The sequence below is a fragment of the Sphaerodactylus townsendi genome, linkage group LG08 (genome assembly GCF_021028975.2).
Source record: "Sphaerodactylus townsendi isolate TG3544 linkage group LG08, MPM_Stown_v2.3, whole genome shotgun sequence".
In the NCBI taxonomy this organism is placed as follows: domain Eukaryota; kingdom Metazoa; phylum Chordata; class Lepidosauria; order Squamata; family Sphaerodactylidae; genus Sphaerodactylus; species Sphaerodactylus townsendi.
Window position 1 is genome coordinate 80,404,290 of NC_059432.1, and position 288,358 is coordinate 80,692,647.

Below are 288,358 nucleotides of genomic sequence, written 5' to 3' on the forward strand. Positions count from 1 at the left end.
GACAACACCACTTAAACTTAAAGCATTGACTAGATCTCCTCATAATACCTTCCATCCCATCCTGTTTTAAGGGCTACTTGAGGAGGTGAATGGGGTGCTGTTTAAAAGTTTGTAGAAGATGCTGCAAGACTATTTTACCTCCTAGCACTTCCAACAGCGTTGGCTGCTGGTTTTATTTGTTGTTTTATTGCGCTTTGTATATTTTAAAATTGGGATTCATAAGCCACACTGACAGAAAACCATTTTTGCTAAAAACTTGGTAATGGGGGGGGGGAGGGGAAGGTTTACAGAAAAAAATTGATACATTAAGAAAAAGTGTGATGGGTGTATGAGCCGTCCAAACGAGCATTGTCTGCTCCGGGTGGTGAAACTGCCATTGGCAGGCTCCAGGCAGTGTCTCCCATCATTAAGTGATTCAGGCGTTTTCCAGATGTTAGGAACTGCTAATTCCTATCAGTTTTCACCAGCATGGCCAATTGGCCATGCTGACAAAGGCTGACGGGAATTGTAGTTCCTGAACATCTGGAGAGCCGCAGGTTCCCTACCCCTGCTTTAGCTGGTGTGGCTCTCGAAACAGTGTGGGCAATCTGGCTCTCCTATGCCACTAGGGAGGCTTTCACTGGAGAATCCAAGCATCATAGTCGCCCCCAAAAGAAAATGCTTCGTGGTGAAGTGAGAGAGGAGAAAGAAGGGATTTACAGAGAAGGCTTGAGGAGAGAAGACTGACAGTAATGGAGAAAGAGAGAGAGAGAGAGAAAAGACTGACAGAGAAGGGAGAAATAAGGCAGGGGGAGTAGGATGCTACCCCTGCAAGATCCTTGTGGGTCCCTGCTTTTAGATGCATAAATATAAATTATATTCAACAATGATCATAATAAGCAGCTGAAGACGGTAGTGAAAGCAATAAGAACCACAGTGCCTGGAAGAAGGTAAATCCTCACCACTACAAACACACATAGTTTTCCTAGCATTGACATTATTACAACAGTGTTATAAGGTGAACGTCTTTTGGTGAGGAGTTACATAGAATGGTGTAGGGCAGGGGTCTGCAACCTGTGGCTCTCCAGGTGCTCATGGACTACAATTCCCATCAGTGGCAGTGGCTGATGGGAATTGTAGTCCATGGACATCTGGAGAGCCACAGGTTGCAGACCCCTGGTGTAGGGTTACCAGCCAATGGCTGGCACACAGTGGGAGGTGGAGATCAGGGACATGGAAGGCCTCATAATTGCAGCCAATGTGACATTCTGTTTTTGAGGGTGGTGATTTTATGCCTCACTGGAAATCATAGGAAACTGTATGGCAGAATTTCTGGTGATTCCTAAAATGGACTAACAGCACATCTAAGTTTTCTCCAGAAGTAAAATCACATTAAGTGTGATAACAATTTTTTTAAATTCCCATTGTCCAAAGGAGCTGTGGCAAGAAGTGTTGTGTGTGGCTGTGTGTGGCTGTGTGTGTGTGTGTGTGTGTATGTGTGGTTTTCTACCATAGTGGGAGAACTTGCATCTGTATTGTGAAGCAACTACAGAAAGTAACCTGTCTCTGGCAGAAATCCTCCTGAGTTCTGAAGATGGGAGGGCTTAAAGAAGGATCTCCAGTGATTGTCTCAGATTTTGTTTATGTAGATCACTTCTAGGTTTGTACAGGAAAAAGTGATCCTTCAGATGCCTTAGTCCCAGATCCTTTACAGTGCAGTCCTAGGCAGTGTTTTTCCCTTTTACCTCCATTGATGTAAATGGTTTTAGGATAGTGTAACTTTGCTTAGAATTGAACTTTCAAGAGTTTTAAAGGGCATGCCTGCATTTTGAATTATGCCTGGAAATAAATTAGAAACCAATGTAGATCTCTGAGTACTAAACAAATATGCTCTCTGCTCTGAATGTCTGTTAATTGTGTGACTGCCATATTTGGGACATAGTGAAATATTCATAGACTTTTCATAGTTAGCTCACATACTGGAGCAATCTAGCCTGAAAGTCACTAGACAAGTAACTATAACAAGATCAGCAATTTTCAAGAGATAAGCAAGCTTGTAAAAGGCACTCCATTTGTCAGCCTTCAAAATTTGCTATGCCACCTTTACACAGAAAAGGTTAAAGGTCTAATAACTTTTTCAAGGGGTGTTTTATAATATGAAAAATTATTTTTTTCAATGAATTTGTATGAATCTTAAAAAACCCTCATGCCTCATTTCTGCCATTACTGTATAACTCCCTTTTTTATAATATGTTCTGTAAATTATACAAATGTTCCAGTGTGGGTTTACAGAACTGCAAATGCAATATATATACACTTGTAACATTCATAACAATTTTGACCTACAATAATGTCTAGAGCATGGCTTAAATATAAAGTAATCAGAGGATTTCATGCTATTGGGGATGAGACTTTGTCCTCAGTTCACCTCAGAGTGTTTAGGCATTATGGCCTGAAGCAGAAAACATAACCTACTGTCCCAGATTCCCTAATAAAGGATTATATTGTGAGAGATATAAAACCTCTCTTTTTATACCAGCCTGTTGATTGATAGGCCCCTGTATGAAAAATAAAGTTGATCTACCAGGGGATGCTGCATCAAGCAAGTATGGTGCAGTGGCAGATAGATTGTTGAGAACTGGGTTCACAGTTAAAGTAAGTTCAAAGCAAGCAATTGTGTAGAGGTTGCTGATTATATGTGGCTCTGTTTTCCCCTCCTGTGGCTAGCTTGACATTTTTCTCTCTGTGGTGACTACTCCAGTTTATCACAAAGTTATTACAGGAACATCTCTATTGTTTTGTTAGCTTGTTTTTGTTCCACTACAGGGCTAGGTACTTTTGGGATATCCAATTTAGATCAAGGAAGCTGTTCAGGAGGAAACATTTACAACTCTCTCCCTTAGCTGTGTCCCTGATGAAATTAAAATGCTCATATATATTACAGCCCCCCCCCCCCCTAAATAGTGTGAACGATCATGGATCTTCTGTTTATTTATTTAGTACATTTTTATCCCATCCTTCCTTCAAGGAGCTCAGTTATATACATCACACTTCCTTCCTCCATTTTATCCTCACAACAACAATCCCATCATATAGGTTTGACTGACAAAAAGTGTCTGGCTCAAGGTGACCAAACAAATTTCATAGTGGAGTGGGATCCTAGAACAGTTCTTAGTCAGGTACACCATATCATACCTAGTTTGGCTTTTGGGCTCGAAAGACCCAAGTATCAATGCCTACTGTGCCATGAAGCTCAGCGGGTAATCTTGGAACAATCGCTATTTCCCTCACAAATATAAATCCCAAGGTTCTTTGAGGATGAAAACTGAGAGGAACACCATAAGGTCATTGTAACAAGGATGGTGAAAATGTGTCACAGTTATGGCACTTGCTTTAATTATATTTTGCATACATACAATTAAGGGACACATTCATCCAGCAAATTACTTGGTATGTTCTGAACTGAAAACAATGCACTGTAATAGTACGAATCTGCATTTAAGTTCCTTGAAGTATTGTGCAAATACTCAGAGATATATTTCCAAGGTTATTAGCAGAGATTTTTGAATGGGCGCAGGGACAGGGGAAAGGTCTAATAGAAATGTTGATAGACCATTAACTAGAATATCATTAATGGGTCCATGAATAGATAGAGATTTTTTTTAATTGTAAGGAGGTTAATTGATAACTACACTGGCATTCTTTTCTTTAGTGGTAACAATTTTTATCTCATCCATTGCTAGGAACGGCTATTATCTTAAGAAGATTCAAAGGATCATAACATGTCCTAAAAAAAACAAGTGGAAAATTATCAAAACAGTAACAATGAAAAAATAAGAGTGTTTTTTTCTATTTAGTTCTCTGTTGTCTTGCAATGAATAAATCTCTTTATAAGTGAAAAAAACTAGCTTACTACTTTGGGTAGTTCTCAGAAGTTCTTTTAAAAGGAGATTTGCTAGGAACAGTGTTCCATTGCTTTTGTAAAATTTTGTTTAATTCTGTATAAAATCAAAACTATTTGTTAATGAGTAAATCAGTGAGCTATTGAGCTACCAAAATATTTGAAAAAATGCCACTTCACTCAATATATTTAGCTCTTTGGATTGCAGCCACTCTTTGAAAGGACACATAATGACAATATTGATTAAGTTTATGTCATCCAAATGCTATAAACCTCTTTTATTCATAGCTTATGGTTCCTTGTTTTAAAATGAAGAAAGGAAAAGCAAATAGAATCCCCCATTTTCCTCTTCATTTTTCATCAGTTTTAGAAGATGCACTTCTGAAAGCCATTTCAGGATCCTTATATTACTGAGTGAATTTATAGATATGTATATAATAGCTTTGTACCAGTAACACTATTTAAACTTCTGATGCATCCATGTTTTTAATAGTCCTCTTGGAGTCCCAGCCAAAGGAGGGGACAAACCTTCTTCAGGAAGTGGTGTGGTGGCCACAATGGCAGATTGCTTCCCAGACACTTACCCTGGCAGAGGGGTGATCTTGCTGGTGTGCGGCTGCTGCCCCCTCAGAGCTAGAACATGCCATGCCACTGACAGTGTAGTGGGGGTGGGGTGGGACCAGGGCTGGGGGAGGAGCTAACATTGGTCAGCTTCCTCTTGGCCTTTGCCAGCAGTATACTGGTGGACCACAGTCCACACTTAAGATAGCCTTTTGGCTGGCATAAGTGCAGCGTGGCTCATTGGGGCTTCTCAGCGGTGGGGAGGCTTTTTGACCACCCCACGCCACCAGGCAGCCTCTTTGGAGCCAGTGAGCTCATGGATGGGGCTGCCCATCTAAGATGGTGCTACATTTATGCTGTAGTCTGTACCCACAATATTCTATCCTGTAGCATTATCTATAGCCAAGCTGACTTCAGGTATGCGGATTTCAAATTGCTGTACTAAAATCGAGTTAAATGTGATAAATCAGGTTAATTCTGACTACTTTGGCTTCATCACAGGGTTTATGGTCTGAAAATTTGATAGCTAACACATGAGCAAGCACTGAGTTACGTGATACTGAGACCATTTTTTTAAGAAAACCTATCCCACTGTACCTTCCAGATTTAAGATGGCTAACAATGTAGCAACCAGGCTGCAAGGATACAAAAATATAACAATCCAAATTAACAAGATTAAAATGCATATTAAAATGCACAAATTTAAGAGTGGTCAAGATTTAAAACCCTCAAGACTAAAATAAAAATAAAAATCTAGGATTACAAAACAACCAGGGTAAAAACAAGCTTAACAAAGTCATCTGAAACAATTTACTCTCCACCTAATGTTCTCTGGAATCAGACTGGTTACACGATGATAACCTCCTCACACAGTCTGGTAAGCTATTCCAAAGACTGGTTCTGACAAGTCTTCTTGAACTTTATCAATCTAAAGTTGAAATTGGTCCTCTACTCTGAGTCCCTATCTCCAAACAGTAAATCTTGATAGTAAATCTAAATATAGTGATTGTTGCTCAAATGTGATCTTTTGATAAATTAAACACAGTTTGATTGTGGATACTTCAACAAAGTTACATGGCATTTTCTTTCTTCTTTGAATAACATGACAATACCTAAAGGCCTCTGGAAATAGCGCACACTAGATGACTTGCCAAGTCGTGCAAGATGCCATAGAAACTAGATTACTTCCTTTGTTCAGAAACCTCAAGAATGTTTTAAAATTCTGTTTCTCAGCACTGCTCTCTAAATTTTGGTATAGCAATGAATTGCAGAAGTAGCTATATGGGGGCGTGGTGTTTAGAAACAGTCCTTACTGTTTTGCCAAAGGCAGTCCTATATATGCTTGGTTGCAACTCAGTGGGACTAACTGCAAAGCATGCAAAGGGTTGGGATACTTTTATTTTTATTTCTATTTATTTACATTTATTCACCCCCTTTATCATGGTAAAGGCTACACACACACACACACACACACACACACACACACACACACACATATATGTATCTATATATGTATATGTATATGTGCATGTGTATATCTGTATCTATATGTGTGTTTGTGTATATACATAAAGTTCAACTGAAACAGAATTTAATTTCAAGTAAACATGGTAAAAAGAATTGGATGTGTCACCTTGGTTAAAAGTCCGTATTTACCCTTGTGTAGTAATAATATTACTTATGGATTCAGGTTTAGCACTTAGTGCAGAATTGTAGCTTTTACAAACTTCAGTAGATTACAGCTAGGAGTTGACAGGCTCTGGAAGCACTTAAATAAAGCAGAACATTTTCATTTTGAACATACCATTCAGTAATTAAAGAGCTTGGGAAGCTGCCAGAATCTTTTAATCTAATCTACTTTAAAGGGGAAAAAATCCAATGACATTTCCTGAAAAATTAAAATGGTAAGAACAGGTTAATGATTCTTTATCATATGGTGAATCCATCAGTACCATTTGTAGCAAAATATCCTGAAAGGGTCAATACAGATCTCAAGTTTTACATGGGATACAGTTTAGGATTTTCAAAGGCACGTAAAAGAGCTATTGGGGAACAGAGTTTGGGAAAGCTTATAGACCGGGAGCTCTGCCATCTAACATTTCACAAATGGAAACTAGCCATCCCCCACCCCCTCAGTGATATATTTCAACCTGTATTTTCTTCTCTACTGTCTCCAAAGCCAATGAAATAATTGTTCTTAGAGTCAACAAGGGGGGGGGAGCTCCTTAATTTTCCTACAAACTCTTATTATCAACCATTTCAAACAAACCTGTCCAGTATAAAAATGGTAGCTTGCATACTACCCAGTGTCTTAATATTCATGTATGTGTGCTTTTGTACGTGTGTATTGGAGATAGGATTCTCTATCCTCCCCATGAACTTTCATGTTTGAAGGTCTAGGACAGTGGTGGCGAACCTTTGGCACTCCATATGTCATGGACTACAATTCCAATTGGCCATGCTGGCAGGGGCTGATGGGAATTGTAGTCCATAACATCTGGAGTGCCAAAGGTTCGTTACCACGGGTCTAGAATCTAAGCTCTGCACAACAACCCTAAGCAATTCACATAAACCACATTGTCACAAGACATTTTTCCAAGGTAAACACTGAGACAAAATTGTCAGGGATTGGTCCCAGAAGAAAAACAGAAGTTGAAAAGTGTATGGAAAAGTGGGTGCTGTTATCTTTATTTATATCAGTGGGTTTAGGGATGCTGAGATCCCACAAGGGAGCCCAGGAAGTACCAGTTCCAGAGGGTAAATGTATTTTTTATTTCTGCCGGTATCTCATGCACTTGGAGATGTGTTTATAAAAAAAAATGTAATAATTCCAGATCAGTATTGTGGGTGGTGCAATTTTCATTATTCTGATCTTTGGGAAGCATTGCTGGTTTGGGAGTTTTTTCTGGGTATTTTTCTGGATCCTGGAAATTCATGACCATTGTTTTTGTCATTTGTCAACCCCTTCCCTGAGTGGGAAAGAAGGGATGGCAAAAGAGGAAGCAAGTGCAAGACTTACAATACCAACACTACCTTAACTAGAGCTTCTCCCTGTTGCCAGTACTGGAGGCAGCAGGGAAGCACTTCTGCAAGGCTTGGCTGTCACAGCAACCATTTCCTCTGCTGGGGGCTCTTTTTTAAATTGGCAATTGAATACCATTACAATAATGTAACAGTATATCAATATGTGTACCAAGTTGTCTGAATTCCTAGCTTTCGTTTTTTAAAAAGAGTAATTCTCTACGGCCCCTTCTGCACTCTCAATGCACTTTGCAACTGGATTTTACTGGGCAGACTAGCAAAGTCCATTTGCAGACAGTTGTGAAAGTGGATTGAAAGTACATTATTCTGCATGTGTGGAAGGGGCCTAGGTCTTTCCTTTTCAGATATAAAGGCATCTTTTCTGAATACACAGGCTCATAATTTGTTTCTGGGCCCATGTCCAGGTGGTAATATTGGCCTTTAAGACCCTATGTGACTTGGGACCAACATACCTAAAAGGACCATCTTCTCCTGAATGAACCTACCCACAACTTTGGAAGCCTTGCTTTAGGTGCCCTTGCCATCTGACTCTGGATGGATAGCAATCCAAGAAAAGGCCTTCTTGGTCATGGTGTGAAAACTATGAAACACCCTTCCAAGGAACAATTGTTTGTTTCCCCTCTATTGTTATTATTTATTTGTTTGTTTTGTTATCACAGCTACCAGTTCTTTAGCTGCTTGCTAGACTTTCATTACATTTTAGCCTCACCTAGGGGCCTAGGACATTGTCATGTATCAATGTAGTATTCAGGCTGATCTCAGCAGGGCTGCCTTTTGAATCTGACAGATATTGATTTTTGTTGATTTGAAGATGTTTCAAGTGCAGCCCTGATGTTTTTGGAATGGCACCCATGGTGCCGATTACCACTGGGATGACCTCAAGATGGGTTGTGCCATAGTTTTTGAATCTCAATTTTCAAATCATGCCTCTTTTTTCTGGCTCTGAGTTGTAGTAACAAGCCATGATGGCATGATTCTCTTGCACACTATACTTCTGTCTTTTTGATGGTTGGTCAACTTATAGGCCTCTTGTTGACACATGCCCAGGGACCTCAGCATGTAACGTGGCCCTTGTGGTATGTGATGTGGTATGAAATTCTTTTGTATTTGTTTCACCCTTTTATATTGTTGAAGGGGCCTTGGCCTGGTTTCTAGGATGAAATCTGTCTGGCTTGGGAGACCCTTCTGGTAGAATATACTACCCACAGCATAGCTTTCAACATCACTGAAACATGCAAGCTCCTCCCCAGGACAAGGGAGGGGGTGTCCACAAAGGGTTATTATTATTTTGTTTGATATCACAGCTGCCAGTTCTTTAGAACATAAGAACATAAGAACTAGCCTGCTGGATCAGACCAGAGTCCATCTAGTCCAGCATTCTGCTACTCGCAGCGGCCCACCAGGTGCCTTTGGGAACTCACTTTAGCTGGTTGTTGGCCTTTCATTACAATTTGGGCCTCACCCAGAGACCTAGGAAGTTGTAATGTATTGGCGTAGTATTTGGGCGAATCCCAGCAGAGCTGCCTTCTGAATCTGACAGATGTTGATTTTGTTGAATTGAAGATGTTTTAAATGCTGCTCTAGTGTTTTTGGAATGGTACCAATGGTGCTGATTGTCACTGGAATGACCTCAGCTGGTTTTTGCCATAATTGCTGAAGCTTAATTTTCAAATTGTGGTATTTAGTGACTTTCTGATGTTCTTTTTCAATGACCCTGCTGTCACTAGGTATCACTATGTTGATGTTGGTCACTTTCTTGTCCTCGATCACTATGATGTCTGGTGCATTATGTGCCAATACTTTGTCCGTTTGGATTCAAAAGTCCCACAGCATCCTGACTTTCTCATTTTCCATGACTTTCTCTGGGCAATGTTCCTATTAATATTATTACTAGTCTTCTGGCCTTCTCCAGGTGGGCTTAGGGCAGTTTTCAGTGGAGAATTCATAACATAACTATATAAAACCCATATAATTAATAAAATTCCAATACAAACCTTATCCTTGGCGCCATTTAAAATGAGGGTAAATTAACCTAATACCTCTCACCCAGTATCTCTATCAGTCATGCTGGGGGAGGAGAAAAGGAGATAGAAGGGGGAAGGAATGCAGTAAAATGGAAAACCATTACTATCCTCAGACATGGGCTTGGTGGAACAGCTCTGTATTACAGACACTGTGCAATTATGCTTAATCCCATAGGGCCTTGGTCTCCCTCAACAGAGCGTGCCACTGGATTGTTTTAGAGCCAGGAACGGACCACCATTAGATTGTTGTTTGATGAGAGCAACCCATTCTGGGGAATATACAGGGAGAGGCAGACCATTTAGAGATTAATACTAAAATCTTGAACCTGATTCTGGATTCCACCTAGAGCCAAAACAGCTGGCTTCTGCTAGTAAGTGAGGACTTTTTCATTCTGTTTGGCATATGCCCAGTGACTCAGATTGGCCTACGCCCTGGTTTGGGGTGTTATGTCTGTATGTTTTCATTGAATTGCTGTATAGGTATTTCTTTTAAATGTTTTTAATGTTGAAATGTTTTAATGTTTGATGGTTTGCACCTCAGAAGCCCTATTTTGGTGGAAAGGCAGCATAGAACTAAATAAAATATCCAGGCGTGCTTCAAAAGCTACCCAACAACATGTGACATTGAGATGCAAACTGAAAACTGCTTTTTTCCAGGCTGAAAGATCCAGCCCTGGTGAAAGGACGGGGGGCTGAATGCTGACGTTTGGAGCACCAATATTACCCAAACTGAAATCTGCAGTACAGTCTAGCTCTTCTTATTTTAAGACAAGCATATATAAGCAGGTGGATGTCCTTCTTTGTTTTAAAGACAACTATATAAAGGCTGCTTTATACAGCTGCCCTGAAGAGATTGCTGCCTGTTTGTATCAGCGCGCATTTCCCATTAATTGGCAAGTGATTATATGTTAAATTTTCAAGTGCTGCCTTTACATGTACTCAGTTGTGGATCAAGCTTATGGTGTGGAGACAGTTGTACTACAGTTTTGATTCCCCCCTCATACATAACCACAAACAATCTTTTGTGTAACTCTCTTAGACTGCTCCTTGCGCAACTGATAGTGTCAGTGAATAAGTGCTGAATGAATGCAAAAGGAACATTTCAGATATCTGCCTTTTAGAACCCTTGAACGTTCTATCTCCAGGTCTCTTGTAAGCTTTTACTGGATTTCTGTAATTCAACTTGATCTGTTTCATGACAAGTTGTGGTCATGATGACATCATGTTATTTGACTACAAGTTAGCATTGCTCAGTTTTATACATTATGTGAATCTTAAGAGTTTTTTCCCCCTTGGCTAATAGCCTTGAGAGATTTTTTTGCAAGCTTGCCAATTTATAACACAGCCCTTGGCTGCGCTCACATGAGTCACACAATTCACTGTCTACAGCCAAGCCTTGAGGTACCCCTGCATCTGTGCTAGTGTTTCAGAAAAGGAGGAACACCTTCAGGATGTACTCCAATCATTTCTAAAACTACAGTGCCCACCTACGGATTTACATGGCCAAACAAACAGCTTTCTACAAGGGAGGGTAAGCAGATAATGCAGCTGAATACCATATTACTAGTGGGGAAAATTCTTACTTCTCAAATGCTTAGGAGAGGGTGGCCACTCCTTACATACAAGCAAGCAAGTACTTGCTAGCAGCAATGGAAATTCAAAACCAGGGGATAATTTCTGCTGCTCTGAAACCTGGTGCCAGTTCTGTTTCCATAGCCACTCAGTGATACTACCACAGACCCAATAACATCACTTGTGTCATCAAGAGCTCATTAACTTGTACATACTCTGCCTAACATGATGTATGTTCTCATATGCCAGCAATGCCCTTCTGCCATTTATGTAGGCCAAAGGGGACATCTTTGAGGAACATGGAAACACACATTAACAACTGGAAACACTGGAAAACCAGTGTGGGGGCATTTCAATATCGCTGAACATTCAATAGCAGATGTTAAATTTATAGCATAACATTCATATGCACAGTTAATAGGATCAGATGTAGACTTAGCTCACTAAATTATTCCTACATATAAGTTTATGTAAACTAGTCAGATTCATCTGAACAAGCAATTTTAAAACAAAAAAATGGATTTATTTAAATATATTAAATAGATACCTGGCAATTTGATAAGGGGGCTTGACATAAGGCCTGCATTATAGTCAGATTGATATCTACTAGACATTGTTGGTTGTGACATCCCATTCCCATAAGACTGGAAGCTCTATGAAGATGGTATGTCTATGGAGACAAAAGGATCCCACCACTTTAGAAGACTTAAGGGATGTCAATTATTCTGATACACACTTCTGTGGGACTGGAACGTTGGACTCCCAGATGCAAATTGCAATTGACAAAACTTCTTCTGTGTTATTGCCATTTAATTAGCAGAATGTATTCATTCATTTTGGCCATTTTATTATTTGCCCCCCAAGGGGATCTCAAAACAACCTAAAAAGTTTTTAACAATATGAATTGAATATAATTGAATGTATATTATGTAAAAACCCCCAAGTGCAATAAACAACCAGGTAAGCTGAGGTTCATTGGGGTGGGTTGTGAATTATGGGCTAAGAGCCAAGGTCAAGAGGTTCATGCCTTCAACCATGGCCAGGCTTTATATCCCTGCAGACTGTGTATTCAAAGCATTTCTCATTAGCAGTAAATGGTGATTTTTTGCCAGCATTTATTCTTTGTCCTGTCATAATTCAAGCGAATATTGCCGACTAGCCAGTAACATAAATGGCTTTGAAGAACTGGATCTTCCACTCTTCCAAAAGCTTTGAGTGTATTCTAATTGTATTTATCAGAAAGCAATTGCAAGTAGATAATACAATCTATAGTAATTCTGTTTCAGCCCCAGTATCTTAATAAGCTGCTCTAGAAAAAGAAAGAGAAATACACTTTAATATTTGAGAAGAAACTTGACACAGAGATCTTTAAAGCCAAATACCAGAGGAGGTTCCATGTTCAGATGATAGGAGCTTCCATCATTCTGACCTTAGACTACGAAGATTTTCCCCCGTCATTGTTGTCCATGCTTCCTCCTATCATTCCAGAGCATCCGCCGATATTGTTTGCTGCACTACAGTGTTATCATTAGGGCTTTCGCTGAGCTATGTAATTTGCTAAGCATGATCAGAGTTCTGAATAGGATTAGAGACTGATGCCAGTAGCACAAGAAAAACAATAAATAGAGCATAATTTAAATTCAGACACTTCACTCTGGCTAGCTAGGTTGCTTATAAAAATCTAAGTATGCTAAATTTTAGATGTATCCAATAATTAGCAACATGGCCTGTTCTTTTGAATGAAGTCAATTTGAAGATTCTGCTGCATTTATAAGATGACATTTTCATCCATTACATTCACTTGGATCCTTTGTCTTTCTTCTGTTTATGCTGCACCCTTTGCTGTGGTATAGCCTCAGCTGTGGTTTCATTCCTTCTACTCTCACAGCCAATCAACCATAAGCACATAACAATGGCTGTGCAGTGGATGGAGTTCAGAACAACCATAAGTAATGCTTAGGATCTGATCCATTGAGAACCAGTTTGGTATATTATGAAGTATGGCAGATGAGGATGGGGGACACCCAGATTCAAATCCCTGCTCACTGAATGACCCCTCACAATCTCTTACCCTATCTACCGAATAGGGTGGTTGTGAGGAAAAATGGAGAAGGGAGAGTGGTGTATGCCACTTTATAGGAAAGGAAAGCAGGGATAAAAATGGGATAATTAGATCAAACTGTATTTCCTGGCATATTTCCCTTCCCCTTGAAAAGCAGTGGCTTGGGCCATGATACCCATATGATGTTTTCCTATCAAAGCCATATGTAGTATAAGTAGGAAAACAAGATAAGTATTCTATATTTTATCTGTAGCTGTAGGGGGCAGTTTTAGTTGTCTTAATTATTATTATTCATATTTAATACACAAACCAAAAACCAATAAAGAGAATATGTGATCTTATTTCACAGAATCCATGGGTCTGATCTCATTAGCTCAGGTCACTAAACAAATAATATCCATTGCAATGATCAGCAGGGCAGTGAAACATATTAAAGTCCCCTTGCCTTACATTGGCCCGTTATACATGGGACACTTACCTCTGGGTTCTTAGTTGAGCAGTGGGGCTATAGTGTAGTCTCCTCGCATTTCTCTATTTACTTGCATTCACTGCCTGCCCCACAGCTGTTTGAAGTCTCAAGGGACCCATCTAAAAATCCATTTTAACATCCTTTGGCAAGGTGATGCACTGTACATGGGACTGCTCTTGAAAATTGGAACTTTTTTATTTTGATGCAGCCAGGATATTGACTGCAGTGGGTCATAGGAACCATGTTACTCTGATTTTCCATTTTATTTCTGGTGCTGGTGCTGACATTCAAAGCTGTATATAGTTTGGGGCCAACATACCCTAAGGATCATCTCCTCCATGATGAACCTATCTGACCACCGCAGTCACTTTCCACTTCTGTATTCACAGAATGCCAGAGTGAGGGCAGGAAACAAGACCCCCTGCTTGTCACTCTGGTTTGATTTCCTAGGGATGCCACAGCCAATGAGATTGGAATGCATAGCAATGCTTGAGTGATGGCATGAAATAATGTCTTCACCATGTTGTCTTTCGAGTAAATAAAAAAATGATAAGTCAGGGAGTGTGATTGTGATTGCTGCCATTGCCAAAACTGCATGAAGAAATGGTTGTAGCACAGCCTCACAGATATGGGGGCAATATAGTTGTAACATCTGTCACTCCAATGATTGTCAGGGTTGATTTGGCTAACACTGCTGGTCAAATGGGTGTCCCCTTCCTCTCTCCATGCTCCATGGACATTCCTCTTGAACCTGCTTGCCTAGTGGAACTGGACTATCCCAGATAGAAAGAGTATTTTATTATTTGGTAAAAAGTGGGGGTGGGGGTAGCAGGAGAGGAGTAGGGGAGCAATTCTAAGCAGGTCTACCTAGAAGTAAGTCCCACTTTACTCAGTGGGTCTCACTCCCAGGACAATGTTCTTAAAATTTCAGCCTACGAGACATAGATACATGAAACCTTTTGTGCCCTTCCCTTTACATACCACAACTCCTATAGAGAACTTCTATCTTCAGAAATAATTGAGGAGGGTTTTGAATTTCAACCCCAAACAAAGTTTGCAAATCAAGCCTGTGATTCTTAATATTGTACAATTTGCTACTTTGTTTGCAACATAGTCGTAAATGCCAAATTATGCATACCAACCACATAACCAGAATCTAAAATATAAACATATGTACAAAACAGCAAAAACATGAGAATCAAAACTGTTGATCAAAATAATATAAATTAAATTAAATGTTTGCCATCCTTAGAAATAACATACAACATTTTATAATGCAGAAAGACAATCCAAAAACCTGGCTGTTTATCAGGAAATTTTGGTGTGGATCCCATCTTCCTAAAAAAAGATTCCCTTCAATCTAAGAAGACCTCCTTCAACTTCTGGCTCTTCCATTGGTGGAAAAATATTTTAATTATTTCTTGTAAGGTGCCTTGAGCAAAGAAGAAAGGCAGGATAAAAGTAGCCTGAAAGAGAGAGAAACAGAACAGTCAGTTTTATACCCTCCTTTTCTCTGCCTTGAGGAGTCTCAAAGCAGCTCACAATCCCTTCCCACAACAGGCACTTTATGAGGTAAATGGGGCTGAGAGAATTCAGAGAGAACAGTAACTGGACAAAGTTGCCCAGTAGGCAACTGGGTGGAAGAGTGGGACCCACTTCTATAGAATCGACTCCACCACTCTTAACTATGGTGGCTAAACCATGCAGAGTTACTTAAGTTGAAGGAATATGTTTGTGGTTTGGGATAGATCTGATCCAGTGGAATGGTAGGATGGGTTAAGACCCTGCCCCCCATTTCCAATATGAAATATGTTTGATGTGGTCACAGTCACCCAAATCTTGGACACCTTAATGATCCTCAATGGTTATTCCATGTGGGCTGAATCAACAGCCTTGTTACCGTTGATAGTAGAGCATCATCGTGCTGAGTCTTTGGTGATTTCCTCCCTGGCGATTAATCCTGGGATAATTACCCAAAATATCCAGATTCCCTCGAGATCTCCTCACAGCCAAATCATGGAACACAGGTCAGTCCTGTTTCTGGCACTCCTCCACGCCCCCCTAATCATGGGATTTTCCTGGACCTGCTTGTATATGCACCTTTTTGAAAAAACACTCCAATGGGAGCTAATAGGAGATGGGGCTACACATTTTAGGGTCCATAACTTTGGCCCTCATGAACCAAACTTCACCAAACCTGGGTGGTATCATCAGGAGAGTCTCCTACTAACACCACCCAGGTTTGTGAAGTTTGGTCCAGAGAGTCCAAAGCTATGAACTCCCAAAGGGGGTGCCCCCATCCCCCATCGTTTCCAATGGGAGCTAGTAGGAGATGGGACTACACATTTGTGGGTCCATAATCTTGGCCCCCATGAACCAAACATCACCAAACCTGGGTGGTATCATCAGGATGGTCTCCTAAAGATACTCTGAAATTTTGGTGCTGCTAGCTTAACAATTGCACCCCTGACAGCAGCCCCCCCCCCCCCAAGGGGCAGGGCTAGATGTCTTCACTAGAAACATGCTGCAGTGAGGATGTTGGAACCTGGATGAAAAACTTAATTGTATCTACATTAAATTTTCAGTGGGAATTCGGCAGTCAAGTTATACCTTAATGGATCAACTTGAATGGTGGACTATTGGAATCTAGTTTATATGTTCTGTTCTTTCACAGGCTCTGGCAGTGGCAACGATAATTGCAGTTGTGTTCCTTGGGCATTCCTCAGGTATACATCAACCTTCTGACTTCTGCTGGTGAACAATAAACTCGGTGCCAGTTTATGGTTGGGAGAGGCATACAACAGCATTCATGCTGAATCTAAGCTGTTATAAGACTGCTCGTCTAAATGAGAAATACCTTGGGAACAGGAAGTATGATTTATTGAGTTCCATGGGGGAAGAAAGCTATAAATAAAAATACAGGAGAGTGTGCTTTATATGTTATGTGCCTTCTTTCTGTCCCATGATTGAATGAAGTGGGAATGTATACAAATGATATGAACTCACACCAGAGAGCAGTAAGTTTCACATTATCTAGATTAGGTTTGGGGAGATTTTTTTTAAATGTAGCATAACACAGTATATCTATGAACATAACATTTTAAATGTTCCATTTTTAAGGTACACTTTTACACTGTGTCTTTAAGACAACTTAAAGTAGTGGTCTAGCACAAGTAGGCAACCTCTGTGGCTCAAAATCAAAACAAAAATTCAACACCTACCTGTGAAGAATTCAAGCACACACAGATAAAATTTTGCTCTTGTAATTCTTTTTTCCAATCTGGGATGTGTGACTGCTTTGTGTATATAAGTGGTCCCTAGCTGAGTTGGACTAATTATCAATGAGATAGCCCTCCCTCCTGAATCATTGGATATTGGCTAAGCAGAGATGGGTTGTCTGGCCCACTTAAGAAAACTCCTTTGGGAATGCTCAGTAAAACTCCTGGGGCTCACTAACCACCATATATTGAGAGTAATATTAGCATAAGGCTTGGACGGTTGATTTGGCCTGGGTTCATGTAGTTTGCTGTGCAACTTTGGACCAGTGACACTTTCTCAGGAAGTTGTTGTAAGGATTAAATAGGATCCCATCCATCTACAGCTCTTTGGAAAGAGGGAGAGAGATAAATGTGTGTCGTTATACTAGTAGTAGCATTAGCAACTTGGTTAGGAATTTTCCTGTAGATTAGAGCAGAATTATTTTGTTTGCTTGTTTAGATTTATATCCTGATCCACCCCTTTCCAACTATACAAAGATACACCATCAATTAAAGTACAGAAATTAATTTAAAGTGTGGTCCAAAGGCAGTGAAATGACTCTGAAAACAGATGAACTACACCGGGGACCTCTGGAGAGGACCCAAAAGACCCAGCAAGCAATGGGATCACCCAAGGCATCCAGAGCCAGAAACAGAGCCCTGTAGCAAGGAGCAGACAGTCTCCATAGTTGGCCTCAAATCCTTACTCTCTCCCCAAGTCGGAAACACCAACGCTGGCAATACTCACAATAGATAGGTTGGAAAACTGCAGTGTTTCCATACCAGCAGAGAGACAGTGGGAGCAAGCAAGGACAAGGCTATTTACTGCATTCTAAATCAGTGTCCTTTACTCCATAGTGTCTTTAGTTCCACAGCTCTGTATACTAGGAAACAGTTCAAATCTTGAGATTGAAACAAGAACCAACCCAGCAATACAGGTAACGAGAGGTATCAAAATTTCCAATTTGGTTGGTAAGTAGAAAAAAAACCCTACATTAAATTGCTGTGAAAGGGAACAGAAGCATCTTACCCAAGCTCCCTCTATAGTGCCATATTGAACTAAAGTTATTGGGTATGGAGGTTTGTTTTTGTTTTGCCTTTCCCTGCAATATGACGCTTGCTTGCTTGCATTTCTGAAGTTGTAGGCATTTCCCACCAAGCCCTCACTCTCTCAGACTACTACATTGTCTTGTGGATGGCATAATCTGAATTGCAGAAGCTCTGTAGTAGATGCAAATTACTTGGTTGCAGCAGGGATTTGGATTGGATAACATGTCAGTCACTCCCAGTCAATAAATTAGTAAACACTAACTGAATATTACTACAAAGAGATGAACTTTGCAGTTCTAAGGACAGAACTGCACTGATGCAATCCAGATTTCTGCTGTGGATTGATGCTCTGGTTGACACATCTCTGCCTTACAAATCACACATTAGATAGTTATTCATGCCAAGCAGGGGAGGTCTGTTCTCATGCAGTGGGAGCAGGTGGTGGGAGGTTGTTTTGATGAGGTTAAAAAGCTCCTCCCACCGTCCCCCGAGCAGCAGAGCCTAATCTGCGTCAGCAGTAATTGTGAGCCTTGCACCGCTTTTACAGTGAAGGTGAGTGCAAATGATACATCAATACGAGACATCAAACTGAGACTTAGATGCTCCCTCTAAGTGGCTGCTCGTTTCCTGAAGTCATAATATGGGCTAAAGGTTAACTTGCCCGTTTCTCCGTGGAGGAAAAAAAATATTTAGGGGTGGGAGAAGAAGAATTGGAGAGAATTGTTTCATATTCTGCCCTACCTAGACCGAATGCCGTAGAGTTGTACCGTGATTTTTGTTCAGATCCACCCCCAAACTGGATTATTTTGCTAATCAGACTCCAGTGCGTGGAAGATAAAAGAGAGAGAATCTGTTGCCTAGATAGGAGGCTTTAATGAGCAGCTGCGCCCCTGGGGACTGCAAGCTGAAGTCGAAGGCTGCTGCTTTCCGGTCTCTTGTCATTTCTTCACTTGTTCCTTCGCCTCCTTTCTCTTCACCCGCCCCCCCATGGGCCTAAGCGAGCGGGAACTGTCCAAGGTGCTAGAATGCTGGCCGCTCGGCTGCTGAATGCAAGAGGATTGCAGAAAAAGAGGAGCACCAGATTACTGCTTATAGCCGAAGGTAGGCTTGCTCTTTGTTTGAGAATCCCTGATTAATCAACAACAGCATCAACAGAGAGGGAGAGGGAGAGAGAAAGAGAGAGAGAGAGACTGCCCGTAGTCACAGGGAGAGACACAGAGACAGAGAGAGACTGTTTCAGATCTTCAGTGCTTAGGTGGCAACGAGAGAGACAGAGAGCATCCTTTTTCTGCCGCAAGAAGCCATTTGAATAGGATGCGTTCTATCCCTTCTTTTGCTTTCTTTTGGTCTTCACAGCGTCCACTCCAATGAGGCACCTTAGCCACCTTTGTATCATCGCATATGTTGGTGCTGTAATCTTCCGTGTGGTGAAGTGGATACAAAAAAATTCCTCCCATTTCTTTTCGGTTGGACTTCAAAGCATGGTACTGTTGGTGCCCCCCTGATACCTTAGCTCTCCTTTCTCTGCATGTGGATTTAAGATGCCTGGTCCCATCCTTTGCCCCGCTGCATTTTTGAAAGTCAAACTTTAAAAGGCAATTTTAATCCTATACCGAGAAGATCTCTCTTTTAAATACAACAAACACTACTAACTACTAGAGATGTAGAATTCTACAATCTGGACATCTTTGCCAAGAAGATCTCAAGCACTTTAATAGAAGAAAAAACTGAGCCAATCTACAAAATCTGTTTTGTATGGTGCTGAAATATTCCTTCAGACTGCACTGAGATAACCTACAGGAAAGGGCTTTTACAGACAAAAGTCACCTTTAATTGTTGCACTTAGTGGTCCCTGAGGACTTTAATTTTGGTACGTACAAGTTATTTTTAAAAAAATATCTAAGCGTGCTAATGCAATATATTGTTTATCAAAAAGGATGTGTGCAAGAAATTGGAATGATTTACAACCGAGAAATACCTAACTAAGAACTTTATCTGGTTTTGGAAACATTAATCAAACTATAGCTAAACCAAATAATACTGTAATGTGTTTGGAATTATTTTATGCTCTTCTACACATGAGGTTGACTGATAATAAGAACATCGGGTGCCAGGAGTTTCATTTGTAAAAGCAACACTAAATTATTAAAAGACTCCTTACTATTTTTCTGACGTATTAATTGATATAAACCTAACAGCTGTGTTAGTCACTTATCGGATATGCCACCTCATCTATATTTCACCAAAATTTAAATATGTTTATCTTAGTTTTAAAAATCTCTATTTTATACCCCCACCCAATACCTTTAAGAACAGGGGAAACATAGTTTCAAGTTAAAATGTAGGCTGCTTCAGTAGGGTAGGGTTAATTGTAATGTCCTAAGACATAGAAGAGGCATTCAGTTACATGTTACTTGCATGTTAGGAAATTGCATATTTGGGAGAAAATCATATAGTTAAAGATCTCCACAACAAAAGTGACTTCTTATTCCGAAGTAAACAACTAACAGTACTATGAATTCTATTAACACTGAGGAGTTGCCAGAAAGGGGGAATCTATCTCTTGTCAGGCCATCTCAGATTCACAGGGGTTTTGAAGCTATTGCATTCAGAAAGAAAGATTTTAGAAAAGTACACCTTGATAAATGTAGGGTAACTTTTTTCCTTTGAGTTATGCAGGATTTTTTTCATTCCTCAGAAGGAGTTATTTTAATGCTTTCAGTGCTTTCAAGATGTATCTTGTTTAAGTTGGCACACATAATTGTCATTTGCAACAAGGGCAGCCAATTGCAGAAGTCTAATTCCTGACTCCCAGGAGAAACAAACATGTGGAATTGGAAGACATGTCCTTTTAAAAAAATAAGGTTAAAAATTAACAAGGCAGGAGCCAGACATATTATGAGAGCATCACAGACAAAATGGCTATCAGAAAAATAATTTATCTTCTGAAAGTCATAAAAGGCAGAAACTTTCCAGAAGAGGAACCCCCTCCCACATTATAAATACACCAATGCCATTGGGTCTTTAACAACAGTGCTGTGGTCAGCAGTCTGTTGGAAATGGAATGTGGCCTGGTCTCTTTGCACTTACTGTCTTGTAAACATTTCCAGCAGCACAATACAATATTAAAAGGGGAGTTTGAACACTCATATTGGAATGATAGTTGACATCTATAGTTAAGGTATTGTACTTTGCTACTCTAATTGTCATACTTGGAAATATACGTGCCAGTGAACATGCAGAGGTGAGAAGCACAACAGAAATGGCTCTCCAGTCCTTGGAAGGCTAGAATTGCATTGCAAAGACTGTATGGCTCCCCACTTTACATTCTTTCACTTTACATCTCTCTGAGAAAAGAGCAACCAGTGTTTTTGAATATGATGTATACCCATGAAAGCCAATTGGAAATGTGCCATTCATATCACAGAGGAAAGGTCTCAGTTATAACAACTGTCCTATTTTCAACCTTTAATATGAATGGGATTAAGACAAGGAAATTGCAGGATAGTAAGCTCTTGCAGTTTAACAAATGCATATGGCGAGCAGTTCGTGTGAAGAAGCTTTCTGTGTTGTTTGGGGGATTACTTTAAAGTGCAAACTGGAATAATAAAGAGGAAGCCTTCTTTTGCATTTGAAAAAATCAACAGGAAATTTGCTGGGAGCAGCTAATTGCAATTTGTACATGTACATTGGCTCTTAGCTCAGTCTATCCATTCAGCAAAGCCTGCAGGAAAATCCTTAGGACAGTAACCACTTCACAGAGTTCAGCCCAGTCCCAGAGGTTCTTTGTATTCTCATGAGCTCTGATGCATACTACTCTTGTACACTAACAGTCTATTCCACCTATTTCAGTGGAGGACTAAAAGGATAATATCCCTCCACAAGTGGAGCATTTCCCCAACCATTGTAATAAATGGGTGTTTAAATACAGGAACATTATACACATGCTGGATCAGGCTTGGACACCCCAATGTATTTGTAAACATGTGAACTAGCAGGTCATAACCCTGGTGGGATCACTGCAGGTGAACCATAGCTCAGCGCTAGAACACTGGCTTTCCACAGGAACATCTGAATGTCAAAGCCTAGCAGCTTAGGTGGTGCCTGCTAGGAAAGGTCTTACTCTGCCAGAAACCATGGAGAGCTGTTGCACGCACAGCAGACAATGCTGCAAAAACAGACCAGCGTCTGACTCAGTATAAGCCAGCATCATATGTCAACAAAACTCACGCTTGGTGGAAGGGCAAGTGGGAGAAGGGCACTAAATGACCCCCCCCCCCCCGCTTCCACATCATGTAGAGATTAAAACTACAGAGTTCAGAGGAGCACATTGCTGGATTAGGTCAGAAAACGGACATCTAGGACCTATTCACATGTATGTGTTTAATTTTTCCTCTAGCTGGGGACAGGCCTAGCTGGATTATAGCCCAAGAGTTTAGCTGATGCTCCTTAATATTCATTTTGACTTAGATAGTCTTTCCATTTGAATCCTGCAAGTTGTTCATCATATCAGGAGCACAGTTTCAAAAGGCAGAGAAGCTTGATTGCCTCATTGCCAGGTTGCAAACTCACTCAATTATTTATTCACGTTTACAGAAATTGCACATGAATTGTTATAATGATATTGGAGTTAGTCATGGAAACACTCATAGGGAAAAACATTATTCACTGAACTGCTTGACCTCACAATAAACTGGCAGGATCAGCAAATGTTAAAAATAAAATATTCTTCGGCGAGCTTCATTTCTTCCCTGCTGACAAATGATTGAACTAGCTGATTGTATCACTGCAATCCTATGCAGAGTTACTCCAGGTTAAGTCCTTTGATTTTGAAAGGCTTTAGATTGGAGTAGCTCTGCATAGGATTGCACTGTAAATTGCTTTGTGCTGTCCTGCAGCTGCATTTAAATTCTGACTTGGAGATGAAAAGAAAGTGTGAGCATTTTACACCATGTTATACTTAAAAAAATAATAACTTTCAGCGAGTACAGAAATGGTTGGGCCCTCCCCCAAATTATCAGTTAAACTGTAAAGAGAATGTAATTGAGTCATGCAGTATTCCATCTTTTTATTCAGGTTACTGAAGAAGAAGAGTTGGTTTTTATACCCTGCTTTTGTCTACCTGAAGGAATCTCAAAGTAGCTTACTTCTCTTCCCCCCCCCCCCACACACAACAGGCACCTTGTGAGGAAGGTGGAAGAGTGGGGAATCAAACCAGTTCTCCAGATTCGAGTCAGTCACTCTTAACCATGCTAGCTGTTCTGCATGTGTACACATAAAACTGCCATACAGTGAGAAAGCCCCTTGGCCTATCAAGGTCATTAATGTCTTCTCTGACTGGCTCTCCTGGGTCTCAGATAGGGCCTTCCACATCACCTGCTACCTTTCCTTTTAACCAGAGATACTGGGGACTGAACTTTTAAGAAATCTAATATATTCAGTAATTATAAAACCACCATAACTGAACCTCAAATGACCAAATTGATGATCAAATAATTACAGACTGTGTCTCATCCATTATACTGGAGGAAGCTAGCGTAGTGCAGAAGCTAACAGCTTAAGCAGATCCTAAGCATTAACACAATGACTTCAATGGCCTTAGAAAGGTGTAACTCTGCTTAAGATTGTGCTGTAAGTAATGAACCAGGAACCTCTGCTTCAGAGCTCACCTCTGTCATGAATGTTGCTTTTAGCAAATTGTTATTTTTTCAGTGTCAGTCAATAATATGGGGGTGATAATACCAACCCAATTTTCAGGGATGACTGAGAAGCATAGTGAATACTGTGTGTGATATAAATGCAACATGTAATAATAATATGTTTTATTAGAGGTGGGGATATTTTGTCATTTTAGATGTTCAATAATCAAAGTGGCTCCAAGGAACCCTTGTGGATACAAAAGGTTTATTGTATTTGCTTTTGGCCTCTGTCAACAGCACATTATTTATTTATTTGCCATCAGGCTTGCTGATGTTCACCAAAAGTGCAATTCCTCAAACTGGTTCCAAGAGACCAAACAGCCCACTTATACTGCTAACTGATTTAATCCCAATTGATTTGAATCCAGGTACTTTCATTTAATTGAATTGTGTAAGGTTGTAAGACTCAAGGAAAATCCTTTGAAAAATATTAACTTTATGGAGAAATCTGTAAATATTCCTCATTAGGTGGAATATTTATTTGCAGTTTGGAGAAAAAACCCCAGACCTACCAGAAACCATTTGTATACATATTAATTTCTTAAAAATTGATTCATACACCTTCTATCAGCTCTCATTGCAATACACAGCTATGGATTTTAACTAGGCACTTGACTCACTGTCCCATTTGCCCACAGATAGCCAAGACCAATCAATGATCCATTTCAATTTAGTAAATATTTCAATTGCTATGGATTGTATTAATGCATCCACCTTAGCCCTTCAAGGACCATTCTACGTGTTTGAATTTTGAATATTGTCCAATTCAAAAGGGGGGGGCAGATGCCACATCAGAAGTGGTATGACCCGTGGGCCAGCATCATTGCCATTGGCACTGCTCAAACTGGGACAGACACTGATGCAGGGGACCAATGGGAAAGTTTGCCCTGTGCTTCTGGCATACCCAGGAGTGGGGGCGACTTTAGTCAGCTTCAAGAGCCCTTTTGGCCAGGAAAACCTCCCTTTTTGGGGACAGACTTATGTCACCAAAAAGTGGCATCAGCTGTTGCCTTGATTAGGGTTTCTCATGGCCAGCAGGGGTTTTCCTTTGTTTTCCTGGTGGCTGTACCACCAAATACTGTTTGGGAGGCAGCATGGCTGTGTAACACACAGCTCCCCCCTTTGACTTGGGCTGCCAAGTTTCCTTAATCATACAGAGTGCTACAGGAAATGGCTTTTGAAAAATAAAGAAGAATCCAAATGGTTCTTGGAAATTGTTATGGAAAAGGAAAGGGCTTCTGCCTTCCCTCCCACTGTTTTTGCTGCATAGAAAGTGTTAGGGGAGTTATTTTCTTGTTTTTCTGCACTATGTGGAATATTCTGTGCTTGTGGGACAACACAACTGAGGAATGACTCCTCCCCTACACTATTTCCACATGAAAATGGATTGGGGTGGAAGGCAAGATCCCATTCTCTCCTGGTGGTGGGATTCTGAGCCCATTTGGGTTCCCCTTTATTTTACAAAAGTCATTCCCTGCAACTGCTAGGTGGGGGCATGGAACCTAATTTAGGTCCATGAAACCTGGACGGAACTTGTTAAAAACTTGAAGGTACAGTTTGGCCCTAAACTGTCTGCTGGTAGAAAATTGCACCAGTTAAAAATATGGATTAGCACTCAGGGGCTGGTGAATTTTGCTTGGGAAACTGTTGGAATAAGGATAATCCAATAAACTTGAATGTATGTATGGATTTGACGTGCACCACATCACTAGACAGTGGCCAAGTTCCATACACTGATGTTTCTATAAAACCGTAAAAAGTCTGTCTTACAAAACTTAACGTGCTAAAGGTAACAAAATAACTCCCCTTGCTATAAATTCAGGCACGCTTGCAAATAGTCAATGTACTCTTTCTTAACACTAACAAACTGAAAATGATTTATTTTTCTGGGCTTGTTTTCCCCCCTCCTTTGTCATCTCACAGGAAGTGTTTGCCTCTGTTTATTATTTTCCACAAGATGATGAGTTCGAATCAGGAGGAGGTTACTTTGGGCACTTTTCTCCAATATATTGAAGATATGGGCATGAAGGCCTATGATGGCTTGGTGATACAAAATGCGTCTGACATTGCTCGAGAGAACGATCGCATGAGGAATGAAACAAACCTGGCATACTTGAAAGAAAAGAACGAAAAGCGCCGGAAACAAGAAGAAGCAATAAAACGGTAACAATATTTAATCAGTAGGAATGATTGGTCTAAGGAAATAGGCCTGTTAAGAATTTGCTGTGTTGGTTAATGATAAAAAGGCTAAGTGTGCCTGTACTTTGATATGGCTGTTTCAATTGACTGACTTCCAAGAGAACAAGTAGGCCAGTGTGACAGATGATCTAATAGACTGGCTTGACCTCAGAAGTGCAAATAGTTACCTGTGCTGTTGTGGATAGCAACAAAACCTATTCCTGGTAAACAGGCAGATTTGGCCAGCCCATCAGTCACCATGGAAAAAAGGCAGGTAGAACTTTGGCTTCTCGCTTCCTGACCCCATGAAAGAACAGGCCAAAATGGAGGGGAAAAGAATGATACAATCAGAGTTGGGTCCCCACTGGAGGGAGAGGTGGGGTTTAAAGGAAGTTAATAAATCAATGCCATAGCATAAACACAGGTCCCCTGCTTGCTCCACCTGCTAGTGTACTGACAAAGATTTAGCTGTCTCACATGTAGACAGAAAGGTGTTTTTATTGCTGGCTTGGAGTTTTGTTGGTATTTACTTGTCCAATTACATCTGTCATAGACAACATCAGAGGAGCTTGGTTTTCAAGTGCTGGTCTCCATTAAAGCTTGAAGGGTTCAGTCATGACTGAAAAAAGTGAAGCAAGTAAACATACATAAGTGGTTTCTTGGTAGCTTTCAGTACTATGGTTCCCCACTACTGGAAAATGTAAGTTACTTTGGAAAGTGAACTGTCAGTGGTTTGCTTCACTAGTGCCATAATTTGCACTGGTGAACATTACAGTGAAGACTTCCATGCAAATGACATATTTAGACTTGGGTTTTTGGTTTGTTTTGTTCAAATGAATGTGGGATCAGAGGCATAGCTGCAATGGGGATATCCAGGGCAGCTCACCCCGGACCCCGCCATTGCAGTCACGCGGGGGGGGGGGGTTGGGAGCCCGGGGGCATGTCAGGGGCATGGCATGTCAGGGGCAGGAGGGAGCGCATGGGCAGTTCATGCCCTGGGCGCAGTTCCCCCTCCCTTCGTCACTGTGTGGGATTGCGTAGAAAGTGTATTTTTTTGAATGAGAGGGCAGAACATGTGTGTGCTATATAAATTAATCATTAGTATTTTAAATGAAAAGTGTTTATAACTAAAGACTTTTTATAACAAAAAAGTAATTCAGAATTATATTTTTCTATTTATGTTTCTATTGGGGAGTGATGAGATGGCTGGGATTGTGTTCATTTAATCTGGATGAAAAGTACTGTCAAGTTAAAGGCAATTCCTGGTAAACCCATAAGCTTTTCAAGGTGAGAGATGAACAGAGGTGGCTTACCATTGCCTGCCACTGCTTAGCAACCCTGGACTTCCTTGGCGGTCATCCCATCCAAGTACTAATCAGGGCTGACACTGCTTAGCTTCTGCGATCCAGTTTCAGTAACCCTCTAATGATTCAAACACGCAATAAACAATGAGCACCATACATAAATATAGTCGTCATTTGACATAAATGCCAATGATGGAGAGCATTAAGGATGTGAACACTGTCTATGTATCAGAACACTTCCTCCCCACCACATGCCAAGAATCAACTCATTTCTTTCATATTGGAGCTAAATAGTATTCAGAATAAGAATATTGAATAATAGGTCCAATTATGCTCCCCAGCTGTGGCTCATTCTCTGAAGTATCTGTGAATGATATACAGATTGTGCTTATTTTACATGCAAAATAGGCACAGCAATCATGCCTGTAACATAGCTCCAACATGGTCTTCAGTGCTGAAAAAAATGTCTCTGATCTGGAATGTTTTTAATAATGCCAGGTATGACATTTATTTGGACTGGTCTGGGAAGAAGCCTATTCTTTCCAAGCTTATTGGAGAGTCCTGTTTTAATTATACACAGGACATCATTTTGAGCTCTTGATAGATTAGGAACAAAACAGTGAACAGACTATCTATTAATCTCCAGACGGTCCTGTCTGGTACACAAGCATCATTGCTCCTTATGCAGCAGCTTTGTGCGTGTGTATTTGTAGGGGGGGGGGGGGCTTTGGCAGCCCAGGAGAGGAAGAATGTAGAATTTACAGTAGGTTTTCTGGCACTTCTCTCCCTTTTCTGTTTAGAAGAAGCAAAAGTATTTGTTGAATGGCAAAATTTACATGTCACACGTGTGGCTCAGTGACTGAAACATCCTTGTTGAGCTGAAGCTGGGAGAATAATCAAACTTTGATATTATAGACATTTCACATCACCTCATGTTCCATTGCTTCAAACAATGTACATATCAATATACAATGTACAATTTATCAATGTACAATGTACAAACAATGTACATGTAGACAGTTGACATTTATATATTGTAAGTGATATTGAGTGAGGGTCAAGCAGGTATGAATAACCTTTCAGTTAGGAGGGTGAGTGGCTTGCTTCTCCCCATTTTCACAACTGGTAAGTAAATTCAATGAGGTTTGTATATTCTGGTAGGATCCATACCTATTTGCTCTGATGAAGGGCATCTAGGAGAAATTAAGTTGGTGCATTTTAAAAACTAACCTCCACATTCAGAAACAGTAAACTCTCAGCATCAATGTTAGGAAGACCTTGTCCTCCATACCCTGCTTGTTGGCACCCCAGGGGAACTTGTTGGGGCACTGTGAAAAAGGATGCTGGCCTGAATCAACCTCTGGTGTCATTCAGTAAGGCCCTTCTTGAATTCTTAACAAGTTTTTACAAATGCCATCATAGATACAAAAGCTGATGCTGGTGGTCCTGAAGGTGCCACAAGACTCCTGTTTATTTTTGTTGCGAAACACTAATAAAGCTGGCCCTCTGCAAGAAATAGATTGTGACCTTAAAAGTTCCATGCATTATGAAGTTCCAAGTGATACTGAATGCTGATTTGAATTTGCTAGATGAATGCTGATTTGCTTTCCCTACTGAGATTATATTTTTGGCTGTAGTTGACTGTAGATCTTTGGAATTTCAACATGGAAGTGTTGATACTACAAGATGCTGATGCTGACCTGAGTATAGGACCTGGCACTATTCCATACAGTTGCTATGCTTTCAGCAGACTCAGCTGCTATCTTGCCCAGAAAGCTTATTTTATCCATTTATTTCTTCTATTTATTTGGAACAGTTAGACAGCATTTTTGCTAAAAAAAATCTCAAGGTGGCTGTTTCATAATATTATTTCATCATTATATATGTTTATGTGTAAGACTGCAGCATAAATCTGCTTTCAGAAAGGTACTGCTTTTCAAAATCATGCAGTTATTATTTCTTAATTGTTAAGGAAATGGTGATGCCACTTACTGTAAGCATACAAGAAGAAGGGCATACAGCTCATCCTTGCAATGCACAATGTGCCCTAAAACATGTCAGAGATGGTAGGAATAGTAATGCATTAATGGTATTAAGACAATGGTATTAAGAATTAAGACTTCTGGTAGGATGCAGTTTATTTCAACACAAGAGACTAATTGTAAGGGGGGAAACACACCTGAGAAGAGATCTTTCTCAGTAAGCTAGTATTAAGATATCTGTCCTCTGCATGCAGTTAAGTCTTTGTTTCTTGCTGACCTAATTTTAGTCTAGCACTTAGCAATCATGCAAAGAATATCAGATTCATATGGTGATTAAGAGAAAACACAATAAAATAACGTTCTTTTTAAAGCTTGCAAGTGTTCAAACATTTCACTGTTTCTTTTTAAAAAAACAAAACATTAACAATTTCTTTTTATTAAAAAAACATTAGCTGTTTTGATTTCAGCATCATTCTCAGTACCAAATTTTCTACGGAACAAGAAACTGTTTCAATTATTACTGGAAATCAGTTCACTGCTAGTTTTCAGCTATGTAGACTGTCCACTATTAACAGATCATAGTACAACAACTGCTGGGGGCTGAACTTCTGGCTATTAATGTCAGAAAAGCTGCATCAGTCCATAATGCAATAAGGACATTGGGTATTTCTGGCTTACCTGCAGGCGCTCATGGTGACAGAGTTTTGCCTACCAGAATATTTGTAGCTGAAACAGACATTCAGACAGTGAACTTCATATGTCATTCAAGTTGGTCATGTTCATCCTGTACATTGTCCTATTTTTAAAACATCTAGTAATAACATTTTAAAATGCACAACTGTAAAAATGCCTGACTGCAAAAAAAAACCCCAACCCAAATCCTTCCCTTTACAGTAGCCAGCTGTGTGGCCTACTTACTGGGATAATTCAATTCAGACATCAGCAACAACAAAAATGTAAATGAACTCATTATGGTGGGAATGTGTTATTATATAGCCAGTACAGATGTGTGTTTGGATATATGTCTGAATATGTATCCCAAAAAAACCCTTATTGGTATTTTTTTGGCCATATTCAAGCCTTTGGATGGTATCTCGCATTTTCATGTGTGTGAGCATTCGCGCGTGTGCCATCAGGTCACTTCCAACTTATGGAAACCCTATGAATTAATGATTTCCATAATGTCATATCATTAACAGCCTTGCTCAGATCTTGCAAACTGAAGGTTGTGGCTTCTTTGATTAAGTCAAGCCATCTCATGCTGAGACTTCTTCTTCTTATGCCTTCAATCTTTTCCAATGAGTCATGTCTTCCCATAATGTGACCAAAGTACGATAGCCTCAGTTTGATCATTTTAGTTTCTAGATACTGGGAGATGGATTCCAAAAAAATCCTAGAAATATTAAGGAATAACTGTGAATATTGGGAGCCAGCATTTTAAGTTTCCCTGGTTTGTTTTTTATTTGATTTCACTGTGTGGGTGCCTGTGTCTTCCCAGAGTTTGCAATAAACTTGCCATATTGGAAAGGCTTTGTTTCTGGCCATTGCAATTGGTTTTGTTGGTGTTGAAACATTGTGTTCTTCGCTGCAGTTGCTTTGTGTTTTGCAGTACATTCTTTGGTTTGACTTTCCTTAGATTTTTGGATTGTATATTGACTTGGATTGGCTTGCAATAAAGTTCCTATATTTTGCTTGGTTGGTTCTCTGGTTTGACATAGAGTTAGTTTCTCAGGTTGCTGATTTGTTGTGTGAAGCTGGTCACATTGTCCCATGCTTCTGCTGGGACTCCCTGGTTCTGCACTGTTCTTTTGACTTGTTGATTCTGCCTGCTTTGAGAAGCTTTTGCCCTGTGGTTGCTTTGCTTGCTCTTGTTTCTTTGGCTATTTTTTGTCTTGCAGAAAATAAAGAACCTGCGCCCCCCCCCACCCCCAGTATGAAGCTATGAGGTATGGATGGGGGCACCTTGTTTAGGAACCTGTAGAATTGGACTTCTTGGTCCAGTTCCCTTGAATTGGGCGTTATTTAATATGCACACACCAGAAACTCTGCTGCTATTTTGTGCAAATTCCTTTTTTAAAAAAAGTTCCTCTAGCCCTTCCTCATAGGGAATAATGGATCCAAATAATACTGGGATCTCTCTCTCCCCACCCGCTCCAAAAGAAACTACTAGTATTTCAAACCCAGATGATCAAGAATACTGATATTTTTCTCTCCAAACTGGATCTGAAAAATACAATTCTTTTCATGGTGCTCATCCCTAATAGCCAGATGCCAACATTTTAGGCAGATGTACTATTGATTAATCCTGTTTTAATACACACTGTTGTACCATGGAACTCATGCCTTTCTGTAGTTTTGACTTTGCTGAGCTGAAGATCAGCCAAGAACACAGCAGCAGTGGATGTTCAGGCAGGAGAACAGACCTGACTGAATTTCCCAGCCCTGCAACTAAGCCAGAAAGGGATCAATCCTCACAGCCCATGCAGCTGCCATGTCACAGGTTGGTCACCCATATTATATAGCAGCAGTCCTGCCCTTTGCATGACTTTTCCTTACTTTCTGGTTCACCTGAATGCAGTTGAATCCCAATACACACACACACAGAGAGAGAGAGAAATACACCAAATGCTCAGTAGTGATTTTTTATGCATTACTGTTTAGAGAGCTCCTGAATATTGTTGCTAAGGATGAGCCCTGTTTGTAGCATTGAAATGGCATCATGTGCAGCTTCCCCCCCCCATTCCTGAGAATACATAGACAGATGTTTTAAAGGAATAGGAGCTTGGTGGTGGTTTTCATCCTGTGCTAGAGCTAACAGAAATGGGCCAGTCAGACACTAGAAGAGTTAAGCTCCTATACAGAAGTAATTGTAATGAACAGCTGTCATCTCAACCTCTCATTATCCATGGCAAGCTAAACATCGAAGACCAACCCATCGGCAAGTGTAAGAGCATGTCTTACTTCTGTGAGGTGGGGGGAGCTTCTTTCATTCCATTTTACATTAATATTGTGTATAGATAGAAAAATAGGAAACAACAAAGAGAGAGACAGAGAGAGAGAGAAGAGAGTTGTAAACATTTAGAAGGGCTAAATAAATTTAGAGGAAACTGACTTTCTTTTAATGTACTGTTACTTAAGATCCTGCCTTAGCTGGGTGAAAAACCCAAACAACACCTGGACTAACAATACATCCACAAATATATTTTATTTGGAAATAAATTCCACTGACTTCAAAAAACCATGCACAGAGAATAGTAGTGCATGTTATGTTTCCCTAGAATCTTCACAATCAAATGTGTATTTATGCTAGGAACTTAATTGAAGGTATGAATAGGCCCTATTGTGGGTCAGACCAGAGGCAGAGCTACCAGAAGACAAGGGTGTGTGCATTGTCAGAAAATCGTCCCCTGTGTCGCCCCATCCCCCACACTTACTTTAGTTCAGCCTGAAAGTGGAGGCTGGAAAAGCGGCCTGTTCACTTGAGGCTGAAAACGGCTGGTGGGAACTACACTTCCCAGGAGACCTTGTGAGCCCCAACCAGTCTGCTTTCAAGTGAACAGGCTGCTTTTCCCAGCCTGCACTTTCAGGCTGAACTAAGGTAAGTGTGTGTGTTGGGGATGGGATGCCTGGGGGGAGGGCAGAAAACAAAGAGTGCGCACCAGGCGCAGAATGGTCCATCTATACCTCTGGGTCAGATTCCTTAGGAGAGGAGGCTGTAATCTTCCCTTGCTCTGTTTTCCCATTCTGAAATAGCCTCAGGGAGCTACTCTGTGCCTCACTGGGTGGGTCTCCATATGGGCTAATGGGAGATACCTATGCTTTCTCAGTGGGGCAAAGAGTACCTACACCATGGAGCCATTTTGGATCAGGAGAATAACATGGAGGGTTGCAGCCCCTATCCACATCCACTAGAACCATGCCTGGTCCAAAAGAGGTCTAGATGTTTCTGGGAGAACTAAGGGAGAAATGTAACATGAAGTTTGGCTCTAAGGTGTTATATGTTGACTTATTAAAGAGCTTCAACAATCATGAGTCTGAATTAAAAATATATTTGAATTCATTTTGCTATCTTTAAAATCTTACAGAGCACAATGCCCTTTGATTTCAGTAGTATATGATACAAGGAGAAACCAACAAGTACTTATGGGAAGCACCTCATTACCTCCTCCCTCGCAATTTTCTCTTTCCCTTTTTTGAAAGCCCCCATAGTCTCTCCCCCTTTCCTGTTTTCTTCTTTTCAACTAGGGTTGCTAGCATTAAGGTGAACCATGAATATCTTCTGGAATCACAACAGATCTCACAAGTACAGAGATTAGTTCTCCTCAGGGTTGCTAGCTCCAGGTCAGAAAATTCCTGAAGATTTGCATGGTGGAGCCTTTTAAGGCTCAGGTTTGGGGAGGGAAGTGACCTCAGAAGTGTCTAATGCCACAGAACCAACTTTCCAAAGCAGCCATTTTCTCCAGGGGAACCGATCTCTGTGGTCTGGAAGTCAGTTGTAATTCCGGGAGATCTCCAGCCGCTGGAGGTTGGCAATCCTGGTTTGCATGACTTCTTTGGAGAGTGGAGACCATGGCATTATCGTTTTCTCAGGTCACTCCCTCTTCAAACCCCACCCTCTCTCCCCAAATTTCCTGAATTTTTTAAAATTGGAAATCCTTCCTTCTGCCCACCCAACAGCCAACCTTCCTTAATCTGTCCCATGCCCCCTCCCAGATTTTGGCCACACTTCGGATATAGCATATTGATGATGGTGATGTATGCAGTGTAAAAATATTTCAATAAGCACATTTTCCTCCTTGGTTAGGCACAGGGAGTGAATTTGCTCCCTTTGAGAATTTAAAGACAAACAGACACATGTGGGTTCTGGAGGGTAACAGCCCATTAATTGCCTGGTCATTAGGTAAGATGGTGGGATGGAATATTCATCTGTCCATCTGTCCGTCCGTCCGTCCGTCCTTCTCTTGGTTTTGTCTCAGTTTTTGTTCAGCATAGTTTAAATAAGCCTTGTCCATTAGAACGTGGTTAGGTCCTACTGCAGTTGGCAGGATTAATGCAGGATGATTCTTGTTGTTTAGATTGGCAAGCATATATGGATAGGGAGAAGCATCCAAATCAGCCCCTTGGGCTGAATGGTGCTAGGGTCTTGGAGATGTAAAGTTCTTGATGATGCACATTATCTGTTGCTCTCATATATTGCACTGTGTAGGACTGAGGGTGTTGATGGGCAGTATTTCTCTGCACAGGTTTCTGCAGGCAATGAAAGGAAAGGTATGGCTTTTGACTGCATGAAGGTTTGAGCAAGGATGGGTTATCCAATTGATGGCAAAACCAGTTGGGAGGCCTCTCAGGAATTCTGCATGAACTGGTTGAATTTTCATAATGTGAAGTTCAAAAGTTTTAACATGCCCTTGTTAAATGTATTGTTGAAGGCTTTAACGGCTGGATTCAGCTGGTTCTCTTGGGTTTTCCGGGCTGTGTGGCCGTGGTCTGGTGGATTTTGTTCCTAATGTTTCACCTGCATCTGTGGCTGGCATCTTCAGAGGTGTATCACAGAGAAAAGTCTGTTTCACACTGTGTCTAAGTGAGAAGGGAAAGTTTAGTGTGGTATATTGTCCATGTCCCAGGGTGGGGAACCAATCATTAAGTGTTTGGGTAGAACTTGCTATGCAATATACCACACTAAACTTTCCCTTCTCATTTAGACACAGTGTGAAACAGACTTTTCCCTGTGATACACATCTGAAGATGCCAGCCACAGATGCAGGTGAAACATTAGGAACAAAATCCACCAGACCACGGCCACACAGCCCAGAAAACCCACCAGAATCAACATGCCTTTGTTAATCTATGCTTTGGTACCTGTTGTCTTTATTTAGGAGATGGGGACAAATATCGAGAAGATGTTAGAAACAAGCAAAAATGCTTCCTAAAATATTGTTACATATTTTAAACAAAAATCAGCCCTGGTTAAGACCGTGTCCAGTGAACTTCACATTTTCCATATGCTATAGAATTCAAGCTTTGTTAATTAGATCATGTCTTAGGTCAGACCTCCAGGACAACCAATCTTAAGATCTATTTATTGCCATAGTTTGTGACTTTGCAGTGGTATGTCAAGCCAAACCAGGACACAGAACTGACAATGCAATGGTCACCTTGACCAAGTCAAAAACAGAGACAAGGAATATAATAGAAAGACAGGAGGTTTGGGACTTGGAACCAGTCCAATGTATTTTTAGATTATTTCATCATTATAATATTGGATATCGGTCTTTATTAAAGGGACTGCTTCATAGTAGGACAAACTCATTTTATGTCTCCTATGAGTGCAAGTCTGAGAATACGTCCTGAGGTAATTATCACGTCAATATTTTTTCAGACAGTAAGGAGCAGGGAGGAATACTGGAAAACGCAGATAGGGATTGCGATGTGTATTTTCTTTAGCTTGTTGCTTTAAGAACTCTAGCCTTTTCCTGGAATGTGACGATTTTACAGGACAGAACTTATAGCTGGCCTTAATCAAAGAATTTGTGCCTATGGAGGAATGCAATCATGACGCAAATTGAAAGGCTACTTTCTCTTCTGATGTATAACATAGTGCGTCCATTGTACATAAAGTTAATACTGTGATGCACATTCCATTATCTCATGACCTTGTACAGACAGGTTAACTCAGACAGAATGCCATTTACAGCTTTTCCATCAATTGGCAACAAAATAGTTGCAATACAGATGCCCTCCAAATGTATTACAGTGCATTTATAAATAATTGAGATGCTCTAGATGACAAATCCTCTGCCCAAATGCTTGCATCCATATGGCTACCCATATGTAGTGAACAGTGAATAGCTGCAATGATAATAATTTCACTATGACTATTATCTTTGAGCCTAGGAAAATAAATCTGAAATTTGGAGGCAACACAAGGAATCCTAACAATATTGGTTATCCATAGTACTTAAAATAAAGTCAACTGGTAATGTAATTCCAAATTACGCACTGAAAGTGTGACCTTATTGGTGAATTCTGTGGGGTAGCATAGCCTCTGAGGTCAAAATCATGTCTTAGGTCAGACCTCCAGGACAACCAATAGAGCCCCTAGAGGATCCTCTAGAGCCCCTAGAGGATGGGGCGGTATAAAAGTTTAATAAATAAATAAATAAAATAAATAAAATAAATAAAATGCTCCCCCTGGTTCACTAACTTAATATGTGCAGAGTGTTTGTTATGTGAGGAAATATACAGATATTCTGTCCCACCCCATCTTTGTAATTCAAAAAGTAGTACATGACGCATCGGTAATAAATATATCATCTGATGGTATAAATGAAGCCATCCACACTCGTTTACACATGCAGCGTGACTGAGTTATTTTGTTTCTAAGGTACATATGAACTGATAAGAACTGTGTCAGTTTTTTCCATACCTTTATCTAGAATACAATATAACCACCAAGTAGCCCTGAGGGATATTTTCAACTTTCAGTCTTTGGCAAAAAAAAAAAAAAACTCACCATGGGCAAGCCATGAATAGATATTATTGCTTATGAATAATTTTCTTGATTTTCTCCAGTTCCTGGTAGAATAATACTTACCTTGCTGCTTAAGTATTGTGGATAGAACTTTGTGTAGAACAAGGCAAAAAGTGAGACAATATACCAAAGACATGAAGAAACTTTCCAACAATACGTATTTTGTAATCAGGATGTATTTGATGTATTTCACTGACAGGTATAGATATAACTCACTCAGTAATCACTGATTATTTGAATAAATATAAGGTTCTTGAAATAATAGTTCTTAAGTTGGAGGAGTTAGGAATAAACACACAATTTACCCCATTTTTGTTCTTTAAAACTATTTAGAGATCCCCTCTTTCAGTTATTTCTCTTAGAATTGGCAAGGGATCACTTTTCTTACTAAAGAGCTATTTTCCTTGGGGAGGACACTCAAATCATTTCCCTTACACACAGAGGATACTTCTTGATCCTAAACAAACATGTCCTTCACACTCCAACTGCCAGCCTCAACTGCCAGTTTCAACCATCAGTTATCAACTGAAAGGTTCTAACAGTTTGTTTCAACAGTCTCTTACAGTATTCTCAGTGTTTTTTTTCTTTTCAAATCTCTCCTCACTCAAAGTTCTATGACTGGAGCAACTCATCCTAATGCAGCTGTTTGTCACACCTTCCATGTTCCACCATGGCAGTTACAGAAGACCAGTCAACAGATATGGAAATTCTAGAAGCCAGTTAATGCCAAGTCTTCTTTCAAGCCACCAGTGCAGTATGGCTGTCTGGAATCAACAGGGCCAATCTGTCTATTGGGGTGATAGGATATTGCCTCCTCTATGACACCAGTGAATCTGTTGGCAACAAGGACATAAATCAGTAATGGGTTTGGAGCATCTTCAGAAAGGACAGATATCATGTGTGCCTGCTGGAAAGGAAAAGAAAAGGAATGAAAGATGGCAGGCAGATAGTTTCAGCTGGCCATATAACAAAATGGTCATCTGTTTGCTCCATTACATGGACAGTTTCACACAGTTTATTGTGATAGACCAGCAATTAGACAATTACTGTGTCTAAAAGTCCATATGCGGTCAGTCTTTTGAACTCCTTGTGCAAAACTGGCCTTCAGTTGTGCATAGAAAGAAGGGAGAAGAACTAAAGAGTCTGCTTCAAAATAGGATCAGAAAGACTTTGAGTGTAGTAAAATAGAAAAGTTCAAGGAGAAAGTAAAATAAAAACTGAAGATTATTTTTACATTTTTGGAATAGCCAAAATACTAACTCCTAAAGAAGTATCTTAAGAATCTAATCTTTTCCCTTTCTGAAACAGTTGGGTAAAATGTAATGGTCAATAAGATTCCAGAGAATATGCTTGAAATCATATAGCGTTTATAAGTAGAAATTACACCTCTGCTTTAATGGCCTGTTATAATGTGTAATGTCTAGATGTTTTTTTGAAGCAGAAAGACTCCTTCAGACATGCATCAGAGAAGCTTTATTGTCTATTAAATTAAGTACATTACCAGAAGGAATGAAATTTTATTGACAGATGAGAAAATTGAAAAACAGAATCTTGCTGGCTGACCAATTACATTCCAAGTTCACTAAAAAGCTGGATCTCATTAATAAGGGAATACTCTTAGCCAAATGGCACCATCCATTTGTTGCGCACATTAGCAAAGCCTGCTCTGGTTAGTTTTGTTGCTGAATGTTGATCTGCTTCCTTCATAAATGCCAGAGTGGTTCATGACAAACCCTTTCATTACTTGTGACTTGTACAGTAAAGGTCAGGGGAAAGGGTGACATCGCCCAAGGGACTGGTATTAATGCAAAGGACAGGTGCAAAGATCTATGACGACAATCCTAAGAATCAGTCTACAGTGACAACAGTGTGAAAACAGCTTTTACAACCACTGCCACATCTGCTGTTAATATTTTATATCACTAGCAGAGTGCTTTTCAACATACGGATGAAGAGAAGATAGGGCTGTATAGAGACACTTGATGTTGTGTTGGGCCTTATGAAAAAATCCATCTTTTAAACATTTATATCTATAATTAAACTGAGGAACTCTCAACCACAAGATGTGGTGATGATTACTAGATTAAATAGGGGTTTTTTTTAAAAAAAAGGCTCGAATAATTATATGGAGAGAAGTCTGCTGAAAGATAAGAGCTATGTGAGTTAAAGAAAGCCTCATATTGTCAGGTACAGAGATGCTGCTTCCCTCCACCCCCAGTATTCATCTGTAGATGAAGTAGCTTATTCAGTCAGGCTACACAAGCTTATATGAAGGATGTGACTGGATACACCTCATCTGGGATGGTGTTCTGTTTATGGAGGGGTGATATATGAGGACTGAATTATACAATGTTTGATATCAGTTCTATTTATTTACAGAGATAAAATAACAGCACTAGGTAAACTAACAAAAACAGCTTTCTTTTTGTTCCCCCTTTGAGGGGAACAGTGGCATTTTCAGTTGTTATACCCTTTCCTTTATTACAAAGAACATTATTTCTTTTCCACCCAACCAAAAAAGCTTTCTACTAGGACAGTGATGGCGAACCTTTTTGAGACCGAGTGCCCAAATGGCAACCCAAAACCCACTTATTTATCGCAGAGTGCCAACACGGCAATTTAACCTGCATACTGAGGTTTTAGTTTAGAAAAAACGTTTGGCTCCAAGGCGTGCGTTACTCGGGAGTAAGCTTGGTGGTATTGGTGGCTTTGGGTGCTGTGTGGTTTCCGGGCTGTATGGCCGTGTTCTAGCAACATTCTCTCCTGACGTTTCGCCTGCATCTGTGGCTGGCATCTTCAGATGATCCTCTGAAGATGCCAGCCACAGATGGTACAAAACGCCAGGAGAGAATGTTGCTAGAACACGCCATACAGCCCGAAACCACACAGCACCCAAGCAGATCTCGGCCGGATGAAATGTTACTAATTTCTGGCTCCTTGCTCCAGCTCTACAACATAATGATGAAAGCTCTTCGACAATACATTGGTGGCTTTGCTTTGAAGCAACCGTGCAACTCTTCCAATGGGTGAATCATGACCCTAGGAGGGTTTACTTAGAAGCAAGCCTCGTTGCCAGCAACCAAGCTTACTCCCAGGTAAAGACTCACACTTTAGTTCTTCACATGAAAATCAGTGGGGTTTAACAGCGCTTAACAGGGTTACCTACACTGCTTCCCCAAAACTAGGTCTGAAGTGTAATGCTAATAATTGAGCCCAGTGGCCCAGGCCAGCCTAGATATGTTGCGGGGGGCACTCTGTTTGCGTGTGCCCACAGAGAGGGCTCTGAGTGCCACCTCTGGCACCCGTGCCATAGGTTCGCCACCACTGTACTAGGAACTTTGCTAATAATAAAACTGATCCATTTCAGGTTATCAGCAGATCACAGAAGGTGACCGTGGGTCAAGTTGGTCAGTTTAGCCTATCTGAGAAGGTGTTTGTGGAGATAAACTTGAAGTGGGTAGAGCTATGTATATTACCCTGAGCTCCTATGCGGGATGGTGAGATAGACAGATGTAAGATATGAGTACCTTCATAGGATCTTATTTTGCGAAAACATGACAATATTCTGTTAATACCATCAAATAATGGATACATGTTTCTTTTTGGGTGAACATTTTAATTCTGAACTTCACTATTTTGTTGAAATTTATCATCTGTGGGGGATATTTATGTCAGGAGGCCTGTTGTTATGGGGATTTTGCTATTGCTGCTTTCTGTATGCTGCAGGTGGAGGAATGGGTTAACTGCATTTCTAAGTGACTTTCAACTGTCTTCTGTATGATGTTATACTGTACCATGTACTGCTCAAGGTCAATGCCTGGCCATCTCTACTGTTATCTCTTTCACAGTTCCTTTTGGGCACACTTTCCCAGGTTGGGGGATGCAGCCTGCTTTAACTACTGGGTTTTGTGTGGGCAAACCTCAGTTCTGGCATGACCAGAGAATTTCAGTTTTTGGGATTCTGACAATTTACTCATGGGTGGTTATGAAAATATGTCTGAGGGGGAGGGGCTATACAGATTACATTTTAGTATGATTGGATTAAAGTTGACAATTTGTAGGTTTAAAAAAATAGAAATAGAAACCAAAAACCTCTGTTAATGATGTGGTCTTTTCCACAAAAGCTCTTCCATGCTGATTTGACTTGATATGCCATGTGAAGTAATTCAAAGTCCCAACACAATACCCTGAAGGAATGAAACCATCAAAGTAAAAATAATTTCACGTAGAATTTAGTAGCAGTAGTACATGCCTTTGGTGAACCCACAGTTTAGCATACATGAAGGAAAAATTATACATGATATATTAGTGAACAGCTAAATTCAAGTCTAGTTCTGCTGGTGGTGGGGGGTGGAGGGTGGATATGAAAAACAGCCTAAAGTCCTTAAATATGTCTCCTTAATTGTTAGGCATTGTTGGACCTGGGATCTAGCAGCTGCTGGGACCTGGGATCTAGCAGAACTGGGATCTAGCAGCTGCACTGTGTTCCACCAGACTTGCCTAGCTTTAGAGACAGGCTCTGGTTCAAACTCCTCTGAATCACAATGTTCTTTTAAATATGGATAGAAGAGCACACAGATTCTGACTAGAAGGATCCAGTGAGTGATTCTAGACTCTGTCAAGAAACTGAGTTTGATTTGCAGTTCCTTGTTCTAACAAATTCTGGTTCAGGCTGAGGCCTGCTATAAAATATTAGAAAGGAATTCAAGTAGTATGCTGTGTGCTAGCAATGTAGCAGTGCTCTGACCTTTATGAACTGATGAGGAGCCAGGTGCTGGGAGTTAAAATATGGTCCCATTCTCAACTCCTTAGGTCTTCAAGGTCATAGAATCTTGGTGTTCCAAGCAATTAAGCTGATGAAATTATTGCAGTGTCATGTTGCTAAGGGAGGGTTTGTGACTGCAAAATAAATGCAGCCTTGTCATCTCACTCTGACTCTTAAAGTCACCTGGTCAGAAAAAGGGTGTGTAATTGTCTTAGATCACAAAGCACTGGCATTAAAATCACCAGCTACTACAAAGTCCGCTGAGGGATATTTAGCCAATAGCTCTTCAAAATAATTACCAAAATCACGCCATTGGCAAAGTAGCTCCAATCTATCTGTAAGGGGCAGTAAATGTACATTTGTTAAGATCATGTTAATATAATAATTAGTCAGCAGGATAGATTGTGCAATTTTTGAGGCTGCAGGAAGGACCTTCACATGAACATCAAGATTAGATTTAATTAATATTGATAAATTTGCTTGGGCTCTTCCTTTTGAGTTTACTTTGAAGGCTGGAATACAATATGATTTTAAAAAAACAGGAAGTAAAATCTGATTCAAGGACCAAGTCTTCTGCAGCAGAATAACGTCATAGCCCATTAAAAATGTCTTCAACTCAGGTCTTGACCAATCATTGATGTGATTGGTCAGTTGGCCCCGACTACTCCAGATCTGTTATAAAATAGCGGTACCTTACTATGGGTTCCTGGATTCACTATTTTAGATCTTGACTAGTGTACTTCTGGTGCTGGATAGTGTGGCTGCCTGACATCTTAGACTTTGCTCTGGCTAGAGTGGCCTTTGTGCAGCTGAAGGATACAGCTGGAATAAATGAGTTTATGCCAGATTTCTGTTTTAAAATATTGACAGTTACATGGTGTGCAGCAAATTAATATCAATTAATCTTTTTCTTCTACTAGTTGATTATATAGGACATCTTTCCCCAGTAGATTCTCTGCTAGCTGAGGGCACTTGCATTTATTAAGTTGAGATCACATGTTTGGAGCCATTAAGCAAATTGCTAGGTACTATTTTTTCTTGAACATCAGGACAAATGCAGTATTTCATATGTTCAGTTAATTCCACACCATAATTTAATTTCTGAAACATACTTTTAATTGAATCTGTACAGACCATGAGAATATCAAGGAATGTGTGTGTTCTGCAGCAACATTGTTCAAACATGGAACTTTAAAAAAACCAATTTTGTTTCCATCATTCACATACTGTTTTAGGATATTAAATAAGACTGTATGGAAATGCTCAGAGCTAAAACTGGAGTTCTGGGGAAAATGATTTAGCTTTGTTTATTGAGCTGATTCAGCATCTAGAAAGCTGATACAGAAAACATTATGCTTGTTTCTGTACTGCAGTTTAGTTTGAATGGGAGTGGGAGGTGTGGATCTGATTTAAACCCAAATTATACAGTTCTCTTTTTTTCTCCATTTCATAACACAGATGCCAAATTATGAGATATAAGGGTGGAATTCAGAATAAAAGAAGAAGAGTTTTGGATTTATACCCCTCTTCTCTCCTGTAAGGAGACTCCAAGGGGCTTACAATCTCCTTTCCCTTCCCCCCTCACAACAAACACCCTGTGAGGTAGGCAAAGCTGAAAGGTCACCCAGCTGGCGTGTGTTGGAGTGCACAGGTTAATCTAGTACCCAGGACAAGCCTCCACAGCTCAAGTGGTAGAGTGGGGTATCAAACCCAGTTCTCCAGATTAGAGTGCACCTGCTCTTAACCACTACGCCACTGCTCAAAGAAATGGTTTGTTTTTTCAGATGATGATGAAGTAAAGAGGAGAATAAGTATTTTGATATGGCACCTTGATGATACTATTCAGTTGCACAGGATCCAGATATAAAGACATTGGAGTACTTTTTGTACTAGTGTTGGTGAAAAGTATTGTCAAATCACAGCTCACTTATGGCCTTTTCATAGGATTTTCAAGTTAGGAGATAAACAGAGGTGGTTTGTTATTCTGCTTCTGAGTAGCAATCCTGGACTTCTGTGGTGGTCTCCCATCCAAGAATTAACCAGGGATGATTCTTCTTACCAGTGGCGTAGCTCCCAGGGGACGAGGGGAAGCTTCTTGCACCGGGCATGTGCCAGTGCACAGGCGTTCTGTGGGGTGCCGTGGCTGGGGCGTGGCAGGGGCACAGGGCGCACACGTGCCCCAGGTACATTTCCCCCTCACTACAGCTCGCTTCTTACCCTTCTGAGTTCTGATGAGATCATGCTAGTCTGGGCTATCCAAGTCAGGGCTGTGACTTCAATAAAATCAACATGTCATGGCACAGTATTAATGGGAAGTTCATTATGAGACTTACAGTGCAATGCTAGAGCTTAGACTGGAGTAACTGTCTTTAGGATTGCACTGTTAGGCTCATCTGGACCTCCACAGAGCAAACCCCAATTCATGAGTTGGAAGGTTTTTGAGGGTCTCCCCCCATTTTCAGTATATCCAGTGTCTATGGTTTTTTAGGCACACCCTACTTACCCCACAGCTGTTTCTTTATGGTGGGGTTTCCCCAGTAATTTTTGTGCACTTGGTTCTTCTCTTCCCCTTCCTCCCGCTACCCCTCTTCACCCCTCAGGTGGCAGCAACCTCTGGGGAACTACTGTGAAGAACTATTGTGGTGTGGGTGCGGAACGGTGGCAGGGGTAGGAAGCAAGAAAACCTGAATGAAAAGGAAAGGTTGTCATTAAGGAGCTTTCAGAAGTGGCAGGGCTTCTGTAATCGGAGGCAGAGTAAGTGCTCAAGATGGGAAAGAGTGCCAAAATTCAAACCTGGAGCAAATGCACACTAGGTCCAAAGCAGACCGAAAGTGGGTAAAAGTGTTTTGCACAGCAAGATAATTTATTTGGTGAAAGACTTCCATTTATCTTCCATTAATATAAGCCAAATCCTTGTCATTTAACTCTAGCATTGATTTGTATTGTATTAGGATTAGGTGTGGCTGTAGGCTTGGATTTTTGCAGCTAAAAACCTCTGCCTTGGACACACAGTAACTGCTTTCTCTTTCAAATTACTGTTAGATGTTAAAAGGTAGACTGTGTAATGAAAGAGAGAGAATAGTGGTGCATTGTTAAGAATAATGCATTTATGAACAAAAGAAATTGGGGGTGGGACTATGATTCCCAAGGCAAAACCTAAGCCCTTCGAACCTAATGGATGTTTTACCACAGGCTTCAAAAGAGGCAGTTGGAACTGTCTTCTGTAAAATACAAAGATAAATAGTGGCAGCATCTCTCCCTGTCACCATGACGGGAGAAAATGTGTGTGCAGAAATAGTGGAATGCAATTTTTGCTGATGTCTCTTGGTGGTGTTGCTAATGTTTCCCTGTAGAATGAGAGCTTTACTATTAAAAAGACCGAAAAAAATTAACCAGTTTTATCAGGATTCAGAGCTGAATGCCTGAGAAATCTAATCAGGCACAGTATTTAGTGTGGTGATAGATACATCAAGGAAAAAAGTGTTAAATATTTATGTCAAATGGTTAAATTGGTATAAAGTTCACACATAAGCTAACTTTCTGATTATTTTTTTGCTGAAGGAGATTTCTAAGCTTAAAAGCTCTTATTTCTCATTAGTTTTCATAAATGATACTAAAACCAGATTTCAATAATTTAGATCATTCAGAAAGCCAAGGCCACTGGCGCTCCCAACAGATCTGCTTCAAGTTGGGAGATCCTCCAGACAGCAGTGAGATTTAGCCCAAGAGGATGTGCAAGGGTAGAACTGTCAGAAATTGCCAGCCTGTTCTGGTGTGATATTTTGTTGTGGTTGCGTATGTGTCCCACCTGAAATGTGAATGTTTGCTGGAATTCATTGTTTATATTGATTGTCTTCTGCTTTCTTCTCTGCATTGTCTCTGGGGTTTTTAGTTGGATTGTTTTAAATGGTTTTATGATTTTTTTTTCATTGATTGTTATTTATAGGAATTTTATGTATGATTTCAGGCTTTATGCCATTGTAAGCTGCCCTGAGCCCTTTGGGGGCAGGGGTATGTATGTATGTATGTATGTATGTATGTAAGTATGTAAGTATGTATGTATGTATGTATGTATGTATGTATGTATACATACATACATGCATGCATGCATGCATGCATACATACATACATACATACATATACATGAATAATAAGTAGTCACCAATGATGTAAATGTAACGTTTCCCCTTTAGTCGTGTTCGACCCTGGGGTACCACTGCGAGCAGTGATTTTATAAGCAAGCCTCTTTTGTGGGGTACTTGAGATTAACATGATCATAATATCACTGGGTGAAACCTTCCTTTGGAAAAAGAGTGGGTTGAAGAAAGTAATTATCTGTTTTTCATGTCTCCTTTTCTGGGTCCAGTGAAGTCAACTATTATATACAACTGTTGGAAGTGACTTGCTGCTGGAGTCCAAAAGCATTTACAAGATGCCACTGAAGGGATCTGAAAAAGATCTCTCTTGGTTTATGTTTTTATTTTAGGTATAGAGTGCCTTAAACTTTGAGGATTACAGGCTTTTCTTTTGTTGAGTTCACTATATAGCAGCAAGTCTCAGTGATTCATTCAGAGCATATTTAAACTGACGAGGTACGCTGAATAGCATGGAATTGTAACATCAATGGCAAAATTGATATGTCAGAGCTCCTGGCGCGGTGGAGATCAATCAGCAAATAACTTTCTGGGAATCTGGACTCATTTTGTATGAGGATGACAAACATAAAGACAGTGTCAAACAGCATTCCTTTGTTTCTCTCTTATAATAGCAATTCATTCATTTGAATGTGGATTGATTTTTCAAGAGAGCTGCAAGAGCGCTCCTTTGGGTTAAACCCAGGTCTCTCTAAGAGAGACAGAGCTGGCTGATAAAAAGCAAGCATCATTCTGGAGACCGGATACTCCTGTACATTAAGGGCTATATAAAAGTGGGTATTTCAACAGGTGTGCCATTAAGCAAACAAATAAATGTTAGGAACTCTGCTGATGTTTGCTATCATTAATTAAATTACTCTCATTTGTGTTCAGGGAGGGTCTTAGAAAAATAGAAGATAAATAATGGTGAAACAATGCAGCGCTTACAATGAGGCATGCTCTAGCACCTGCTCTTTTGACTCAAGCCTGCAAGCCAGCCATGATCAGCGAGCCAACCCCTGGACAGGTTGCCCAAACAACCATGTGCAGGCCCCTCAGCAGCCTCTTGCCTCCTCTTCCTCAACAGACCTGACATTATGGTGGGGTATAGGGTAGGTATGGCAGCTTATCACTCATATGGTGAGGGTATAAGAAAGTCTGCTTAGCCAACAGTGAACTGTGAAAGGCATGGTTCTGAAGAAGGCCAGTAGTTGATGACCTTGCCTCTCCCTCACTGTAGTCCAACAGCAGGTCCCTTCTCACTGTTGTTCTGCAAACTGTCCTGCATGCCTCTCATGGGCACCACCATTGCAGCTCACCAATCAGTAGCCGCTTGTGGCGGACAGTGGTGAGGCACACACATGGGAGTTTCAGCCCATGTGTGGTTGTGATGGTCAAGCATGGGAAGCTCTCCTTGCAAAATCTGCTTGCTGTGATGTTTGTAGCATCCCTAAGTTTTGAAAAGTTATCATCTTTCAAATCAGTTAATTTCTGCAAAGAATATATGGATGAATGCACAAGCGTTCAATGTTAGTGAAATCAATTCTGCTATGTCTGTAATGAAATTAATCAGATGAGGCATTATGGCAAGTAGATCAGTATCTAGCATTATGGCAAGTGGACTAGAATCTAGCAGTTTTTTGTAAATGTGTGAATGCGTTTGTCTTGTGTTAAAAATGAGCATTTGAATATTGATGATGAAATGAACCAACCTCTCATTTTTGGCCAATAAGGTTGTTATTGTTGTTATTTTTTAAAAAAAACCCTGAATTTTAAGTGACAGTTCTATCAGTTAAATGTTGTGTGATGGTTAAGAGCAGAGAACTCTAATTCAGATAGGCAAGTTTGATTCTGTGTTCCTCCACATGAAGCTTTCTGGGTGACCTTGAACTAGTCACCGTTCTCTCAGAGCTCTCTTAGCCCCACCTACTTTCCAAGATACCTGTTATGTGTGTGTGTGTGGAGGGGGGAGGGAGAAGGAGATTATAACTTGGTTTGGTACTCCTTATAATAGAGGAAAGCAGGGTATCTCAAGCAAATCTTCTTCACCATCTTAATATTTGCATCTCTCCATTATACGAGTACCTGATTGAGATGTTGTGGTGTTCTCCCTACTTTGCACTGTGCAGGCTAAGGCTGGCACTAATGCTGGGTCCACCACTGTTATTTATTCAAAATAGTTATACTTCATACTATTAACATATTTGCTTCCAAGGCAGCTTCCACAAAGAATAATTAAAATACTAATTCAGTCAATAAAAAGTTCACAAACACAAAACACCCATGAATAAGCAATGATAAAACTGACAAGAAAACATGGAAACCAGCAACATTCCGTCGCTGGTTCTGCCGTAACGAAATCAAAAAGAATCAGAGAGTGATGCAACCCCTTCCACAATAGGTTAAATCCTCAAACCTTGATGGCCACAAGATCAATCAACAGTACCTATCCTGACAAGACTTATTTATGAATCTGTGCTTGTGGGACAAGAATAGAGATGCAAGACCCCCAAAAGGCCAACACACAAAAAAGGAATTGTTCCTAAACATCTGAAGGGTGAAAAATGGTGGGGGAAAATGCTTTAGTTCTATTTGTGATGTATTGTATTACATAAATAAGACTGGGATCTTACATTCTCGATTTGCAGCTACTGTACTTGACCTCCCAGTTACAAGAAAGAAATTATGTAGAACATTGTGCTGTGTCAACAAAATGAGGAAGACTTGGCACAGTACCAAAAGGGTGCAAAGCCCATGTTGGCTTAATTAATAAAGCATATTTGGCCTTTCCTATTAGCTGCCTTGCCACAGCTTAGCTACTCTGTTACATCAAGAGAACCCATTTTGAAAAGTGCCTGTTTGCTTGAATTAATGGTTCCAGTGATTTGTAATGTACCATTTGAACTTCAGGAAAGCCTCCTTTCGATTTCCAATTCAAATCAATGAGACTTTCATCTCTGTTTCACTGGCAATCACATTTACTTGCAAATGTCATGGAAAATAATGTTCCCTATTTTTAACATGTTTATTTTACGCCACTCTTTTTTCTCTTTTTTGGGAAATTGTTCTAATGGGGAAAAATGGTGCCAGCATGTTCCTTGAATTAGTTTGCAAATGAGCTTCTGTGCTGGTAAGGTCATCTGAAGAGAAATCTTTGTCATTCTGCTGTATCTCACAACAGAACCCAAGTATCACTGTTCATGGGAGAAAGCCTGGGCTCAGCAAAGAAAAGCAGTGATGTGTCAAGGTGTTGTTTTAAGGGATATTGTAAACCATCAGACCACTGACAATACTTTAGTATAGGCTGTTGCAATGGTAACGTCTTTGGAAAACTCTATAATTCCCTACCTTTTTAAAAGATAAGTCTCCACTGCCCAGCATTTTACAAAAAGAAATTAGCACAATCCAAAAAATAGCAGGAGTACATTAATCTTACAAAAACATCTTATTGATTGCAATGAAAGCACCCCAATCCAAGCTACCATGACATTTAAGCATTCAGTCGCCAATGTCAATACTATCCTTTCATTACTACCTTTGGATGCATAAGGAATTACACATATGGAAGTACTCTTTATTTCAGACATCTCTACGATGGACAGCTAATACTTATATGCATGGTAATAACAAACCTGAACTCTGTTCATTAGGGTTTTGCACTTGGAAAGTACTAATCTAGGGCATTTGGAGGGGAGATTTTAATTGCAAATTTTTATTATCATTTTAACCCATCTTGAGTTCAGTTTTGGCTAAAGGCAGGCAAGTTAAATTACCGAAAGAAAGAAAAGGGGGAAAAAAGTTTATTATCCAAATTCTCATTCCTCACTTTTATTTTCACACCTTCACACCTTCCTATTCCTTTGTTAAACAACTTTAAAATTAAAATGAATTCAGGAATCAGTCTCTTGAGATAGGGGATCTTCTATAATCTCTAAGCATTGCAGTAAGTTATTCACTTTTAGTTGATGAATAAGATGGTGTTGCAATAAAATACCTAATTTCAAACCAATATAAAAGTGTTTGTGACAATAAAGCAAACTCCAGTTTGCCTGGTTGTTTTAAGTGGTCTGCAAAAAAGCAGATTATTTTTATGCAACAAAGGTTTATTTTAATCCTCATGAAGATTATACGGAGGTTCCAAAGTGTATTGTTTGAAGAAAGCATACAATGTACATGAATTTTTAATTTGATTTTTGAGAAGGAAAGTAAAGTGGTGTTGGGTTAGCGAGTGATGGTATAATCAGAAGGGGGGAAACTGACTGACCTTATGCCAATGTATGTCCAAATTATGCAAGTATAAGCACCAGTTAAGCTGGTCCAGGCCCCCAGAGTTGCTTGACCACTCTGGGGTACCAGCACAGCATTCCCATGCCACAAATATCCATGCCATCTACGTATCTGCTTTTGATCTGAATAGAGGAAGTGGGGAAAGCAGACTTAAGTAGTGTTTGTGCAGAGCGTGAATAGAGTTTGTATCAGATTGCCTCAAGCTCATTCTGCCTATAATAAAATATTATCTCACCTTCCTTTGGCTGTCTTGGTTCCAGTTGACTTTTCAACTGGTAAAAGCTCCTATTATAGTACTAATTTCAGCTTAGAGTGATAAACACTCTGTACTGTGTAGTATAGTATAGAGCCACATTATACAGTTATGAGGATATTCTCCCAAATAATGGTGGAATTCATGCTTGAACAATGATAAATACTGCATCATAAAACATTTAGGTAATGACAGAATTCTGCTAGGCAATGCATAGAACCCTTCATAGGAAGTTGAGTCTAAGGGGAGGAGCAAAGTGTGAGTAGAATCCAAGGAGTTGACATACAAAGAGCAGTTGTGAAGCACCACACTCAAGTTCTTTAAGTTTAATGGAATAGTTAAACTACTGCATATCTCATAATGGCTCAGGCCAGTGATTACGAACCTGAACCCATTTATTAAAGCAAAATGTCTCACCTGACCTAACTCATTGGATCAAGGATGTTGCCATAACCAGCCTTCCAATTGTATAAAGAAAAATAGTTGGTTTTTATATCCTACTTTTCTCTACCATAAGTAGTCTAAAAGCAACTTAAATTGCTTTTCCTTCCCACCTCCCAATGGGCACCTTGTGAGGCAGATAGGGCTGAAAGAGTTCTGAGAGAACTGGCCCAAGGTCATCCAGTAGGCTTTCGGGGGGGGGGGGGACAAACCTGGTTCTCCAAATTAGAGTCTGTCATTCTTAACCACTGTACTACCCTGGATCATATAGAATCATAGAATCATGGAGTTGGAAGAGACCCCAAGCGCCATCAGGTCCAACACCTTGCAATGGAGGAACCCACAATCAAAGTACTCCTGACAGACGGGTTTATCTTTTAAAACCTCCAAAGAAGGAGACTCCACCACACTCTGAGGTAGTGCATTCCACTGTCGAACAGCCCTTAGTGTCAGGAAGTTTTTCCCTGATGTTTAGGTGGAATCTCTTTTCCTTCACCTTGAACCCATTACCCCTGGTCCTAGTCTCTGGAGCAGCAATAAACAAGCTTCCTCCCTCATCAACATGACATTCCTTCAAATATCTAAACATGGCTATCATGTCATCTCTTACACACACACACACACACACACACACACACACACACACACACACACACACACACACACACACACACACACACACACACACACGAACAAATTGTGGGTGAGAACAGCAAAAGCCACTCCTCTTACCTCATAACAGTCTGTTTCTTCATGCATTCTCCTTTCCACCTGACTATAATGTGCTATCATTGTCAGGTTAGATGAAAAACATTTTAATTTCCAACAAATATCAAGGAAGAGAGTTTAGGAAGGGAATATTTTATCAGTCTTATGCTTTTTGTACTTCAACAAACACCATGGAAGCAGACTTGAACCTGTACAGCCAGTGGAAAGTTCTTTTCATATTATAATATTATTCCTGTGATCAAAGCAAACCTGCCGCCTTAGTTTGAAGTTAACATTAATGTAGAGTGTAAAAAAGGATATGTCCTCATATTCCTTCTTGAGATGAATTTGTTTTTTTATTCTTTGCTGCAGAAGGAAGGTAGCTGAAATTCTAATTAAGCCCATCATTTTGATGGCTCCATCACAAGCGACAAAGCTGCAACCACACTGGCCCAGTTTGTGTACAATCATGTTTCCAACTTACTCTGATAGAAGCCCCAGGGTAGATTTAAACCTAAATTGCTGAAGGATTTGTTCCCAGTTGAACTATTACAGCTGATGCCCACCAACTAACTGTGTGGTAGGAAATTGTCTCCTAGACCACAAGTGCTCAGAAGGGATTTTCTAGAGGCTGGTTATACTTTCCCTCCCTGGGACCAAGTCATCTTCTCTCACTTGCTCATTTGCTTGAACAGGCACACAGATAAAATTGCCCACTGTGGCAAGTTCAGAGGGAAAGGAAACAAGAATTCAGTGAAAAGAATTTGAAGAGAACAGTATTGTTACTGTAACAATTGCTAATGTTCTTCATCCCAACTTGTTAATGTTCCTTCCCCCAATTTTTATTCCACCTTCCTCTTAATCATATCCAGTTTTCCTTGTTATATGTTCTGCATTCAGATTGAAGAGGCAAAGAGATAAAACACCAATGCCAGCTGGAAACCATTCTGTTTCTCCATAGTTTACCCTAACAGTAGCCTCCAGGTTGTACACCAAAACAGTCACATGCTGTGGTACACCGATTTCCTTTAAACCAGCCATAGTTTTTCATGATCCACACAGTCAACAGCTTTGCTGTAATCTGTGAAACATAAGCTGATTTTGTATCATCGAAGGCTGATTGTCTTCTGAAATTCCCTCAATCCTCCAGTAATCCACACAAATTTGCAATATGATTTCTAGTGGCTCTTCCTTTCTGAATCCAGTTTGAACATCAAGCATTTCTTATTCCATATATGGTAACAGTCTTTGATGTAAGATTATGACCATCACAAAACCAGGAGCAAAATGTGACACTACTGACCATGAATTGTTACTATCGATAATTATAATAAAGTTGAAAGAAAACACCAAAATATTCACAGTGCCAAAATACAAACTATGAAACATTCCTGAATAGTTTAAATACCATGTAGAGAAAAGATTTGAATTATTAAGTTCAGATGAATGTAAACCAGAAGAACTATGGGTTGAAACTAGAGATATTATCAAAGAAGAATGCTGAAAAGACTGTTCCTGTAGCCAAAACAGATAAAAACCCTCAACGAATGACTGAGGAAACTCCTAAAATTGCTAAAGATATGTGAGAAGCAAAACTAAAAAGGCAACAGAAACAGAATTAAAGTCTAAATGCAGCATTCCGTCCACTCGCACAGAGGGACAGAGAAGCAGTGGCATAGAGCCAACGGGGTGGGGGTGCATGATGCCCTGGGCATGTGCTGATCCAGGGGCATGGCCGGAGCTTGGAGGGGGCATTCTGGGGCGTTTTGGGGTGTAACTGGGCAGGTGGGAGTGTGGCAGAGCTGCAGGGTGCACGCAGTTTACCCTTTCTCCGCCCCTGCAGAGAAGACTATTATACTAACCATTGTAAAGAAACAGAAGAGAATGACAAAAAAAGATCAAGAGATCTAAAAAAAGATAGATGCCTGTATTTATTCCACTCGCCATGCTTACAGAGTCTGGGGCCATTTTGGAATAAGTAAACAGAGTGGAGGGGAAGAATTAAATCACCTACTTCCCTAATGCCTTTGTTTGTCTTAGTTCCTCTGCACCTAGTCTGTACAAATTTTGCACAGCATGATGGAAAGTTAAGTCAGACAGATATACGATGGTTCAGGATAATTATTCATATAAGCTGACCGTTAATGTTTGTATTAGAGATCAAACCTGGTGGATTACTGTGGCATCCCCACCTGAGCTGAAAATTATTTCCCTTTGTTATTTCTTCTCTGTCATGAAAAAAAGCTTCAGGCAAATCGTATCCTTCTTGCTGCTTTCATACTGAAGATGTACAACTAGGTCAGAGGAAATAGAAATTTACCTGAACGCTTAATCTTGACTCTATTGAAATTGTTCTGTATTCCGCAAGTGTGAATTTTTTTTCGTTTCTTTAAAATGAAGTGAATTGTCATTTTATTTATTTATTTATATTTATATTTATATTTATATTTATACCCCGCCCTCCCCAACAGGGCTCGGGGAGGCGAACAAGCAGTAGTTGGTGATGGCCACATTAAATTAAGGTGACCAGATTTTTACTATTGAAAAGCGGGCCGTTGCAAGCATCGCACCTGCAGATGAGCACACTGCTTTTTGGCGGGCGGGCGCCCCTGGTCAGGAAACAGTTTGGTAGTTGCCCAGAAGGCACTGCGGCAGTGCGGGAGGCGCTCCCTCCTGCGCTGCCGCAGTGCCTTCTGGGGCACTTCCCTGTTTCCTGACGGGGAGCGCTGCCGCAAAAGGCAGTGTGCTTCTGCAGCCGCGTGCGCACTGCTGCAGGAGCACATTGCCTAATCGGGACAATGTCAAAGCCTGGTGGGACGCGGGACACACCGCGCAAAAGCGTGAGTGCCCCGCGAAAATCGGGACGGCTGGTCACCTTACATTAAATGCATGTATAATTTTGAATATTTTCTATCCCACCTATCTATGTGAATGAAACGACTTATAATTAAGGTTGCCAATTGCTCCCTGGCCAGCGGCAGGGGATGGGAAGGTAGGGTTGCCAGATCTAGGTTGGGAAACTCCTGGAGATTTGGGGATGAAGCTCTGGGAGGACAGGACTTCAGTAGGATACAGTCTACCCTTCAAAGCATTACAGTAAGTTATTCACTTTTAGTTTATGAATTCTGTGAATTTGAAGATACAGAATCAATTTGAAGTTCTCTCCCTTGTCAGTGAGAATAAGGAACAATCATAAAAACAACAGAGTCAGTTCTTGGAGAATGTTCAAGTGACAGAAAGTTCAGCCCATGGAATAGCCCTGAAAATCCCCAGAGAAGATGAGTGGCAGTGGTAGGGAACTCCCTGCTGAGGGGAACAAAAGCAGTGATTTGCCTGACAAGATGACTCAAGAAGTGTGCTGTCTCCCAGAGGCAAAAATCTGTGATGTCACAGGGAGGCTGACAAGACTTGTCAAGCCCACTGGCCATTATCTCTTCCTTTTGATCCATGTGGGAACAAATGACACTGCAAGAGATAGCTTTCAGGACATCACAAGGGATTTTGAGGCTCTGGGAAGGAAGCTGAAAGATCTGGATGCACAAGTTGTCATTTCAACTCTACTCCCAATTGAATGACATGGCTCAGGGAGGGGAAGAAGAATAGTGGAGGTGAACATCTGGCTTCACAAGTGGTGCCACCAGAAATGTTTTGGCTTCTTGGATCACAGTGTGTGGTTTCATGAAGATGGACCACTGGCAAGGGATGGGTAGCACTTCATAGATGTAAAGGGTTCAATAGTGTTGATGGTGAAGTAACCTTGAGTGCATTCCACAGCCCGGGCGATGGGCCAGATGCATCGGCGGAGACTTTATCTCTGCGCGGGAGATGAAGCCTCTGTTCCCATGGGAAGCAGGGGAAGGTGAATAAAGTGACCTGGCTATAACCTGTGCTTCATGGAAGTGTCATTCCTGCCACTGCGTGTACTTGAGCTTTCTAAGATGTCTTAATAAATGGACTTTTACTCTCAAAGCCTTATTTCTACGCCATGGAATTCCATATTGTGGCAGGAATCTTAATTCATCTATACTCCTGGTGTAGTGGACCTCCTTTGTCTTGGCGATGGAGAGTAGTTGAATGTTGACAAGATGCGTAGCTCTAAAGAGGGCCCGACCTTTCCTTCTTGGATTGGCGGTTCCGCAGGAGAACTGGCCTCGCTGCTGGTGGTTCTTTCCCCGCCCCCTCGTATCAGCACGAAGTCTTCCTTTTTTTTTACTCCTCGCTGAACGAGGGACGGGACGCATTTAATTTTGAGTCGCTTTGGGCGCTAAGGTTCGCGGGATCGAGCCTGTGGATCGGATCTCTACCCGCCATGTGGATTACAAACCCTGCGGATGCGTAACCTGTCATGGAGGAGACGGCTTGACCACCAGCGGCAACCCAGGAGTCCATTGAATCCATTCCTGGACTCGTATTTTGCGATGTTCTAAAGAACCACCGCGGCACAGCACTGGGGCCCGTCCAAAGGACACTGGACTAAACCTGAATTGGGAGGGGTATCCGCATCGCCCCAATCGACCCCTGATCCTGGCCAGCCACCGCACCTGAGGTGCCTGGAGCCACCGTGGCTATGGGCTACGGTGTTCTCCGATGCCCTTCCAGACTAATTTGCAGGAGTCAAGAAAGCCTGCTGCTCCCAGCCAGACCGCTTCCTCTCCCATCGAGGAGGACTGGGATGAGGAAGTGGACGACTCGCGGTGAAGCCCAAGCTGCATGGAACCGCGGAACGCCAGTTATGGAGAGGAGGAGCGGCACAGTTGCAGCAAGAGCCAAAACCCGCAGAGGGACCGGGAACAGCAACGCGAAAAGAAGTTCAGCTCGAAGTTGACCAGTGCCAAAGACGCTTCCAACGGCTAATATGCCCAGAATCATCAGTCCATGATAAAGTCCTGGAACAGTCCAGACTGGACTTTATAACGGTAACGCGAAAAGCGTCGCCAGGTTTGCGACGCAGTGAGCTCACTGAAGCCCTTAAACGTGACCTAACTGGCTAAATTGAACGGTAGAAAGGCTGCTTTGCATGCTAATTCAGATGCATTGGCTCTAAGGAGGATCTGGCGCTGGAAAGGAGCTAAGGAGGCAGCAGACCGGGAAGCCCCAAGTTGGAGTCTATGCTGTTACTGATCATGCCGGGCGCCTAGGGGGCCATCGCATCTGGGTCCTGCCACTCCAAACGTACTTTGAAGGCACCGCCAGTGCCCCGATTCGCCCCCCCCGCACAACAGCGCTGCTCGCCCAACCCGCCAACCTGACCACCTCCCTGCCAGCAGGCGGCACTAAGAGTCGCCGAACGGGCTACTATCGCCCGATACCAGCCCGCTTTGATGGGACCGCCTAAACTTCCTACTACCCGGCAACCCGAACCCACTTGGAAGACTATGATGATCTATACCGGTCTGAACGCTTAAAATAATGTGGACATCGCTCTGTCCTGATGGGGCAGCAGCCGACTGGTTCGGTGGACTGTTTTGGATTTACAGGATGAGACTCTCCTCGCATTGTGCCCGTGATTCCTCCGCTTTAAGCCGCTAAGATCCAGGCGCCGAATGAAGCTATCCGGCATCATCAAAACCATCCAGCAAGGCAACCGCCCGCTTGCAGAATTTGTCCGCGGAATTTCGCGGGCGGGGCGGCTGCCTTTTTTCCGACTTCCTCCTGAGTGGCCTGAACGCATGAAATGCTTAATACTTCGATGCTGTGGACAGTAAGCTACGGAACGGTTTCTAATTCGAAGCTCGCACTACTGCGGATTGATCCAGTTGGGGCCCCAAGTGGCGCCTCGCTTGGAATATGTTTCGGGCGAGGCCGCCACTCTAAAACCACTACTGTGTCCACCAAGTCAAGCTCCAGCCAGCCCCTACCGTAAACCTCCCACCGCCACTTGCCAGGTCTTTACCGCGGAGGGCCAGGTCATCTAGCCGCCAACCGTCCCAAGAAGCAAAACCAACGACCCCAGCTCCGCTGCGACTACCTGCCAAACCACCACGCGAGGTCAGGGCCGCTTCCCACTGGCTCGGCTCCAAAGCGGTGACCGGCTTACTCCAGAGGAGGGGAAGCAGCTGCTGTCTTTCTTCAGCCTCTATGGACATGGGCTCCGACTCCCGACGCTGTGAGTGAAGGCAGCGCCCCATTACTGTTCAAGCATTTCTGGCCAACCCCGCTGCAACACACTCTCGCGATTATAGCCTCAACCCTTGTGGATTCGCTGCTCCCCACTGCTTAATGTGCGCCCCAGGTGGCAGAGAGGAGCTGGGTCTGGACCGACCCACTGGCTAAGCCTATCTGAGCCACCCAAATGGACGGCAGCCCCTCGGAAACGTAAGGGACCGGCCTAGTTCAAAACACAGCCGGTTCTCCTCCGCTATACCACTACTGGGAGAAAATTGCTCATTTCATACCAGTGGCCAAACACTCCATAGTTTTGGGCATGCCCTTGTTGTTGTTGGCATGAACCAAAATTCATTTGGAAAGACAGAGATCCTAGAATTCACTGACCCTCCCTCAAGCGGTGAACATGAATTGGGAAGAAAACCCAACGCCTCCTGACACACCCTCTCTGGCTTCCTCAGTGATTGCTCCTTTATCTCTATTGGCATCCCACCACGCGATCCACAGAGTTGCATAGGAATGCATCAGTCACCCCATGGACTGGACGCCTGTAAAATTGTCATACAACCAGGGGCGAACTACCTAAGGGTAGAATCTACCGTGATGAGTCCTAATGAGAGAAGGAACTTCGTGCCTTCTAGACAAGAACCTTGCTCGTTCATACGGCGGGCTACCAAACACACACACACGCTTCGTCTCTGCTCTTTGGTTTGTCAAAAAAGAAAGATGGGTCTTTAAGGCTTTGCAGATTATCGAGGTCTCAATGCGTTCTGTCCAATAAATATCCTTTGCCATTGATCAAGGACCTTTTAGATGCACTCGGCAAAGGACGCATTTTTACTAAATTGGACTTCAGAGAACCTTACTACAGAGTCAGAATTGCAGAAGGATATGAACACCCGACTGGGTTTAACACAAAGTTTCGACAGTTTGAACACTTAATAATGCCATTCGGGTTAAGTGGGGCCCCGGGCTTCTGCGGCCCTTATCAATGAAGTTTCCATGATTTACTGTACAAGGGAGTTGTTGTATACTTAGATGACGCTTTTTAATTTACTCGCAAAACAATAGAAGAGCATGAACTATTGGTTCGAGGTGCTTGAAACGCTTTGTTGACAACTCTCTTTGCCAAACTCTCCAAATGCTGTTTTCATCAGACCTCCATTGACTATTTGGTTACCGGATCTCGCCCGAGGGCTTAAAATGGATCCTGCTAAAATTGACGCAGTCCTCCAATGGCTCGCCCCACCAACCGCAAAGAACTCCAGTCGCTTCTTGGTTTTGCTAATTTCTATCGCGGATTTTATACCCCAATTTGCTGAACTGGACTCTCCTCACAGACCTCTCTTTAATACGCATCTACAGGCGATCCACTGTCCGAAGCCCGGGCCCCCCTTTTCTGGTCTGAAAAATGTCAAACAGCCTTTGAACTACTAAAAATTCATAAGCATTTCATCAATTCCATCCAGCACCTGACCTCGATCTCCCGCTTGTGGTTCACGTGGACGCTTCGACAAAGCACTTGGGGGGCAGCCCTAAGGGTGAAAAATAAAGATGGTAGACTGGTCTGTGCTTATTTATCAAAAAATTTGCGCCGAGCTCAACTGGACTGTGGGTATTGCAAGAGATCGCGCCATCAAAGCAGCACTTCCACTTACCACTGGCTGAGGGGGGGCTAAACATCCTTTCAAGTTTGGTCGGATCATAAAACCTGGCAGCTCTTTCCACCCCTCAAGATGTCTCAGAAAACAACTTCATGGGCCGGTTTCTTTCTCTCGCTTTCTCTTTACAGTCCATTTTTTCCTGGGAAAACTAACAAACTGGTTGACGCCAGCCTGCCACACTGGGAGGGGTGGAGCTGCCCACGGTGACATTCCACGACCGTTCTTTCCTCCCAGTTGGGGTTGGCTGTCACTGATCTCAAACATCCACTTCTCCTCTATCATTCCCAGTCTCGCCTCTCCTTTCCGCGGAATTGGAGGAGGCATGGGCTGCACGAGCTCCAGCGCCCAAGGGGACCCCACCGCGCTTGGAGAATGGGAGCCTACGGAGGGGGAATGCTGGCACGTACCGCTAGCAGGTTCTTGAAGCTACAATGCATGCCCGCCCTGGCTGGGCATTTTGGCTTTGAAAACTCTACACTTGGCCCGCCGCAGTTCTGGTGGCGCTGCACGCAAAGACATTGAGGCATACATTAAAGGTTGCTCGGTTTGTGCAGAAGCCAAAACTATCCCGAAAGCCCCATGACTATTGCAACCTCTCCCGGCAGCTTCCCCGCCTTGGGAAGTCATCTCCATGGATTTTCATTACAGATTTGCCCGAAAGTCGGCAACACGGTTTTAAGGGTGGTGGTAGACTTATTCTCTTAAGCAGCTCTACTTTTATTCCATGTGCTTCCATCCCTCTGCTCCTGCTGGCAATCGCTGTTTATTCAACATGTTTACTGCCTCCATTCCGCTAAGGTGGTCTTCTAGTGGGACCAAGGCCCCCCCCACCCATCTCCAAGTTCCTGGAAAAGCGCTTTTTTGGGGTTGTTGGGGCTTCGGGCCGCCGGCCGGCCACTCTACCACGCTCAAAGTGACGCTAGACGGAGAGAACTAACAGAACCTTAGAGCAGCATTTACGCTATTACACCAACTACCACTAAGACAATTGGTGTAGCTTATTCCGCTTATGGAGTACCACAACAATGCGGTTCATAGTAGTACAAGAAAACCCCTTTGGAAATTGTGTCTGGTCGCCTCCTTCCCCGGCCAAGCACAACTACCCTAGCCGCCTTGACCCCGTGAATTTCAACAATGGATTTCATCCCTAGCCGAGGGATGGAAGTCGTCCAGACCGCCTTTACAACAAGCAAAGGACTCCCCAAAACTGCATGGATAAACACCGCCGGATTTCCGCGCAGGGCTCCTGCGTATTTATTCACAAAAATCTCAGAGACGCGCATAAATTTTCTAAAACCACAGATTTGTGGGACCTTTCAAATTACTTGCTAAAGTGATTAATGATGTCACTGTTCAGCTAGGGATTTGCCTAACTCTTTAGTAACATCCATCCTGTCTTCCATTCCAGCTTGCTCAAGGAGGCTCCCGCCTGAGCAGCCTGGCACTACTCACTGGGAGAGAGGCTCCCCACCGACTATTATTGATGGCCACAAGCACTACGAAATTGATGCTATCCTGACTTCGCTTTAATCATCAAGAACGCTGGTATTATTTAGTTTCTTGGGTGGATATTCCTCTGCATAATCAATGGGTCTATTCAAACATTGAAGCCCCCTACCCTTATTGCTGCTTTCCACCGCACCTTCCGCACACAAACCTGGGGGGGAAGGGTCTTCTTTAGGGGAGGCAGAGTGTAAAGGATTCAATAGTGTTGATGGTGAAGTAACCTTGAGTGCATTCCACAGCCCGGCGATGGGCCAGATGCATCATGAGACTTTATCTCAACTGAGATGAAGCCTCTGTCTCATGGGAAGCAGGAAGGGGATGGGGTGACTGGTATTATAACCTGTGCTTCTGGCGGGAAGTGTCATTCCTGCCACTGCGTGTACTTGAGCTTTCTAAGATGTCTTAATAAATGGACTTTTACTCTCAAAGCCTTTTATTTCTGCGTCTATGGAATTCCTTACATTGGTTGGAACATTTTTGCTAGGAGGCTCACAAACCTGATAAGGAGGGAGACAGTATTCAAGTGGATGGGAGTTCATCAAGTACTAGAGATAACAGTCCAAAGGTTATAGAGCAAATAGTTCAAAAACCCAACAGTGGTTGGGGGCCTTAAATAAGCAGCCAGTAAGAATGAACCATGGCCTTAGGTGTCTCTATATGAATGCACAGAGCATGGGAAATAAAAAAAGACAAACTTGAACACTTAACGCGACATAGCAAATACGATATAACTGAAACTTGAAACCTGGTGGGATGAGTCTCATGATTGGAATGTAACAATTGAGGGGTATAACCTATTTCAAAGAATTAGACCAACTAGGAAAAGAGAAGGAGTTGTATAACGCATCAGGGAGCATTACACCTGTGAGCAGGTGCATGACTTAAATCCTGGAAGCCAGGTTGAGAGCATCTGCATAAAAATTAAGGGGGAGAGAAACAACAGTGATCTCATGGTGGAGGTCTATTATAGACCCCAAAGCCAGACTGGATGATGCCTTTCTGGAACATATGACCAATTTTTTTAGAAAGGAGACAAGTAGTAGTAATGGGAGATTTCAATTATCCTGATATTTGTTGGGAGTCAAACTCTGTCAAGACTATAAGGTCCAACAAATTCCTCAGTTGCCTTGCAGACAATTTCATGGCCCAGAAGATGAAAGAGGCAGCAGGGGGATTGGCTATTTTAGCTCTGCTACTGATTAACTGTGATTACCTGGTTAATGGGGTGGAAGTGGAAGTAGGATCATTAGGTGGGAGTGATCATGTTCTCCTGGAGTTTGTTATACAGTGGAAAGGGGATGCCAGGCATAATCAAACATGCATTCTAGACATTAAGAAAGCTTATTTCAGTACACTTAGGAAACTATTGGATGTGATCCTGTGGTTAAGAATGCTAGAAGAGATGGGAGTACTGAAGTTTCTTAAAAGGGAGATAATGAAGGCACAATTTCAACTAGATCCAATGAGGAGGAAAAATGGGGTGGGGGTGGGGGTGGGAAATCAGGATGTCTAAAGAACTTTCAGCTGAGCTGAGATTCAAAAGGGACATGTACAAGAAATGGAAAAAGGAGGAAATCACCAAAGGAAAATTCAAACTAATACCCAGAATGTGTAGGGAGAAAGTTTATAAATATATTTAATAAACAACAATAAAAATTTCAGACTTCATGATAACGATTCAGTAAATGTTTCATTTCAAGCCACTATTTCATAATAGATTTAGCCCCAGTGGAACAGCAGTGTTCTGAAGGAAACACATAATCTGTGTTAAATGGAGCGGGTGGGAATAGCCCTGGGCAACATATTCCCTTTTCTGAGGTATTCTGCTGCTTCTACAAACCCCACATTAGTCACAGATATCTAGATGTATAAACTATGGATCATCTTGGTAGCTCTAGGATATTTGGCACAGATCTTCTACCTTTGGGTACGATTCTTTTTTACCATTTTATTGGGTTGTTCACCATGAAGACATCATTCCAATTTTATTTCAGAGGAGATCAAAAAAGCATTTGTGGAACAATATAATTATTCACTTGATTACTCAACTAGCAACTGAATATATTAACTGACTCCCTTGAAATGTAGTGGGTTGAAGCCTCTATATTGTAAATGAGAATATTTCATAGAATGAATTTCTCCCCATTCTTCCTTTCCTCTGCAGCATCCTTAACACCACAGCCTGTTCCAGTGGATTAGGGAACTCTTGAGAACATAGTATGATGTGAAGTAGGGGACTGCGAAGAGAAACTGACAGAAATAAATCTCTGTACCCTCTGTTCGATCTTTTCCAAAACAGAGCAAATGTTTGTACAAGGGAAAGAAGGGCATTCTTCTGTTGATTCTCCTTCTTTCTGCAACCTCCACTCAGCGTCATATTATCTTTCTGAAAGTCCTCCAATCTTGTGGTGCAGTTTTTAAGGACTGCAGGAGGATTCAATAGACATCAGTACTTGAGATGATGTGAGGTGATATGAAAGCTCCAGTATGGTGTCATAGTTAGCAGACTAGATTCTTGATAGGGTTCACAGTCAGTAGGGTTCCTGGCAACCAGTGGGTGTCTGAGAGGTGGGATATGGGGGGGGGGGTCACGGGTGCTATTAGGCAGTAGCATACCATCACTTCCAGAGAAAAACTGGATGTGCCTGTCTAGGAATTGCTGGAAACGCTATAGTAAAACCAAAGAGTTTCCAGTGATTCAATGAGCTGGTTGATGTAACTTTTTGGGTTTATCCAGAAATGATCACATTATTGCCTGATGGTGATTTTTTAAACTTTTTTTCTCCTGGTGTGGCAGCAGCAGTAAGAAACAGGAAACAGGAGTTGTGGGTAGGGATTTTTCGCATCCAACAGGAAACTGGCAAGCCTGAATATGGGAGACCCAAATTCCAATCCCTACTCTGCCATGAAACTTTCTGGTTGACCTTGTTCCAATTATGTACTCTCAACCTAAATTACCTCACAATGTTGTTGTGAGGATAGAATGGGACAGGTGTGTATGGCCTGAACCTCTTGTAGGAAAAGCTGGACAAAAATGTACTAGAGAGACATATTTGTGGTTGTGCATTCAAAATGGGGCAGATATGTATTTCCTGAGCTTCTCACAGGAAGACTGTATAGGTGTATCTGTGGTCATTCATTCACAGTGCAGTTTATCACTTGAGCTGGGTATCATCAGGTGATCAATACACATGTCATGTACGAATGCAATGTAGAAACACCCCCCCCCCCCACTGTCTCAATAAATTATGCTAATGCCAGCAATAACTGTAACTTCATGTTTTATACAGAGTCTGCTATTGTAAGAAATACTTTATTAACATCCTTCTTCAGTGGTCAATAATCTAGAAAAAACAGAAACAAGAAATATCAGCATATCTATATAAAATCTTTCTTGTCTGTAAATCAGAGGTCTTTGGGAACATTGTCCCCTTGTGCCTGTAATAGGAAGAATAAAATGCTTTGTTTTTACTGGAATGCACTGTGTCATCTGAAGGAGCAAAAGCACTTAGAGTTATTAAAAGAGATAATGTAATTGAATATGTTCCTATAGCTTATAAGGCAATAGAGTTTGTTATATCTATGCATGCCATTTCACATTCTCTTGGATATTTATGTTCCTTATTAAATGTATTGACATTTCCTATGAAAACAAATCCATGATATAGCTAGAAATCTGTAATTGCTACTACATATTGAAACATGCTAATTTTACTGCAGCATTGTTTCATTGTGTAGCCTAACACACAACTTGCAGTACATTTAAATTAAGTATAATGACAAGCTTATAATCTGATAACACAACAGTATCCCGCATGAATGTAGGACTTGCATAATCCTAACACTTCTAATCACACATCGTTGGTACTAAACATATGCAATAAGGAAGTCTACATTTTACTAGGATGTTCAAACATTTTGCTAGGGATGTTCAAACTAGAAATGTTCAAACATCTACTTGTTCAGTGCATGTTTTTCTCACCAGTTGTGTGTAGGGAGCTAACTTTTGTTGAACATTTTGATTGCTCATAAGCAGTTTGAACCTGTCTTGGTTACTTTCTGTGCATTAAAACAGCATAGCATGATAGAACTTGGCAGCATTTCCCACATGTGCATTTTGGTATAGACCAATGGGAATCCTACTTCCCTTCCCCCACCACACAGAACAGTCAACTCTATATGCCACTTGGCAACCTCTAATTTAATAAATAGTGTCCAGTACCAGCCCTCCCAGCCTCCGCAGACCTTCGTAAGGCAACCCCCACACTCATAGCGGAGGAAGGCATCAGTCAGGAGACTTTGTGTGTGTGTGTATGTGTGTGTGTGCCAGGTCACCATGGTGAGGCAGGGACCTGCTGCCACACACTCAGGTAGACAGGGGCCCTACTCTTCCAGACCCAGGGAAGGTGGGAAGAGCAAGCAAGCAGGAAAGAGGGAGGTGGGGACTCCATCCAGCCAAAGGCATATCTAGGGAAAATGTAACCTGGTGCAAAATTTGAGTTTTCTGCCCCCTCCCAATATGGGTGGCTGCCCTACCCCACCACGACCAAACAATGGGTTTTTTGCACCAAGTCATCTGGTCTCGGGGGGAAGAAGGAGGAGTGTGGGGTGATTTCTGCCCCCGTGTGACTAAATGGCCACAGCCCGGGGACAGTTTTCTCCTGGGTGGTACGCCCCTGCATCCAGCTGAGACAGTTCAGAGTAAGGTAGCATTTAGATCAGCAGAGGAAAGAAAGGAAGGATATAAAGGGGAGGATGACAACTAGCAGGGTCTGAAGAATGAGCCCCTTGGGGGAGGGCAGTATAAAAATGTAATGAAATGAATGAATGAATGAATGAATGAATGAATGAATGAATGAATGAATGAATGAATGAATGAATGAATGAATGAATGAATGAATGAATGAATGAATGAATGAATGAATGAATGAATGAATGAATGAATGAATGAATGAATGAATGAATGAATGGTGCTGGAGCCTATAGCCAAAGGAATCAGATCCTTCCTTTGAGGAGGCAGTCCCATTCCGAGACCAGGTGATGATGTCCCATCACAGCAGAGGAAAAGGGAGCTGCCCAGGAACAGGGGCAGCACCACAAATAGTGAAGAAACCAGTCAGCTAACCAATGGTTTTTTTTTAAAAAAACAACAGTTTGTCCTTTAAGTGTTTTGTGCAACTTCTGCTTATCAATGTTACTTCATGCATGCAGATTTTTGCACAGCCTTGTGATAGTTCCAGTGTCCTCCCCTTTGACCCAACTGCCTATCATCCTGGTTTTTACCTACTGTGCAGATGCAAAATTTAATTCCAACAATGTGGTACCTATGCAGCAGCAAACCTGATTGGCAGCTACTGTCCCCCCCAAAAAAAAGATGTTCGACAAAATGCATGGGTCAAACTAGGGTTAATGACAATAGGAACTCTGCATTAAATTAATGACTCCCATTGTGTGGCTTCCCAAGAGGCTACCAATTGGGTTTGCCAGCATTTGGGCAACCTACTTTGACCTCAAGCTGAGTAGAGGTACAGACCTTGTCTGCTTTTCATAACCAGCACCAAACTTATGCAGAGAGGTGTTTTCTATCAACTTTATCCCCTGCACTGGGCAGTGTAAAGGTTTAAGCATTGATGTGCAGCACTGAGGAAGCAACCCTTAGAAGTGACATTGCCAGCGAGCCCCCACCCTTTCTCCCTGGTTGGTGCCTTGTGAAAGGACAAGTGGAAGGCATACAGCATCATGCATCATTGCCAGCCTGTGCCAACTACCTTGTATCTCATTTGGCATGCCTTCCTGGGTCCTGCTTCTTAAAATAATTGTAGGAATCAGTGGAAAAGAGAGAATGGTGTAGGTATGTGTATGGGGAGGGGAGGGGAGGGGAGGGGAGGGGAGATGAGATGGTATCTTGAACCAGCCACCTACGTTGCTTACTCACAGGAGTGGGCGAAGTATTCAAGGTCCCACACATGAGTGAGTCAGAATCACTTTGATTTGCATTTCACAATTTTCACAGTCTTTTAATAGTATGTAACTTTGTTTCTGGGGATGGGAATGCCTTCCAGCACCCAGCAGCTCTCCCTTTTACAGGGACTGCAGGACACTCTGCAACTGGCAGACCCACCCCAGGACTTAACAGGGCATATTTCCCCTGCACGTACAGACAAAAAAAGCCAAAATAGTTTTTTTTAATGTCTGCAAGATGTTTTATTTGTGCTGTTCAGAAAGGGCCAGTGAGATCACAAAATGTACACGAATAGAACCTGAAGGCAAAAGGCACTTTGGTAGTATGCAGAGTATGTCAATGGAAAGCATAACTGTATAACAACATGGTGGGGGGAGGACAACTTTGTTTATCATGATCTTTATCTGTTCATCAATTTGTCAATATTCATTTTAAACAATATTCATGCCACTTCACATGGTAACAGAAGTAAGAGGGGAAAAAAGACAAGTTCCTGTGTTATTACAGATTTAATTGTTATGAACTGTCAGTCAACCAATTGTTAGTTAACTTGTCTCAGTTCAAATCATTTTGTGTATTACCAGAACTTGAAGAACATATGCCTTTTTGAAATACTGGAGAAAATGTGTGAATGATGATTTATCATCAGTAATTGCTAGAATGATCACTCGTAATATTTTCTAATGTTTCAGTATTACAGTGCTATATTAGAGCTAACAGTTTCAAGATATGTTCAAAAATTGTCCTTAGTTTTCAGACTAAAATTTTCCTTCAATGATTAACAATATAATCCTAAAAAACACTTTTTCTGGGAAAAGATGCATTGCATAAAATGGAAATTACTTCCAAGTAGACCTATTAAATATTGTTTCCTTAAGCACTAAGATGACAGCTAATGGATCTACCCATTAGAGATGCCCAGTTATGCTATTTGTTCAATGTAGCAAATAGTAAGAGGAGTTGTGTCAAGCACAATCCAAAACAACAGCTCCGTTGTCTGGCGCTGGAGCAAAAACACATCCTATTTTTTTGTTTGTGTAGAACATACAAAACCCTGAAGGGACAGCAAATTTTCCATTTCATTCTATCAAATTGAGAGGGCATTTTATAATAGACACTTTTTCTCATGTGTGGCAGGAATGCCCCCAAAGTTAGAATCTTGAGGATTAAATAGCCACATTCTGTATAGAGGCAGAGTATCTGAAACACAATTTGTATTATCTTTTATATGTGTCCAGCTGGGATTTGAGCAGAGTCTGCTGATTTTAAGTGAGAATCCCTAATCCAATTCTTGCTGCTGACTGTCATCGTGGAAAGGCATTAACCTTAATACACAGCCACTGCCTGGATGGATTTCAAACATCTTTGCAGCCTCCCTGCACAAAAGTTCATTGAGTACACTTTACCCTTGAATATAAACAAAACTCAGCATTGAGAAGATGGACAGGAACTATAAATGGAAATGCTGGAAATGTAAATAAGTGAATGACACTCTTTATCATATGTAGTGGACACGCAAAAAGACCAAAAAAAATGAAAAGAAATATATGCTAAAATCCAGAAAATCCTAAAAATTAAATTTACTATGGAGGTCAAGTGTATGTTATTGAACATTCTGCCAAAATATTCCCAAAACTTTGAAAGAATTGTTTGGATATATGATAGCAGCCAGAGTTAGATTTGCAACACAATGGAAAGCAGAAGAGTGTGTCCATGTCGGGAGGACAGGGAACGTAAATTAGCAGAATATGCAGTAATAGCAAAATTAATGAGCTATGTGAACAAAAGACCAATTGAAGAATTTCAGGATAAATTGAAAAAAAATGCTACTTATACTTAAAATGCTACTTATAGTATACTTTAAAAATGAAGAGCAGAGAAAGAGGTTGTTGAAATTATAAATGTGAATTATTAATAATCCTATTGATATGTTGTATTGAAACGTGTTAAAAGGGGGGAACATTCCAATATAATGAATAAATGATTATAATATGTTAATTTGACTTTCAATATTTGGGAAGAATTTTTCAAAATATACAATCATAACCATTGTTGCAAAATTTTAAATCTATTTCATTACAATTTATCACATATTGTATAAAATTATTATCATGTCTATCAAATATTGTAGAAGGGAACATGATTTATGCTAAGATTTATTACAATAAATCACCATTTAATGCTCATTATTATATCTCTATAACAGCTCAAAATTGTTGCTACATCATTTGTTGTTTATTATATGTATATTTTTTCTTTTGATGTCACTGTAATTGTGGTTGTGATATTGTTTTCTTTTTTCTGTTCCATTTATATTTATAAAAAATAAAATATTTTTAAAAATAAATACCATTCAGCATCAGTGAGCACCAGAATGCTAACTTTACTGCGAAGAACCTTTAGGTTTTATAAGTTTTATCTTTCAAACTATTTAGAACTCTAATTTATGAACCTTACATTGCAACCCAAAGCACAGATAGTAGGTTTAGAAGATGGCAGTGCTAATCATTCATACGGCTGATAACTTCAGTTTGGGAAATTCCTGGAGATCTGGAGTGGAGCCAATACAAGGAAGAGTTGGGGGAGGGGAGGCGCTGAATGGAGGTATGCTGAAGTTTACCTTCAGATGATAGCCCAATCCAGAGCTCCCAGCAGCTGGGGATGCTTCCTCTGCAGTACTGCCCTGCTGCCTCCAGAGGGCTTCCCGGCAGTGTGAGGAGAGAGGAAAAGGTTTTTTTTAAAAAAAACCATCAGGAAGCCCTCCATAGGGCTCAATGTACTTATGCCACCCCAAGGGTGGCATGAGTCCAGGACCCAGACAGCAGAGCAAGTGTACACAAACCTGGAGTTTGCAAATAGCCGTAAACCTGGAGTTTGCAAATAGGTGCAAACTGCTGCCAGGCCTGCCACCACCCTCCCCACATCCCAATTGGGATGCCAGTGTAACTGTACAGCAGCCTGGACTTCTGGCATTCACCGCTGTGGAGCTGGGGGTGGTGGTGGCTTGCCACCAGCACCTTTGCCCCCTCTGCCAGTACAATGAAAGGGGCAAACGCATCAGTCCAGCTCTGTGCCGCCTCCTCAAGAGGATCCCCCCCGCCCAGATTGAGCTGTTAAGGGAAACTGATCTCCCGAAGAACTGTCTGTATGTCAGCTTTAATTCCAGGGAAACTCCAGCCTCTACCTGGAGGTTGGCAACTCTGGTAATTCAACACAAAAATCACATTTGCCAGTGACAAAACAGTGAGCAGCATCCCAAAGAGCTGGAGGACTGGAAAATCTACACAGAACAAGTAATACACAGGACAAGCTATTCAGTCATCTGTACCATGTAGACAAGCAGTAAAATGAATTTCGCTCCATTTCTTGTGTGGCAATTCTTCACATAGTGGGATGGGAGTTGCTTCTCAGTGTCTTGCTGCTGGATGCGAATAAAAACTCTGGGAACAGGGCTAAATAGGACTTTCACCCAAATTATAAACACCAGCAGCATAAAAGGATACAGAAGATCATGGTTTCACTTTCAACCACATGGTCACGTCATTATTCAAAGCATGCTGGTGGTTAAAGGTGTCATCAAGTCACAGTCAGCATAGGGTGACACCATGCAGGGTTTTCAAAACAAGAGATGATTATAGGTGGCTTGCCATTGCCTGCTTTTGGGTAGCAACCCTGAATTTCCTTTGTTGCAGCTTACAAATACTAGACTGTGTCAGAAGATATCTGGAATTTATTAAAAAATCTTTTATTCCTTCTAATGAACCCAGTTATCAACCTGTGTCAAATATATATTACCTATATTTGAAGATTTTGCTTCTGGCAAATTAACACCATCAGAACAGTCTGATTTAGGTCAGTCATCTGTTCTATCTTTGTGTGCTGCACGGATAGCGTTCATGATTAGGAAACCAGCAATCAAACAGGTTACTAAATTAATCCACCAGGCAAGCTGACATGGTGACTTTCAAATAAAAAATATGACTACCTGCTTAGAGGTCAATTGCTAACAGATTGTTATGAAAAGGCCCCATTCGATAGCAGATGTATGATGTACAGTTGATATGGCTTGGATTGAGTGTTTCTAATCATGTAAAGAAAGTTCATCTAATTTCCGCTTATATGAGCACTCTGCTGTTCAGTATGGTTCATGAGATTTGTGTGTTGTTTCTTGTAAGCAGGCTCACTGAGGGCCCATGTAGGAGTGGACTATATGTGGTTAACAATGCCTCCCAAAGCAGTTCTGTAAATATATATGTTTCTCCAAAAACACATAATATCCTTTTTCTTGGAGCAGCAGTGGTGTAGGAGGTTAAGAGCTTGTGTATCTAATCTGGAGGAACCGGGTTTGATTCCCAGCTCTGCCGCCTGAGCTGTGGAGGCTTATCTGGGGAATTCAGATTAGCCTGTACACTCCCACACACGCCAGCTGGGTGACCTTGGGCTAGTCACAGCTTCTCGGAGCTCTCTCAGCCCCACCCACCTCACAGGGTGTTTGTTGTGAGGGGGGAAGGGCAAGGAGAATGTAAGCCCCTTTGAGTCTCCTACAGGAGAGAAAGGGGGGATATAAATCCAAACTCTTCTTCTTCTTCTTCTTCTTGTGAATATGCATGCATTTTGTGTTCTTTAGAACTGAAGCAGCCATATAGTCCAGTTTGTGGACAATGATCTGATTTCTGATCAGCTAGGCACAATTTTCATTGTAACGATTAATCTGATACCATTTTTTGAAATAGTAATGTTTTACTGGGAGGAAAAAATAGGAGGAGCATCTTTACCAGATGCACCATCTTGCTGAGGGTGTGTCTGCCCTTTCATGTGCAGGTGCCAGGTGGTACCTAGATAGTTTGGGCGTAGCCAGAGGCATGAGCCTGTGCCCCTTTGCCTCTTAGGCATAGCTAAGTCTGTGTCTTCAAACGAGCCAACACATGAATCTGGACTGATGATCCACAATGCAGTTTTGTATTCCTCTGTTTAATAGTTCAGATATTCAATATAGTTGTTTTTTCCTGTTGTAATCCATTTTGGTTACCTTTGTGGAGAAAAACGGGGTACAAATTATATAATATATAATTATATTCTGGACTTCCTTGAACATTTTGGGTCAAATTGAATAGATATTTTTCAAGAAATAAAATCATTGAGGCTGTCCTTTCGGGTGGGCAGGTTTTGTGGCCCAGTGATTTCATCTGTTCTTTGTTCCTTTTTATTTCCAGTTCTTCCAGTGCTGATTTTTGCAGGCCAATTTGTGCATTATTTTCTTTTCTTTTTTTCAAAACAAAATGCTTTACTGACACTGAACTCTGAACTCTGAACTTTGAACTCTGGCATTCAAGCCAGTCTCAGCTCTCCCGGCCCCTCGCTTCTCAGCTCAGAACTGGACATAAGACAGAACCACGTCCCCATCAATTTCCAGAGTGTCGATTTGCGGGAAGTTGCAGAAATGGTGCTCGTAGTTGAAGAGTGGCTGGCCGTTGGAAAAGACCTTGAAGCGCTCATTCCACAGCGGATGGAAAACTGTTCTTATTTCACGATTTCGTTGTAATTCTTCGTCCCTTTCCCTTTGTAGGAAGCAATTTGGAATCCTTCAGTGCACTTTTCCTTGTAATACTGCTTGACAGTGGTGGCAGGACCAATTTTTGTGCGGGCACCATTTGAGTTAACTCCTCTGCTGTTTCTTTGATTTTCTTTTCAATTTTTGTTATGAGGAACTGGATGCTCCCGAGTTCCTGCAGTTCTTTTTTTGTTGTTGTTCAATGTCAAATAATTTTTTTTCCTATTTTTTCTTTTTCTTTATAAAGGTCCATTTTTTTCTTTCTGTAGTTCAGCTATCAAACTTAATTTATCCTCCTGCACTGACTTCTGCATCTCCTCTTTCGGCCCTGGCTGAGACCGTCACCTCAGGTTCAGCGGAGGCAGCGAATCTGCTTGGGAGCTTCTGCCAGCCATTTCTCTGGAAACTAACTTCAAACCCTACTGTGGCACCGCCTGGAAATTCGTGCCGCTGACCTCTCCAGCCTGTCCGAACTGCGCCTTTGTGCATTATTTTCAATTGTCTGTAATTTCAGTGGTTAATATTCTTGACATTGTGGTTTTTAAGTTGAACTTTCTTAGCGACTTAATTTTTGGGTCCTGTTTTTATTTATTTGTGCTTCTTATTTTTAAGCATTATAGTTTTTTTAAAAAAAATGTGCAGTCCGCTTTGCTAAGATGATGGGAAGCAAAACTAAAGTGTCACAAATGTCTTAGTTTCCAAAAGGTTCTTAAACTTCCTCAAGACTTCATTAGCACATACCACATACAGTAAAAGTGCAGCCCCCCTCCTTTCTCCTCACATTCCCTGCAGCACAGTAGAATTACTAATGGCTTTTGCACAGTGAAGAGTCAAGGTGAAATTATACCTGGAGAATACCCCCTGCCTGATCTGATGCAGGCACCAGCTGCTTTGCATTTCATCTCCATCTACATGTGACAGCCTAGAAAGGAACAACCACAGGAACTGTTGACACTGTGTGCAATGGCCAGCATGATTTATGCATTGTTGTGTTGAGTCAGGAAATAGGGAACATCAAATTAAAGCACTGTGCATAGCTTGCCATGTGACAGAAATCCCAGTCTATGGCAACACTTGTACGTATAGAAGTGGGCCATAGCATAAAAGGAATCACAGCACTTTGGGCCTCATAGTGCTGGTTTCAGTTTTTAGGACTACTGTCATGCTTTTGGTGTGTGTGTGGGGGGGGGGAGGGTGTTGAAATAGATCTGAAGTTTCTTTAATGGTCAGAATGTTGGTCATTATTGTCCTCATTTTTTTTGCATCTACAACAGTTCAGTCTTTTGCTGGTGATCAGTCTACTCCCTATAAATAGGACTTCTTTCCTGTTCATAGTGGGACCTCACCCATTCTACTATCCACCCATCAGCCAACATACCTTTATCTGCCCCTATCTTCAGCTTTTCCTGACCTCTCTGAGTTCTCCCTCAAAGGCCACAACAGTCCTGTGCAAACTGTTCATGCTCCAATCTCTAGATTTAAATCTCCACAGGTTTGGTTGTATTGCTAATTCTATATAGCAATAAACCTGCGTATATAAATTCTGAATAAATTGCATGTAAATTATATAACATTAGTATATAGTATGAAAAAACAATCAAAACAATGGCTAATATGTAGAACTCAAACAAAATATTTAAATTTAAAGAATTTGTACTACTGACAAAAATATTAAAATGAAAAGAATTTGAACATGGATGTTTCATTCTTTCTAGTTTCAAAAGAGGTTCTAGAAGAGTTCCAAGACATAGTAATTGAAGAAATCAGCAAATATGTGGTAGATATAGGACTTGAAAGAAAAGGAAAATAGCTGGAGTCTGGGTTAGAAAATTCTTTTGAGAGCTGTAGAAATTAATGGGCTGTGAATTCTCTTTCCACTGCAGCTCTTCCCAGATACTCAGGTGAAAATTTTCTTCAACTTTTGCCCCAGAAAGTCTACCTCCAGCCCTGGGCTAATGTCTGCTGGATGCCATGTTGCTAGGATACCCCAGAAGCCTAATTCAATTTCAGCCCCATTGGGTGTCCTTGTTATGCCTGTATGGAGGGAAAGGATTAGTTCTGGAGGCAGCAGTGGTTAAGAACTGTGTTTACTGGAACACAACAGTTAACAAACCAGTCCACAGCTAGGCCTCAGTAACTGTGACTCCTCCAGTTATGGTCACAAGAGCTGAGCATCTCTATTCTAGAGAGCCTCTTGGAGTTGTCCTTAATGCAACAACACCTTGCAGGTTGCAGAGAACCTTGTTGTCAATCCATTGCAGGTTGCAGAGAACTGTGGTGAACTCTAGCAAAGGACAATAGGGTTTCCTAATGTTTCTTTATGTTGGTGTCCTCATTGGAAAGTCACCCATTTCCATGGAAATAACTTATCCTGAGGCCCTCAAAACTGCCTGCTTCAAAGGTCCCCAGAGGTTGCAACACCTTCCTGCCATCTTTTAACACTGGCTGGCCTTCGAGACAGTAGTTTGTGGTTCCTTCAGGCTGGAGCCTAAAACATGGGCATGACAGTTTAACTCATATCTGCATAGCATCTTTCAAAACATAGTACCAAATCATATGATAGATTTTACTACTGATCTCTCAACTTTGAATCAGTTGTCATAATGAACAACTTGTACTAATGTAAAGGGAATGATGCTTTGTTCTTATGTAAGAACAGAACAGAAATTTTCAGGGTTTTCTTCTGGAGATGGAAGGCTTAATGCTAGCTTCCCTTTTAAACATTTGATTCAGAAAACACACTTAAACCAGAGCAAAGCACAATTTTCTCAGACACACCTAGCCTATCAAGGCTCCATAGTTCAGTGAGTTGCCTTTCACCTTCAGTACGTTTAATGTCCCCTGTTAATAATGACTGCAATTCAGCTGATGACTTCCTGATGCCATATGCTCCTTTATTGGTCTCCAGGGAGATTTCCTAAGTATGCAATGATAAGTGTCATTTCATCTTAACCACGCCTTGCACACCACATGTCTGATATAAACAACACACTATTCAATAGTACATTTCCCTTGGTTATGAAGCAGAATCATGATCATTAGACAGGGGAAAGAGTTTGCAGTTGCTGATGTAATATCAGTGTTTAGAAATTAAATCTAAAGAAAACAAGAGACAGAATCTACTCGTAACTGCTTGAAATCCTTTCATTGTAAGTGCAAACCAAATATTGTGTTTTGTGCCCTTTGACATACTCCTTTAATTTACCGTCTCTTCTCCTTTCCTTCTGCTTTACTGATTATTAATCAGCTGTGTAACTGAACTGGAAAATGTTCATTGATAAAATGATCACTTGGTTTCTTTTAGCAAATTCTGAACTCTTAATGAGAGATAATTTACAGACTGGGGATAGGGAAGGCCGTAGATCGAGGTCATAAGAAAAGAGATAGCTCAGTTAATATCAGGTCCAGCTGGAGTAACCAGATAATTGCTTGTGTTCATGGTCTCAGACTGTTGCCTGAGACCCTAAAGTGAGGCATATCACTCTTGAAAATGGACTGTGAAGCCAGAAGTGAGGAGGTGGAATAGTGACCTAGAAGTATTGGCTCGAGGGTGGGGGCGGGGGTGGGGGCGGGGGCTTGGTAAATTGGACTTTGCCTCTGTGTAATGTGCAAAATTACCAGGAAACAGAAAGCTATATATTTTGAAGTACTAAAAATAAAAACCCCTGTTGATTGATGTATCATTCCTATGTTTGATGTTGTGGATGGGGGAAGTATCATTACTTTGCAAATGGGTCCCCCAAAAGTAAAGTAAGTGGGTGCCTCAAAAAGTCTGAGAAACGCAGGTTTTAAATTTTTTGGTTTTTTCCCCCTCTGGTCATTTTATTGAAAAAAAAGTGGGATAAAACCAACTGTGAGCCAGCAGATGGCCCTACAGGTTCTAAGTGGTGCTGTGGTATTTTGATTAGTCAGAATGGAAGTAGACACAGCTGGGAGAGAAGTGATGGTGCACCGCTAGTGGGCAGGCAGTGCTAAAAGGTGGGTTGTACAGGCAAGATGGGTGCAGGGAAAGGCTGGAGGCTGGAAAAAGCCATTCCAAGTGAAGGCAGCAGATGGGGAGTGATGCAAGCTGTCAGGACAAGAACCTCAAGGCCCAGGGCAAAGGAAGAGAAGGGAAGGGAAAGACAAGGAGGGGTGAAAAGCAATCACCCCTTCAGTTACTTGCTCCTGGGGCATAAGGGAGCAAGGGGTGTACCTGCAAGAAAATTGTGCTGGGAATAGGGGCCAAGGAAGAACCATAGGGGTTCCTGACCCATGCCGGGGGGGGGTGTGTGTGTGTCAAGGAATCCTGTCTGAAGCTCTGCAAGTAAAAATGACATTTACATATTTCTCTAGACTTTGAATGAACTGCTGAATACACACTTACTTTTTGGATTTCTTTCCAACATTTAGGTCTTTGGAGTACTGGTAGTATAGCTGGCACATCCTGGAATCCACAGATTTCTGGGAAGGCTTCAGTGTTGATGCAGAAGTTATTCTGAATTTCTCATCCCTGCTTTTCAAACTTTTTTCCTTCTCCCTTGTGTGACTCGAATGCATGATTCTTGATTATTTCCTGTTTCCTTGCATCAAAATTTACTGTAAAATTTATACACTTATTCATGCATCAATAAATCAGCATTCTTTATTGTTCATTTATTGCAAGTATAAATAATGTACATTTATAAAACTAACAGCATGAACTGAATCTGTTGTCATAAAATATAAACAAATATTTTTTAAAAATAAAGCTCATGCCTGCTTTTATAGCTCAGATTTGGCCCTTTGCACTAGCCCCAGCTGCCTCTATAGAGTCATCTCAAAAGCTGCAATATAGAGAGGCCCAAATTATACTATGATAATGGCCTCCTGCAAAGAAGCATTAAGCAGTGGGACAGGAAGCATGGTTGTATGTGGAATGAAACAGATGGTTACTAAAATCAGCAGAAAGTTACCTTTACCAAAAACCCCAGCTTCTAGGTCGTGTATAGAGTTCTCAGGGAATTAAAACTGACTTCCAGCTGCCAAGATTGGTTCCCATGGAGTATTGTCTGCTCTGACTGACACATGATCTCCTGGTTGTCAGGTAGAGGTCACAATTTTACCAGTGGTTTAGGCAACACAGCATGTAGCTTCAGAGGTAGCTTCAGAGGTAGCTTCAGAGGACAGCTGAAGCTTCAGAGGACAGCTGAAGCTTCAGAGGTAGCTTCAGAGGACAGATACGTATGGCACCATATCCCACTGAGCTCCCTCTCCTGTCCAAAATCCATGCTCCAAAAACACTCCCTCAGATCTCCCTGACTATCACAAACCAGAGATGACAACCCTACTGGACACCCAGATTTGTATCTGGAATCATATTTTTGTACTTGTTTCATCATCTGCTCTCTCAATAGCTGTGTTTCCAAACAGTATTTCTCTTTTCTAATACTGAATAGTGGAGGCGGCCAGGAGCCCCACCAGGCCATGTGATAGTGTGTGCGGGGGAGGGGAAGCATGTGTGGAGGAAAAGTTGCCATACCAGGTATAACAGGTGGAGGCTGGGAGCTGCACTGAACCCAGTGGAAGTGACTGTGGGGGCAGAAAGCTACACTGAGCCTAGTGGTGGAGGCTGGAAACTTTGGCAGGCCTCGGGGGCAATGATGGTGTGTGATCCATGGTGCTGTGCCAGACACAAAAGCTGAGTCACAGCAAGTCCAGGGCCTGTGATGGTGGAGAGGAAGGCTAATATCCCCCTCTATCATGGGTCACCCTTTATTTTGTAAATTATCAAAAAGCAAATGGTGTGACTAAATTTGAATAACTTTCTGACATGTAGTCCTTATTCTAAATACCCTTATTTGTATCAATCATTGAATAAATATATAAATAAAATTGTTAATACAGTGTGAGGGATAAAGAGCCTAAAAAGGGCATTTGCTGTCTATTGTTATTGGCTGGAACTACCAGTACTCCAACTTGGAAAACTTTGGAGAATTTCTTGCTGTTGGTTCCTGAAGATTTGTGGATGGAGTCTGAGAAGGAGAAGGACCTCAATGGGATTTAATGCCATAGAGTCTTCCATTCAAAGCATCTGTAATTCCCGAACATTTCCAGATCTCAGCTGGAGGTCACCAACACTATTTAAAATCCAAGTGGTCAGAAGTATTCAAACTATGTAAATACAAAGCTTCGAAACCACTACCACATTTATGCATTTAATCAAAACATAAATTTATTTTGAGTGGATCACTTCTCTTGATCCTCAAGATATATTCAGGCTCTCAGAGATGGGCAATTGGCTACTGAAACCCTAGGCACATACTGTATGGAGCTCAATGAAACCAGAAATTAACCCTTTACCCATAGCAATAGACTCCACAGGGAGGCTAAACCAAACTGGATCTATTTCTCCTAGGAACTGCAGTTCTTTACCTTCAGTTCTGAAAAAAAGAGTTTCCACTCCTACCTTGGGACATCAAAAAAGAGTTTCCACTCCTACCTTGGGACATCAATTCTAAAAGTCTTTAAAGACATTGCTCATTAAAAAAAAAAGTTTATGCTTGTTTAAGTAATTTTTATAGTTTTCATTCCTTGTGCTAAATAATGCTGTTGGGAGACAGTATTTCTGTTGAATGACAAGTATATTAGCATTTCAATCAGAAGTTCTAACAATAATTGTATTGCTACATAACACTACCCTGTAAAAGCCTGACTAGTTCCTGCTAAGAATTGTCTGGGTGACATGTGAAACTTGCACTCAATCTTAAGAAATTCTGCTCTGAATCCTACCGAAGCCTAAGCAATTGGACTTACTTAGGATGGCACTATAAAGAAAAGAACTCAGTTAATACACATGAACCAATTAAGGTTTTGCATATTCCTAAAAACAGTGTTGTGCTGTCTTTTTAAAATGAAGACTACTATCCTTTAGATGGTGAAAGCCAGCATGGGTCGGGTTCACCACAGCACACACAGCATAAATGGAAGTAATCATCCAATATTTACGCTTGACTGAAACCTACAAATCACTTAAATAGAGTCTATTTGCCCCTAAGCCAATGTTAATCAATGGGATTAGTAGTGTGATTCACAAAGCTCTTAAGTTGGAGTGTATGTGGTTAAAATGATCTTCAATGAAACTCTAATAATAAATGCAAGTGAGGGTTGGGAGTGCTATTGAATGTCTCATTCTTACTGATTCAAGTTGAAATTCTCCATTTTGATTCCACGTCTCTTGAATCCATCATTCTTTATTTTAGTGATTTTTTCTGTTTCCTTCCACTGATTTTTCCCTATTAGAAATGACACATATTTTGAAGTAATGTTGTGTCAGTTATATATAAATCATATTCAAATAGTGTGAAAGAAATAAATAAACTGGGAATATCAGTAACGAAAATGGGTAAAAGGACTACATATGAAAGCAAAGAGAAAAGGGCATATTTATACATCTTTAGTACAGGGTACTCATATTGGTACCGTATATCTCTTTTAAGTAATTTATATGCAAAAATGAACATCTACCATAACACCCAAGATGATGTAGTATAGCCATGTAGTAGCTGCTGTCAATTTCAATAACAGTGTGAAATTTCTCATGAGGTATACTAGTGCCACTGAAAAGAGAACAAGGTATAACTAATTCTTGACATTTTTTCAAGCAACTAACTTGCTATTTAATTCAAATATGTGTTTACATTATATGAACAGGTTTGAAAATATATCCAGTAAAATACAGCAGCCCTTATTAGTTACAGATCTAAGCTAGTAACATTCAAAGTGATGAGCATTTTTACTCAGGAAAGTAGCACAGATACTGAGGCACTTCAAAGAGTCTGAGTCACATCCTCTCATGGAAGCTAATGTGAGAATTAGAAACAAAGAAAGTGAATGGATTTTGACTAGGCGGTTTATCCTTGACTCTCTTCAAGTATAGAAAACAAAGGCAAGCAAACAGTGTATTCAGATCTTTGTAAAAAAAAAAAAATAGTGCAATTTTTTCATCTTGAGGCTTTCAACCACATATGTTTGGGAACTGCAGAAAGAGCATGAAGAAGTTGCATGCAGCCATAGTAAAATTTGGATACAGTCTGAACAGTAATAGTAGATCCCCAATATTATATTGGAAAAGATTTTGTATCTTCTCTTTCTGGACTTATACCTTACCTACCTCCTCTAGTGGGGTACGGAAGGCTTATTGCTTAGCAATTGTGAAAAGGCAAAATTTTAGGTATGGTTCTGTAAATGCCTCTTACCTCTATAGCTACAATGTGTATGACAAGAAAATAATGCTGTTGCACAGGGTGTTGAAGGCTAGTCAAGGAAGGCTGACAGGGCAGACCTGTAGGTCTTGTCTCCTTGCCGTGAAATAGGATGGATGCCCTCCAAGGCAACTAGTTGGCTACTGTGTGAAACAAGCTACTGCACTAGATGAAACACTGGTCTGATCTAGCAACTAGGCTTTTCTTATGTCCTTATGACAACTGTTTTGACAGCAGGCAGCAATAGGCAGGAACTTGTCTTCATATTGGAGGATGCAGATGATATGTAGGCTGAAGCAGGAAGTGCAGACGTTCATTATCCTCTGGATGGCACAGGAACAGATGGGAAGGCTGTTTGGTCAATAACTGCTGGGCCTTAATGTCACAAGTCTTAGGACATACCGTAGGGCAGAAAAGGAGCCCAGAAATGTTTAAAATAAATGGGCTCAAGCCTTAAGAAGCATTTGGCCCAATGTCTAAGAGCTTCATGATATGAGATCAGTATAATAGAACACTGAAATGAATACCTGAAGCTGTCTTGTACTGAATGAGACCATCAGTCATCAGTATTGTCTGCTCTGACTGACACATGCTCTCCTGGTTGTCAGGTAGAGGTCACAATTTCACCGGTGGTTTAGGCAACACAGCATGTTTATTACTGTGTTGATAAATAGCTGAGATTTTAAAATGGGACTGGAATATAGTATAAGCCAGGAAGCACCCATAGATCATTCTCGAAGATTGGTTAGATATGTGCATCAGAGTGATGTACATGGATATAAATCTTTTTTTCTAAAATAAATCTTGCATTTTACCTTTGATATTTTGGCTATCTTTCTGAGCTGTAGGAAGAAGCAGCTTTATCTTAACTAAAAAGAACCTGTCCCAGCTAATAATTTCAGATGGATTTTCTCCAAAGAGAATATTTGCCTTCAAAATATTTCATTTTTAATTAGGTAACACTTTTTCCATTTCAAATTTATAAAAAAAACCTTAATTGCTCACATTTTCATAGCAAGGTAGACTCTGGCAATATGACAACACGAAAAGCTGAATACAGTAGAATTCAAGTCAGTAATGCACTGAATGCGGTTTATAAATGAATCATAAGAGCATAAAAATACTTCATTGTGGAATAATATGTTTTGCTGAACTGTATCACCTTGAAATATGAACAAATATCAGTTATTTTGCTGATAATTATCCCTTCTTTGATGATACTCATGAGCTTGTATTCAGATTTCCATCCTGTTGAAAGCTTCAGAGAATCTGGTCACAGATAAGGTTGCCAGGCTGCAACATAGAGGTTGTAATTTTACCTTTGTGGATATAAATGCATTATGAGAAGATGCTGCTATAGCTGTTTCTTCTCCGTTCCTCCCAGGTATCATCACTTACCCCTGTACCTTTACTACTCTCTAAATGGCTATATTTAGCTTACTTTAATATAGCAAGTTATTACCATACAGTGAGAAAAATTGCTTTTTTATCGGCGAACAAGAGTTTTAACAACAAGAAAGAGTTGGAAGACAGGAGGTGTGTGTATATAAAGGCATCCAGTCTAAATACTAACCACTGTACCATGTTATCACTGTGAACAGCTGGGTTGAAGTCCACACTTTGTCATATCAGCTCACCGCGTCATCTTGAGCTACAGGGATGCTGGAAGGATCAAGTGGAGGAGAGGAAACTGAGGATGGCTCTGTGAACTCTTTGAATGAAGGGCCAAATAAAAATGTAATAGGCAGATATAATTAGGAGATCAGGAAAAGACTTGAGAGGCTGATGAGGATTGCTGTTCCCTCCAAGTATACAAAGGATGTCTAAGGGATTTCTCAATACTCGTATGCCTTGAGCTGCTGCTGAGAGATCATCTGAAAAATACCAAATCTAGGGCCCCTTCCGCACACGCAGAATAATGTGTTTTCAAACCACTTTCACAATTGTTTGCAAGTGTATTTTGCTATTCCGCACAGCTTCAAAGAGCATTGAAAGCAGTTTGAAAGTGCATTATTCTGCATGTGCGGAAGGAGCCTAGGATCTAAGTGCAATAACTTTGGGCTTTGTTGGGCTTTGTCCTTAGATTATGGAATAATGATAAAAAGTATCTTGTGCAGAGTGAACTACTACTAGGGATGCCAGCCTCTAGGTGGGACCCAGGAATCTCCCAGAATTACAGTTAATCCCAGACTACAGAGATCAGTTTCCCTGGAGAAAATGGATTATACCCCACTGAGTTCCCAGCCTCCAGCCTCAAATCGTCAGGAGTTTCCCAATTTGAATCTGGCAATGCTATCTCCCAAACCCCTGCAAGTGACCATAGGCAACTTTAACTACCACCAACACTACAACATCCTGGAACTTCTGTTTTTGCAAACAAACCACTGCAAATGCCTAATAATGTCACTTTAGAAGTGAGTTCTCCATGCTGTATTCAAATTAGAAATACAATATGCACAACCAGTCTGAATGTTGCCTGTCATTACACTAACAGTCAGGCAAGGTGTGGAATGCAGAAGTAGCCTTTCAACCTGCAACTCTTGAGTGCTAGGAGAATGCTTCAGTCGGTAGTATACCAAAAAACTTTCTGTTGCATTGTGAGCTAAAATAACAAAAAAGACATGTGATTCCTTAGGTGGAGATACCCATGTTTACTGACTTGGCTTAAGGTTGGCACTAACGAGAAATGATTTTGAGGTCTCGGGCAGGATTTGGGTACTGAACATGGGAACAGGCAAAGAGAAATCAGTATTGCAGTAGATTATGCCACTTGGTTTTCAGTTTGATTTGGGAAATCCATCAGGCTCTGACCTACTTTGACTGATTGATTTTGCTTCCAGCAATCAAAATGGTGGCCCAATATAATTGGTTGGGCCAGTTGTGGGCCAGTTGTGGAAGTTTACTTTCCCAGTGCTAAAGCTGCTGTGAAAAGTAGACAGAAAGGTTGGGAAGAGAACAATGCAAGTGGCTCACAAAGTGGATTGCTGTCTGAGGGAAGTAGCTAAGAACCCTCCTAAACTTACAATAAAATGAGTGCAACATGTTTCTTGTGTGGTAAAAAGTTGGCCATGCAGCTTTTCATTTTATTTAACAGAATTAATCAAGGCAAACAAAGCTTGTGGCGCAGCATGGGGGTCTGATCTGTGTGCTGGGCAGCCCGAGTGCTGTCCCCCAGACACCTAAATTTTTCTACAGCACGCCTGCTGATGAAAAATTAATGCGCACGCTGGAGCAGCTGTGAGATTCCAAGCATGGGCATAAGTTGCCACTTCCTGAAGGACTCCATCTGTTGCCAGGGGCGCAAGGCTATAGAAGCCCACCGCCCGGGCAGGTTACCCTTTGGCTTGCTCTACCCCAAACCTCATATGGAGGTTCCCATAAAGCGGGTATTTCACCCGGCTGACCCTAAACTAAAGATCAGTCCCCCCATGCGCAGAATCTGCTACAACCCTTAACAAAAAACGAACTATGCATTAACAAATAACAAACAATACAGGGAGGGAAGGGTGGGAAACGCCGCGTGTTCCCGCAAATGGGAGGCTAAGCCGGACTCAGCCTCCAAATAGGCTGCCCGGCTCCTCCCCCCAGATGACGCCAGGGCGCTCCGCCACTGCTGGGCTTCCTAGGAAGACACTGTAAAGCCTCGCCAGCAGAGGGAACTCCGCGAGGCAGCCGGGAAGGGTCACTTCCATGGGAGGCTGTCCCTTCCCCAGCAGCAATGGCGACCGCGGTAATTCGCGGCGGCTTATTTGCTGTCTGAGGGAAGTAGCTAAGAACCCTCCCAAACTTACACAAATGAGTGCAACATGTTTCTTGTAGGTGGTAAAAAAGCTGGCCATAGCCATTCTTTTATTAACAGAAATTCGGATCAAGGCAAACAAAGCTTCTGTGGCGCAGCATGGGGGGTCTGATCTGTGTGCTGGGCAGCACCGAAAAGCTGTCCCCCCAGACACCTAAATTTTTCTACAGCACTGCTTCGTTGATGAAAAAAATTACCATGCAACGCTTGAGCAGCTGTGAGATTCCAGATGGCTGCGGCTTTGCCACTTCCCCGAAGACTCCATCTGTTGCCAGGGGCGCGCAAAGCCATGGCAGAAGCCCACGTACCGCCTGGGCAGGTTACCCCTTGGCTTAGTTTCCTCTACCCCAAACCTCATATGGATAATTCCCATAAAGCGGGTATTTCACCATGACCCTAAATCTAAAGATCAGTCCCCCCATGCGCAATCTCGGCCAGAGAGCTGGCCTCCAGCCCCGCCACGCCAATTATACCTTTGAGCCAATCACACACACCGGGCCCACCGTGATGCTATGCAGCCAACAGTCCATGCCCCATGACGATAAGTGAACCCCGTCATCTCGATAAAGGGGGGCCAGTTTGTGTGTAATGTCCCAATGAGCTATGCACCGACCCCCTTTCAAAGTGGAATATTTGAGCCAAGAGAGGTATTAGGCAAAACTAGTACTCTTGTCTGTATAATGTTGCCACAATGTTTATCTCATATACAGTCATCATGCGCATACCTTGCGATACGTGCTACTGTGGTTATTCTTACTACCAAATTATCTGCACTGAATCAAAAATACTTGGCTCCAAAATGGCTTCTCTCTGTCCCAGAACAAAATTGCAGTCATCTTTTTCTCTAACCATACTGACAAAATTCAGTAGACCTATTGCTGTAAACATTTGTCTGGTTTTTTTTTGGGGGGGGGGCAGTAAAAACATTGGAGAAGTCGCAGGCAATGTATATTTGCTATATAAGATGGTCGAACTGCAAGGGCTCACAATACAAAAAGGAATGGGAAAGAACAGCTCCGTTCCTCCCTCATCTTCTTTTTGATCTTTCATAGGTAGATAAATACATGAAGAAAAAGCTGTTCTAAGAATACTTTAATATTCATGCTTGGGACAAGTAATTAAACTTTAAAATTACTCTACAATACTTGAAGGCATGTGCCTTAATGGAGTGTGCTGGGATTTAAATATGTGGGTCAAGTTAAGTTTCAGTCTCCAGCATATCCCCAGCTTCTTCTGTCAGGTTCTTTTGCCATTCTGTTGTTCAAAATGGAACAACAGATAGCAAGAAGATCTGTTACGATATGCAAAGGAGAAGGCATGAGTGGGGGAAACTGTGAAAGCCGAGGTTCTTTTCTTAACTCAAGAGTGTTAAAAACAGAAGGTATGATTCAAGAGAACGTAATGGTACGTGTTTTGGAACAAGTGCCAGCATCAGTTTTACAGTTTTAGCAGCTTGAAGTTTCAGCCATATTTAGTAATAAAAAATTCAACGCAACCCATTCTCTACTTTTAACATGACATGTTTCCTGGAAAATTACAAATGTATATCAGTATTAACTAGTTGAGAGACTGGACTGAGTTCACTTGAGGCAGAAGTGGAAATCATGAGATATGTTGAAAATGAGTTTCCTATCCTTCAGGTTCCCATGTAGATTTATGCAGAGGTTACGAATCATCTGCAAGAGAGAACCAGCAGTTGGGGAGATGCAACTTAATCCTAACCTCATGCATGATTATGTCCTGCAAGTACCCCCTCTGCAAGTACCATCCCTAGCTGTTCTCAGCTGTTGTTGCTGCTGTGAAATGGGAAATAAATACTGCTGGCAGGAAGAAGGGCTGTATTGTAACCATTTGTGGGTGAGGATTGGTGGGCAGAAAAGAGATGAACTGCACATCAACTCATCATTGCCCAGAAATGTTACTTGGATCAAATAAATTCCTGATTTAAGTTAAAAATGAAAACATTGGGGTATCCATTCATAGTTCTCTAGAACTAAGTACACTGTACTGAGAGGCAGGCTATATGTTAGTGTAGCCCTTAGGGCTCTCCTGATGTAACCTATGAGGAGAATGACCAAGTTACATTAATTCTCCTTTATGAATGGTATACTTCTAGTGAGGTTCTGTTCACATCAGCTGGATCCTTTTCTCTAAACTTGCCACAGTAAACCTTCCCTAAGTGACAATGGGGCATGGGAGAGGGGAGCCTTCTTAAGAATCTCAAGCCATGCCTGCAGCTAATGGCTGCTGAATTTCTTTGTTGTGCCAGAGATATAAAATCTTGTCCTGCTGGTTCTGCTGCATTCCTTGATGTTGGCCTTGATGTTGGCCTGCCTTCCCGGAAGTGGAAACTAGAAAGCTACCAATCAAAATGTTTTGGAAATTGCCCTTCACAGTGCAGACAGATATCCAGGGAAGAGGTGACAATACATCCACCCATTGTTTACAACTCCATTGGCCATGGAGGAGGAAATCTCTTGCATTTCCCATCAATATTGAAAGGAAATGTTACAAAGGGATGTGAGAGTCCTGTTCAACTGAATTTTCCACATCTTTGCAAGCCCATTTCTGGGTATGCTCACCCCCACCCATTATGGTCAGATCATCCTGCTTTTAGGGAAACAGATGACACCAAATGAGGAGAGGTAGCTAATACCCCAGAGGACAAGGTCAGCTTTGGGATGGATCAAAAGATGCCGACCTCCAAGTGAAACCTAGGGATCCAGCAGAAATACCTCTCATTCTCTTCAGAAATTAGTTCCCCTGCTTGGGAGGGTGGACTCTAACACAGTGTACCTCATTGAAGTCCAGTCTCCAAAACCAAATTGCCAGGAATGTCCCAAACTGGAGCTGACAGTCCAATTTCCCACCCCCCACCCCCCATTGCCATTAATCAGGATGGACGTGGTAACCATAGGTAGGCCGCAAGAAACTGCTTGAGAGCTCACTGGCTAACAGCCAGTGCTGGACTCAATTGCCCCCAAATCAGCCTTGCTTCTCTCCCCTTCCACCCAGGCACAAACAGCCCCTCCAACCTATGGCTGGAACCTTGCCCTATCCCTTGGAAGTTCAATCATAACTTTATCCACCAGGATGAGCAGGCAAAATATTCTTGAACATTATCAGATTTAATGCAGAATGTTTCTAAAGAATACAGCTTTTGAAAATAGGTCATTTTTCATTTGATCATTCTTACTACAATGGAATCAGAGAAAGACTTTTCTTACTACACAGTTCTTTGCAAAGGTGGGGCATGTTGTTATCTTATATTGACAGCATAGTCGTTAAAACCATGCTTTAGAGTTAGAAAAAGTTCAAGGCAAAAAAGCATCCATAAATATCAGAAGCAATTGTACCTCACTGATGTCTTCTGTTTGATGCCTCACATAAATTTTCATTTGGCTTTGGATTGTTAAGACTCCTATATCCATCTGTATACCTTAATCCTGACCATTAAGACAATTCCCCACTATGAATTAATACAGGGGAAAACAATATATTCTAAATCCATTTATTTCCATTCCCTTCACACATTTCATAGTAATATTTCAGACTTAGCCTATGTTGTAAATATCCTAGAGCACTGGAATTGGGCAGAGTAAACACAAATTGCATACAGTTTTATGTACAATGGCATTTAAAGTTTACAGATGCTGAAAATAACAACACATGATTTGACCAGAGCATGGCCACAAATTCTCGGTGCCTCAAGAATGAACAAGAAATCTAGAACAGGAGTAGTGGTGGCCCATTGCAGTGATTGCCCTGATGCACTGAAAAGGACTACCATGGGAAATATGGTCTGTTTCTAATCCACCCTGTTTTTCATGAAATGTGCAAAATGATTTAGTTTAGATATTTTATGTATGTTTAGAAACATTAGACCTCTCTTCTGATGTTTTGTTGTAAAGAGTTACCATGTTTATAAAGAACCAGTGTGGAGTAGTGGTTAAGAGCAGATGGACTCTAATCTGGAAAACTGGGTTGGATGCCCCACTCCTCCACATGAGCTCATGTGGAGGAGTGGGGAATCAAACCCCATTTGTTTCTCCACCCATCCACATGAAGCCTGCTAGGTGATCTTGGGCTAGTTACAGTTCTCCCAGGACTCTCTCAGTCCCACCTGCTTCAGAAGGTGTCTATTGTGGGGACAAGGGAAGGAGTTTGTAAGCCACTTTGAGACACTTGATGGTTGAAAAAAGCAGGGTATAAATCCAAACTATTTTTCTGCTAAAGTAAATGTGGACACTGATTTTATTGAGAAGTTTTATACAAATGGCTGTAATATAAAGCCTACAAACCACTACAATATATTACTAAGTGTGAGGAAAGACTGTCTTGATTTTTAAATAAATAAATGAATGTCTATCCCAGCTCAGCCTGTGCAGTCCCAAAAGCCTGATGTAAAATGAATCAGTGTTTCACACACCACTCCAAGAAAAACATCCATTGACTTCAGTGGAGTTAGGAAGACATAATTGAGTAGGCTTGCACTGTTACTCTTATGCCATTTTCCAAAAGTATATGCAACCCATTTCTCTCAAACTGTGATAGCATCTGCTGAATTTATATTTCTCTCTTCGTGATGTCCCAGTGATCTTGAAACTCCATGCTCAAATCTAAGGCCTCCTTATGAGATCCTGAAAAATCTCAGGCTTTTTCATGAGATCCTAGGTCTTATGTAGGCCCACTTTACAAGAATCAAACTGCTCTAACCATAAATCTCGCACAGAATCTTATGTCTCTAGTAAATCATTCCCCCAGCATCATGGTAACCAGGATGCTGAAATCTCTTTTGTTCCTAGATCTCCTATTAACAATGAATAGCTCTGAATAGTAATAAACAGAAATAATACTGATGACTTAAAATGCAGGTTTACTTCATCAAAGGAAGCATGAAGACATACAACAGCAAAGTCTAATTCTAAAGCACTGTGTTTTAGTTTAGTTATAAAGCATTGTTTTAGTATGGAAACATCGCATTTTGATAATAAAAATTATAATTGAGGATGCTTCTCATAAAATTCAGCATACCAGTGATTATCCTTGGAGTACATTAAAAAATGTTTCGGGTCAAGGATGCAGGTTTTAATGGCTTTGCAATTTCAAACAATGAAAAATATTGTAGTAGCTTTCTGGATCAGTTAGTGCACAGTGTCAATATTTAGCATCATTAGTCTACCAAATGGCTGCTGTTTCTGTTTTTCCATAGTGCTGCAAATCATCTTCTGTCTGTGAAGTGTGTTACAGTTTTTATCCTCTCTTTACTCCTGGCATTTGGTGCTTTAATATTCATTTATCCCTGTGTTTCCCCACATGGGACTCTACTTGCAAAGAGGAAAGAATACTGGTTACACTCTGCTTGTACACCCAATACATCTCTTGGCTCTGGCAACTTCTGACAAAAATTAATAGTATGTTTGTACGTTTTCAGAGCCCCAATTAGAACATGGCTTTTTCATGAGGTAGTCAGCATGACTGGTGTAGTGCTCTTGTATAAGTTTTGCTCTCATCAAGTGAGGCAACAACACTGACTTGGAAAAAGTCACTTAAGCGGACATTGCCATGTCAAAATATAAGTCAGGCTCAATAAATATACTGTGTGATCAAGGAGGGAACTACATAGGCAATAGAATTGCACTGTACTAAACATTTCACAAAGTTGTTTGGGTAAATTATTATGAATTGTGGCCTGTACAACTGTATATAGCTTGTTGAAAGTGGGATCCTACTATGGAATTTTGCACCATTTAATGTTCTATGTTAATACTTCTGCTTTGCTTCCATTCTGTTTTTCAACTTCTGGTAGGTTCTACAACCCTAGTCTTGTTACTGGTTGTGGTGGGTTTTCCGGGCTGTGTGGCTGTGATCTGGTAGATCTTGTGACCACAGCCACACAGCCTGGAAAACCCACCACAACCGGTTGAATCCAGCCATGAAAGCCTTCGGCAATACACTAATCTTGTTACATTGTTCACTGAATGTCCCATCTGCCAATTGTATTGACTCACTCTGTGTAATTCACATTGAGTCCCAGTGAGAAAGGTGGGCTAAAAATAGTCTAAACAAACAAACAAATAAAAAGATAAGATAAGATAAGATAAGATAAGATAAGATAAGATAAGATAAGATAAGATAAGATAAGATAAGAAGGAATACCACTGTAACTGGAGATGAAGCTTCCCCACTTGAGAGGAAGGTCTTCTCTTATAGGGCCAGAGTGGAAAAATTAGGTTTAATCTCTCATGGAGTACTAACAAAGCAATTCATAAAATAATCAGGTTAAAACTGCTAGTCATAATCTATTTCTCCATTCCCACTTCAAATTGAACTCCCTTTCCTGCCTGTTTTGAGTTATGTTACAAGTAGACACTATCCTTTTTTATTTATTAATTTTATCTAAATTGGTTCAAAATGTCAGAACTGTTTATGTCTGAACCAGCACTGAACTGAAAATACTGTTGAGCTGCATGAAACATTTTTTATGGTTCAACTCCCTGCTTTGGATTGCCTCCTACTTTTCTTTTCTCAAATACGTTACTTCAGTATTCATAGAGTGGCAAGAAAATAGTGATGGCCAAACAACTGATAGCCAGATGGTCAAATCAATGGGTAGCTAAATGAATGGCTAACCAACTTCCAAAAGCTTTGCCAGACATGTCTTTCAGACTGCCACCGGACCATTTTTCTGCTGTTGAGGACTTCTGCTGGCAGTAATTAATTAATTTCTAAGTAGATAAGGATGATGGGTATTTTTTCTTCATTGCTAAGGTCTATTGCTATACCAGCTGGGTGGTGTGTGATAGTCAAGTGAAGTAATTTCCAGATACGTCTGGAAGTCTAGGTTCCCAGAATAGCAAGCCAGAAGACTTCTGGAAACAAATTGGGTTACTCTTCAGTGTTTCTGGAATTTAGAGATAGGGCAAATTAGTCCTATGGATAAAAGCCAGGATCAGAATCTAGAAGAAGAGTGGTCTACATCCTACCATTCTGTTTAGCAAAGCTAATGGTAGAAGAGCCTGTTATGCTGGAGGAGACACTCTTTAGACTGGGGGAAGGCTTTGAAGTGGTAGGATTCAGGCCTGAGTCTTAGAAAACCCTTGCAATAAGTTACAGCCCCAGAACCTATGATTGAGGAAAACTTGAACAAGTCTTTTTGTTGGTATATTATATTTGGCTCTTCACAGGTGCCTGTGTTTCAAAAGATGTTTTGTTCAGCTGCCAACATATGAGCTTCCATTGTTTGCCAGTCTTCATGTATCTTGTCTCACTTCAACTGCTTTGTTTTCTCATTCAGCATAATATGTACTTATGACATTTATATTGAGAGGCACAATTAGGCAATACTGAATAGTACCAAGTCAATAGGACTTATCCCCTTTCCACCTTAAAAATCTACCCTATTAAACATTAATCATACATTGGCATATGAATCATATAATTGTATTTTGACATGGTACATCCCAGCTAATTCACATTTATAAAAAGAAAGTTTGCTTGATTTGACCTCAGGTTAACACATAATATCTCACACGATGGTTTCTTGCACAGAAATACAAATACAACATGAAAGCTATTGGGTCACTTTGCTCAGTTTCTGGGATGTTTGTAAGTGTTACCATTTAGATCACCATAATCATGTGCCATTGTGTAGGATACAGAATGTCTTGAGATCATTTTGGAGTGGTTCCACTGTGGAACTTCCACACTAGTAAAATGTAATCTGATTATCATAATTTGTACATACAGCTGTAACGGTGGTTGCAGAACTCATCTTCAATTAATTGGTCTCTTCTTTTTTGTGGTTCTGTTTTTTTTGCTAGACATTCATTTGTTATGATTTTTAGGAGGGGAGTCCAGAAGAGACGTAGCATTTCTGTGGTGTGTAGATAGTCTTTATGTTATTCTTTTGCCATGTACTCAAGTAACATATATTTTAGTGTGTACTGGAGAGCATAGTACCAATTGACAATTCCCAAACTGCTGATTTCAGTCACCTTTTTATTTTGGAAACTAGCACTATTATACTAGTGCAATATTGATGTCATTTCTATTTCTATCATTAGATGATATTTCTAGTGTAATGATATAATAGCACTAAATGGCTCAAATTGAAAAAAGAAATAGATGATATATTTCTGTCAGTGTCAGTAACAGAGGGAATGGATTCATGATCAACTATGTGTCAATGAGAAAACCTAGGAGCAGCACTGTCTACCAACAAGTGGATTCTCTGCTATAATTTCTTGTGTTGCTATGATGAATAGCTACATTCTAAAGAGTTGCCCCAGTCACAGACCCCTTGATTGACAGGGAGTTTGAATATAGTTATAAGAGTGGAACTTAGAACTCTGACAGTTGAGAACAGTCAGTTGACTGAAAGAGAAGTTAATAGGCAGAGTTTAGAAGCAACTGTGTGAGTTAGAAATTGTCTGGTGGAGAATTCTCCTCAGGATTGAAAAGGAATTTTGGGTTTTGGATCAGGACAAGATCTATAACCAGTTATATAGCTCTAAAGATTGTAGAGTGATTTCTACGAGTTTAATGGGGAATATTTTTTGTAAATTGATTTATCCCGGGCCAGTTTGAGAGAGAAACTGGGAAAGTGTGCTAATGTTCCCAACTCCTACAACTAAAAAACCACTGTAAAATAAAAGAAGTGTTGGCTTAATAAAGTATAAAAGAACCTCAAATTTAAGAAACAAACCACAGACTGCCAAGAAGAACACTTTCAGTGAAAAATAAAGATTTAAACAGTTTTGTGTGAACCACCTTGAAAGTGGAATATGTCACTTGAACTTAACTTCTCAGTTCTGTATGCTGTTACAATCTACTTTTCCTGTTACAAAGAATTTCTAAACTGACTTTTAAATCCCACAAAGAGATAGATAAAACTATTCAGTGCCAAATATTCCTTACCAGCTTATTATTCCAAATAAGTTTCTCTGTCATAGTTGCTAACGCCAGAATGGTGACAACTTCATTGTAGTGAATGGTTACATGGTTCCAGTGTGAAATCATTGTAAGGGATATTAAAATCAAAGTCAATTATTGAATACTAGGAGTAAAAGAGAAAATGAAATGGGGTCGTGTGTGTGTGTGTGATCTTTTAACAACTGGTTGACTTCTTGTGCCACTCTCCTGGTGGTTCTTCTGCCTCCCCGCAACTCACTAAGGCCAAGAGGTTCCTTCGGGTATCACAGATGTGTTGGTGGGGACAGGGTGAGAGTGCAGAGACCAGGGAGGCAGGCAGAAGGGCCTGGGTTGGTTTGTGGAGCTGGGAATGGTGGGGGGGGGAGACTGGGGAGGCAGGTGTTGGGGTTCATGGAGGGATTGAAAGGGGCAGCTCTTGACAGGCCCAGAGCGAGGGGCCAGGTTGCTGTTGGTCTGCCACTGGGAACGGCTTCTTTTCTGGGTGAAGGGAAGGGTGATTGGGGAAAGGGGGCAGCATTTGATGGTGCCAGTGGAAGATAGTAGGTCAGCAGCATTGCGGGGAAAGGGCTGGCTTCTACTGGGTGCAGCGGGATAGCACAGGTCACCACCACTCTAGTGCTGGTGCCAGATTCAGTGTTGGGTGCAGGGAAGAGTGAGTGGGGGAAAGGGCCAGCTGTTGCTGGGCACAGCAGGAGAGCACAGGCTCTAGTGCTGGGGCCAGCTTTGGTTGCTGGGTGCAGCAGCAGAGCACAGGGCATTGTTGCTCTGGTGCTGGGGCCAGCTTTGGTGGTGAGTGTGGGGTAAAATGGGTGGGAGAAAAGGCTGGCTTTTTCTGGGTGCAGCAGGAGAGTTGAGGGGAAAGAGCAGTGATTTCTCAGGTAGAAGAATAATTCCTGAACCAGTTATAGTGGGATTATAAACATTTGAGTTAGATAGCTAACAAAGTCAAGGCTATCTCTCTCTGTGTGTGTCCTGTGTAAGGGTACCAGCCTGTTAGGACCCAAGGTCTGTGTTGATCATTAGCCAGTAAAATCAGGGACATCAAACTGTACCATCTGAAGTAAATATCTCTAAACCATCTGAGCAATTGAACCTTAGAAAACCTAATTGAAATCTGAAATCTAAACTGAAGTTGTATATATTTATCTCTTCCCTACTTTCCATCCCCTTAAGTTTTCTCCTATCCTATCTTAAGGTGACCAGATGGTCACCTTTGTGATCCGGGATGGAGAAGCGGCCTGAAGGGGACGGGGAAGCGGCCTGTCACAGAACGGCAAAAGGCAAGCCCCAGAAGGCCGGGCGCTCCTGCGGCTAAGTGCGCGGGAGGCTGCCACACTGCCTTGCGCCCCAGAAGGCAGTGTGGTAGCCTCCCAAAAATCGGGACAATTTGCAGAACCCGCGGGACGCGGGACAAATTTTTTAAAGGCGTGATGGTCCCACCAAAAGCAGGATGTCTGGTTAGCCTATCCTATCTTATCTTTTAAAGAAATGTTACTGCTGTTCATTGAACTTGCTTCATTATTCTTTGGTGCCTTGATAAGGGTATTTGCCATAGGTTTAATAACAGGCTTCTTTCACTTCCTATGGAATCAAAGGGCTGAGCAATAGGGTTTCAAATCACTTCATGCCATACCAAGCAACTCAGTCACTGAGAAAAGGAGGGAAATCTGACCTGCTCAATCAGAATGTGTTTAGCCTGCCTCCAGTAAGAAGGATTTCAGATAATAGGTATTGAGAAAGACCTCTGGCTGAGATCTGGAGAGCCACTGCCAGTCAGAGTAGATGATACTGTTTTTGATAGACCAATCGTCTGATTCAGTGGCAGCTTCATGTGTTCAAATCTACTTACAGTAAATAACGGCACTAGAGTCAATTAGGCCCATAATTGCAACAGAGGGCAGGGCACATGGTAAGAGCTCCGGAGGAGGAGCATGCGTGTTCCTGGGTAGCCAAACAGCAGCACCTTACCACTCTGCAATAGGCTTGCTGACGCACGCAGGCATTAGGGTGGAGCAAGCTCCCTATATAAGGGAACACACGGTGACTTCGGCCTCTTTCAATGCCTTGAAGCAAACTGACCCACCCGCCCTCCTGGAAGGGATGGGGATTTCAGTTTTTGTCACAGTCCTTTGGGGGCAGTTTTGGCAGAGGAGCACATCATTTTGGTGGAGGACTGAGCTTGCATGCTGGACTTCCCCACCTATGAGGGCCTCCTTAAGAGGCATGAAGTGGGGCAGGCTTGGCGAGGGCCTCTGCAGGTGAAGGCCTCTATAGGGCCTCTGCAGGTGAGCCCAACACCCCAGCTAGGTAAGCCATGAAGAATGGGGCGGATGCCCAGTGGCCCAGGACCTCTGTCCTCCCTAATAGAATGGGGTGAAGCCGGGATCAGCTGTCTGGCTGAGGAGATGCGCTCCTCTTGATTGCCCAGCTTCAGTTCAAGTTTACGTAAATAAAAAGGGCTACGGCCCTATTTCAATCCAAGCTGAGTCTGTGGTTATTCATGTAACCTCTGCACATCTGGCCGCAATTTAGAGAACAGAAAATAGATCCCCAAATTATCTGCCCATACTTTTTCCTATCAGAGCTAAAAACATCCTATGGCTTGTGTGTAGTACTTCCAGGCAAGAAAATAGCACCTAGGCGGCAGTGGAAGAATCAACCCTCTCTCTTCTTTCCTCAGTGCCACAGTTACAATCTGTATCAACCCTCCTCAGCAGCTAATTTTTAGAATAAAAAATCAGTTTGGTCACATGACCCCACATTCTGTACAGTTTTGCCCATAAATGTCTTCCCGGCTGTATTTTAATGCACAAAACAAATAATTACAAAGAAGCAAATGTAATGATTTTTTCATGACATGTTGTCCAGGCTCTTTCTTGAGCTATTGGAAAAGGATGATGACAGGTAATTTATTACTTTCGGTTCCAGACAGTCTTGTCTTAAACCTGCTGAAACATTTGGGCCAATGTTTAATGAAATGTGGCATAGAAAACACATTTGGGAAGGAACAAAATGCTGCTTCTCTCTCCAGTTAGAAAGAGGGGGTGTGAGGCCTAATGGGCTCTTCTCACCCACTTGTATCTACAAAGCTTTATGTGTTGAAAAAAAATATTAAGATGAGTTATGATTTGTAAAATTGGCAATTTCATGTAGCATATGCTTATCAACATGCATCCTTCTCCAGAAGATGCCTACAAGTACAATTAGATTTTCTTTATAGAAGCAGAGCTTCAGAGTATGCACATATAAAACTTTGATTTACAGAATATGACAGGCAATCAACGTATGTCAACGAAAACCCATATCAAGAGAAAAAGACTTAGGAAAGCTGTTTGGGCTATAATTTTTTTTCAGACCTGAACAGGGCGTGCTCTTCATATATTAGGAATTTCAGGCAACCTGATATTCATGAGCATCACAGACAAATTTAAATGCACAAAGCCAAAGAGAATGAGCTTTAACTATTATTCCAGGGTGGGGTGGGGGAATAAAAATAAGCCACATCAATAGAGTCAAGCAGTGCACAATAGGAGGAAAAAGAGAGATGCAGATGCTGGAGCCTGTTATTAGAAATTCCTGCTTATAGGAGGCAAATATCATTAAGTGACAGCTCAAACTTTACTTTGTGAAACATATGGGAGGTGACAGATATATAATAAGAAATTGTATGGAGTGCCAAAAGCAATGATTTGCAGCAAAGTCAAAAACAAGAAAGAAATTTCTGTGCTTTTAAAAACTTCTAATCAAAGCAAGAATATATAGTACAGAAATTAAAGGCTTACAAAGCTGTCTGTGTGGCTTCTTAATATAGGAAGGCCTCTTCTTAAGAAAGGGCTAATTTCACTTCTAGCTGATAGTTTTTTAGCATTATTTGGGAGTAAAAATGTGACCCCTCACTGGGTTGATCCAGAGGTTTGGATTGGATTATCATCAGTACCCTGATGATATCCAGTTGTATTTGTTGATGGAGGGTTATCCGAGAGCGGCCCCAGTAGTTCTGGCCAGTTGTTTGGAGGCTGTTGTGGGATGGATGAAAGAGAGCTGACTGAAATTAAATCCAATGAAGATGGAGGTCATGTCACTGGACTGACCTGGGTTGGATGGGTAGCGCTGACTGATGCCCTAGACAGTGTCCATCTACAGCAGGTGGATCAGCTGGCACCTTATCATTCCCAGCCCGATCTGACGACAGTGATCCATGTAACAGTCACCTCCAGGTTAGACAACTGCAATTTGCTCTATGCAGAGCTATCCTTGGACTTGCTCCAAAAGCTCCAGCTGGTCCAGAACATGGCAGCAAGGGTTCTTACAGGGATCCCATGGTGGGCACATCCAACCAGTGCTCCGCCAGCTGCACTGGCTCTGGGTGGAGTACCAGATCAAGTTCAAGATTCTGGTACTAACATACAAAGCTCTAAACAGACTGAGGGCCATGCACCTCTGGGACCATCTCTCTTGGGACATTCCCCAAAGAATGCTTCATTCAGCTAACAGTAATCTGCTGGTGGTCCCTGGCCCAAAGGAAGTCCAGCTAGCCTCAACCAGGACCAGGGCTTTTTTGACCTGTCCCCAGCCTGGTAGAACCCTCTGTTCAATAATACCAGGGTCCCGTAAAATCTTATGTAATTTTGCAGGGCCTGTATGACAGAGTTGTTCCACCAGGCATTTGATTGAGGTGGCTAAAGTATCATTTGGCCTCCCCCTTTTCCATCAAGTCCACCATTACTCTCTCAATGAATCTATTATCATTTTTGCCATCTTGAAGATAGTAATGAATGTTGAATGTAGATGTAAATTATTTTGTCATCTTTTAAATGTTTTAAATTGTGCTGTGAATGTTGTAAGCTGCTCCAAGCCTGAAAAGAGGAGGGGCGGCATAGTAAATCCAACAAAATAAAATAAATATATGGCTCCACATCCTTTGACCGCCATTTTGTCATTGAACCAATTGCCCTGTTTCAGAATTCCAGAGGTACCTATTGATTCAAAAAGGCTGTGAAGCCCTGGTCTAGTGCCTGTTAGGGTAATGATGGGAAGAAGCTGGGTGGCTTGTTTGATTAATATCCAAGCTTTGTCCCTTTTGCCTTCCTAATTCACAATCCTAAGGTTGCACATGCTGAGTGCTTCAAACTGAATGATCACAAATAGCTGGCCCATTCTTATGCCACTGTTCACAACCTACTTTTATCTAGTAGATTTTGAACCTATGCTGACATTATGATGTAGCCAGCTATTTATCACCATTGACATGCACAAAAGCTGCACTTGCATTTGAAATGCAGCTAGTTAAAAATGGTGTATGACCTATGCATAATGTCTCCAGGGTACACGGAAGCTCAAGCAAGCCAGTTGTGAGCGTGTGCCAGCAGCAGCTGCCTGGCCAGCCTCCATGCTCGATACTGTTCTGAACAGATGCAAAACTACTCAAAATACTGCTCCTTTTGGATTGCAAATATTCTGATCATCAGTGAGATTAATTTGTATGGTGATTGACGTGAGAGAAAATGACCATTGGGAAAAGGGGCATTTTCATTTTTGACTGCCTTACTTGGAAAACTCAGACCACCCCTATCTGACTTCTCTGAGTGACAGAAGAAGTGTTTCATGAACCGTATCAGTGGATGCTGGGTGCTAGTCTCCACCTGACAGCAGTGACTGAATACTGGACAAAAATTCTGCTTGACTGTCTTAATGAAGTCTCCCTTCACAAAATGCATCACAGTGACACAAAAATCATCTACAGTCATTCAGAATCTTTATTAGTCACTATTATTTTATTTTTGCATTTTGAACATTTCCTTTAAAGGCCTCCCAGGAATGGATGCAGCAATGAAATGGCTCTGAAACAAGCCAAGATGTGCAGTTCCTCACAGCTCAGCAACACCTAGAATGAGAAATAATCATTTCTTAATCCATTGCTTTTGCATGCAAACTAGCAGAGGTGTGTGAGGTGAGCTTTTGGCCAATTACACACATTATGTTTGCTGTGAGATGGAGGCGAATGTCCACTTCTGCAAAATTTCTTGTGCAGACATATTTTCTCTAGCCCTGCTTTCACTTTGCCCTCCCTTCATGGCAAGCAAAACCACTTGTAGAACAATTTTAATTTTGCTTCACTTTCAGAGTGGGACATATTTGCACAGTGAACACAGCTTTACCCTGAACCTCTTCCCTCTGTCCACAGCCAGCCTTCCCACTTCCTCGCCCTGTTTTGCATGCCTTCCCCCTCATTTCCCATGTTACTGGCTCCTTCCTGCTTCTCTAAAGGCTCCCTATTGATATTATAGAAGCAGAGAACTGGTATCCTATGCACACTCACCCCTTCCCCAGCTTCCCGTGCATACACCTACCCATTGGCAACTGCTTCCTTCCCCTCATTCCTTTTCTCTCCCTTCCCACAGTAGCCTGAGAGCCTGTGTTCCAGTGGCCAGCTTGATGGACAGTGCATTGGACATCAGCCCCTATGCTCCATTCTCCTGCACCAGCTGATAGCCCTCTCTGGACAGGTGGGCTTCTTCTTCCCCAGCAGGATGGGCAGCACTCTGTGGAGTGGCAGAGATGCCCAGGGAAAAGGGATGATGGCCAGAGCACCCCCCCCCCCCACAATCAGGGTTTCTGAAAATTACAAAAATAAAAGGAAGGGGGTGAAATCCAACCCCACATGCTAGCAGACAAGCCTTTATTTTAAAACAAGCCAGAGAGTGTGGCAGGGGAAGGGAAGGGAGGAGGAGCGAATATCAACTTTAGTACTTGGACTTCCTGGTGTGATGAGCTCTGTGCCTTTAAGGCTGTTGATGGGCTAAGTTAAGAGAACTGGGAGAAGGAGAGGCAGACAGACAAACTGTGATGCAGGCTGTGGGCTGCTTCCTCACATGTAAACAGAAAAATGTGAGGAGACCCCCCCCCCATGACCCCACTGTGGAGCAAAGAGGCCCAAAGAAAGTGCTCCATGCATAGTGGGCCAATGTCAGTTATCACTGATGAAGGCAAATCTGAGCCAAAGCACAGTTGCCTGGCCCCCTCCCACATGGAAATGTCCCTGTAAGTTAAATGGCAAGACCTGCCTGGATCCTGTAGATTAGAGCTGTGTTGTATTAAATCTGACTATACTCTATTTGGGCATAGTATAATCCAGAGATAATTATACAAGCTCAATGGCAAATTAATTTCAATAGCATTTTAAAAGATTGCCCTTCTGCATCGTAGAAAGAAGTTGCGTGTCATGGGCATGGCCTGATTCATGTCACATAGAAAATTCTACCACTGTATTACATTTTTATTCCACTGTTTCTCTAAGGAGCTCAGACAATATCTGATGTTATTCCCCCTTTATCCCAACAACAGTCCTGCAAAGTAAGTTAGGTTGGGAAAAAGTGAGTGGCCCAAGGCCACTGAATCAATTTCAAGGCAGAGTGAGAGTCTTGAATTCTGATCACTGCCTTCGTCTGGCCATCTACCAGTTCAATCTTTTCCCTCATTTCCATTTCATTTTAAAACTACCTCTTTATTTCTATTTGTTACTTTCAAAATAGACTATTAGTTCATTGCAGCTGTCTAACAGCCCTGGTTGAATTACTTCCATCCATCAAGAAAGATATTCTCTGGTTTCAGGTTCACGCATAAAGTATTTAATATTCCATTGTAGCAATTACTATCATTTTTGTTATGAATAAAGATGTTCCATAAATAGAACTCCAGTGAGCTGTTCAAAAGAAAATTTGAATGTTGGTGAACAAGCCCCTGCAGCCTTTTCAGCTTGGATGAATAGCAAGGCTAAAAGCTGCCAGTACTGATGTACAATATTTGATGGAGTTACTTTACCCCATTGAAATCAGCCACAGAGAGTGAGTAGGCAGTAGATATTAGAGACTACATTCTCAACCCCCTTATGGAAGATTTCTTGGTGCTTCGTATTATGCATGAATCAGACTATGTGGACCAGTGAAAAATATGACCCGCTTCCAGAAGTTGCACTGATTTTGTAGAAACTGGAAACCTGGCTGTTATGTGAGAAATATTGTGGTATTCTGGGCCAATGTGTATTGGAAATGCTAGATTATAGACTGTCGGTATCCCACTGGGTGCGAGATTAAAACGTATCATTGCTTCTGGAGTCGGGGAGAAGAGGGGAAATGAATAATTTCCAGCGTTGTCAAGTTGAGTTTTTGCCAGTCCAGAAATATTAGGTGGAACAACCTATTTGTATTTTCAGACTTGAATTATTATGTTGTAGATGTTAAATCATGTGCTGGAGCCACACAGACTTATTATGGGGCTTATATGAAAATGTGTACTTTGCAAATTTGGAGATTTAAAAAAAATAGACATCACATTTATGTTCTATGTGTTGAATTAGCTCCTGAGTAAATTCTGAGCATGATAAATGTAAACCTGGGACCTCAGAAACATTTCTGAGATGGTGTAACAGTATTTATCTATTTACATAATGCTCTTCCCACGTATAACAGAAGAATGAAAGCTCAGCCAAGATTCCACTCTAATGGCACACAATCTTCTTACCCTGCTACAAAACAGTTATAAGTATGGTTGTTGTGAGTTTTTTGGGCTATGTGGCTGAAGTTTGTTGGTTGGCCATAGAGGCAGGTGAAATATTAGGAACTTAAACCACCAGATCATGACCAACAGCTTGGAAAACCCGTAACAGCCAGTTGATTCCAGCCGTGAAAGCCTTTGACAATACAATCATAAATATATTGATAACCTATTAAACAATTCTAAACATTCAAGTACTTTTAGTAAGATACCATAAATCACATAATATCAGATAGAGTCCTGCATAAACAGGACTATTTTTAAGTCTTCAGGAATTCTGATAAGGAAAATTCCTTCTGGACTTTCTTGCTCTGGCAACTTGCTCCAAGGAACTTGTGCTATGACAACTGAAAAATCATGTGGTCTTGTTTAAGATGGAGAGTGTATTCAAGTGGGCTCATATCGGGTCAAGAGACTCAGGTGTGAATCTTTCATATTCTTTCATGAAAGCCCACTAGGTGAATTTGGGTAAGTGACTCCCAACCTAAACTATTTCACAGTGTTATTGTGAGCATAACATGGAGAATAAAATTATGTAAGCTTTTCTAGATTAAAATTGCAGGGAAACTCATGGTATAAACAAAGTATATAAATTTAGCTAAATTTGGCATATAAAAGATAGATTGCTTGATGGTGGGAAAGAGAGAGAGAATTGAGGAAAGATGAGAATATTTACCTTCCAGGAGGAAGGAAAGAGGAAATAGTATGGGGAGAGGGATATTGGTGAAACTGAGGTATCTCACAGAAGTCCCTACCATGCAACAGAGCCCAGCTTGGCAAGCGCCACACAATTAGACCCAGTGAAGCTGTACTGAGCAACTGGGCCCAGCCTGGGGACTGGCATCATGTAACTGGGCTGCAGGTTTCCCAAAGAGAGGCTCCAAGGGGGAGAGCTGAAGATGTATGTAAATAAACGCTGGTTGGCTAGTGAGGAAGAAGGAGAGGAGAAAGTAGAAAAAGAGAAGCTGTGGAAGCTTCAGGAGAGGAAGAGGAAATAGGGGAGAAGGTAAAATGAGATCTTCCTGCAATTTTCTGTGATTCCCCCTCTTCTGTTTATATTTTTAAATTTATGCTCATGATGAACGGGGTTATGGGAAGATAGTACAATTATCTATATAAGACATTTGCTACATACCAGTGTAATCAGTTGATCTTGGGAGAGTGAAGGATGGAACACTCATATCAAGATCATCATCATCATCATCATCATCATCATCATCATCATCATCATCATCATTGCCATCATTATTTTTATATTTATAGTCCGCCCATCCCCATAGGGCTCAGAGCGGTGAACAACATAATATAACAGTATACATTAAATAGAATACAAACTAGTAAAATAACATACATAAAACTGTAAAATAAAACAGTTTCAGATGGCGACTTAACACATCAAACCTAGCGTTAGCCAGTACAATAACAGCAGCAATATATCAATACATTAACAATTCAATACATTAGCAATATATCAATACATTAACAATACAGCAACAATAAATCAACATATCAGCACAGTAACATTATATTAGCAATGTGTCAATACATTAACACTAGAGGGCCAGAGTTAATGAACATCAGTTATGCATTATTATAAGAACAAGTGAAATCATGAATCTGCGGACAGTATATAAAGCCTTGGGAATAGCCCTGAGATTGGAACCTCAGCTCAGTTGGAAACTGCAGATTATTGCTGTGCAGTTGGCTGGTTCCATAGGCAGAGGTGGGCTGCAGCCTATTCACATCTATTTAGTAGAACCAGTTACTAAAATTTTCTCAGTTCGGAGAACCGGTTATTAATGATTAATTCCACTAGGGACAAGGGGGTAATCTCTGTCCCTGGGTACAACAAATCTCGTCAAGTGCGGGATGCAAAATCGCCCCCCATGGCACCCCCCCATGTGTGCATGAACTGTATGAAATAATACAATATTTAGTAATTCTATTTTTTTGTTCATTGGTATAAAGGTTGAGAAAGTATTATAGGTAAAGATTTTTCATTTTCATTTTTTCCCTTGAAATTTTTATTGGAAAGAGAGGAGTTTAGACTACTCTTTTAGATTAAGGATTTTGGATCTCTCCCTCTGTTAGTTTTCTTTCAAGTGGAATAGATAAAGTAGTTATAGGAATCTGAAGGGGAAGTAGAAAGTAGGGAGGGAGGGAAATATGGTATGGAGGGAGGCAATATATGCAGTGGTGGGATCCAAAATTTTTAATAACAGGTTCCAATGATGGTGGGATTCAAACAGTGGCGCTGCCGCACACACGCACCTCCAGTCCCTATTGGGCAGGGAGGTTGCTTTAGTAACCCCTTCTTGTCACTCAGAAAAAATTAGTAACCGCTTCTAGAGAAGTGGTGAGAACTGGTTGGATCCCACCTCTGAATATAGGATGTTTTAGTTGGGGGTGGGTTGAGAGAGATAGGCAATTAGATATGTTTGTAATATGTTAACAATTGTAAGCCGTTTTTGGTTTCTCTCCTTACTTATGTTATTATTTAAAATCAATCAATATAATTATATAAAAAAGAAATAATACACTACCATACGATACCACACTTTAAACAGTCATTATTTTAATCTAGAGGTGGGGTGAAGGGGAACTGCACCTGGGGCGCTTGCACCCTGCGTCCTTGCCACAGCCCCACCCAGGAATGCTCCACCCCCAGAATGCCTGGCCATGCCCCCATCATGCCCCGCCCAGCCCCATTGGCGCTACACCACTGTTTGAATCCCACCACCATCGGAACTTGTTACTAAAATTTTTGAATCCCACCACTGTCGGCAGGGATCCATCTGCTATCATTCTTCAGAGATTCCCAACAGCTGAAGCCCATTACATTCTTCAATTAATTATTTCGTAGATCTGGTTTTCGTCTGTAGTTTACTTGAGATACTTACAGCCCAATCCACAGCCCATGGTGGCCAGGGATGGCATCACTTCCATGTCACCCCACCACCTCCAGAGGGCTTTGAGGCGGCACAGGGAAGCAGCTAAAATGAAAAGAAACCCCACCCACCAGAAAGTCCTTTATAGAGCTAAATGGACTTACACTATCCTTTTGGTCCGTAAGTCCAAGGGTCCAGCCCAGGCATTGTGTCCTCAGCAGCAAAGCCCAGGTGGAAGCCAACTAATGTTGTCTGCATCCCTGGGAATGCCTCTGGCACACCCCTGCTGCACCACAGGGCCAGCTGTGGCACAGGAGAGTCCCAGAGGGCTATGGCATCCACTCTCCAGCATGTTTGCCTCTGTGCTGGGGTAAGTGCCCCAGGAGGGCAAATCCATCAGTGTAGACCCACACTGCCTCCACAAGTCAATTCGGGCCCCCGCCCCATGAATTGGGCCATTAATTAAAAAAATTCCTTCACCATTTGCATGTTCATTGTTTTTGCATCTCTTAGGGAAAAGAACCATGCTCCTTGGCAATACATATTGGTCCCCGGTAGAGATTCCAGACACCGGGGCATAACATTATCTGGCATGATTACTTCACTTCCGGAATGTGTTGGAAGCAATGTCTTCATGCCAGCCATGCCAATCATGTCCCCCACCCCATTTCCCTAGGCATTTCTTCCTACTGCCAGCATTTGTTCCCTCTGTCCAGCTGAGCAACAGTGGGCAACAGCAGGTAGGGAAGGGATATCCCCTGCCCCCAGTGGGAAAATGGGAACCCTTGTTCCAGGCCCTGAAGGACTGTAAAAGTAAGAATCAGCCCCTTAAATCAACAATAGAACAGGTAAGAAGCCAATGATCAGATTCAGAACAGGATGAAAATGCAGGCAATGCCTGCAAGCAGGTGATCATCTCCCTTTTGTACTAACCATAGCTTTGGAATTGTCTTCAAGGACAGTTTCATGGTCTGCACATGTGCCTATGTCGATAAAAGATATAGGTCATTCTATTTTGTGATATTAGTATAAGCACAACTGTCAGGAAGGGATGAAGCTTCTTTATTTTTCCTTCCTTCTTCCATTATTAGATTTCTTCATGGGCTGAGGAAATCTTGTTTGAGTGGATAAAAATAGTGCAGCCTTGATTTTTAGGCAAGTTACCATTTACTAATACAATTTATGCTAATCTTAGATATAGAATAAAAAATATTGTGTGTGTGTTCTCCATAATTTATTCTATTTATTCTTCAGGGAAATAGAAATTTCAAAGGCACTTCAGTCCTTTATCCTCAGAAGATTAGATAAAGGGTGGGGGGTAGAGAAAGAATGCAGTAATTAAGGCATAAGCATTCACAAGTGGTTAAACTGTTCTAAACATGGGATAAAATCCACTAGCAAGTTCCAGATTGTTGCAAAGTTGCCAGTTGGTTTTACAGAGTGGATTGTGACATCTGTTTTTGCAAGTGTGAATGCTAACTAGTGTAGATTAAAACCACCATTTATATCTAGTCTCTGGCCTACTAGGAGAGGGGCTACAGAGAAAAGGAAGGTGCACTAGTTAAGCATACCTCCATATTTTTAAAATCAGCATATCTAATTCTCAACATAACCTCTTCTGCAGATATATAAATACAGAGATTGGGGCCACAGACAGATAAGACTTATTGGGGCAGGTGAAGACACTCACAGGAGATGCTAGGGGAGTGCAGGGATGAGACTGCCAGCAGCACAAGAGTTGGGTCCATATGATGGGGTTGAGCCCATGTGATAGAATATTATGGTTCACTATCTCAGACATCCTTCACTTTTCTTAGACAAAACTTTACACCATGGAATATCCACTGATTGTAACTTTTATCCGTACACATCCACAATGGTATGTTAGACCTTGGAATATGACTGCAGACCATACAAATTTGTTAATAAGTTTTTTTAGTTGACTATCTGAGCACTAGCTAAGATCACAGCTTGAAAGACATGGCTGGCCCTTTTTCCTAAGTTGTATGTGTGTGTGTTTTATCATGCTGTACATGCAGTACTCAGACAGTGTATCTGATGATTTGTGTAGGCATTGAGTAGGTTTCCCCAGCTTTTTTGAGCCTGAGGATTTGGAATTTGGAATATTTGGAATTCTGGCACAGGGTGGTGGACACAACTCAAAAATGATGGAGGTGGAGCCAATTGCACACAAGAAGCCGAAGCGCAGGGGAGAAGAGGGATAATTATAAAATACACCGGGAAAGAGAGGTAATAAAACAACACTGTGGTGCCAGCTTCCACTGAAACTATGTTATTTTATTCTGCATAACCAATCAAATCTTCATTGTGTAGCCAGCCACATCTTTCTACTGGGGAAAAAGTCCCATCTGGTCAGACTCACTTTCTCCAAATACCAAGAAAAATATTTGTGGGCTCCATGGTGCACCAGGCTGGGGATCCCACACTAGTGTGACTCGACTTGTTTTGTGTCTTTAAAAAGTCTTGGGAAAACAACCATAAATGGTGAAACTCCGTTTTGAAACAAAAAGCAATTTGAAGGTTCTAGTATGTATGTATGATTTGTTACTGAACAGTGAAATATGCCTCTATGCATTATGATACCTGGAATGAAATCTAGAATGTTGGTAGTGAGGGAACTGATGTAATTGGAGGGAAATAAAATGTTAGTGTTGCTTATATATCAGATACAGGCACGTAGGATAAGAAAATAAATTTTTCACAAAGGGTATGAACTTTCTGAAATAATGGTACCACTGGAGGCAAGAAACCTTAATACGGCAATTGTGTTATAGATGTGAATTACTATGAAAAACTCAGAAAAGAGGAGAAAAGTAGTAAGTAGAGGTAAATTCTTAGAACAAGTTGATTAAGCAATGTTCTAGTTTCGTGGCATTTTTAAAACCTGCAGCAGTGTTTATCTTAATTCAGAGAAATTTCTTGGATTTTGAAAAAGATATCTTGCATAATTACGACACCTTGCTTTGAAGTGATCTAATTTAGTTTCTGTCAATATTTAGCAACATCACTCTCCAAAAGTAATACAATCCTTGCAGCAAAGGCAGAATTTAAAGGGGGTAAAAGGGGAAAGCCACAACCAATCATGTTTACTCTTGAACATTGAACTTCCGGCTCTCCGATGCCATCGATGCTGTTGCCCCCCGGCGTCCTCTACGCCCTCGTTCTCGGCGCGCTCCGTGGTATACAGAGGAGTTGCGCCATATGAAACGGGTGCTTAGACGCCTAGAGCGAGTGTGGAGGAAATCTCGTGATGAGGCTGCGCGAACATCTTATAGGACGTTTATGAAAGCCTATGAGATGGCGACGAAGGAAGCGAAGAGGACTTTCTTCTCCTCCTCCCTCGCATCCACTAGCTCTCGCCCGGCACAATTATTTCGTATAATTCGGACTCTAACCTCCCTATCAGAGAGGTCTTCAAATTCACAATTGAGTATTAGCTGTGAGGCTTTTATGAGCTTTTTTGCGGATAAGGTCGCGTCGCTCCGCCATGATCTTTCCCCCACGTTAGCTACAATTAGTGAACTGGAGGCTCCCTTGCCATCTTCAGGCCCTTGTTTGGCCCAGTTTTCCCTGCTCTCTGAAGCTGCTGTTGACAGGACCTTAGCTGCTGTTAGACCAACTACCTGTCCTCTGGATCCGTGCCCCTCCTGGCTTGTAAAAACTTGCAGGGTGGAGCTACGACCCCATCTGTTGAGTATCATCAATGGCTCCCTCGAGCAAGGAGTCTTCCCGGATGGGTTGAAGGAGGCAGTGGTCCACCCACTCTTAAAAAGACCATCGTTAGATCCTAGGGATCTGGCCAATTACCGCCCCGTTTCGAATCTTTCGTTTCTGGGGAAGGTAATTGAGAGAGTGGTGTTGGAGCAGCTTCAAGGTTTTCTGGATGACACATCGGCTTTCGACCCCTTCCAGTCCGGCTTCCGTGCTGGGCATGGGATGGAGACTGTTCTCGTCGCCGTCACAGATACACTCCATATTCAGCTTGACCGAGGCGGATCGGCGCTGCTGGTATTGTTAGATCTTACCGCAGCGTTTGATGTGGTCGATCACGACCTTTTGACCCACCGCCTGGCCGCCTCCGGGGTGCGGGGCACTGTCCTTCAGTGGATTGCCTCGTTTCTCCGGGGTCAAAGTCAGCAAGTGAGGTGCGGGGATTTGGCCTCCCGGAAGTGCCCGCTTGACTGCGGGGTACCCCAGGGGGCTTTACTAACCCCGCTGCTATTTAATATCTACATGCGACCCCTTGCTCAACTGGTACGGAGTTTTGGGCTGACTTGTCACCAGTACGCTGATGACACGCAGCTCATTCTGTTGATGGAGGGGGGGAGCGGTTGTCGCCCCTGCGGCTCTCCAGCACTGTTTGGAGGCGGTTGCTGGTTGGTTATGGCAGAGCAGGTTAAAACTGAATCCATCTAAGACGGAGATACTCTGGCTTGGCCGCGAGGGAGAGAGCGGGTCTTTCCAGCCGCCGGTGTGGGAGGGGGGGCTCATATTGGCACCGACCCCCTCGCGGCGCAACCCGGGGGTCCACCTGGATTCGTCTCTTTCAATGGAGGCCCAGGTGGCCCATATAACCCGGGTTGCTTTTTTTCGACCTCCGCCAGGCCCGCCGGCTGGCTCCTTTTCTCTCCCAAGCGGACCTAGCCACTGTGATCCATGCAACGGTCACCTCCAGGTTAGACTATTGTAACTCGCTCTACGCGGGCCTTCCCTTGCGTTTGCTCCGGAGACTAAAGCTGGTTCAACATGCAGCAGCGCGCTTACTTACAGGCAGCGCCATTTACGATCATATTCAGCCTGTATTGCGCCAGCTGCATTGGCTCCCGGTGGAGTTCCGGATCATCTTCAAGGTATTGGTGTTGACCTTCAAGGCCTTACGCGGCCTGGGACCCTCGTACCTTCGGGACCGCATCACCCTTCAGCATGTCCCGCACAGCCTCTTCGTTCTGCGGAGGCCAATCTATTGGTGGTCCCTGGCCCCTCAATGATGCGGCTGGCCTCCACACGGGCCAGGGCCTTTACGGCTCTGGCCCCGGCCTGGTGGAACAGCCTTCCTCCGGCTGTTCGGGCCCTGCGGGACCTTAACGAATTCCGCAGGGCCTGTAAAACGGAGTTGTTCCGCCGGGCCTTTGGAGGGTCCAGCCACTGAATGGTGCCCCCCCCCAGTTTGGCCCCTAGCTGATTTTACACCTGGGCCTTCCATCCAGCATGGCTCGCCACCTCCCCCTCTCTTTTCCTGGGGAGAATTTTAAAATTGGGGTTGGCGGACGCCTCTTTCACTGTTATCGCTGTTTTAAATGGTTTTAGTAATTTATTTAACTGTATTTATATTTTTGTGTTGTACACCGCCCAGAGCCTTTCGGGGATGGGGCGGTTTAAAAGTTTAAGTAATAAATAAATAAATAAACAATCTTCAGCTATGTGTAACCCTGGCCTTCATCCCCTGCCTTATAAAATATTGAAGTTCATATTATTTCTCATACTGTGTGCTGCAAAATTCCAGTTTCCATGTTTGTATGGGTGGATAGCAGACTGTCCCAGCCAAAAACAAGCCTAAGGCAAAACAGTCTGTTTGCAGAGATTTAATCTATGAGTTACTCCAGGCAATACTATCTGGACGTCTCATAACAAGGACATGCATCTTGGATTATCTCACCCTACCAGAGTACTTCATTGGCATAATGGAATCTGCACATCTCCTGAACACCACACCTCGCTAAGCTGCTCTTGGAAGCCACTATGCTCTTGAGAAAACATTTCCTAAACAATTGCTTCTTTCTTGCATTTCTCCCACCTTTCAGATATGATCTCCCTAACAACAAAATCCCTTCCTAAATCACTCAAGCCTCTGCTAAATCTGAATACTTAAGGCAGAGACTTTAGGAGGCATCTCTGCATAAACCATTCATGGTATCACTGATATAATCTAGGACCAATTGACCCCATTGTCCCGGGAAGTAGAACAATAGATAGAGCTGTTAATTAGTTCAAGCCCCACAAGTCCAGCATGGAAATCCCAAGCAGTTTCAGAAAAATTTATTTATTTATTTATTTATTGTTATATTTCTAAACCGCCCTCCCCCAAAGGGCTCATTACTAGCCTGAACCTCCCTTGGTTAATTTGGTGTGAGACGCAATATATCGTCCTTCGCTTGGGTTCCTATACTGGCATAGAAATCCTTGCCTTCTTCTAGATCTTCATCAGCTGATTTAGGTAACGTATAAGTCCCCTGCTTCCCCAAACTCCCATTCTGTCATCCCACCTATCTTTTCCTCCCTATCTATATTCTTAGGAACTATGTGTATGTGCCTAGACGTCTTACTGTGTGATTGTTTGCAACCAAAACCTATATAAAAATATTTAAACTACAATTTCGTCTCTTTTGTAAATTCTCTGCAGCTACGCTTCAAGCCATTTCTGGTATACATAGTCTAAAAAGATCCCCTCCCAGCCTGCCTTTCACTTTGCCAAGCTGAGTAATTCCCCATTGCTCTATAAAAATAAATTTGTACACTGTTAAGCTGGGTAACTTATGGGTATGGTGGTATGTTAATAGAATATGGCAATGGAAACAAGGATGAGTTTGAATTTCTCCTCTCTGTTACTTTGGCCTGAATTTCTCCATTTTAGTTGTGCTTATCAGAATCAAAATTTTGATCCCCCCCTCCAACATTTTGTTTTCCAGCACCACATTTTCCTGTAAAATTACATATTTTAGTGCTATTTGCATATTTTCCAATTGCTTGCTTGTCAACTGCCCCTGCCTTCTCCCCTTTTGGCTCTCCTGCCAGCAGACCTTTTCCAAGCTGCCTGTTACCTGGTTTCCCTCCTCCTTTGCCCCAATCAACAATCCTTCTCCTTGCTCATTCCCTTTTCCTTTTCTTCCCCCAGCTGATTACTAATCTTTTTTAAAAAAACATTTTCATGTAGTGTTTTGGGTTGCCTAGCAACTGAAGACATCTGGGTTTTTGTATATATACACACAAAATCTGGAAATCACTTCACAGAAATATATGATTATAGCCTTGAATACCCCTCCCAGAAGTTTGTGGATTTTCTGATGTGCACAATGGTGTCACCCATGAACAATTACCTCAGAAATAATAATCAAAGCAGCAGAACACATAGACAGTTCTAAGATATAAGCAGTTGTGAGGGGATAGACCTGGAATAGAGGGAATTGGAAAAGTAAGGGTTATAGTCACCTAATCTTGGAGCAAAATGGTCCAATGAACAGAACTGAGTGGAAGAACAACAAATTGTAGAGCAATATGACAGACAGAGAGGCGTACAGAGATATTGAACACAGGCCGTTGTGTGAGGGAGCTTCTTACAGGGAAAAAGGGATCCTCAGGGTTATGCAGAGTGACCATTAATCTCCCAGGACAAATAGTTCTGCCTTTCTGGGGAAAGACAAGAGACAGATATCAACCATAATGGTTGAGTTGTTGATTTAATAGGTTGAGGCATCAGCTTGAGGTTCCAAGCTTGGAAGTGCATGCAAGGGGAAGGTAGCTGATGAAATTACAGCTAAAGAATAATGGCAATGCAAATGAGGCAGTCATTAAAGGCATTAGAGGAAGAAGTATTGGGTTAGGATAATACTGGATAATACTGGGCAGGCAAGCACATTAATGCATCCATTGTCTTCACAGGGGTGTGTGGTCCAGGGCTGGAGATGGGAAACTCTTTCCAGGATAAGGGCATTGTATTCACTTAATCCGGTCAGGAAGGATGTGAGAGAGGTATTATGAAAGGCTGATTTGGAGAGGAACAAGTCCAGACATAGTCCTTTTCCCTTGTGGGTACACTGATCTAACACAAAGAATGGGCTTCCTGTTTTGGCATTGCATCGCTAGGCACCCCAAGGGTTAGCAGAGACGGGTAAAGGGGTCTTCCAACAGGGGTCCCTCAGGCCTCCAAAGGTCAGCCTGGCAACAGTCCCTGGCACCAAAACCATCCAATTGCCCTCAACCAGGGCCTGGAACTGTTTGTCTAATGAGACCTGTGGCCTTTGGGATTTACAGGGTCTTAAGTTCTACAGGGTCTGCAAAATGGAGATATTCCACTAGGCATATGGTTGAAGCAACAGTGGTTAAGTAGGTCAGTTGCCCTCACTTCCTTTCCTCCCTCCTTTCCTTTTCCCTCTGTTTTCTTATCCTTTCCCTCTTCTCTTTCCTCCCTGTCTCTACCCTTTGCAGGACCTTGTTGCTCTGAGTTTCTATTGGCCATTCTTTACCATTGCTGCAAAACAACTCACCCCTGAGAGTATCATGTAGTAGGTGTGCAATCCAAATGCCATCAGTTGAAGTGAAATTAGGATTTGTGGTTTTAAATGATTGTTTAGTTTATATATTATATATTTTATACTGTAATGCATGTGGTTGGAAGCTGCTATGAGCTCAGCATAGCTGGGGGAGGGTGGAGTACAAACTGAATAAAATAAATAGATCCAGAAGCCATCATTTTACCCAAAACTGTAAAATTGGTTTCTAAACTTGTACACTGTTTTTAACTGCAGTCCAGATTGAAACCTATGGAAATTGTTTGTAGTAATATTGAATAACAGGACATAAGAAAGCATGTAGTCAAGAATAGTGACCAAGATTTTTCTGGGGAAAATAATTGGACAATTTTCTATTTGACAAATGTATCTTTAAAAAGGATCCTTTTCAGTGTTCAACTTTGGCCAGTAGTTTTCCTTGCCCTGTAGGCAGTTTGCACTTGATCATGCCCGAAGGAAAACCTCACAGGGAAATAATCCAAATGGGCATTTCCATATATATTAATAAGCTGTGCAGCATTTTTTGCAACTTGGATAATAGAATTTCAAAATGAGCTGGAGCTTATCATCTGAAGAGCTCAGACTACTTTCTGTCAAAAATAATGGACTAGGATCAACTGCACAATCACTTTGACTAGCTGTCTTCATTTGCCATTATAAGAAAGTACACATAAATTGTGGTCTGCTACAAATCAGGCAAGATCAACTTTTTAAAGTCAGAAAGGTCAGTTCCAAGTCTTTATGTCACGCCATGAAAACTTAATGCCATAGAAAGCGCAGAACATTGAAAATTGTGTAAAATTCATAGATTTCTGATTTAAAAAACTATAAATGGTAAGTACCAAAATCTAGAAAATAATGGTTTCAATTATTTATTCAGTGTCTTATGTAAGTTTGCTCCAATAGAATGCTTTGGAGAACATTCATTCATAGGATTGCCAAAACCTGGAAGCAACTTGGCAGCTAGTCAGTATGATACATTACAATCTGGAACAACTGACCAACCACCTCATTTATATGTATATATGTGCTATCAAGACATAACTGACTTATGGCAACCCTAGCAAGGGACTTTCTAGGCAAACAAGGAGAGGTGCTTTGTCATTACCTTCCTCTGCAGAATCTTTCTTGATGGTATCCCCTCACCAGTCCTGCTTAGCTTCTGAGATCCAATGAGATCAAACCACCTTGCCTCTTTTACCACCCCATTTAGCCAAATTAAAAGTTAGTTGGAAAGAAAATTATCAGGGAAGATACCAGTTGGGTACTCCTTGGCCTTCTATAGCTTTGGTGTTATAGTTGTCTCATATCACCTTTAATACAAGGGACTACACCTTTAATACAAGGGATGCACAGAAATTGTACTCAGAAGATGATCTGAGGCCCCTTCTGCACAGCAAATGTATAGCAGGTTGCAGTCAGGATAAAGTAACCCGTTTTCCTGTTTTCGTGTTCGCATGCATCCGTGCAGGCAGCAATTGGAGCCCATGGAAACGATACGGGTTGCTGTCGTGCCTTTGCATGGAGGCGCGTGGATTTTTTTAAAATTACCTCCTGCCAATGCATAGCTATGTAGACATGGACAAATGAACTCCCCACAGCCATGCTGATGTCTCACAATATCACAATATTGTTTGCACCTGTGTGGCTATGCAGATGTAAGCAGCGAATTTTTAAAAAAGGAAAGTGCAGCCAAATAAAGCACCTCCTGCCCAGCCATTCACTTGCAAGTGGCTGCAACACGGGATTTTTCAAAAGAGTTACGAATAGCGCGATTCTAAAAAAAACACTTTGGGGGGAAATAACACGGGGCAGACTCGCTTTAGGGGTGGGATCTGTGTGAAGTGCTCCCCCAAAAACCGTTTTTTCTCATTCTAAACCCGTGTTTATTGGCCTGTGCGGAGTGTGCCTGAGTGTTGGCAAAATTCACACAGAGAAAGGTGATCCTTGATGTATGATAGACCCAAAACAGCCTGTGGCATTTTTGTTACGTTTTGATAATAGTGAATAGTTTGATGATTTTGAGAGATGGAGCACATGTGATTAAAACAAACGAACTACACTGCGGTGTCTGAGTAGAAGCCATAAGATATCTTTTATAACTATGTATTTGCCTTCTTCAGCTTCTGACAGTAATGGTTTTTAGTGACCCAAAGCTGACTTTCCTGAATAAGGTAGTGAAAAAATTGCTTTGTTGTGCACAGTCTGGACTGGTTAGCTGTACTGGGCCTTCCTCTACAGAAGAAGAGTCTTCTTTGGATGGTCTCCCTTCCAACGTTTGACAAGATGTGTCTATACCATATTGCTCCCCTGCAAGTACAATACTTACGATTTTTTATAAAGTTTGCCATACTCATGGACAAAATGCTGTACAAGTAAATATTGTTCTCTGTATAACATTCTTGCCATATTTCAGTGGTAATCCTCTTTTAAAATTTGACATAACGGTTCTTTGCAATGCAAAAGTGGAGGATTATACTTAATTTGCAGAATAATTTTAAAGGATTAACTGAGGCATCTTTCATCATTTGAATTAGACACAGATTTTTTTAGTATAAAGTGTCAGACTGTAGAGGAACGATTAATGAGTTCTACTTTTGATCTTTTTAAATTAGCATTCTTGAGAAACTGACACCAACTATGACTCAATAATGGTTTGGTGCATCTGGACACCACTGCCCTCTAGTGATTGCAATATGTCAGGTTTATTAGTCTAAGATCTGTATTATCTTGAAGTTGTAGGGGAAAAAACAATAATGCTAAGAGGGCAAACTCTTAACATGATAAGAATTTCGTCTGAGGCTTAATTATACTTGACATCGAGATCTAAAATACAGGAGCATAATTTGCAGTGTTTTCATATCTTCATCTTGAAACTAAGCATGAAGAACATTCTTAACACTAAGGCATTTTAAAGGAATAAATGCCTTAGCTTTCTGCAAGCAAAGTGCAAAGTATACTTGAAAGCCAGAGAGAGAGTGTGTGTACTGCAAACTGCGGTACTCTGCTGGTACCTTAGCACATGTATCTTATGTTTTGTCACCAGAGTGGTAGGGAAAATAAAAGCTAAAATCCAAAAACAAAATTTTGTAGAAAGAAAAGCAAGTTTGTTATTTGGATAGAAACAGTCTTATATTACGGTAATAGAGCCAGCAGCAAATCTGAATGCTGAACATATTGTAAACCTTCAAGAATGTATTGTTGTCCTACAAATGATAGCAGATCAATTGTGGACAAAATAAGTCACATTAAACAATAAGCATATTTGTGAAGATTGGTTGTCTACAACCAAATACAGGGATTATCATTACCTAAGCAGAAGATTTTATGTAGAAATCTTCATGCCACACATTCAGCTTGAGTAAAACCTTGTTGTTAAATCTACCTTGAGTTCCTGTAGCTATTAAATGTTTTCATAACTACATTTAAATAAAATCTCCAAAGAGAAAGCATTTCATGGTTTCTTTTTCATTTCTCCCCCAAATTTCTAATTTTTTACATTGGAAAAAGACGTTAAAGGGGATAATCCCAGTGTTTTTGTGTCTTTCCCCCTATCCTTTAAATCTCTTCACAAGGAACCTTTTGTTTCTACTGCAACACAATAACATTTCTTTCAGGAACATGATTTCATCAATAATTGTCAATATATCTGTCTGCAGAACACGGCCTATACATCACAAAATTTACAGGTTCTGCACTGACAGTCGTCATCTCAAACTGCTGAATGGGAAGACTGAGGAAAGGGGTTGGATGGATCCATATTAAAGTGGCAATTTCCACTAATTCTCCTTTTCAGCAGACCCCACTCACTTCGTTTGTCAGGGTTCTCTATCCAACAGGAACAACATTTCATAGAGCTCAGTAGGCAACAGTGGCAGAAAAGTTCCATTCAACTGATAGAAATTTTAATTTGGATCTAACAAGGCTAAACCTTTTTTCAAAAATTTCCTCCTTAAAACGTATATCCCTGGTAGACATTATCAGTCTGTCTCAGAGCTCAAGGGCCTTCCCATCGAGGTTGAAGGAAGAAGTAGAGAGAGCGCTGTTTAAAAGATCATCTCTGTAACGTGTGATTGGTGTTTGGAATATGCTGCCACAGGAGGTGGTGATGGCCACTAACCTGGGCAGCTTTAAAAAGGGCTTGGACAGATCTGAGATTGCAAATGCCTTAGCAGTCCAGGTGCTCGGGAGCAGCAGCAGCAGCAGCAGCAGGCCACTGCTTTCACATCCTGCATGTGAGCTCCCAAAGGCACCTGGTGGGCCACTGCGAGTAGCAGAGTGCTGGACTAGATGAACTCTGGTCTGATCCAGCAGGCTTGTTCTTATGTTCTCTGGATCCTTGTGATCCATCCAACTACTATCCAGTATCAAATCTTTCATTCCTGGGTTGAAAGAGCAACTGAGGAACTGCTCCAGGTTTTCCTGGAGAATACCTCAGTCCAATCTGTCTTCCACCATGCTGTTGCCCTCACAGACAATTGCTGTAGACAACTAACATTGCCCAAACATCAGAGCTTCCCAGTAGTGATGTGATAACATCACTTCCATTGTGTTCTGGAAGTTATGTTGCTGAGCTGCTAACAACAAAGGCCTAGGCCTCATTTTGCTGCTAATATGTTCCTTACCAGCTAGCAAATTGGCATGGGAGAGGGGCCACAGAGATGTGAATTCCCTGATCCCTGCAGGAGGCAGGCAATCCTATTTATACCCCAACTTTGTTTCCAGTGGAATTCAAAATTGCTTCTCCCGTCCTCTATTGTATCCTCACAACATTCCTGTAAAGTAGGTTAGGATTAGAGTATGTGATTGTCTTAAGGTTACTCAGCAACTTCTGTGGCAGAATGGGGATTTGAACCTAGATCTCCCAGAACCTCGGAGAATGCTGCTACTGTGTGAGTATTTAACTGAAACTATCATTTGTTTGTCATATGGAGTTCTTTAATGTACAGCTTTTCAGGTGGAAGATGCCTTAAACTGAGACTAATTATTTCTTCCCTGAAGCAGAAAAACAAATATTATGAATGGTTGAAAGGTACTTTTTGTAAACACTATGGCATCCCTGAATGCAAGACCATATTAAAGCTGTCAAGAGTGATTCCATAATTAAGCAGCAAGTCACTTAACAACAGAATTGGTTTGCTTGCATCCACTTGACTCTATCAGTGTCAGAGACGTATGCATATATAAACATGTGTATTTATTTTATTTACAGCTTAGGTGGCGAAGTGGTGAGAGGACATGAAGGAGGCTATGTGGGCAAACATTTCCGCATGGGCTTTATGACGATGCCCGCTCCTCAGGACAGGCTACCACACCCTTGTTCTAGTGGCTTCACTGTGAGATCCCAGTCACTTCATTCGGTTGGAGGCACAGACGACGAAAGCAGCAGCTGTTCTCGCAAGCAACCACCGCCAAAACCCAAACGCGACCCCAACACCAAGCTAAGCATATCCTCTGAAACTGTAAATGCTGGAACAACGAATAAGAGCGGAAAGTTACCAGACAGGACTGAAGGTAAAATGTAAACTTGTATTTACTTTGGAAGATCAAATTTAAGGTTTGATTATGGATGTCCTCATATTGCAAGTAGGGTAGCTGCTATGTTGGAAGCAAATAAGTATTCCATGCTATAAATTTATTTTCGTGACCAAAATATCTCCTATGTGGTCTATGGTGAAAACAGCTGAGCACCAGAAAATATTCAGACAACTGGTTTGGGTTTAAAAATAGTTGTTTATTTTAATTAACAGTTGTGATTATTGTAATGATTATTTACTCTGCATCATCCATATCTATGGTGTTTTATAGAATTTTGTAAACAAAGGGCAAGTTCTTCCCTGCCCCAGCAGGTTTATCATCTAAATTTCAATGGTAACAAGTTAGCATTAACCAGGATAACTAAGGATGAATGAAAGCAAATGTATCTGTACCTATGGCTCATTCCGCACATGCAGAATAATGCACTTTCAAACTGCTTTCAGTGCTCTTTGAAGCTGTGTGGAATGGCAAAATCCACTTGCAAACAGTTGTGAAAGTGGTTTGAAAATGCATTATTTTGTGTGTGCGGAAGGGGCCTAGGTTAGGTTCATTTCAGTGGAGAATGAAGAATTAAACTGTAGGTTTTATAGAAAATATGAATTTTGAAGAGGCATTTGAGAAAAGCAAGGGAGGTGGCATCTTACAGATGTTGTGGTAGGGAGTTTCAGACAGAAGATACACCAAAAGTACGAGTTGCTTAAGAGATAAGGGATGCTAGAACACCTGCTGGTTGAAGTCACTTCCTATTCACCAGGGATGATCAGGGACCCAACTAAACTATGGGCTATTCAACTGTTCATGACCTGTTTTGGTGTACTCAAAGCAACAGGCTACTTGCAGTCATCAGAAGCCAAATCCCAGCTGATAAAGGATCAGATGAGAAGCAGTTTCTGATCTCCTAGAGAAATTTATCTCTTTATAAAGAAAAGTGTGTGTGGGTTGCCATCTCCCACTAGATCATTAGCAAGCTGGGTTCTTCTAAAATCCTGCTGTTTACTGTCTCCTAGACTTGCTGAGATACAGGAAATTTAGTGTGTGTTGGGGAGCAAGGGAAATCAGGGGTCCAGCTGATTTCCCTTCTCTTCTCCCCACCCCAAGCTCCCCACCCCAAGCTGCTGAGAAAAGGAAAGAAATGAGCTCTTTATCTTCCTTCTGAAATGCAGAGATTAAAATAAGTGTATCTTTCTTGGACCAGCTTGGAGGGAGCAGTGGTGTGTGGGGGTATGTGTGTGTGTAAAATGGCACCCAAAGCAAAATGATGCCTGGGCCCTGCCCCCCACCAACCCCAACACACACACACACCTTCTCACCTGAGTTCAGCCTGCTTGCATGGTCTCCTGGAAAATGAGGTTCCCACCAGGTTAGTTTTTCAGTTGGCTGCTTTTTGTAGCTGGCAGAACACAAGTAAGTGGGGGGACATGAAGGGGGGGCTGAGGCCCAGCCACTTCTGGGAAGGAGGAGGAACATGGCTGGGCCTAGGCGTGATGTGTGTACGCCACCCAGGCAGGCCTTGGTCAGGGTGGAGTGCGCATGTCACATTGAAGCCTAGCCACACCCCTCCACCTTCCTGGAAGTGTGGGGTTGATTTTTCCACCCTCCCACTTGACTCCCATGGGGGCACCCAGGGCATTTGTCCGTGGATGTTCCTGTGGCAGCTATGCCACTGGGATGGAGGGAAGAGAACCAAGCTCTTTCCACCCTCCCTATTGCAATGCATAGGTCCGAAGCACTGCTTCTGTCCCTACGTAGCTTGGATTTCCCTTTTATAACTTCATAGCTATATTACTAAGGGGGTGAGTTGGATGAGAATTAGACTCCCAGCTGGATCCCCAGATCAGTTCTGAGTCTGCTTCTGACTGACAGGCAATTCCACAATTGGTGCAAGTTGCTCAATTCACTCTTAATGTGCCCCTTATCAGCTCACAGCCTGATCATGAGTTTCAAACAAGGCAAACTCTTCCGTAGAACAAGTTCACTGATAAATTCATAGCACCTTTATTGAGGGTCAGGAGTAGACTGGAAGACTCAGAAGAAATATCTTAAGAAAACTTGTGTGTTGAAGATGAGTCTTCATACAGGCTGACAAAAAGATTTGCTTAAGAAATCTGGGTTTTGTACAAGACCTTGGTGAGTTTTGAAGAAGAGAGTCAGTGAGGTTATGGGGATTACCAGGTCCTGCCTTGTAACCAGCCGGAGGTTTAGGGAGTCATAGTTGGGAGCAGCAATTGGAATCATCCATGCAATGATGTAATGCTGGTTTATGTGGAAGTTCCAATATTGCACTGGGGGGATACTCTAATACTTGAGAAAAGACTCTATGGTTTCTATAGAGTTTTTCTTGCAAATGCTGAAGTGTTCCCCCAGTGTAATGCTGGAACTTCCAGATAAACCGAAAGTGATGTCATCACATAGTTGATGCTGATTGCTCCACTTCCCTTCCTCCAGCCTACTTCCAGCCTACTTGAGAACTGGCAGACAGCAGAAGCAATTGGGCAAATAGAACCCCTATGAGGCCTCCATATAGATTTTTATAAAGTTGCCACAATTCATATTTTATATGGGTAATATGTGTGTATGTGTATGCGTTCCTGCAGGACAGGGGACTGCAGAGGAAATTCAGATAACTGGAACATGTTGATTAATAGCATATGTTCAGATATTGTGTTATGTTGATTTTTTTTAAAGGCATTTTTCCCCCAAAAATAGCAGAGTTGAATTTACTGTGTTTAAGTTTTACCCTTAAACTGACACCAAAAAAGGCAAGTTAAACTATCTCCTGAGTTTCCTATGATGTAAATTCCACAGTGCTGATGACCAGACCATTCAGTATACTTTGTTAGAAATATGTCTCGTGAATCTTTGGTATCTGCAAATAGTGTAATACAATAATAATATGGCAAAAAATAATAAACGTTTTAAAGATCTCTTGTACGTTAATCATGCTTGAAGTTAGCTGTGCTCTCAGCCTACTGATATAAACAGAGATGGCACCGTGTTCTCCTCTGAAGGTAGAATTAGGTCAATTTAAACTTGTAACAAAATCTTGTATCTGTGACACTTGGGTTAAAGAGTGTATTAGTGAATTTTTATGCCTCTCTTTCGTATTAATTATGGAGTGATGTGGTTTTTAGAAAGGTATGTTGTTTACTTTTAATATTTTTTTAAATTCCATGTTAAACATGGAATTCACATTTAATTATATTGTATTGGTGCAATCTGTCAGTAATATTTTTTCCACAAGGTTCACTGACATGGCTGGGTGCTTAACAAAAGCATAATTCTTGCTCCAATCTCATTTATTTCCGTGGTGCTTGCACAGGAGAGTCCCTTAGTATATTTTATACTTGGCATATTCTCTAGTAACTGTTCTGTGGGAAAGAAGCACCTCTTACTGCTCTATAATTCTCTCTCAGACAAAAAGCATTAGCCTTGCTCTGTAATCTCTCAGAGTGGTTGACTTATTGAGGACATTTACTGTTTAGGAGAGGCAATTACTTATAACAGTAATTGCTGTTTTACAGAAGTGACACCTTTTTCTATCAAATCACTGCTGCAAACCCACCCAGGACGCGAAATGCCCATTGAGTGTTTGCACGTTTTCTACAGCAGTGGAACGCAAGTTAGACTGGAAAAGATTTAGAGTAGTCTGGGAGCAATTGTCTCATTCTTCTAATGTTTAATACAGTCACATAATGTATCCCTTTGGATAAATGTACACACTAATTCAATGTTTTCCCCAGCCAATTACCAGCCCTCAGGACTGACCCAACTACTAGGAAAACATAGCACCGCCCGGAGCCCCTCGGGGATAGGGCGGTATAAAAATTGAAATAATAAATAAATAAATAGATAGATGATTTTTTAGAGTGCCAGACTTTGATGGGCACCAAAAAGCTTCCCCCAATGAAGTCCTCCTTTCTTCCATCATCAGCCACCCTCACCTTTACACTGCCAAGTTGACACCTAAAGCTGTGAGCCCAGCAAGGTTGGTGTAGGCAGAGGCGTAGCTGGGCCAAACTGCGCCCGGTGCGTAGAGTGTTTTTTCCCGCCCCCCTTCCCCACCTTCCCTACGTTCCTTTTCTTTTTGTAGTACTTTTTGAGGCTGAAAAACGCAGCCTATTTACAGTTCAGGGAGAAAGCTGCCTGACGAACTATACTTCCCAGGAGACCTTGTGAGCCCCAAGGTCTTCTGGGAACTGTAGTTCCTCAGGCAGTTTTTCCCCTAAACTGTAACTAGGCCGCTTTTTTCAGCCTCAGGTGTGTGTTTGTGTGCCATGGGGGGGGGTCGCGGGAGGTCGTGGGGGAAAGGGGGAGGGGGCAGGGGGCGATTTTGCACCCCCCAGGCATGTGCCCGGTGCACGGCGCACACACACCCCGTCCCCTTGGCCCTCCACCACTGGGTGTAGGTATGAGGAAGAGAGGAAGGGAGTGCTGCTGTTCTCCTGAAGCTGCCTACTGAGCCTGGCTAGGCAAGAGGAACCTCTCTGGCCTCCCTCACCCGACACAAACAGTGTTCAGGAGCTATCATGATGCTTTAACAGTCTTGCTCATCCAGGGAGATCCAGTTGTGAATTATCGTTATAATGCAATGATAGTGCAATGTGCAATGAAATATGGATACAGCTTGTGGCATAGATTCTGCAGTAAACCACCACTAACAGAAGGCATTTCTGTCAGTGGAATGTGACTTCTTTACCCACTTTATTTATACTTTGCCTTTCTATTCAATGGGGATCCAAAGCAGTTTACATCATTCTCCTGTTCACCATTGTATATTCACATCAACCCTCTGGTAGATTAAGCAGAGCATTTGTAACTAGCCCGAGGTTACCCAATGAGCTTCCACGGCAAAGTGGTGATTTGAACCTGGGCTGGGGTCTACTCTAATCTGAAACTAACCACTACACAACACTGACTTGCATGGGGTGCTTGCTATTGGTAAACAATGGCAAGCAGCCAGTCCTGGGTAAAACATGCCGGTTACATGGTAGAAAATCATCTGGTGGTTGATATAAAATCGTGGTCCTTATATAAAGCCGTGGTGCGACCGCACTTGGAGTACTGTGTTCAGTTCTGGTCGCCACATCTCAAAAAGGATGTCGAAGAGATAGAAAAAGTGCAGAGAAGGGCAACGAGGATGATTGAAGGATTGGAGCACCTTCCTTATGAGGAGAGGCTGCAGCGTTTGGGACTCTTTAGTTTGGAGAGGAGACGGCTGAGGGGGGATATGATTGAAGTCTATAAAATTATGCATGGGGTAGAAAATGTTGACAGAGAGAAATTTTTCTCTCTTTCTCACAATACTAGAACCAGGGGGCATTCATTGAAAATGCTGGGGGGAAGAATAAGGACTAAAACAAGGAAACACTTCTTCACGCAACGTGTGATTCGTGTTTGGAATATGCTGCCACAGGAGGTGGTTATGGCCACTAACCTGGATAGCTTTAAAAAGGGCTTGGACAGATTTATGGAGGAGAAGTCGATCTATGGCTACCAATCTTGATCCTCCTTGATCTCAGATTGCAAATGCCTTGACCAGGTGCTCAGGAGCAGCAGCAGCAGAAGGCCATTGCTTTCACATCCGGCATGTGAGCTCCCAAAGGCACCTGGTGGGCCACTGCGAGTAGCAGAATGCTGGACTAGATGGACTCTGGTCTGATCCAGCAGGCTAGTTCTTATGTTCTTATGTCAGGGCTGCCTCTAATGTGTCCTCCCTCAATGGCCAAAAAAGCAGTGGAAAGGATCTGCCTCTGGCCATTTTGCTGTCTTTTACTGACAGGCTTGAATTCTGGTAATAATGCTGTGACTGCCTAGCAGTGGCCACTGAGAGAGCATCTTAAAGCTGTATGCATTGCTTCTATTGTTTGGGGTTTTTAACTCCCACATGTATTTTTGTTTTGCTTTGTTATTGTGTTGTGTTGCATTATATTAGTATGCTGCCTTTCCCCTTACACAATAAAATGTAATAGTTTAAAACCTATAAAACTCTGCAACCTGGGGTGTTCTTTAGATTTGTGGAAGGATTTTTCTTTTCTATTTGTTGCTCTTATATCTGGATTTAGGTATCACTGGATTTGGCCATGTCAAGAGTCTGATATATTGATACTTCACATTACAGTAGCTTTTGTGGGTTGTGTAATATGTTTACACGTGAATATACAGTGTATTAGTGCATGTACAGTTTCTGTCTATATTTTCAACTTAAAAAACCCCCAAAAGAATACATTCATCCCCCTAAGATCCATGTGTATACTAATTAACATGAATGGGATGTGAAAACACTGTACAATGAATTTATCCATTCAATACAAAATGTAATGCATGAATGTTCAGTTATTAGCTCAAGAATTATGTTCTGATAAAAAATGGACTGGTAGTACTTGTAGCCTGGATGCACTGACTTGCCTGAGGAGTTATGTGTTTAATGGCTCTTTAAAATAGATAAAGCATATGAGACATATTCCTGTATTCTGAATCACCCCAGTATCTGTGAATTAATTTATCATAGTGAGCCAAACATATATTTAAGCATTATTGTTACTGGAGGAAAATATAAAACAGCCTTGTAGTACATTAGTTGATATCATTTTCATGTATGTTGTGAGGTAAAAAATGCTTGGCATGAATCCAAGTGATGAGAATTGTGGTCCTGGGTTATTGTTATTAGTCAGACTAAAAGGAATGAGGAGCCAATTGTTGTGGTCCAAGCAAGGTGACCAAATCCTGAATACAGAAACAAAGGTTGGGGAGGGCAACTATACATTATTTATGCAGTAGTTTTCTTTGTCTCTGAGAAGCACTAATGCTAAAATAAAATAGCATCCTAGAGGAAAGAACAAATATCTGACTACAGTGCTTTCTAGTTGTTTATATTGAATAGTAGTTAGACATCTTATCCACCGTACATAGTTTTTGCCTTTTAGAATGGCAGGATTGCTCTGTACAGCAAATGCTCCCAAAATTTTCTTCAAAATTCTCGTCTGTGAATTTATTGGTGACTATTAGGGTTGCCAGTTATATCTCGGGAAATTCCAAGAGATTAGGGTTTATGCCTGAGGAAAACAGAGTTTGGGGAGGGGATTGATCACAGCAGAGATGTTGCATTTTCTGCAGGGGAACTGCTTTCTGTAGTCTGGAGATCAGTTATAATTCCAGAAGAAATCTCATCTCAAGGTTTGGAACTCTAGTGACTATTCTGAGATTTATATTCAATAAGTGGGCAAACGATAAAAATTTGGTGAAACTTTTAGAAAGAATCAAACATGACTCTCGGAATTCTTTGGAGTAAGGTTTGGGGAATGATCTAATAGATATGTGCAGGGATGGCGCATGGGGGAACTGTGCTTGGTGCGCGCGTGCGCCCTGCGCCCCTCCAAGCCCCCATCCGCTCCCAGAACGCCCCCGGAATGCCCCCACCATCCCCAAGAACACATCCACAGGGGCGCGTGCCCGGTGTGTCATGCACCCCTTCCCCCACCTCCACCGCCCCCTTGGTGCTATGCCTCTGGATATGTGACAGGTTTCAAGAAATTCTCAAGTTTCTGCTTGTGAAAGAGACTTCCAGCTTTTTCAGTACCACTTTAGTAACTAAAGTAGTCCTCTGGACTTAGTTTCACTTTTAAAGCACACCTTTTTAGGATAAGGTATGAAATAGGCCTTCTGTGAGCAGCCAATATATTGTGAACGTCAAAGTTACCTCTGGACTCAGCCTACTTTGACCAGCCTTTCTCTTCATCATGCTGTAAATTTATTTCTAATCATTTCTCTAGCTACTGTACTTTTTTCAATTTCAGTTCATCCTCACAAATTAATGATGGGTGACATCTAGCAATATGTGTCTGATTGTGGCAGTAGTATTTGCTTCTTCATGGCTTTCACTGTTCATTTTTGTACTAAATATACAGTGAATGGATCGCACGGCAGGAATGAAGAGGAAGAACACAAATTCCATTAATAGACAAAAAAATCCAGGCAATTGGACATGGTTTTTACACATGAAAATTACAGCTTTACAATTTTGAGCTCTCCAATATTGATATTCCATACTAAGTGACAGACGTTTCCAAGTGATATAGAAATGGGAGTGAATGAACAGAGAACAACTGCATATGAGACCATTCTTTTCCAGTGACCAATATTTAAGTGTAATTCTCTCTATTATCTGGCTCTTTATAAAATCATAGAATAGTAGTGATAGAAGTTAACCAATGAGACCCTGCATCCAAGTCTTCATTCACAGCAGGAATCCCACAAAGCATTTTGTTTCTTGCCCTGTGATACTCCTCTCTGCTATCATTCTAGCAATGGATACCTCTAGATTGGAAGCTCAATTCAACCTGAAAAAATCATTCTTGTACTATTCCTGCATTCCTTGTGTGTTTCAGAAAACATTTCAGTCAGTAGGCATAGTAAGTTTATCACAGTGGTTCGAATTCTTCTTGTGAAATGCTGCAGGGCTGCAGGAATTCCAAGATCAGGCAAAATGAAAATGCTTAAGAATATGCAAACTCTTGCTTAACAAAACATGGTTTATTTCCATCAAAATTGGTTGGATTTGCAAAAGTCACTGGCAAGTCAGGAGTCTGCAAAACCCACTCAGAACATCATTTGTCTTATCCAAACGTTGTTTTCTTTTTCCCCAGAATTCCTTCATGTTTGTGAAGAGAACCAGATTCACCTTGCCATCTTATGTTGGATAGAATTTGGTGGCAGTACTATTACTGGTCACTTCCTGTGCTCACCAGTAAAAAATATTTGAATCCATTTCAAGAGGACCATTTCCTTGCCAGTTTGCCATAGATATTCAATCACTTATCATATATATATATATCTAATTCCCAACTGTCCCCCTGCCTTTAGATACTTAAATCCACAGGTAGTGAGCCCATTTTCCCCCAACAGGTTTATCTGCAGACTTGGGTGGGGGGCACCCTGGATCTGAAAGAAAGTATAAAATGAAAACAGGGAGGGGTTAAATCTGCCAATTAAAAAAAAGCATTTTCTGGGCACGCACAGAGGATATACTTACTGTTGTCAGTTGACTCGGTGGTGGCAGAGCCCAGATGACACTGGCAGACCTATCTGCTTGGGTGGTGGCACTCAGAAGCCATTGGCAGGCCCATCTGGCTGCAGCTGGGATAGAAGGTGATCATGGAGGGTCAACCTTGAGCTGGCTACCTAAAAATGATTTCCATGAAAAAAAAAGGTTTTGTGCCTTTGTGTACATTTTCCGCAAAAGTAGTAAAAGGAGCCTGGAGGTGATGGTTTTTACTCCCCCTGGCCAGTGCATCTGGAAATTGTAGCCCTTTCTTCTTGGAAATAAATAATAATCCCCTCCCACTTCAAAATGATTCTGTAGGGGTTCCATATTCTTGTTGTCTGAGGAACTCTATTAGGGTGAGATACAAAATTATGGACAAAGGCTGTACTAGAAACATAGGTGACTTTTTTTTACATAACCTTGCCCTGTCATGCCCTTGTTTTATGGGCAATCCATATCATAAAAGGAAAAGGTATGGAGATAACAAACGATAGTGCTGGTTTCCTCTGGCAACACTCCTTATATTCTGAGGATAATACACTAGGAAAGGAAATGTAGCTCAGTGCAAAACTGCTGGGATTGCTCAATTTTTGAGTACTTCACTGTTGGATATATAATGAACTGTGGGGAAGCCTGTGAGACATGCAATTACTATGGAAACTAGAGTCCACAACGACACATTAAAAATAATACTTTTCAAAAATTTCTCAGTTGTTTTCCTTTTCATTTCTACTTCTGCAACCTGTATCACCAAAGATGTTTTCAATGGCTTTTGTGTTTCCAAGGTTTTTATCTGTTGAGTTATCACATTACCTTCTGATCCCAGATTGGGTGGAATCATCTAGAGTCTTAGATTATAACAAAATGCACAAAAATATGAGTGTCAGTGAAATCCTAAGTACAGTTATACCCTTCTAAGTCCATTGAAGTCAGTGGGTTTATAAGGGTGTAACTCTTCTTAGGATTTCCCAGTGTATCCCCCCTACACCAGTAGTGCAGTCTAAGCCTTCCTTTCAGACACAGGCTAAACTATATGATGTCACTTTTTTTGCAGTGATATATTCTTGGTGCTTTGTGTGAAATCCACAACTATGGGGAATAGGATAATGACTGGGTGCTGAATTAGAAACTGTATTTAGGCCACTGAACTTAGAACGTGGGAATTGAAGCTACTGACTATAATCCAAAGAAGAGAGCTCACCCCCAACATTTGGATTTCAGTTTCCTATAATAGTAACAGGTTACATGGTTTTAATTCTTTATTTAAATCCCATTGTATAGGATCCTACCATTTCAAACATTTAGCACAGGGTGATCTCCCCACTATTCCAATGTATTTTATTGCTATAAATCTATTTTCCTATGACATAACTGGCTGTTATAACAATTAAAACATAATGGGTTGCAATTGGCTTGAGCTTTAATACCTTTGTAGGATTGAATCCAAACATGTGGTTTTTCTGGTTTTTCCATTAGAGGAGAAATGTTTGCAATTTTTTGGATCCAATAGCCTACATGCCTTTTCTGCTCAAGCATTAACTGTTCAGAGACAAGATGGACAATAGTGTAATGAGTACCCTTCTTTTTTGACTCACTATGCACATATAAAGAAATATATCTTACTCAAAACTAAATCCCCCAAACTTCCTTTGAAGCAGAGGTCCAACTAGACAAGATGGACATTCTTTAGTTTGTCCCAAGAATACAAGTCCATTTTATAGAGTGAGTTCCCATCCAGGAATTAATTTAAACTGTGTTGTGGGGACCTGATTGCAGCCTGGACTACGACGGCATGGGGAAAGAGAATATCCTGCCTAATGGCTGTGCAATTTTTTTCTTTCCAAAAATGATGTTCCAAAATTTTCTTTCCAAAAATGAGGAACTTATTTGCTGAAACCCCCAGTGCTATTCTGGGTTGACAACTAGTGCAGTGGAGAGGAAGGCTCTCCTCCTCCCCGCATGCTGCTGTGGTCCCAGTTAGAACTGGACCTCTGCAACAGTGTTTAAAGGAGTTCCCAAGAGAGAATTCACGCTCTGAAACTGTGGTACATTCCCGGGGTGGGGACTCAAAGGCACCTTTCCTGTCTGGTTTGGCCCAGAGATATGCCTGCATAAGACTCAATCTACTCCCAGAGCACCTTCGCCCTCCCTTTAGGACTGTGCTGTTAAGTGTTCCAATAGGACATTGCTTAGCAGATCTTGGAAGTGTTACTACTGATTTGTCAAGTTTCCAAAGACTCCGGTCAACTCCACTTCACGTGCAGCCAAAATCACATCTGTGAATGCCTTAGGCACATCTCAGTGACCACATGCACATAATTTGCTTTTTGAGCTAATATGTATGTTTTGCTAATCATTCCCCAACAAACTCATTTCCTACTACAGATTCTGATACTAATGCTGTGTAAGGTGATGATATGATAAGATACTGATGAGCAGATTAGGCAGATCGCAGCAGGAGCACATTTTATTAGAAATGGTTATCATAAGAATATTGATATGCTGTCTGCACAAAAAAGCCTGCTTTAAAAAATCTTTTACAGCTACCAAAATTCTCAGTTTGAAATGCTGTGATTTGCTTGGTAACAGTGAAAGAACACAGTGATATCGGTTTAATTACAGTAGATCTGTGATGCTCAGATTAATCTCCAAGGAGATGGATGGGACATGTTGTGGTGCTCTTCTTTACATAGTTGATGCCTTTCTGAATGCTGCCACTGCAGATTTGTTTAAGGGAGAATTGGTTTCAGAACTTATTCTTTATGCCGTTTAATTGGTGAAAGTAATTATACTTTTCAAGTAAAAAAATAAGAAATGTATTCATTATATTTGCTACATTGCAGCAAAATGATAAACTTTCTATGGTTGACATTTTAAAATATCAATTTATTGATAACAGTGACCATATTGATCTCTTTTGTATGGTATCAGTGATTTTAAATGTATTGTGTAGGTATACTACTCATGGAGAGACATGGGTTCATTCTGCACAACACAAATAAAATATCTTCAGGACATTTTTTTAAAAGTGCTTTGGATTGGAATTCCACACAGTGTTTCCCCACAAACGTTGGGGAAAAAAGTGTTGTATTTCTTTTTCCCCAAGTTGTTGTCAAAATGGTCCCTGCTTACTGTGCAGAAAGTGGGGAATCTTTTATTTTTCCCATTCAACATTTAAAGTGCTCTCACTTTTGTTTTTGCTTCTTCCGTCCACCATTTTGTGTTGCTGCAGAGATCCTCCATGCAGCTAGCCATCTGATGAAAGTTTCCCATAGCCAGCCTAACTAGTTTTATCTTCCATTCATGCTTTCCCCCTCTTTTATCCGGCACCTTTAAATGTTTATATCAATATGTTGATATCTCGATATAATAATAACAGAGAGGGCTTTTCCAAGAATAATACAAGCAGGGTCTTTCTTGGCTCCACCCCGCTTCTCCCACTTTGCTTTCACCCTCCCTGGTGATTGCAAGGGCTTTTAAAAACTTTATTTTAAACCAGCTTTTCTTTTAAAACAAGCTTCTCTTTTTTCCTGCTGCAGTAGCAGTGGCAGGAAAAGTGTGTTTGTGTGGGTTGGTGGGTGGGTGGAAAGGGTAGGGGGAGAGATCTGTGCCTTTAATGCTGATTTGATGGGCAAAGTTAAGAGAAACAGAAGCTGAGAGCTGGCAGAGTTCAGCAGACAAATTGTACTGTGGGGCTGTCTCCTCATGAGTAAGCAGAGAAATATGAGGATGCCCACTAGATGCCCAATGCACAGTGAAGAGTGGATCCAGCCTAGTGGCTAGTCAACAAAAGCCTGTTAGTGCCTGAAAGCATCAAAGAAAATGTTATCTACTCTGTAAAGCCATAGTAGTTTAAATTTATGGGCCTCAGCTAGGTTTCACCTTTGTCTACCTCGAGCCCTGTGTTGTGTTCCTTTGAACCAACCTGTAAATAAATAAATTTTCTTAGTTGTTCATATACTAATCATGCCTCTGTGATCTTAGTAATCTTCTTGAGCACCACAAAACTTACCTCACAGCAGCCAACCCAAAGCCTATACACTTACCACCTGTAGAACATTTTATAACTGAGGAAGACGTTTATAGTTCAAAACAAACCTAGATCCCCAAAATCACAGGAACTTGTGTGTGTCCCCTCAGTCGAAAAAAAAAGGCTTGTCACAGTTTTTAAACAGAAAATATAATTTTGGGTAATCTTTAAACAAAACTGGCTCCAAAATGGTAGGAATCAACTGTAGTCGACCCACGTGGTCAGCGTAAGAACGAGACGAGACGCGGAGATAACATCTGGTGGAGATCGCCAGCAGCGGGAGCCCGGAGGTCCGTGTTCCTAGCGAGTCTCCCGCGTGCTGGTTCCTGGCACCTTTTATTGTTATTCTATCGGGGGCGTGTAGGAGGGAGGACCGGGGGGAGTTCCGGGAGAGCGGGAGGCGGGAGGTCGGGAGATCATCATGTGATGCATGATCTCACCTGGCTACGTGCGGAGAGGAGCGTAAGCGTCTGAGCCTAATCCTCACCTGGGGGCAAGACCATTGTCCCTGCGCCCGGTGATTGAGCCAGATAGTTCATGACCCGTGACTCATAGGGGGATGAGGAGTGGGGGTGCGGTGCGACCAGAAGGCCGTAGGTCCGTTGGCGTCCCAACGTTCTACCACGGTGCTGCTGGGTCAGCAGTGCATTACTACAATCAACATAAAATTTATGTACAGTATATTCAAGGGTTTAATACAGGGCAAGCTACTCATTGACTCCTATAAGCACACTTTAATGGCTTCAACAGATACCCTCATTAGTTTTGGTGTATACGCAGATAAGGTCTTCTGAGAATTTTTTTTTTAATTTCTATCCATGATTATCAATACTTTCATTTTTTAGGGGAAACAGAAAAAAGGTGGTTTATATTTAAACTTTCTATTGACATTTTACCTTTATAAATTAAAAGGTAGGAGTTTAATTGTCCCTTACACATAATTCTCTTCATCCTAGGAGGTTAAATTGCATAGTAAATTAACTCTGTGTGGAGGCCTCAAAAGCTGGTAAACATCTGAGGCAGAATGGAAAGTGTTATTTTTTTAAATTGGCCTTTCCCCTCATACTCTGAGCAAATAATGAAAAGAAATGCCACAACATAATTTCATATCTCAACTTATCCTTACAAAGGAAGGAGAAAACGATTTCATACAATAGTGGATGACAAGGAGCATGCTGAAATTCTGGAAAAGACTGCCATGCATCGTTTGTGTACGTCTGAAAGCTATGCTGAGCTTTTGTGCTTCACAAATTCTGCATTTCATAAGTGCCTTCTAATCTCAGTCTGTTTATTCAGTTAGGGTGCCATCAAACTATTTTAAGAATTGAACCTCTTAGTTTGGGGGCAGTGCGGTGAAATAACTGCCATTATTTTCCACATTACCTCATTTAAAAGTATTAATAATCATATGGTTGTAGAACTCTGTTAAAACTGTTAGCTAGAAATTACTCAAGGTCATTTTACCACCTGGAAATAATCACCCATTGTTTGCTTGTTTAAAAAAAATGGAGGGCTTCCTTTCTCCAAATGAATGCGGCCAATCCTTGAAAACATTTGAGATGGACAGTTTATTAAGCTGACTTTTCCCCCCCCCCTCAGGGAATTCAAAGATGAATGCATGGGTGACCAGACTATGAACTATGGGGCTTCAGTAAGGTTGCTGCATGTGTGTCTTATCCAGGACCCTGAGAGCATAATATGATAGTCTCACAGACTGCTTTCTGGAAACTGATTGCTGCTGTTTTTTAAATGCCTAACTTAGTTTGGAAAACAGCTATTCTTTCTTATAAGCAGTTGGCTGTGAGCACAAATAGTCAAATGATAGAAACTGGATTATGTTAGCTTTGTTCTAAGAACGGGTCGGGTTCAGCAATATGCAAGCACAAATCAGCTCACATCGTTGTCCTCACCTCTTTTTTCCCCACTCACAACAACTCTGTGAGATAGAATGTGTTAAATTCTCTGTGAGTTAAGAATGTGTTCATTGGCTCAAGCTGACCCAGTCAGCTTCAAAAGTATAGTGGGAATTCAAACCTGGTATTTTCAGACCCCAGTGTGAAATGCTAACCTCTACACCACATTTGCTTTCATGGAGTGGTTGCTGTTGAATAGTAAAATGCGCCCCGGGCTTCAGCCCTGGCAGCGCTGTTGCAGCGGGGGAGGAAGGAGTGGAATGCCTCCTCCCTGCCGGCTGGCCCAATATCTGTCACATGGCCGGGTACCGGCACATGACAGGGGCCAGGCAGTCCGTAAAGGGGGCTGAGCCAGCCGGGATCAGCCTCTTTCAAGGCCCAGGAACTCCGAAGCCCCTCCCTTCCCTCCCTCTAGAACGGTTTTGGTTATGTTCAATGGTATTATACTTTTGTCACAGTTCACTGGGTGGTTTGGGCATAAGAGCACATCCTATTTGGGAAGGCAGTAGCTTGCATGCCAGACCTTCCCACATCGGGGGCCTCCATATGAGGTCTGAGGTGGTGATAGAGCTCGTGAGGGCAAGCCTTGGGGTCACGCCGAGAGCTCGCTGCCCGACAGGAAGGGGTGTCACAAATTGGGTTTTCATCCATGTGGCACCTAGTAACTTCCTGTTCCAGTCCCTTGGGGGACGTGCCGGACAGGGGTTCTGTCCGAAGGGCCTAAGGGATCAGCTGGGGCTGCCCTATAACGAGGTTCAGCGGTTCACTGCCTGGGGGCCAGGATGTGCTCTGTTATGCTCGCCCAGCTTCAAGGTTGTTATACTGTTAAATAAATAGGGCTGCGGCCCATTTAATTTCCAACAAATATATTGTTATCTTATTAATGCAACGAGTCTCCGCACCTCCGCACGCAACAAGCAGCCATTCAAGTAACATTGTAGCAAGTTTCCTGGTGATTACTAATGGGCTTGACACTGATTAATCTTCCCTCAAAGATCAAAACATCCCTGGAAAAGGCCCTGCCCCAACTTTTTACTGACAGAAACCAAGGCTTGAAAGCTGGCAATAGTGTTGTGGTTGTCTAGCAATAACTACTGATTGACAGCATTCATCTCTTTTAATAAACATGTGCTGCTTATATAATTTCAGAGGGTTTTAGACCTCCAATGCATTGGTTATTCCATATTTTTCTATATACCTGGGACTTTTCTTAGGTTTATGGAAAGATCTATTCATGACTTCTAGATTTAAGTATCCAGCAGATGTGGCCTCATTGAGAGAGACAGTGTCAAGCAGTTCCAGCAAAAAGATTCACATTCCAGCCACTAATCCTCCCAGCAGAGGAGTTAATACTAAACAGGCCATTTGCTGCCACTACTAGATATGTACATTTAGATCTGCTTACCTTCATCTGTTCTTCACTGCCCAAATTAGATATTGGTAAGACATCTCAAAAGAGGTGGCTGCTTCTTTTCATTCTGCACACTCAAAAGAAGTTGTCTGGTGAACATCTTAAAAAGAGGCAGCTGTTGATATGCTTTCCAGACAACAAAGGCATCAGAGGGGGAAAGAGGCCGTTTCCTGCTCAGCTGTTTTGCTCTCTGGTCAGTTTCACCCTCAGCTTGCATTTGACATTTTTTGTGCTGCTGAAAAGATTCTCCCTGCTGCCATTTGCTGAAGGTTGCCCCAGGACATTTGCTCTGCAGGCTCCGATCCTGGGTGCCTTTTCATCCTGAACAGTACACAGCCCATCCTGCCAATTCTGGCAATATATAGTTTTTTTGCTATTTTTTTTTACTTTTGGTATGTTGTCTGAGAAGATTTGCAGACACAAATTTGAGAATCTTAGCCTCTCAAGAGACTTGTGTACTTCCCATTGAAAAGTATTGGGTAGATCTGCCCTCTGAGGACCGACAGATTTTTGTTTTTTCCCAGAAAATGTCCTGGGGCAACCTTCAGCAAATGGTGGCATGGAAAATCCCCTCAGCAGGGCATAAAATGTCAGGCACTAGCTGAGGGTGAAACTGACCAGAGAGCAAAATAATCGGGTGAAAAACATAAGATGCCTCCAGGGCTCTGCTTTCCACACAGCCAGGCAGAAGACATCTTGCAGGTGGCTTACAGAAAAAAGGTACCTTTTAAAGTGTTCTACAAAAAAGGCACCTTGAGCAGAAATACGGAGTCTTGAGGTTGTGTTGGGGGAAAAGCTGTGTGGAGCTCCTCCCCAAGACACCTTTTTTTTCATCCTCAGGGTGTCTTATTTCTGCTGTGCGGAATGAACCAATGTTGGCTCTGAAATGAGGTTACGTCACAAAGGCCTTTTGGTGAAAGACCTCCTCTCCCCCTGCTGGTCTTTCCTCCTTCCACTCATCTGGGCAATGGGAAAAAGTTTGCAAAGTTTGCAAAAAGGGGGGGGATTACATAAATTCCACTAGGTCTAGTCCAGCATCCTGTTGCCCTCCCCTCTTCATTCAAGTGATATTCAGTAGTACACTGTATTTGTTCCTAGGCGTTCTGCTTTATCATGGGTATTAGCTTTTGAGAATCCTGCCATTCACAAGAAGAATCCTGGATGGATCACAAAACATTTCCTTTTTTAATTGAGAAGATCGATTTTCTATTTTGATTACCACCATGCATTTATCATGAGATAAGTTGCTTTCAGGTTATATTATACCTGTCCATGTAGTCTTTGTTATCACATGTAGACTTTTATAACCCATAAAGGTGGCCTGTGTTTTTTCATAAAGGCGGCCTGTGTTTTTTCATAAAGGTGGCCTGTGTTTTTTCATCCATTCTATGTCACATTTACATGAAACCATGTTGGAAACTAGAGTTGGCTCCCAAGAAACCATCTGCATAATTGTGCTCTTGACCTATGGATAAATTTATATTTTCAGTTCTTTCTGATTCCATATATTGGGTTGGATCTCACAGTTTTGTTCTGCCAGTGATGGTGCTTTCCTCCAGTGTAAGGGGTCTTAATTCTGACATGCACAGAACAGGGATAATGATGTCAGAGGAAGTTTCCTTACACTGGAGGAAGACAAAGCGCTTCCTCTGTACTTTTCTTTGGAACTCATCCAGGCAACAGGAAAGAGAGTATGTGACAGCCTTATAAAATTATTGGATATTTTGTATATTATTATGGAAAGTACTCTGCTATTATGAAGAGATAGGCCTCAGTTGTCTGCTCACTCAACTTTGTCAGTTCCCTGAAAGCTGACTAGCTGTTGGTGCAGATTTCAGATCTGCTTAGGCCATTGCAAGGGATTGGCTGTTTGACTGGGACCCAGACAGCCTCCTGTCCCTCACAGGGAACTTGGGGGTGACACAGTCGCTTCAGCCACATTTGTGTGTGTGTGAGACTGAGAGCACAAGAGTGCACATGTGCATATGTGGGCATGCTTAAGGATAGCTATATCTTTACATTGGAAAATAGACAAGGAGGATATTTTACGTATTTATTTTATTCACTTCATTTGTATCCCATTTTTTCTTCCCAGTGGAGCCCTTTTGGGCTTACAACACTCTGCCCTTTTGTATTCTATCATCAGAATAACTGTGAGGAGTGTGTGTGACTGACCCACGGTTGCCCAGTAAGCTTCCCTGGCCAAGTAGAAATTTGAATCTATCCCAAATCCTACATCCAACATCCTAAGCACTGCATCATGCATAACTATTAGATACTTATAAAATCATAAATACAGTAGAGATAATACAGTAGAATATGCACATTTTTACTCAGAGCTAGGCAGACCTTTGTTCTGATCCAGTATTGCATAGGTGTCCCTATCAATAAAAAGGCACAAGTGCAATGTGTAATATCAAGTGTGATTTCCTGAGCAAGCTATTCATGAGAGCTGGAGTTCCCAGCATGCATGGAATGTTTTTCTTGCTTGCTAAATGTCAAAGTACTAATGCAGTGTTGTGCTTTCTACTTTAATAGAGATTGCAAAAAAAAAATCTTTTCATTGCCTGTGGGACATTGCAAGGCATCCAACCCATGCACACATGAACTGGTGACAAGTAAATGTGCAGAAAAATTGCCTACATCTTTCATTAACTTTTCAGAGCTTTTGTTCCGTGATTAATATGAACTAAATTCTGTTTTGCAATATTCCAGTACTGTTCTTAATATTCTGCAGAAGAAAGTAATTATTCAGGTTGGTCCTGAATAACAGCAAAGTACATAGCAGGTTCATTTAAATAATGAAATTACCTTTGTAAAATATTTATAACCCATACTTCTGGGGTGATGGGGGGGTGGGAAGAATTATATATATGTGTGTGTTGTGTTGCTAAAGGTAAACACCAGCAAAAGAAGGAGCATGAATATCCTGTAAAGGGCTGAGTTAGGTGGGGAGATATGGGGAGAGAAAGACATTTTCCATATAGTATACTAAGGCAAGGTCAGCTGTCCTTTGAGCCACTAATTGCATTTAGTGGTCTTTGTATGAGCATCAGATACCTAATAAGGAAATGGCAAGCACTGCTATAGTGCATATCAAAGCATGTTATCTTCTCTTTTCTTATTATATAGCATAATGCATAAATGAAAACAGATGAATCACAGAATTAGAAGGGGGAGAAGAGGGGAAAGACCTTTTCACTGAACAAGAGGAAAGTAGACCCGGACAGGACCTGAAGGTCATCTCATACAATCCCCTGCACTTCATCTGATCTCCCAATCTAAACAAAGCAGTCTTCTTAGTCCACGTTATCCAGTTTGTAGCAGAAAGTGGCATGGGTATGAAGCACACCAGGCACCTGTCAAGATGCATCTGGATGACTCCAATTTATGTAATTGAATGCACTGTTTGCAATCCCTGCAGTTCAGATCTGTAGGTTCCTCACCCCACTCTGATCTCCCTCAAGAAGCTAACAAGGATTGCCAGATGAACAACAGAAGCCCTGCAGTCGATGTGGCTAGCTCATTGTAGTAATCATAAAGGTGTCCAGTGGAATATATTTGGGATGCATACCGGAGACACATGATTGGTACATGTATGCTGTTCACACATCATATGAACAGATAGTGTGATACTGATGTATAGGTGGCAAAACACCTAAGTTAAAAATTCAAGATGTTATGATGCTATCTTATATTGTCAGATTGTTGTAACTCTCTAGAATCTGAGGCAGAGAAAGTCTTTGCCAACACCAGCTAGCACTTGATATCCTTTAACTATCAAACCTGGGTCTGTGTGTATACAAAGTATGTGGTCTGTCATTGAACCATAATGCAATTTTCACTTATTGTAATTGTGGCGGAACGGGCTTGCTTTTGGCTAGCAGGCCCTATTTCGCACTCTGCACACCCCCAGGAGTTACCGACTTTTCCTGGGGAGGGCTAACTTTCTCTTTGGGTATGCTGCCACCACCTGATCATTTGAGGATTGCCTGCTGGGGAAGATCAGGATTTCCCAGCTTCCTTTCCAACTGCATGAGGCCCCTGCCTCAGTTTCCCCTTGGTTCCCCTTTCCTGGGTTCCACAGGGTAGACTGAAGATCCTGGAGGAAAAGCTGCTCAGCCTTCTTCTACCTCCTGTTTAAATAGCAGGTCCAAGACAGTAGGGCATAAGTGGTACAGAGAACTTCCCTCCACAGCTAAGGTTTTAAAAAGTATTTATTAAAAAGAAAATGATTACCGTATGTTTCCAGCAATAATAATCTCAGATTTAGTAATAAGCTAAAATAAAAGGAGATAAAATCTAAATCCTCTTTTCCTATCACTAATACATACCCTACTAAAGATGGTAGGAAAGCAGGGTAGGTCCCAAAGCTTAAAATGTTGCCATTGGCAAAGAGCTCACATTACCTGGCTGAGCACATGGTCCAGAAAATGGCTGCTGCCTTCCCAGTTCAGGCAAGAGCTCTGCTCCCCTCCAGAGAGACCTGAGCCAAGAGACCTCGCCCCTCTCTTCCCCTCAATTTATCAGATCCCAGACCCCACCCTCCTTTGACCAGGTCAGGCTGGGTCAAGATATCATTTCCCCCTAGGTCAGGTAGCATTTCCTGATGTTTCTCTGGGATTTCTAAGTCCTCCAAATCTCTGGTACCTGGTTGGAGAAGGAGAGGATGAAAGAAAAAGGAAACGGAAGGGGGGGGGGGGAGAAGCCATTTCTCCACAGTAATCCAAATATATTTTCTGATGTGCCAGCAAACTTGATTGATTTTGTCTAAATACTATATTGCTAGATGGACAGTTTCTGTTAAAGGATGTGAAGAAATACTGAGGTTAATTCACTCTAAATATGTTATCTAAATAACAGATAACATTTTTATAACTATACAGTATTTTCATAAACATGTTTCTTGAATATGTGTTTTGCTTTCTTCACAGCGTCATCAAAACCAAGGCCTCACAGTGATGAATATACTAAGAAGATTCCACCCCCTAAGCCAAAACGGAATCCAAACACTCAGCTAAGTGCATCTTTTGATGAGACATACATCAAAAAGCATGCCCCCACAAAATCATCTCTAAGTCGAGATGCCTCCTTGTCACAGGTCAGCAGTCCTGCTCCAGACACAGAGGAAGAAGAACCTGTTTATATCGAAATGGTTGGGAATATATTAAGAGATTTCAAAAAAGATGAGGAGGACCAAATTGAGGCAGTATATGAGGAAATGAAGTACCCCATCTTTGATGATGGAGGCCAAGATTCAAAATGTCCATGTGAGTATGACCATCACAGCTGTTCTTCTCAGTGTGCTACTCCCACAGTGCCTGACCTTGAATTCTCCAAGTCCTCAGTGCCATCTACTCCCAAGGGTGTGCTTTGTGATATTCCCCCACCATTTCCAAATTTGCTTTCTCATAGACCTCCACTCCTGGTTTTTCCACCTGCACCAGTGCAATGCTCCCCAAATTCTGATGAATCTCCTCTAACACCTCTGGAAGTCACCAAGCTTCCTGTGTTAGAAAATGTGTCTTATATCAAACAGCAAGCTGGAGCTTCTCCATCTTCACTGCCACCTCACACTCCAAGTCATCAAAAACTGGAGAAAGACCAGTCAATATCTCATGGAACTAGTACTCCAGGGCACTCCTCTTCACCTCCGCATCCTTCTACCTTATACAGAACACAGTCTCCACATGGCTATCCCAAAAGCCACTCTGCCTCTCCCTCTCCTGTGAGTATGGGTCGGTCACTTACCCCCTTAAGTCTCAAAAGACCTCCTCCTTATGACTCTGTACATTCAGGAAGTCTCTCAAGAAGTTCTCCATCAGTGCCTCATTCTACAGCCAGAAACATATTGCAAGATGGGGGGAAAATGGTAAATGCCTCAATCAATACCTATGGGTCATCATCGCAGAGTGGTTCACGTTCTAGAACGCCTACCAGTCCTCTAGAGGAATTAACTAGCCTTTTTACCTCAGGACGAAGCTTACTGAGGAAATCCTCGAGTGGAAGAAGATCTAAAGAGCCTGCAGAGAGTAAGTGTTTCAGATCATGTTTTCCCATTTTTTTATCAACACTGAAATTAGTGTCATAAGTTATCAAATCAAGCCAATGAAAATAACCAGATCACTCCACACCACAAATTATGATTGCATTAATCCTGAAGCTAGAAGGCAACAGACAGGGTTTGTATTTTGCATTTTAAAAAAATCAGTAGCTCTTCAATTTCAAACATTGATTAAACTGTATTAGACTTGGTGATTTGGTAAAGTCGACTCTAAAAACTCTACAAAAAACTTTGTTTGCCATTGTTGGGTCTGATTGGGCACCGAATATCAAACCGGGCAAAAAAATCTCAAGCCAAATACTGTAAAACCATGATAACTTGAACCACTAACTGGGTTATTGTGTTTTGTCCATTTAAAATTTAAAGGGACTCTTCCAGAGCAACTAGCTGCTTGGAGTCCTTTTAAACCAGCTTGAAAAAAAATTCAGGCCAGAGAATCCCCCCTCCCTATTTATTTTTCTGGTTATCTCTTCTAGGCATTTTGGTGGGAGCTTGGGAGCTGCTTAAAGTCCACCCCTCCTGCATTACTGAAGGAGGGCTGGCTGTAAGTCTCCTTTTTACCCTGGCAGTCTTCTCTGGATGCCCTGTGGGTTGGTTTCCAGGGCAACAAGTGGGAGAGCTCTCTGGAGATTCTCGCCCAGCCAATGGCTGGCATGAAATTCTGCAGGGAGAGTTTCTGCACCTTTGCAGAGGTGGGTGGGGGGAAGGGAAAAGAAAGCTACCACTGGCCCCTGGGGCCTCAGTATACAAACTGTGGGTTGGGGGGGGGGGGTAATCATACAAGATTCTTAAAACTTTTTATTCCCTGAGATATTTTCAAACTTCTGGAGTTTCAGTGCCTGAGTTAAACAGTCTAAATTACAGAGTGCTGGTCCTGGCCAGCCCATTCTGTTTCACCAGACTGAAGTTGAGTCATTGTTCAAGATTTCCATTTGGCTCTCTTGAACTTGTCCTCCCTCTCTCTGGTCTTTGGATATCCTGTCTTAATAGGATACCACCAGGGGCCTGCGTGGAGAAGACACCAAAGGGTTTGACTAACTGACCCAGTTTAATTTTAAAGAAATGTTTTACTTTTTAAATTTTAATTGTGGTTTGTTTGACTTGTTTCTGTTTGAGCTCGGAAGTGAGTTGGGGTAAGGAGGCTGAAAGCTTAGGCTCATTCCGCACAGGCAGAATAATGCACTTTCAAACTGCTTTCAGTGCTCTTTGAAGCTGGGCGGAATGGCAAAATCCACTTGCAAACAGTTGTGAAAGTGGTTTGAAAACGCATTATTTTGCGTGTGCGGAAGGGGCCTCTGCCACAAAGGCCTAGGACCCAGGGTCCAAAGCACAGGCTAAATCACATATAAACCTAATTTTTTAACCTGTTTATGTGAAAATTTCCTTAATGGAAAAAAAACCTTCTTTTTACTAGCTCTTCCCCTTCTCTTAAAGTTATGTAATCAACTGTTATTGTGTTTTTTAAATGTTCTGCATTGCTGATTTAAGGTTGCTGTAATGTGGTGTTAAGGTTTGTGGAGAGAACTTTCAAGTTTCAAGTTAAATCTCCCCCCACCCCACTCCCAATTTGGGTGTTTTTGCATTTTCTTCTGCTTCTGTTCTTGTTGTGCTTGGGTTTGCTGCTGTTTGAAGATTTTTTAATTAACGTTTCCCACAGCTGAATTCCTGCATTTGCTCTTTTTCCTGGTGTTTATGTGTTTACTGTTTTGTGGGTGTTTTCTTACAGATTTTTAATTGCCAGATAGTGCACTTCTAATATTCAGATTTCGTTTCCCAAACTCTGGTTTTTCCTTCCTGCTTCTCCTGTGTCTGCAGGGGTTTGTTTGGTTTTCTGGCTGGTGTTGTTGTGGTCTGGGTGGGCCTGTGGGTCTTTCCACGTTAGTTTATAGGGGGGGTTGCCGGGGGAGGGGGGTTGCTGAGGATTGTTGTGGTGATATTTCTGGATTCTCTATACTTGAGCCACAGTTTTCCCAAATATTAGATTTAATTAGAGGCTACTTGAGAAGAACTTGATAGGGTTCATTCGAGTTTTTCATTTAATTCAGCACTGCAGGGTATCAGTCTCCTGCTTAATAGGATATTAGCAGGTCAAATAAGAGTGAAAGTTCTGGGTTTGCAAACAGTTTTTTGTAAAATGGTTTGGTTGATGTAAGGTATAAAGTTGTTTCTGGGAAGGCATTGGGAAGGGAGGGCATGCCTCTGCTGTTCTCAAGAAGGGAAAAATGCCATTTTTACCCTCCATTTGAAACAGTGAAAGGAGGTGTTGGGCTCACTGTTATGCTCAGCTGGCACTGTGCTGGAGATTTAATTGGGGGCAGCTCTGGTGAGACTTGCATGGGGGCACTAAATTTGACACAAAGCTGCTGGTGACTCTCCTCAAAGGAACCACAACAGTTTGTTGAAGTGCGGTTGTGGGAGGGGGTCCCACGGTATTTTGAACCAAGCAAAGGAAAACTTGGTGCCCATAGAATAGGACCTGTACCCACTCAAACTTCAGCTAAGTTAGTTGGTTCCTGTGAGGATAGTTGCCAGCTGCTATGTGGCAAATTTGGGCCTCCTATGCAAAACAACAGCTTTACCAAATCTCTGGCACAGTGCATTTTGAAGCCTGAAAAGGGCACAGTTGGGGGAGGGGAGGGACTTCAGTGGGATATAATGCCATAGGGCCCACCTGCTAAAGCAATCATTTTCTCCAGGTGAGATGATCTCTATAGCCTGGAGACAAGTTGTAATAGCAGATCTTCAGCCACCTGTTAGAAGCTGACAACCCTAGTTTTTCTCAAAAGCTGGAGAGCCTTTCTCTCTTTCTGCTTAACTGCAGCCACCACCAGGCCTTTGTAGGAATTCCCCACTGTGAAGGCCAGCCCTCCCCCCTTTCCCTTCCAATTCTGAGCCCTTGCCTCTGTCTCTGCCACTATCTGGCATCTGGCTATCTCAGGGACAGATTTACTGCCCTGTGTACCAGTGAGGGAATAGCCACATGCGAAATGACTGTCCCTCCCCTTCCTCCTGGTGCTCCTTTTAAAATAGGATGTCCAAGATGGTGGAGGTCTATGTGAAAGCACAGAGAACCACAACCAGTATAAAGCATTTATTAAAACAAAAGTGTTAGCATTCTCTCAGCACAGCACCAGATTAAGCAGGGGATGCAAAAGAAAAGGGTAAAATGGAATTCCTCTGTCTTTCCCTCTGTAAATACCTAGCAGATGTTAAATGTAAGTTAGGTTTGAAAAGTTCAGGTATTCAGGTCTCCATTACCTTGAAGCCCTTTTCAGGTGTGCTGACCAGCATACGACAATGATTGCCTCCTACAGATCTCAGTTAAAAGTTCTGGCTGTCTCAATGAAGTCGGCTCCAAAAGACATCTCCTCCTCCTCATTTCCCGGAGTTTTATCCTCTCTTTCTCTTCCCACCAACCAGGTCAGGCCCGATCAAATAATTTTTCCTCAAGTCTCCAGGAGACTTTTCCTGAAGTCTTTCTAGTACTTAATTCCTCCAAATTTCTGTTCCCTGTTAAATAACCCCTGTCTAGCTGGTGGGGGGAAAGGGGGGAATGGAAGCTTGTCTATCCCATTGTTTCTTGCTGGACCTGTTAGCATTTCTAACACAGTAGCTGAGATGAGGCTGAATGCAATGGAATTGACTTCCCCCCTCTTGCCTGTTCTCTGCCAAGAGAAAGAAGAATTGTTTAGAACTCGAAGTGAAGGTTTGACTCCATTCAAACCTCCAAAGAAAAATACATTTCTTAACACTCCTGTGTGTTGTGCCATACGCTATTAAGAAGCAAGGAATGAGCAGAAGCAAAGCTGTGCAAAACTGTGCCCATTTTCCTTCCATATTATGGCAACTGTGCTTTGCCTTCAGCATATAAAAAGAGCTTTGCATTCACATCATAGGAAAAATGAATGAAGTGCTGTGCAGCCAGCAGGAATTGTATTCTGAGCCTTGAGTAGTTCAGCAATGTAAGTGAGCATGATATACTTTTCCCTGCAGGTCCTATAAAATCACTTGGTGGGAAAGTTGAGGTGTCTGGAAACCCATAGAACCATAACACTTTTATTTGAGAAGGGTTTATCTTCTATGCCCATCATTTATGTACCAAGTGCCAATAAATTATGGTGTGTGTTTAGGGGGGTCGGGGCAGAACAGTAATGTAGACTCAGTAGGCCAAACCGCGGATAAAAGACTGAACATTTCTGGTGTCCTCTACAGAAGGCATGGGCCAGATTTCATTGGCACTGTACCATGCGGATCCCACAGCCTCTTCTATCAAAATCACCATTCTAATCATTTACGTCCTAATATCCCAAAACTATACTAGGGATGCACTTTGTTTATATGGGAGAGCCTCAGGTGTAATTATTAGATCTCACCACAGTGTTCAACATGATAGATGTTTTGGTCCACCGCCTTGCCGATGTCAGGCCTTGCACTGGATGAACTCTTTTCTCCGGGACTGGGGAAAGTGGGTGATGTTGAGCAAGGAGATTTCCAGGCGGTATCTCATTGAGTGTGGGGTGCAATAGAGGGCAATCCTTTCCCCATCTATATGTTAAATGCACCCCCTGGCCAAGCTGGTCTGGAACTTTGGGATGCAGTGTCATCAATATGCAGATGACACCCAGCTTGTCCTTACAATGGCGTGCGTGCGGGCCATAGTGGATCCCTGAGGCTCTCCAGCGGTGTTTTGAGGCTGTGGCTGGTTGGTTAAGATCTAGCAGGTTGAAACTGAATCCAGCAAAGACGGAGGTCTTGTGGGTGGGTCGGGGGAAATACCGGCTAACTTTAGTCTACCTTTACTTGTCGGCACGACCTTCCATCTGGCCTTGTTGGTTACCAATCTGGGGGTGTTCCTGGACTCCAGAGTTTCCCTGGAGGCCCAGGCTGCCAAAATAGCCCAGACAGCATTTTACCATCTTTGCCAGGCATGACAGTTGGCCCCTTATCTCTCCCGCTCTGATCTAGCCACAGTGATCCATGCAACAGTCCCCCCCAGACTGGATTGTTGTAATTCGCTCTACTCTGGCCTTCCCTCGAACCTAATCCGGAAATTGAAACTTGTTCAGCATGCGGCTGCGAGGCACCTGTCCTGCCTATCTAGTACTGGGTTATCTTCATGGGATTGCTTTTTACATTTAAGGCTGTGAGCGGTCTTGGACCCACATACCTTGGGACTGCCTCTCTCCTTACTGCCCAAGTAGGTCCCTCTGTTCTTGCTCAAAAACTATTCAAATGGCCTCAACAAGGGCCAGGGCCTTTTTTGTCCTGGCCCTTACCTGGTGGAATATGCTCCCGATTGAGATCAGGGCCCTCAGGACTTGAGTAGTTTCTGCAGGGCCTGTAAGACGGAGCTATTCCGCTGGGCTTTCTCTGGTGGCCAGCCGGGTTAAATTTTTTTTTACCTCCCGGCAGGATATATTTGGGATTGGTAAGTCACCATCTTGAGTTGGGTTGTTTTAGTAACTGTACTATAATTGTTTTAATGTATTTATTATTTTTATTGTTTTTTATTGTTTTTTGTTATTATTTTATGATGTTGTTGCTGCCCTGAGCCCTTCGAGTAAGGGCGGGGTAAAAATCTATAAATAAATAATACTGTGGAAATGACTGGATTTCTTCTTGTTGAGAGAAGAATTAAGCAGAAAGAATGAGTCAGTATAAAATTGGCTTCATTCTGGTCCAGGAGCTTGGCAGCTTGCACCTCATTCTGTAAAAGCTCCATCCTACAGTTCATTTGTGGGAGTTTTTTGACACACAAAAATTTACAGTAACAAATACTTATTAATGCCAGATTTCTTTTTTGTGTGGGATGCAAGAAAATCTGGGCTGAAAATGATAGATGGTTGTTGTAATAAGGGACAGTTGTGAAGCATGTTACGACTCTTAGGAATAATTAATATGAAGTGGTAAAGGAATGGTGAAGTAGTACAGATGGCAGGAAACATTACTGGAAATATTATTTGCTAATAACTAAACACAAATCCAATACAAATAACATATGTGCAGGTCAGGCAATACACAAGGCATTTTGAAATGCTGGTGTTTTAGGTGAGGTAGACTCAAAATTATTAATAAGTCCACATAATGTGAATGAAAATTTAATGTGACTCTGGTTCAATTAGTCAACCATGCAGTGGTCATGTTGGCCTCTGAATGGGGCTCTGTGGGTTCTGTGTCTCTTTGGTAGATTGCTGTATGATTTTCTTTGGAAGACAGAAAAAGAACTTATTTTATTTATTTATTTTTATTTATACTTTTACTTATATCCCACCCTCCCCAACAGGACTCTGGGTGGCAACAACATAGAAACCAACACAAAATAAAATAATCAACAAAACAATATTAAAACAGTAAAAACCAACCATAGCCCCCCAGCACCCATGGGAGGCTAGTGATAGTAATGGTCAGGCCAGCTGGCTAAATGGGAATGCCTGGTAGAAAAGCTCCATCTTGCAGGCCCTGCAGAACTCATTCAAGTCCCTCAGGAGCTTATTCCACCAGGTGGGGGCCAGGGCTGAAAAGGCCCTGGCCCCTGTGGAAGCCAGCCAAGCCTCCTTCAGTCCAGGGATCTACAGTAGAATGCCCTCCGATGAGCGGAGGGATCTAATGGGGCAATACGGGGAGAGGCAGTCCCTTAGGTATGCAGGTCCAAGACTGCTCACAGCCTTAAGGGTTATCACCAACACTTTGAATATGATCCGGTACTCAATTGGCAGCCAATGAAGTTGGTATTTATGGAATGCACAGTGCAATCCTGGGATGAGAGGAATAGTTGCACTGCATCTGGGGATGGCCCAGCCACAGCACAAGTGCATTGATTCTTCAGAGCTAACCATAATGAGCAAAAGATGTGGTACACAATCACAAGGTAGTAAAGGACAAAATTGTACCACAAGGCTGCAGTTTAATGCTGACAAAATAAAGCCTCCAACTGGAGTTAAATAACAACAGACTTTTTTACTTATATATTTCATTACAAACTTAAATGGAAATGTACACAAGTTTACAAGTATGTAACAAACCAGCTAACTATACAAGAACATGCTTTATATATTTTAAATTTTTTTTAATTTATTATTTTTGTTTACATTATGAGTTATACACTGATTGTATTTGTATGTACGGTTTATTTTTTGTAGATTATCCCATTTCATTGTAGCAAGTTGTGTGTGTTAGTACCATTCAGTTTGTAAGTATAAATGTTTTATATTTTGGGCTGGGGGTTTCCTTGTGAACTTTTCTATTTATTTGCATTTTTGTTATTATTTTTACAGAATGAGCCTTGAAGTTTCATTACAAGGTTGGCATTGAGTCTAGATTACCGACTAGCTTGTTCTTATATAGATGGCTGGTTTGTATACCTGTAGATTTTTATAGGGTGGGTGGGGGGCCCACCCACCCCTGCCCCTCAGGGTGTGGCCACACCTCCCCAAGCCCCACTCTTGGCCTCAGTGCTTATAAAAGCAGCTCTCCAAAGCCAGGGATGGCAGTCTCTTCTGGCCTCCCAGGAGGGGAGGGCAGAAGGGACTGCCAGCTGCTGGCTGGGAGCCCGGTTGGTGGGGCGTGGGGGTGGAGTGGAGTTTCAGACATGTAGTGGGGGGTTTGAACCTGTGAACCCGCCCTTCCCCCCTTACCTACGTCCTTGCAAGGTCACCATTGTTCTTTTAGAAAACCTTTTGTCACGGGCTCAGAAGCGTAGCTAGACCAGAATGCGCCTGGTGCACACTCTGGCTTTTCATGCCCCCCATGGTGCCCCCCACGGCGCCCCCCACCTGCCCCCTGTGGCGCCCCCCCGTGCCCCCCACCCCACTTACTTTTAGGAAAGGAGCAGGCCGGAGAAGAAGGCTGGAAGCCTGCCTGCGTTGCCTGAGCCTGGTGGTAACTACATTTCCCAGGAGCCCCTGGGAAATGTAGTTCCCACCAGGCCCAGGCAACACAGGCAGGCTTCTGGCCTGCTCCATTCCTAAAAGTAAGTGGGAATGAGAATGTCAGAGAGGCGTTATTAGAAGATACAGAACCCACAGGAAGGAGGGGGAGGGGATTTTCCCACCCCCCACGTGATTAGAAATAGTGCACCCGGTGTCTCACGCGCACCCCCGCCCCCTAGTGGCTTTGCCACTGCATGGGCTGGCCACAAAGGAGGCACAAGGCATGGTGTAGTGAACACTCACAGCTTTACTTGATAGGCAAAGAAACTCACAGCTTTACTTGTTACAAGTTAGGCAAAGAAGGTTTGGCTCCAGGGCACTCACCTCTGTTGGAGTCAAAAGACCGGCACCACAGGCCATCCAGGCCATCATCCTCACTGTCAGACACAGCGGGGGAACAGACCCTGACACCTTTACAAATGCATATTATGGCTCTTCCATGAGCCCTCCCTCATTTTTTTTCCATTTTGTGGGTTAACACAATGTAAGCAATGAGTAATGTTGGGTAGATTTCCAGAATTCTAATTTGCATTTATTCAGTTAAACAGTTTAATAATAATAATTAAATGCCATCAAGTTGTAGCCACTTTCGGGCCACCTCCATGGAATTTTCAAGGCAAGAGATCAGCAGAGGTGGCACAATTGACATCAGGATCATTTGGAGTCCCAGAAGTCCCCCTGAAGCCTGGGAACCTCTCTAATGTCCCTGATTTCAATAAACAATATGAAGGTAACAGTGTTTGGGGAGATGTTTCCATCCAAGTCAGGTGGGGTAAAGGTCATTAGTGTTCAGTCACTAGTGGAGAGATCTATGCCGATCCTTGCAGAGAGATAACCATGCACATTGTGGAAATTTGTGACTGCTTGTGCTACTCAAGCACAACATACAGACCCACATTATACAAACATAGCCCAGAACTGATGATTCAACTATCAATTTGGGTTTACCATAATATAATAGGGTGCTTTCCTCTGAGAAGTGCAGTCACTCTCCTGCATTTATTTTTTTCAGAAAATTTTAGAATTAACATTTCAGCTTTTCCACTCCTCCATGAACTAATTTTTCCCTGAAATGTCTCCAAGTTCTTGTCAGCAGCCTCATATGTAAATGCATTCATTTTTAATATGATTAGTCACTTTCAACCTTCTGTATGTGTCACCTGACGGATAATTAACTTCTATAAGACTTAAGATTCACTTGGCAACAAAAAAAAACCCTACAAAAAACAAAATCAGAAATGTTGAAGTTACCTAAATCTTTAGATGCTTAACCAGCTCTTCAAGCCTTTTGAAAATATAGAGCATAATAATCCTCCCTCCTGTGCACAATCGAAGGCTGAGGACAGAAAAATGAATTTTTCCAGAGGGAAGAATTGCAGACTCTGAGAGACCCCTGCAGGGAAATTAAGGGGAGTTGCATTACAATTATTACTCATTGCAAATTAGGATCTTAGGGACTGTGCTGGAACTGACACAGCGCACTAATCATTTTAATGGGCCTTACCGTAAAGTCCATTAAAATTCTGGTGATAGTAATATTTTCATAATAAAAAATGAACATCTGTAAAGTTATAATGGACAATAAGGGTTTAACTAGGCAAGATGCTGGAAAATCTGTGACTGGGTCTCCTGAGCATTTTTTTTAAACTCAAAAGAGGTTTAGATTGAAGCAGCAGTGTGAAGGGAGAAGGGGGTTAACCTTCTACTCAACCTAGTTTCACCAGCCCCCCTCCCCCACTATTATCTCTGGGAAAGGGGAAATAATAGCAAAGAGAGGGATGCCTGTCTTTTTTTCTACCTGTGCTAAGACCAGCTGAAGGAAAGTGGATGTGTTTGTTTTGATTGGCACCAGGTGGGGTGATACATACCAGTAAGAGTTTGAGTTTATAGGCAGAGTTAAGAGACTAGGGAAGAGCAGTAGGGGAGTTAAGATTGAGAGCTTCTGGATAGCTGTTAACTGTTCTATAGTTCTTATTGTTAGCCTTAGATAAACTTGTTTAAACCAGGAGGTCATCCTGTCATCCATCACAACATGGTGTCAGTAGTTTGAACTCCAAGTCATCTCCAGGTCATCTCCTATTTGCAAAGGTCTGCAGTTTTTTCCTTTGAGGTTTCAGAGAGAGAGCAGGGAACTGACGCAGCAGAAAATGGCAAAGTTTTCTCCATCAGAAGCCTTGACTTCAATCAGCCTGCTGGATGGTCTGCCTGAAAACAGCAGTTCTCCAGGTACAGAACTGCCACTGATTTGCATGAGGAGGCAGGAGAGATCCAAGTATGCTCCTTAATTTATGCTGTGGATCCCCAAGCAGAGCAGATTGTCCAAGTCCTGGGAAAATTTGAAGAATATTTTGTGCCCAAAAGCAACCTTATGGAAGGCTTGTTTTAATCAGAGAAAATAGAAACCTGGTGAATCTGTAGAAGCTTATATAATGTGGCTGCCCCTAAGCCCTGCCTTTGGCCTCCATGCAGGACTGCTTGGTGCCCCCCCCCACGTGACCAAAAGACATGCATCCCCTCTGGGTGACCCCCTCTGCTCAAAATAGATACTAGAGCTGACGTGAATGTGATTTCAGAGTCTGTTTATAGACATTTCAAGAACCATCTTTGCTTTAACCAATGTTTTTGCATATTCTCCAGCCCCAGGGAGAGACAACTTAAATTGCATGGGATATTTCCAAGCTCAAACCTATTTTCATAAGAAAGCCTACAGCTTCAAGTTTTATATATTCAAAACTTGATCCAACAACCTTCTGAGCAGAGATACAGCTGTCACAATGAGTTTGATCCTTTGCCTAGATGACTTTCCACTAGAATCTCTACAGGAATTGGGAACTTTATAAATACCTTCTATTAAAATTAGACTAAGAAGACAACACTATACTCTATGGTATCAGCACGCTAGGTCCATATCAGTACCTCTATTTCCAAAAGTGAAAGCTGACTTGGACAGAATGGCTTGCTGCAGAGTGATTGAACCAATTACAGAACCTACAGATTGGTATGTTCCAATTGTGCCAGTACTCAGGAAAGGTGGTTCAGTGCATATCTGTGTAGACTTAAAACAACTGAACAAAGTTATCAAGCATGAACACTTTATTCTTCCAACCATAGACGACATCTTTCCAAGATTAATTGATGCCTGTGTATTTTCATTGTTGGATGCTGCAAGTGGATTTTGGCAGATTCACTTGGAGCCTGAAAGTGCAAACCTAGCCCCAGGGTTGGGGCCCTCTGCAGTCCCTCCTTCCCTTTCCGGGGCATTGGTCTGCCCATCCTGGCCCCCGGTGTCCTGGGGGCAGCTACTGCTAAGCAGCCTTTTTGCCCACAGCTTGCTCGGGCTCAGGGCTAGCTAAGCTGTACCCTCCTCCTCGCCAGACCTTCTGGGCCAGTCTCCCCTTTGCCCTCACCTATCTCTCTAGTTCTTGCTCCTTGTTTTTCCTCTCCTCTCCTCTCCTCTCCCCATCCTTTCTCTCCAAACTTGCTCTCCCTCCATCACCACTCCTCTCCCTCCTCCATTTTCCACACCCAACACACCAACATCTCCCTCCGAGCCCATACCTTCATTCCTCTCCCCATGTTTCTTCCCTGGCTGCCCTTTATTCCCTCCCCATGCCCTCCTTGCCAATCCCAGCCTGGCCGTCCAGTCCATGCTCTGCTCCCTCTGGGTCAGGTGGGGGGGGGGCAGAGCATGGACTGGGCGGCCAGGCTTCCCTTTGCGGGCCCCATCTCTCTTTTCACCACCCCCGAGGCAGGAGATCATCAGTGGGCTCTCTGGCCTATGCACTGCTGTTGCCAGGGCCTGCTGCCTACACTAGGCTTCCCTGGCACATCGGGCACCGCCACCTGCTGGGCCAGCAACCAGCATATGTGGATAGTAATTATTAATGCTATTATTTAGATTACACTATAATTTAATTTATAGGGATTAACTCTATAATTTAAAAGGGGGGAAGATGTGATGGTATAGATGTGATGGTATACTTTAAGGGTATAAGTTTATGGGCAGAGCTAAGAGATCCGGGAAGAGCAGTTGGAACTGAGACCGCAGGGAGTTAAGATTAAGAGCTTCTGGTTAGCTGTTAACTGTTCTATAGTTCATACGTTTAGTTTTAAATAAACTTGTTGAAACCACAAAGGGCATCCTGTTATCCATCACAACATGATGTCAGTAGTTTGAACTCCCGCAACATGGTGTCAGTAGTGTTAAGCTCTTCCCCTTCAATAGTTAAATCCAAATCAAGGCCTCAAATGGGTGCCCTTTAACTTTTAAAACTGTTAGGGAGATCTGACCATGAATCCTCTTAGGTCCCACAACAATAAATAAAGGTTTGTATATAGTAAAATGTTAGAGTTACAAATTTTCAGTCAATTTGTTATTGCTGTATAGCATCTGTTGCAATAATCAAGCAACGATATGCCTTTGGAACTTAGTCCCTGGTAAATCCCAGTCATTGTCCCTTCAGAACCTTTGAAAAACCATTTGGGCTTCCTCCATATCATCTCTTAAGAATTCTTGATTCACTGCAGCCTGATTCATCTCTTCAGATTTTGGCATAGTTGTCATTTGAAATGTGGACTTGTTATAGGATGACCAACTCTAGATTGGAAAATTCCTGAAAAATTGGGGTTAGAGTCAGGGGTTTGTGGAGTCAGGGGTTTGTGGAGCAGAAGGACCTCAGCAAGGTATAATGCCATAGAGTCAGTCCTCCAAACTAGCCATTTTCTTCAGGTAAACTGATCTCTGCCATCTGGAAATCAGTTTTAATTCTAGCAAATTACCAGGCCACACTAGAAGTTGGCCTATGATTTCCAGAGAGTGCCTTGCAACTAGCAGGAGGGTTGTGAGTGGGTACGAGGAGCTGTCAATATTGCATGCAGACCCATGTCACTTCTAATAAAAATAATCCCTAGAATATCCAGCAATACCTAGAGTTGCGCTTTGTCATTTCTGGGCCAAAAGTTCAAACAATCTACTGTTTGTGAATCTCAAATTCAAAATACTTGATTTCTGCCGAAGCTACTATAACCTGGTTTTACTGAAGTGCTGCTTAGAACAGAGGTGTCAAACTCAGGCCTTCCAGGTGTTCATGGACTACAATTCCCATCAGCCCATGCCATCAGGGCCAATTGGCCATGCTAGCAGGGACTGCTGGGAATTGTAGGCCATGAACATCTGGACGGCCTGAGTTTGACACCTATGGCTTAGAAGTACCTTATAATTATTTAAATATTTTTGAAGAACAGACATTACAGGTGACCTTCTTAGGAAATTCTTGAAGATTTGGTGGCAGTCTTAGAAGCTGCCCTTTAATCCAGGGGAAATGATGTCTGAAGTCTGGAGAACAGTTGCGATTCTGGGAGACTCTTGGTCTCACCTGGAGGTTTGGAACCTTAATGTGGGAGAAGTTAGAGGGCGACTCTAACAGTTGGCAAAATCTCATTCAGGGACAGTTGGCAAAATCTCATCCAGTTGTGTGCACTTATCTCTTTGATGGAATTTAAACCCATAGTTCTTTGTGGTTTCTGAGATGTGATTAATGTGGCCAGCTGCACCAGGAAACACGTGTGTGTGTGTGTGTGTGTGTGTGTGTGTGTGTGTGTACACACACAAATCCTGTTTTTGAGAGAACAGTAGATGCTGAAGTCTCCCAGCTATACTTTCATATGCCAAACATGGATTGAACTGGGTGGATTGACTTAATATAGGTTCTCAGCTATTGAACTTTTAAATTCATGATTATCTGAAGTTGAAATGTTGATCTTGGAGCTGCTACATCTAGGCTGAAACTGTATGGTTACCTGCTGCTGCTACATGTGGTTACGGCTGCCTACTTGGGGTTGGGAAATTTTTTAGAAATTTTGGAGGTGGAGCCCGAAGAGGGTGGGTTTGGGGAGCAAAGGAAACTCATCAGGCATGTGAAACCATGGAGTCTACCCTCCAAAGCAGCCAGTTTCTCTATAGGGACTGATCTTTGCTGTCGAGACCAGTTGTGAGTGATTCTGGGAGGTTTCCAGACCCACCTGGATACTGTCAACCTTACATGTGGCTCTTGTGGAGCTGAGGTCGTTTGGGCCCCAGACATTAACCAACATACGATTGTACAGAGCAGGTGCTTTCCAAGCATGGGCAAACTAGGTTATCCTGTCATACCTATCAAAAGAAGATTAAATAGGAAAAAGTCCCATTCCCCCACTATACCTGCAGACAATACAAAGCCACCTTAATGAAGTTTTCTGGAAATGTAATTTCCCTTGCTTTATGCTTTATGCTTTTTCAGTTCTTATAGTATTTGGAAAATAGCAACTTTTTTTAAGGCTACGCATTTCTATCCCTGATAAATATCATCCAATAACAATGTAGTTCAGACAGAGAATGGTCTGTGAGAGATTGCAGACTGATCTAGACTGTTTCATTTCTTTCAACTTTATTAGTTTTTAGATAATCTCTAAAATGAAGCTTACACATGTAAATATATTAACCCCCCTCCACTGTCACCTGCAACTGGTTTTCTTTGCAGTCTTAAGAAACGGCCTTGTGGATTAATTATCAAAATGGGGTAGCCAATGATGTCTTTTCTACTATTGCAGCTATAATATAGTTACTGATAAAGGAAGCCATACCCTTCCATTTGCAAGACCAGAGCATGTCTGTTAATGATAGGCCATTCTGGAGATCATTAATTTATAGGGTCCCATAACTCGGAAGTGATCTGACAGCACGTAACATGCACAGTATCATCGTTATGTTGGCAGAATGTTTTATGACTGCCTAAAACTATCATTACTGGAAAGTAGAGGGACAGGCAAAATGGTCAAGGAGCTGGAAAGTCTGTGATCAAAATGCCCAGCTTCTTAAAAACACGGTTATTAGGTTTGGCAATGGTGGTTAAGCCTTCTCCCCCATTTCAGGTTTTCCTTACTTAAAATGGCATGTGGAGTCACTAAATGTTCTGTTATTCCACCTAGGGAAGGGCCACTTGCACTGTACCAAGCTCTTTTCTTCTCTAGAGATTTATGTCCTTCTGCCACTTCCATTCGTGTTCCCTTTTCTCCTCTCTTTCATGGCAGCTCTTTCTGGACCAAGCCATTCTATCTTTTTCCATGGGCTTTCCCTTCAGCCTTTCCATCTAAACCTGCTTCAGTGCTTTAACCAGGAAGTGTTTAGAGAGACATGTTATGCAATCTGTGGATAACGTGCAACCTGACTCTCAACCTCTTGAGCTGCAAAATATGAAAAATCTTGTGTGCTTCAAAATATGAAACTTGGATTGGGAACATGGAAATAGATGGGATGTGTGCAGAGGTGTATCAGGGGAAATGGTGCCCAGGGACACCTGCTCCAGGCATGCCCCCCTCCCCGTGCTCAGGAGTTGGGGGCAGTCCAGCTTGGACGTGCAGGAGGGGAAAAGGAGGTGGCTTGTATGGGCACCGCAGCAGCAGGCCAGTTCCTGGCAGCAGGCCGGCTCTGTCTTTAGGCACCCCCCCGAGCTGACCCAGCTCTTCCAAGGAAGGTGTGGGGGCAATTTTGCAGGGGCCCCCCAGCTGTTGCACCCAGAGTCATTTGACCCCACCTGGCCCCATGGTCGGTACGCCATTGGATGTGTGCGCTGTAGGTTCCAGCTCCAGGTCCTTTCTGCTTTCTTCCTGCTACACAATGGTCAGCCAGAAGAATGGAAATAAGGGAAGGTGGAGTGATGTTTGGGCACCTAAAAGCTAACTGTTGGATGCTCCAATAGGGGCCAGAATCTGAGGCAGATTCCGCATGGGCCAAAAACAGCGGTGTGAAAATGGTGTGAAAACGGTGTATAAGGATTTAAAATGGTGTAAAAGGGTTTACACCATTTTCACACCGCTGTTTTTGGCCCATGCGGAATCAGCCTGAGAAAAATATCCATCTTTCATTCAGCAGTACAAAGCCAAGCTGAGGTATTTACAAGGGATCATAAGAAAAAAAGAGGAAAAAAGAGAAATTGGTAGGATTGAGCTGATTATTGTTTAGATAACATTGTAAAACAAGTATGTTCTAAACACAGACTGCACAGTACTTGAACTGTATGTAGTTTGCATATCCACAGTTGCTGCGTGACACTGATGATTCAGAATGAGAAAACAGCAAGTTTGCATGGCTGAACTACTCATTGGGGCTAAAACTCTGGAAGTTTTGAGGATTGTTGATGTTTCTCTTCAGGTTTTTTAGCTGGTCCAGTTTCTATATGTTCTCTGTAGTAGTATACACTTTTTCCTGTTAAATTTAAAACAACATGAATACATTACATTAAGCTCTTGGATATATTTTTTTCTGTTCCATAAGGAAAGGGTGGCATATAAATGGAACAAATAAAATGAAGTAAATTAAATATGAACAAGATATTCACTATGTTGGCTATTATCCTTCTTCTGTTTTATGATTGATTTCCTCCTGGCATGTAGTTTTCCCCGCCCTTCTTTGACCTGATTCTGATATGTCAATCACTGAAGAAAATTCCAAAGCTTGGATTTGAAAAACTATCTTTGTCAATACCATCACTAAGCACATTGTACACACACACAATGAAGATGTCTCTTGCATTAGAGCAGAAACTTTCCTGAAATCATTATGGCTTAATTTCAATAGAATGCTTTCTAGCTACCATCACTACTTACAGTATTCTAGGGGTTTTGCAACATACCACCTAGTAGAAATATGTTATGGTCACAGTTGACCAGTATTTTCTCCTATGCAAGCCCCATTGATATGAGTGGTAGATGCATAACTTTTACCCAATTCTCATTCTTTTCACTGAGCTTCAAGCAAAACTTGTTTCTTTATTAAGTTAGTCTATATACTGTTCCCCAATTTTACAGCTATTCGGGTGCTGTAAAGTATCACAATTAATAAAAGTTAAAAAAAACTGATGAAAAACACAAAAAGGGCACTATTAAAAGATTAATGATGCTATCCCAGGCAAACTTACACCCTTTCTAAGAATGTAAAAAACAAAACAAACTGCTAAATAGCGACGTATAAAAATAGCAGAGTATAAATAAACAGAATCAAATCTGGCACCAGTAAAAATTCAATCAGTAAATTCAAGTAGTAAACCCACAAGGCAGAAACTGTAAAATCAATGCATGGCTAATAAACCAAGAAGTAGTTACATATACAAGGTAATGATTAATTAAATGTTACTGAGGACAAGAATATTTATTTTTTTATAGATGCTTGAAATGAAATTTTACATGAATAAATGAGCAACAAAGACAATTGGTAGCAGGGAGAAGTTCCAAAAACTGGTGCCACTGCAGAGAAAGCCCTACCCCTGTGGTTGTCTGCTATAGTAAGAGCATACTAAATAGGGACTTCGATGGCAAGCAGAGTTTGTATAAATTCACAAAGGAAAAAGAAATTCCTATGACATCTATTTCCATTTAAGGGTAACATGCAGAACTGCAGATTTCAGTTAGAAATGCATCAGCAGCCAGTGCAGCTCATTCAAGACTGGTGATATAGGTTCATCTGCAAATGTGGTGGTGTTGTGTTTTGCACTAACTGAAATTTCTAAATCTTTAACTGCAGTCCTATGTAGTGCACGCTATAGTAATCAAGTCTGAATACAATCTGACCATGGATAGTTTTAGACAGATTTCACTTCTTAAGGAAGAAAACCACTAGTGAATCAATCAAAGCTGGTTGAATGTTCTGTATGGTATAAGCAACGGACTTGAATGGTCATCATCAGCAACAGTAGATCTGATAGTCTACCCAAACTACCAGCCTTATCTTTTACAAGTGCAAACCCATCCAAACAGATTGACTCTTCATTATCTGATTAGCACTATTATCAGCCAACAAAACCTCAGACTTGTCTGTATTGTGCTTTAATTAACTGGCACTTATTCTGCCCATAACTGCCTCCAGATACCTTTTAAGGACTTGCAGTATCTCACACCATTCTGCTGAAAAGGAAAAAAAATATTGATGACTGTTATCAGAATGCTGAGCAAACTTTTACCCAAACCTCTAGATGACTTGTACAAGGGCTTTCATAAATATACTAAATAGTACTACATAACATTGTGCCCCTTCGACCCCCAGCTGCAGTCCACCATCACCACATTGTGGTACTCAGGTAAGACCAGAAATGTGGTAGACCTGATATTAATTGTCCAAAAATACCATGACAGACAATATTGACAGTCTCTGAATGGTCTGGTACAATTTCAGAGCTAATCTAAAACCATATTAAAATATCTCGACACAATCAGTTTCCTGCAAGAAAGCCATGAATTGAGAAAACATGGCTTCTTGTAGTACTTTGCTCAAATAGATAGTATTTTGCAACCAGACTATATTTAAAACCATTAAGATCAAAGGCAGACTTTTTCAGGAGATTTTGTGTGATGGATTACTGTAAAGCAGCTTCACTGAAGCATTCAATCTTCTGGTCCCATTCATGTCAAACTGAAATAAATCAAAATAGACAACGGTTGTAGAAGTTGTGGGGAGAGTTCCTCTTCTGTTCTCAATAGGTTTTCCTGAAGGTCCTATAAAATGTTATTTCATGCTAAGCAGCATAAGTAGGGACCAATCCCCCCCCCCCCCGCCCACGCACACGAAACTTTTGTTGTTGTTTGCAATCCAGGGATTCAAAGGCAAAATCAAGGAATCAAAGGCTACAGATCTCACCCAAAAAAGCCATAGTAAGCCTGAATACTTCAAACCATGGAGGAATATTTAGAAATGGTTTTAAGCTTTATCCTGAAGCTTAACTTTGTGGCATTAATTCATGAGATGACAAATACTTATTAAGACTTTGTAGTTACTTTTGAAAACCCCTTTGGTATCTGTTTTGGTCCCAGACTAGAGAATTGGAGTTGCAGAAAGCCACTTAAGTCTGTTAGACCATGAACTTTAGATTGAGTCTGCAGTTTGAATGTGGGTGCATCTGAGTTTTCCAATCTATGCTGTGCCTTACGATCAGTCAGAGCTGCATTTGAACTAAGTGCTGTTTCCCACCCATGATGGTGATATCCATGTCAGGGGAGAGAGGAAAGAGGATGCTGTCAATAGAGAAATCATTAGGGATCTGGAAAGCTAGTGGTTTGCTAGCGCTGTAGAAAATTCATAAGACCTTTTCTTTCAACACTGGAGTCTTCCAGTGGCAGAAAAGGATACCACTTCTGTGGCTAAGTTATATTTACGTGATGGATATTACAAAGTCCATTTTTTATTATACTCTGCATAGATAACATTTTAGTGTAAATGTCAAATTAAAATGTTTAGAAACTTGGCTACAGTTTAGCTACAGAATTAGATGGCTTGGATCCCACTGATTTCAGTGCGGTCAGAGGCATAGAAAGGGGGAAAAGCACCCAGTGCACTGGTGCATCCTCCACTCCTGTCCCGCCCCAGAATGCCCCACCCTGCCCCAGAACACCCCCACCCCAGAACACCCTTGCCACACCCCCATAGGGGTGCACGCCTGGTGCGTTGCGCCCACCCCCGTCCCCTTGGAGCTACGCCTCTGAGTGGGGCAAAGCACATCTAAATCTGTGTTAAGTTTTCATGTTCTCTAAAAACGTTGAAAGTTGTCTTGAAGAATACATATCAAGTACACCTCAGTGACATTACTCTCCAATATTGTCACATTCTACAAAATAGTTGTCATAAAACTACTTTTACTTCCTGTAGTGTTAATGCATGAAATAATCATTGCTTATTTTGTTCTACTGATCATTGTATGTTTTTACAAAAAGGCTCAGTTAGCATCTTACTAAATTGAAAAGGGTGCATATGTAATTAAAAGGCAATGTATAAGGGGTTGTGACCTTTGCATATTTTGCAGAACCACTAGATGAGCTGAAGATTCGGAGCCACAGCACTGAACCACTACCAAAGCTGGAAAACAAAGAGAGAGGAGGTCACCATGGGACATCTTCCTCCAGAGAGCCAATAAAAGCTCAGGAATGGGACGGGACACCAGGACCAACAGTTGTGTCCAGTAGACTTGGAAGGTCTTCAGTCAGTCCAACAATGCTGGCAGGGAATAACAGCTCGGGTAAGTGGGAGTTATCCAGGCACAGAAAAAGCATGTAGGGATCAGAATACTGGAACTACACATTGGTACAGAACATTGGATCAGGTTCTATAAAACATTTAGAACATTACCTACTCTGTATCAGTAACCTACACAGATGTTATAGAACAGAGCATTCCACTTCTGCAACTAAACTTGGGACAGCCCAAAAGGAAAAATTAAATTAAATGAGTTTGCAATGTGAAATTCTTTTTAAACTTGATAGTTCCATTCTCTTTGAATCTGTCACATCTTACAGGAAAAACTGTTCTGAGATTTACAGAGTTTAGCTTTGTTAGGTTGCTATCTGAAGAAGACTTCTGAAAGTAAAATCCATTCAATGAAATGGGACTTACTTCTAAGCGTTGCTGAGGATTTCTCTGTTACATTGTTACCCTAAGCAGAGTCACACACTGGACTTAAAGGGGTGTGACTTTAGGATCACACATATTTCTGCAAGGATAAATACTGAAGAACTTTAATAATTTTTGTAAGAGATGAAATTGAATTAAACTTGTACAATAATTATTTTAATATTTTATCTGATGCAGTCATTTCCACAATGGATTTTAGACTGCATCATTGTGTCCTTTTTTTCCAATTTATACCCTGCCCTATCCCCGAAGGGCTCAGGGTGGCTAACAACCCTCGTACCTTCGGGACCTTGTACCTTCGGGACCGCATTACCCCATATGTCCCGAGTCGACCTCTGCGCTCAGCAGAGGCCAATTTACTGGAGATCCCTGGCCCCTCAATGATGCGGCTGGCCTCCTCTCGGGCCAGGGCCTTTACGGCTCTGGCCCCTGCCTGGTGTGGGAACACTCCCTATCACCCAGCTGTCCGGGTTCCTCATGCTTGGGACAACTTGGAGGAAGTTCCGGTGAGGGGCCTGCAAGACCGAATTGTTCCACCAGGCCTTCGGAGAGACCAGCAGCTGAGGGTGCCCTGCTTTCATCCTCCCCCCCTGCTGTATAGGGTCCCTAACATCATCGGGACCCATCATTCTTCTTGGGAGGGTTGCATATGGGTTCGTGGGATACTGTTTTAGAATGAAAATTTTAAACTTTTATATGTTTATGTTTATATATGCTTTTATATTGTTCACCGCCCTGAGCCCTTTGGGGATAGGGCGGTATACTAAATCAATCAATCAATCAATTAATTAATTAATTAATTAATAAAATAAATAAATAAATAAAATAAACATTGTAACAAAGTAAATACTAATACACTACATAAAAACTAAATAATAAGAATGATGGCGACATAAACATCCCAAGCCTAACAATTTGCTAATCATAGTATCAGCAGCACTACATCAATACATATCAACACATATCAGTACTAAATTCATACTGTCAATACATTATAATAAACCAGTATATTAACAACAATGCATCAACAATACATTAACAACCCATCAGCATATCAAATATCAATAGATAGACAGTATCAATTAACAATATATCAATACATTTACAACCATAAGTTCACAATGTATCAATACATCAACTCTATACCAATGCATTAACAGTAAACTAAAACATTAACAATATAACTAAAACTACTCTACACTAAACTAGAACTGCTGCAAAAAAGACAAACTAACAATACTGCCCAGTTACTCCAAAAGGAGTAATTTATCCTACCTACGCTCCCTGACACTCTACAAAAGGAAGTTATTACAAAGTTAGCTACAGTCCCTAGCAATATACAGAAAGGAAAGTAACTAATTGGCAATATACAAGAAGAAAACTACTGCTAGCAGCCCACAGTCCTAATAGTTAACTACCTTGGGCAACGGCAAAGAAGGGGTTATGGTACAAAAGCCCAGGTCGGGAAAAAAAGGCTATTGTCTCCTCTCCCTCAACCAGTCTATTGCAGGTTTCTGCCACCAACCCCCATTTCTTAGTCCTTTGCCCACCAGTTTGTTAAAGATCTTAATGCTCATTGAAAGAACATGTGTTTTCTGGGTTTTTTGTAATTGTAAAAACATGCTGTTTACTATAAGGCAGTTTGCACTGGTGGTATAAGACAATTTTGTAAACAATCTGCCATCTCTTAGGGCCAGGGTGGTAAAAAGTGTGTATAAGTGGCAGCCAAGCTTTTTAAAATGCCTTTTAAATTAGTTCTTGCTACAACACAGACAGTGTGTGTTCTTTAATAATATTCACACTGGACAACAGACTTTTCAGAAATAAATATATTAGCTAAGATAATACAAAATTGGGATGTATCAATTCACATTCAAACCCCATCGCCTCAGGAAGAAATGTTACTGAGAACTGAGGAATAAGTGGAAACAGGCCTTGTTATTCCTGTGATTTTGCCATTTGGAAAAAGCAAAACTTTAATAATAGAAATTGCTGTTGAAACCCTAACTGCATAGTTCATACTAGCATGAATCCATGACGCTAAGTACCCACATATAGGATAACATGGAGAAAATAAGACTGCTTGTTAGCTAAGCTTAGGCCCCTTCTGCACACGCAAAATAATGCGTTTTCAAACCACTTTCACAATTGTTTGCAAGTGGATTTTGCCGTTCCGCACAGCTTCAAATAGCACTGAAAGCAGTTTGAAAGTGCATTATTCTGCATGTCCGGAATGAGCCTCTGTTTGGTAGGTAGAGTGACAGATGTAAGCAGTGAACACTTGCTTGGCCAGGAAGATTACTAGGTGATCTAGAGCTAATAATGCATACAGAAAGGGCTAGGATGTGCATTGCCCTGAGTTCCTTAGAAAAAGAACAGGACCAAATGTAAAAAAATAATAAATGTGTAATCTGGGTCTTATTACTGTGGCTAAAGCCCTGTTCAGACCATGAATAAATGGAGCGGGAATAGACTGCAAGATCAGCTCCTGGGCTCAACTCCTGTGCATTCAGTGCATGATCCTAGCAGACCAGTACCTGAGTAAGTTGCTCTCCATTTTAGAAATTTGCAAAAGGCAGACTTCATGTTTGTGCATTGATAATTTGTGCATGTGTATGCTCTGTTCAGACATTCTGTTGAATTTATATAGGTGGACAGGATGTGCTGCCGAGCATTGCTTCTCTTTCCAGGCACTTGCTATAGGAATGTGTGAATGTGTATTTGTTTGGTGCATAGTCAGGAAGACTTCACCTATTTCCCTGATGTCATGTACTTTTACAGCAATTTTACCCCACTTTATGCTGCTTTACTATTGTGTGTCATTTGCATGTCCTATCCTATGCCACATTTGCATGCCTTATCCTATGCCACATTTTCCAGGAAATATAACTGTTGAATTTAATTCATATTATCAGGGAAACAGATGACCACAGAATCCATAAAGAAAATGTTCACTTTCATACTAAAGGAGTTGTCATTAAATTTGGTAACATCATTAATTCAGGACATGGTGGTTTGTGAGAAAAGGTTTAGCTTCTGTAGTTATATATTACAAGTGCAGGACGTGCAAGGATTTATGGGAGGTTCTTATTTCCCTGATCCCCTTCCCCACTATTTTCTCCTTCACTCCTCCTGGCAGACCCTACATCTTCTTTCCTGTCTCTGTTTCCTTCCTTCCTTCCTTCCTTCCTTCCTTCCTTCCTTCCTTCCTTCCCATCCCACCAGCCAACCTACCTTTTATCCATCTCATGTTTTAGCTATGTTTATTATTTACTTCATTGGGGACTCAAAGGACCTTACTTCCCCCCCCCCTCCATTTTAGCCTCACTATGACCCTATGAGGGACGTTACACTGAGAGCATGTGATTGGCCCAAGGGCACCCAGTAAGCTTCCACGGCATACTGGATCTCTCATATCCTATTCTAAAACTCAAACCACTCTACACACTGGCTTTCATGTGGTGGCTGCTATAGAATAATGTTGAGACACTGGGCTTACTAGCTGTTGTTGCCAGGCCAAGCCCCAGTTACTCTTCCCTCAAAGTCCAAAACAGCTCGGAAAAGTGCCTGGAAAAGTGCCTGCAAATAGGTCCTGTGACCTATTTGCAGAAATTAAGGCCCAACATGGCAATACTGTTATAGCTGCCTAGGAATGCCCATTGGTCACAGAGGGCATTTGTTTGCTAAATCTACAAGTGCTAATTCTATTATTTGGAGGTTTTTTTGTAATCACCCATGTACTTTTCTTTTAGATTTTAGATGTTTTGTTCAAGTTTGGGGCTTCTAGGAACATCTGTCTTGTCTATTTAAGGCTCTAGATCTAAGTATCTATATATCCAGCCACATTGAAAATTAGCTATATTGATAGAGGGGTCAAGGGACATTCAAATAACACACAACACTGGTACTGTTGCATTGTTGGCAGCACCCTTAATGAAGGAACTGAAGACAGAACTTTTATAGACTAGCAAATGTTCAAGGTTTTCTAAGTTCTGTTGTACATGAGAATGAGAACAACAGATTGGTTCCATTGAAAGCGGTAAACAAATTAGGGGAGGAAGAAATAGCCAGTATTGAATCAACTTCTTTTGTTTGTTATATAGTGCTACTCCTGTGCTGGTCCCAGAACACCAGAGACAAAATAGGTAAGGTGATGCAACTTGTTAAATTGATTTCTACCTAAATTAGAAGACTGTGAAAGCTTACACACACTCTCCAATGGAAACTGATCTAGCGACAGGTAAGTGACATTCTTACATTGTATGTATCAGTTCTGTTGTTGAGTGTGTATAAGCATTTTTCCCTTATTAGTCCCCTCTTGGACAAGATAGTTGCAAGAAGATAATAAAACATACTTTCATTATTTGCATTGTATCACAGGAAAAAGCTGACTATTTGATGCAGGTTAAAGAACATGAAGTGCATTGATTTTAATGGGTTTCATTGCACCCAGTTCTGTGTTATAAAATCTAGAGATTCAAATTGCCACAGCCATGAACAAATCTTGTGTGTCCAACGGCCAATCAGTGAGGATACTATATTGTCAAAGGCTTTCACGGCCAGAATCACTGGGTTGCTGTGTGGTTTCCGGGCTGTATGGCCGTGTTCTAGCAGCATTCTCTCCTGACATTTCGCCTGCATCAAAGGGAACAAAGGCCAGACTACTTCTATTCAGATGTCTCACCTAGTGACCTTGCTATCTCCATTGTTACTCCATTGTTACTCACATGCTACACTTCATTGACCTTGCTATCTCCATTGTTACTCACATGCTACACTTCATTGTTACTCAGTTGCCAGGCCACTCCTATTCAGATACCCTCACCTATTGACCTACACTCACAGGTATATATACTCCACTTGCTTTCCTTTCCAACTATCAGATCCTCTGAAGATGCCAGCCACAGATGCAGGCGAAACGTCAGGAGAGAATGCTGCTAGAACTCAGCCATACAGCCCGGAAACCATATCACCCCAGTGAGGATACTATTATCCAGCTTGAGGAGGACTGATTGAATGCATTTTGCAATAGATCACTCTTAGCTAGGCAGAAGAGATCAAAAGAAAGGTAGCGTGATCTCCAACTATCAAGGATGTCTGGAATTCAGAAGCCTGTATAAGCAAACAGCAGCTTGTGAATCATCTGACATATTGAACATAATAATGATGGCCAAGGGCCAAACCAGACAAGATACTAGGAATCCTGGCATAGGAATTCCTACTTTAAAAAAATGAAAAATGGTCAGGAGATATCTGAGTTCTGAGATCCCTTCACAGTTTTCTTGCACCCCAGTCCAAATGACATTAATCCTGAATAGAAAAACTGGATCTAGGTAGTCCATGTATACTACATGAAGAAAATAGAAGAGTCGGGGTGAATTAAAACAGAAAAAATGGCAAGATAAGAAAGGATTAAACGTCCTCTTCCAATACCATGGTCCAAATCCAATTTATTACCTTTTAAAAGATTTCAGGAGATCCACATGGATCTCATTATCTTGTCTAGCTTAGCTTTAAAACACTATGGAATTCTTGAATTATATAGATGGGCGGGGTTGTTTGTTCATGGTTATTCTGAATTAGCAGTATCTCTGAAGCATGCAATTTTGGTCTTAGCAGACTTTTATTTAAATGTCTAATTTTCCCATCACAAGGATTCAATGTTGAAACTGACACTAAAATCAAAATTCTGCAAATTATCGATACCTTTTTAAAAAATATCCATTAAACTAATTAAAATGACCCACTGCCTGTTTCTCTGAGATTTTACAAGCCAGCCAAATGATCTAAAGCTTTTGCAAAATATTGAGATTTGGGAATATGCAGTTTTGGCGCAGCTAAGAGAACCATTCTCCTTGGAACCGCTTGGTTCAAATTTGGCACATAAATGTTATAGTCAAGAATAGCCATCTTTGAAGACTGCGATGAAGCTTAGTAAGAAAGATGTCCTCTAAGGTATGCATGTTCTTGATAAAGCAGAACCAGCAATTTGAATGATACCTAGAAAATTACAGCAGGTCAGTGGAACAGCTGCTTTAAACCAGTGTGTTCCCACTGGATAATGATGGAATTATAAAAACATTGCAGTATGATTAAGAGAAGTTTAGTGAAGTGTATAGTCTTTGGAAGATAGTTTGAAGAAATGAATTGTGAATTATAAACTAGCACAGGTAGCATCTTGAATATAAACAACAATTGGTCTCTCTACTCTTGGTTGTCAATCCTGGCAGCAGCTCTCTAAGGTCCTAGGCAAAGAAATTTCCTTTCCAAGACCTGCTCACCTGAAAGAGTTTTTTTTAAGTGGGAGGTACAAGGAATTAACTATTCAGTACATTTTTATTCCACCCTTCCTCCAAGGTGGTCATGATAGCAAACATGGTTTCCCCTTCCTGAGACACAGGCAAAGCTGAAAGACAGGCACTGGGCCAAGGCATTTATGTCAAGTAGGGATTCTGAACTCAGATCACCCTGACTTGGATGGCCTGGGCTAACCTGATCTCATCAAATCTTGGACGCTAAGCAAGATTGACCCTGATTTGAATGGAAAACCACTGAGGTTGTTAAGCCCTTTCCGCACGGGCCAAATACAGGGTCCCAGGGATGGCAAAAACGCTGTCCCTGGGAGAGCGTTCACACAGGATGTGCTGCTGCTATGCAGCAGCGCCATCCTGGCTTTCCCCGGGCAGCATGAAACCTCCCCTGAAAACGGTTATTGAGAAACAGCATCTTCCTGGCACTGCTTTCCCCATTGGCTCCACTCACCTTCTTGTGCAGCGTCCCTCTGGAGGGCTGCAGAGACCCGCCCACACTGCCTTGCGACCTCTGGAGGTTGCAGGGCAGTGTGGGCAGGTCTCTGCTGTCCTCCAGAGGGACGCTACACAAGAAGTTGTGTGGAAGGGGACCACCAAAAGGTGGCTCTGTGCTGAGCTGCCTCTCCAGCTGCAGGGGACGTCAGGGCTGCATGCACTCTAGCGTGCGAACAGCCTCGGAGCCTCCACCGGCATACTTCATGCCAGTGGAGGTGCATTTCCGCACGTTTGCGAAAAGGGCCTATGTGTTACTCAGAGGCAGACAACAGAAAACCACTTATTTGTCTCTTGCCTTGAAAACCCTATGGAATCATCTGAATTTGGTTGTGAAATTTCATCACCAGTGCCAGATATTAGCTCAGAACTCTAACCACAATACTATATTGACAGACTGGGGCCTTTCACATCACTATATGTGCTCAATCAATAATCCATAACTCTTTCCTAATTTTATCAGAGTACAAGTTGGACTTGTTATTCTTAGAGGATTAGTAAACATTCGGCAAGAGCTGAACAGCATTCCTATAAAAAACAAAATCTGACAAAATTGTCACTAGAAGTGATTAAGTGTTGTGTGGACTCTGTGATTGGTTAAATCTTTCATGCATTCATGTGCATTTTGTCATTAAAACGCAACGCAATGTGTTCTGGAAGGGCTAATCTTCCTTTTCTCATAAGGTGAAACTAATCAAACTTTTGTGGTTTTCCTCATGTAAATAAAAGATTCTACAAAGTATGGTCTCCAAGCAATAGAGACAAACTGAAAGAACAGCAGGTGGAAGAGGTCACGAATGATAGCATGTCTGTGCATCTGGATATAGCATGACTGTGCATCTGGATATAGACAAACTGAAAAAAAACAAACCAAAAAAACCATGGGGGTTTGGGGGGAGGACTGTTAGACCAAAAAACAAACAAACCCTGACTATCTGAGAATATCTAAATAGCTCAAGCAAAAAAAAAAAAGCTGGATTTGTTTTGTTTTGTTTTTAGCTGTTTACCACCAAGTGGCCAGAAGAGCTGCATTTAGTGGTCTGTTGAGCTGGTCCCTGCACACAGCTCTTCCCTGTTGGAGAATTGCTAAAAGCCAAAAAAGCCAAAAACACTTTTTGTGGGTTTTTTGCTTGGGCTATTCAGCTCTGCTTGGGTGTCTGGTTTTTTTGTTCCAAAAAAGCCGAAAAAAGCTGAAAAGCTCAGCTGATACCTTCACACAAATCCTCAGCAGCCTAAGCAGGCTTTGGAGATGCTGGGACAGCCAGCAGGGTTCCATGCAAAGGTGAGCTCAGTGAATTACTGTGTTCAGCTCTGCAGGTGAGATTTTTTTTTGTTTAACTTTAAAAAACTAAAATAATTTTTTTGAAAAGGCCAAAAAAGCACACATGTGGATTTGGTTTATTTTGGCTTTTTTAAAGTGTCTTTTAAAGCTCCCCCCACTCCACACTCCGGCCCCTTCCGCACACGCAAAAGAATGCATTTTCAAACCACTTTCACAACTGTTTGCAAGTGGATTTTGCCATTCCGCACAGCTTCAAAGAGCACTGAAAGCAGTTTGAAAGTGCATTATTTTGCATGTACAGAATGAGCCTCCTATTGTGGACTGAATTTGGTATGCCATCACTACCATTTATATTCTGTTCCACTTGCCTACTGTAGATCAGGATCCTGTGGGTCAAGAACATGGCTTTGCACTTGGTTCTAGTATTCCATAGTGGGACGTAGAGTGTTCACACTGACTCTCTTATTATCTCTAGCACGAGAGGAGAAGCTGAATAGCCATTCTCCATTCTAAGTCCTCCATGCTGAGGCACAGCTTTACATTTTTGTTGCCTTGGAACTGTTGTTGGATCCATTTTTTTTGATACTGTGCAATACTGTTGAATTAGGTTAAATTATTCCCAGTATAGGTCATTAGACCCTACTCATCAGGATACTGTGCTTTTGAAAGTAGGTTATTCCTCCTCTGAGACGGCAAATATTAAGGTCACCTTGGATGTTGCGTTCATCATTGTATTTCATATCTCTGTGGCATCCCCTCATCTTTCAGATAATTTCTCAGAGATGTTTCTTCCCTGGTGGTTTGAGACTTCTTCCATCAGAGGACTTTTCAGAGGAATAGCTGTCAGTGGCTTTTACATGCAGCAGCCTTAAAAACATGCCAGTGCTGCTTCAGTGAAGAACCACAGGAGGTGTGTGCAGGATGGGAGGCTTCAACCATCTTAACCGTAACTGCTTCAAAGAGCATTTTCTGGAAGATTGCTGTCGACTGGCATAAAGCAATTTTGCCACCTTCTGCAAGAAAGAGGCACTGCACTCCATTGTGAGATGTGTCTGAGATTGTCTTTTGTGATTTTATTTCTATTTCTTTTAATATTTGATACTTAGTCAACACCTTTAGCAGTCAGGCAGAGGACTTTGCAAATAAAATGAAGGTACTTAGGATTACAGAGGAATGATGCTTATGTATTTTTAATCTCCAATGTTCTGGTACAAATATTGACATGAAAAAGATGCAATAGATGTTTTGTGTGCGTCACCTTTGCAGACCAAACACAAGGAGAATAGCAATCAGAGTCTCTGCTTTCAAGCGCTATGCAGTCTTTCATAGTCATTTTCAACAAATTTTGCCTGTGCCATTTATCCTGTTGGAAGATGCATAATGTGCATACAAGTGTCATATTTGATTGAGTCATTTTCATCATTTACTCCATTTACTGCTTGGTTGGCACCTGTTCTCAATATCCATGTTTCCTCTATGTACTCATGCCAACTAACCTGAATGTGCAACATTCATGTGATTTACAGGGACTTTGCAAGCTGTTAGGGAATGGGACAGGGCTGTTGAGCAGCATAGATATGTGTTAGAATAGCAACAGGATGTCTATAGGCAGGTGCCTTGGGCACTGATAGATCTCTTTACCCCCTCATGACCATCATTGAATTTTAAAATGGAACATGAAATCATCCTCTAATTCCATCTGTTACCTATATAAACAACTCAATTCAATCCCTTGTTCAACTTTCACCACCATCGGCATGGAGCACCCCAGATTCTCAGGAGGTAGTTAGACATTCCCTTTTTCACTGTCCAGGGTCATGGGGTGCTTAGTACCATTTGTAATAAGTATGGAAAACCCTCCTTCTTCATTACATTCTTTCCCACTTACTGACAACAAAACTGGCTCTCTACAGTCCACTGAGGTGGGGAGGCTTAAGAGATTTGGTATTGAGGGTCTGGGGTATCCGGATTAATAGGTGAGCAAGTATCCTGGCTCTTGATTTCCTCAGCTGGCAAGATGGCAGATTCTGCTATTGTACCTGAAAAAACAGCCTGAAGCTGATGTTTAAACATCTGCGATCATTATTTGTTTTGACTGAGTTCATCTTCAGTTGAGGTTCCAGTGTGAGGGTAAGAGGTAACCATTAGGAGAGTGAGGTTGCTGAGTCTCTTTAAGCCTTCCAGATTTGGGGGGCTTAATCTTAATTCTGCGTTTTTTGACGAGAGCAGTTTTTATAGTAATGAGATAGTTTGTCTGAATATTAATTGTGTTGATGATTGTGGTATGGTGTAGCTGGTGAAGGAAGAAGAAAGGTACAGTTAACCTTTCATAGGATTGGTTCAACCAGCTGGTAAAAAGGGGAGGAGGATTTCCTTTGACCATACAAAAAAATGCCATGCTAGAGATTCTGGGACCTGTGTAGGCAAAAGTCATATGAAATTGGGCTGTAATATGAAGGGGGATTGGACAGGATTGTGTGGGAAAGCTGCCTGGATTTAACCCATACTGTGAACAGGAATTGGTAAATTGATTCCAAAACATTGGTTTATTTTTCCTGAAAGTTCTATGTCTGTTATATTTATACTTAATTATTATATGTCACAGTATCAGTTTTGATGGATTTTATCTGAAAGCTGAGCAACATAGAAGGATTGTGTTCCAGAGTAACATTTATGAAAAGAAAGATGCATCAGTTTTTCCAATAACATGTATTTATTTATTTGTAACATTTATATCAATTACTATAATAATTCAAGTGTTAACAGTAGTGTAGCTTTTTGAAAAGCTAGGCTGGGCAAGATTCTAGAGCACTAGGCAAAACTCGAGTTCTGCTGGTCCTCGCAACTGGAGTCAGTATTTATTTATTATCTCAACTGTAGGCCTGATGAAATATCTGTCTTATAGACCCTGTGGAATTGAGATAAATTTCACAGGGCCCTGGTCTCATTGGACAGGATGTTCCAAAAGGTGGCAGGAGGGCTGAGAAGGCTCTGGCTCTAGTTGAGGACAGCCAGACATTTTTTGGGCCAGGGATCACCAGTAGATTGTTGTTGGCAGAGCTTAATGTCCTTTGGGTGATATATTAAGAGAGCTGATCCCACAGGTAGGATGATTCAAGACTGTTTAGGGCTTTAAATGTCAAAACTAGAACCTTGAAATTGATTTGGTATTCTACCTGGAGCCAGTCGAGTTGATAGAGCATAGATTGAATGTGAGCTTTCATGGTATCCTGGTAAGGATCTGTGAAGTTACATTTTCTACCAGATGAAGTGTCTGGATCAGATCCAAGGGTAGCCCTGTGCAGAGCAAGTTGCAGTAATCCAATCTGGAGATGACTGTTGCATGGATCACTATGGCCAGGTCAGAGTAAGATACATAGGGCACCAGTTGCCTGACCTGGCACAGATGGATAAATGCCAATCAGGCCACGTTTGTAACCTGGGCCTTCTTAGAAAGGAAAACACTCAGACTCTTGACAAATGGCTTAGGTGTCAATTGCACATTAAGAGCCAGGAGCAACCCATTCCCAAATCTCTCCAGTCCAGCCATAGGACCTCCATCTTTACTGGATTTAATTTCAGTTTACTCTGCTTCATCGACTTCATAGCCTCCAAACAAATGATTTCTTAGAGGTTACAGAACAAATGCAGGTTCACTTAAATAGCTGTTTCAATTACAAGAATACAGCTTCACTTAAAGATGGCTGTTTCAGTTTCCAAATTACTTCATATATGGTTTCATACATGCACAGGTGTCTTTATTCAGGGTAAGCCTTTTCAACATGGTTCTGAACACCCTCCTAAAACTCCCACCCTTAACTCCAAAGGAAATTCACACTGGCTTCGGACAGAATGAGCTCTGGGGTTTTACTAAACCCACTCTTAACTCTGCCAGTTAAGCTAAACATACCCTCATGGGCTCAAAGGCACCAGTATCTAGATGTGGTCTCCTCATGAGACAATAACTAAGCACTTTGTGTGAACTTAGGAGTGTCCCAGTGAGATCATCTTTCCCGCTTGTTTTCCACCCACACCAGGCCTCCTAGCCACTGGTGAAAACAAGGCTCTCTCAGTCTGAGATCTCTTTGAGAACACAGCCCCCCCTTAGCCATTCTCCCTTTGTCTATGGCTCTCTCTGCCTTTAGACTCTGTCTCCCCTCAACACACCATAGGTGTACCGCCCATAGGAACAGGGGGTCAAATGACCCCGGATGCAATGGCAGGGGCCCCAATATTGCCCCTCCTCCACCGTGCCAACCAGGCTGCACACACTATCTGAGCCACCTCCTTCCCTCCCCAGGCTCTCGGCAGCAGGCCCTCAGCAGTAGGCCAGCTCCTGGGCCACCTGCTGTGGTGCCTTGCTTTGCGCTCCCCCCCCCGCAGGCTGGCAGGCTCGTGCTCTTTCCAGGGCCTTGGGAGGACAAAAAACAGCCTGTAGGGAGGCAGGGGATGGGGCTCAGCGGCGGCCAGCCCCACCCCTGAGGCCCACCCCCGGCCTCCACGCAGGCTGGCTTTTGCCCTCCCCAAGCCCTGGGGATGGCAGGAGCCTGCCAGCCTGCAGGGAGGTGGGGGGCGGAGATCGGCAACAGACGGACCTGCCCCCAAGCTTCACCCCTGAGCGGGGTGGGGGGTGCAAGGGGGGTGCCTGAAGAAGGTCTTGTCCCCAGGCACCATTTCCCCTAATACGCCCCTGCCCCTGACTGAATCTGAGGACTGACATGATTTGTGTGTCACACAAGCTGTCAAGCTGCTTTCAAATCTCTGAAATCTCTCTAATCTGTTTTTCTGACAGGCTTTTCCTGCTTTTATGAGAGACTAGCTGTGGCTCCTGGCTACTGCATTTCAGCTGGCCAATCAGGTGGCGCTCTGGTTAACACTTGGTGCTTCTGCTCTGGCTGAACTTCACCTTTTCAAATTAACCATATAAAAGCCTAATTGATCACACTATGCATCATAGCCACATAAGTTTTTCTGGTACTCTGTTTCTTGCTGGAACTAAGGGGTCAGGCACAGTCAGCCTACTGTGCATCCTTTTTGCTAAGGACTTTTGGGTCCATCACTCACCATACACATACCTGGTTCCATTGTTATATAAAGTGGGAAGAATTCATCTTACAGCTTTTGGACTGACAATTGAAATGAGTGTTTCTCACAAGAGAAAGAAGTACCCCCCCCCCCAATGCCCTATAAATAAAACTCAATGTTGTTTTTTATTCATAATTCTGGAGGAAACAGAAATGACTTGATGCTAGAGCATTAGGAGGAAATTTCTACAACACTTCTCTTTTTGAAAGTTTCAGTAGGCATATCATACCAGAGAAAAATAGACTGCAGGTGAGATAAAGAGGAATAAACATCACCTCTGAGTATGATGGATTCTTTCTCTTTGATGCCAGATAAAAGAGGTTTCATTGGTAAAGAGATGTGATAATCTTTCATCATGGTGTGTATGCCCAATTGAAAAAGGCTGACATTTTCCTCCTTTTCTCAAAACAAAGAAAAACAGTTCTGAAGATGCGGTAGACAATGCCTTGTAGTTTTTCACAACAGTGTCAGTGAAACAAGAGCTACTTGTGTGGTTGTATATTTAAGCAAGAAGCCCTAACTCCCCAGATGTGCCTGAATGTGAATGAAGTAGCCATCAGGAGGAAAGATGTGTGTCAATTAAGACTAGCATTTACAAAATACAGTAGAAAAAAAGCTTTAAATCTATCATTGAGATCGTAAGTGTTGCTAGAATTTATTCCCCAGGCTTTTGCTTCTAATGTGATGTGACTGAGGTTATGTTAAAATACCTCACCTTGTCTGACTGAATTTATTTTAGCATATTTTAAGACAGTAGAAAGTCAGGATGAATGGAAAATGTATATGTGGGGCAGGTGATGTTAGTTTTCTAAATTATGGATATCTAAGTGTTGGATATCCTTAATGGTTAACTTCACTTCAACAACTAACCCAATTTTTAAAAAAGTCTTATAACCAGATGGACTGAATTAAATCCTCATCCTTTCCCTCTCTCTTACATGCAGATAGGTATCTCTCCAAATTTTGGATCCCTATTGATTCAATCCAGATAAGCCCATTTTAATTTCACTTTGCTCGTTTGACCTGATCCAGCGATAGATTATGCATGGTGAGGTTCCTGCGACTTCAACGAGAATTGGCCCAGGAGTCTTTGTTTTGGTGCATGTTTGGCATTATTACCCATTGCCCTGTTTGCAGCAGGTTAGGCAGTACCCATCAGCTGGTTTTTTGCTTGTGTCTGGGGAGTGTGTGATGTTTTGCAGGTTCTCTGTTGTACAAGCCTGCTTTAATTTTTAATATACTCTTCAATTTTTATCTTTAACTTTATCAATAGATTGATAGATATATCAAAACAAAAAAGGCAAACTATTATAGAAAAATCTTGAATATAGCATCTGTACATTTTGCACAAACACTGATTGTTTTTTATGGTGGGAAATGAGGATAGAGAATAATGCAAACTGCATGCAAACTGCAAAATTGCAAAAGGACAACCAAGGCAAGGGGGAACCAGGTTTGATTCCCAGTGGCGTAGGAGGTTTAGAGCTCGTGTATCTAATCTGGAGGAACCGGGTTTGATTCCCAGCTCTGCCGCCTGAGCTGTGGAGGCTTATCTGGGTAATTCAGATTAGCCTGTGCACTCCCACACACGCCAGCTGGGTGACCTTGGGCTAGTCACAGCTTCTCGGAGCTCTCTCAGCCCCACCTACCTCACAGGGTGTTTGTTGTGAGGGGGGAAGGGCAAGGAGATTGTAAGCCCCTTTGAGTCTCCTACAGGAGAGAAAGGGGGGATATAAATCCAAACTCCTCCTCCTCCTCCTCTTCTTCTTCTTCTTCTTCTTCTTCATCTTCAAAGTAGACCATGGGACTGGGGGAGGGTAAGACTAGACAGGCGGGCTACAGGTGGAGGAAAGAGGTCTGGGGCAAAGTGGTACCCACTGGCAAATCTGTCCCACTGTGGCAGCAAAGCAAAATTAAAATTGTGCTATAAGTCGATTTGCTTGCTGCAGAGAGAGTGGAAAGTGAATGTGGGGCTAGACGAAATAACGTCCATACAAAACATCTTGCAGACATTCGCCTCCACCACACAGCAAATACCTTGTGCGTAATCGGCTAGTGATTACTGTTGCAGTTTTCTGTTTCCCTCTCTCCGGTATTTTTCCACAGAATGTATGTAGTTTTCAAAGTCATTTATGTGTCAATAAATCTGCATTTTAAGACAACCCTATCTGCACCTAGCTATACAATGTGCTTACAAATGAGTTTACAAAACCAACAGTGAAAAGCAGAAAGCCCAAACTGTTGAAAAATATGTGAATACTTTAGAAAGAACTGAAGCAAGGAGCAAGCAAACTTCCATTCATTCCTAATAGGGAATCAAGGGATTTATGCAGTGCAGAGGTGGAGCTGCCAGGGGAAGGGGGTGCTAGCGCATTGCACTGGGTGCACGCCTGGGGGGGTGGAAAATTGCCCGCCCCCCATGGTTCCTCCCCCCCCAACTTACCTTAGTTCAGTCTGAAAGTGCAGGCTGGAAAAGTGGCCTGTTCACTTGAGGCTGAAAACGGCCTGGTGGGAACTACACTTCACGGGAGACCTTGTGAGCGCCAAGGTCTCCTTGGAAGTGTCATTCCCACCAGGCTGTTTTCAGCCTCAAGTAAACAGGCCGCTTTTCCAGCCTGCTCTTTCAGACTGAACTAAGGTAAGTCGGGGGGGGGGGGGGAGAAGAGTGCGCACCGGGCGCAGTATGGCCCAGCTATGCCTCTGATGCAGTGGTTGTTGAAAATAACATCATGTTGAGAACAGTTTGACATTATTTAGTCAGGGCCAACAGAAAATTAACAGAATTCTATGACTGTACAAGTTTAGGTTTATTAAGTGGACAAGGAACTCCTAAACCCTGCTTGTTGATTCCACTGTTTCCCTTCTTCTTTCCAGAATCTAAAGCAAGCTGCCGATTGGGACGATCAGCATCCACATCAGGTGTGCCTCCTCCTTCTGTTACTCCTCTCAGGCAAGCCAGCGATCTGCAACCAAGCCAGGTACCATCGTTAGCCAATCGTGAATGACTTCCTGTGATGCAACATGCCAAATTTCCTAACCTCTTTGTGTGTCTATCTTCTATTACTCTAAATGGTTATTCTATTTTTGTTATGATTTCTGTTTGGATGCCTGTGTGCGCGTGTCTGTCCCTCTCTCTTTCTGTCAGCAAAGAAATTCTACCCTCCAGCACTATGGCAGGATTTTCTTTGCTATCAGTTCTTAAATCCTTGTTTGTCTCTTCGTCATTCTGTAAGATAAACGTGTTGATCCGTAATCTTTGTACTAGTTGAATGTGTATGTGTGTATATTTTTTTAATTTGATCCTGTTCAGTGTATTTTTCTAACAACTTTTAAAAATTTATCAGCATTTGATAAATTTAAGCTATGTTGTTTATAATGTAGATTTCTTTAAAGCATCTTGACTAAAACAGTTTCAATTATATGTCTCAATGACTTGTATATACCATTTGAAATTTGTCCCATTGTAATGTAATATATGTGCCAGTTTCGCATTTATTTTTGAGCCTGATGCATGAATGTATTATACATAAATTACATTTTAGTGATACAGCAAAATATTATGTTTCCAGAAGGCAGCTCAATTTTCTTCATTTCACACTTATGTGTAACAGTAATGGAACTATTAAATAATCTTCTACAAGTATGTTTATTATAAATGAGCAAAATAATTATGAGCAGGGTATATTTGAAGGAAAGGCCCATATGCTGTGGAATTCAGCAGTGCAGTGTGTTCTTTGGAAGCGAGCATTGCACTTGATTTATGTGGTGTGGGGTTGCTGTACCTCTCCCCATATCACATTTCAGGACCCAAAATATCCATAGATTCTCACCCTGGCTTCCTTCTGGCCTCACCTGCTGTAGAATGAGAAGAAGGAATTCTGGGGTGGCAAAATGGTCTATAACACTTCAGCTGAGGAATCACATTTTGGAATGTTCTGCTACCCCGTGAAGTAGAAAACAAGAACCAGCAAAAGACAGGTTTAGAACCCAGGGCACTTTCGCACATGCACTTTCAATCCACTTTCACAATTGTTTGAGAGTGGATTTTGCTATTTCGCACAGTAAAATCCATCTGCAAAGTGAATTGAAAGTGGATTGAAAGTGCATTATTCTGCATGTGTGAAAGTGCCCTTACTGTGTTACATTTCTGTATCCCATGGAGGTGTTTTTATTTTGGTTTTTTGTTTTTTTAATGTGAAAGAGCATTCTGATGTGATAACCCCCACCTGTCCATCACCTGATCTACACATAAAACAGAAAGTAGTGATAGACTCCAGGCATTAATGACATTAATTCAGGTTGAATGCTCCATTATGGAAGAACTTCTTGCAACTAAAAACAAACAAACAAACCCTGGCCCAGTAGCAGTAAAGGTTGAACCCTTGCTTTCTGATCTGTTCATTCTCTACCTGCAATATAATTACATAATGGAACATTCAAAAATGTGTTCCCCATCCACATTCTGTTCTTTCTACCATCTCAGCCTCCACATTTTCAGCTCCCTCTGTTGTCTGTGTGGAACTGCCCTCCCACCTCAGCATTTGACTACCTCAGTCATATAGGCATAGAAAAGAAGAAGAAGAAGAGTTTGGATTTATATCCCCCTTTCTCTCCTATAGGAGACTCAAAGGGGCTTACAATCTCCTTGCCCTTCCCCCCTCACAACAAACACCCTGTGAGGTGGGTGGGGCTGAGAGAGCTCCAAAGAACTGTGACTAGCCCAAGGTCACCCAGCTGGCATGTGTTGGAGTGCATAGGCTAATCTGAATTACCCAGATAAGCCTATCCCAGCTCAGGCGGCAGAGCTGGGAATCAAACCCGGTTCCTCCAGATAAGAGTGCACCTGCTCTTAGCCACTACACCACTGCTGCTCCCATAGACCCAGCTTAGTCACTCAGGAGTGTGACAAAAGATTGGGAGAGTGGGGGACAATGTTAGGATATAGGATAGATAGGTAGATAGGCAAATAGCAAGCTAACTAAGTAGTTAAGTAGATAGAACCTTTTAGAAATTACCCATCATTAATATGGCTCCTTAAAATTGCATATAAATTATCTTATACTGTGAATAATTCTTCTATGTATATGTATATAACTTGGAGACAGGGGAAAAAAGTAATATTTAGCTTTCTTAGGTAAATGTTGAAATCATATCCAGAGGTGTAAGGATTTAAAAATAAAATAACTTACACAGTGATCCAAAAACATGTAATTTAAGATACAAAAAATAGTGGAACAGGGACTTCACTTAAGTGTTATTAATGTCCTTCCTTATATTAAAAATATAAAGACAATATCAGATTGTCATCCCCCCCTTTTGTTATACAATTATTAAGTGTATTTGCAAAGACTAGGAACTAGTAGAAACCAAACACTGATTGAAGATGGTCTAGATGTGAGTTCAACTCAAAACTATAGTAATTACATGATAACTTGCTGCCCTTTTCTGAGTCTCTGAATATTTCATGTCACTTGGAAGGATTAGAACACAGTGCCATCTAATCTTTGGGTTTTATGACTACATATTGCTGTGTGCATGGCAAAACCGTGTTTTGCATGCATGTCGCATAGCATGCATGTAGAGCACTGACTTCATGGTACTGTGAGATGTGCAACCATGAACTTGAACTTAAGCTCTAAGGGTTGGTTCACACATGCGTGGTGACTTCAGCTTAATGGTGCCATCTTAAGCAGGGTCTAAGTCCATTGAAGTTAATTGTCATAGAAGAGTGTTAAGTAGTAGAAGAAGAAGGAGGTTTGGATTTATACCCCACCTTTCTCTCCTGTAAGGAGATTCAAGGGCCCACTCAGCATGGGCACAGGGAGCGGCAGGGCACTGTTGTACATGACACCGGTGCAGCCCCAGGGCCGTTCACACACTTGGGTATGCTCAACCTGGGAGCTGCCACAGCCTATGGCTGTGTGTCTGCGAATGCCCCACGGGTCGGAGGGCAGGAGGCATATCCCCTCAGCCCGACGGAGCTGGACAGGGAAGAGGGGTAAGGGTTTTTTTAAGTGACTTGTTGAAAAGCAGTGATACACTCCTGGTGCCATTTGCTCGAAACCAGCTGCACTTCGCCACTTTCCAAAATACTTGCTAAACTAGTGAGTCAGAAAAATGCCATTGTGGGGGGAATAGGCTCCTGCAGCGGTGCTCCAGCAGTGGCAACAATGCGGAGTCCTCCCCCACAACAGCGGTTTTACAGGCAGCACGCTAGTCTTTATGGCCTGTGCGGAGTGGGCCAAGGTAGCTTACAAGCTCCTTTCCCCTCCTCTCCCCACAACAGATACCTTGTGAGGTAAGTGGGGCTGAGAGAGTCACCCAACCAGAATGTAGGAGTCTGGAAACGCATCTGGTTCACCAGATAAGCCTCAGTCACTCAGGTGGAGGAGTGGGGAATAAAACCAGTTCTCCAGATTAGAATCCACCTGCTCTTAACTCCTACACCACACTGGTATGTGAACCAGCCATCACAGATGATCACAGATAGAAATTCCAACTCGCTTAATGCCAGTTCAAACACTCAAATGAACAGAGTTCACCTATTTGGCCAGATGTCATTAAATGCTGAGTAATCAAATTGATAGTGCAAATCAGGCAGCCCACTTATAGACTGCAGCTTTATTCTATGAAGGTGTGCCAGTGGGCTCCCAAGATGAGATGCCTGAAGAATTACCACCATATTACTATCCTATCATAATTTATAAAACTTGTAGCGAATGTTTGGTATATTACACATCCTCCTATTTATAAATGATAATGTCAGAATTGGGAAATGAGCTCAGAATATGGATTTGTACATTCTGGTCCCTGAGCTCATTCCAGGCTAAGCCCAGTCCTGACCTTTTGAACTTTCAGACATTTTGCTGTGAATTTTTTCCCATTCTGCCACTGCAATTTCCCCCTTTCCCATTCCTATCCTTAGTGACTTTGTTATGCATTTGAATAGCATGTAGAACTAATGAAGTTATATTCAGGATACATAAATATCATAGAGGAAAATTCAGTTCACATCCAAGGACAATAACACTGTAACTGATTTGAGAAACTGTGATTTGTCTGATGGAGGACAGAAACACTGGGGCAATTTCTTGCCTTGTGACAGAAAATAATAACAATAATCGCTCTATGTCCCATCCTCTACTATGTAACCTCTCCTTGATGCCCTGTTTGGTATTTTCTACTGAGGGTTCAAGGTACTTACAGCTCTTGGAGTATATGCTAGTTTTATCATCTAGGGGAAGGAACCCTTAAATAATTTCTAAAAGAAAAAAATCCATACTTTAAGGGACAATTCTATTAGTATTAATGAAGAAGAAGAAGAAGAAGAAGAAGAAGAAGAAGAAGAAGAAGAAGAAGAAGAAGAAGAAGAAGAAGAAGAAGAAGAAGAAGAAGAAGAAGAAGAAGAGTTGGATTTATATCCCCCCTTTCTCTCCTATAGGAGACTCAAAGGGACTTACAAACTCCTTTTCCTTCCCCCCTCACAACAAACACCCTGTGAGGTAGGTGGGGCTGAGAGAGCTCCGAAGAACTGTGACTAGCCCAAGGTCACCCAGCTGGCATGTGTGGGAGTGCATAGGCTAATCTGAATTCCCCAGATAAGCCTCCACAGCTCAGGCAGCAGAGTGGGGAATAAATCCGGTTCCTCCAGATTAGGGTATACCTGCTCTTAACCACTATGCCACTCCTGAGAAGTGTGCAAGTCCTTTGATTTGAACCAGCCAAAATAACATAAAATATTGTGCAAGTTTTCAGGTTCTCTAGAACTCTTTGTCAGACTGGGTATTGGAGCAGGGGCATGTCTCAGGCCACATGTCTGGATTTAGTGTAGAATGTGAAGCAGTCTTGAACAGACAGGCCAGAGCAGGTATCTGATTGCACCATCAACCACCATATTTTAAATTTATTAGAGACTTTCAATTCAGGCACATACCTCCTTTTCAGCTTCACTGCTGCTTTGCTGCCCTGGCAAACTTTCCCGGTGCCTCACCGCTATTGTCCCCATTTTTTCTGTTCACCCAACAGCATACAGCCCCTTCTGTACAGTGTGATCTGCTCCACATTTCTTCTCTTTCTTCCTGCCAGCACCAGCACAAGCCCACTATTCATATTGGTTCTTACCATGTAAGTGTCAAGCATCACAAACTTTATCTGTAAGGAGTAGATGCGCAGAAAGAGGACTGAAGATCTCCAATACTGACATCTTGTTTTAAAATATGTCATACACATACCAGACAAGAAATTATTTATAACTTTAAGCTTTATATCTAACTTGTGCAGCTCTTGAAAATTATGTTTAATGAAGGTTAACCTTGCAAGGGTGAAAAAGACTACAGCTTCCAACAGTCCCAGAAAACATTGCCATGGGCTAACTGTGAAAGATTTTAAGTAGGGACCAATGCCTCCATCTTATGGCAAAGATAGAAAATGCAGGTTGATTTATGTGAATTAACTGCAGTTCAGTTTGTCTGCTGGATGCAAAAAAAATTTCCTGGAAAGCGAAAGTTACAATCTTTTCTGAATTCTTTTAAAATCTTAGGATTCCATAGCGATATAGAAAATTCCTAGCCTTCAAATTTCTTATTGCCTTCAAATTCTAACAACTGCCCTTGACATTGAGACATTTTTTCAGAGCAAGAATGGTTTTACGAGTAAACTTCTAAGAAGAGCAGGACACATGTAAAATGTTGCTGATCTTGCTAGAATTCTGGTAACTTCCTTTAGAACTTGTGAAGAAATTTTACTAGATAAGATCTTTATGTTAATGTTGGTAGAAAACTAATGTGAGTCATCAAGATTCATATAGTCAAACTTGTAATATATCTGGTTTGGTTTGTTCTGTTCCATCATTTTCTTTTGAAATATTCAACACATTGTCTGCCTCAGGTAGGGCAAGGAACATTTTATTCATAAGTTAGGTAACCAGTTATGGTACAGTTATGGTACAGAAGCCAGATAATTTCAGTAACTTTTACATAAACAGGTCAAAAGGTCTGTATGCAGGTTTGCCTGGGCTTTGGACTCTAGGTCCTGGCCTTTGGGTCTAAACTCTCAGCAACCCGCACCCCAATGCACCTCTAAGCCCAACTGGAAACGACTTAAATAAACAACAATTAAAATTAAAAAGGTTAATTTTTTAAAAAATTGAACTACGTCAGTCAAACCTTTCAGCATTTTCTTCTTGAGGCAGGCCTTCTCTGCAGAACTGGTGGTATCCCACGAAGACAAGTTCTCCAAAGACCAGACAGAGGGAGAGCAAGTTCAAGAGAGCCAAAGGGAAATTTTGAACTCTCAGTCTCAGCATAGAGCACAATGGGTTGGCCAGGAACCAGCACTGGATACTGTGTGGACCATTCAGGCACCTATCCAGAGACTTTCAATATCCCAGGGAATCAAATCTTCCCTGGTTATTCAAACATTATTGCTTGCACTTTGCAGTTATGCTGCTGAGGCCCTAGCTTCCCCTCTCCTCTATCCAAAGGTAAAAAAACTGAATAGAGATTTGGCTTATCGGGTTTTCTAAGTATTAGGCTCAGGGTTTTTGTGTAGGCTTCTATTCAGTGCCAAATAAAAAAAAACCCAAAAGTTGAATGGACCTTTTTTGGGTTGTTTACTGATTCAGCTTTACTAAATCAACAAGCCTAACAGCTACCTTTTTGGGCAGCAGAAAGACAGCCAGAGATCTTGTGACAGTTCCTGTTTTTTCTGTTCCAAGGATAAACTGATGGCAGATCTTGCTCTTGCTGGATTTAGGCCTGACATGAAGCTGCTAGACACTGAGCCTTTACTGAGGGTGGGAAATTGGTGACAGGAAATGTGGTGGATGAACAATATAGTACTAGAACTCCAGGACACCCAATGAAATTGACAGGCAGTAGATCCTAGGGTAGACAAAAGGAAGTTTTACTTTGTTCATCAGGTAATTAAATTGTGGGATTCATTGACAGAGAAACACCAATTACACTTTCTAAAGGAGGATAGACAAATTAGTGGGGACCATTAATGACTGTTAGTCATGTTGGTTAAAGGGAATGTCCATAGTCAGAGGCAGAAATCTCTGAATTCATAAAACTGTTTGTTTCAATGGATAGCTGTGTTGGTCCACAGAAGAACAGCCAAATCCAAGCCCCGTAGCACCAAGTTCCACCTTATATATGACAAAGGGACTCTTGAAGGTTTATACCTTGAACATTTTGTTGGACTCAGAGGTGCTACTGGACTCAGATCGATGCCCTGTTCTTCATGGCAACTGGCTGGCTACTTTGCAAAATAAGAAATGGATAACTAGTTTGATTCAGCAGGGCTCTTCTCATGCTGTTATCTACATAGATCCTTTTGTATCTCTGAACTTTCAATGGATCTTTATAAATTCAAGCCAAAACACTGCTCTTCAAGAACCAGAATTGATTAGTTAGCTTGTAAAGTGTTTTCCTTTAGTTCTTTGTTCACACTGTCCATACTTCAACTCTTTCTATACCATATGGACAGTCAGACAGACATGCAGAGGTGTGGATAGCTGATGATCTAAATTCCACGTCCACACCCCCCCCCCCCACATTAACTGGGATATCTATTGCCATGGGCTAAGTGTATAAAACATTTTAGTAGAGAGCAATGGCAATCATATGCAGACTGATGTCCAAATCTGAGTGTGTTGGCAGAAAATAATCCAGCTTAGAATGTTTATCCATTGATTTGTGGCTGCAGAATTCACAGTAGTCAGCACTGCAAGCCAATTAAAGGAATTTTCACCATGGCAATACAAAATGCCAAGTTATGCAACGAATGTGGCATTTGACTCATGGAAAGTTTTTTGAGACTTTTTTCAGCTTACGCTTTGGAAGTCGATCTAAACTGTTGTTGTTGTACCATACAACACACCACTAGGTGGAGCCAGAAGACACATCTTTACATTTTTATTTTGCTTCATTTTGTTCAGAGAAGGGGTGATAAAGAGAGAAATCCCACTTCCCACTTTTTGAAAAAAAGTCACTGATAGATATGTAAATAGTGCAGAGCTGCCAGGGAAGACTGCCAGGTGCTTCACTGAGTGGTAAATTAGAGCAAATCAAAAGAATGCTAGCAGAGGAAATATTACAAGAATCTCCCTCTGGCAGGAGAGAAAATGGAGGAGGCCCTGCTAGCTTAACAGTGACAGAGTAACATCTGGCTGAATTTGTCTCTCCTCTGCTCCCAGGTTCTTAAGGCCTGGGTGTGCTCGCAGGTGTCAGCCAAAGGGCAAGAGCAAAAGGGTTCTTGTCCTTCAGCTTTTAGCCTGGAGGGTTGTAGCTTAGAGCTGTAAGGAAAATCTTTTTAGCAGAGTGGAAGTTCAAGCTCTGCTTTGAATTCAGAAGCCTCCCCCCCCCTTCCCTCCTTTCCTTCTCCTGTTGGTTTTCTGTAGCTTTTTTTTCTATTGGAAGCTGCTTTGGGTCCCCACTGTGGCAAGAACTGGGGTAGAAACAAACAAATGTGCCGTAAGATATTTCAGCTGTACCACAAGGAAGGGAGGAAGATAAGTTCAATCAACTTAAGGTTACTGGTATTCAAGACTTATCAAGTAAATCCTGACTCTGTGTGTTTCCTCAGGGACTGCAGTTTGTAAACATACAGTGCAGTTTTTTCCCCAATGATTTATTCTTCCCCCATGAATTGTCACCACGATGAAAGCTGCTCAGCCTCCACTTGCTACTTCAGTCAAGTGTGAAGCTTCTCTGCTTATTTTCCTCTTCAGAAAGATCAATGATAGTCAAGAGACTTGCGGCCCAATCCAAAGTCTGAAGCAGTGCGAGGAGGCAGAGAAAAAGAAAAATTATCTGGCCTCCTGAAAGCCCTCCATTGCCTGAAACAGAGTTACACCACACTTTTGGATAGTGTAACTTCAAGGCCTTGGGTACCAAGTTCAAAGCCGGAGTGGAAGCTGACGGATATCTCCAGGGATGCCCCAGCCTCCCCAGTCTCCCCACCAGCATCTGATTGGATGTCAGTGTTGCTCTGCAGCAGCAGCCACTTCCTGGTTTTGCCATTGTGAAGGTGAGAAGTCCCTGGATGCTGGTGCCTTTACCCTCTCTGCCAGCAGGGCTGCCCCTTACACTGACAAAAGGGGCACATGCACCAGCACAGCCCTGTGCCACCTCCAACAGTTTGTTTTCTTCCCCACCCCCCAATCCCTGGCAGGATTGGGCTGTTTTTCATGTAGAAACTGTAGTTAGCCATAACTGGGATGGCCATCATAATTGCCAGTTCTTGGTGGGATGTTCTGTAGGGATCAAGCAGAAGCACTGTGTCTCTGGAATGGAAAGGTAGTAGCAGGTGTTGACAAGGGAAAGAAAGAGAAATAGGCATGTCAGTGTTCAGGCTATAAGAAAGTTGCAGGCTAAACAGGTGATCCAGCAGTGCTGTAAGAACAATGCTAAGAGGCAAAAATGATATGGATGCTGTATTAACCATGGTCAGATACTTTAAGTGAATCTAAAACTATTGTGAATCTAAAACTATTTGACCCTCAATTCAGGTGAAGGGAAAGTCAGTCCCCTGTGCAAGCAGTGGGTCATTACCGGCTCATGGGGTGAAGTCACATCAAAACACTTATTAGACAGTCCATGCTGATGGGTGGTTTGCCACTGCCTTGCCCAGTCATCTACACTTTACTTCCAGCAAGCTAGGTACTCATTTTATTGACCTCGGAAGGATAAAAGGCTTAGTTAACCTTGTAGCAGATTCAAAGACTGTTTCCACATGGCACAATTATACCGGGTTACAGTCAGTGTCTTACACTCCAGGACTATTTTATTCCGGTTTCTCCCTTCGCATGGCTGCCCGTTTCTGCAAAGAATCGAGTTTTGCACGAGCCCAGGTCTTTTGTATTTACACCACAAGCATATACAAGCATGCTCAAACATCCCCAATGTCCCGTATTCTGATTGGCTGTTGTTTTTGGACGACAACTTGAATGATCATCTGCACCCTGCCTTTTGAATTGCTGGCCCACAAAAAGGCTGTGCTTCTGATTGGTTGACACACAGCAAGTGTGGAAAAATAAAGGGCTCCCCCTTTCCCAGTTCTAGATAGGGCCTGGTGTAGGCTTTAACATGGTAAGCGGCAGCAAAAAAATGATGGGGCACAGCATCGCATTGTCACATTCCCACTCACATTCCCATATTTTTGTGGAAAATGAGAGTCTCTCTCCCCCCCACCATGATGTGTCCACTAATATTCAGCCGAAAGTGCACATATCCCTAACTATGCACTCAGAGCAATCTGTACATGTATAGAAAAGAAAAGAAAAGAAAAGAGGGACATTTTGGGACTCCGCTCCTCATTAACCCAGGCAAAATGGCACCTGGTTGATACCAAGAGCAGAAAACGTGCTTGGGGGAACATTTTAGGAAGGGTGGGCTGCAACAGTCGGCAGCTCAGAAGTTGAAAACTGACATGATGTCAGGTAGTGGGATCAGGGGGGCAGGTGGTAGGGCGGGGCAGGGAGATCAGGTGGCTGGGCAGGAAAAAATAAACTGGTTCTTCTCCTGTGGTGCTAGTACCACAGATTCAGCGGGTTCAATGTGGGATTTTTAAAAAGAATCGCCTAATTTTTGAAAATCATATGATGAGGAAAATATCGTGGGACAAACCTGCTTTAGGACCAGGAACAGTGCGAACTTCTTGGCCAAACTGAGATATTTCTCTTGCTCAATATTTGAACCATGCAGAAACAACCATAGTTGACTCAGCCCTCTATCCTTCCAGGGATAGAAGCCAATTTCTGTCAGGATCAAACTCAGGTTGTCAGCAGAGCTTTGGCTGCAGTGTGGAAGCTTTCCGCTCTAAACCACGGGATTCTCTAAATTCTTTTAGGATCTGGAGAACTGAGACTCCAAGGATCTTAACAATATCTACCTGTATCTTTCAGTTGCCCCATTTCCTTGAAAACATCACTTTTAAAAACTAATTATCATACTAGCTTCAGAATTGTGACCATTTCTGTCTCATGTGGACTCAGAACTATGCTATGATCCCCCTCCCCCTCCCAATTTCTGTACATTATTATTGTAGGTGAACTTGCCATTTCTTTATGTGACCATGAGAGGGCAATATTGATCTACTTTATAATATTTTTAGTTTTTGTCAGACAAATGTTTTGCCTATTCTGAGAAGCAATCCTATTGAACCAGGAAGCATAATGTTTTTAAATGGCTGTTAACAGTCTGTAGGACTACAGTGGCAAGTGTCTGACTGCCTTATGTTAGGCACCCCATTCAGTTTTGAAATCTGGGTTTATTCATAAGGGGGATAACCAGTTATGATACAGTTATGGTACAGGAGCCAGATAATCTCAGTAACTTTTACATAAACAGTGCAAGAAACCAGAACCAAGTCAAAGATAAGTGACTGGAAGCAAGCCAGGCCAAGCTCAGAAATTAAACTGAAAAACCAAACTCTTAGTTAACTGTGTATTCCTATGTGGAATTGTTCTATTCAAACCACATTAAAGTCTACGAGTTGGGAGACTAGAGACTGTGTGAGATTTTCCTGTGAAGAAAGCAGAGGGTAAGCCACCACAAGGCAAAGCTGTGCCTGAGCAATGATGAGACACAGAGGACAAACATGTACAGGAAAAGTCTGGAACCAGTGGATTGCACATCATGCATTTTGGCAGCATCCAGTGATTCTTTGATGCTTGGTGTTACTGTACTAATGTTTTATTCAGCAACAAGTTTGTTTCAACATAAGGGCTGCCCACTTCCAGGTCAGGGCTGGAGCTATTACAACTGGCAGGTATCAGTTCACATGAGAAAACAGCCGCTTCGGAAGGAGGGCTGTATGGCACTGCACCCAACTGAAGTCCCTCCCCTCCAAAATCTCCAGGTATTTCCTAATCCAGAACCGGCAACTCTATTCAACATAATAACGTCTTCCTGCTGAGAGCAAGTGAATTGCCATGTAGGTTCAAAGTTACCTTGGCTCTTGCACTGGCCCTTGTCATGAGCCTTCAGAGGAAATGTATGCAGTCCCACAGAGTTAAAGTGATCAATTCATGCCCAGTTCAGTCTCTGGCAGCACATTGTATCACTTAATTACCTTGATTAGTAGCTAACAGCACATTCAGTATTCAAATTTTTTTGTTTTTATTTATTTATCAGTTTTTATACACCCTTCCCTTCAGGTAAGGGTAGTTTGCCTTCCAGTTCAGGGAGTTTTTCTCATTTTCCTTTTGTTTTTATTTTTTGGCCTCTAAAATTCAGGAGCTGTGACTCTTGGAAGCTTGGGCAGGGTGGGGATTTTGTAGATGTGGTTCTCAACCTTCCCAATGCTGCGACCCTTTAATACAGTTCCTCATGTTGTGGTGACCCCCAACCCTAACATTTATCCATTTTACAGATGGAGAACACTGATGCAGAGATCTTAGGCGACCCCTGTGAAAGGGTCATTCGACCCCAAAGGGGTCGTGAACCACAGGTTGAGAACCACTGAGCACTAGTTCTACATTATCCTGTCTTTAGTGGTGTGTGGAATATTCTATGTTTTATTTTATGTCCCTCATATTTCTACTGTTCCATGGTGATTTAGAGCCGCATTCAAAGGAGGGGCAAATCTACTCTTGGGAGTGGTGCACCACCATACCAGTAGATTCACCCTCCCCCAGGGCACTTGCCACAGAAAAGGAGCAATTTCACCAGTGTGTGGCTGCTGCTCGGCTCATCCCAGGGCCCACTTCAGACTTCAAACTTCCCTATTCTGGAAAAGTGGCATAAGTTAATTGAAGTCCATGGAGGTTTCTTGGCGGTGGGGAGGCTTTTTCACTTTGTGAGCCCCCCCCCCCATGCCACTGGGAAGCCTCTATGGGACTGGTGGGGTGGCACCACATCAGCGTTGCACCCCACAACCTCCAGTGTAGATGGGGCTGCCCTACTGCTATTGAGTGACCTTGGTAGCCTTAATTTCAGTCTTAAACTCATACATACAGAAGTACCTTCCATTAGAATGAGATGCTTCTAAATAGTTGTGTTTAGCATCAGAGTGTTTGCTTTCCTGCGAGTATACTCTAATTTATGCAGACAAAAATATATGCAATAAAATACCTTGAATATTTCCACTTCCTCCAAATAATAATAATATTCCTGAGTCAGTGTTCAGATGCTAAAAGAAATATGGCTGTTAGTAAGAAACGATCTTAGTGTTTGATAGGTCCAGTGCAGTAAGGTCAAACCTCATGGGGCTTGTCAAATCTACATTTATAGAATCTCTTTTTCTTGCCTACTTAAAGAATCGAAATATTAACTGGAATTAGTTCATTTACTTTTTAACTGCTTTTGAAAAATCATGTTTAGTACTATTCAGACCTTCAAGTGAACTTACAGGGACTACCTTAACAATGTAATGAAACAAATCTTGGAATTAACTCCTGCTAATAACAGATATTAAAAGGGACATGACAATCTTACATATATCCATAGGTTGACTATAATTTTATTCTGTCTTTTAACACTGCTTGGTCTGTCAGGGAATATTAGTTCAAGGCTACTTTTTATCATTTACATAACTCACTTTTTTAAAAAAAAATCAAAAAAGGAAGGCAATTGGCTGTTTTTAGACACTGAGAGCAAACAGCAATTTTAATTAGGTTAGGAAAATAAATAAGTGACCCATACATTATTGCTTTCCTGTGTCTGTTCTGTGCCGACTTCGTGCCTTTGTTGAAAAGGAAAAAAAAACTGAATCACTTTCTTTTCTCCTTTGGTGTACATTTATGTTTGACTCAGGGCAAAACTTTTATAAAATATTGTTCATAAATGATAAATGATAATGATGAAAAGTAAAAGCATGGGATTGTGTATAGCTAGGCATTCCGCCTTCCGTTAAAGAAAAGTAAAAATACCCTGTAATACCCTATAAATAGAATGTTGTTTGTTTCATCTCATGCATTTCTACTTTCTTCATATACTCAGTTTTTTTGCCTGTTTTGATATGTTGACTGAGTGGATTTTAATGTGTTTTCTGTTCAAACTGTGTGTGTGAGTGGGGAGACACCACACAGAAAACTGTTTTTACCCCATCCCTTTTTTACATCACAGACCGCTCTAGCCTTGTTGCCATGGTGACCATAATTTCATCAAATCCCCTCAAATGTTTGTACAGCCTTTACAGTATATTGCACTTACTGCACCTGTATAGTATCTTGTCTGTATACTGTATACCCATAAATATGTATATTTATTCACTCATGTATGTATGTATGTATAGTTTGTTTATATATCTGTATATGTATGTGTGTCTCTTCATAGTCTTTCACAAAAATGTTTGACTTCCTCATATACATTATATGTATGCAAGTTACGACGACGTATGGATGCCAGCACTCATTTTTTTGATAACTTATAGCCTTCACTTTGTCTTGTTAAACAATGAAAATAAAAACATTATGTTTTTAAATGAGAAATTTAAAACAGTGGTCACTTCTCTGTTCCTTTATACCAGGGACAGCCAACATCTTAAGCATGGTACAGTTGCTGGCTTCAGCACCCAAATGCTCAAGGGCTGCTCCCTTTTCCTGTTCTGTCAGAAAGGGCTAAAGAAGGCATTTCTCATTTCTTCTGAAATGAGAGGTAAACCACCCAGATTGAGGGAAATGACTTCTGCTTCGGAGATGCCTATGAAAAGAACAATGCAGAGAAACCCAAAAATGAAGAAAGGAAACACTGGAGAACACAAGTAATGGTGAGACGTTAGACTGAGGTAGTTACTGAAGAAGAAGAGGGAGAAGGAGACTTCTCAGAGAGAACCACCATGGGAGAAGGTCTTTCTCTGTTGAAGGAAGACTTAGCAGAAGGGAGTCATAGGATCCCACCCTAGGAGTTCATGGCCTTCCTTCCGAGACTGCATTTTAGGCAGTTTCTTCTTCCACTTTGCCAGGAATACAACAAACAAATACAAATACAAGACCTTTAATGGCATAAAACCAGGAATACAGAGGGAAACCCAGACTCCATACAACTCCTGAGCAGTTTGAAAGCTTTGCGTCTGCTTAAGTGACAGCAGAGAGCACTCTACTGCTCCAACATGTTCTAAGTGCAGTTCCAGCACACAGTTATTACACTCATGAGTATTTGCTGCCACAGGTTAATAACAGGTACTGAGAAATATTTCAGATTCGTAGAAGCATTGTCAGTAAAGTATACTGTAAAGTATACATGCTACCAGCAACCAATAAGAAATTCTAGTTAGATCTAAATATTATGAGGGATAGACATGTTTGTTAAAATAATTTTATGAAAAATTGCAAAATGAAACATTTCTATCTTAGATAACTGCCAAATTAACCTACATTAGCAGGCTGTTCCAGGTTTTCTGGGCTGCGTGGTAGTGGTACCAAACTGCAGCCATTCAGCCCAGAAAACACACCAGCTATCTGACTCCGGCTGTGAAAGCCTTTGACAGTACATATCCTATATTAACCTCCTACTTAAATAAATGCAAAGTGAGGGTCTACACTATACATGAACTGGACACTGAGTCGCAAACATTTAAGCTTGAATAAATATGATAAGTATTTAAGATACTTTTGGACTTTTGCCTTCATAGCATTTGAAGAAATGGACTGTAGTCCATGAACTCTTATGCTGGATTTCATTATTGTTTAGTCTTTAAGGTATTATAAAAGTATTTTTGCACTGACAAACACAGCTACTTGTAAATTATTCGCAAAGTATAGGTAATCGTAAACTGGTTTCTCTTTTGTCTGCTTGATGTGGATGACACAAAAGTCACTGATGTGGCTGTTGTTTCGCAGGCTTGCATGTAATCTTCTCAGCCACCCTGGTGTCAACCTCTTACACTTGGTTGCATTTTGAGCCTGCAGAATGCGCAGCCAAGTAAAACTTGACCACCAAATTCGCCAGAGTCCCTAACAACGTGGCCACTGTGCCTACCACTGACACTTTAAGATGAAAAAAGAAACAGCAGAATATGGCAGCAGCATGTAGCCTGAAGGCTCAAAAACTGGAAAGCACATGAAATGAATCCCAGGCATATCAAGAACCAAAAATCTCACAATTTCAAAGGCTGTTTTGGAGTGCTTTAGAGGATCTTTAGCAGTTGGGGCAGACTGCAGCAAGGGCGGTTGATCATATTCACTGAGTAAAAATGTATTTAATGTGATGGAATTTGTCACAGTTCTCAACATGTCCATTTTCACAGTCCCTGGTTAAGTAAATAATACATGGAAACTAGCTGTTACCCTCCAGCTCATAATATGTTTCCATAGTGATGTTTGGCTCTGAGTACATTCCACAACCCTACTTCATCATCCTATTCCCAACACTGGACACCTGCCACAAAGAGGCTCCAGATGAAAGCTTGGCCAGCCGCCACTCTGTCCTTATTGGCCATCCAGATGATCAGTAACACCAGACTTTACATTGGGCACATAAGTGCTTTGTTGGACTAGAGCCTCTATGAAGAACTGTCTGTGCTAACATGAGGCATATTTACTTTTTAAGGAGAATAACTTCCATTCAATTAATGTTAATTATATTATTTATCTTTGAGGATTTTGTCCAGCTGGACTCATTTAACTGCCCAATAAATTATTGCAGCCTTGTGTATTTTTTCACTGGAAATCACCACACACCTAAAAAAAAGTGGTAGATAGTTTGTAAAAAAAAGTAGTATTTTTGACTGGCAAGATTACAACGATCTTTGCACAAGGTCTTAGCTCCCCACTTTAACATGCATTCTTTTTTTAAAGTTTCAGAAAGACAGAAGTGATGCAGAAGTGATGATCAGGGATGTGGAAATCATTAAAAAAATTGACAAGGACATTGTCCACTAAAAGCACTGCGGTGTTCATTCCCTTGAATTCAGATGCTCAACTCTCTCAGATTAAAGATGTTCATTCCAGTGATAGATAAGAAATTTGCCTTATGCTACGGCAGCTGAAGTGTATGTGAAAGGGCATGATCACTCTTGCAGGATGCTATGGACGGAATAGTGCAGGGCAAAAAAAAAACAGATTTAGGAGCTAGTGTTTCATAGTGGTTACTTAGGGTGAAGGATTAAGTGGCCTGGATTCAAATTCCCATTCAGCCAAGTTCACTGGGTGATCTTGTGCCAGCCATTCTCTCTTAACCCAACCTACTTCACAGGATCCCCTTCGGGGATCGGGCGGTATATAAAATAGATAGATAGATAGATAGATAGATAGATAGATAGATAGATAGATAGATAGATAGATAGATAGATAGATAGATAGATAGATAGATAGATAGATAGATAGATAGATAGATAGATAGATGTAGGTAGGTAGGTAGGTAGGTAGGTAGGTAGGTAGGTAGGTAGGTAGGTAGGTAGGTAGGTAGGTAGGTAGGTAGATAGATAGGTAGATAGATAGATAGATAGATAGATAGATAGATAGATAGATAGATAGATAGATAGATAGATAGATAGATAGATAGATAGATAGATAGGTAGATAGGTAGGTAGGTAGATAGGTAGGTAGATAGGTAGGTAGATAGATAGATAGATAGATAGATAGATAGATAGATAGATAGATAGATAGATAGATAGATAGATAGATAGATAGATAGATAGATAGATAGATAGATAGATAGATAGATAGATAGATAGATAGATAGATAGATAGATAGATAGATTAGAAAAGAGAACTAAATATGTCACTCCATGAAAGAAAGGGATAAATGAGTATTGAAATACACAATATCTCAATGGAATAGCGACATTATCTATAGTGCTTCTTTTAAAAGTCTGAAAACATTATTTAGAACTCTGAAAATTGTGTTTCAATTGCTAAAATATAGTGAAATTTACAAACTCAAGATGTACTAGGCTTAGCAAGCAATCACACCTGTCAACCTGGATACCATCACCCAAGCTGAGCCAATGTGCACAAAGGTACTGTCTGCTTTATTGCACATAAGTATGTTCCATAATTTGGAAACAGGTGCTGAGGCTTACCCTAGTGCAGGGGTAGGGAACCTGCGGCTCTCCAGGTGTTCAGGAACTACAATTCCCATCAGCCCCTACCAGCATGGCCAATTGGCCATGCTGACAGAGGCTGATGGGAACTGTAGTTCCTGAACATCTGGAGAGGCGCAGGTTCCCTACCCCTGCCCTAGTGCCTTACCCCTTATAAGTACATTTTAATATGTTTTTAAACTTTATTTATTTATTTATTTACAAAACATAACATAGCAATAGAGAGTAGGAAAAAAATGAACACCAGTAAGAGAATAATAATATACTCATGTGATGGGTCTTCATTAATTAACAATACTACTGAAGGAATTTTTTTTAAGTCTTCTTTTCCTGTTCTTTAATTGAAAACAGTTTAATAATCCTCCGTTGTATTAAAAAATCATGCTGCAGATCCGGTAAAGGAAAAATACAGAGCCCCAAAAAAAAGAAAACACCCAGAAAAAGTGAAAATAAAACTCTATAGAATGGAGGGGTGAAGAAATGGAAGGGGAGCTTCTAAAAGCCAATCAGCTGACACACACGTTGCTGATCCTGGGTTGTATCAGAGCTAGTGGGTCAGAAAAAAATATCCAAACCAGTTCACCTGTTAAATTAAAGGCCTCCAAGAGTTGTTGGAGAGGCTAGGACCAGACCCTCTGCATTAATGCCAGCAATTGCCCAGCAATCGCTCCTTTTAGTGATGTATGACAGAGAACTCTTGAAGGCTCAACTGTTCAAAGCGGCATTTTCTCAAGAAGTCCACACTTTAAGTATGTTAAAGACCCTATGATATCACCTTTGCATGAAGAAGTATTTTCTCTGTTGACTTTTCTAGGCTGCTTTTTCAATTCTTGTTTTAAGACACTTCCATGTCTGGAAACAAAATAAACACATAAACACAAAATAAGCCACGTGCACACTTTCCTGGTAAATTTATGTGTATTGGTATTCAAAAGGTATACATGTGCATGCTTTACCCACCAGTCACTCATATGTACCTAAATTTTCCATCATCAAAGCTTTTCTTAGTCAAAGCTCCCAAAGTAAGATTTGACTCATGAAAGCTTATATCCTGGAAAATTATCTTGGTCTTTAAGGTGCTACTGGATTTGAATTTTGTTCCATTGCTACAGATTTATATGGCTACTCACCTGAAATTATCTATACAATCAATGGAGCCTTTTTAAAAAAATGTACGTCAAGATGGCATTAACTGCATGATAACACAGACCCATATTTTGCATGCTTAAATGTTAACACACTATTTCAATCAATAAATTGAAGGAAATTGAAAGTGACAGAGGTATAAGTATCCCATGTGTAAATACCTTCACATGTGTTCAGGGCTGGATTCCTCCACCTTTCCGAAACCTGTGCAAGAGGTATGGAACTTCTTACCTGCCTTATGGATTTTGGTATGATGAGCACCACTTCAGATATTGCTTATGAAAGCTTCCTTATCTTGAGTCAGACCACTGGCTAATCCTGCTCAGTATTTTCCTCTCTGACTTTCCACTATTTCAGCCAGAAAAGGGACTTTCCCAGAATCTGATACCTGAAACACTTTGGCCCTTCCTCATACGGGCCAAGAGAGCCCCTACGGCAGGAATTCTGCAGTGGAGGGTGGGGAGCCGTTCGCACAGGGCGTGCAAGCGGCCCGGTGAGTCGGCGCGCCAGAGGTGGCTCCGCCGGAGCCGCCTCTTCCCTCTCCCACTCACCTCTCCCTCCCGTCCCTCTCCCTCTCCTCACCTGCCGCCTTCGCCAGCCTGCGTATTCTCCTAAGACCGCCCACGCTGCCCTCCGACCTCCAGGGTTGGGAGGACAGCGAGGAGGGTCCCAGAGCCAGCAGGGCAATGGCGTGGCTGGCGGAAAACAGTGGGCAGCTGGCGTGTTCCCAGCGGTGCCGTTAAGCACCACGCCCGCCCGGGGAATCGCTGTTTTCAACCCGCCCTGAGGGAGGGAGGGGAGCCAGGTCGGCGCTGCTGTGTTTTCGCAGCGCCGCCTGTGCGAACAGCTCCCTGGGGACGGCGTTTTTGCCGTCCCCAGGGCGCCGTAAATGGCCCGTGCAGAAAGGGCCGTCAACTAGAGACTCCAGGGACTGAGCCTAGACTCTTCTGTATGCAATATACTTTATCTCTAAGCCCCTCCTCTAGTCCCCGACCCCCTTTAACATTTATAGGTTCCTTTTATACAGGCTTAGTGATCACCATGGTGCATCATCATAATATGTACCACATTTATACCAAAGGTGAACAATGCTAAATGTAAGACAATCCCCATAAAATATGGCTATACACAAAGATTTTCTATATCACTATACAAAACTGCAACTTATTGTGAATTTAAGATGCCTCCCTCTTTCAGGTAAATAGAGTACCTCATTATGCTTATAAACTGTGTTCAGGCAATCCCTTGCCATTTGACAGAGAAGCACTGAATGAATTATGCGTGCGAATAGTCCACATTTTATGTTATGTTGCAAGAATGTTATATATTTATTTATTTACAAAACATTCTACCTTTCTGCCCTCATCAGTGCCACCATGACAGGCAGCAGATTAAGAAGAGTTGGGTTTTTAGTCTGCTTTTCTTTACCTTTAAGGAGACTCAAAATGGCATACAGTTGCCTCCCTCCCCCACAATAGGCACCTTATGAGGTAAGTGGGGGTGAGAGTCTTCAGAGAACTGTGACTGGCCCAAGGTTACCCAGCAGGCTTCATTGGGAACAGTAGGGAATCAAGCCTGGTTCTCCAGATTAGAATTTGTCACTCATATGGATAAGTGGGGAATCAAACCTGGTTCTCCAGATTAGAGTCTACCTCTCTTACCTCTATATCACTACACTACTACTAAATTCATATCTTAAAAATAATTAAAACCAAAACACACACATCATTTAAACAATTAAAACCAAAACTAAAATATACTTACAAATATAAGGCAAAAAGGAGGGCTTCCAAAGGGAACAAGGGAATAAAGCACAACAAATCTTTGCCCACTGGCAGAAAATAGCAACAGAAGTAAACAGACAAGTCTCTCAGGACCGAGATTTCCAGATTTTTTGAGCCGCAACCAAGAAGACCCTGTCCCAGGTTGATAGTCACCTAATCTTAGAAGGGAAAGGCATCCAAAGCAGAGCCTCTGAAAATGACTATAGTGGTTGAGTGGGTTCATCAGGGAGTAGGCTGTACTTCAAGTATGCTGGTCCCAAACCATATTTGGCTCTAAAGATGAGTATGAATACCTGGAATTGTGTCCAGAAATAGTTTGGGAGCCAGTGTAGATGGACCAATACTGCAATGATATGGTCTCTACAACCTACTCTAGTCAACATCTTGGCTACAACATTCTGCATTAATTGTAGATCCCAAACACTTTTGAAGGGCAGTCCTAAATAAAATACCATGCATTTCTCTAATCTAGATATAACCAGGGCATGTATTACAGTGGTCAGATCTTTTGTGCCCAGGAAAATCTGCAGCTGGCTAACCAATTGAAACTGGTAAAAGGCACACCTGGCCAGCACTGCCACCTGCTTATCCAGCAGTAGACTTGCATCCAAGAGTACCCCCAAACAACAGACATGTTCCTTCAGGGGCAGTACAAACCCCATTCAGAACATCTGACAGATGAAACAGGTCAGACCTTCTGCTCACCAGTAGCACTTCCATTGTACCAGGATTAAGCTTCAGTTTATTAGTCTACATCAACTTTGAGCCTGCTTCCATACATTCGTTCAGGGTCATTACAGCCTCCCTGGAATCAGCTGGAAGCACAAGATAGAGCTGAGTATCATCTGCTTATTGGTGACAGCCCACCTCAAATCTCTGGATAACCTCACCCAGCTCTTTCACGTAGATGTTGAAGAGTATATGTGACAAGGCACCCCCAAAATTAGCCCCATCATCCAAGGGACTCAGTAGCACTCCATCCATACCACCGTTTCAAACCTACCTTCCAGGTAGGATCACATCTTTTTAAAAACAGTCCCTCCCTGTCCCAGTCCAGAAAGGTGATCTAGAAGATACCATGATGGTATTGAAAATCACTGAGAGGTCCAGAAGAACCTACAGCACTGTTTCTGCCATCTGTCAGCAAGGTCATCCACTAGAGTAACCAAGGTTATTTCAGTCCCATATCAGATTGGAAACGATACAGACAAGAACAGTATGTTCATGAGAAAGTGCATATGTGTTTATGTGTCTGTTTCAGAAAATTATGGCATTGTCCTTATAGAAAATGATCCTTTGTTTTGCCAGGACACAAGAAGGGGTTTTTTTTAAAACTGCTAGATTCCAGTGGTGCCTTAGAGACCATCAAGACTTTCAGGATATGCCTAGCCTTGCCAAATTTGAAATTATATTTTGATTCCGGTTGTTTAGTTTGGATGAAAAAATGGATTACATTAAGAAACAGAAGATTATTGGATTTGGAAGGGCATGACTAGAAATGTAGTTGATATGCCTATTTATGGTGTGATGAAGTTAAAGTTAAAGATTTTAATAATCACTTTATCAGACATGCCATATTAAGAGTATAGAATAAATTGGAATCTAGACTTTGTCAAACAAAGAAACAAACACAAGGATGGCTATCTCCACAAGAAGCACTGTATAGATGCGACAGATTTTGAAAGGAAATTATATATAAATGATTCACATGTTATTGCTGAAATGTACACACTTTTGTTAAAACTGGAAACAGAAGGAAAACAGAATGAATGATAAAATGGGCCACTAATTTTTGGTAAAATACCCCATTTGAACAATGGGAGAATATGTGGTCAAAGGGACTTAAATATACATTAAGTTCTAATTTGAGAGAAAAAAAATATACAATGATGTATCGTTGGTATATAAATCAGGAAAACTAGCAAAGAATTATAAACATGTTTCAAAGAAATGTTGGAAATGTGAAAATCAAGAGGGGACTTTTTATCATTTATTCTGGAACCTGTGGAAAAGCTAAAGAATTTTGGAGATCAATACATACAATAATTCAAAAGATTTTCAAGGCTATTGTACAAATGAAACCTGAGGCTTACCTGTTGAGATTTATGGACAGATCTCTGGAAAGAAAACATGGGACTTTGTTTTTATATGACAGCAGCATCAAGTATATTATATGTGCAGAAATGGAAAACTCCAACTATTCCTACAATTGAAGAACGGTAGGTGAAGGTACTAGCATTGGCCAAAATGGCCAAGTTAACTTCATTACCAAAAGAAAATAACTTAACTAAATTCATAGACAATTGGAAACCCTTGATAGAATATCTAGATTAAATAAAAAAAATGACGACTAGTGATTTTGAAGGTTAAGGATTGTTAAATTAAGATCTAATAGAGAAAAGTGAGACTGCTTATTAATAATGATGCTAAAGATTTAATTTCATTTTGAGTCTTAATGGTCAAGTGCTGAAAGTGTAGGGCTTAAGGGGTAATATTTGGTGTAGAAGAAACTGGAAGTCTATATGAAATAAGTACTTTATTATTTGGTGAATTTCTGTCTTTGTGCATGTTTTTTATCTGGATTTTGAAGTACAAATAAAACTTAAAAGCAAAAAAGATTTTCAGGATATAAGCTTTTGAGAGTCAAAGTTCTCTTCATCAGATGGAGGTATCTGACTAAGGAAGCTTTGACTCTCAAAAGCTTACAGCATGTAAATGTTGTTGGTTTCTGACTGCTAGATTCAAATCTACTATTACACTCGAATCTATCTGTTTCACTACAGGCCAACATGGCCACCTTCTGATTTTTTTTTACTATTTCATAAAAATATCAAATTGGTTCCTGCCCATAAAAATATTTGCATTTTTATTTGAGTGCAAGAAATGCAAATTGTCATAACGAATTAATATTTCTCTTTTTGAAAGATAGGGAACTGACTTGTGAATATCACTTCCAGATTCTCCCTTCATCCCCAGACCTGCTCCAGTTCTATAAGTTTCTTCACAGTACCAATCTGATGAACCAGAATATCATGAATTATTTTCTCTGATTTTGTTTGGAAAGAAGTTAGTGGAAATTCTCCACTAGTGTGCAGGAGGGAATTATATGCATTGATTTTACTGGCAGCAACTTACCTTATACTTTTTAGCTTAGGCCCTTTCCGCACGGGCAGAAAATGACGGCCTGGAGACGGTAAAAACACCGTCTCCAGGCCGCCATTCTGAGCAGCTGCAGCGCAGCAGCATCCCTCGCGACCGCCACGCCCGGCCTGGAGTCGGCATTTCCCCAGCGCTTCCTAGCTCTTTTTTTTTTAAAGAAGCGCCCATGAGTGAAGCCGCTGCCGAGGCGAGCACGGCAGCGGCTTCCTCGACTCCACCGGCACTCACCTTGTCCCTGGGCCTCGGTATCGCCAAAGGCCTCCGCATGCCCCGCGCCCATTTCGAGCAGGCGCGCAGGGCCAGGGGGCGTGTCCCCAGGCCTCCGCGACGCGCCGGAGGCCCAGGGACAAGCCGGGTCATGCGGGCTCCGGCGCTCCGCGGCGCCGGCTGCCCGCCTCTTCCCGGGACCGTCCGTGCGGATGGTCCCAGCGTCTTCGGGTCGGCGCGAGAAGCGCCGACCCAGCCGTTTCCGCTGCCATGCGGAAACGGCCTTAGTGACTCATTCCTATATCAAGGATTTGTTACCCAAGGGTAGAAGAATCTTTCCTTTGTTCCTAATCCCGTATACCATTCTGACACAGGATGCATTAGTTTAATAAGCCTGTGATGACTAAGATCATTAGACCTCCGCCATCAAACAGATTTTTCCCTTTTATCCTTCAAATTATTACAGCACAGATCTTCTGAATTGAGAAGTCGGATCTTAGGTAGGGGTGCATCCTAACTATCACTACCACCAATTCCCAAATTTGACTGAATCTTCTACAACCACCCCTGAGGGCTGAACCACTTATTTTGTGAGAATCATTCTCAGTATCCAAGTAACTTCAAAATAATCTACACAGATAAGATACAGTAAGGGGCCAGCTTTATCGGCAAAAGTGCAATATTTATCAGTTAACTCTGTTTTTAACCTTATATCAGCAAATGAGACAGAAACTTTTAGTGAGTTAATGATCTTTTACTGAAAAAAGATTCAACTTTTTTTAGACAAGATTATGAAAAATAGGCACTGTTGCAAATTAAACCTACGAATACTGAAAAACTGAATGCAAGGGAAATAAACACTCCTGACATTTCTCAAACATAATTCAACAAATCACCCTTAAAGCTAATCACACCTTAAAGCTAAAATAGTGACAGCCCTATAAAAAGTGTAACGCAGAGAACTGATCATGTTTTTTTCCCTCTGTGAAAGGATGCTCAGAAGGGTGTAGGTGAGTTTCTGTGACTGTGTCTATTGGGCTTCCTAAGCTTTCTGAAGCATCCTAAGCTAGTTATTTGAAATCATCACATAATATAGTTATAATGTGATGATTCTGTAGTTAAATACTTGGTTGTCCAAATTATTTTGTGAGATCATTTGCAAGTGCACTGAGATGGGTCTGCTCAAACAAGGTTAGTCCTCTACTAAAAATTAACAGCCCTATCCAGAGGCCACCGCAGCCAGGAGTTATGAGACTGAAGCAAAAAAGGAAAAAAGAAAAAAGGTCACCTAGAAAGGGCTCAGTGGAATTATGCTGCCCAAAATGCTGGGTGGAAGCTGACTTAAGTTGGCTCCACCCCCAGGAATGCCCTGGCCCATCCTACCATCTACTCAGGCATCCACTCAGGCACCCGCATAGCTCTGTGGTAGTGCTCACTTCCAGGTTTTGCTGCTGTGGAGTGCCCTCTCTACTGGTTCCCCTTATGCCAGTAGTGGGGGCAAACACATCAGTGCACCATATCCATGAGTCAATTCAGCCCACCCTCCAATTGGTCATTAAAAAGCAATAATTCCATTTTTTTCATCATCTTCATAAATTGGCAGTCAAAAAGATAAGAAATCCTGTTCTTTTGCTGGCTGTCTGGTAAGCGTCCTCCATAGCTTATGAGAAGTGCATAAGAACGCTCATCCAGCGGCAAACTATGGTTTGCTATTATGTCTAAATCAGAGATCTATGTTTCATTTCCAGTGGTATTATCACTGAGTTTCAGAAGAAAAAAAATTACAGAGGCTCTTTGATTGTGTCTAGTCCATCATTCCATGTATATTAGCTATCTTGTTTTAAAACCTGATGAATTATCAGAACTAGTAAGCACATGTAATAGTGGAAATGGTTCCTGTATGAATCAGGTATAATTTTCTATCTGGAAACACCTAGCCATTCAAGATGATTGAAATATGTATTCACCTGAAAACAATGCAACCAAGTGTGAAGAACCTCTGGGCTCTTATTGGTCAATTAGAGTAGGCAAGTAGAATCATGACACTCTCACTTTCCCTTCAACATAATTAATAGCAAGTGACTCCCCGCCAACAATTTCCTTATCTGTTTGCCTGATAATGCATCATGGCACATTCTAGTCTGCTTAAAGGTATTGTGCTCTTTATTTTGTGGCACACAGGGCTTCACTCAATTTTTATTTAATGCCAAATCAGTTTTCTGTATGATTTTATTATATGTTGGTTTATCCATTTCATTCCTGTGTGATAATTTCACAAAGAGATTTCTGTTTTGCTGCATAATAAAATTCATGATCCTTCTGGCATTACTTCATATGGTTTCCCCCATACCTCCTGTAAATGTAGAATCAACCCCTCTGCACACCCAATAGGAGAGGAAAGAAACCTACCCGAACCAGGAGAGAACAACCAATTCCACAACCTAGTAATGTACACAATTACAGTAAAGTAAGTGTGACAATAAATGCTGGGGAAAAATATGGAAAAACCTACTGACATATGGGCATGTCCAAGCTTCAAATGACACCATATCAACAAAGAGGTACAAAATATTAGTTGTATATCTTTTACCCCATTTCAGTAGACTGTTATTATGAATTTTGCAGAGGGATTATGATTTTTTTGCATGGCACAAAGTTAAGAAATCTCATAGGATGTGCCACATGGAGTTGCAGCAAGAAAGAAGGGTTTATAAAAATCTTGCACTCTACTACAATCCTTTGCTCAGTTCTTGGAAAATTTGGATCCAGCGTATTATGTACTGGGACACTAATGCTCTAATCTATTTCTAATTTCTCCAGTGTACTCCAAGTAACTGTGGGAGCAAGCTTAAACTGCTGTACTAAGAAATAAGTCCCTTTTGATTCAATCGGGGTTTACTCCTAGGAAAGTATATGCAGCCTCTGTTTAGAATGGCATCATTACACTGCCACCCTAAGCAGAATTATACACTTTTAAGACAGTGGGCTTAGAAATGTATAATTCTGCTTTAGGATAGTACTGTAAACTGATTGCATTAGACTTTACCACAGAAATACCATTATGACAAACAGCCTTTTTCATGTTCAACTTTTTTTTTAAAAAAAAAGTTTCAGCTTCACATTCTCTCAATGTATTTGATCCCTTTTTATTAAAATGCATTTGTTTGATATGGTTTCAAGGCATTTCCATATTTTTTCAGTCATGCCTGTGTGTTGACTAATGACCAAAAGCGTTTTATGGACTGTGTTAACACCATTTGTTTCTTGTGGTACATGTTTAGCTGTGTCAGTGCTGAAAACAAATGAAAAAAGAGCACATGCTGAAACGCTGCTATGATTGCCTCCATTGGGAGTCATATTTCATTGAAACTAACGTACAATACATTTCTGATTAAGGATGAACATTAATCAGTGAATATAATTGATTAATTGCAGATTAAAATGATGGAATTAAATTTGAGATGTTTCCTAGGAAAGGATGCTGGGTGTTGATTAGGTTGATGGAGACAGATTTTATTGCTTTCTTGACTGAGGAATTGCATTTCATTTAAATTTCTGAACTATCATGATTTATCTGTTCTTCAGACATTAATTTCTTTTATTAAGTAGATGGATTACAGATAAATAATCAGCTCTGAAGTACTGTACAATATATTTGATTAATCAATTAATTTGTTCAAATATAAGTTAGTAATTGATTCAGAATTCTGCTAATTAGATGAGAGTACATTGTCTGATCTTTTTTTAAAAAAAGTTTGAACTCATTTATTGAAATACTAGGGTTTTTTTGTTTTGGGGTTTTTTTTTGTTTGCTATCAAGCATTTCCACCTTTGGACACATGCAAATAGGGTAGTTCTTATTTGTAACACAATATCACCATCCTCAATAGTACAAGAATTCCCTGTCTTTTGTGAATATAAGAATACTTGGGAATAAGTGTTCAAATGTAAAATATTGTGTGTGTGTTAAGTGTTAAGTGTGTTAAGTCAAATCACTTCATGACAACCTTATGAAGCAATGTCCTCCAAACATTATTATAAACCATTGCTTAATATAGGAGAGGATAGTTCCTTGCAAATAATCAAAAATATTACTTCCTTCTCCCTCATGGTTTTTGTTCTACTTATTGTTTAAAAACTCATGCATGACTTACTGTGCAATTCTATGCATGTTTTCTTTGAAGTAAATTCCACATTATTTAATGAAGCATACCCAAGGTAAGCCTAGGACTTCAGTCTTGTTTATGCCAAACCTGGGACAGGGAGATTGTGATGACAATAAAAATTATGAAAAACTGAATTATGGTATCAAAGAAAAGTTGCTCCTTTCATTTCTTAAAGGGAATAAATGATAATGGAAGGGAGGGAGCCCTTGTGATCCAATTCTGAAAGTTGGCTTGATTCTACTTCAGCATCTCTTTTATTAATATTTTCACTTTCTCAGAAAAGACTTCCCTTGCAAGTTGATAAAAACTGCTAGGATGTGCATTATCTATGTATTTGTTTATTAGTACAAATACTAACCAGTCTACATTTTGAGAGAATTTTAAGATAACATTTAGCATATCAGCTATCTGGTTCAGTGTTTGTTATAAGGAATGAAGTGCCTGAATGCTGGCAGGAATAACCTGTCCTGTTTTCGCATGTCATGAAAGTAATTCCAGCCAACCATTATAATAACATCTCTGGATCTGGCTATGCATATGATCTATAAATTCCTTGGCAAATAGGTTCTACATTAGTAAGGCTCTTCTCTCCACAAAAAATTGTCATAATTCATTATGGTTACAAAAGTCAAAAATTGCACACTGGAGCACAATTCAGCAGTGTCACGACCTGCCTCACCTCTGGAGAGAGCAGGATTTCAGAAGAAGGATTTAACTGATAGGGCTTTATGCATATCCTTTCTTTCCAAATGAATTCCTTAAGGCAGCACACATTAAAACATTTTAAACAAAAACAATCTACCAAACTTAGGCTCATTCCGCACATGCAGAATAATGCACTTTCAAACTGCTTTCAGTGCTCTTTGAAGCTGTGCAGAATAGCAAAATCCACTTGCAAACAGTTGTGAAAGTGGTTTGAAAACGCATTATTTTGCATGTGCGGAAGGGGCCTTAGAAAACTCCACTATAAAATCAGTGAAATGATCAATAATAAAAATAACTATCATTACCAGAAACAGCAGAAGAAGAAAACAAAGAGTCGGGCAAAACACAGGAAAATAAAATCATTTTGATCTGGCACCCAAAGGAAAACCGCACAAGTGTTCTTCCCTAGAGAGTATTCCAAAGCTGGGATGCCACAATTGAAAGGACCTTGCTACCAGTCACTGAATAATTAAAGTAGAGTCTTAAAATAATGTTTCAGTTTTAAATATATCCCTTGTAGTGATTTCCTCACATATGATTTCATACAAAAGTTCACAAATCTGGAGGAGTTCTATGGCACACTTACCCCAGTCAGCTGCTATTACATCACTGCTGCAGAGGAAAAGCTTAGTAGAAGCTTCCTGAATGCTGACAGCATTTGGAGAAAGGCCATGTCCCAAACAGAAGCAAAGCAGTATCTGTCTTTGTAGAAGGAGGAACTGAAGGCCAGAGCTTTGCCCCCGACCCTCACCTCCCAGTTTGCAGAAAAATAAGATTTTTATTTTTAAAATGAGGGGAACAAAAACACAACATCTGGAACAATTATTGTATTTTGAATAAAACAACAAGCAATATACCAGTCCAAAAAGGCAGTAGGTGTTCCCTGGCCAGCAGCGACTTAAACATGACTTGGGGTCAGGGGCATACTGCCAAGGGGGACATATGGGGTCAAATGTCCCTGGGCCGCGGCCATTCAGTTACATAGGGGATGGGAAATCTCCTCCACATCTCTCCTTCTCCCCCTCGGGTCCGCCCGACTTTGAGATGACCTGGTGCAAAAAAATTTGTTTGATCATGGTGTGGGAGGGTGGCTGCCCATATCACCGGGGGGGGGGGGGGCAGAAAACTCAGATTTTGCACTGGACTTCATTTGCCTCTGCTTGGGGCTGAATGTATGTGTAAAGCACTTGCAATGCCAAGCCAATACTGATCACCTGGCCAGCAAAGCCCCCTCCAAGATGTGGCTTGGAGATGAAAGTTCATCATTGTAGTTTGCCTGTTAGCAGCAATCAAAGCTAAAAAATTAGGGAGATGGTAATGTATAACAGCCATAAATAAAACCCAGCTCAACTTATACATTTGGTCTCTCTGGTTTTCATTACTGGGTGCAGGTGCACATAGCAAAATAACCCACTGACTTATTACATGCTCATACATTTCAGTTCTGAGCATCTTGTGTCCCATTTGTTGTTGATTAACAATGACATGCACAGTTACACCCACTCAGTGTAACAGTGAAGATGAAAACATATGTTGTCACAGTAAGCAACGCTGTTTTTGTCACAAGTGAAGTTGTAGACTTAATAGTTATTTTACTTACAAATAGTTCAACAAATGCTGCTGTAGATAATTCTGAAGAATAAGTGAATCCATTATTATCGCAAAACACTCATAACACTTCTACGCAGAACAAAATTTGCAGCCAACTGTAATTAGCTTTGAAAAATAGTGGAGCTTTGATGTATTTAGTCAAGATATTTTAAAGCATTTTCCTATACTCCAAACAGTTAAAAAAATACAAGTATTTGGTTGCACAATAATAATTCCAGTGAACAGTAAACTTCAAAGACACAAAAGAACTGCAAAGAAAAGCTTTATTCTCTAAAGCAGAAAACAAAGGACTTACATCTCTTACAAATGGCCAGAAGAGAGGATGCTTTTTGCACTTTCAAGAGTGTTGTGGCCAACAGCATTCTTACCTCTTAAAGTAAGGGTGAATTTGGGATCAATGGCTCAATCTCACTTGGCATAAGTGCTCGAACGGGCTTAAAATCCTGCCATCTTGTTCATTTTGCTATGATTTTCAACAAGCTGAGTCACCCATTCATTGACTGCTTCACTTGATTGCTTCATCATCTGGTTAAATTGATTTTTGGCCTGCAAACAGACATGTGAGAAAAAACTGCATGCTTCATTATGTGCCAATAGTGATATTTCCTGCATAATAGTGGAATCAGATGACTGGCATGTATCATCCAACATTCAATCCTGTGAATTATCTTTAATTTATGAACATAACTCTATAGTACTAGCAAGTGCCTTGCATGAGGGTGTTTTTAGGTCCAGCATTGAATATTCTGTTGTTTTAATATTCTGCCTGTGCTTACAGCACAGTATCATCATTGACAAGATACTGTGGCAACCAAACAAGGTATAATGAGGGACAAGGATGAAAAAATTAAATGAATAATAGTAGACTAGGCCAGTGAATGATATGAAAAGGCACCATTTGCAGAACAGTGGAATCCATATTATTCTGTCGCCTATTTAAAAATCAAAACTACTTTCTTGGTGTCCATCAACACCCAGTTTTTTAAAAAATTCTTATCAGGAATGGGCATATGGTAAATCCAATCCAGAAAAAAAACAAACCCTTGTCAGTATTTTTGGATCTGTCCAGGCCAAGCCCAATGTTGACTTGTAAGCTCAGCCTGGCCAAGTCCAATTTTATACTGCTGAAGTCATGTGTACTTCAGAAGTATAAAGTTGGAACCAGCCAGGCCATGTCTGCAGTTGAAAGTTGGGATCAGCCTGGCTGGGTCTTGCATTCAACTCTGCGCCTGCCTCTGAATTCCATGTAGATCTTGAAGGCAACAGGCAGTGCACGCTCAGCTGTGCCACCTGCTGCCTGCAAGACCCACATAGAGTCTGGAGGCAAGTATATTTTTTGGGTTCAGGTTTGATAACCCAATTTAAAAAATCCCCAAAAGCTGATATGTAGTAGTGGCTTTTGGGGGGGGGGGGGAGTTAAAAAAATTCTGGGTCTAATAAACCTGAACCTGAAAAATAACTGGTTTTTATGCTCATCCTGTCTTGTCAGTCATAAATATGATTTATAACTTAGAAATCACTTTTCAAAATGCAGTAAAGTCTCTGGTTTGCCTAAAGAAACAGCTCATTGGGTCAAAAAAATCCAAAATAAAAAACAAAAAAAGCTCCTTTTACATCACTTCAGACTGCAAGTGGGAAGACACTGGGACTGAAACCTGCCCTTACAAAATTCCTTACATGTAGAAATCTACATGTTAAAAAGTGTTTTTTCTTTGCCATCTTTGTGATGTGCTAATTTATTATATGGAGAATATTTTTGTCCTCCACTGGAAACTATTGATACCCAACCAGTAGTCTGACAGCCAGCATGGTTTAGTGGTTAAGAGCAGTGGACTCTAATCTGGAGAACCGGGTTTGATTCCCCACTCCTCCACTTGAGTGGCAGATTCTTATTTGATGAGTTGGATTTGTTTCCCCACTTCTACACATGCAGTATGCTGGGTGACCTTGGGGTAGTCATAGTTCTCTCAGAACTCTCTCATCCCACCTACCTCACAAGGAATCTGTTGTGGGGAGAGAAAGGGAAGAAGTTTGTAAGCCACTTTGAGACACCTTACAGAAGAGAAAGTTGAGGTATAAATCCAAACTCTTCTTTTTGAAGTGGTTCATTCCAGTAACAATTTTACCATGTGATGGAGTGTTAATCTAGATCTAGGGTGGGGCGCATTTAAAAAATAGTTGTACTCCACAGTTACTTTATTTTGAAAGACTGAATATTTTCTTTGTAAAATTCTTAGTGTTCCAAAATGTGTCAACTATGCAGCTGTCTAGAAACACATCAAAGACTTTTAGTAACAAAAACATGGCTGCTACCAATTAGCTTTTGGTTTAGACTGCACTACAAATCTGAACCTAATAGCCTTACTGCACTTATGCTTGCCAATTATCAATCATTGGTGTGGCTTAGATGTATTGAAAACAAAATGAAATCAATAGGAATCTCACTAGACTCCCTATATTGCCTTTTGGAAAAACTGGTGTTTGAGATAATTAAACATGGATTATTAGACATTGAGTTTGAAGAACTCAATAGTCAAGCCAGGAATACTTCCTCCTAGAGCTTCGGGATCTCACTAATTAGTCAGTTGTTGGTGACCTATTCTTATCACCTAACTGATCTGAAACAATGCACGGTGTATATATGTTAGGGTCTTGTATGACAGCCATTGATTGAGGCTGTTTCTGCACGGCCAAATAACAGTGCCCCAGGGATGGAAAAATGCTGTCCCAAGGGTGCTGTTTGCACAGGAGGCGCTGCTGCCATCCTCGCCCCCCCCAAGCAGCATGAAGACACCGCTTTTAAACCTCACTCGTTGAGCAAGGTTTTTAAAAAGCGGCGTCTTCCCGCTGCCGCAGTATGAAAATCACTGGCTGGAGAGTGCCGCTTTTGGCCCCTTCAGTGTCTGTGAGGGACTTACATTGCAATCCTCTGCAGCTCCGAGCGGCTGGAACGACATGCCCAGATTGCCCTGTGACCCCCAAGGGTCGGAGGGCAGCATAGGCATGTCTTCCCAGCCGCCCAGAGCTGCAGCCTGCCGAGGAACACAAGGAAGTCCCTTGCAGTCACCTTGGGCGGCTCCATGCGGAGCCACCCCTGTGGGCAGCAGCGGCATCGGGACTGTCTGCATGGGACCAGGCGAACGGTCCCAATGCTCCACTGGCTTCATCAAAGCCGGTGGGAAGTCGCTGCCTCTGGCCATGTGGAAACAGCCAAGGACTCTAGATTGAATCAGTAGTCATTTATTGAACTGTGTCAGGCATCCATATAGTAAGAAGCCAGATCTGAAATCATGGCTTCTGCTTGGCCTCTTTATTTCCAAACAACCCATTGTCCAGGCTCCCCCCTCCCATTTTTCCCACAGTAGAAAAGATACAGAGTAACAAGGTGAGAAAACGCTTTGTTATGTGTCCCAAGAAGGAACAGGTGATAGGCTTCATTCTGGCCCTGGGGACAGGGCCGGCTAAGGCACTGCAGACTTCACTATGTTACCAAGCACAGCGATTAAAACATAAAGGCCCGTTAACATACACAGATACCAGCCAGTGCAGGTGTGACCTTGGCTCCAGCGAGCCGATGCCAGGGAGCCCTCCCTAACAATATATTAGTGAGACTAAATGTGCTACCCTCGACAACGTTATATGGGAGATTCTAGAAAATTCCACTTGCAGCTAAGCTATGCCCTTGCAGACAGTGCCATATAGAATTGGTGGCATATGTTCTCCTGTACTGTTCATTCTACCAGGTGATCTGGTCCAAGTTTATAACTCCATTGCTTGGGAGTATGAAATAGCATTTTGATGAGCATGAGGTATTTTTTTCTTATGACTGCCCAGGATACGAATATAATAGAATCGGTTGCTAAGTTCTTGCAGCAAGCAATGAGAAATCGTGAATGTATGTATCATTCTCTTAATGCTCAACCTTGAATTTTATTGACCTGATTTTATTCTATTAATATTTTAATTCACTGGAGACTTTTCTTATGCTAGTAAAGGTCTTGAATTTGAATTTAAAAATATATTGTCGAAGGCTTTCACGGCCGGAATCACTTGGGTGCTGTGTGGTTTCTGGGCTGTATGGCCGTGTTCTAGCAGCATTCTCTCCTGACGTTTCGCCTGCATCTGTGGCTGGCATCTTCAGAGGATCCAGAGGAGCCACAGATGCAGGCGAAACGTCAGGAGAGAATGCTGCTAGAACACGGCCATACAGCCCGGAAACCACACAGCACCCAAATTCAAACATAGTTGTACTTGTGGGTTCATAGGAGACTTGTAAGCAAACAAAGCTCCATTGGACATCCTGTGGGTACATTTCTCCTTAATTTTGATTTTAGTGGTGTAGTGACTTCGTCACGGAAATATGTTGAAAATGCTTCCTTATATTCTCATGGGACTGATGTCTTGTTGAATACGTAGTTAAACTTTTGTGCCTTTTTTAATAGGTGGCATGTATGCAATGGTTGCATGGAGACCATACAATGCTGGAAATGATTGAGAAAAAACGTTGCCTCTGCAAGGAAATCAAGGCTCGACAGAAATCCGAGAAAGGAGGACTTTGTAAACAGGACAGCATGCCCATACTGCCCAGCTGGAAGAAGAACACAGGGACCAAGAAATACAGTCCTCCTCCCTATTCCAAACAACCAACTGTTTTCTGGGATACTGCAATATGATAGGAGCATGGAGGACTGTCTTCTACACATGGCTGCAACCTGCCATGTCAACCCTTCTTCCTGTTATGACAGTGGCTGGGACATAATTTCAGGTGAAGAACTGCCTAGGATTCAAGCAGACCGGAGTGGTATCCACCTGGCAATCTGAAGCAAATTCTATGTCTCTCACTGAATGAAGGCATGCCTAGTTGGGAAGGATTCTATTGGATCCAGAAAAATAGTGAGATGTAAATATTTCTGCCTTCTCTCAACAAGAATCCTGAGTTAAGACACTCTTCAAAAATATAATGCAAAAATGTATGAAGAATTTTACTCATATGCTGTTTAACTGTTTTCTATGTGGTACCTTTATGCTGTCAAGGTTTTTTTAAGTTATTTAGAATTATCTCACCCTGTCCAAATTTGGTGTCCTTATAAAAGCATGTAGTTGTCCATTTTTTTTGCTTTAATGGTACAAATGTTCAAATTCAGCCGGTGCTAGGGCTGTAGAAGTTATGCACCCATATTCATTAGATGCATTTTCTGTAATTTTGGAACAGGGAAGAGAATATCAATGCAGGCTAAAAGTATTCATTTGGGTGTCCAAATCATATTATCAGTTTGAAAAGTATATTTGCTTTTAGAAAATGGTATTAATTAATGGCAAATCATAACAATCTGTCAAGTGTGGCTGTCAGACAACCTCCGAGATAAACCTCATTAAAATTACTACAGTGTTTGAGCGACTGTACTGGGAGGCTCTGATCCAAAATCCTTGGGTGTAAAAGCAGTGTAGAGTTATTTCCAACAGATACTGCTATCTGCAAGAGGGAAGCAGGTAGAGAGAAGGCATATGGGATACAGTGCCCCAACTCTTTCACAAAAGCTTATCAGGACTGACATAGTTGATCCTTGGCCTTTGGGCTAAGATCACGTGCAGTATCAGTTTAGGGAGCAAGCCTAAGCAAGTCTACTTGGAAATAAGTTCTATTTTATTCTGTGGGTCTTGCTCACAGGAAAGGGTTCTTTGGGTTGCAACATCAGTATAGCAGAATACAAAGGTGGCAAGAGCACCACTTGAACAAATGGATTAATAGTGTACCGCCTGACAGAGAAGCAGGCTTCAGCAAATGGATTAATTCAGCTGGATCAGGCCCAATTTACTGAGTGTTGCTGGCAGGGTTAAGTTGCCTAAAATGCACATTCAGTTTGCTGCAGAAAGGTTATTGAATGATGGAGAACTCTTCCTTCTTCTATCCAGATGATTTGCGGAGACCAGGGTTCACTGTGACTAAAGACTGTATATCCCATGATAAAGTTATTCTGTGTTTAGCAAGTCAGAGTTGTGATAATGCAGCTATAATGGCTATCCTCATTTGTCTTTAGTCCCTGAAAGTAACAGTAACAAAATCTGTTCACGTTGTTTCACATTACTTTTATAAAATATATATATATATATATATATATAAATAACTATATATAACAATAGTATCCTGTGTCGCGTTAGTATGAATAATTGTAAAGTCTCACTAAAGTTAATGGAAATGGTAGACTTCATCTTGGAAAGTCTGATCCTTTGGATTGGGTCTGTAGAGCACATTTCTCTCGAGTAACCATTGTCATGTTCCTGGTTGATCCTGTAATTGGGTCATAGTCCTCTGTGACATCACACCCATCTTACTAGACTATAATGTCATGACCAAAGAATTATGACCTCTTGGTTTTAACAGGAGAAAGAGATGGTTTATATGCTAAACATGAGGGTGAGATCTGTGCATTAATGTATCTTCCAGAAGGCACTGTGTAGGGTAAGAAGGGGGAAAAAATCCATATTGCGGTAGAGTTCATGTGATCATATATATTTTGTATATTTAAATTTTTATCTATGCTTCTAAACGTTCGGCAGCATAAAAGGTTCCTCTTTTAACAATCATTTTAAGAATTATTATATTCTCTGAGAAGAGGAAAAAAATACATGTGTCATTTGAACTTATTGTCATATTGGCTTTTCTTTTCAAATGATATTGACAGCGATGCCACTCGGGCACTCACTGATCAATAAGACCAAAAATAAAGCAAAATGTTAGTAGGTTATTTTGTAATCTATATTGCTAAAATTGATTATTACTTTATCAATAGTAGTTTCTTTCCAGACTGGAATAAAAAAATAAAGTTTTTAAATATTTTATAACTAATGTATATTTTGATGTCCAAATTGACAATTTCTGTATAAGAAAGAGAGAAAAAGAAAGTGTGGGGGCTTATAAGTGTGTCTAGTAGGTATTTAAGTATTGTTATTTATGTTTAGTAGCAACACAAAGATATAAACTTGGGTATATGTGCATATCACCACATGTTGTGCATTTGCAACAGCTGGAATGGGTATGTCGTTCAATATGTTGCTAATGAGGGATGTAAAATGGTATAGTATAGCCTGATTTTGTCAGATCGCGGAAGCTAAGCAGGGTTGGTACTTGTATAGGAGACCCCAAGGAAGACTTTGCAGAGGAAGGCAATGGCAAGCCACCTCTGGTTCTCACTTGCCTTGAAAGCCCCTTGTTGTGGTCATCATGAATCAGCTGAGACTTGATGGCACTTTACATGAATCCATGTTGTTTATGTGCAGCTGCTCCAAGTCAGCAATGTTGGATTCACAATCTGGGGCCCTTAATCTGTTATATTCTGGATTTGGTAATTTAGCAGAGTGCACAAAGGCTATAGTGCGAAGCAAAGCCCATCCAGTCTCCGTGTGTGTCAGAAACAACATTATTTAGACCCACTTGTCTAATCAAACTAATATACTTCATTTATTGTAGGAACTCCATTTCTGGGTAGGATAGACTAAATATAGTTTCCCAATCTCGTCTCATGGTTGCAAGACCAAGAAGTATGCATGAGAATAGAGGTGTGAGAAGGAGGAAGGAAGTGTTTCTGAGAGTTGCAGTCTGCATATCAAAGAATAGTGTCAGAGCAATAGAGAAAGGATGCCCAGTATCTTGACCCCTCTGTCTTTCTGATTCTCTAGTCAAGTCTCCTGCTGAAGTTTGAGGTGAAGAGACAGCACAATGCCCTTCACTTCTAACAAGCAATGACACAGTTGTTCAGAGGAATCAGGTTCTGAAAAGTGTACACAAGGTCCTTCCCATATAACAGAAATAAAGTGTCCTGAAGATGTTTTTAAAAGATCTGTTTTGGCTTTTTGAGTTCCCATAGTCAGCTAAACCGGTCCTTTTTTCCCACCTGTTGGCCTATGGAGCTCTGGGCAGTTTCAGAGTTGTGCTGCTACAAAAATTCTGCCTCCACCAATTTCCATGTAAAAAGGAGATGAACAAAGTTTGTTTTGCCTAGCGATCCCGCACACGTGTTGTTTTTCCTTATTTTTGTTTTGAGGGAAATGTCTGCAAAGCTACAATGACACAAATATGCACATCTTGCAGCTTGTCTAATTGTGATGTCGTAGCTTCGCAAACATAACAAAAAACAAAACAAAGCAAAAAGGATATGCACACAGGATCACAAGGCAAACAATCTTTACTCATCTACTTTTTACACAGAACACACATGTGGATGAGCTGCAAGCAGAGGAAGCCTCCATGGGGAATCTTCATGGAGAATCTCTACTGTAGTACGCAAAATGACTGGTGTGACTGGCAAAAGTGAAAGTCAGAGGTTTGGAGAGGAGAAATAAAACACTTCCTGCCTGCTCTTGTTTGCTCAACAGGCAGGAAACATCTTCAACTTGGATTGGGGGGAAAGATCACTAGTTTAGCAATTTTTGAAAAACCTAGGTTGAGAGAAATAAAACATTTTGAAGATGTTTGGGGGAGAGAGCTGTGCGAACTTCTTCCCCCAAACAAGTTTTTAAAATGTCCTCAAGACGTTTTATTTCTGCTGTGCAGAAATCATCCAAAAGAAAAAACCTTCACATTCATAATGAAGATGATATTGAAATAGATAATGAAATGGAGGTGTGGTAGTGGACTTGGAAGGGTGTAACTCTGCTTAGGATGGCACTGTAAACCCTGCATTTTCATTTATAGGGGTAACTCAGAAACATATGCCTGCGTGGTCTAAAAACAATGGGGAAAACAGCCATGTTGAATGAGGAATTACACTGAAAGAATCATGCCATAATTGAGAGTGCTGTGTGGTCTGCAAGGTACTTTTGGCACATTGTGCAATCTGCTTCATTCATTCTATTGAAGGGGGCAAATGAGCGACAAAATGGAGCAATCCTCCCAGTGAAGAGAATGAAGCACCACTAGCACAGGGTAAAGATTGGTGTGCATCAAAACTCACATACCAAAAAGAAATTGTTGAGGTGCCACAGCATTAGGGAAAGCTGTAATGCTCTATACTGTTAAGGTTTTCTTTCTTACTCACCATGGCCGTTTCTGCACGCAGCCAGGAAGTAGTACGCCCCCACGCCAGGAGTTGCTACCGGCGTGGGGGGGGCGAGCCTGCTACGCGATGCAAGCGTCGCGAGGCAAGGCGAAAGAGCATGGCGAGGCCGGCAGGCGGCAGGCGGACTCCGCACGGAGCCGCCTCTGCGCCCTCCCGCCCAGCCACTCACGGTGTCCTCCTGCGTGCGCCTGCGGAAAAGCGTTTCGCGGCCCGCACCATACGGCTGCCCTCCTGACCCCTGGAGGTCGGAGGACATGGTATGGGCGGGGCTACTGAAACGCCTGCAGGCGTATGAGGAGAACACCGTGAGTGGGCGGAGACGGAGAGGAAGCGTGAAATCTTCCCGGCCCGGCGCGATGTTCGCGAACGCAGCCGCGGGAAGACAGCTCCCTCCCCAACGAACAACCCTTTAAAGGGTTGTTGTTTAGAGCGGCTTGCACATGCCGCCCTGGGGAGGAAGAAGAAGAGTCAGGTGCGCCCGCTGCTGCGTTGCAGCAGCGCAAAGCGCCTGTTGCTTGAGGAAGCAATGACTCTGGGGGCGCCTTTTTTGGAGCCCCCAGGCCGTCATAAATGGGCCGTGCAGAAACGGCCCAAGATAACTTCACCATGGCCCCTTCCACACATGCAGAATAATGGACTTTCAATTCACTTTCAATGCACTTTGCAGCTGGATTTTACTGTGAAGAATAGCAAAATGCACTTGCAAACAATTGTGAAAGTGGATTGAAAGTGCATTATTCTGCATGTGTGGAAGGGACCTAAGATTTAAAGACTTTGGAGTCAAGTATTCTACCTATAGTGCTTATAAATCTTAATTTTTTAAAAAATATATATGGATTTTGTTATAGCACCAAAGGCACATTAGCCAATACAAATGCAAATGGTTTTAAGTTTGCTTTGGTAAGTCTGCAGTAATAGGAAATAAGAGTTATGTGACTTCAAGATGCCATTATAAATAAAGGAATTAACAGTGCATCCCTAAGCAGAGTTACACTGGCATGTAACTCTCTTTAGGATTGCATATTAAATCACTTTAGGTATCTTCACACCATTCACAATCTTCAAGGGAACTATTTCAAAATAAGTTGTTTCAATGATACAATCATATGTTATAGCCACAAAGAATTATTTAGTAACAAAGGCCTAACCTGGAATTACCAGGTCCTTTCTGTGTCTTCATTTTATGGATAAATGATGGGATTCCATCTTATCTTTTATCTTGATTTCTGCAATGGCCGGGCAAAGGCCACAAGGGGAATGCTGATTTTCAGCATAAGACCAACAATGTCTATGATCAGTATAATTCTTAGTAATTGCACGGACAACCACAGCTGAGACAGGCCAAACATTCTTTTATTGCCATTCGTATTTCATTATATGAATGTGTTACCTTTAGCTGAAAGAATGAAACCTGCATTGTGACACTTAATGGACTTAGAAGGATGTAACACTGCTTAGGACAGCACTGTTAATGCTAGAGCCAGCATGGTGTAGTGGTTAAGAGCAGGCGGATTCTAATCTGGAGAACAGGGTTTGAGTCCCCACTCCTCCATCTAAGTGGCAGAGGATTATCTGGTGAACCAGATGTGTTTCCACACTCCTACATTCCTGCTGGGTAACCTTGGGCTAGTCACAGTTCTTCGGAACTCTCTCAGTCCCACCTACCTCACAAGGTATCTGTTGTGGGGAGAGGAAGGGAAAGGATGTTGTAAGCCACCTTGAGCCTCCTAACAGGAGAGAAAGGTAGGGTAGAAATCCAAACACTTCTTCTTCTATATTAAGACAGGGAGGACCTGTTGGTAGCTTACATGTCTGATGCAGTCTCTAACATAGATTTTTGTGGTTATGATGGCACAGTCTTTTCTAAAGGTTGCATTGCTATCTCAGGAACATTCTTGAAAGGCAAATGTCTCCAGTCTGCCTCATTAAGACATCTGTCAGGAAGCATATTAGTTTTTCACCCACCTCCATCCCCAGAGGGAAGCATTATCCCATCCAAGCTCATGTTCTTCTTACCTGTGAAGTTCTTACTGCCAAAATGTATGTGTAGAAGTTGGAAGTCCATCAGAGAGTTTGTTTATTCTGGGTCCTAGACCACTGTCTAGAAAATGGCACCTCCAAGATTGTTGCCTGTCAACAATGGTGCTGTTCTCAGAGAAGTGGTGTGCCTCCAAGACAACCAAATGCTACTTAAACCTTTTCTATATTATCTAGCATCTCAACAGGGAGAGGATGATAAAAGTTAGCAACTTGAACTCATTCAAAGCTGTATCTAAATATGCAATCTGTATAACATCCAGGTCACACATATATGCCCACACACTTATACTGACTGTATATATGAAAACGTTTGGTATGCACTTAACTTTGCTTTAAATTTCTAAAGTTAAACATTCTAGTGTAGCAATTTTGTGTCAAGTGCACTGTGATTTCAAGAAAGCACAGTAAAGCCACAGGTCTTGTTAATTCTTGCACTAAAAATGTGTTTACGTATATTAGCAAATGTATGTTTACTTTATTGCTCTTTTTAAAAAGAAATTAAAGCTGACGGTATTAAATAGTATGTTTTTTTTAAAGTGGCCAATGGCACTACATTTTTAAGCGACAGGGTTTTTAAATGAGAAGAAACCATAACATGTTCATTCTAATGTAATATGTTTACCAATATTTTAAAACTGAATGTCATATTGCTTTTTCATATTTCATTAGAAATGTCAGGTATGTGCCTGAAATATGTATTGAATAGATAGATGATAACTGTAACCATGTATTAACCATTTCTATATACACAATATGAATACATATTAATTTCTTTCCATCTTTTGTACTTGGGTTTTTTTAGGTAAGATGTAATTAAATGTACTTTGATACTTTGGAAGTAATAAGATGTTGTTTGCTTTCTTTAGTGCATTGACAATATTTTACAATAACTTAGTGCTTATTTATTTGTGCGCCAGTGTAACTATAATAAAAGCAATAGTTTAAATATTCACCATTTTATTTCTGATTAGTGGTGTCCGTATTCAAAATGTATTGTCTGGGAAAGCTAAAATAAAAAGATAAAGTAATTCTTTAAAATGAGGCAGAAAAAGAGAGAAAAACAGAATGGGTTGATATCTGAAGAGCTCTAATGGAGGAAGATATTGTGATACCATAAGAAAAAGTGTCATAATGTTAACAGTGCAAACTGAAACTGAATAATACCCTTCTGAGCCCATTGACATCAACTGGCATAAATCTGTTTAGGATTGCACTGACTGTATTTTGAAACAGAGAACATGTGTAAGATTGCCAGGCTGCCAGGCACTGGGGGGCAAAGAGTTGCGGGGGGGGGGGGGAGATCAGCAATAATGTGTTGTCAATTCCAGGGAAAATCCAGAAGTGATACCACAACTCTCTAGGAACTCCAGCAATTCCAAGAGGACTGACATAATTTCTGGGGTTTGCCTGGAAGTGATGTCATGCTGTCAGCCCACCAGCCGTGGTAAGTGGAAGCTGGGGGCACAGAATCCCTTACTGCAGGAGCTTGGCAGCCCTAAACAACTTTCTTGGCAATAAGCAGACAATTTCTTCCTGCTTCTGTTGTCCAGGTTCCCTTTACAAAATATGTTGTCTTTCAATTACAAACTAGAGTAGAGAGGACAAATTAAGCCAGAATACTGATACTGGACTTTTGATTTTGACAAGATATTCAAGTCCTTACATAGATTGGGGGTCAAGTTAAGAGAACTGCATAATACAAATGGAAGGAATATTAATTGTGAATTTACTATAAATCTATATGCTTTGAAATACAGCCTCTTTACCTTAGATGCAGAATATTATATAAAAGGTTGATTTATCACTGGGAGAGCTTGTGTTTGGCTCAGATTACCAGCAATAAATCTCAGCTTCAACAAAAATTCAGTAGTAACTAGCTCCTCATATTTTACCCAAAACTGGGAAATATCAGGGGTTTTGGCCTACAATATTTTTTTCTTTCTGCATCATAGTTACCACTTCCCACTTTTAACCTGCATTATGGATGGCTACTACTCAGTTTTGCAGTGTAATATTTTAAAGCTTTAAAAAAATAGTCTTGAGCTTCAGACACAGTAACAAGTGGGGACCAATAGGTAATTACAAAGGGAAAGGTCCCCCTAAAGGGGAATTCTTTATCTAGCAACCTTTGAAGAAGCTTCCATATGATCTCCTTGCCCAGATGGTCCATTCAACAAAGCAGGCATGAAGTCCCTGGGAGGTCAGTGGCCATGCAACTCTATGCATGACAAATCATTCAAACAGCCAATCAGAAAACAGCAAACGTGACCAGGGCAAACCAATCTGGAAGTTTTTAGGTTGACAGAGGGCACACAGAAATGAGATGATGATTCTAGCTGTCTGTAAAATGCAAATTGTATACTTGTGCACTCTCAGTGGGACTGATACCATTCAGGGAAAGATGAGAAGAATTAACATTTCAGTCACCACTAGGGGAGCCAGCTCTCAGTTCAAAAATAACCGTATCTGGAGAGTTTTGAGTCAATGGGCTGGGGGGGAAGGGCAAACAGCAGGCCAATAGCATGCTAGTGTCATGATTCTGAGGTCATGCTGCCTCCTCCCTTATTACACCTTTATGAGCAACACAGTCTAGTTGTGACCTTGATTGTGTATGCTTGAATGTTCCCATGAACCAATGGAACCTGCCGAAACTGTTGTTATTTATAAATTTGTAAAAAACAAACAAATGGGAGCCAACATTTGCCAACATAAGTCAGGATTTCAAAAGAGAGAAAAAAAGGAAGAATGATTGCACTGTGAGAAAAGAGGTCAGCAGATTTTATTTCAGCTGGGTATCAGTGTCTGTGTGAAGATTGAAAGTGTAAATGTTGGCATAACTTCTCCTTCCCAAATGTCTGTCTGTGAACTTGACATGGAGATGGACACTGATCTAACTGACAAATTCTCTTTGCATGAAGAGGTAATTAGCTGACTCCAAGTACCAGTTCAAAACATCAAAAGTATCCTCAGGATAGGTGGAAAAGATAGTTTCAGTTTATTTATTACAGCCAAAGACAAGCACAAAAGAACTCAAAACCAATGAATACACAACACAGTACCACAAAGAAGACCATTTAGCTAAAACGTTTTCCAACTGAAGCCTTCCATATTTTATAAGCACTGAAGCAAAACTCCACCACTGTGTGAGGCAGTTTCCACACAGGCTGAAAGCAGCGGCTTCAGCCCGGTAAAACACCGTTTTGGCAGGGACCATTCGCACAGGTGCCACTGCCAAATCGATGAAGTGGCGCTCTGTGCCCACCAAAACGGTGTTTTCAAAACTCACTCGGGGAGCGAGTTTTTCTGCAAACACCGGCTTCCATCTGCTGCCATGCGAATGGCAGTGGGTGGAAGCTGGTGTTTTCCCCTCCCCAGCCCCAAACACCTCGTTACCTTCTGCTGGCAGCCGTCGCTCTGCCGTTGCTCTGAGGAGGGAAGGGGACACGCCCCCTGGCCTCCGGTGCTTCAGCCGTCGCTCTGGCCATGGGGGCGTGTCCCCTTCCCTCCTCAGAGCGACAGCAGAGCGACAGCTGCCAGCAGAAGGTAATGAGGCGTTTGGGGCCAGGGAGGGGAATACGCGGCTGTGAGGAGCTTGCTCCAACAGTTGCGCATCCCATGGGGCTGTTTGTGCTAACGGCCCCAGAGCTTGCATTGGCATGATTAATTCCGATGCAGGCTCTCTCCCTTGGCTGTGCAGAAACTGCCTGAGATACTTTGTCATCTTTATCTGCAAGCAAATAGTTAACTCCAAAATCTTCAGGATGACCAAAATGATCGAAGGCTCCATGCAGCAGAGGTAAAATTAGATGATTCCGGACATCCCCTTACCACTCACAATAAAAAAGATATTTCCATTGTGCCTCACCAAGTGCAGTTCTTGTCTCTCCCTCTTATTTGCCAATACATTAGAAGACATTACAGTTTTGGTGGCCCTGGGGCCAAAATGACTGCCAATCCCTGGCCTATTGCCATTGCCTCAATCAGAATTACATTTGTACAATATTTTTGTCTGTAAGTTTGTATGAATAGGTTGGCTCACTTGTGCATGTACATGAGAGAAAATGTACCATGCAAGAACAAGCTGAGCATTCTTTCTGAACATGTTTGTGTATAATAAGTGGGCAGAGTGCTGTGTCCATGTGAACAAAACCTTTCCCATGCATTTTTATAGGTGTCCATTTGTTTTGAAACATTAGCCTGTAGGGCAGATCTTTTATAACATCCAAGATATTGCCATTTGTATGCCTGCCTTTGAATGCTGCCTCATGTGCAACTTTCTTTTACAAACTGCCACATTCCATGTGTTCTTAGATATAGACTGTAAGTGAGCTAATGGATTATCTAATAAATCCCTACATGATTGGAATAAACATCCCCATGGGGTTCTGGTGTTAATAATACCTTATGCCATATATTTCCAAGAGCATAAATGTTCCATTTTGTGACTGTAAAATATTAATCTGTGTCAAATTAAATGGCACATATGCTTAATAGTTCCAACCCTTTCTTTGTTTAGACTTCAGTTACATTTGATTTATTTTAATCTGGTTTGTTTTCATTTTAAATTGCCACAAAGAGGCTAAAACCTGCTTTTGATATTTCCCAAACAATTTTTGGAATGTCTTCTGTACCATTATTATTTAGGAAAAATTGCCTGTAGCTCTTGAACTTCTATGGCAATGATAGTTTTATTTCATGAGATTTTAATTTAGTCTTTTTCATCTTTGTAAATTTTTGAAATGTTTTTATTTGCATAATTGGAAGCCATTGTTTTCTAAACCATTTTATTTCCTTTGAGTTTCTGGAATGTGCAGCTTTTACAGTCCAGTAATGATTTCCATTCAACAACATAAATTTCCATTCAGCAATATAAATTAGCTGGCCACCTCACAAATAGTGCAATCCATCAACCATGTAGCCTAGTATACCATCATGTAACTTAGTCTAAATATATGACCAGTTGACCTGAGCTAGCTATGAGTATTGACAAATATAAAAATAATTGTTCTGAAGTTTGAACCCTATTGCATTGCTTGCCTAGAGGAGGACAGGGGTTACTGGTCCATGAATAAACATGCTGTACAACTTTCTTGTGATATGTAATTCACTAAGAACATTAGAACATAAGAACATAAGAACTAGCCTGCTGGATCAGACCAGAGTCCATCTAGTCCAGCATTCTGCTACTCGCAGTGGCCCACCAGGTGCCTTTGGGAGCTCACGTGCAGGATGTGAAAGCAATGGCCTTCTGCTGCTGCTGCTGCTGCTGCTCCTGAGCACCTGGTCTGCTAAGGCATTTGCAATCTGAGATCAAGGAGGATCAAGATTGGTAGCCATAAATTGACTTCTCCTCCATAAATCTGTCCAATCCCTTTTTAAAGCTATCCAGGTTAGCGGCCATCACCACCTCCTGTGGCAGCATATTCCAAACACCAATCACACGTTGCGTAAAGAAGTGTTTCCTTTTATTAGTCCTAATTCTTCCCCCCAGCATTTTCAATGAATGCCCCCTGGTTCTAGTATTGTGAGAAAGAGAGAAAAATTTCTCTCTGTCAACATTTTCTACCCCATGCATAATTGTATAGACTTCAATCATATCCCCCCTCAGACGTCTCCTCTCCAAACTAAAGAGTCCCAAACGCTGCAGCCTCTCCTCATAAGGAAGGTGCTCCAATCCTTCAATCATCCTCATTGCCCTTCTCTGCACTTTTTCTATCTCTTCGATATCCTTTTTGAGATGTGGCGACCAGAACTGAACACAGTACTCCAAGTGCGGTCGCACCACTGCTTTATATAAGGGCATGACAATCCTTGCAGTTTTATTATCAACTCCTTTCCTAATGATCCCCAGCATAGAGTTTGCCTTTTTCACAGCTGCCATGCATTGAGTTGACATTCCCATGGAACTATCAACTAAGACGCCCAAATCCCTTTCCTGGTCTGTGACTGATAGCACTGACCCCTGTAGCGTGTATGTGAAGTTTGGATTTTTTGCCCCTATGTGCATCACTTTACATTTAGCTACATTGAACTGCATTTGCCATTTCTTAGCCCACTCACCTAATTTATCAAGGTCCTCTTGGAGCTCTTCGCAATCCTTTGTGGTTCTTACCACCCTACATAATTTGGTATCATCTGCAAACTTAGCCACCACACTAGCTACCCCTACTTCCAGGTCATTTATGAATAAGTTAAAGAGCACTGGTCCCAAAACGGATCCTTGGGGGACACCACTCCTTACATCTCTCCATTGTGAGAACTTCCCATTTATACCCACCCTTTGTTTTCTGTTCCTCAACCAGTTTTTAATCCATAGGAGGACTTCCCCTCTTATTCCTTCATTGCTCAGTTTTCTCAACAGTCTCTGGTGAGGAACTTTGTCAAAAGCCTTTTGGAAATCCAAGTAGACAATGTCCACTGGTTCCCCCTTATCCACATGTCTGTTTACACCCTCAAAGAACTCTAGTAAGTTTGTAAGACAGGACTTGCCTCTACAAAAGCCATGCTGACTCTTCCTCAGCAGGTCTTGCTTTTCTACATGTTTTATAATTTTATCTTTAATGATAGATTCTACTAATTTACCAGGAACAGATGTCAAACTGACTGGCCTGTAATTTCCTGGGTCCCCCCTAGACCCTTTCTTAAAGATTGGTGTGACATTGGCCATCTTCCAGTCTTCAGGGATGGAGCCTGATTTCAGGGATAAGTTGCATATTAATGTGAGAACATCAGCAATTTCATGCTTGAGCTCTTTAAGAACTCTTGGATGAATGCAATCTGGGCCAGGGGATTTGGTAGCATTTAGTTTATCAATGGCTGCCAGAACTTCTTCCTTGTCTACCACTATCTTCGCTAGTTCCTCAGATTCACCTCCTAAGAAGCTTGGTTCAGGTGCAGGAATTTTCCTCACCTCCTCTTGAGTGAAGACAGATGCAAAGAATTCATTCAGCTTCTCTGCAATCTCCCTGTCATCTTTTAGCACACCTTTTGTTCCTTCATCATCTAACGGGCCTACCGCTTCCCTAGCTGGCTTCCTGCTTTTGATGTACTTGAAGAACTGTTTGTTGCTAGTCTTGATGTTCGCAGCCATGCGTTCCTCATAATCCTTTTTTGCCTCCCTTACAGCTAACTTTTTTGCCTCCCTTACAGCTAACTACAGCCCAGTTTTACTGATTATTGGCCTAGGAAGCTGAGGTGCAGCATAGGGGGTGGATCTTGTTACTAGGTCTTGGGGTAACAAAGCCCACCCCACCCTCAAGGTCCCTTGGAAGGGCTCCCAGTAATGGGGAGGCAGGCTCCCAGGCTTAGCCTCCTCCAGAAAGATCCGCCCCTGTGCACAACCCACCTGCTCCTGCCAAAGCTTCCTAAGCCCACAACCAATCACACAGTGCCTGCCACAAGCTATAAGGCCAGGGGTCCATGCCTCCATATGGAGAGGTGTTTTATTTCTCCTCTCCAAACCTCTGACTTTCAGAGGGACTTAATACACCAAGCATATATAGAATTACAAACCAAAGGCCTCGGAGATCATGAGCACTACTGAAGTTTTCACATTGTCATGTGCAAAATTATTGTAATGATGTAGTAACTATGACAAAATAATTATTCATTGCCCTCCATAATCTATCAATGGGACCTGACTATCTGTTCATGACCTATTGGCAATTTCCATAAATTTATAGGCCATGTGATCTGTCATATTTCACAACTTTGGATAAATCTAATATAGTGGCATTACGGTCAGTTGGTTCCAACCAACCTGTAGAGCATATGCTATGATGAACAGGGTGGGGGACAGAATTGTACATTGTGTCTCCCTCATAACAACATTCAACACATTCAGCTGAGTGTCTGCATGGAGCTCACAGAATCACCATTACCCAGAACCAGCTGTGTGGAAAGACATGATCCCATTTCTTTGTTCAGAAGAATATCTTCTCATGGCTTTTGCTCTGTTGTTTTCTCCATATCACCTTAAAGCAGCTGTTTTTCTTTTCTGTGCAGAATATTGTAGAGCAGCCCAGTCCTCTGAATCAAGAAGAGCTGGTGCATACTTTATTCATCTGTTCATATATTGTTTATACTATCATTTGTATTGTAATATTGTTAAAAATGTACACCAATGAAGGCGCACTCTGGCCCAGCTACGCCTCTGAGCCTCTGGAATCGGATGTGCCATAAGTCTGAGAGTATCTGCCGTGAAAAGTCTGCCCTGAAAGAGATATATCCTCACTGGAGGGAAGAGCATCCATGTATAATTACTCATTGTTGTCTTCAAGACTGAAGTATTTATTGTCTATGTAAATGAACTAAGGAACTTAAATGAACTAAGGAACTTAAGAGAACTCAGAGATGACCAAAACAAGAGAGAGAAGCACTGTGCATACAAGAAAAAAAAATCTAATCAGTAAATGAGATGAGTTTTGGAAATCACATGGTAATTATGATACATGCTGTTTTATCACCTAGCAATTTCCCAGTATCCCAGTAGTAATTTTAGTAACCAAAAGGTAGCATTGAGCAACAAAAGGCCTTTTTCTTTAATCAACTGTTTCCAAATATTGTGAAAGGCCAAGGATGAATCAGAAGCTCGGAAAGGGTTGAGTTATATGTCCCCTACCTTCTCTTATAAATATAGTTTCCCCTTGGCAAGATTCTCTAGCACCTAAATGGTGACTTCACCCATAATAATCTCCGGTGGTCTGACTCAGTATTATTCCACTGATGAGAAGACTTACCATAATTTTGGATATGTAGAAAGCAGTTGAAGTATGTTCCTGAATTCCCTTTGTAATTTAAAACAAATGTTCTCTCTAGTGCAGTTAAATTAATCGCATGAAGCCACCTTTGACTGAGTCAAACTCTTGGACAGCAATCCTGAGAAGGGTAAGAACCCCATTCAGCTTAATTCAATGGGGCTTACTCTCAGGGAAATGTTCGTAGGATTGGACTGTTGGTCTATCAAGGTTAGTGCTGCCTACTCTGACAGGCAGAAACTCTCCAAGGTTGTAGATACAGTCTTTCATGTTACCTTTCTGAGTTGATTTGCCAGGGACCATCTGAATGCAACGCAGAGGCTCTGCCAATGAACCATGACATCAGCCCTGTGGATACCAACTTGTTCTTCATGTTAGAATAAAAGCTTGTTTAGTTTTCAAGCATCACAAAACTCCTGTTTGAGCTACTGTAATGAACTATCACAATTGTCTCTTTCAGTGGCGTATTTGCCTGGGGGAAAGGGATACCCTCTGCCCCTGAGCGCTACTTACCTGGTCACGTGGGGGGCACAAAATCACCCCCCACATGACCAGTAAGGAAATGGCAAGGTGGCTCCCTGGGAGCAAGGGGGCGCCCTCAACCCTGCCCATGTCGATGACGACATGGATGGGGTCGAGGGTGCTGGAAGTTGACAAGGCAGCAGGACTTCCTGCTGCCTCATCAACTTCCAGCACCCTTGACCCCATCCATGTCGTCATCGACATGGGCAGGGTCGAGGGCGCCCCCTTGCTCCCAGGGAGCCAGCAGCCAGCAGCCCCTTCTGCCCTTTCTTCCGGTGAGGCAGAAAAGACTGCCATCACCAGGCCCCATCCCCAGGCTCAGTGCTATAAAAGCAAGTGCTGGAGGCCGATAGACGGCAGTCTTTTCTGTCTCCCTGGAGAAGAGAGCAGGAGGGCCTGCTGGCTGCCAGCTCCCTGGGAGCTGGGAGCAAAGCGCCCCCCTGGAAAGCCTGGGGCGGGGCTTGGGGAGGCATGGCCAAGTCCCCAGGGAGCTGTGGGGTGTGGCCACACCCCCTAAGCCCCACCCCCGATAGACATCTGTCTCTGCAGGCTCCTGGGAGCTAGGAGCAAAGAGGGGGTAGCGGTAGGGGGGAAAAGCTGGGGGTGCCCGGAAACAATTTGTCTCCAGGTGCCATTTCCCCTCTGTACACCTCTGGTCCCTTTTCAGTCATTTATCTTTGGGAGAAATATTTTAATTGTAGGCAAGCAAAGCATATGAGCTCTAATTTATACATTTAGAGAATGTACATGCGGGATCTAGCAAGGACTTTCAGGAAGCATCTCTTTCGCCCTTCCCCACTATTATATTCCCATTTCCTAAAAGCCCCCATAGCCTCCCCTCCTTTCCTGCTTACTTCTTTTCTTACCACTTAACTGCAAATGTACATTTATCTGCCCCTCTGTCTTCAGTTGTTCCTCTCCCTCTCCAGCAGCCTCTACCTAGGAAAACTGTGGCCCAGTTGTTCTGTTGGGGCCACTCGACCAGGACCTCTTGCATGGCAGGGAACTTTCAAGGAATTGTGAGGGAGGCACCTCATTTTCCCCTGTATCCTCCTCACCGTACTATTTCTTTTTTCCCTTACCCCCATATCATCTCCCCTCTCCCTGCCTAATTTTCTCTTTCTGAGACATTCACCAACCTACTTTACATTATTCTCCCATCTTCAGTTATATGTGCGTGTAAAGTGCCATCAAGTCACAGCTGATAAAGATCCCTGACCTTAAAAGTCTGGATATTTTGGTCTTGCACCTAAAGGTTAATCTACTGCAAAAGAGTATTTGAACTAGTGGTGTGTCTTCAAAGATTCAATGGTCAACAAGAGGAATGCATAAAATACACAAGCACAGATGGACTATCGAAACACATGAAATTGAACAATGTCATTCTTTTAAATACCTTGGCATAGTTTTTTGTGCATCCTTGCCACGGTAGGCACATTTTAACACCAATTTATCAATGGCCTGCCACTTGATGGGAGCTACTTTAAAGTTCTTCTACTCAAAGCATAGACAGCTTATTACCCTGGCTATTAAAGCATTTCAGGGTGAAGTCATCTCACAGCTTTTGTAGACAGCTGAAATTTGGGGATGGAATGGAACAATTCTTCTTCAATTTGAACTGGATGAAGTCACCTGCATGCTTAAGTGTTTCCTGGTAGCTTCCTTGTAGTTCATGTGATATTTAAACCAGCCGTCTACCTTTTGGGAGCCCATTTTCAACAGAGTAAGTGTTTTCAATAATTATAAAGAGCACCAAATAAAACCAGAAAATCAACCTCAGCTGAAACATTGGGCAAATCAAGATGTAGGTTGAGGACAAAGAGGCTGAGGACACAGAGGCTGAGAGGTACATTGTATACTTTCTGGCCATGCTTGGAAGAGGCCCCAGGAGCAACAAAGCATTTGAAGGTGAGGTAGACATACTGGTGATTGAATGAAACTTTGACCACTTGCATTTGAATATCAAAGTAATTTCAAGTTTCACAAAGGCAGGTCAGCTTCCAGCCCTACTGGCTATACATCTGAGAAAACATATTCTTTTATTCTCATGAAATCTCTGGAATAAATTACAACTGCCAAATCTCTTCCTAATGCTCTGAGTTCATAAAATGAAAGGTTCATAAAATCTTAAGTTCTGCTCTTTTTTAAATTAGGGTATCACCAGCCCACAGCTCTGGGATATATATACATTTTGTGCAAAAATGAAACTAGAAAGACAACCCGTTGTGCACTTCAAAAAAAGGCTTTATGTGAATAATCATTCCCCAAAGTATCAAGGGAAACTTATTTGTGAGGGATGTGTCATGTTGCATGCTCTGTATCATGGAATTGAGTTATTTCCCTCTATATATGTATATAGTGGAGTAGTCTAGCCAACTGATAGTATTTAAGTAAATTATTAATGACACAGTTATTTATATCATAATGATCTCACAATTTTGTGGTTGTTCTTCAGTTTCTTTCATCAGAACCTCAACAGTGATTTATAGCTGAAGACAGCAAGTCAGACTTTTAGTGGTTTCTGTATCACATCTGGAGGAAGTGTTACTCTGTGAGCTAAAAACTTAGTTATTTACAAGTTTACATAATTTTGGCAGAGTTTTTGCCAGCTTGTCCAGCTGAGTGTCAGAGCTAGGATACTGAGCTCTTTTGTTGTGGTCCCAGAGACCACTGATGGATACTAAAAGCCAGGAAAGGAACTGGATGATTTGCTTTAAAATTTAAAATGTGAAAGTCATTTAAAGTTCGATCTGATAAATTATGTATTGGAGAGATGTGTGTGTGACAATCCACAATAAAGTCACAGATGGGTTGGGGGATGTGCTATATTCAACAAGGATAGTAGCTAAGTACTCAGTCCCATTCTTCATTCTCTACAACACACACACATATATACAGAGTTCTCATTACATGATTGTCCTCACACGGGACACTCACTTCATGCACATAATGAAAGGCAACAGATTCAGGGCAGACAAAAGAAATGATTTGCTTGCAGGACTTGCTTTCATGGGAAGTGGTGGCTGCTGCTAGCCATGATCACTGGATGGAATCCCCATGGAAGCAGCACGCCTCCAGGTGTTCAGGTGAAACCCCACAGAGGCAGCTATTAGTCTCTGTACTCCTGCCCTAGACCTTCTGGGTCATCTGGTTAGCCTCTGTAACATGCTGGATTAGATGGATCTTCAGTTTGATGTGGCAGAATGTCCATGTTAACCAAAAGTGGCTCTATGGCAAAACATTTCTCAGCCCTACTCAGAATCCCTATGCTAGGAATGAGCTATTACAAAAATGAATGAACATACTAGAATATGCAGAGAACATTTAGATACCCTGTGTTTCCCACATTCAAGAGGGCTTTTCTACCCAGGTAGTAGAGTTGCACTGTACAAAATGATTCACAACATTATTTGGATAAATTAAATGGGACTGTGGTCTATACTACCATGTAAAGCTTACAGTAAGTAGGATCTACAATTTAATGCTTTGTTTCAATTTTATTTTTCAGTTTATGGTTGATTCTACAGCCCTAATCCTATTATATTGCATATTGAATGTCTTTTGCCCTGCCATCCCCAGCCATTGTAGAGTTCCTGCTCCCCATCTGGATTGAGCTGTCCAGCTAACAATGAAAAATCAATACTGAATTTGGGAAATGAGTGAGTAACCATTCTTGTGTTCTGATGGTAGACTTATTTTGTGAGTTATCCCTCAAAAGGAGAACATTCTAAATCCTATGCACTCCTTCCTTCCATTATTAATGAGATCAGATGACTATAAGACTTAGCATTACAAAAATGGGGTTAGTTCTCAATTCCAGTGAACCGTTTGATGCATGAACACTTGCCTGGGAGAAGAAGCTCCAGTGGGGCTTTCTTCTGTGGATACTTGGGTAGGAGTTGCTTGTACAGGATAGATAGATATTTCACCACCATCAGCAAGGAATAGTTAACAGCAGTTCCAGCTTATAAAATGTAAAGAATGAATCCTCAAGAGGGGGAAAGAATTGGCAGTTGCTGAATCAAGGATTTTCTTCAGATGCAGTTCTTTAAAACCTTATATCCTTGTAATGTACAATGATTGCAAAAGCTTGTTTATATGACCAGTTAATCTAGGTTAATGGGAAATTTGTCTCAAAAGTGACACTGAGCATCTGGAACTCAAGAATTAATCTCATTCTCCTGACAAACACTGTTCGGCAGGTGTCTAGATTACTAAATTATGTTCTTGGCCTTACTAAATTTTCCTTGAACTGTGCATTTGTATAATAAAAATATAAATAGTCAATTAAGATGAAACAGGAAGTTGAAGGTGAAACATTTAACTAAAGTGAAATATGGATGAGCTATGTGATGATTTCATTAGATAAATCCTACATAGAGAAAATTATAAGAAAAGCCCTGTTGGATCAGACCAGTGGTCCATCTAGCCCAACTCCCTTTTTCACACAGTAGCCGACTTTATACTGTCTGCAGCTAATTGTTTTTGTATATTTATTTTATTTATTTTTTTATCCTGCCCCTCCCCTTGCAGATTTGAAACTGAGGCCATTTTTGCATGGGCCAAAAACAGTGCTTAGGGATGGTAAAAACACCATCCCTGGGGCGCTGTTTGCACAGCTGCTGCTGCTGCTGCTGCTGCTGCAGTGCAGCAGTGCCATGCTCTCTCTCCCCCCCAAAAAAACCGGCAGGAAAACACTCCTTTCCTAATTTGCTGAATGAGCGAGTTATTTGGAAAGCGGCATCTTCCTGCCAGGTTCAAATTCCTATTTTGTCATGGGAACTTGCTAGGTGAGACTGAAAGCAAGCTTTGGCAGCCATTTTGTGGCTGGCTTCACTTCCTGCAGCAGCCATTTTGTAGGTGCACTCACCATGCTGTGTCTGAATTCCAAAGGTGCCAGTTCAAAAAACCTATTGACTTCAGTGGAGTTAGAATGATGAAACTATTAGGCTGCAGTTGTGAATATGGTTACTTATGGGATCTATATCTGTGTTGCGTTCTCTAGATCTCTCAATGAAATAGACTCAGTTGCTCAAAATCCATTTATTGATTAGGGAATCAGACTGGAAACAGTCTTTGTCAAGTCTGAAAAAAGGCGTGGAAATCCCAGTAAAGAGGACCCCAGTACCGCCTCCCAGCCCCCATTACCCAGCAACATTCCTGTCATGCCCCCACAGAGCCTTTGTTTATTTCCCCTTTAGTTTCCCCACAGTTAGTATGGGTTTAGCTATGTTTGTATAGTATTCAGTGGGAGGGAACCGAATTTAGTTCTGTCCCTTTAAGAAGCCCTAGGGCTGGTGTTCTATGGCAGTTATTACCCAGCAACCCGTCTGGTTTTGGCAGTTAGGTGCCAACGGAAGCTGGGTGACAGCAACAAGTTAGACAGTCCAAGATGTTATAGACTCTCAGTATTTAAGTTAAACAGTCAAAGATTTTATAGATTCACAGTATAGATGTTATAGTCTCACAGTGTTTACAATAAATTCCAGACTCCAGAAAGTTTCTGCAACAAAGTAACCTTTATTTAGTTAGACCCGGGAGGAGTCAGGGTCTGTCAACATTGTTACAATTAAAGCTTTAAGTATTGAACTGTTAACTGAATCAGTGAGTCTTACATTCTGCTTTGGCCAGGTGCAGGGCACCTAAATAACCACCTGGGGAGCAGAACAATTCCTTCCAGGCTCAGCTCAGCTTTGCAACCCCCACATGTCTTAGGCCAATTTTGCATGGTAAAAATGCCCCATTGTTAGCACGGAGAATAGTCCAGTGCAGCCGGGAGTTCTTCACAGCTCCTGGTGCTGCAGCATGTTTGACACATTGTTGCCCTGGTGCCGCCCTGCATTGGCTTTGCTCTGTGAATCTCCAGAACCACCAAAGTGGAGTTCTTTTGAAATGCCCCTTTGTTGCTCCGGTGGCTTCCACTGTCGTGCAAAACTCCTCAGCAGCAGAACTGGGGTCATTTTTCCTGCCTTGCCACTGACCTGCCTCACCAATGTACAGGCACCAAGAATCAGTGCCCTCCCCCCCCTTGCAGTGAAAAAAAACATGGAGGGAGAAACTTTGGTTTTTTAGACAGAAAAGCAGCATGTCCAGGCGCCGTGAACAGGAGGGCAGAGATTCTCTTGCACACACAAGGATTTTAGATTTAAATTTTAGATGAAGGGTAGGGGACAGTGATTCCCTCGCACACAGAAGGATTTTAGATGGGGGGGGGCCTGCAGGCGCTGATTCTCAGTGCCTGTTTTGTGTTCAGAGTCATTTAAAACTAAAATAGTGAAAGTGAGTGGGGGGAACGGAGGGAGATTCAGCCAATCAGAACGCAGGAAATGGAGGTTATCCGTGCATGCGTGGAAGACATTGCGGAAGAGCTCGCGGTACAAATGGAGAAGCACAGGTCTCATGCAGAAAGAGTTGGGACATAATGCACTGGCCTTGCCTCAAATCCCAGGAAGAACCAGGGAGCAGTGAAGAATCAAAAGCAGGGCAAAAAGCGCAGTGACAGGTACACTCCTGAATCTACCACAGGGCATTTTCACTGTGAAAAATTGCCCCTAGATAACAACTGGTTGAATCTTCCCATGCAAAGGTCATTCCACCAAGCACCCAGCAGCAGCAGCAGCAGCAGAAACAGATAAGAATATGAAACTAGGCAGATTAGGCTGGTAAACCTTCCCAAGATGCCACAACTCCTGCTCCCACCTGGAAACTCATGACAAGACCAAGCCATCAGGTCTTGACAATATGTCATATATAAGTGCACAGAACACTAAGGTTCCTTTCACATGATCTCTTTAAACCCACTTCAGTTTCTGAAGGCAAATTGATTTTTTAAAGCTTTCACAAACCTAAAGAATAAACCACCAAAAGAAGAAAGGAAAACCTGGATAGCGGCTTCATTAACGGCAACAGAATAGCATTTATCCTTAAGTTGTGTGAAATCTTTACTAGAATCAGAAGCCCAAGTGGATTAAAGAGCTTGTATGAGGTCGATTCCCCACTGACAATTAATCGTGTGGTACTTATGCAAAAAAAACCCCAGGTTTCAGGAATGCCTCCCCACTGCTTGAGCGACGAAGAGGGTTTCTTACCGTTCTGGCATTTGTTCCCCCCTTATCTCATGTCCTGGCAGAACCTGCTTGAAAGTACAACTTTTCCTCTTAGCACATTTTCTTTCCAGTTTCAAGGGGAGGAATGGGGGATCTAAACTTTATTTAAAATTCCTGCTGTGGAGCGTGACGCAAATGCCAACAACTAATCAGCTATTGGCAGGCGCTGAGCAATGCACACACAACATTTCCTGGGTTTCGATTTTGCCTTTGGGGTCGGCGAGCACATGCATGAGGAGACATGAACTGGTCAACCGTTGCTGCTTAAGCGATTAGCCATTCACTTTTCCAAATGAGCAAAAACCTGCTTATTCACCTAAACGCTTAAACGTTTAGCCTTGTAAACGAGTGACTCTCAGGTTGCAAGTATCTTGGAAGAATTTCCTCGGACGTGTTACCATTCTAACCTCATGACATCATCGTGTCATGATGTGATCACGTTTTTTGTGGGGGGGGGGAAGGACCCACCCCAACACGGCATGCTAGCCAATCAGGAGAGACACAAAACGGAGATCAATTTGTAGTGGGGATTGCTACATTTCTGAAACCCAGAATACATGCTGAATACATGCTGCAGTGGGGAGGTTGAAACCCCAATGAAAAGGTGCAGTTTATTTTTAAACTTGGTTTTATCTAGATTTAATTTCCAGTAGGAAATTGCCCAGAAAGGGACCTAAGACTTACCTCCAATGTCTTACACATTCCAGGTTACTTTATTGGTATCATCATGCTGTGGATGCCAAAGGAAATACTTATTCCATGGAAAATCTCATGGGAAGATAGATTATCTTTGTACTCCATTAGTCAAACCAAAAACAGAAGCATGCTTTGAGTTTTAGTTTTCCCTTTCATTTCTATTAAATTACTGATAGATAACACTCTAAAGTTATGGTGGGGGGTGGGAGTCTGTAGGCAAGAACATTTGCTTAGAATGTGCTTTTTAGGCTCTCAAAGCACAATGTGTTCTTTACAAGGTCATACTGACATGAACATAGCAGTCTGAATGAGTTATAGAAAAACCTATTGTGCAGATCTCTCTCTGCTGTGTGCCAAATTTGGCATTATAGAGCTCGGAAACAAAAATCTAACTCTTATTAGCTGTAATTAAAATATTTTATTTATGTCAGTTAGGTACATAATGTCCCTTAAAGATGTTATCTTGGACTCCAACGAGGTTGAGCTGTCTTCACAGTAAAAACACTGAAAATAGTTTTAAACTCACTAGATCCCACTAAAAATCTGCTATGTGCTATTTTAAAAAGTCTGGGGCTCCTTGAAGCAAGCATTCCTTTTCTTATTTTCAGTCTGAGTTATCTAATTGCATTCATATTCATTACAGAGACCATCCACAATCCAGATTGGAAGACTCAGATTTACTCACAATAGCTTAACTGTTTTGAGAATCAGGTCACTTGTGTGTTTATGAGGAACACATGTGACATGATCTATCGTCTTCTGCATGCCTGTCTCTGTGCAGGGTGCAGCAAATTCCAATAGGTTTCTACTTAATCTTTAGCCTTCTTTCTTCTGGCCTTCAGCTAGACAGGAATTGTATTAGAAACACCACTATGTGCTGGACATTGCTGAGATCATGTGACCCTTTTTAACTTCACATTGAGACACCCAGTGTCCTCCTCCTCTCTTGAGACCCAGTGTGCAAGTAAATGTATTCTTTAATAGGCTAGCTTTTGGGTCTTGGAGTTTATGGAGGCTTTTGGGTACCTCAAATTCCCCATAAGGAATGAGGCTTAGCAATCGACTCATTTGCAAGTCAGAAGGACACCTGAATGACAGCCATGTGTAGTGATTAAGGTGTCACTAGGATTTGAGAGCAAAAGCCACCAGAACATGACCACACAGCCCAGCAGAGGCAGAGCTACCAGGGGATTGGGGGATGCACGTTGCAGGGGGCGCAAGCCTGGGGGCGCGCAAAAAATCAGGTTTGTTTGTATTTTTTGTGTTTTTTAGTGTTTTTTCAGTTTTTGGCCTGCAGGGGGTGCAATATTTAGGCTAGCAACACCAAAATTTCTGGGATTTTTCAGGATACTCGGTGAGGTTTGGTTAAAGGGGGGCAAACTTATGGACTCCCAAAAGGGGTGCCCCATCCCCCCATTGTTTCCAATGGGAGCTAATAGGAGATGAAGGCTACACCTTTGAGTGTCCATAACTTTGGATCTCCTGAACCAAAATTCAGCAAACATGGGTGGTATCATCAGGAGAGTCTCCTAAAGATACCCTGAAATTTTGGTGTTGCTAGCTTAACAATTACACCCCTGACAGCAGCAGCCTCCCACCCCAAATTTCCACAGATCCTCCTTTTCAATCCACCCCCTTCAGCATGGATTTAAAGGGATAATCTGAGGTCCCCAGCTTAAACATTGAAAGTGATGCTGTTTCAGGGTGGGAGATAATCCACCCCAAAAACAGCATCACTTTCAATGTTGTTTAAACTGGGGACCCTAGTTTCTCCCTTTAAGGTGGATTTAAAAGGAGAATCTGGGCTCCCTATTTTAAACACCATTGAAAGTGATGCTGTTTGGGGATGGCCCAGCTATGCCCACAGTGGCCCATGGGGTGTGTGTGCAAAACTTAGATTTTGCACCAGGCTCCATTTTCCCTAGCTACGCCTCTGCAGCCCAGAAAACCCACAACAGCCATAAGTTAGAACACTTTGACCCTCTGTCTAAACTGTGGTCAACCTAAGAATGGCTACTAAAATTATTAGTAATTTTTTGCCTTTCAGATTCAAAAAGCATTTACAGGAATAAGGGGAAAATCTCAACTGAAAAGCTTTTTTACAAAAGGTGATACGAATTAATATAGCTATAATATGGGGAAAGTTAATAAGGGTCCATTCTGCACAGCACAGATAAGATATCTTGGGGACGTCTTTAAAAAAGTCGCCTTGTCAGTTTTGTTCTGACAGCAGAGGCAAAAAAGGCACCAGAGAAGAAAGTCTTCCCCCCCCCCTCGCCATTTCCTCCTGTCCTAGTTTAAAGCTTTTGTGCCCGATGTTTTATGGAGCTGCAGTGATTCTCTGTGCCTATAGGCATATAATGAAGGTTTTCCCTGGACATTTGCTCTGCAGGCTCCACGGTTGGGCACCTTTTTAGCCTGAAAAGTACATGGCTGTACTCAGCTCATCCTGCTGATTCCAGCAATACATCGTTTTTCCTGTTTTTATTTTTGATGAGCTGTCTTCAAAGACACAATCTGAAAACTGGCATGGATTCTGAAATCATGTCTGTGTATCTTCGAAGAAAGCTCATCGTAAATAAAAAAGGGGAAACTATATATTGCCTGAATTGGCAGGTTGAACTGAGTACAACCATGTACTTTTGGGGCAGAGCAAACATCCCGGAAAAACCTTCATCAAATGGCTTTAGGCACAGAGAATCCCTGCAGCATCATAAAATGGTGTGCACAAGTGGCAAACTGACAAGAGCTTTAACAGTCTTGTGGGAAAAAATAAAGCATCTGCTCAGCTCCTGGGCTCCGCACAGCAAGAGGAGACAACTCGCAAGTGGTTTGGTGGGGGAAAGTCAGCATTTTTGTATCCTCAAAATAGGAAAAAGCTGTATCCCCCCCCCTCCATCTTTAGGATGTTTTGTTTGTGCTTTGCAGAAATGACCAGTGATATGGATGGCAATTACACTAATCAGACAATAAAATAATACCATATATTTAATTGGACCCATTCCTGATGTGTCCAGCATTGCTAATCACATCCCCGCTACTCTGGTAGACAGATTTTGAGCCCCAACCAAAGTGGGGGGCAAATCCACTCAGGGGAGTGGTGAGCCACCATGTTGGCAGATTCCCCCACCCAACGGCACTTACCCCTGTGGAGGGGCAATCTTGCCAGCATGCAGCTGCCACTGACACCCCCCCCCCAGTGCTAGAGGGCTGTGCTGAATGCCACACCACTGTCCCAGGACCCCTACCACTGCTGGCATAGCAGGGGCAGACTGGGGTTATGACCAGAGGAGGAACCAACATTAGTCAGCTCCCTTCCAGTTTTTGTTGGTGTTACGCTGGTGGGCTGTGCTTTGGATTTAAGCCACCCTTTGGGGTGACATAAGACCATTGAGGCTCACTGAGCCTTCTCATGCTTCCAGGAAGCCTCTTTGAGGGAGGCGGCTGGGGGCATCTGTGGTGTTGAGGTGGGGTGCCTGGCTCTTGGATGGAGTTGCTCTTGTCTTGGAAAAAGAAGTGTATTATATGCAGATCCTAATAGTTAAATTGTGTTCATGTGTGCCCATATATACCCATATGCACACACAGCAACAGCAAAGGAGATTATGTTATACCAACTTGTATGCATGTAGCCAAGGTAGATGCACCTGTGAATCTGGCTGCAGATAGAATGTTCATTTTTGCATCCTGTTGCTGAATGTCATCAGCTGCTGAATGTCATCAGCTGCATGCAGCTGCAGCTTGATCGGGAACAGCACCTTTCCATGGGAATCTATCCAGGGAGGTATCTACAGAAAATAGCAACTATGGCAAGCACTGACATTATGCCACTGTCCAGCTGTTCAGGCTGATTCAGAAATGATGCTCCAAGGCAGAATGGGGCAGCAAAGCATTCTGACAGAGGGAGCTCTCAGGCTGCAAGAGGAGCCAGGCAGGCTAGGAAAGAAGGTGTGCATGCTGGCTGATGTCCAGAGTTGCAGAGCTGTTATGCTTCTTCAGGCAGCTTCTTCAGAAAGAGCAGCCCAGCCGTGCTTTCCAGGCCCATTGGTTCTGGCTGGCAGAAGGCTGAAGAAGCTGCCTGTAGAATGCTCAGCCCCATGCTCAGCAGAGAATGAGCCCCTCAGCTGGCTCTGGCAGCCTGCTGCTTCCCCTCCCAACTGGAGGAGGAGGGTACATCTCCTCCTCTCCTCTGCAGGTGGCCACAGGCAGTTGGCCACTTCCTCTCAAGGAAATGGTTGGGGTTGCAAGCTTGTGTAGCATTTGGCGCACAGGGGAGAGGCCCAGCCATGGCTTTTCTGGGCTGGCCTCAGCATTTTTGTCCCACAAAGACTGTTGCATTTGTATGCAATTCGCGGGGTAGGCTAAGTGGATCAAAAAATGGTCTTTGAGGAGGGAATGCGGTAATGAAGCACCTGGCTCCCAAAGACTTTCATTAGTCCGGGGGGGGGGGGACTGAGATGCAGGGACCAGTTGCAGAAGTCACGTGCAGCAGCCTGCTTGGCTCTGGAATGGCTGTCTCTGGGCAGGACTGTCCCACCGCAAGAAGAGTTTAAATTTCTACCCCCGCCTTTCTCTCCTGTAAGGAGACTCAAAGGGGCTTACAAACTCCTTTCATTTCATTTTCATTTCAATTGTATTTATACCCCGCCCTATCCCCGAAGGGCTCCCTTCCTCTCCACAAATCGGACACCTTGTGAAAAAGGTGGGGCTGAGAGCATTCCAAAGAATTGTGACTAACCTAAGGTCACCCAACAGGAATGTAGGAGTGTGGAAACAAATCTGGTTCACCAAATAAGATGTGGAGAAGTAGGGAATCAAACCACACTCTCCAGATTAGAGACCACCTGCTCTTAATCATTACAACAGCCTGGGCATCCCTGCTATGCCAGCAGGGTGGAGGGGCTCCCTGAAGCCCTAGGGTCTGGCTGAACAGAGGTGCTTGTGGTTCAGCAGCATGCCCAGCTATTTCTTGGTGAGCTACCTGTGCATTCTCCCTCTCCAGGCCCTTCAAGGCAGCTGTCTCAGGCTGTCTTGAATTCAGTCTCATGAGGAGTAGGCACTCCTGTACTTCTCTGGGGCTTGTTTTGCCTCCCCCACCGGAGCACCCACTGGACCATGATCCAGGGCCCCTTCGGAGCAAGGCTGCAGTCAGGCTGAAGAACTCAGTAGTTGAGCAGGTAGGGGAGAAACAAAATGGGAGAGCCAAAAATTGGGTCAAGCAGAGGGGTAAACTCAGGAGGGAGAGTGGGGTCACTCACAGCATTTCAAGAATCACAGCAAAAAAAGGTTTGAAAAAAAGAAACAAAAGGAAGGCAAGTAGGGATGGTGCCCCTCTTCAAGTGGCACTCAGGTCACATGCCATACCCGCCCTACCTTAGATACAACACTTAATCAATGATAGGTCAGGTCTTCCTGTATTGTGGCCAATGAAAATCCATACAAGTAACTACATACTTCATTGTTATTGTTCAGCATTTAGTGCGTTAGAAAAAAATATGCTCAACACGCCTGCTTTCTGACCTGGGAAAAGGAATGTTCCCATTTAACTTCCACAATGCTGTGAATGATTCATCTGAAGATGAATGGTTAGCAAAATAAAATCAATCAGGTGCAGTGAGAATGAAACTAAAGTGAAATACTTCAAGAGTTTGTACACTTTATTATTTATTTATCACCTACATGTGCCCATTGTCCAGTTGGTCTGAAGTTTCAGGCTCGGTTGCCATCAGTATGCAGATGACACCCCCTGTATCTGTTGATAGCTGGTCAGCGAGACATTGCCCAGGAATTATTGCCCAGATGTTCAGAGACTGCAGCAAAATGGCTGAGGCAGTCATCGGAAATTAAATCTGAAATTAAATGGGCTGAGGAGACTTGGGATTGGGATGCCAGCTTCCCGTTCTTGATGGTGGGACATTGACACTTGCATCAACCATCAGGAGTTTGGAAGCAACTCTGGATGCCTCCTTTTTGATGAAGGCATAAGTCACAAATGTAGCTAAGGTATTATCTTTTTACCTTCACCAGATGGTTTTCTATCTTGCCCTGCTTTAGTCATGGTGATCCATACAAAGGTCACCTCCATATTAGACTATGCAGGCCTATCCTTGAGACTCTTCCAGAAACTCCTTGTGGGGACTCCAGGGAGAGAATATTCAGCCAGTGCTCTTCCAGCTACACTGACTCTAGGTGGAATACTGAATCAGGTTCAAAGTTTTGGTGTTATCCTTTAAAGCACTCAGCAGTCTGGGGCCCTCATATCTGCAGTACAGACTCTCTCGCCACCTCCCAAGAGCACTGTGTTCAGCTGGGAAAAACTTGCTGGAGGCCCCTGGTCAAAAATCTATCCCGCTGTCCTTGACCAGACCAAGGGCCTTCTTGGCTTTGGTGGAATTCTCTTTCAAATTAAATCCATTCTCTGAGGGAATTACAACAGTTCTGTAGAGTCGGTAAAACTGAGCGCGGTTCGCCATCACTATGACTGAGGACAGCAACAATTGTCAGAGCTGGCCTCCCTCTCCTCCCCTTTCCTTCTTTTCCTTCAGTTGTTGAGGTTATTGTTATTCCCTTGTGGTTAGATTTTCAGCTAACTCTTGTCCCATCTCTCATAGCCTACCAAATTGATATTTCATGATGCTGTTGTAAATTCTGTATGATTTTAAATGGAGACATATGGTTTAATTGTGGTTTTCTATTATGTAAGCTGTTTTGGGCCCAACTTGTTCAGGAAGAGCAGGTTATAAATTGAAATAATAAACAAGCACACTTCGGAGTTAAACTTTTATTTTAGTGACAATGGCAAGTTGCTCAGCATTGAAAATAGTACTCCATACAGATAGATAAATCTTAATGTTAAGTCAAAAGAATGGCACCCACTTCTATCAGAAACAAACTCAGATCTGTGTGAGACAAGGTTTGGACAAGTAAAATGAGCTGTAAGCATTTGGGTGTTCTGAACAGACTCCCAATTTTTGTGTTTTGCTGCCAGCTTTTTGTTTCCTTGTTCTGATACAATCTCATGTCAACCTCCCCTCCTCTCTCTCCTACTCTTTGCTTTAACCCCTACTGTTTTAATGTATTTCAGGAGGGAAAAAGGTAAATGTACCTTTGCTGCATTAACCTCAACTCATGTAAAACAAGCCTGCACAACTTGTCAGCCACAAAGGCAAACACAGCCCCACCATCTGTACAGAGTGATTGACAATTTCCCTGTTTCTGCAGTTCCAGGCAAGCAGAGTAAACAGGTTTATCCAACCTGGGGTGGATAGCCATACATGGCCAATCAGCTATGTTCAACTTCAGTCTCCTTCTATTCCCATCATCCTGACGCTTTTCACAAACTTCAGTAGTGCTGATCCAGATAGACTTAGAAAACAAAGGGATACGAGATATCTGTGTGCAGTTTAAAGGGCCAGTGTACATTGATTACACCTGGTAGTTTAGATGGAGATTAATAGTGGAAATAGAAAGACGATAGATCTTCAGGGCAGGATGAAAAGACTTGATATGGAAGACTTGTACAATGATCCAGGGGAAGGCTTATTGTCTTAATCCTGACTGTGAAATGAATATATAGGATGATATAAAATGATGCAGTAATGGACTTATAACAGGCCTGTTTTGTTAGGCGTAGCATACAATTACAATGACACTTCCAGCTGCCTGCTCACATTTTTGGTGGGCAAAACCAGGTCATATAAAAGGACAGACAAATAGTCAAGTAATGTTAAATTTGTCACAACTTTTGATAGTATCTATTACTAAAGAACGGCCACAAATATATGATTGTGTTTTCATAATTCTTGTAGGAGGTTGCAGGAGGATGCCATACAGAATCTGATTTTGTAACTGGAGGTTTTCTGAACAGGAGCAAAGGATCACGTGAACAGAAGAGAGTCCTTCTTAACTAGAGGTTCATTTGTCTTAACCATTAAGTCATTCATTTTACTCCAGAGGTTTTTGTTCTTAGGAAGTACTGACTACCACTTCTTCCCTTGGAAGTGTTTATCCAGCCTGAAGGCACACACATTTTGTCTGGAAAAGAGGCAGTATTTATCTGTTCATTTGTTTTGACACCTAAGAGTACAAAAGGAATTTACTAAGACCAGCTCATTTCTGTGGATTTACAATCTAAATAACCAAGAACCAGAGGACCAGTGGACAGAGCAAAGCAATCAGGGGAAGCCAGCACCCTTAACAACTGCTTTGACAATTAAAAACCAAGGAAGCTGTTTGACTATTAATGACCCATGAGTTCTAGTTACAAAGTCCAGCTGAGGAAACAGTGATCCTGTACATGTACATCTAAAGCTTCATCCACACACCCAGGATAATAAAGAATAGATAGAAATTAGATGATAGTCCATGTATTGGTTGTAATTTCAGGTGAGAAGCTGTGTTCGTCTGCTGTAGAAGAGCAACAATGAAGTCCAGTATCCCCTTCAAGACAAACAAGATTTCCAAGGCATACCCTCCAGGGAGCTTTGATTTTTGAAAGGTTGACTCTGGAAATCTTGTCAAGGTGCTACTGCACTGAAATGTTGCTCTAGTAGTTATAAAGTTCCATTTTTTTACATGTTAATTTCATTTTATGAAACCACAGAGGTCACGATTTAGGTGACAATGCTCGCCAGCGACGATCTGCTCAGAGGCACACATGCGCAGGGTAGTATCTGTCATTATGTCCTACACCTACCTAGTTCTTTTGCGCTGAAGAAAGCACTGGCAGACTAATTCAGTCCAACTTTTCCAAGAAACTCTTGCAGTTAATGCATCACTGAACATATTCAGTTGGAAGTTGAACATAAGTGGCTGCCACTTTAAAGCAGGACAAAAAAACCTGAATACAAACCATTATCAGTTTTGCCCCAACTGAACCAAACCAGTTCTGTTCTAGTACTGAAAACAATTGGAATAAGCTCTGCAATTCCACAAACCACAAAAGGAATTCTTTCTCTTTTTCATTATCTCCACTGAAGGGAATGTATTCTTTCTCCTCTCTACTATCCTGATGTTCCACTATAGGCCGATTCATTTGTAATGCAAAAATTACATCAAATTAAATTATCTTATTTCAGCAAGATTACCTGATCCGGCTCTTTCTGTTAACATTTCATCACATTATATAGTAGGACAGTTAAATTCACCATCAAATGAATGTCTGTGACATTACGCAATAATTTCATATGCAGAAAGATTCATTAGTCATAGCAAATTTGTCTTATCAGTCCTAATATTAAGCTTATTCACATAATTGTTTCCAAGTCCTCAGAGTCTGTGGTGCCAACCTACAGCAGAAATTATCATTCCTAAGAATCTTGCATTTAATCTCAATTAATTATATGGAGCTGGGGGAGGGGGAATAGCAGCAAAAATGTAAAACTGATTGCCTTCACATTGCTGTCCTCTTCTTTTGTCCAAAAAGTTTGAATTCATTGTGGTGTATCTGTGCTAGCTAGATGTGCTGCTGATTAGACTGAAGGTCTCTCATCCAGTCTAGAGATGTTGGAGAGGCCATGGGGAGAAGCAGCCTTGATCAGACACACTTTCGCACATGCAGAATTTTGCACTTTCAATCCACTTTTACAATTGTTTGCAAGTGGATTTTGCTATTTCACACAATAAAATCCAGTTGTAAAGTACATTGGAAGTGAATTGAAAGTGCATCATTCTGCATGTGCGAAAGTGCCCAGAGATAAACAGAGGGAACTAAGCATGGGTGTGGTTTTCAGAGCCCCTTTGCAAGAAGGTTTCCCCTAATGGCAACTATCCAGCTAAGATCATTTCAGATTCCTGCCACATGAAGAACGGTCAGAGTTTAAAAATGCTACAGAGGACTTACAGCCTAATCCAAAAAAGTGGGTTGGTAGACAGCCAGGGATAGTGCCGTAGCACCACCTCTAAAGAGGCAAACACAGAGCTGAAGGTGCATGTGTAAATGCCCACACACATGTACTTCCTCCTGATCCCTAAGTAACACCAGCTGCTTTTTAAGTTTAGCATACTTATTGGGAAATAGAAACACAGATTTCCTACACAATGCATAATTAGGGTGGCCAGGTCCCCCTTGGCCACCAGTGGGGGATGGGGGGTGTATATTTGCCAGACCCAGTTTGGGAAACTCCTGGAGATTTAGAGGTAAAGCCTGGGAAGGAGAGGGGCCTCGGTGGGGTACAATGCCACAAAGTCCTTCCTCACAAGCATCCATTTTTACCAGGGAAACTCTGTAGTCTGAAGATGAGCAGGAATTCTAGGGAATCCTCAGTTCCCACCTGGAGGCAGGCATTCCTACACATATTGTTGCCAAGGCTCTAGAAAGCCTTAAAATATCCCATTGCTTGACACATGCATATGCATCCATGAAAATAGAATTAAACACTCTTTTTAGAAATTCAAAAAGAAGTTTTGAGTTAGATTCTGGGATGCATGGGTGCAAAATCAGGGACCTTTCCTGAATTCTCCTCTCCAGCAGTCCCATCCAAGCCGGATGAACACTGATTTTGAGACTGCCGAACCTACATGAACTCACAACTATACACAGTTAATTAATTGATGACTAGTGGTTTTGAAGGTTAAGGACAATTAATAAAAGATTCATTAAAGAAAAGTGAGATTTTAAAAAAAATAATAATGTCAAAGATTTAATTTTATTTTGACGTCTAATGGCCAAGTGCTGAAAGTTTGGAGTTTAAGGGTTTAGGGGTTAATATTTGTTGCAGAAAAAACTGGAAGTCTCCATGACACAAGTACTTTATTATCTATTATTTGTGTTTTGGATTTTGATTTTAAAGTACAAATAAAAAACTGAGGCAAACGTCAGAACTGTAGAGTAAGATAACTGAGCATGAGATAAAAAAGAGCAAATCAGTTGGTAAAACTAGACATTTAAAGTTGTTGGAAGCAAATAGTTCTCTATGGTCTTCAGGTATGATGAATCTACTAAGGTCAAACGTTTGACCTTATATATCACCTTTCTCTTGGTCTCTGGACATTGACTTGTGAGAAGCAAACATTTAAAGAATGCTAGGGGAAAATCCTTATGAGGCAGACACAAATCATGGCTGCATGTACCCTTTAAAATTCAAATTAACATACAATGTAAAGTTATGAAAATGGAGCTGTAGGCCAGATTTGCAGGAAAGAGCCAAGTTTGGAAGTGACTTGGGAGGCAGATGTCATCTTTAAACCTATGCGGCATGGAAGCAGTCTAGTACATGTTCACTGCTTTCCCCCAAGGAAATTAACTGTCTGAGACTTGCACAGAGCCCACCACCTGATAATGAATACCTTATGAACAAGAAACTGATGGGTTCAGTTGAGAATGCCTTGAGAACAAAGCTGTGCAAGGGATTCTAAAAACAACTTGGAACTGTTTTCATTTGGGCTACAAGACACAGAAAAGGATTTAGGCATTAAAAAAAAGCAATTTGGTGTTACAGAAGAGTTAGACACCAAGAACTTCTAGACAAATAAAAGCAGATCATTCCTCAAGTATCCATTGTACATCTTGCTCTATGTATTGAGCCATGCAAGCATAATAACTGAATTGACAAAACTTAAGGCAGGCTGCATATAATGTGGCCCACTATGTTAACTTCAGTTTACTGTCCCATGCATACCTGCAAGTTGCTTAATAGCCTGCTTTGTTTTGTACTTTTTAATTTTTTTGCTCCTAATGAGCCATCATGCATTTGTGAAAACACAAGTTGTACTGACATGAGAATATGAAGAGATGGAAATGAGGCCAGCTGTGCACTATAAAGGAGAGACCCTTCCCATGTGATCCCTTCTTGTTGAACTTGAAGGGAAACAGGTATATTTCTATATGATCCTGTTAGCAGAGTAACAAGCAGATTGTAGCTTTGTGCACCACTTTATGATAGGAACAGTTAACTAGCTAAAGCCTATACCCCAATGTGATAAGACTCAGAAACAGGATCTTGAACTCTTCTAAGACTTTCATATATATAAGAGCTGTCTCAAATAATCTCCATGAATGTGATCAAGAGGCAGGAATAACAGGTCACAAATCAGAAGCTTGAGTTAATAAGCAAAGTCCTTACAAATTTGACTTCAGAATTCACATCTTACTGCCCCATGGCAATGAAAAGAGATTTTGAACAGGTTTATTAAACAACCAAGTTTCAATTTTATAAACAAAAGGGGAAAATGCAAAGCAGGGTGCATACCATTGTTGATTCTGATGATGAAAGAATTAGATACTGTGCTTCTGAATGGCTGCAGATGTTTTTTCTTTATATTTAATGGATTTTGTTGAAGAGATTGATTCCAAGTTAACAAAAAATGTTAATCATGCCTGAAATTAATTGTGCTGCCAAAGGTCTTCAGAACAAGCAGGAGTGGATCAAATGAACCATGAAGAGAAAATGGTGCAATTCAACGACTTCTTCCTCAACAGTTTGCTGTGCCCCCACTGCACCTAAATAGCTGCTTCTGAAAGCATTGGGAACCAAGTGAGCTATAATATGATGGGATATAGAAAGGAAGAGGAATTGAAGACTTATTTTTTCATGCTTCATAGAAGTCAGTAGACTTGTGCATGGGAGTATTTTTCATTTGCTTCATTGGTCTGTTCTGCACAGCACAAAAAAGACATCTGTGGGATGTCTTAAAAAGAGGCAACTGCTTCTTTTCACTCTACACACCCAAATGAAGACATCTGAGAGACCTCTTCAAAAGAGCAGGCTTCTGGTGTGCTCTGCAATTTGCAAAGGTGTTGAGGGGGGGAGGCTGTTTCCCACCCCACTGTTTCACTCTCTGGTCAGTTTCACCTTCAGCTTCTGGCCAACATATTGTGTGCTTTTTTCAGCTTGCACTTTCATGCTGAACTAAGGTAATGTGTGTGTGAGGGGGGGGGCGCATTGCGAGGGCAGGGCAGAAAATGCAGAGTGTGTACTGGACACTGTATGGCCCAGCTATGCCTCTGTTGAGGGATCATGGATTCAAGAAAAGGACAGTGTTTCAAAGTCTAGTTAGATATAATTTCAACCACATTGAATTGAAATGTTCCTATAACTACTTGAAATATCAATAAACTAATCATATGATTCATGCCATAAGAAGAGCCCTACTGGATCAGACTCATGGTCCATCTAGTCCAGCATCCTGTCTCATCCAGTAGCCATTGCCAACCAATTCCTATGGAGGGCCAACAGTACAGCATAGAGTCCGAGGTCTTCTTCTGATGTTGCATCCTGGCATTAGGTTTCAGAGGCTGACTGCATTTGCAGGTGGAGATTCCCTTTACTCACCATGGCTATTAGCAAATGATAGACCTATCCTCCAGGAATCTACCTAATCCCTCTGAAAAGCTGTCCATGCCTGTGGCCATCATTTTATCTTTTGGCAGTGAATTCCACAATTTAATCACTCTCTATATAAAGAAGCATTTCCTTTTGTCCGTCCTGAATCTACTGCCATCAGCTTTTTTTGGATGCCTTTGACTTCTAGGAGTTTGGGAGAGGTAGAAAAAGTTCTTTGTCAGTTCTCTACATCCTTTGAATAATTTTTAAAACCTCTTCTTAGTTTTTAGCAAAAGTCAAGCTTGGTTTATGAGCAAAAATCCTGAAAACCATTTTTGGCTTCAAGTTGTAAAAGCATAGAAATGACTGGTCTCAGTCATGAGCTGCAAAACAGCAAGCAAGATAGTAAAGACAGACATTGGTTGGGTTGTCTCTACTAATCTGCAGGCTTGGAAATCACTTAAATGAAACTAAATTGGCTTCAATGTATCCAGAGATACCCATTTGTGTTTTATGGCAGCTTTAAGGATTCTGCAACTCCACACTTCTACCCATGAGAACCACATCTCTCTTTCATCAATTATTGTACACCTATAAAATATTTTTACTTTACCTTAGGGCAATCATAAGCATAGTGCATAGTCTTATGTCTGTCAAATCGTCTGAGCATTCCACAGCTCAAGGTTATCATTCCTTGCATCTCAGATATTCCAGGTTGGCATTTGCATCTGATACAAATTCTGTTATGGGGTCTAGAAATCCTTTGTAAAATCCATTGTACAATCTACTAAGAACAAGGGGATCACAAACTTTGGTTGGCTTCAACAGTAAGCAAAAAATGTGTAGGCTTCCGGGACTCAGTGCAGGAGGATCTTGTTTCTGATGTTACTTCGAATGTCTCCGGAGCACAGTACAAAGCCAGAAAGGAATCCACTCCTACAAAGTAACAGTAACAGTAGGGACATTCCAACAGTTTCAAGAGGGATGAAGAGCTCATGATTCTACCAGGGAGGAGAGAGGCTTCATGATTAGAGGTGTGCATTTGGAAAAGCTGAGGTGGAAAAAAAATGGTTTTTTGAACTATAGTGGATAATTCCAATCTCTCCCCCCGAAAAAACTGAATAATACATATTTTTTTCTGTGATCATTTCTGGATCGCTGGCTGCAGGAGTAGCAAGGAAAGAAAGGACCCTCTTTTAAAAGAAAAAAATGGCTTTGGAATGTTTGTACCAAATTCCACAGTGATTTCAAGATTAAATGTCTCCTCCCTTCTGCTCCATTAGAACCTATGAGGAATCTTTCCAGTGCTCGGGTACATATGTGTGTTTTTTAAGGTAGAGGTACCAAGTTTTCAGCAAAGCTGTTGGAGACTGTTCTTATAAAAACCACCAAGATTGGTAAAGATTGGGTCAGCGTCTAATTTTGTGGTGCCCCAAATGAAGTAAAAATGGTCAACAGGTATCAGGAGATTGCTTCGGACAGGTTTAAATCATCACTTGTCGATCAGACTCAAAGGGTTGACACTGGAGATGAGTTATCTTTAGAGTGAGAATTGTCCTGTGAGATTACGTAGAGCATAATCTTATTCGCCAACTTATTCCACCTCTACATTAGGGATTCCAAAAGTTAATGGTACCACCTCCTGGCATGTGTGTGGAAACATGAAGTGGGGTGATGAGAAATTTTGGAGTGGTAGGGGGCAGTGCAGAGATTCCTGGGTCAGCTGGTAAGGAAAACGGTCTTGTCCTTCCATCCTTGCCATGTGGCAATTGGTGAGTTTTAACAGGACAGCAGCAGCACTCTCCTCGCTGTGTAACCATTGTCTGGCTGAAAGTGACCTACTTTAAACTGGATCCAGACAAGATAGAAATAATTCTGAAAGGGAAGCCTGAGATCTTCAGCGCCATTGTGCTTTTCATTTTCGGTGGGGTTCAGCTTCCTGGTGCAGAATACTTCAGTTTTGTTATTATCAGGAGAAAGGCAGGGCATGTACATTACACCCAGTCTGCAGCTATTACCAAACTCAATTCAAAGCACTGGTTATCACATATAAAGAGCATACCAATGGAGGGAAGGTGGCATTTTTATTTTTTGCTATCAAGTCACATCTGACTTATGGTGATCCCTGGTGAGGTTTTCAAAGCAAGAGACATTCAGAGGTGGTTCAGGGGCCTGGACAAAATGACCCTAGAGGTTCCTTCCAATTCTATATTTCATATGAAAGAGCCTTGTGGCATAGAGTGATAAGTTGCAGAACTGCAGTCCAAGCTTTCAACAGAAGCTGGTTTCAGGTTCAAGGTTAACTCAGCCTTCCTTTGAGTTTGGTAAAATGAATATCCGGTTTGCTGGGGGTGAAGTGTAGATGGCTGGGTAAGGCAATGGCAAACCATCTCATCAATATAGCCTGCCTAGTAAACATCATGATGTGACATCATCCCATGGGTCAGTAATGACCCAATGCTTGCAGTGGTGTGACTGTCCTTACCTCTAACTCTCTTATAAACTTAAACTTTAAAAAACACCTTGAAAGTTCTCCAAGGAAGTTTGCAATGCTGATACTTCTGGAAAGTTAATTGCTTCCCCTTCACACACGCTGCCTAGACGCAGCTCAAACATCAAATGAAAATGAATCATATGATCACAGGGGCCTCCAGAGCGATGAGGATCTTCAGAATTTTTCTCCATTAATACCCCAATGGTAGCTCTGCTTAAGGAAGAAGCATATAAAGCTTCTGCCACAACAAGCTAGTGCACCTCAGTATTGATTCCCCTCGTTCCCATGGGTATATATTGGAAAACAGAAGGACTGGCACTGAGTGATGTGAAAATCATCCCTGATTTATAATTCTTTGTGCATTTATATGCCTCCCTTTTCAGCACTAAAATGCTGAAGCTAGAGGCTAGTAGATAGCATTTAATATCAAGGTAAAAACAAGAGTGGGGTACCAATTATTTTAAAAAAGATCTGAAGACCTGTCTACATTTTTTTGCAAAGACTGTGAACATTATTTTTTGACTTTATGTTACTATCAATTGACTCAATCAGCTGTTGCCCTTCTCCACTGCTTTCACTATTTGGTGTCAGGACTCTCAGAGGGTTCCATCTACTTTTCTGAAGTCTTATAAAAGTGTTTTATTTGAAGATGCTTTCCTATAAATCTTATGGGATTAATGAATTGGCATTGAAAGTTCTGGAAGCTGTTTAGAGTAGGAGGTGTTTTTTTTGAGATCTGATACAATGGTTTATTACATTGGGTATTAATACTTTTATGACTGGTTAGTGTCTACACATGACTCACAGCATAAATGCAGCTTAATTATACTTGTAAGCCTCTCTGGACTCATTTGGAAGAGTGGAATAAACAGCTTTCAGTAAATAAACAAATCAGGGTGCGAAAGAAAATATTAATAACCAGCACTAATAAACTATGAAGCTATTAGAAAGCCACTGTTAGCAATAGGTGCTGTATACTTAAATGTTGGCTAGATCTATTACAAAACCTGTTAAAATAAATAATCAACAGTTATCAATGGAGAATTCATTGAGACTACTGGAATTAAAATCCAAACAACAATCTTGCAATACACTGTCAAGCATTTAAAATAATGTGAACATATAGTGGCACTACATAATAGTCCTCCATGATTCACTGGAGATGGAAAACAAGGTGCTCACATTCCAGGATTCTTTTTTAAAGCTTAGTAGAAATCTTTTAAATTAGAATGTCTGTGATGTTCCTGCACTGCTGGGCCAAGCTGATTCCACTGCAGCTGCTGATTCTGCAATAATATGCAAACCAATATATTAATTGACTCTTACCACCCCCTTGTTCCTTTGTAGAGGTAGCTAATGCTATCGCTATTTTCAATCTCAAGGGAAAGCTTTACCTGCCAGCATGATAACAGATGGTGCAAGAGTAAATGGACTGTTATTACCCAATTTCAGATACCTGGAATTTTACCAATGGCAGCAAAAGGCAAACTACAAAGCCAGATTTCATGATCAGAGAGTTGGTTTTTTCATTGTTTTACAGGTTTTGGATATCACAGTCAGTTAACTATTTTGCTGAATCCACAAAAGCTACATTGATGTAGGAACAAAGTGTATTTCTGATTGCTGAAATCTACTTTCAAAACTATCTAATGTAACAAGATGCATGAGATTAATAATATTTGGATTGACTCCTGGAAAGGCATTTGAAGAATCAAACAGCAAAGAAAATAGCAATGCTAACTTCATTTTAACACTTTGCATCTTATACAATCAATATATAACATTGTTTTATCAATGAAGACAACACAGGTTATTAAAACATTTTCATGGGTCAGGATCCCATACTCAGGGGCAGAATGAGGGTGAGGGGCGCCTTGGACATGCGTGCGCCCCCGCCACACCCACACCACGCCCTGGAACGCCCCCACCACACCCACGCACTGGTGCGTGCCCGGGGTGTCTTTCCCAGCTTTGTTGGCACTACACCACTGCCTATACTAAATGAATGCGCTAGAGCTTGCTGAGGGGACAGTTCCAGCCTCCTCTTTCCAATGGCAGCCTGATATACCACCTGGAATCCTGCCTCCAGGAGGGGGTGATAGTCAGAGAATAAGGAACTACACGGAGGGGGCGTGGGGGGGGGAATCTGAAGTGGAATGGGGATCTGGCAAGAAATAGGCAAGCAAAACAGAACAAAGGTAATTTTATGTTTCTGTCAATTAATGCATGTATCTAATATATCTATTTTCTTTATTTATAGAGCACTTTTCTTCCCAATAAGATGCTTAAATGACTTACAACACCTTACCCATATCCATTTTATTCTCACAGCAACCCTTTGAGGTAGGTTAAGGTGAGACAGTGTGACTGGTCCATGACTGCCAAGTGAGCTTCCATGGTAAAGCAAGGGTTTCCAGATCTACACTCTCTACTCACAGATCTAACTGCTACATAATGCTGTGATCAATCCATGGTTAAATCAAATTCCCTTTGCAGCAGCTATACAGAGGAAGATTGTCATAGAGCATAAAAGAGTTTTGTCTTACTTTTTTATACAGTACCATATAGACACAATTCCAGGTTTCTATGAAGAGAGGAACACTGCTCATATCCCTATCCAATAAGCCCTTGGGATTTAGTCAAGATAGAGAAACTCTGATATTGCATTCCTTAACCAAGCAGAAGGGGTGGCTTACTAGTGGTAGGATGATTTTTGTTTACTGAAATAATAATTATTTAACATCACTACAGTATGTGTACGCAGTTATCATTGTTGCTGAATGATGTTTCACTTGGCATCAATAGAAAACCATTTTTATCTGTAACATCTTTGCTTCCCAACCCAACAGGAGAAAATTTTCCAGAATTATACCCTTCATCCAAAGGATCCTTGATCATAACTTTAACAGGTAGAAGAAAGCCTTGCTTTATAAACAATTAATATCAGTCAGCCAACAGTTCAGTATAGCAAAATAGAGGGGGAGTTGCCTTCCCTTGCCCACATGTTCCACTTTTGTAAAAGAAAACCAGATACTCCTCTCCCTCTACCAGTATTAAACATGAGCGAGCAGTCATGTAGCTAACTGGACTCCCTGGTAGCTGGTGACCTTGAGAATCTGACCCCATCAGGCATGATAGCATCAAACACTGATACAAATGTGAAGAATTAGCTACTATTCTTCTTCCCACTTCCTAAGCAAAAGCAACCTAAATCCCCTGGTACAAAGCAGCTGTGGTTGTAAGCTTTATGAATTTAACTTGTGTCTCTTTTTCAACCCTTGTTGACCACAAGCTCCCAAGAATCTTTTAAGGGAATTAAATTTAAGTTCAGTTTTTATATTCTGTTGAGGCTGTGACCCTAAGCTATGAATTTGATAGGACATTCCATTGGGACTCACTTCAAAATGAATACATTTATAAATCCTCTTTTAGCCTCTAGATGGCTCACCTGGAATTCCTGTTGAAGCAAACTTCTGAAAAAAGAAAATTCCCCCGGAACACACTACTGAAAAGGCCTAGGTTTTCAGTTGCAACACAGTCTATCATGTGATCTTATTATTGGATCTATATATGAATATGTTGCCAGTTCTGCTCTTTAATGCCATGGATCATATATGGATTGCCAAAGCACATTGAAGAGTAAATTAATTTTCTGTTAGTAATTATTGTGAGTCACATCCTAATATATCTTTGGAATACAAACTTTAACAAAAACTTTCCAAATGAGATCTTTGCTATGAGATGGGAGATATCTTTGATTATTGTCTTTGAGTCATATACTTATGGATTTTTAATTTTGCAAATGATAAATGAAACTTGCTGTTCAAACATCGGAAAAACTACTGTGTAACTGATGGCATGTGATTTTTATCATGTACACATGGTTACATACAGAATGGGAAATAGCTATGCCAATTCTCTTCCTTCCTTCTAAACAAAATGTTCTTTTGTGGATTTGTGAAGATCCAGGGCAGATATCAAGCTATTATTACTTTCTGGATATTTTCATAATTTCTACATATGAATTTATGCAGGATCCTGGAAATCAACAAAATCTATGAGGAATTAATAAAAAAATGGGAATTACACAAGATTATATGAATCCTGAAAACATAATCTGAAATTGTGCTGGTGAGATTCTACAATGTGAAATCTGGGTGGTTTTGGAGAATGATATCATAGAACACACTTAGTTCATAAACTTTGCTGTTTGAGGGTTTGTTTTCATTTTGTTTTTTTTGTTCAATCAAGCTAAAACTGACATGGCAACCCTATAAGGTGGCCATTGCGTGCTTCTGCATCCTGACCCCGGTATTCCTTGGAGGCCACTCATCCAAATACTAATGAGGGCCAAGCCTGCTTAATTTCTGAAATCTGATGACATCAAGTAGCCTGAGACTATCCAAATCAGGATGCTGTTTGAGAGAGAACTGAGCAAATCTGACAGTTTGCAACACATTCCTTTTTTCAGGCTTTTGTAAGGTTCTAGCATGTGGTGACTGGTTTTGAACCAGTATCCAATCTATGTTTCTCTATCTTCTACACCACCAATTTCTGCTACAAACTTTGCATGTATGCTCTGTGCTTCAAGGATGCTGTAGAACAATGATAGCCCCAGCTGTAGAACAGGTTGTTTCTGCAGAAATTATTATACACACTAGCAGTAAAGCCTATTGTACCAGCAAATACAATGGGCCCTAGAAAACTTGGTGGGTTAATGGTGCCCACCAAGGGGTCCAACCTTCCTGCCTTTCTTCTCCCCTCAGCCCCATGTCACCAGCTCCCTTTTTGAACATTCCTCTTCCTGGATGCCTGTATCACCACACAATGGTTAATGACACAGTTGCAGCTGCCAGCAGTCACAATTCTTCCCCAGAGAGTGGTCGATGCTTGTGCTTGCTCCTCCTCAGGCAGCTGCAGACAGTACAGTGACTGTAATTATTCAACAGTGGGGAGAAAGGGTGAGTGCACAAGAGTGCATCACATCCTGCTGTTTTGTGCACCATTCTCTGCAAGTTCTGCAAGAGTGCACCATTTTTTGCAAGCCCCATACCCAAGCTGTGAGTGCATGGCGATTGGCTGTGAGCTGTCACCACCATAGCTGGCTTTTTATATAAGAGGGTTACTTTGACCCCACACCCAACCACTCTGCCTCCTACTATTAACCTCTCTTCACATAGGTTTAGGCACAGTCAAAATTCACCATCTATCTTATCTCCCTTTAATAGGTAAAGAGATCACTAGTTGTATCCAAGCCACGATATGGTATGGATTTCAGTCAAGTTTTTGTATCCTTATGAATTAATATGGCATTTGGCCATCTTTTGAAACTTAAGAGACAAAGGGGAAATGTATTTCTTTGCCATCATTAAGACTGCAAGAAGTGGGTCTAATGATGGCCAGAAGCTAAAGCAAAATGAAGGGAAATGAAAGTGCAGTGATATGATAGAGATGTAAGAATCTGGATCCATGGATACAAAATAATCATAAAAAATGTTTTGCTTCCCACCCTGTTTCTTCCAGCTGCTAGGCCACTAAGCTTTCTTTCACTACTTCAGCCTCTATCTCCCTAGTCATATACATGGGGCTCACATGTGTGGGATGGGGCCAATGAGAAAGATCCATGATGCTCCAACGGGTAAAGAGAAAAAATGGTAGATGTTTTCTATTTCTGCTGCCAACTGTGCATTTCAACAGATTTTTGTATATAAATCCTAGCACGGGAACCATATGAGAGAATCTTGCAATAGTGTCCAATTTGGTCCTAAATCTACCCCAGGGCTCTTTTTTTTATACATATGTAGAAAGTTACTTTGGGCGTTTCCCCACTTACCTTTGCTGCCCTTTGCTGTGCACTACTCTCAGTGCGCGGCATCTCTGGCATGCGCCTGGGCACCATTTCAAGGAGCGCCTGGGATGCCGCGTGCTGAGGGGGCGTGAAAGCGGCAGCGTCGGGGCTGCTGCGTTGTCGCCACCCCTGTAGTGGGGAGTGCCCAAGGTAAGTGGGGAAAGGGCCTTTGTCAAGAAATATACCCTGCCTTCAAACTCTGTAGAAGTTGTGTTCTTAGACCCAAGCAAGGAATCTGAAATCTCTGTGGACCTCAGTATGGGGAAGCGCAATGGCTTGTGTGCCTGTGTCCAAACACAAACCCAGAGGGGGTCCAGCATTGTATATTTTGCTATTTATTTGTTAAATTTATAAAATGCCTTTCCAACATCAGCTTTCAAAGTGGTTTTCAGCTTTAAAACAATATTAGTGATCAGCTAAATCTAAGGCCGTTTCCGCACGGAGGCGGAAGCAGCTGGGTCGGTGCATTTTGCGCCGACCCGACGATGCTGGGACTGTCCGCATGGACGGTCCCAGAAAGAGCCGGGACAACAGCGCCGCAGAGCGCCGTCGCCCGGCCAACCCGGCATGTCCCCGGGCCTCCAGCATGTCGCCGAGGCCTGAGGACACGCCCCCGCCGGCCCTGCGATGCGCCGGAGGCCCGGGGACAAGGTAAGTGCAGGGAGGGAGTGGGGGGGAGGCGCCTTGAAGCACAGCAGCGGCTTCAAGCCGGCGTTCCCGGGAAAGTGCGCTTCCCAGCGCACTCCGGAAACGCCGGCTTGGCGCCCGTCGGGCGGCGCGGCTGCGATGCAGCTGCGCCCCCTGTGCGAATGGCGGCCTGGGGACGGCGTTTTTGCCGTCCCCAGGCCGCCATATTCCGCCAGTGCGGAAACGGCCTAAGAATGAAACCAATAGAACAAACAAACCAAAACAACTACTCCCCCCTGGCTTTGAAAACATTGGGGAGTACACAAAGCCTTTCTTCTAAAAATCTAGGGAATCATTATTTTTGTGTAGTTTTCCTAAAAGATATAAATTATGGGTCTAAATACATTTTGGGAATGAGCACATTCTCAGAACTAGGTTCACTATTGACAATTGGTGGATACTGAGTACACGGAATAGGGTATCTATATCTGCCATATGAGAAAAAAATGTTTTTCAAGATATTTCAAATCTAGATCAGTTAGCACTTTCAGGGTCAATACAAGCACTTTGACTTGTGCCTGAGAATGTTTCTAGGACCTCAAAACATATGACAACAGTGTAATCCACCAATGAATTTAGCGTTCTAGTCTGAATTGCAGTTGAGGGAAAAGGGTCTCTTTGGGCCAAGGTCAAGAAGAACAGCTGAACAATGAAGGGAGTGCCTGTGTGGTGCTTAGTGCAGGGACTTCTGTGTGTACCAAAAGCTTTGGTTTCCAGGGATTTGAATAGACGGGCATCTCCTGTCACCCAAACAAAATAACAATCAGAAATAAATAACTGATGATGAGACAGCCACAGGAGGGTCATTGATAGAAATATGCATTACATCACTCTTGATGAATATACAGAAGTTATTCACCACTGGTTAACTGAGACCTCTTTTCTTTTTGCATTATCTGTCTGCGCTCAGGGATCCCTCAAATACTTCTCTACTAATTTTAGATTTGTTTGGGAAATTAGATTTTGGAGAAGGCTCTTTTCAATGGCAGTTATAAGTAGGTCACTGCAGTAGAGAGTGGAGACATGCAGACTTTGCTGACATGCTTACTTCGTTATTTAAATACTTTTTTTAAAGACACCAATTTGCTGACCTTTGATTGATGGTGAGTGAGGTATTTTTTCTGACCAGCTCATCAGAGACATTACAAGTGATGTATGGAACTTTATTTATATTTGGCATTTAAGAGACTAAAAATACCTTTAAATAGGGTATGCTGTAATTTTACATTGCAGCACTTCTAAGGAGCTTCCAGCGATATCAGGCACTCCCAGACATGAAGCAGCCGAGCGCTACATTTTAATCAAATATAACTCTGAGGCCACTGCCACAAAATCGCAACCAAAATGTTTGGGTAATGTTATGTATCTAAGGAAACAAATCTGAACTTCTATAATTATTTTATTAACTTGTTTGTAACAATAGGTCCTCCATCAAGAGTTTCAGGAAAACATTGAAATAGTATTTTTTTGCAAAAAAATTCAAAGGACAGCTCATCATTAAAAAAAAACCCTTTAGAACAAAACAAACTTGGGGTCCCCCCTCCCTAACACTGGAGAGGAAGCAATTGTTTGTGACAACAGCATCAGAACCATCCCAGGAAAAGGTGGAAGGATGAGAGTCACAGAGTTGGTTAAAACAAAGCAAAGCCACAACTTTATTAATTGTAGATAATTAAAGATCCCTTCAATTTGGTAAGGAATGGGCAGCAAATAACAGATGGATTATGAGGGGAAGATTGTTAGGTTAAATCAGGAACCGTGGAAGCCACTATCTGTGCCCACAACCCACAGCTTGTAGGTGCATCTATCATACAAGACTTTGAGGTGGACTAGCACATGCACCTTATCTCCAAGATCCCTTAGGAAGACCCTGCCATTGGATCATGTGGGAAACCCACCCCAAGTTACCCATGAACTATGTTCCCTGCCCAAGGTGAAAGACAGCTAGCGTGGCATAGTAATTAGACTGTCACACCAGGATCTGGGATACCCAGTCCACAACAGAAGCCCACTTGGTGACCTTGAATCAGTTATCCTCTCTCTCAACCTAACCTACTTTATAAGGTTGTTGTGAAGATAAAATGGAAGAGGGGTAAAACTGCTTTGAGTTCCCATTGGGGAGAAAATCAGGAAATAAATATCTAAATAAATAAAAAACATGGCTTTTAAAAGTTAAGAACAGCAACAATCATCCATATTCCCAAATGGAATAAAGCAATATATTTTATGTTGCCAGCCATAGCAGCAAGAATCACTGGGGGAAGATGAGATTCCCTCCTTCCCATGACAGGGAGAAAACCAGATTGACCCCCAGTCAATGAAAAGAAGGCACATATTTCTCTCCTCTGATAAAATCAACTCTAGTCCAGCTGGCACTTGCCCTGAGATTGCCACAGAGTGGGAGGACCATTCTAGCTTCTGTCACGAGCAGAAGCAATGAAGGCCACAGGATAGCTGCACCACTTCCATCCAAGCAAGAATGCTAGTAAGAGAAGATGAGGGTTAACAACTGGATACAAAATTCCAGCTGTTAAATTAAATACATTCATGGGAGACAGACGCATCAGCAGCTGGTAGTCATAAATGGAAATGCAGAAGCGGTATGCCTTAGAAGGCCAATTGCTACAGGGCAACCCCAATGGGAAGATTTCAGCTTCTGTGACCCTGTTTGGTTGCTGCAGGATAGAGAATGCTGAACTAGATGAACCACTGGCTCCTTCTTATAGGTGTGTATATGTAAAGTGCCATCAAGTTGCAGCTACCTTGTAGTGACCTGGGAATTGGCTTTCAAGACAAGTGAGAAGCAGAGATGATTTACCATTGCCTTTCTCTGCAGAGTCTTCCATGGCGGTCTCCCTTTGAGTGCTGACTCTGCTTCGCTTCCAATCTCTGATGAGATCAGGCTATACCATGCCATCGTCCCTCCTTTCCCTCCCCCTTCTTATATGCAGTGTAATTAATTGTTGTGAGTGCATTACTAAATTTATTAACTGCTATAGCTGCTTCAGAAGTTATTCTATAAGAAACCTCTGCAACCTTTCTCATCATGGCTGAAAATAGCAAGCCCGGCACTGTGAAAACACCCCCCCCCCCCTTATTTTCTTAGAAAGATTCTTTCTGGTCTATGTGACTGCATCAAAAAAACATACACTATAAATAAATCAATTCACTTCAGCCAAATTAGACTCTCTGAAGGAGATCCCAGGCCAGTAGTTCACATTTTAAAGCACTGGCTGATATCAGCAGAATTATTTTGAAGGTGTGCAATCAGATATTGATCAAGGTGAGAAACAAGAGATTAAGGAAGTCCCTTCCTCCCTCCCTCCCTCAATGAGCAGAATCTAAACGTGGCTACTAACTTCATTTAGCAGCAAAGAGTGCTTTTTTTCAGATGGAGTGTTCTATTTTTGCTGATCACCTTTGTTATCAGTGAGTGAAATGACTACATCAAATTTCTGGCTCATGTAGCGAAAGCTAGTCTACAGTGAAATTACTCATAGAGTGAATATTTTGAACAATATATAGTGAGTTTGTATCATGTCTTTGTTCAGTCTGGTTATATATATATATATGAAAATCTTTTTGATTAAAAATGTTATATTAATGGCGCTTGTCACCATTTAAATTAGCTAAAACTGTGGGAATATATGTCAGGTCTGAAATTACCAGATGCAGATTAACTGCACATGTGGTAGCCTCGTTTTAGAGCACAAACCTATTAACCCTCTACTATAGCTTATCTAAAAAAGGCTTTAAATAGATTTTCCCTTTTCTGTCAAAGTCCTACTACTAAACTACATAGTCGTTTTCCCAAGAGACAAATGGAATTTAAATGCACATCTTTTGACACCTGCTAGACTACTATTTGCAAGATATTAGAAATTAGACCTAAGTTCTACAGTTGACAAGTGGATCCTGAAATGTAAGGAAATCTAATCAAAATGACAAATTTAAAGAAAGGATAGGATGTGTCACAACAGCAAAGAATTTGGGAAATATTTTGTGTAAAAATGTAGTCTCTATGCCTATAAACTTTTTTCTGCAAAAAAAAGAGAAGAGAGAAAAAAACTTTCAAATAGGGCTCCACTAATATTTTCCTGCGTGACAGACTGCAAGGAAAATGTAATTTTAAAATGAAATTCTGACAAAACAAAGTTTACCTTCAGAGTGGAGCAGGAAAAGGCTTGGGAACTGTGAAGTCACCTGATTGTACAAGTCAAGTCTCAGGAGGTTCCATCCTCCCTGATTACTGTGTATGTCTGTGCCTATGCTCAGGAATGAATGAGGGCTGACCTCTTTGTTCACTCTTCCTGTCTTGTAGAAATGAGCTTTCCCCCCTTTTTTCCCATTTGGTCAGGTTGTTAACAACCCAGGCTAGATTCTTTGAAACGCAGATAGAATTTACCGGCTTTGATGAAGAATTGGTTGTTGTGGGTTTTCCAGGCTGTGTGGCAGTGGTCTGGTAGATCTTGTTCCTAATGTTTTGCCTGCTGGCTGGCATCTTCAGAGGTGTATCATAGAGAGAAGTCTGTTATACACTGTGTCCAGTGAGAAGGGAATGTTTAGCGGGGTATATATTGTCCATGTCCCAGGGTGGGGAACCAATCAGTAAGTGTTTGGGTGGAACTTGCTATGCAAAGATGTGGTTGACTGCATTGTAATGCGGGTGGGGTATTTCAGTCCAGGGATGATTCACATTTGCATTCCCTGGAGCAGCAACAGTCTTAGTGAATGCAAACCCTGTGTCTGGGAGGAGTCCATTGTCCATGAACCACGTATGCCCTTGGCCTTTGATTCTGGCGTTTTTAAGTACTGGTAGTCAAGTTTTGTTAAATCTCAGAGTCTCAGAGAGAGAGAGAGAGAGAGAGAGAGAGAGAGAGAGAGAGGCCCCTCTTGGAGGAGTTGGGAACCCCTGGGAGACAGCTCGGTGGAATATGGCCTGCATGTCAAAGCTGACCTATTCTGCCGCCAGGGGCAGAGCGAGTGGGAACAGTGCCCAGAGTATGTATGCACCCTGCGCTCATGCCACGCCCAGAATGCACCCACCACACCCCAGAACACCACCGCCATGCCCCCACCACGCCCATGCACTGGCGCACACCCGGAGCGTCCCGCCTCCGGCCTCACTGGCACCACACCACTGTCTGCCGCAGTGCCCTCATGGGTATTGGCTCTTTTAATAAAACAGAAAGGCATTGGTTGGAATTTTTCTATGTAAGTGGCCCTGTACAAGCAGAAATGATTTTTTTTCTCCAAGGAAGGGGACTGGGTAAGAAAACTTCATGGTATCCAAATATGATTATCTGCTTGCACAAGGCCTATAATCAAAATACCATTGTCATCATTCCAGGGAAGCATTAATATTAAGGTGCCTAGAATAGAGTACTGGGAGAGTCCCCAGAACAGCAGTTTTATATGCCCTTGAAACAATGAACATGAGCTTGCAAAAGTGAAATTGTGCTTCTGTTTGCGCAACCACCCTTCCATCCAGAGAACTGAGCTGATACTGCACTATGTGCATGGCTCATTGGATACAGGCCAGAAGCTCAAGGCTGGTTAAAAAGTGGCAGACCCAGTTTGGCTAAATAACTTTTGTGGTTCCTCTACCTTATTAATGATATGACTGTATCAAGCCAATATTGATTCATTCAGCTTGTATAGTCAACAAATCCAGCCCTACTATTGCCATTATTTCATTAAGAGATTTCTGATACGTTGGCTGTTGTGGGTTTCCTGGGCTGCGTGGCTGCAGTTTGTAGATTTTGGTCCTAACATTTCTCCTGAATCTATGGCTGGCATTTATGGCAGTCATAGATGCAGGAAAAAATTAGGCTACCAGAACATGGCCACACAGCCTGGAAAACCCACAACAGCCCATTTATTCCAGCCATGAAAGCCTTTGGCAATTATTGAAGATCTTTATTAAGGGCTTAGCCATGTGTTTTTTTGATTTACATCACTGTTATTTCCACAGCCAATGCCACAGTGGATTGGCGGGGGGGGGGGGGAGAGGTCAGCAATTTTCTACTGCCACCCCTGCTTCTTCATGACTGCCTTTTTAAAAATCCCTTTTTGTTTATTATAAGGAGTCTCAAGGCAGCTTACAGTTGCTTCCCCTTCCCAGGTGGGGCTGAGAGAATCCAAAGGGTCTTTAACTGTCCCAAGATCACCCTGCAGACTTCATACGGAGGAGTGAAGAATCAAACCTGGTTCTCCAGATTAAAGTCTTCTGTTCTAACCACTACACCATGCTGGCTCTTAGGCATGAGAGTTAAATAAAATAAATGATTGGGTACTCCTAAACAAAACTTCAAATCACTAGGATTGTTTTTTTCTTAAAAGCCTTGACCTGTTTTTTCAAATGTAATTCATTTTATCCACATATGTTATCACCACACTGTCAATAAATATTGTCCCAAAATCAAGAGCTGTAACTGTGCAAAAACAGCTCAAACACTAGAGAAAGGAATTTTTGGAAGGGAAATTTCAGCATGAAACTCACATATTAGTTCCGTCACTAGAAAATGGTTTTACCATCAGCTCTGTGGCATGATTTCTTAAAAGTCCATATGCAAATAGTGATCTTTGAATTACACATATTGCTACATGACGAATGGAGCTATATGCCTCTAGCACCAAAAAATCTTCTTGAAGTTATCTAGTGAACATTCAAAGACATACAGGAATGCATAATGCTCTTGCAGAATGTCAGGTCTCTCCTTTTGTTTTGCTTATGGTAAATGTCAAACATCTAATTGCTCAATTTATTTATAATATTTTATAAGATGAATGAGATAGTGATTATAGGAATGGTTTTTACTAGGAATGGCTGGACAATAGAAGTTTATCAATTTACATTGATAAACTTATCATAACTGAAAAAAGTTTTTAATTACTTATTTTAGTATGCATACATGTGTGCACGCACATAACTCTGAAAGAGGTCACAGAATATAGAGCCTTAAATCCACAGATAGCATCCATGAACAACCCAGACAGATTTTCTGCAAATCTGAAAAAACTTTCAGGTTTGCAGAAGAATCTGAAATCTTAAAAAAAAAAAACCTAAGGGATTAAACATCCTCAAAATAACAGCACCTGTAGCTTTAAGAAATGAATTTTGGGGTTGCCAGGTACTCATAACATTATTGCCAGACTTTGGCAAGGGCTTGGACTTGGTGGCCCTTGTGGTCTCTTCCAACTCTATGATTCTATTATTTTAAGCTAGATTTTGTTGTTTTATTGCTTCTGCTTATCCTCTGCATTATGCTTAAGCATGAACCTTTTCTTTAATCTTTTTAGTAAAGCCTGTTGCTCTTGTTGCTGTGTCTACTGTGTGTGAAGAAGAGTTGGTTTTATACCCTCATGTTCTCAACCTTTAAGGAGTCCCAGAGCAGCTTATAAACTCCTTCCCTTCCCCTCCCCACACCTTGTGAGGTATGTGGGGCTGAGAGAGTTCAAAGAGAACTGTGACTAGCCCAAGGTCACCCCAATAGGCTTCACGTGTAGGGGCAAGGAAAACCCAGTTCACCATATTAGAGTTCACTGCTCAAATGGAGGAGTGGAGAATCAAACCTGGTTCTCCAAACTAAAGTCCACCACTCTTAACTTCTACACCATGCTGGCTCTCAGTAAGAAAGTCCAAACCCAGTTTCAGTCAAACGATCATAAGGAGATTTATTCCCAGATCCCAGGTTTGAGGAGAGGACAGGGAGATCAAATTATTCTTGGAAGCACATGGTGGGTTGGAAAACCCCATCTTAGACAGCATAATCTTTCTGATTGGCATTAAAATCTCCTCTCCCCCCGTCTGAAAAAGATGCCACGAATACAAAGTTTCTTTCACTGATAAATGTGTTTTTCCATCCAAGGAAAGTTTCTCCTTTCCCAGACTGTGTTTTATGTGGTACTTTGTTACTGAGACTAACACAATGACTAAATCAATACAAACTACCCTCTAGGCAAGGAAGGCCCATGAGGAAGTGCAGCATCATTAAACTGAATTACAGACAAGCACTTAAGGAGACAAATAAGTATTTTGTTACTATAAAGCTTCAGGTTTTTATGACTTTAGAGATGATTGAAAATGTTTACCAAGCAAGAATGATATAGAAGGCTGGAGTGGCTGGAGCAGTCGCTGAACTCTATTGCAAGATGCTAACATTTGCTTTGAGAAATGCATAAATGTGGAGCCCAGACTTAGAACTCTTTAGCTGAAGCAACTTCAGCAGGAGCAATTAGCCCAGGCAGCATTCCAAATGATTAATGGATTACCTGCCATACAGGAGAAAAAGACTCTGCCATTTAATTTTCCTGGCAAAATAAATAAATAAAAGCCCCCTGTAGTAAATCAAGAAATAAAATAGATTTGTTTTATTTAGTGCAGTGGTTCTCAACCTTCCTAATGCCGCGACCCTTTAATACAGTTCCTCATGTTGTGGTGACCCCCAACCCTAACATTTATCCATTTTACAGATGGAGAACACTGATGCAGAGAGTCTTAGGCGACCCCTGTGAAAGGGTCGTTCGACCCCCAAAGGGGTCCTGACCCCCAGGTTGAGAACCACTGATTTAGTGCATTTGTATCCCACTCTCTTCCCAAAAATCTCTGGGTGGTGTCTTTGTTTATCCCCTCTCCCAGTTTATTTTATTCTCACAAGATCTCTATGAGGTAGGTTAGACTAAGGGGGAGCAATTAGCCATACAGCAAGTTTCATAGCAAGTGGGATTTGAACCGAGGTCTTTCTAGCCTTAGTCCAGTGCTATGATTGCTACACCACACTGTCCAATGAGGAAGGGGACATGTGGTATCGGACCAGATACATGGGACACATTATGGAACTATAATTTAGAGTGCTTCTTGGCCATCAGCAAGTAGCTATCATGCTCTTCATTGCCAAAATTCTCATGCATGTTCCAGCCCACACTTGCAGACTATAAACTATACTGATTCGACCTGGCACATGCAGAAAATTCTACCCAGCCAGAAGCATAATTTTTGTTCCCCTGTCTTGCTTCTTGTTGAGTGTTAGACTGCATGGTGAAACAAAGGGCCAAAAGGACTCTCAGAAATGGAGGCAGAATGTCTGTTTTGAATCTGAAAGCCTGCAAAATAGCTAGTGGTTCTACACAGTGTAACTCTTGCACACTTCCTGCAGAGGTAGTGCCTTGCTTTTTTTTTTAAAAAAAAAGATGTAATTCATCCATTAAAGTGAACCTCCTTAAGAGTATTATTTGGAGGATGTACCATTAATTGAAGGCATCACAGGCAGTGTTAAAAAATCAGTTAGAACAAAATGACTTAGCTTCCTCTAATCAGAAAAAAAGGAACAGGAGGCCCCAAGGGGATTTTGTTATGAAGAAAAGGCCATTCAGTCCTAACTTATGGTTTTCTGTTCTGCCTCTGTCACTTTGAAATGAGCAAGGCATGGTGAAAAAGAGGAAAGGACAGGTCCCATTCATGTTTACCTTCTGCTGGTCAATGTGAGTCGGAATTTGTGTCAAGGTCATGGGAAAGGTCGCTGGCCTAGTTTGTTTTTCTGCTCACAACACAGCACTCAATGGATTTTGTAAAATGGCAAAGGCCCAAGCAGTAGTGAACCACAGGAGTGAACAAATTTTTCCAACAGTGCTGTCCACTGAATTGTTTTTTCTTTAAAGAATTGTAAATATTCTCTTTGGATGAAGAAAGCTGGGTGAAGGCATGCAATCAGCTAGCAAGTGTCTTTGCAAGCAGAAACAAAGAAGCTGCAACAATAAATGATCATGCACTGCACAATAAAGTACTCAATTTTTGGTTGCTATTCTCCTGGGATTATTTACAGATAGCTAGGAAAAGACTGGCATGTTTAAATGGAATAAATTAGCAAGTGAGGTTTAAAAAGCATACTTCTGTAAATACAGATAATCCCATTCTTAAAATGTATGGGTCTGATAGGATGCCCCTTCAAGCAGCAGAATACAGTATTTCACCGCAAAGGAAGGATACAGCGCAATCCAAACCCAGTTAAGTTATTTAAAACAAAGCAGCTATTGCTATCAGTTTAAATGCAAGCATTTACCTGAATTATGAAAGATGGACCAATAGCAACAAGTCCATCTTTTGTAAAGTTTGAAGAAGTATTCTGTAGTTATGACTCTGTTCAGAATGTTTTTTATCCCACCATTCCTCAAAGGAGCTCAGATAAGATTACCAAATCTAGATTGGGAAATTCCTGGAGGTTTGGGATGGAGCCTAGGGGGTGGGATACTGGGGAGGGACCTCAGAGGGCATGTGATGTCCTACAGGCTGCCTTCCATAGCTGCCATTTTCTCCAGAGGAACTGATGTCTGGAGATTGGAGATCAGTTGTAATTCTGGGAGAATTTCAGGTCCCATCCAGAGGTTGACCACCTCAGAGCAGCATATTTTCATCTTCCCCCTTACATATGATACATCCATGAGTATATATATGAATATATTCAAGACAATGAAAGGACCATGGAATGGACAAAGGGAAGCTTAAACCTTTTCTTCTATCTTATTTCCATGATATCATTCTCAATCGATCGTCTCCAAACTGATCTGTGGCTTGCAGAGTAAACATACAGGTGATAGTCTGATCCATGTCACCCTCCCTCTGGCTGGTTTCAGCATTTTAAAAATATGGAAGACCACAGATCTGCTCCAGTCAAATTTAGTCTGGCTCTGAGAATACAGTAATATATGGTGCCTATGAACCACTCTAAAATTTGTACATGGATCCTCAGTAACAACAGATATATGGATTGCCGTTGTTGTTACTTTAACCTTGCTATATTTCAGATTTAAGAGATGTTCATAAGAACTTTTTAAAAAGACCTCCTGATACATAAATATATCGGATGCCAACAGACTGGGATTAACCCAGCATGCTTCTGCAGTTCTTATGGCATTGCATTATTAAACTCCTGTATCTCAAGATAATACAGAAGAAAGGGGAAAGTAGTAAGTATTAACATGCTGATAATCTGACTCTCAGGATCAGGTATTAACACTTCCAGCTTCATAATAGGCCAATTTGAAATAACCTTAAAAGAAAATCAAATAAAGGAATTATTAGGGGAACTGCATGGAAGGATGAAGAATACACAGATGATTAATGGATTTTTCCAGTTAGTTGAAAACTTATAAACTTATTTTTGGTTGCTGCCAATTAAAAAAAAAAACCTCACAAAATGAGGAAAAAAATTCTATATTATTTCAACTTGGTACTCCAAGATCAGGAAATTATTATTCTGTTAAACCAAAATTGCCCTAGTTGCAAGGAATGGAGAATGCTACCTATACTCACAACTTTACAGAGAAATAGCTCCCTTTCCTTTTGTATATTGAACCCCAAAACAATTTCTCTTTTAAAAAAACTACCTGAAGCAGCACATGTTTTCTTCTGAATATAATGTATTGGTTAAAACTGACCTGTTGTTGTTATTGCTATTTGATGACTGCTGTAATTGCTTTCTGGTCTTGTTTCTCTCTGTCTTATGTAACCTATGCAAATTTGTTTTGCCTCTTCTGTTTTTCTGTAATTTTTCAGACCTCTTATTAAAAGCCACTAGTAAGGATTTACTAGTATTTAAACAAAACTGAAGAATGAAAAAGGGGGAAAAAAACCCTAAAAGCAGGCCTGTACAATTAGTAAATGCAGCCCACCGAGTAGCATGAGGCCTAACAGCCATGAATCACTGCCTATAGGGCAGCAGGCAGCAGCACACGGCTCCATTTTTCAAGTACTATATAAGAATGTAGAAATGCAAATATTTTCAGGGTTTCTTTTAAAGGACTTCTTTTATGTTCAGGAAATCCTATTTTTTTGTTTTAAAAATTCCTGACTTTAGATGGGGTTTTTTGGTGGCTGCTGTAACTTTTTACTTCTCTTTAACAACTGTTGCATGCCTGTTTTGAAGTACAGTGTTACAACATGATAGTGGGGAAGAGGTTATCTACCAGCACTCATATAAAATATAAGAAATACTGGATTTTTTACAGTCCTATACCAATTTCTGGGATGTTCCTGCAGGGGGTGCATTTTTGGATGTATCGGCACCAAAATTTTAGGGTATCATCTGGAGATGATGGCACCTCCCAAGTTTGGTGCAGTTTGGTTCAGGGGGTCCAAAGTTATGGACCCTCAAAGGGTAGCCCCCATCTCCTTAGCAAAGAATGGGGGATGGGGCACCCCCTTTGAGAGTCCATAACTTTGGACCCCCTAAACCAAACTGCACCAAAATCTGGGGGTACCATAAGGACAGTTTCCAGATGATACCCTGAAATTTTGGTGCCGATACATCAAAACATGCGCCCCCTGCAGGGACATCCCAGAAATTTGCCCAAGAATCTTTGTTCTGCATTGAGTTTTCGTATCGCTGTCCATGGGGTTTGCAGGCTGCAGGGGGGACATTTCTGAAGGCACAGTCTCAAAACTTTCAGGGTCTCATCAGGAGACTGCCCTGATGATATCCCCCCCGGTTTGGTGCAGTTTGGTTCAGGGGGGCCAAAGTTATGGACCCTCAAAACTGTAGCACCCATCTCCTATTAGTTCCCATTGGAAACAATGGGGGATGGGGCACCCTCTTTGGGAGTCCATAACTTTGGACTCCTTGAACCAAACCTCACCAAACTTGGGGAGTAGCATAAGGACAGTCTTCTGATGACATACTGAAATTTTGGTGCTGATATGTGCCTAAAAATGCACCCCCTGCAGGCACCAATGTCCTGATGCAAAAAAAATTGGTCGTGGTGGAGTGGCTGCCCATGGGGGGGGGCATCCAACTCAGGTTTTGCCCAGGGCTACAGTTTGCCCAGGGCTGCCTCATTACGCCCCTGAGAAAAGATAAACAGATATCTATGTCCCTAGGGATCTCACAGTCCAGCCAGCCTGGTGCTTTATCCTCTCACTCCAGGTACTTTGCCAACTCTAAGTATTATCTTAAATACAGGTTTGGGCCCTTCCCTCAGTATAGTCACCCTCAACAGGGACAGCAATTCAGAGCAGGCTTATCCCAATTCAATAGACCCAAATACCAGTCCAAAGTTCAGAAGGGTTCTGCCTCCCCTGAGAGGTTTGCTTCAGTGGGCAAGGAACCTGCGGCATGACTAGTAGTAGCCCAGTGCACTCCCAGGTTGCAGTTTGAACACATCTAGGTCACCCAGCAAGCTTTATGTGTAGGAGCAGGGAAACAAATGCAGTTCACCAGATAAGCATCGACTGCTAATGTGGCGAAATGGGGAATCAAACCCAGTTCTCCAGATTAGAGTCCTCCTGCTCCTAACCACTACACTACGCTGGCTCTCAGAGCATCGTGCAGTAATGTGGGGAGGGAAGAGGGTTGAACTATCCTCACCTCAATCATATACTTGATTTCATATAAAAAAAGAAAAGACACCCATCTCACATTTTATGGGTGAATGGAGTATATGCATCAATAAATGCACGTGAATGCCTGCAATCACTTGTCATTTGGTCCTCAACCTAACGAGTTGCATTGAATGAATTCTGACCAAACATCATTTATGTATCGAATGAATTCTGACCAAACATTTTATATATGTTTTTGTGGTTTTTACATTTTCTTATTTTGTTTTAAATGTAAATAAATTGTCTTGATCTAAGCATAAATCAGCCATTACATGTTTTAATTGAATTAAACAAATATCAGACGTGACTAATCCTATCATTGTCTCAGCAACCTCAGCCACATTTCTGTAGTGCTTTATAAATATGGACAGTGATAGAGTCCAGGTTTCTTTTTTCAGATGAACAATACACACAGCTACGAGAAAACCCTTCCAGTTCTCTGACAGTAAACAAATGCCACCTTGCTGCTCTTTTTGACCTAGGCAGCAGTCCCAAGATTCAGGCAGATAGGGGAGCCAAAGGGCTAATGTGCTGACTTGTTTGTGGTGAGTACCGTGAATGACCCTTTCTTTCTGTGCCTTCAGCCTGACCTCTTTATTGTTGGCACATATCACAAGCTCAAAGTAGCTTGCTGAGACAGCTGTTGTGAACATTGCCTGCTACTAGTCTCAGAACCAACACATAGCTTGGGGCTCTTTTTTGTATATTTGCTCATAGCTACCAAATAAAAGAGCTCAGAGACCAGACTCATTAAATAACCAATAGGGATATAGGATCATTGAGATAATCTATGGAAATTTGCTCAACAATTAAAAGGGCCACTGAAAAGGACAAGCCGGAAGGAAACCAATTTTACAAGATGGAAAACAGCCACTGTTCTCAGATCTTAGTCACTTTCTCTTCAAGAAAAAAAATGGCAGTTTATCTTATTAATCTGTTTCATCCCGATCCATTGCAAACTCTTCCTCTGTAATACAGCGATCTTGCACTGCAATATTGACTTGTACATTTATTAATTCTGTCCTTAAATTTTCTGTTTACAGAATCTGGTTGCAAATGGAAGAGGACGGTCATCTTACTCCTTTCTGCATGCATTCTCTCATGTTTAGGGCTCTGGATTGCAGCCAGAAAGAAGAAAAGTTGGCAAATAAAGGAACAGAACTTTCATGCCACTTTGAAAATTTATAGATATTCTTAATGAGAACTAGCATGGTATAGTGGAGAGAGCCAGTGGGGTGTAGTGGTTAAAAGCAGTGGGCTGTAATCTGGAGAACCAGGTTTGATTTGCCAGTCTGAGGTGGTGGAAGATGCTCCCTTAGATGGGATCCCTTCCTTAACTGGTGATCAGCTATCCTCTCGCACTGAGGATACCCCTCGGGGAGGTGGGGGGCTCCTTGTAGTGGGTAATTCGATCATTAGAAATGTAGAGAGTTGGGTTTGTGAGAGGCGTGATGACCCCATGGTGACTTGCCTGCCTGGTGCGAAGGTTGCGGATGTCACGCTTCGTCTAGATAGGCTTTTAGACAGTGCTGGGGTGGAGTCAGCAGTTGTGGTCCACATTGGCACCAACGACATTGGGAAATGTAGCCGGGAGGTTCTGGAAGCTAAATTTAGGCTGCTAGGAAAAAGGTTGAAGTCCAGGACCTCCAAGCTGGCATTCTCAGAAATGCTACCCGTTCCACCCGCAGGGCGAGCTTGGCAAGCGGAGATACAGGGTCTCAATGCGTGGATGAGAAGGTGGTGTAAGGCAGAGGGTTTCAGATTTGTCAGGAACTGGGGAACCTTTTGGGACAAGGCAGGCCTGTACAAACGGGACGGGCTTCATCTTAACCAAAGAGGAACCAGGCTGCTGGCGCTCAACATTAAACAGGTGGCAGAACAGCTTTTAAACTGATCACTGGGGGAAAGCCGACAGGAGCTGAGGTGACTTCGGTTCAGAATACAGTATCTATGGGGATGCAGACAGAGAGGGAGGTTTTTCTAAATCAACCAGATACAAGCGAGGAACATAGCAATGTGCATGTGACAAGGGATAGTGTCTACAAAAGACTTGAGGGTAAAGCACATAAATCCCAGGTTAAGGACAGAGACAGGGTATACAGGTGTCTCTGTGCTAATAGTAGAAGCACTCGACCTAAAATGGGGGAGCTAGAGTACAGAGTTTTGAAGGAGGACTTTGATATAGTGGGCATTACAGAGACATGGTGGAATGAGGAGAACCAGTGGGATGCTGTTATACCAGGCTACAGGCTCTATAGGAAGGACAGGACAGGGCGCATTGGGGGTGGAGTTGCCCTTTACATCAAAGAGAGCATAGTATCACATAAAATAGACAATGCAAGGGGAGCTGGTTCCCTACAGAATCACTGTGGATATCAATACCAGCTGTGAAGGACAGTTTAATATTAGGAATATATTATCGTCCCCCTGACCAAAGTGCACAAGAGGATTCTGAGATGGAAAAAGAAATTAGAGAGGCCAACAAAAACAAAAATGTCGTGGTAATGGGTGATTTTAACTATCCCCATATAAACTGGAAAAATGCATGTTCAGGTCATAGTAAGAACATTCCTGGATATGCTAAATGACTGTGGCTTAGAGCAGATGGTTGTGGAACCAACCAGGGGAGAGGTGATCCTAGATCTAATTCTATGTGGGACCCAGGACCTGGTGCAGGAAGTCAGTGTTGTTGAGCCGATAGGGAACAGCGACCACAATGCTGTCAGATTCAGTATCTCAGCATGCAAACAAGTGGCAACTACTAATGTAGTTACATTCGCCTTCAGAAAGGGAAATTTCTCAAAGATGAGGGGGATAGTGCGCAGGAAGCTGAAAGGGAAAATCAAGAGAGTCAAAACTGTCCAGGATGCTTGGAGGTTATTTAAAAACACAGTAATAAAAGCTCAGCTGGAATGTGTTCCACAGGTTAGAAAAGGCAGCACCCAGTCCAAAAGAAAGCCACCATGGTTAACAAGAGAGGTTGAGGAAATTATCAGAAAAAAGAAAATGTCTTTTAGAAAATGGAAGTCCAGTTTGACTGATGAAGAATATGAGAGGGAACACAAATGGTGGCAAAAGAGAAGCAAGTAAGGGAGGCAAAAAAGGATTATGAGGAACGCATGGCTGCGAACATCAAGACCAGCAACAAACAGTTCTTCAAGTACATCAAAAGCAGGAAGCCAGCAAGGGAAGCGGTAGGCCCGTTAGATGACAAAGGAACAAAGGGTGTGCTAAAAGATGGCAGGGAGATTGCAGAGAAGCTGAATGAATTCTTTGCATCTGTCTTCACCCAAGAGGAGGTGAGGAACATTCCTGCACCTGAACCAAGCTTCTTAGGAGGCGAATCCGAGGAACTAGCGAAGATAGTGGTAGACAAGGAAGAAGTTCTGGCAGCCATTGATAAACTAAATGTTTCCACATCCCCTGGCCCAGATTGCATTCACCCAAGAGTTCTTAAAGAGCTCAAGCATGAAATTGCAGATCTTCTCACCTTAATATGCAACTTATCCCTGAAATCAGGCTCCATCCCTGAAGACTGGAAGATGGCCAATGTCACACCAATCTTTAAGAAAGGATCTAGGGGGGACCCGGGAAATTACAGGCCAGTCAGTTTGACATCTGTTCCTGGTAAATTAGTAGAATCTATCATTAAAGATAAAATTATAAAACATGTAGAAAAGCAAGACCTGCTGAGGAAGAGTCAGCATGGCTTTTGCAGAGGCAAATCCTGTCTTACAAACTTACTAGAGTTCTTTGAGGGTGTAAACAGACATGTGGATAAGGGGGAACCAGTGGACATTGTCTACTTGGATTTCCAAAAGGCTTTTGACAAAGTTCCTCACCAGAGACTGTTGAGAAAACTCAGCAATGAAGGAATAAGAGGGGAAGTCCTCCTATGGATTAAAAACTGGTTGAGAAACAGGAAACAAAGAGTGGGTGTAAATGGGAAGTTCTCACAATGGAGAGATGTCAGGAGTGGTGTCCCCCAAGGATCCATTTTGGGACCACTGCTCTTTAACCTATTCATAAATGACCTGGAAGTAGGGGTGGGTAGCGTGGTGGCCAAGTTTGCGGATGATACCAAATTCTGTAGGGTGGTGAGAACCGGAAAAGGTTGCGAAGAGCTCCAAGCGGACCTTGATAAATTAGGTGAGTGGGCTAAGAATTGGCAAATGCAGTTCAATATAACAAAATGTAAAGTGATGCACATAGGGGCAAAAAATCCAAACTTCACATACACGTTACAGGGGTCAGTGCTATCAGTCACAGACCAGGAAAGGGATTTAGGCGTCTTAGTTGATAGTTCCATGGGAATGTCAACTCAATGCATGGCAGCTGTAAAAAAGGCAAACTCTATGCTGGGGATCATTAGAAAAGGAATTGATAATAAAACTGCAAAGATTGTCATGCCCTTATATAAAGCAGTGGTGCGACCACACTTGGAGTACTGTGTCCAGTTCTGGTCGCCGCATCTCAAAAAGGATATTGAGGAGATAGAAAAAAGTGCAGAGAAGGGCAACAAGGATGATTGAGGGACTGGAGCACCTTCCCTATGAGGAGAGGCTGCAGCGTTTGGGACTCTTTAGTTTGGAGAGGAGGCGGCTGAGGGAGGATATGATTGAAGTCTATAAAATTATGCATGGGGTAGAAAATGTTGACAGAGAGAAATTTTTCTCTCTTTCTCACAATACTAGAACCAGGGGGCATTCATTGAAAATGCTGGGGGGAAGAATTAGGACTAATAAAAGGAAACACTTCTTCACGCAACGTGTGATTGGTGTTTGGAATATGCTGCCACAGGAGGTGGTGATGGCCACTAACCTGGATAGCTTTAAAAGGGGCTTGGACAGATTTATGGAGGAGAAGTCGATTTATGGCTACCAATCTTGATCCTCCTTGATCTGAGATTGCAAATGCCTTAGCAGACCAGGTGATCAGGAGCAACAGCCGCAGAAGGCCATTGCTTTCACATCCTACATGTGAGCTCCCAAAGGCATCTGGTGGGCCACTGCGAGTAGCAGAGAGCTGGACTAGATGGACTTTGGTCTGATCCAGCTGGCTTGTTCTTATGTTCTTATGTTCTTATGTTCTTATGATTCCCCACTCCCACACCTGAAGTCTGCTGGGTGACCCTGGGCTAGTCACTGTCCTCTCAGGACTCTCTCGGCCTCACCTACTTCACAAGGTGTCTGTTGTACGGAGAGGAAGGGAAGGAATTTGTCAGTCACTTTGAGACTCCTTACGGTTGGGGAAAGCAGGATATAAATCCAAACTCCTCTTTCTCTTCTTCCTCTTCTTCACAGAAAAGGTGAATCATTGATAAATACAAAACTGGATTATACATTGGTACCACAAAACTGCACATGGCAAAGTTCAAAGTTTGAAATTATAAATTTTTTTTTCTTCTCTGAAGAATTTGGCATGATTGGCACACTACATTATTCCTTTTGAGTGGACACTTTTGAAATTGTATTAGCAAATTGATGATGTCATATGCAATTGGCTAACTTATTTTTCTTGTTTGTTTTTGTTCACAGATAATTGATCTCAGTCACATGTTTTGTTTAATTTGTATTTGTAGTCAGGTAGTGAATGTATTATTACTTTTGAGCACTGATGAAGGCTGGTGGACCAAAATGCATCTGATTTCAGGTCATAAAGTGTGACATAGGAATTATTTGTGTTATTGTGATTTTATGCACATAAGGCAGGCTGTCATGGGTCTTCTATTGTGATAATTTCAATGTCTAATAAATGCATATGTATTTTTGTTATTACTTAGTGCCCCTTTTGGTACTTAGTTCTTTTTAGGATTCAGTCTGTGAATTTTCCCTCTTCTTGTTGGCACATTGTATTTATTATGCCACAGTTTTTGGCACTGAGCTCATTGTTTTTTGCAAGAATGAGATCTAGAAGTTGTTGAGGTTGAGTTCCACTCAAAGATCAATATTCATTTGGGCTGAAACTGTATTATTCACTAAGGCCCCTTCCGCACATGCAAAATAATGCGTTTTCAAACCACTTTCACAACTTTTTGCAAGTGGATTTTGCCATTCCACACAGCTTCAAAGAGCACTGAAAGCAGTTTGAAAGTGCATTATTCTGCATATGCGGAATGAGCCTAAGTCAGAGTGAATCTCAGCTGGTTGTTCGGTGCTCTCTATTGTCTGCAAGAGATTCTTACTTCCTACTCTTTCTGGCAGAGGTCTCCAAATAATGCCTGAAATCAGTGGCTGTTTGGTAATGTGCCTCAGTTATGTCTTTTTGAAAAGCAACAAAAGATCCCTGCTTACTTAGGTCCCAAGAAATCCCATTATAATTCCTATTATAATTCCTAATATTCCTTCTTCCTTTTTTACCCTTGGCAGCAGATAGCGAGTGATTCTTTAAACCTTAGAATGAAGACACAAGACATCAAAATACGAGTTATACTAGGTTTATTTAGTGGATATTTATACTATTTAAAAATCTCTTTTGATTTTTTACTGTATGTTTGTGGGTTAGTCATAACAGGCAACTGTCTCTGGCTACTAGCATTTGGACAACTCCACTTTAACTCCAAACTCAGTCAGCACTATCAACAGCTTTGTTTATCCTAGATGTACAATAAACTGGACTGAGAGGTGTTAAATTTTGTTCTCTTCTGCTACATCATGCTGCTTAAGCATCTAAGGGTTTGACTGATAGTACTTAGCACCCAGGTAGTTCCTCATAACATTTGCATAAGACAGTGATCAGGTAGGTTGGTAAAACTCCTTTAATCATTCAGTGCCTCAGGGTGCTTGCCAAAATGTAGGGTTGGAAAATTCCCAGAAATTTTGGAGTGGAGCCTGAGAGGCTGGGTGTGGGGAAGAAAGCTCTGTGAGGTATAAGCCATACAATTCACCTTCCAAAGCAGTGATTTTCTCCAGAATGGATTTCTGGTATCTGGAGATCAGTTCTATTTCCAGATCTCCAGGCACCATCTTGAGATTGGCAATGTTGCCAACAAATCCTACTTTATCACTGGTTACTCACACTATTCCTGCCAACCCTAGTTAAGGCCTGACCACTCCAAAGTAAGGCCTAAAGAATTATCTGAAACAAAAAAGCCTCCAAAACAACCCCTCTCCTTTTAATACTAATCTGAAGGAAGCCCAAAATAATGTCTTCCTGACCTCAAAAGACAGTCAGTTAATCCCCTATGAGTGAGCAAGTGAGTCAGTCAACGCAACAAAAGTTTATGTGCTAGGAGGTACAACAGACTTGTATTGTCTCTCTGTTCCAGTTAGATGAGCTGCACAAAGTACTTGGTCCAGACTTGCTTTTATTAGTAGCTTCATATTCCATTTCTTAGAGAACTCTGGACAAAACTCTTCCAAGCCAGAGAACATCCTTCTTGAAGGTTGGACACGGCAATTATAAACCCATGTCCTATTTACTGGATAGTTTCATGGTGGTGTCATGACTGCCCCTATGAAAGCATTAACAGCTGAGTGAGGGACCCAAGTTAATATACTGTCAAATGTTTTCACTGCCAGAATCAACTGGCTGTTATGAGTTTTTCAGGCTATGTGGTTGTGGTTTGGTAGTTTTTGCTCCTAACATTTTGGCCACATCCATGGCTGGCATTTTCAGTGGCATGACATAACAAATATTGATGCTAAAGTACAAAAACAAATCAATTCATCAGTGCAAACAGACCGGCCACCTGGTATCTGACACCGGATTGCTAGTTGGCATCGTTTATGGTCGGAACTGCGATGGTATCTGATGATCTTCGAACCTCCAACTTTTGTTCTTGATTAATGGAAACATTCTTAGCCAGAGTCAAAGCAATTGCCAAGTATGTTTTCATTAATCAAGGGCAAAAGTCAAAGGTGATAACTTAAAATCTGGAGGTTCGTTTGAAAAAGTTAATGTAAACACTTGAATAACTTGTTGAATCTTTCTAGGGAATGCTTAAGAAAAAACTATAATTTAATGATTATTAGATGCTTCAGTAAACTGAAAGAAAGATTTAAAACATTCAAATCTATATATATAAAAAGCTAACAGGGAATTTGTTAGTCACGCCCTAATGCCGAAACGGTTGGACGGATCGCCCCCAAATTTTCACATGATGTTCCTCCCTGTTCTGGGCAGGTAATTGGACCTTCAAATTGCCAAAAGTCCATACCTGAGCCAGGTAAAACATTTTTTTCCTGGCGCACCAGGCCATGAAGCTGGCTGTGTTTAACTGTCACCCTTAGAATGTTCGTGCAGCATGTCTTTGGCCTGAGGACTTGGCCTGAGGGCTTAGAATGTTCGCGCAGATGACCAGAGATGAACAGTGAAAACAGTAAATAGGTAATACTGCTAGGTAATATGAGTGGAAGTGAAACACATACACACTTTGCCGTGTGAGACGTCAGGTGGGGTTCCCCCCTCACACTCTGGTAACTTTCACTCTCTGTGCCTCACCCATTGCTACCACACAACACACACACTCTCATACACATCCAGCTCATCCTCACACACCTCACTCTGCCCTCCCTCACATCCAACCACCACTTACCCACTTCCTCACCCATATTTGCCACAGCTCTCTTCTACTTAAAGCGAGCTGGAGTTTGCCTTTTTCTTCTAATAAAATCCACGGGGTGCGGGCGAACCAACACTACTGGCTCTGCTTCTTTTGCACATGGCCCTTTAAGAACCCAGAGAGCTGGCCTCGACCTGAGTGCCTCACCACCCTGCCTCTGCTGCCTGACAGGGATAGCCTCCTTGCCCCAGTTCTGCCTTACCCAAGCCAGGACTGTGCGTGTCAACCAGCCTCATGGACAGTGGCATTCGCACTCTGGACAGTTCCATTGTGGAATGGAAGGGTTACATTATACTAAAAAAACAAGACACCACCATATAACAATGTGAATTGAAAAGGGAAAGAGGGATTCCATTTGACCACCCCAAAAGGCTATGCTGCGGATCATTGGACCTGCATGGACATCTGTGTGGGTTGCGGACTGTGATGAGAAGGACAATTGCCCCAGCAACGCGTGGCTGGGCCCCGCTAGTCTTGTATGAATTTAGCTGCAGGGCAGCATTTGCAGTCACCTTTGGAAAAGTTGCATTCTGATATGCCTGCTGTACCTATAACTCCCCCCACCCCAGTCCAAATTATGCATTGTTCTTCTTTTCATTCCAAAATTTTTTAATTCCATAGAATATCTTTGCAACAGTTATTTTTAGAGAGTTTAACTCTGTGTACAAAGCACTATAGACTCATAAAAGGAAAAACATGGACTTTACTCCTCTATTCAGTTACTATGCCTATATCCAACTTGCCTTGCCCTTTTGTATCTGTTTTGCCTGATTACTTTAAATGAGTATGGCAGCAATTCTTGACATCATTACAGAATACTCTAGTCATGTCATGTGCTGGAAACAGCTAGAGAGAATTGCTATTAGAGAGATGCACAATACTCGGGGGGGGGACACAGGAGTGCATTTCAGTGAAGTCAGGCTGGGGAGGAGTGTATGGATGGGAATGTGTAGCAAGGTGAAAGAAAGGAGAGCAAGATATTTCGTATTATTTTAAATGCATGTATTTGCTCTGACTCATAATGTAAGCCAGGGTGGGAATCTACAGCTGGGAAGACAGAGGGAGAGGTCTATTTTTATTATTATAAAAGCATCTGCTAATCAAGCATGAGACAAGGATGGGATTGTATACGGTGAAATCACCCGTGGTTGGAAAAATGAGGAGGGAAAACACAAAGAGATTCCAGCACTTCTTCTTTCCCCTGATACAGTTACTTTTTATCAGTCTTTCTGTGAAAGGAACTACACACATGTTCATAAGGAACGTGAATGAATGCCAAACTGTATTTTGATAACACGTCTAACATTGCAACAATACTTCATCTAGCACAGTCGTTCTCAACCTTCTTAATGCCGCAACCCTTTAATATAGTTCCTCATGTTGTGGTGACCCCCAACCCTAACATTTATCCATTTTACAGATGGAGAACACTGATGCAGAGAATCTTAGGCAACCCCTGTGAAAGGGTCATTCGACCCCCAAAAGGGGTCGCAACCCACAGGTTGAGAACTGCTGATCTAGCACAATACACATTTCCTTGCTGGTAGGTTGGTTTATACCCTGTCTTTCTTTAGGTATTTTCCACAGTAAAGGCAACAATTAAAAATAGTTTCACAAACACCCAATAAAACATTGATAACCAATATCCATTAGAACAGGTCAATAGTTTTTTAAATGCACACAGAAAACTGCCCATCATTAGACACAACCAGCAAAATACAATAATAGTTTGAGTAAACTAATATCTTCACATGATGCTTAAAACTAAACGTGGATGAACAGTTGCAGGGATAGACTTTACCCCATAAGTGGCCTTCCTGCCAAAGGCCCTATTGCTGGTAATGATAGGGTAGATTTGCCAACCTCCTGGTGGCAGGAGATCTCCAACTATTATGACTGATCACCAGGCAATAGAGATCAGTTAACCTGGAGAAAATAACTGATTTGCAAGGTGGACTCTTATACCCTACTGAGGTCCCCCCCCCAACCTCACCCTCCTCAGGTTCCACCTCCAAAATCTCCAGGTGTTTCCTAACCTAGAGCTGGCAGCTTTTCAGTGGGGGCATCCCAAAAAGGACCTGTCAGCACTAGGATCAAGGGTTACCATGTTATGGTGATTCAAGTCCTTTCTTGGGGGGTGATCCCAGAAGATGGTGCTTGAGGATCCCTGCTCTGACCTATGGTCATTGGCCTATGGGGTTCTACAGGATTTGATATTATATCGTCATGCTATTTAATATTCACATGAAGCCACTGGAAAGAAGTTATCAGGAGGTCTGGTCTGCAGTGTCACGAATATGTGGATACCTAGCTCTACCTTTCTTTTCTATCTAATTATGAAGAAGCTGTTCTATAGTAATGGGCTGGATGAGGGTGAACAAGCTGCAAGTTATTCCTGACAAAACGGAAGTTATCTGGATTAGCAAAGACAGAACAAGGACTTGAGATCTCTGCTGTTTTGGGCACTCCCCTTGAGAAGCCAGGTTCACAGCTTGGGCATGCTGCTTAGCATAGTGGTCACCTTATGAGGTGACTGTTGTGGTCCAGAGTGCTTTCACCCAGCTTTCACTGGTGAATCAGTTGCACAAATTCCTGGTCCAGTAAGATCTAGTCACAGTGACCCATGCATTAGATACATCTAGACTATCTGGACTATTACAATGCACTGTACTTGAGAACTACCCTGGAAAAGTGTTCAGAGACTGCAGTTCATTCAGAATTTGTAAACTTTGGAGCCCAAAATCTAGAAGGAATGGAGTATTCACACAATTCCCTTTCCCCCTCAGATTTCCCAAAATGTAGAATCACTTCAGAGTTTTTGAAGTAAACCCACCTCAGAACTAGGGATGGAAATTCATCTCCCACATTTTAAAGGTATGCATTAACTGGGGGGAGGAATATAATGATACAAATGCTGATGTGAAGTCTGAATAAAAAGGATTCCCAGTGAAAAAGATGTTTGTCTTTAATGCTAAATAGACTCCAGATCTTTTCCCTCTCCCAGCTGGTGGACTGTCAAAACAAAGGCCAAAAAAGAAGCATTACATTAGTAGTAAGTGTAAGGAATTCCAAAGAGCAGAAATAAAAAGGCTTTTGATTATAAGTCCGTTTATTCAGACATCCTGGAAAGCGTTAATAACAATAATACCATGCACATGGCAGTGAATGAGAAACTCTGCCCAGCTCAAAACAACAGGTTATAATGCTGACTAACCCATCCTGCCGGCTCAAAGCTCTCTGCTGAGAACGGAATTCTACTATTGCAAAAAGCCAGATAAGCGATTCTCACAAGGTTGGTGCAAGGTCCTGGCCGTACCGCTTAGCCGGCCAAAGGAAAGAATCTCGGCCAAGGCCAGGTTGGGCTGTAAAGGGAAACAAAGAACTTGACTCGAGATCCTTACACTCTGCCTCTCTCTAAAAGAAATTCTCCTCCTTTTCCCCTCCCCCGGTTTGGTCCGAGAAAAAAGCTTGGTGAAATGCAGCAATTAAAGAGGCGGCATCAATATGCTCCGTATACACCCCCTGATTAGGGTCAGCAGAATAGCCAACCCATGGCACCAGATATTTGTAGACGTTATCGCCATGAGAAAGAAGCCGAGAGTCCTTAGGATAGCATCTATTTTCCTATAAATGCTTACAGGTCCATCAATTATAACTGGCGGGAATTGTCTCCGGAGGGTCGTACCAGGCATTCTTGAAGCGGAGCCTCCTTTTGAGCAAGCTAGAATGAAAAGACGGGATGGAATGTTACTTAGTGAATTTAGGCGAGATCCTAAGCCGAGCAGTAACATATCATTGGATCACTTTTGTAATCTGAAAGGGACCCACAAATTTCCTTTTGCCAAGTTTTGGAGTATTTGGTGCACGTGCGTCGGAAGGTGGTTTTAGTGGACAAATAAACCCAAGCCCCCAAACACGTAAGGGAAATCCCTCTGAGCGGTGTTTATCTGCCTGAAACTTTTGGGCTTCTTGAGCCTGTTTTAAGTTGGGTAGAAATTGAACTGTTTTTCCAGCTCTTCAGCCAGCAAGTGACAGAATCCATTGATTGTAATTCTGGTGGCTGCAATACCTCCGCTACGGCAGCTGGGGGTGAACGGGGCGGGAAGGAGTCTGGCCAGAGACTACTTCGAATGGGGGGGTTTTCTGCGTACTGCTATGAATTGCATTATTGTAAGCATACTTCCGCTTTAGAGGGAAGCTAAAATTCACACCAGTTGTCCTGATGGTAATTTGTATAACAACGTAAATATTGCTCTAGTGTTCTGTTCGTCCGTTCACTTTGCCCGTGCCACTCTTTGAACGCGTGGTAGGGGGCGGCGAATCGCATGGTGTGGTTCCCAACAACTCCAGGAAAGCCTTCCAAAATCGAGAAATGAATTGAGGGCCACGCAATCCGGATACTCATCCTTCTCAGGAGAGGAATGTAGGCGGTAGATGTGTTGGAAATGAACAACCAAGAGGAGCTAGATTTGGGCCAGCTGAAGGTATGGTGGTGCAAGGAATGAGAAATGCCAGCCTGTTTGGAAAAGAGATCCACCACCACCCACATAAATCAGTGCGTTCCCGTGGACTGTCCGGCAAAGTCAGTGATAAAATCCATTAGAAAATAATCTCTGCCAGGAAGCTCGGGAGGCAACGGGAGATAGGTTTCCAGTAATCCATGAGGCTTTTCTGGTGATTGACTTGGCCTCCGCGTGACATATGGAACACCCTTTAATGTAAGACTCAACGCCCTTACGATAGAGGAAAAGCCACTCAAAACTATGGCGCGGGCTAGATGAAGGGTTTTCACAAACCCGAAGAGCCCAGCCTGACGAAAAAAAGCATCATGGCATAGCTTGAAGAACCTGCTTTTCGGAGGGGAGTGAAGGAACGTGCTCAACACCCCCCCCCCTTTTTCCAGTGAGAGCACCCATCCTCCGCAAAGCGAAGCTATTGCATCTTTTTTTTCCTGCTAAAGTTGGCAGCTCACGTAATCCCACACTCCTTGAGTTCTCTGGAGGAAGGCAGACGATATGGCTGGGATGGGCGGGGGTGACGTGAGAGGGATTGTGAGCGGGGTGACAGCCAATCCTAGCTGGGAGGGAGAGAGAACGGTCGCGTGGAATATCCTCCGTGAGGGATGCGTCTCCCTCCTCCCCGGGAGGCCGGACAAGCCGCATCACCGCCAGCTTATTGCTTTTACCAGGGGAAAAAAATGGACCTGTAAAGGAAAGGAGCGAGAGGAAAAAATCATGCCCAACGTGAATTGTTTTAGCGGACATTTTGAGGGGTATGTGGAAAGCCGCAGCCAAATTTTTTATGATCCGACCAGACTTGAAAGGGGTGCTTGGCTCCTTCTAACCAATGGCGCCAAGTGCTCAACGCGAGTTTGATGGCAGCGGTTTCCTTTTATCTCCCACAGTCCAGTTTAGTTCGGAACCGAAGAAAATTTTTCTGGATAAATAAGCACACGGTACCAATTTATTGTCTTTGATTTTTTTCTGCAAGAGGGCAGCGCCCAGCGCGCTTCGTCCAAAGCATCCACGTGGAACGGCATGAAAGGAAGCTCAGGGTCGGGATGTGTGTCCACGAATTGGCTCGAAATTGTGAAAGCTGTTTTCAGCTGCTGGAACGCTTAATTGGCATTCCTGGGCGACCAGGGAGTGGGGGCTCCGGCTTGGCCACTAGGCGCTACGCGCTTTTCCTTTAGTGCCGTGAAAAAAAGATCAGTGAGCCGGTGCAAAGGCAGAGTTTGGCAAAATGGGGGGAATGAAGTCACGATGAGAAGTTAGCAAAGCTCTAAGAAAGATTGCAATTCCTTTCTATTGGTGCCGCGGGAGCAGAGCCAGTGCTCAACCACTGCAGCTTAACTTTAGCCGGGTCCATACTTCCAGAACCGTCAGAGGGATGATTCCGATAAGCCCAGGTAGTCTATGGAGGATTGGTGAAAACAGCACTTTGACAACTCCTGGCAAGAGGGGAGTTATCAAGTAAACGTTGTGCAAAACTTCCCCGGACTAAAGCTTCCATGCTCTTCCAGGGTCTGTGAGTAAATCAAAACATCATCCAAATATACATAACTACTCCCCCTTGTACAACAAATCATGTAATACTTCGCTTATGAGGGCCATGAGAGAAGCCTCTGGGGCCTCCCAGCTAATCCGAAGGACATTTATTAAATATTCATATTGCCCGAATTTGGTATTAAATGCTGTTAAATTGTTCGTACCCTCCGCTGATCTGCGGACATCGAGTAATAAGCTTCCCGCTAAATCCATAATTCTCTGGTAAAATCCGGCCTTTGCCTAGGGCATCCGAAGAGGTCCTTTATTAAGGCAAGGCAAAGGATATTTGTTGGAGATGGGAAACAGCATTTAGTCCACGATAATCAGTACTGTAAAGTCTTAACGAACGCGTCTTTTTTCTTTTTTTACAAATAAAACAGGGGCGGCATGGGTGTGTTTTGTGGCTACCGCCCGCATGAATCCGCTGGGCTAAATTTTTTTTATCTAAGAAGGCTGAGCCTCCTTTTCCTCGGTGGGGACTCATCGCGATAGATCCTACCCTTAGGTAATTGGGCTCCGGGTTGTAGCAAGTGATCTTGCAATCGGTATCTCTATGGGGGGGAAGCTTGATCGCGACTCCCCTGTTCCTGGAAAAAACTCTGGATAGGTCTTGATACTCCTTTTGGGATTTCTACAGCAAGAGGGGATGCTCATAGTACATTTGAAAGCTGTAGCGATGGTTGCTTCCCCCCCCCCTACCGATGGATCTTCCCCCCCATCCATGTGATCTCCTCGCAGAGGGGATCTTGAGAATTGAAGGATTACGCTCCTTCCAAACTAAGGTTGGTCTTACGTGTAAAAGTAGCCATGGCATACCAATAATACAATGGAGTGCTTTGCAACTGGAGCAAGAATGAAACTAATCTTTTCCCAAATGATCGTTGCAACGGAGAAGTACCACCGTTGGGTTTTGAACCGGGCCGGACCCTCACCACCCAGGCAAAGTGGGCTACCGTCCATTTGGGTGAAAGGAATGGAGCTTCACCAAGGGAACTCGGTCTAAAACCGAGTTCCTCGACCACTTCAGTGGTCCTTCCATAAGACAAAGTGAAGGGAGCAACCTGAGTCCACAAGTGCAGAGGCCAAAATACAGCGATGCGAGTGTTTAGCCTGGGGTTGGCTAAAGGAAGTCAAAATAGTAATACGCGCGCTGCCTTCACTCACCGGATCAGGGAAGGATTAAGATCCACGAGGGTGCCGCTGAAAGATCTAAAGCTTTGAAGATTTCTTCCTCTTCGACATCCTCATCAAAAGTAGCTTTGGACTCCATCCTTGAGTTGCCCGCAGGCTGGATTTGCATGGAGGCTTGGCAGGCGAAGTGCATTATGGCCCCCCGGAGCGGAGAGGCTTCTGCTTCCTTCGGGCAGTTGGCAGCCAGGTGGCCAGTGACCTCCGCAGTAGAGGCACAATCCCAAACCGGGCGCACGGGCGTTCCGACGTGGTCTCGGCCGCCACGGCCGGGCTTGGTTTTCTTAGCGGCGGCGCCGCGCGTGTTGGCTGGTTTCGGGCGTGGGCGGCTGCTCCAATGCTTGGACATAGGCAAGACGGGCAGCAACCTGCTGAGCCGAAGCTTCGCATCCAATCCGCGATAGCCGCTTGCGGGATCCGAATAAGGATCACTGTTTCATGAAGTTTAATATCCATTGCTTTGAAAAAATACTGGTGATTTCATGCGCTCGGGCCAGTCCGGTGGAAGTTTACTGGCCGCTATGCTGGAATTCCACGGGCAAAAAAATCAGCAAAGGAGTGGTTGCCCTGTTGGATGGTTTTACAGTACGGATGGCATCGTTTTCAGCATTTGGGATCTTCGGAACCCGAATGCGCATAACGCTTGGAGGAAGCCCGCTACCGCAGCGGTATCGTCCCCCTGCAATTCATAAAGAGTAACAAACCACTCCAGCTGCTACCCCATCCAACACCGTAACCCA

At 41.8% G+C, this 288,358-nt stretch overlaps 1 protein-coding gene across 5 annotated transcripts; it reads left to right on the plus strand.

The window, feature by feature from the left end:
- Positions 1-18,871: 18,871 nt before the first annotated feature.
- Positions 18,872-216,391, plus strand: NYAP2 (neuronal tyrosine-phosphorylated phosphoinositide-3-kinase adaptor 2). Of its 5 annotated transcripts, XM_048505725.1 has the most exons (9): positions 18,872-19,787; positions 25,540-25,779; positions 117,901-118,202; positions 139,555-140,652; positions 160,438-160,650; positions 165,146-165,187; positions 177,087-177,190; positions 203,862-203,963; positions 212,421-216,391. In XM_048505725.1, exons 2-9 carry the CDS (start codon positions 25,574-25,576, stop codon positions 212,649-212,651), a joined length of 2,298 nt encoding a protein of 765 aa, XP_048361682.1. In that variant the 5' UTR covers positions 18,872-19,787; positions 25,540-25,573; the 3' UTR covers positions 212,652-216,391. The 5 variants fall into 5 exon arrangements, with proteins under 5 accessions (XP_048361682.1, XP_048361678.1, XP_048361679.1 ...); XM_048505721.1 differs by lacking the exon at positions 203,862-203,963; XM_048505722.1 differs by lacking the exon at positions 203,862-203,963 and having other exon boundaries at positions 18,872-19,018.
- The last annotated feature ends 71,967 nt before the right edge of the window (positions 216,392-288,358 follow it).

Coding starts and splice junctions, on each gene's coding strand:
- NYAP2 (XM_048505725.1), top strand. CDS start 25,574: ATGATGAGTTCGAATCAGGAGGAGGTTACTTTGGGCACTTTTCTCCAA. Junction 160,651..165,145: donor GGCAGGGAATAACAGCTCGG/GTAAGTGGGAGT, acceptor TTTGTTATATAG/TGCTACTCCTGTGCTGGTCC. Junction 177,191..203,861: donor GCGATCTGCAACCAAGCCAG/GTACCATCGTTA, acceptor CTGTAAATGTAG/AATCAACCCCTCTGCACACC.